Source organism: Rhynchophorus ferrugineus, unplaced genomic scaffold (genome assembly GCF_030347505.1).
Source record: "Rhynchophorus ferrugineus isolate W39M unplaced genomic scaffold, kcgeb_rfMv2 rfM10, whole genome shotgun sequence".
Lineage (NCBI taxonomy): Eukaryota > Metazoa > Arthropoda > Insecta > Coleoptera > Curculionidae > Rhynchophorus > Rhynchophorus ferrugineus.
In genome coordinates, this window is record NW_027472589.1 from 18835369 (window position 1) to 19123726 (window position 288358).

General features: G+C 35.2%; 7 protein-coding genes and 1 long non-coding RNA gene across 18 annotated transcripts; 3 read left to right on the forward strand and 5 right to left on the reverse strand.

The window, feature by feature from the left end:
• Positions 1–451: 451 nt before the first annotated feature.
• Positions 452–16001, forward strand: NELF-B (negative elongation factor B). The gene is made up of 8 exons (XM_076416123.1): positions 452–1053; positions 1114–1265; positions 1315–1571; positions 1637–1799; positions 1860–2015; positions 2075–2326; positions 2382–2509; positions 15695–16001. The coding sequence occupies exons 1-8, from the start codon at positions 609–611 to the stop codon at positions 15912–15914; spliced, it is 1773 nt and encodes a 590-aa protein (XP_076272238.1). The 5' UTR covers positions 452–608; the 3' UTR covers positions 15915–16001.
• On the reverse strand, positions 10279–10789 carry LOC143203831 (uncharacterized). The gene is made up of 3 exons (XR_013007445.1): positions 10656–10789; positions 10497–10590; positions 10279–10417 (listed from the first exon to the last, which is right to left on the reverse strand). It is a non-coding gene; the product is annotated as an uncharacterized LOC143203831 (long non-coding RNA).
• Positions 15718–17624, reverse strand: LOC143203823 (splicing factor C9orf78). Of its 2 annotated transcripts, none has more exons than XM_076416132.1 (5): positions 17434–17624; positions 17253–17367; positions 17055–17192; positions 16624–16987; positions 15718–16132 (listed from the first exon to the last, which is right to left on the reverse strand). In XM_076416132.1, the coding sequence occupies exons 1-5, from the start codon at positions 17556–17558 to the stop codon at positions 15999–16001; spliced, it is 876 nt and encodes a 291-aa protein (XP_076272247.1). In that variant the 5' UTR covers positions 17559–17624; the 3' UTR covers positions 15718–15998. The 2 variants fall into 2 exon arrangements, with proteins under 2 accessions (XP_076272247.1, XP_076272248.1); XM_076416133.1 differs by having other exon boundaries at positions 15992–16132; positions 17055–17189; positions 17434–17591.
• Positions 17625–20659: 3035 nt separating this feature from the next.
• On the reverse strand, positions 20660–22202 carry pn (exopolyphosphatase prune). Its single transcript, XM_076416920.1, has 6 exons — positions 22171–22202; positions 21991–22109; positions 21709–21938; positions 21381–21658; positions 21021–21325; positions 20660–20964 (listed from the first exon to the last, which is right to left on the reverse strand). Exons 2-6 carry the CDS (start codon positions 22033–22035, stop codon positions 20710–20712), a joined length of 1113 nt encoding a protein of 370 aa, XP_076273035.1. The 5' UTR covers positions 22036–22109; positions 22171–22202; the 3' UTR covers positions 20660–20709.
• A 731-nt stretch (positions 22203–22933) lies between these two features.
• On the forward strand, positions 22934–129823 carry Pkn (serine/threonine-protein kinase N). 6 transcript variants are annotated; one of them, XM_076416108.1, is made up of 16 exons: positions 22934–23174; positions 80699–80820; positions 80881–81098; positions 90972–91198; positions 91258–91488; positions 114024–114270; positions 114329–114445; positions 116150–116457; positions 116518–116715; positions 119350–119667; positions 121538–121711; positions 123755–124040; positions 124382–124592; positions 124654–124981; positions 125038–125178; positions 128451–129823. In XM_076416108.1, exons 1-16 carry the CDS (start codon positions 23154–23156, stop codon positions 128592–128594), a joined length of 3291 nt encoding a protein of 1096 aa, XP_076272223.1. In that variant the 5' UTR covers positions 22934–23153; the 3' UTR covers positions 128595–129823. The 6 variants fall into 6 exon arrangements, with proteins under 6 accessions (XP_076272223.1, XP_076272225.1, XP_076272222.1 ...); XM_076416107.1 differs by lacking the exon at positions 22934–23174 and adding an exon at positions 35787–36036; XM_076416110.1 differs by lacking the exon at positions 121538–121711.
• A 682-nt stretch (positions 129824–130505) lies between these two features.
• Positions 130506–132702, reverse strand: LOC143203829 (uncharacterized). Of its 2 annotated transcripts, none has more exons than XR_013007442.1 (5): positions 131912–132702; positions 131782–131860; positions 131555–131726; positions 130901–131496; positions 130506–130859 (listed from the first exon to the last, which is right to left on the reverse strand). XR_013007442.1 is itself a non-coding variant. In XM_076416140.1 (5 exons), the coding sequence occupies exons 1-4, from the start codon at positions 131921–131923 to the stop codon at positions 131268–131270; spliced, it is 492 nt and encodes a 163-aa protein (XP_076272255.1). In that variant the 5' UTR covers positions 131924–132702; the 3' UTR covers positions 130932–131018; positions 131248–131267. The 2 variants fall into 2 exon arrangements, 1 of the variants encoding a protein (XP_076272255.1); XM_076416140.1 differs by lacking the exon at positions 130506–130859 and having other exon boundaries at positions 130932–131018; positions 131248–131496.
• A 1530-nt stretch (positions 132703–134232) lies between these two features.
• On the reverse strand, positions 134233–161071 carry LOC143203822 (SIN3-HDAC complex-associated factor). Of its 4 annotated transcripts, none has more exons than XM_076416129.1 (7): positions 160932–161071; positions 147040–147125; positions 146825–146978; positions 145412–145530; positions 145260–145349; positions 145047–145202; positions 134233–137084 (listed from the first exon to the last, which is right to left on the reverse strand). In XM_076416129.1, the coding sequence occupies exons 2-7, from the start codon at positions 147111–147113 to the stop codon at positions 136763–136765; spliced, it is 915 nt and encodes a 304-aa protein (XP_076272244.1). In that variant the 5' UTR covers positions 147114–147125; positions 160932–161071; the 3' UTR covers positions 134233–136762. The 4 variants fall into 4 exon arrangements, with proteins under 4 accessions (XP_076272244.1, XP_076272246.1, XP_076272245.1 ...); XM_076416131.1 differs by lacking the exon at positions 160932–161071 and adding an exon at positions 158102–158226; XM_076416130.1 differs by lacking the exon at positions 160932–161071 and adding an exon at positions 157766–157882.
• Positions 161072–161547: 476 nt separating this feature from the next.
• Rab21 (RAS oncogene family member Rab21) lies at positions 161548–162657 on the forward strand. Its single transcript, XM_076416137.1, has 4 exons — positions 161548–161757; positions 161874–162021; positions 162083–162221; positions 162283–162657. Exons 1-4 carry the CDS (start codon positions 161626–161628, stop codon positions 162518–162520), a joined length of 657 nt encoding a protein of 218 aa, XP_076272252.1. The 5' UTR covers positions 161548–161625; the 3' UTR covers positions 162521–162657.
• Positions 162658–288358: the final 125701 nt, after the last annotated feature.

A 288358-nucleotide genomic window follows, 5' to 3' on the forward strand; every position in this document is an offset into this window, starting at 1 on the left:
AAGACATAATGAAATGATGTTAATTTTTTTTAAGGCTAAGCTAGATAAATAGAAATTATATATCATCCTTTTAAAATAAACAAATTTAACATCATAGTTCTTATAAATTAACATATCTCATTCAACACATATCAAAACATTGCACTACAGCTTGTTTTAATAATTAGGAGGATATTGGGTTATTTGAGTTACAATATTTAAAATATTTTCTTATGGTGCATAGTCTGTTGATAGGCACCACAGACCAATTAAATATATCGTTATATCGGAATACTTTTAAGAAAATTTAAAAATATTTATATATAGGTCCAAAAAAAATCATTATATGAAGTGAAATATTTAAACAAGTGGCAATATTTTAAACAACCTTCTAAAATTAAGTAACAAAATGACTATATCCATATATCGAAATTTTTTCTGCCTCCTTACTAAAAATACAAAATGTTGCCAGAGTTTGTGGCTTGATATATTTTTAAAACAAAGAAGTTATTAATTTTTCAGAGGTTAAGTTTGTTTGTCAACAATAATTTTTTAAACTATCGGTTTCTTAATTACTTTATAGTATTAACAGAGATTATAATCTGTGTTAAATATTTTAGTTAATTCATATGTACAGGATGTCTTCAAGACATCAAGATTTTCCTTTGGAAGCACTCAAGGTTCACGGACCCAATTATCTAAAGCAGGCCTTGACGAGTTGCACAGATCCTCTAAAGGCGATTGAAGAATTTCAGGTAACAAATGGTATACTTCTACCATCACTTCGCCCAATGCTCCCATTGCTGGATCTTCATGGAGTTAGAAGACTGGATTTTCATATGTCAGTCGTCGAAGAATTACGTGAAAAATTAATATCTCATATCAATGATATTGGCAAACAAGAAGGAAAGGAAAGAGATCACAAACTTAAAGAATTATTGCAGAAAAGCTTCCCGGTAATAAAAGTAAAAGCGATGAGACCAATAGTGATGGCAATTTTGAAGAATATTCCACAAATTGAGGATCACTATTTAAAAGTGTTAGTGAGAGATAGGGACTTATATAATGATACTGGTAACAATAGTAAAAATAACTTAGCTAGCAATAATTTGTTGTAACAAAGTGTCACTTCAGATACAGAAGTTAAAAGACAAATTTGGAAAGATAATCAATCATTATTTGGTGATGAAGTATCTCCATTATTAAGTCAGTATATAACAGAAAAGGAGAATGTGCTTTTTGATCATACAAACTTGAGTACACAGTTTTTTGGACCATCGCCTAAGGTAAATTCTTAACCGAATATCTGTGGAAAATATATTTACAAGATTCTAGGTACGCAGACAAGGTGAAGTTGTTCAAAAGTTAGCCCATATGATTGGAAATAGTGTCAAACTTTATGATATGGTGCTACAATTTCTTAGAACACTATTTTTGAGAACTAGAATAGTACATTACTGTACTTTAAGGGCTGAACTATTGATGGCATTGCATGACTTGGAGGTGCAAGATATTATCTCTATTGACCCTTGTCATAAATTCACATGGTGTTTGGACGCATGCATTCGGGAAAAAAATGTTGATATTAAAAGGTAAAATCAAATTGCCTGTCCTTATAAAAAAAAATTGGAGGCTAATTTATCAAAATGTGCTACAGGTCAAGAGAATTACAAGGTTTCTTGGACAACGTTAAGAGAGGACAGGAGCAAGTGTTAGGTGATCTTTCAATGACCCTCTGTGATCCTTATGCCATAAATTTTTTGGCTTTTTCTGCAATTAAAATACTGCAGCATTTAATTTATAATGAAAGCATGCCTAGGGTAATTTTATCAACTATTCACTGAAACACTAGTTGGATTGAAATTATGTTTATGCCGTAGGATAATTCTATTCTCATTTTACTACTGAGGATGCTTGCTTTGGGATTAAGTGCCTGGGTTATGATTGATTCACAAGATTTTAAAGAGCCAAAGCTTGATAGTCAAGTTGTTACAAAGTTCTTGCCTGCATTGATGAGCCTTATGGTTGATGATCAAGTAAGTTAATAAAAATAGTATATTTATATTAATAAATCTAATGGAATCGGTTGATGTAGGTTCGGCAGTTATCAACTAAACTTCCCCCAGATGAGCGCGAGGCTGCTATAACCATCATAGAACACGCAGGGCCCTTACCTGATGCTGTTGAAGCTTATATCCAGGACAGCAGTGTTGCCAGTATTTTGGCAATGTATTACACATTGCATGCTACTAGGCTGAAAGACAGAGTGGGACTTTTGAGAATTTTAACTGTGCTAGCCAACTGTAAAGATGATAGGGCTTTTGAGGATCCTTTTCTTCATTCATTTGTATGTATATAAATGTAGTATAATCAGACATGTTTAAGATAATTGGTGGTTATAGGTAGCACTTTTAATAAATAACCCTGATGAGTTTCAAGCTGAAGATTTCTGCACAGCACTCTTTGATGAATTTTTCTCTGTTGGTTTACAGAGGGATAATGTTACCAGGCACTTGTTAAAGTTACTATGGTAAGTTTTATTATGATTGCTTGTAGCATTATTATATAGGCTTGTCGAAAATTATACTGATATTGTTGGAAACACCTATATTTTTGAGCAAAAGTCTTATCTGTTTTGACTTTTGTATCGACTGAAAATAGTGATTACTATTTCAATCAAATGCGCACTTTTCTATTCGTGATAACAGACCGAGATGTATGAATTCCTTCCCTTGTTAATTATGAGATGAGAGGAAAGGATGAAGATGTAATTGTTTATCTATGCTGTACACATGTTGATTTCAATAATATTAAATTGGCAAACGATAGTGTACAAAAAAATGGAATGGAATAATAATCTCATATATGTTTCATCGTGTCGAAAAATATCGGCCCAAGAAATATGGATATATAGGGTAAAATAATATAAATATTTTTTCGGCATCCTTAACCTAAACATTTCAATCTCGAGAGACTCTAGAGTCAAGACGTGGTTTTTTCTTCTCGAAATGCACTCTATAAATATTACAAAAATGCGTCTGTATTTTGTTTGCCTTTAGTTAGCGGTTTCAAAGAGTTCCCAGGTGAGGGTTACGGCGACAGTCAATCTAAAGTGAACTGAAAGACAAAGTAAGTAACTTAAAATAACCGGACAGTGAACATAAAAGATCTTGTAAAAAATGCATTAGAAATATCATACAAAATGGTCCGATTGTACTTATGTAATAAAACAACCAATTAAAAGCAACTAATCAGCAGTTGAATCAAAAACTGCTGGAAGTAACCAATGAGCTTGCAACTGTGCGATTATAGCTGCAAAATCAGTTACAACACATCGAGGAGACACCAATAAAAGGTGAAAACTATATAAAAAATATTTCACTGACCAGGATGAACTAGAATGAGAGGTAGGCGAACAGCCCGAATGGACAAAAGTAAAGAATAAGAAGAGGAAGAAGTCCGAGATGACACCTTCCTAGCTAGTAAGGAAATATTTTACAGAACATAAAAAAAAGAAGTAAGTAGATAAAATTCCTCTGCCTGTGTGATAAGTGGTACAGAGTCCTCATTAGGGGATAAACATCAGCGATCAGGCTTAACGGCCGCGACTTCATGTCTGTGAGGCTCTAGTGTTTATATATATATATATATATATATATATATATATATATATATATATATATATATATATATATATTGCAGCAAAACTTTTTCTTCTTCCGTCTTTTTCCTTCTTCATATTTGTTTAGTGCCATCAATTTAATAGGATCTATCAGAGTACTGTCTTTTTGTTTTCTTATACTGAATGTACAATAGAAGGGTTTTAAATTTACTTTTTTTTAACATTTGACAAAAATTTTGTTATATTATCGACGTGGCAAAATCGCTGAATAAAATAAAAGACATAGCTCAAAGACCTACTGACAGTATTTTCATTTCATCCCCGGTTGGTATAGAATGTAAATATTTAGAGCTCTCATATTCATCTTCTTCACAATTACCTAAAGACCAATGAGGTGAAAAAAATTAACTTATGTTGAGCGCTTCAAAACATTTCTAAAATATACTAGCCGAAGATGTATATTCCCGAATCCATGACCTAAATTCAAAACAAGCCATGTTGGTTAAGTAGCTTTAAGCCAATATATCTATTTGGATAATTACACTTTTTTTCCTTAAATGAAATGAACCCCTCATGGTAGTTATTAACTGATGACACTTTAACAAATTTGTTTTTGGGCAATACATTTTACACCAAAATTCCTCGTGTATTGAATATCGGTTGATCCTCTCTTAATAGATTTGCATTCAGGAGCTATTATTTTATTAGAGCTGCAACTATTGATCCAAGAAGAAAAGTATATAGCCATTTGCATAGCGTTTTACTGAAGGGGATTAATTTCTAAAATTAAAAAAATAAATATTTGATATTTATATATATGAATAAACTTACCACAACAAAACACACTGTAACGATCATAAATTTTCTTTGATACTTAATCCAATCGGTTTGGGATTTTTATCATTATCAACCATTTTTTAATGACAGCCAAATACTTCTCTGAACGAAAGCGATTCTGTATTTCTTTACTATTAATTAAGTAAATTTACTTTACTTTTTGTACTACCTATTTATATATACTAATGAACTAATAATTTTTTAATAACAACATACGTACTATAGAAACGAAGTGAACTAATCAGATCCCATCTGGGCTTATAGCGTAGCAATTAAAGCAAGTTATAAGTTAAAAGTAGCGACATCTAGATGTTGGACGTCGCGAAACATTTCCCCAAAATTTTCTATGAAGTTAAATCTCTATTTATCTATGGGTAGACAACCTAGATATGTGAAATGTGCAGGTAAACATCACACAAATCGATACTGAAAGCAACGGAATAGCATAGTAACACCTGCATGATGCAATGAAAAAGAACTGCCAGTTATAGAAGATGTGCAGTATATAAAAAAACTTCAGTCAAATGAAATTCCAGTGGTAAGCTTAAGATAACTTAACAAAGCTCAAAGCCATCTACAATTGAAAATTAAAAAAAAACTGAAGAAACCTCAATGCCGTTCGGCTAAAAATAATAAAAATAAAAATTGTAACCAACGACCTCAGTGAATTTCAGACGAAAGTTAGCACACAGGGTAGAAAAATTGGAAAAATCCCAAAACAAGACAAATAAAAACAAAAATTAGTAATTTGTTCTCAACTTTGGAACTAGATTTTTACTCGAAAGGCATTTCATGAAATCAGATAAATATCGAGAGCTTGTGCGATCTAACATGTCATCACATTGCTTGTTACATTTTTTTTTAAATTTTGGACGCGGCAATCTATAAAAAAGCCTGATCTTTAAGTTTAAATGTCAGACTTAAAAGCATAGACGATCTTGAGTAAAAACCGAAATATAATTGAACAAATTCGGTCAGTTGCAAAAGAAGCTACCCCAACATTAGAAGGGAAATCAGAATATGAGGTAAATTACCCCCTCGAAATTAGAGAATTGATAAAACAAAGACGAAAAGTTATAAAAAACAGAGAACCAGAAATACTGCAGACAAAACCTTATTTAATAGAATTAGTATTTTTTGTATTACTCTTCTTGATACCACAATCTACCCTATTGGCAATAAGTATTTGTTATGTCTATATTATATATACATGGCATGTAGAAAATCACTTCATTAAACAATCTTCTGTATAAAATATTATCTTAATTAATTAGTCTTATTCTAAAGCTTATTCTAAAGTCTACATATGTCCAGTAGTCAGATCAGGTGGTGTTAAACGTTTTAGTCTACGCACCTCACTATCACGTCGCATATTTAGCTGATTAGCGAGTACATTGGGATGCCCTAACACTCTTTTGAAGTACTTCACACTAACACGTTGAATTACACTCGTTATAGGTTCTAGAGGAATATCGCGTTTATTTGAAATATAGTACGGAGCATTAACAATGGCACGCAACACTTTATTTTGGAACCGTTGAATGATGGATATATTAGATTTGCTAGCGGTACCCCATAGTTGGATTCCATATGCCCAAATGGGCTTGAGTATAGACACATAAAGCAATATCTTGTTATCTAATAATAACTTGGATTTGCGCCCGATGAGCCAATAAATTTGATATAATTTAAGTCCAAGTTGTTTTCGTTTAGAGGGTATGTGCTTCTTCCAGGCTAGGCGTCGATCTAAGTGCATACCAAAATATTTAACATGCTCTGCTTGGGGGAGTTGACAATAATTGATATTCACTTTCATGGTGTGGATGTTCTTCTACGCAGGGTAAACGTTATATTCGTGGATTTTTGTTTCATTGGCCTTAATGCGCCATGTCTTCAACCACAATTGTATTTGCTCCAGGTGGGTTTGTAGGTTTATTGATGCTGTGACTGGATCTTCATGGGATTGCTATATCGTCTGCATATGTTGCCACAGTATTTATTTTTGTGGTGGGCAGATCAGTCGTATACAGAAGATACAGTACTGCACCCAGTACACTACCTTGTGGAACTCCTGAATATATGGGATTTAATTCGGTATGTTCATCGCCTTGATTTACAATAAAATGTCTATCAGTGAGATACGATTTTAGTAACTGATGGTCCGGATGAGGGAGAAGTTTCTTTAGTTTAACCTGAAATCCCGTATGCCATACTTTGTCAAAAGCCTGAGATTTGTCTAGAAAAGCAGCCGAACAATATCTTTTGGCATTTAGGTCAGCGTTTATTTTGTTTGCAAGTCTATGCACTTGTTCTATAGTCCCATGCTTATTGCGAAAGCCCAACTGATGTTCTGGAATAATTTTTCTTATTTTTTATTATATAGTTTAGCTTTTTTATGTATAATTTCTCGAAAACTTTCGAGATTATCGGTAATAAACTTATAGGTCGATAGGAGGTCACATCTTCTAGTATTTTTCCTGGTTTAAGTATCATTAATATTTTAGCTACTTTCCAGATACTAGGGAAGTAATTAATTCGTAGCATAGCATTAAATATAAATGTTAATAGTTTTATACCCTTTTCTGATAGTTCTTTTAAAACTTTGCCACTAATTAAGTCATAACCAGGACCTTTTTTAACATTAATCTAATCTCTCTCATTATTGTTTGTTTAACTTTTTTGGCCGTTAATTTCTCGTGCGGTAAATCTATTTGAAGTGGCGAATCTTGAAAGCTAGTAATTTTATTTTCCTCATCTTTATGTAGCTGAGACTGGAAAGGTTTAAAAACATTTTTTAAGTGTTTTGAGAAAATGTCGGCCTTGTCTTTATTGCTTCTAGGCCAATTATTTTCGTTTTAATAGGTGGGTTATGCTGCTGGGATCTCCTAAGCTTTTTTGTTGCTTTCCACAACGAATAGTCTGTAGCCTCAGGTAATGTCAAATTTTCTAGGCATTCTTGCCTTGGTTTTGTTCAATTTGGATTAGTTATAGTTCAATTATATAGTTCAATTCAGATTAGATTCAGCTCTTTTATTGCCCTATTAAATTTTCTTTTATTCTCTTCAGTCCTTTGTTGTTGCCAATTTCGTCGTAACTTTTTTTTTTCTGCTATATTTTTCTATATTGTACATGATATTTTTGTAGTTTGTAACGGTAAGTTTAGCGAGATGTTTCGGTCTAAGTTTTCTCTAAATGAGGGCCAGTTAGTTCTATTATTGCACAAAGAAGGGGGTTTATCTTTGATGGTAATTTTTGAAGAAATTGTTACTATTATTGGTGAATGATCAGAAGACAGGTCGAAACATGATACTGCCTAACACTTTTTTGGATTAATATTTTTTGTAATACAGAAATCTATTGTATCTGGTTTTTATTTCTGTCCGAAGGCCAATATGTTGGTTCACCAGTAGGGATATGTTGTAAGTTATCTGTCTTTATTGCTTTTAGCAGTTCTTTACCTTTTGAGGTTATTACTCTTGAACCCCACATTAAATGTTTTGCATTATAATCTCCTCCGGTTATAAATCTATTACCCAGCGTACTGAATAATTCTTGAAATTGTTCTGCCTTGTTATGTTTGGGTGGGCAATAAATCGCAGAAATTGTTAATAAGCCATGGACTTCCTCTATGGTTATACTGGTGGCTTGCAGGTAGTCTTTGCGGAATTTTTCTTTTTCGAAATGCTTTATATCATCTCGAATTATTATGGTTGTACCTCCATGTGCTTTATCATCAGGGTGATTTGTATGATAAAATTTATATTTAGGAATTTTCAAATAATGTTTGTCCGTAAAGTGTGTTTCGGAAACCATCATAACGTCAATATTTTGTTCAGTTACGAACATTTTTAGTTCCCTGGCGTGTTGTTGGAGCCCATTGGCATTCCAGACGGCGATTTTGTAGCTATTGGTTTCAGGCATTAAGCAAGTTTGCTGACGACGGTTGTGAGTAGACCAAGCATAGTACTCATTTGATCCATTAGTTTGGCCATCATGTTTTCTAATCTATAGATGTTGCTAGTTTCAGTATGTTGAGATGTCGTCTCTCGATTTTGTGCTGAACAATTTTCAACCATTTGGGCATAAGTTATGTCTGGTTGACTTGGTCTGGTGGGTAGACTGGTAGGTGTGGATTGTTGTTGTTGATGTCTTTTTTCCCTTAAGGCAAGATAGAGTTTCTATTGTAGTTGCTTGTGAGCTGCGCAACTCTTGTAGTTCGCCGATGATTTCCGTTACAGTTAGCACATTTCACTTTTTCATCGCGAACTTTACGAGTACAATCTCCTGTTTTGTGTTCTCCTGCACATTTTACGCATCTATATGATTTGCGACAGTAAGTCTTTGTGTGCCCGTGCGCTTGACACCTCGTGCATTGTGGTATAATTCTTTTTATATGTGGTGGTTCGCATTTAATAATATTATTTTCCAATTTGGTGATTTCATACACCGCCTTATTATTCCATTAGGTTTTGTATCAATATAGAACATAGGCAGAGGTTTTTTTGTCGTGCTATGTCGTATATTGAAATTTACGGCCTCGTGGCCTTTTTCAGCTAGTGCTACCTTGATGGTGTTAAAGTCCGTCCCGTGATGTAATCTTTTTAATACGAATTTAAATGTTATCTCGGATTTTGGCCTGAATGTATGGTATTGAGTGTTTCTTTCATCTAATTCTTTTACAAGAACTTTAAAATGATACGCTTCGAACAATTGGATTTTAATTAGTTCATAGCTCAGTGTTTTAATTGTGTAGTTCATAGTAATGGTTTTCAATAGGTCATGGATGTGTTTTATTACTCCTATCTTATAGACTGTTATTGGTGGTGGTTTGGGAACAACTTTTTCAGGGCTTGGTTGTATATTCTCTTCAATTTCTTCCGACAGGTTGCTAAAGCTGTTTTTATCTCTATCGGTTTCTGTAACCAATAGTCACTGATTCTTGTTTGTTTCCTCGCGATTTCTTCTTCTGGATTTCTCAATCGTTTTTTGTTAATAACTGTAGTCCGTTCTGATGGTGGAGTTTGCGTTGTTGCTGATTGTTCTAATCTTATATCAAAGTGTGCAGGTGATTTGGTTGAATCGCTGTGGTTTGCCATTTTTAGATTTTTAATATTTTATTTTATTTACTTCCAGAGGAAAAAAAAATATATTGTTTATATCATGCACTTCATTTTTCACTTACGCTATATTTTGCACTAGTTTTTGGCCAAAACTATTATAAACGAATTTCCAAAGGACTGTTGTAATATAAGGGGAAATAATTTTAAAACACTAATAAAATAATTTTATACAAATCTAAAGATTAAAGAATATAAATAATAATATAGAATCTACAATAGATATAAATCCTGTTTATCAGCCCGATGTAGCTGTAAATCTGATTTCTCCAATGGAGGTTGCGTAGAATAAAGAAACTGAGAAGCGCATCTCTTATGTTAAAATTGGTTCTAAGTTACGCTCGGAATCCCCCTGTGAGGGCGCTTACGCATGCGCCGTATATCAGTTAGTTACGGCGGGAAATTTAAAAATGTTTAGTGGGAATTTTAAACTTTTGAGCAGGAAATTTAAAAATGTATAGTAAACATTTTTAGCAGGAAATTAAAAAAAATTCTTTTAATTTTACTGGGAAAATAAAAAATAAATATATTTTATTGATATATTACAATTACATTAATTTACCATGACCATAAAGACATTGATATAATCACAGAGATATCTCCACTACCTAAAACACGTAATCTACTGATATTATCTTCTCTCTAATATACAGTCAAGATTCTGAACAAACGACCAAAATTAGAGGTTACTACTCCAGCAGCAAAAAGGAACTTCATTAGTATCTGCATTAATGTTCCTCTAGGAGGCAAGCGGAGTATCTTCTATAACAGTTTATATCTTCTGCCACTGCATTTCAATAAGGATAAAGCCATTAGTTTTTCATCCAACCTGAAACGAAGCTGATGGGACAGGCTGAGTTATCTATAAATGAACATATAAATTTCAAGTTATAACCCCCATTCTCTAAATAATAAACATAAGTTTCTTATTATATACTTACTTCTGGGTCTGGTTGGGGTAGAAGAATCTCCTATATATCTATCAGCCTTAAAAAACTTATGTGATTGTAATATTGCCATTAGGGGCATATTTTCCTTGTTTTGTAGTAAAGGTAAAGAATCTCAATATATATTGCTTAATTATTTAACAAAATACTTACTATTTAGTAGGAATTATATCTTGTTTCGGCGATGGCTTTCCACATTTTGGTCTATAGTCTTCATCTTTAAAAGGATTAGAAACTTTCCTGGACCTACATAGGAGATCATAAGAGATCCCTTAAGGTTTTCTTTTTATTACACTAATAAATTAAAAGACACGGAATAATCTAAAGTAGTTATCAAATATATATAAAAACACATACCGAAAAACTTGACGTAAATAAACAACACAAATTATATGGCCGTTAACTTCTTAGGTTAGAATTATTAATATCGAGGCCGAATGAGAGAGAAACACACATATAGATGTTGCATTTTTTATTTTCATTTGACCGCGTAACGGGGATTCGGAAAAGCTTAAACGTGGGACCCGATTTTTCCTTCTTTCACATCTAAATTTCTAAATTTCTTTATTCTATGGGAAGTTGTCACAGAAATTGACAACAACCTCAATCCTAAAATGGGTCCTGATATTGATGATATTTCACTTGGGTTATTAAAAGGGTAATTGACATACATATTCAATGCCTTTTTGAGAGTGAAGCATGTTCCGGAATCTTTTAAGGTTGTTCGTACATTTTTGAAAGAAAAAAAAAATTTAGAGTATTGCATGAAGGGGTAATATCAATACTTAAACCTATTTCGGTTAGAGTTCCCTAGTATAGAGTAGTATCTTATATCTGGTCTACACTGCTGATATGCCAACAACAAAAGAAACAGTGATTGGAATATTTGCCGACGATACAGTTATCAAGGCAAAAGATATATATCTGCCTAGGGCTGTAGAAAAAGTATAAGTAGCATCCAATAAGACTGTTCCAATCCAATTGACCTACAAATATGGACTATAGACTGGAAAATACTGCTTAATAGCTCCAAATCTGTCCATGTTAATTTTGCGTTACGGCGAAATCACAAAAACCTAATTATGTCACTTGAGGGATGCACGATTCCTCAAGCAGAACTAGCTAAATGCCTCCGCATCCATCTCGATGGTAGGTTAAATTGAGCAGATCAAAATCATAATTAAGCAACTGTACTGGTTAGTCGGAAGATACTCTCAATTTGGCCTAAAATTAAAAAGATTGGTATATAAGTCAATAAAGCCAATTTGGACCTATGGGGTTGCATAAAAAAGATCAAACCAAGTCTAACAATGCTTATCGCTACGTAACCAATGAAGAGCTGCACGGTGATGTCAAAATCAAATGGATTTACGAAGTGATCCAAGATTTCGCCTTAAAAGACGAAAAAAGGTTACTAAATCACAGGAACGTAGAAGCAATACAGCTGCTGGAAAACGCATCGGAAATCACAAAATTTAAGTGAACCTACCTACCTGAACTTGTATAGTGACAAGTGTTACTCTTAACTTAAGTTTAAGTAGTTTAGCTTTATTTTAATTTGGAATATACATACTGGTGTATTAATCCCGTACTGGTCTGGGTTGTGTATTGATGCAAATACAACACAACAGTAGTAATAAATTACTTTTTAAATTAAGATTGTATTAAATGTATCTAATGTAGGATGTAATTATTTAAATAAAATTGAATTGAAAAATAAAAATTTCTTAATTCCTAACTGGTATCACGAAAGTAGGTGACCCTGTATTGTTATGTAAGTAAATATATAAAAACAAGATTTCTTATTATTTTTTTTACTAAGACAACTTTTAATTTAACATTTGGACAATAATGGAAATATAAAAGCTACATTTTTTCCGAATTAGTTAATTAGTTGATTTTTAAAAGAGTTGGCAAGAGGAAATTTTGAAAGCTCTTATTTCTATAAAAACTGATTTCTTGAAAAACAATAACGTAAAATATCTTCTTTATATAATAAAATAAATGAACATCGTTTGAGGTCAAAAAAGATCAAGAGATCAGAAAAATAAGAAAATTACAACCTAAATCAAACCAGTTCCACAATGACTAAAAAATCTAATGTTTGGTATTGACGTTGATTTAGCAGTGTGGTCTTTACATGTAAAAAATAAACATTTGCGGCACTTTTTGTTAATATTAACATAAATAGCACCTTCATTCTTTATTACTGTTTCTTTGAGGATTATCAGAATGTAAGTTTTGTTCCTTTTCATAAATGTATTTTTATATGTCTATAAACTTTTATAAAGGGTTTCAATAACTCAATTCCAATATTTTTTGTATTTATTCCTGTTTAGACACTTCTCTGGATTTGATGATTTTCATAATACATTTTCATTTGATAATGTATTACCGCTGAAGAGATCACTGTTTCATTACAACTTTATAATTTACAATATCCTATAAAGTCAGTATGCATCAATGTTGCCGTTCCTGGTGTCGGGATGATTTTTTATTACAGCAATGTATCGTATGATTCCAACAATGTTAGAACGGCTCATTTATTGTATTACTGCAAATTAAGCCACCAAGTATGATGAAAAATGTGCGACATTGACGTTGCCTTGAACACCTAATACAAAAATGGGATAATATCTAATACTATTGTCAATATTATCAATTTAAAAGTCAAGCTCTAGTGGTGCTTTTGGAAATAGCTACTTAAAAACAAAGAATACTGATGGTATTATCCAACGAATAGCATTTCATTTCAGTTTGATATGTATCTAGCAGCTGAAAAGACCCTTTCACATCCAACAGTGGTTGGTACCAATCATCAATCCATAACTGGCGCTCAGGAAGTGTATCAATCATTGGTCTACTGTTGGTCCAGCAGGATTTTGAAGATTCTTCATCAAATCTCGATTTTTCAAGATGGGTAAAGCTTTGGACACGTCTGCAAGAAAATGTAAAGAGATGCAAACATTGTTACTGCTTTCCACACATTCCCATAGGGAGATAGCAGCTATTACTGGAATTTCAAAATAATAATAAAATGGAATTGATAATAAATAACCTCTTGAGGCAAATACTATTGGCAAATGTGACAGAAAAAGATTCACTATAGCTCGTACCAATGGAAAAATCTGAAACATCCGCCTCGAAAAACGTAAAAAGAGCGTTGCTTGAAGAGCATCTAATAGGATGTTGGACTGGGAAACCAAATCTAACCGACAGCATGAAAAAGAAACGACTCCAATGAGCTAGGCGACATCGAAATGTAATTGTTGCAGACTGGAGTCGAGTAAGATAACTTTTTTGTATAAATACAATTTGTCAATAAGGATTTTCTAGTATTAATTTAATTAATTAGAAATTTTGGTTGACAAACGTTCTTTTATAAGATGACGCCCTGGTAAACAGTTTCACGCCAATTGCCTTGTAGAGAGGGCCCTCTGGGGTTAGTGCAATGGTGTGGTTTATTATCGCATCCAAAAGCATGAGACGGCTATACATTATAGAAGGACAATGAAACAAGACCAATACTGCCGCAGATGAATGAATAAATGGTTCCCTGACGATGATAACTACATTTTTATGCATAATTCGGCAGCGTGTCCCAAAGCCAGAAGTGTCACTGCATATTTGGCGGGGAAACCACCAAACTTCAGTTAATTAATAATTAATCTCATGAGAGAATGGCATCACAACTCCAGGAAGATACAAAAACATCTATTGAGGGCATGTCTCGACGCATAGAAGCTTTTATTACCACAATGGGTGGCATCACTAAATATTAAAATTGATTCTGTTATTTTTTATAATAATAAAATTCCTTAAATGAAAATTATAAAACTGCTTTGTATATATTTTTTTGTTTGTATGATCTCAATAGATTAAAAATACAAATAAAAAATATATGAGTCCCCAACTAATAATTTGTTACAGAAATCCAATTAAACTAGAAAATTAAATAATCTCAATATTGTTCCTAATAAGTTGACCACCCACTATAACTGGATGCCGTTGAGTTTTTCAACAGCTGGCGATCCATCGATTGTCAATACTTTGATATTTTATTCGTTAATTATTAAATTACATGGCTCTGCAATACGAACAATATCATGAACACGAAGAATGCTAGAAGCCTCAACATTTTTATTAGCTATTTCAGTTCAGACTATCGTAGGTATATCGATTCGTTCTGTACCACATCAGTGTTTTACAGGTATCATAAAAGTTTACTGTAAAAAAAATCAACAATATTGAAAAAAAATTAATGTATGATAAACATATCTCAAAAAAGATTTATTTTTTATATGCAGATGTGATTACTAAGATTTTAGTAGAAATAAAAGTAGAAATTTTGAAAATTCGCCATATTAAGCCAAATACGAATCAGAAGTATTATGAAACATTGACATCAACGTTTCCCAACCGTCATTTGAACTTACCATTACCAACGTTTGAATTTTTCGGGAAATTTTATTTGGATTATTTAAGTTATATTTCACAGTTAAAAAATCGGTTTTGTGCTACCAACAGGTAAAAAAGATAAACAAAAAAAATTGAACTGGAATTTGTCAAGGCAAACTTAAATTTGACCAGAATCGATTCATGGATGGTTACTGCAATTAAGGTAATAATAGTAAAAAAGTGAGTAATAAAAATAAAATAAAGTGAGTGAGTATTGCAGACCTACTAGCCATACAATTTGGTAGAATATTGAAGAAGTAAAAATACTAGTGAAATAACACTTGGCAAAAATATTTATAAGTAAGACTACAATATTTTCCAACAAATATTAAAAACAAATTAATATTTAAGTTGTTGTAGGTCTGAATTTTTTTCCTCCTCTATGACATTAAAATCGTTTCCGTGGTAAAAAAATTAGTGTTGCCATTAATAAAATTTACTTTCAGTCATTACTCATTAATCACTAATAGGTTACAGCACATATTCGAAAACGTATAAATATTCATAGCAAATTCCATAAAAAATTAATGTCGTATCAATATGCATCAATAAATAAAAAGCACTCTTATTTTAGATAATTATTTGATTACAAATAATTTTTGTTGATAGGGGTTGATATCTATTTAAGAATGTGCAATAATTTAAATCATAATAATATATTTAATTAAAAATATTTGTATTCATATTAGTAAACATTACTGATGGTTTTTTATATTTAAATTATTTGTTCACAGGTATGTTCATGCCAAACTACCAGTCAGTAGATTACATACTTTATTGAAGACAGTCCAACCCACACATCAACATAGTGAGAAAGTTCATAACTTATACAAAATGCTTCAGGAAAAAATCAATTCCCAGGAAGAGACAGTGATTCCAGCCGAAATGGACATAGATATTAATTCACCTCTTATGAGTGTTCCAACTCCAGCTCCGTATCATCATATTATATAACAGCTTGTATTTGACTGTTGAAGCATATTATTATTATTTTCTAATATGTCTTTATGTACGTCTATGAATAAATCGCAATTACTATTATCTTCGGAATTGTTTTTTGAATTTTTCAAAGTGATAATCATCCGTGGCTTTCTCGTCCTTTTTCTTAGGTTTATGTTCTTCTGGTTCCAGTTTTGCTTTCTTCTTTACTATTTCCGCCTGTTCGATATTAACTACAATATAAATCAGTTATTAAATTTAATTAAATACAAAATAAGCAGAAGGAACCGCACGGGTACATACGTCAGTTGGTAGGTCACCTTTTTTCTGTGGAAAAACACCACTACAAGAACATTTAATTGACTATTATAAAAAAAATTTCAGTAGCTCTGACAGATAAGAGGTTATAGATGTCAAAGATTGAATTTTGAATATGATTATTCACCTAATTATTTGTTAAATAGGTTACATGGCTACGTAATATAAGGGTCTATAATAAATTGTAAACAATATCCAAAATGGGTTAAAATATTTTGATGCCATTATTAATTATAAATGCAATGGTTTGTCATAAAAGAGCGCTTACTTATAGTAGTGTACTTTATATAGGAAAAATTTTTATAAAGTGACTTAAGATGACTTTTGTATAAATGTCAGCTTTAATAAAATGACATAAGTCTGACGTTCACGAGATCATAGATTATAACTACTTGATCCAACTCACATCTATTGTGTTGTACAAAATTCACAGCCATATTAGTCGGGACAAATTGCGATGGGCCATCAGATTTATTCTGCTTCTCCCACAAAAGTTTCAATTTGGCCTCTTCAGTTGCCTCAATATTTTTTATTTTAGCTTCTATGCCGAGATCAACTTCAGGAATGCCACTTAACATTTGATTGGAAAGCATTTCTTCTGATCTTTTAGCAGATGACTCCCTTAGATGCTTAGGTACAGCTTGCAAGGCCGCCTCTTCAGGAGTAAGGTAAGAGGTACCATTGGCAAGTTTATTATTGGTATTATCTGGGTCATTTTTTCCTTTCTTTTTTGACATTTCTTCTTCTATAAATTTCATCATTTCTTCATCCTGCCGGTAGACTTAAGGTTATTTAGAGCATCAGTTAAAATCATCATCATCAACAATAAAAATTTACCTCATCTCGTTTATTTGTTTCTACAGAAAACTGAGTTCCGATTCCAGTGTCATAAGCATCATCAACTTGCTTCACTTTTCCCGATTTCAGAGCTTGCATGTTAACCATACCTCCTGTCTGAACTTTGAAAGGATCCTTCTAAATCAAATTTAAAGAGTATGAAATATATTTGTTTTAAAATATGTCAGCAATACACACATTAACAGCCTCCTCTTCTATAGAAACCTTGGTCCCCAAAGCAAGTCCTATTACGCTCACGCCATGTGGTCTCTTCCTCAAATTTTGTATTTCTTTCATTTCTCCTAGTTTAGAGCTATACAGAAAAGTATGTGAAAAGTTTGTTGAAAACTGTTTTAGACTAAACCAAACAAATACAAACCTAATATCAACAATATCCTCGTCGTCGCTCTCTTCGGACTTAATTCTTTGTCTTAAATTTTTCTTTTTCCTTGATTTAAACGTTGTTTTCATCTGTTCGTCGTTATTTTCAGTGGAATCGCTCATTATAAGGTATAACAAATATTTGTTTTTGTTAAAATTTAAGTTAACCTCAATTCTATGATTAACCTAACATAATATTGATGTCAATGTTTATGACGGAGTTGCCAAATTGATAATAAAATACTGTTTTAATTAGAAAATTAGAATATTGTTAGTTGAGTGCGCAAAGTAAACACTGGCTTGACAAAAAAAAAATAAAAAATACAATTTTAACTCTAGATTATATGGTGATTATCAGATGTGAAATAAACATGAGTTATTAAAATTAAAATTAGTTTTTCATTCAAAAACAATTAAATTCTAAATATTCTCAATATAAAGAATTCAGATCATCTAGATAGACAGACCCATATAAAAAATCTCTGATCCAAATCAGGCCATCTAAGCCAGACAGGGACAGTGCCTCAGCTTCCTAAACATTATTAAACATTTTATAGATGAGTTTATGTCCTCGCTGTAATTTGAGTCTTTGAAGTTTTGACTTCCTCTTCGATGACCCTAGGTTCACACTTTTGCAATATTTTTCTTAAAAACCAACCTGGATATTCTTATATTTTAAAGTATCCTTTTTGCCAACGAGGGTTTATCTGAACTGGACCTGCAGTTTAAGGCGGGCTCCGAACCATGGTCCTCGGCATTAAGCCTACCGACTGGCGAGTAACCAACTTAGAAATCATCCCAGGAGACATTCGGTATAATCCAGCCTATTTACTGGCGTAACTGGGATCATTTTCCTTGTCGGATTTTAAACTTTTGCCTAGGACAATCATAAATATAAATTTACGACCATGCCCCAATAGGATTCGAACCCGCGACTATCGCAAAAGTAGGTGGACCGTCCTTTCGCTTTTTCAACTTCGCCAATCAAGTCGGCCTTTTTTATTTTGATTTATAATTTTTGAGAGGAATGGTAACATATTTTAATATGAAATAGTCCGATAGCAGACTGAAGAATCTGGTATTTATATTCATTAGTATGTCATATTTTATAATTTGTACGCTTCCACCAAATGCTAAGAACGACACAAGTTAGGTCTCTTTTTTTATTTAGTCACTCTCATAATATTAATGTACAAGTTTGTCAGCATATATCCGCAACCCATAACTTATTGTATTATTATCCCTTGCTTTTATAACAAAGGCTGGTCTACAAATACAAATAATGGCAATTTTTAGATTGGATTACATAGTTTCTCGATATTTTCATATGAACTTATTTTTTCACTTCAGTTCATAAATTCTGCAAAATGTTTAATATACAGTCACAAAACCAAAAATTAAACTCATAAATTACCACTAACACCAAGCAATCTTGAAATGCTTGCAATGAAGAGATCATCTTTAATATTAAAAAGCTAAGTCTTTCTTCGATAATCTTTCAGAATTTCCGAACCCACTATCCTTCTAAATCCCCATTTTGTTCAAGAGAATATGTCTAAGCTATATGCAAAAACAAGAACCCTAGCACATCCTTCCAAATTCTTCCGATTCACAAATTGTCGGTTCTATCAAAAAGACATAACTTGTCATAAATGTGAAATCTCGGAATATAAATAATTATTCAAGAAGATATATAATCTATTAACTGACCTATCTGAAAGCAGTCCTCACAGCCTTTTGAAGTAGCTAAAAGTAGCCAGATTTAAGGATCGAAGAGACTACTCTCATTAAGAAATCGATCTGGTTTTAAACAAAAACTTTTGAAATATTAACTCATCAGATGCATTACCGTCCTAGTTATACCACAGAGAATATAACTCTATGAGTTATACGAACTTCGCCAATTGTCAACAACATCAGCTTAAGATTTTGCAAAACCCTCGACCAGACCTTTTCAAAAATTAACTGGTACCAATACATTTTCAATTAAAAACTGCTGATTTTATAAAAATATATATAAACCACTCGAACCAACCCAAGGGATATTCCTGTTAGTTTCGACATAGTCTCCCAATAGATATATACGTAGTCTCTCCACATATTTCCAGTTCTAAGAAAAGTTCTATAAACGAACTGGCGCCATTATGGGTTTTCTCGTATCGTTTGTTATAACCAACATATCCATACAACATTTTGAAAAGAAGGTATTAGACCCGAACCACACTGATGGTAAACTTTCTATATGGTTTAGATATATGGACAACACGTTTGTCATTTCGAATGGACTAATACAGTTCCTGTTAAAAAACCAGTTCCTGAATCGTCTGAGTGCAATTCGAGAATAATTCCGAGATCCCTTCATTAAAAATGTTAGTTCGACAAAAGAAGAATGATTAGCTAGGAGTCAGATTTATAGGAAACCCACACATACAGACAAATACCTTCAGAATATGTCATACCATTAACGGTTCCAAAAATGAAACGAATTTTTTAATTTATAGAGCCTTCATCACATCCTAGGTTCCGACGAAATTTAATTAAATCACTTCAGAAGTATTATAGTGAATACAGCTAGAGGGATATTAAAAGGACCCTCCAAACGAACAGCAAGATTCAATACTCATCTAGTATAATAAAACAGAAACAGGACTGACCGGAAAAGTTTCCTTAGCTGTTTCGTCAAGAAAGTACAGGCTGTATTAGAATTGCACTAAAAAACTTTGACGTTCAAAGTTATACTCAAACAACACAGGCGCTTCTTAATTCCAAAGCTAAGAGGGATTCACCAAAGGTAATAATTGCATACAAAGTATCCTAAGAAAAAAATTTAGGGAAGATAAGTGCATTAATAAAATAATATCAGCTATGTGTGATATAAACATATAGTGGCCTTTGTCTGAACATACTGAGTTCATTAAAATGGGCGGTTTTAGCACTATACAAGACTATTTTTTATAAACAAAATAATTGCAACAAAGATGAAAAGGAGGTTTTTTAATTATTTCATCGACTATAAAAAATAAATGTCCTTGATCACTCAGCTGTGACAAAAACTAATTATATATCATATGTGTTTATGAGTCTTTCATCAACAATCGGCTAGTTTTACAATAAATGCCACTACAGTTCAGAAACTAATCATTGAAAAATGTATATTCGGTAAAAAAACATATTTGTAGGCTTAAATTACGTTCATGGTTGGCTAATGTAATAAAAAATATAAATATTAAAAAGTAAATTATTATTACACTTGCTTGTTTACACATATGACATACTATGCAGTAAACTTTAACCATGCATCTTTCACTAAGGGAACCAATTGTTTTCTAGACAACTTTATGTTATGTACATGTAATAAATAGATTTCATCATCTGATGGTCTCTTTTCAAACTTGAACTCTTCCCAATTGTTCTGTAGGGTGCCCAGGAGAATTTTCTTCAACTTATCATCACTGTTTTTTGAGTATATCGCAAGATCCCTCTTAACAGTTATAGAGGCATCTAATCCTATTAATATCAAACAAGTTACCTGTAAGAAAACATATATTTTATATGCTTTGAAATGGAGTTATACTTAAAACATACATTATGATTGTCTGCAAAATCTCTTATAGCTTGAAGGGAACCATCAAGCTTTAAGTAATCTTCAACTAATGTTGGTAAACCTGGTATATAAATCCCATCAATGAGTTTCAAGTCTTTATATAATAACTGTTTGGGTGTTAAGTTACTAATATCATTATGTGCAGCCCATAATTTGTCAAAAACTTCTTGTCTCTTCTCTGCACTAAAGTTATAGGTCTTCTCTAGTTCTAGTCCGATATCTATATCAAGTGGTTTTGCTTTGCCATTCTCGGGTACCAAAGCAATTGTGTCATAAATTATGGTTTCTGTAAGTTTACTTATTTTTCATTTATAGAGTTCATGGTAACGATAGTTACTCACGGTACAACAAATATGACAATGGTAAGGTTAATATATGAGGGCTTTTTCTTAAAATTTCATCACTTATTAAAGTACAACATGATCCAACCTGTTCTATTCTTTTAATAACTTTACCAACATCCCATGACACACTGCTGTCTAAAGGCCTGTGGTCAAATATTTGTGTAACATGCTTATATAAAATTTCATCATTTTTATTTAAAACATGGTGATCCACTAACGTCGCTGACAGACATGATGTGTAGTTTTTGCTTAATTCAGTGAAATCTATCTGATCTCTAAAACAATTTGTTGTACTTTTATGGTGAATTTTCTAATAAAAACATACCGAAAAATTAGATTATCAATCTCTATACCGGCCTGTTCTAGAACAAAACAGTTTTCAGTTCTTAATAGGAAATTCTCACGTGTAACATTTAAAACGGGAAGTACTAAATACTCTGGTTTTGAAACTGAAACGAAGTATCCCCAAATCAAAGATGATACCATGGAGTCCAGATCGCAAGATTCATTTCCTAGAGATATATGAATTTGTTTCTTCCCAGATGCTAAACAATTCTATAAAATAAATTATATTGCTGTAAAATATTGCACGGGACGAACTGTATACCTTGAATAATTTTACACTTTTTAAATAACATGTAAATTTTTCCATGATGAAATGAGAGCTGATGAACTCGGCCAGTAGTGCAAAATTCAAATTAGTTTATCACTACACTAACAGATGACCTGTGACAATTTTTAAATTACAGTAAATATAAGTAAAATCTGAAATGTTTTTAATTATTACTTATAAAAATAAAAATAAATGTACATCTTAAACTTTGAATCCTTGATTTGAATTAGAGAAATTTATTAAATCTAAGGAACCCACAGAATAAGTATTTTTACAGCCTTTTTCCATTTTATATAAAATAATTATGGAATTATAGAATTAGTTTAGAACAAAATATTAATAGTTTTAATACCTACTACTATAAAATGTAATATAGCAAAAAAAAACGATTAAAGTAGCTAAAATAACCAATATTTTATTTATTTTCTTATCCATCTCTAATTACTACAATAATAAAAACAATATAAAACGTTGAAAGACAAAATTAGGGTCTATATTTTAAAATTAACCTGTTTTATTCATGTTTAGATTCAGATTTGACATCTCAATATCTCCAAACCAATCACCATCAACAATTTTCAACGTAAATGTTGAACGCCATGTTGCCAAATTTAATATAATAATTTTAAATAAGTAAATTGGAACATTTGTAATAAATAAGATGTGTAAAATATATTTAACAGTTAGTTTATTAAGAACATGTTAGTGTAATGGTTATGTTGTGTTTTTTATTTAACTAAATGCTTTAAACATATCTTTGAGAGCATAATACATTATTTCATAAAAATCTAATTTTGATTTTTTTCCCAATTAAAAAATGTTTTTGTTATAACGTCTGCTGTTTTAACTTGCTACTTAAACCTGATGAAGAGTAGATTTCATTCCTCATATTAAATTAAGATTATGATTGAAATAGTCGGCAACGTCATTAAATCGGTTCAGTTCACCTGCACCGGCGGTGGGATGCGTATCGTGATGTGATAAAATATAGAGTCCCGATTTATCTGACAAATTGCGTGATAAAGCTATCAAAACAAACGATTTTCTTGAATACGAACAATTTATACTATGGTAGCCTGATTGTATTTAAGTCAGATACAGCGAAAAGTGTTAAAAACGCATTGTTTTCGAGTGATGTAAAGTTTTTGTCTACCAAGATGGCCGACACGTATTTTCAGGTGAGTTTAATTATTTCAAAAATGGAGAGTTCAGGCCTTTCTGGCACATACGGATTAGTAAGAGAGGTAATTTTTCTTATAAACTACCAATAAAGTATGAAATTCCGTGCAGATTCGGTGTATATATGTAAGAAATCTTAAAAGGAAGTTCAATGTTTATGCCTCTTAACCAGGGTATTTAGGTTATATTTAATTACAGCATTTTATCTTATTATTTTCTTATTAAGCGCTTCGTGTTATGTTCTCTTACATCCGGTACGGTATGTCAATTGACTTTTCTCTATGCTCTATATGTAATTTAACATAATATTGTTCCATTTTATTTTTAACGTATATGTTAATTCTTAGGTGAACGATAATTTGGCGTTGATAAGTGGAAATTCCTGTTTATTCCTTATGTTTTGTAATTTTTGTGTAACTGTAGTGATTTTACGTCTCTAAAATGCCTTTATTTTAACTTGACCTTATATAACGTTGATAATCTTGAACGGGCGAGATCATAATTATCCTCAAGGCTAAATATAACCCCACATGTGTATGTGTGGTGTCTGTAAATCTTCTTGCAACGGCAGTGGTTTGTGTCTAAATTGGATGAGTGGAACTTATCGTAAATATTAGGGTATTAAAATTGTTACGGTAATGATGACATTTTTAATCATATCATCGTACATCGTTGCATTGAAGTGGCTGTATCTAATTATGATAATGTTTTTTAATACTTCTTGTTTTCTAGTTATTCAGTATTTTTGTTTCACTGTATCTGACATATAAGTATGCAAAATAGATTCAACTTACAAATATTCCATATGTTTAAAAGGTATTTTTAATAATATTCTACTTACACCTACCTATTTATGCTGCATATCAAGTAGGTTATAAAATAACGTAGAAACGATCATTTTGGTGTATGATTTATGATGAAGTAGGAATGCTATTAATTTTATCATTTAAATTAGAGCCATTCTGTTGGAGTGATTTAATTTATTAATATTTTAGAGAAGCTTGTTAATTGTATAAATAATTATGTATCCTGTGTATGCTATTATTTTTAGGCTTTTGCGCTTTAGGCTATTGGCTCATGTGGATTGTTCGTTTGATTGGTCTCTCAGTTATTCGTGTGATATAACTGAACATAAGTTACCCCATATATATCGAGCCTATGACATATTCTGGACCCTTTCAACCAAAGTACTAGTAAGCAATTTTCACAAAGGGCATCAAGTATTATGACAGTTGCTATGACAAACATAATTTTGACAGTTAACAAGTGTGCCATTATTGAAAAACAAAATCTTAATATATTGAGGATATAAAATGTCACTTGATATCTAAAACTAGAGCTTAATCGCTTTTTTTTAAGGCGATTTAAATTTATTCAGTGAAAAAATATGCCAGAGTTGGTAGTTTGGCAATTTGTTATCTTTATTTTTAGCATAACTAAACCAGGATTGGAATGAATCATTGATATATTTTTTATTGGACGTGATTAATACGTTTTTCGTCGTGATTTAATTTCTACAAATTTCGCCACACTGTATTATAATAACAACAAAAGTATTTCAATGAGATATGACGATCATCTCCGCATACTCGAAATATTTCTGGCGTCTCAAGGGTGGATTTCGTTATTGGGACCGATATAGGCGATGCGCCTTGAGATGATTCCTCCGTGATGATACTTTTCCCAAAAATATATCACCGCTTGGTGATAATGTTTGGTTTTTAATACAAGCGGACGACCCCATCTGATGAAGACGCTTTTCGCGAATGTAATTTGACTTTTCTGGAACAACACAGGTTTCTAGATCGGTATTATATTTTTAACTCGTTCGATGCCTTGCCAAAATCCGAAAATACAGCCGTGTGTTATTGTTGACGGCGCGGATTTTTTTTTAATTTCGTTCGGATTTCATCCGAGAGAACAGCTTTATTTTTAAACCGAACAAAGTGGCAGAAGTGCAATAAAACGTTTATTTGTTTAGAAACACTTATTTCCTGGCCATTTGCTTCGCTTTGTTGTTGTATATACTAGTAGCTTTTATCTGCTAGATTATATACTTAGTCTTGTTGGTATTTAACTGTAGTTTTTACAGTGGTTCTGTTAATCATTTATCAAGGCTGTTGAGACATGTGTAAACAGTATAGCACGCGTTTCGTGTCGTAGTTTGGATTTTTTTACCTAATTTTAGGTGCATGAAAATATGCATAATCATGACTGATTAATAAAGAATCGCAAACATATTGTGTTATAATAATATTATATCATAGACGCATTAAAAAAAATATATTTATTTTAAAATTTGAAATATGCATTTTAAAGTATTGTCTGTCGTTAGTCGTTACTTTTTCCCATCTTTCATGTCATCTGAATTGGTGACGTCAAAACGTCGCCATGTTGCCCCATCAACTCTGAGTTTTAATTCAGTTTGGCTATGACATACAACAAAATTCTAATCTAAATAAAATAATTAAACTTATATACTGTTGTATTTATTTTAACATTATAGTATATCCAATGCATGTATTATCGAAGAACTTATATACCATAAACAATAATTAAAACAAAAATTATACAGTTATAATAATTTGTAGGTTAGGGTTGTGTTTTATTATAATTACATTAAACTCTTTTCCGTATCACCTATGAGTTAGAGCTCTAGACAGGATTTTTATGTAGTGGCATACCCTGGAGGCCTAATCCACCTAATTAACAATTATGTATCTAAGTAATATATTTTACGTTCATTACAGACCATATTTAGGCTTAGTTATTGAGTCCTTCGGTACAGCGTTTCCTTGTAAAGTAATTTTGATACCACGGCATTTCTCCTTAGTTTGTTCTGTTACTACCTGTATACGTCTTTCTTGATAAAACTAGATCTAAGCACTGCATTCTCTCTAATGCATTTTCCATATCTGCAAAACAGTTAGTATTCTTTCTCTCCTTACACATTTTAAACAAATGTTCATGTATATTCTGAACAATTACACACATATCTGTGCACAAAAATCTTTCACACTATACAATAAGATTTCTTGCAGTTATCGTATATTAATTATATATTCACCTATAGTAAGCTGTTAATTTCCAATCTACCTAATATTTGTTGAAAAGTGAACTTGTTGAAATTGACAAATTTGTCAATTTCTTCTTCAATATGTCTGATCGAGTTCATCCAAACCGAAGGTGTTATTAACCATTCCTATTTCCAGCATAAAGAATCATATTTCTGTAATGAATTATTAATAAATGTGATGACTAATAAAACCTAATCAATTGTTATTATATTGTTATTCCAACATTTACCTATTTCCATCAAGTTATGTTGTCTTAACACTGTCTTCTTGCCATGAGGGACCATAGGGCATATTGACTCTTTCTGAAATATCCATGTCTCATCTAAGTACACAAATTGAAATAATAAGTCTTCCTTGATTTTATTATATACTTTTACAACTGTATTCTTTTAGAAGCAATATCTGGAAGGTCCATTAGACCTCTTAGTGGTTTATCTTTACACTAATTAAGTCCTATATTACCCGGAAATGTAAACTCAGATAGCTGCATATCTCTAAGGTTTTTCTGGATATTTTTCAGAGTAATAGTTTCCTGAAATAATTGTATTAAATTATGTTTATATTGAAAAAGTATCCACTGTTTTTATATATTTCATATATTTGATCTCTGATAGAGCTAACATCAAGCTCAGATTATATTTTTATTTTTTTGAGATATTTCAGTGACCGTGTCCATGCTATAATATTCAGTGCAGCTGCAACACACCAAAAATATTATCATTAAAAACCGCAGCAACTTAATATTTAACAGTAGATATGCTTACCCTAACGAATTTTACTGGCAAGAGGGGACCTCCATTATCCCGTTCCTGTTCGAAGTAGCTGATTAGAGACACAATCTGTTTCCGCATTTTCAGTCAGACTAACAATAATCAAAACATTCGCTTTTCATGACAACACGACGTCTTTCTAAAAAAACCTTTTCGATTTTGTCGTTGAAGCAGCCTTTCGCACATGACTAAACACCTTTCAATGCCTCTTGGCTTCAATTTATACGACATAAAATATCCAAACTCTTGGATCATTCGGATGTTCTTCAAGTGATTGAGAATGGTTTCTTGTGTTATTCCCAACAATTCTGCATATTCTTATGTTTTACACGGATCATCACCGAGTAATGCTTCCAAATCCTAGCCTTCACATTTTTTGACCGTCCAGAACGCCCTTTGTCTTCGGTGTCAATATCATCACTTTTAAAATGTCGATGTAAATATTTACTTGAAATCGATGGAGTATGGGTGTCATGAACATGAACCACGTGTTTTTCCACCACCAACTTTTTCCCATTTTTCTGGGCACCTCCAAGCCTTGTATTAATCTGAATAAATGATAATCATAATGCGCTATGTCTTGTGAGTACCCTGATGCTGTGGTATCTCTTATTTAATCTACAACGATGTATGCTTTGCAACTAAGCATGGTCACTTAAGAGGACAAGAAGAGCCATAAACATTCTACTTCGGTGTCTCTATAGATCGACTTTCCTGTGCTAATCCGTGAGCTTTTGTGTTTGGGGTTATCTTAGTAGATTTGCTTTTTATTGCATGTCACGATACGCCGTAGAAATTTCTTTCATTTGCCATACAATAAAACGGCGATTTTGAAATAATTCGAAATAATATTTTCAGTCACTTCGCCTGAAAACAGTTAATTCAACTGCTAAGCTGTCTGAAAGTGTAGAGTTTGAGTAGGATTTTCGTTTAATAAGTCTTTTAAATTCACCGTATTTGAACAGAGCAGCAGCATCACCATAAGTTCCTAAAAAAATTGATGGACTCCGGCAGCAGATTTTTTAAAATTAAACAACAAAAATAATGAATGTTGTAATGAATAACTTAATAATACTAAATGAAAAACTGAGTATAAATGCCAACATCACTGAATTTAATAGTTAGGTTATGCATTTATAATCTGATATCAATAATTGCAAACAATCAATGTCGCAAACAAACCTGACACATAGATGGTGCTACTAGAATTAAATCCATATGTTTTTTAGTTAGCCCTAACCCTCAAAAGATGCGTATATAAATTTGACAGCTGTCGGATCATTAGTTTGTGAATTATAGCATTTTGAGTGAAGCAACTTTTGTTATTGTGAAAAAAAAATGGATAAAAAGGAACTTCGCGTGTTGATAAAATATTGCTTTTTGAAAGGAAAAAATACAGTTGAAGCAAAAACTTGGCTTGATGCCGAGATTCCGGATACTGACACAGGAAAATCAACCATCAAGGATTGATATGCTATGTTTAGACGTGGTGAAATGAGCACCGAAGACGGTGGAAGCAGTGAACGCCCAAAAGAGGTTGTTACCGACGAAAACATTTAAAAAATCCACAAAATGATTTTTAATGCTCGTAAATTGAAATTGAATGAAATAGCAGACACTCTAAAGATATCAACTGAACGTGTACATCATATCATTTACGAATATTTAGATATGAGAAAGCGTTGTGCAAAGTGGGTGCCGCGCGAGCTCACTTTTACCAAAAACAACGACGAGTTGATGATTCGGAGCAGTGTTTGAAGATGATCAAGCGTAATAAACTCTAGTTTTTGCGTCGATATGTGACAATAGATGAAACATGGCTCCATCATTTCACTCCGAAGTTCAATCGACAGTCATCCGAGTGGACTGTAAACGTTGAACCCGATCCAAAGCGTGGCAAAACGCAACAGTCGGCTGGCAAGGTTATGGCATCTGTATTTTGAGATGCGCGTGGAAGAATTTTCATTGACTACGTATGGAAGGACCATCAACAGCGACTATTACATAGCGTTATTGGACCATTTGAAGGACGAAATCGGCCAAAAGCGGCCGCATTTGAAGAAAAAAAAGTGCTGCTTCACCAAGACAATGCATCGTATCACAAGTCAGTGAAAACGATGGCAAAAATCCATGAATTGGGCTTCGAATTGCTTCCTCATATACCGTATTCTCCAGATTATTTTCTGTTCTACGATCTCAAAAGAATGTTCGCTGGGAAGACATTTTCGCTGAATGAAGAGGTGAGCGCCGAAACTGGGGCCTATTTTGATGCAAAGGACAAATCGTACGACAAACATGGTATCGAAAAGTTGGAGGATCGCTATAATCGGTGTACTACTCTTGAAGGGTATGATGTTGAATAAAACATACTAATTTTGCCAAAAACATGTGTTCTACTATGGTAGGCCGATGACTTTTCAACTGATCTTTTAAGTTAAACAAAATTATAATTAAGAAGGTAACAAAATAATTTTTCCAAATTTGTTTAATGTGGATAATTATTTTATAAATCATAAATGGGAATAAAATATCAATCACTGGTTAATAGTCTCACCGAGAACGTACGAAGCAATTCGATTAAAATATTCAGTAACGCCAAACAAAGAAAAATGTTAATATTCATGAATAAACCCAGGTTTCTAGTTGGAAATAGAAAATTCTCGCCTTCAAGGCACACCTTTGCTTAAAAGTTCGTAATTATGTAGAATTTTACTACAGTGTTTCATTTGTTATCTGTTGGTAGCTGCGATTGGCAGGAAGTTGGCGATTATTATGTTGGCGGTTTATAGCATGAATATAAATCAAATTTATGACCATATGGGGCAACACAATTATCTTCGGATTATTATATACAAATATTAGTCATCGTTTCTTTAAATGTAGTTTAGTTATATTGGTCGTACTTGTTTCGAAGCAAAAGCGATATCATCATTATCAAAATAGTATAGAGAGAAAGAACATAATACCTACATACCAGTTTGGGTTCATCAATAAGTATCTAACAGTTAACCAGGTGAGTAAACTAATCGATGTAATTGATAAATCCAATGAATGTAAAAAGATATGTTCACTTATATACTCTGAGATGTTAACACAAGCTCTCGATAAGGTATCATATGATTTTGGCCTTTATATAAATTAGAGAAAATGTTACCCAAACAACACACTAAACTATCAAAAACTTACAGCCAGGGTGTTTAAGGGTCAGGCAAGAGGAAGTCTGCTCTTCAATAAAGTAAATACCAGAAGGAAGTGTATTGGGGTCAATTCTTTACCTATTCTACAGGTGTGATGTACCACAAAGGGAAAATACCACGATGGCTACATTTGCTTCTTGGAATAATATCACAATTATCAGTATATAATAAATTGCTATTATATACTATGATGTTTCACAAAATATAATATGAATACGAGATTCTCAAGATCCTGAGAAGTATTGAAGATGCACACAGATGCTACAGGACTGATTAAATTACTTGCATCGAGACCTTTAGCTACCGAGTGTCACTCAGGAAAGCAAGAGAATCGCAAAGATACATGAGGAGAGACTACATTCTTATGTCAATATTGAAGTAATACAACTCTTAGATAACACAAGAACGAGACACACAGTGAAGAATCAACGCATTTGGTCTTGCGTAGTGTAGTGAAATGCATTTAATAGAAAATCAGTATGTTAGTAATCAAAATCAGTATTTAAGTTATTGCTCAGAGTACTAGAAGATGTGACCTCCTACCGACCTATAAGTTTATTACCGATAATCTCGAAAGTTTTCGAGAAATTATAAATAAAAAGCTAAACTATATAATAGAAAAAAGAAAAATTATTCCAGAACATCAGCTTGGCTTTTGCAATAAGCATGGGACTATAGAACAAGTGCATAAACTTGTAAGCAAAATAAACGCTGACCTAAATGCCAAAAGATATTGTTCGGCTGCTTTTCTAGACATATCTCAGGCTTTTGACAAAGTATGGCATACGGGCTTGCAGGTTAAACTAAAGAAACTTCTCCCTCATCCGGACTATGAGTTACTAAAATCGTATCTCACTGATAGACATTTTATTGTAAATCAAGGCGATGAACATACCGAATTAAATCCGATATATTCAGGAGTTCCACAAGGTAGTGTACTGGGTCCAGTACTGTATCTTCTGTATACGACTGATCTGCCCACCACAAAAATAACTACTGTGGTAACATATGCAGACGATACAGCAATCTTAGCATCCCATGAAGATCCAGTCACAGCATCAATAAACCTACAAACCTACCTGGAGCAAATACAATTATGGTTGAAGACATGGCGCATTAAGGCCAATGAAACAAAAATCCACGAATATAACGTTTACCCTGCGTAGAAGAACATGTCCACCAGTGAATATGAATCATCGTCAACTCCCCCAAGCAGAGCATGTTAAATATCTTGGTATGCACTTAGATCGACGCCTAACCTGGAAGAAGCACATACTCTCTAAACGGAAACAACTTGGACTAAAATTATATCAAATGTATTGGCTCATCGGGCGCAAATCCAAGTTATCACCAGATAACAAAGTATTGCTGTATGACTCTATACTCAAGCCCATTTGGGCATGTGGAATCCAACTATGGGGTACCGCTAGCAAATCTAATATATCCATCATTCGACGGTTCCAAAATAAGGTGTTGCGTGTCATTGTTGATGCTCCGTATTATATTTCAAATAAAGTGATACAACGCGATATTCCTCTAGAACCTATAGCGAGTGTAATTCAACGTGTTTGTGTGAAGTACTTCGAAAGAATGTCAGTGCATCCCACTGTACTCGCTAATCAGCTAAATATGCGACGTGATAGTGAAGTGCGTAGACTAAAACGTTTAACACCACCTGATCTGATTACTGGACATATGTAAACTTTAGAATAAGCCTTAGAATAAGACTAGTTAATTAAGATAATATTTTATACAGAAGATTGCTTAATGAAGTGATTTTCTACATGCCAGGTATATATAATATAGACATAAGAAATACTTATTGCCAATAGGGCAGATTGTGGACTCACGAGTAGTAAAAAAAAAGAGTTATTGCAAAGACAAACTGTAAGTTAATCGGCAACGACTAATAGCAATGTAATAAGTAAATAATAATAAGTGCCAAAATAATGTTTAAAATCTCATGTTCACATATTTGTGTCGAGAATAGGTATATCGACCGCGGCCAAAATTGTTGAGGTGTCGATATGTTGGAGAATAATAATGTCGGTACTTTTTAAATATATCGATAAGATTTTTGCAATATCTATGAAATATATTGGAAAATATTGGTAAACAAAAGTATTGATATATCGGCCCGAAAAAGTATCAGTGTTTCTTAAACATTTTAAAAAGTATCGATATTTTTAATAAGGCTTCAAAATTATTACACAGTAGTATTCGAAACCATCAATGAGTGAATGAGCACTGCGCGAAAAGTAGACACGACAATATTATTCTTCTTCATGACAACCCTCGATTACATGTTACAAAACCAGTGAAAACGGTTGATTTATTATGAAGATATCAAAAAATGGTTCGGTCCGTGGATATATTCAAAGGATACATCGCTTCCGAGATGGAATTGTGTGAAAGATGGGAAAGGTAGCGAGAATATTTGAATAAAATACTTTGTACCGATTTTTCACAACAAAACTTAAAAAAAATATCCTTTAAGAAGGGAGATAGGTGTAAAACGGTGTATTTCCGATTTTTCCAACCAATTAAGAATGAATTTATTTTATTTATATTTTAAGAATATGTTGTATATGTATTTAACAGTTGATAAACAAATTTTCAAAAGTTTTTTTAATCACACTATTAGAATACAGGTTGCCGCGCCTTGTGTGTTTCATCATGGGTAAGTGATTTGTCTACGTTCCGGAGATCACAATTTTCAGTTGAAACAAGTTTTTCAATTTTTTTTTTAGTGCCGCTTCTATCTGAATTACAATTAAAGAAAAAAAAAACGAAAACTAATTTTTTTCGGAATGTGAAAATCAAGTATATATTTTCTTAGTTTCTAGTTCATAGAGAAACTATGTATATATATATAGAAATTATGTATAAAATTAGGAAAAATAAGGCAGAGGTAAGTTTACGGGACTAATTAATTAATTTGAGGGAATTGCAAAACCAAAAAATTAATTTTTTTGAGGCCTCTACCTGTTTTTGAGGCCTATTTTCCCCCCTTGAAACACTCAAAAAGATTTTGGTACTTAAAATGTTTAAATATATCTTTAATTTTCTTTCTTGAAAAAATAACGTAAAATACCGCTCTACTAAAATCTCGATATATCGCCAAAAATATTGATATATCGATCTCTACTTGAGAATACGAAGTCTACGTCGTACATAACTATGGTTAGAAAGATGGTGACATTGATTTAATGAAATAGAGTTGATAGATTTCTAAAAATGTTTTTATTTTTATATTTAGGTGAAGATTGATAATTTATTGGATGAAGTGTAGCCAGGAGATACGACAATCCTCCATGATACATTGCTACTGTTCATTTGTATCAATCAATGCGAATTACGTTAGCGTGGAGTGATGGATACAATGGGATATTGGAAATGGAAATAATATCGATATATCGGCGTTTTTTTTTTAAATATATTATAAACTTACTACCCTCACTACTGATAAACGGTTCTTCGCCTGGAAAATATATGACGTTGTGGAAAAAATATCGTTTTCGAACCTTTTTGATATTTGAAAATAAGTGTAGGTATATAGTAATCGATTTTATAAATTCAAAGATTTTATAATTATACAAATTTAATAAATTTTATGTGCTTTTGAAAATTGTTTTATTTTAAAAGAAATGGTTGGAAGTTCAATTAGCCCTCTTTGTGGGTTGTCTTTACAGCACTTAAATTGTATGTTTCCTAATAATGTGTGAAGTGATGGTTTACACCCCTCAAACAGTTGCATATTTCTAAATTAATTCTAGGGATACTTACTTCCCAGATAAGTTTCATATATATTTGATCGCATATGCAGCTAACATCAAGATGATCTTGATTCGCTTAGTCACTTGTTTAGTACGTGGATGCTTTCATTTTGATGAATCCAACATTATATTCTTAATTTTTTGAGAGATTCTATCCACATTCTGCTTCATCACATCAAAAACACATAGATGGCATTAGTTTTATTGCACTAACTACTTTTTCAGTTAGTACTAACTTTTAAAAGAAAGTTGTTAAAACTTCATTATATTTTATTCATAAGTTTGTTAGTTAATGTGCTAAGAGTAACACTACTTTTGTTATTTTCAAAACAATGGATGGAATTTTGTATTTTTCTTTTACACTACTTGATGGGAAAAATACTTCTCAAGCGAAGCAAAGGCTTGGCAAGTGTTATACAATCTCCGCACTATAAGAAATAATAATAAAACGTTGGTTTGCTGACTTCAAACGTTGTCGTAGAGACACCGATGATGCAAAACGCAGTGGACGTCCAAATGAGGTGGTAAAACCAAAATATATAAAAAAAATCCACAAAATCGTTTTGAATAATCGGAAAGTGAAGTTGCGTGAGTTATCTAACATCGTACAGATATTAAAAGAACGTCTTGGTTTTATATTGCATGATCATTTGACTTTGAGGAAGCTCTGCTCAAAGTGGGTGCCGCGCTTACTATTGTCCAAAAATAAGAACGTGTTGATGGTTCTGAGCAGTGGTTGGCCATATTCAAACGTAACAAAGTGCAATTTTTGCGTCGGTATGTGACAATGGATGAAACTTGGATTCATCGCTTCAATCCCTAATCAACGATCGTCATCTGAGTGGACAACAATTGTTAACAGGCCTGTTTGAGAAAAAAGATAAATCGTTCTCTAAAAGTGGTATTGAAATGTTAGAGTGGCGCTGGAATGATTGTGTGGATCTTGGTGGAGAGTACGTTGATGAATAAAACCAATTTCGAACAAAAAGAAACTGTTACACCCGAGACTTACAGCCCATGTGTTATATGCTTAACAGTCAGCATCGATCCGCCCTTATTACATAACGGTGGATTGTCTTAAGAAGAAATTTATATGAAAATCCGCACAGTTTGCGTCAGCTTATATTAACAGTGTTAAGGCCCTAATAAAACTCTATTCATTTTCCACAGCTTATTGTTCTCCATCAGGTCCCATTTAAGCTGTTTAGCTTGGAAATTCGTGAAACTGGTTTTGAACGAATGCGCATGAGCAGCCCCCAAACCGTTCGGCCTTTACTGACCTCATAAAGTCGACTAGAAGACCAACCATAATGACTTGATATTTCGCACAACCCCCGTAGTTTTAGATGTTCGTCCTCGGTATCGTGAGACGGCAGATACCTTATCTTTATCGCGCTCTCTTCCTCCTTCGACGACCAGCTTAAGTCTGTAAACGCCGACGTGTAAAACCGAATAGATAAGACGAGGGCAATTGAAAATCAAAATTGATAAGAGCGAGCAGTATCGCTCCACCTTCCGCGCCAGAAGATGCCACACCGTTTGATTGACGACGACGACTCGTGACGATCTCACTTATCGATTCCATTTCGCTGTCCGTGTGTATGTGTGTGTGTGTGTGTTTTTGTTACTCCCAAACTCGAGACCATGTTCTATCGCGGCTTCCTGGTGGCACTAGGTGAAAATTCGGATGTCGGATGCTAATAAGGCCATCGCCAAATAGAGATTCCGTTGTTCGCGACTATAATTTTGTCGGTGTGCGACCGTGAGTGTTATCGGAAGAAGGAACCATCGGCGATTCGTTGTTTCAGTGTAAAGATGGTCGTTGGGAGTGTCGCCTGCATCGTGTGGCGAAGATAAGGATATCCCTACTTTTCGGAACCGTGTATGTGTGTGTGTTTGTGTGCGTGAATCATCGTCGGCGAGTTCGAGTCTGACGAGGATGGATTATACGACGATTAAGAGACGGCCCAAAGCCAAGGTGCAGAACCGACTAAAGACCGGCTCGTACTTTACATGGGGCGGCAACATCGATTATAACATGGTATGTTGATTACCCATTTCATCTCGGGATCTATCTCTGTCTGTATGTGTACCCGTATGATGATCGAAATTGTTTTTGGGTTTAGAGTAGTAGGGATGCCGATATGTCGATATTTTTTCAAAATAATTGGAGATTTCTTCCCCCGGTCAAAGATTTTTTGATGAAAAGTAGGATTGGAGCGGAAAAAGTTCGATACGAAAACCTAGATTTTTTGAAGTAGAGTATCGAACTTTTGTTCTGAGATTTTTTTTTCCACCTGAAGGATAAACAGACATCATTAAAAACATTAAGGAATATGATCAGTGAAATCCATCAAAGGAAAATGTACCAAACTAATTAATAGGTATATGAGTTATAAAACGGGAAAGTGTTTTGAACACAAAAACTCGACCTTAAAAACTTAGAGTAAATTAATATACTTTAAAACTGTTTCATTCAATATTGTTCCAATTATCCTTAACAGTTGCATAATATAACCTCCCTCCCAAAGGAACGCCCGTGGGAATTATTTTGTTTGAGTATCACCTGTACCTCCATTCTGCCTACGTTGATCTTCTAAATAACTTTGTTTCTGCCCAAATTTCCATGGTATCGTCGCATGGACTGATTTTCCAAGTTTTGGTGACTTCAGATCTCAATAGTCTGCGGCTGATAAACTGACCTACTACAATTTGCTTTTGGTGACCGTTCACCCAGAACTGCAAGCTTCTGCCCAAATGCGTGTAACTTTGGTGCCCTTACACCTTGAACTGTGATGTATGTGCCGGGAATCCACGAACTAGATGTATTTTTAAAAGCTTGAATGTTTCTTACTTGGAATCGTTTATGACTAGGAGGCTTTGAGCGCCTTTAATACACCTTTTGTTACCTTTGTCTTGAACTCCACTTAACTACACCAACGAATGATTCGAGTAACTGCGTAACGATCTCCAATCCAACGTCAACCTGTCTTCTTTTCTTGTTAATTAATTTGATTCCGCTTAATTGAATTAATTCAAAAGAGAACAGCCTTATGGTCTCCCCGGAATTCTACAAACTATGCCAGTTAATATAGAATGGGAAAGGGTTTAGAACATAAAAAACTTTTAAAAATATTTAAATGTCTTCTTTTTACCAACGACGGTTTATCTGGACTGGACCTACAGTTTAACGTGGGCTCCGAACTACGGTCTTCGGCATTAAGCCTACCGACTGACCAGTGACCAACCTACAGACCAGACCAGAAAACATCTGGTCCTACCTAGCTTGGTTACTGGCGAGACTGGTTATTCCTTGTCAGATTTTCCACTGTTGCCTATAAAGACATTTACAATTGCAGTCACAAACATAAAGTACATCCATGCCCCAGCAGGATTCGGACCAGCGACTATCGCAACAGTAGGAGGACCGTTCTATCGTCTTGATCACTACGTCAACGAAGCTGGCACAAAAACTATTTATTTACTTTAAAATTGTATTTTTCAACGAAAGAAGAGCCGACTTGTTGAACGGCGATACAAAACGATATTGGGATTTTTATCTATTAGAAAACAGACTACATCCATCTCATTCATCTACCATTCAGCCAGTGTTAAAACAGATGGTCCTTGCGATAATCAGAGCCGTAACGGTTGCATCGCAAAAATATGGGTAACAACATGGTCGTGGATATGCCATACGGAAACAATAAGCTTTTCTAGGTGCTAAGTTTCTGAATTTTCCGCACTTTGAGTTATTATTATAATTCTCTTTGATTGATAAATAATAATATACTTATAACTGAAAAAAACGTAGAAATAAATAATTTATTATTACGTTAATATAGCAGTTCAGTCAAATATAATATCGATATTTAGGAGAAAAAGTTAGAGAAAAAGCAGAAGGTATTTAGATTAAAAAATATATTATTAGGCCTATACATTTTGGTTTTAAACGATTTTTTAATCTTAAGTTTAATTGTGAACAATCGCTATAAGGTATTTTATTCAAAGTATTGTCTATCGATAACCGCTACTTTTGCCAATCTTTCTGACAATTTATGGATTTCATCTCGAAGGAACGATATATCCTTTGAGGCTATCCATGAATTGACCTATGTATTAAGTTCTGGATAATACATTTCCCATTTTAATATTTCTAAGTCTGTTTTCTTCGGTTTTGTAACATGGGGTCGAGCGTTGTTATGCTGAAGAATAACGTTGTGTTTTTGTTCGTATTCCGACTGTTTTTCGCGCAGTGTTTTGCTCTAACGCATCGATTGTAGTCGATAGCGATCCCTATTAATGGTTTCATCGAGTAATACCTTCAAGACCTCGGAACCAGTATTATTAAAAAAGTAAAACTCAAATGCAATTTACTCTTATGCGATTAAATTTTCAACGCCTTGAAAAATTGTTCACATGTTTTCACACTTAAAAAATAAAGGGATACTTCTTTCAAAAAAATATCTAGCCGGCTTGGTGGTAAAGGCGATGGGACGGTCCTCCTACTGTTCCGCGGGTTCGAATTCTGCTGGGGCATGGTCGAAAATTTATGTTTGTGATTGTTTAAAATTTGTGAATGTTCTAGGCAAGAGTGTAAAATCCGACAAGGAAAATGATCCCAGTTACGCCAGTAACCAGGCTGGATAAGACCGGATGTCTTCTGGGATGATTTCTAAAGTTGGTCACTCGCCAGTCGGTAGGCTTAATGCTGAGGACCGTGGTTCGGAGCCCACGTTAAACTTTAAGCCCAGTCCAGATAAACCCATAGTTGGCATAAGGAGATTTTAAAATATGTATAAAAAAATATCGATTGTTTTTTGACCGGTATCGATGTTTTTGTTAGCCGATATTTAAAAAAAATTAAAATGAAATTTTTAAAACATTTTTGACGACTAATATTTTTTTTATTATTCAATAATTAAAATTAATTTAAATAAAATTTGGTACTCAATCTTAAAGATTTATTATAAATCTCGCCATTTAAAATGTTTAATTATTATGGATATTTTAATCCATATATTTGTTTCAAATGTAAATATATTTCTTTTAATTATCGACGTTTTTATTCACAAGAAATATCGATATTTTCTCATTCGATACTTCCCAGCACTAGTTTAGTATACCGTTGAGTCATCGTCGTTCGCCTAATTTTCATTACTAACTTCCGGACCCGAATAATTCGTCCAATCCCCTTCGGTACGACGACAGATAATTATTGTTAATGTTATTTTGTATCGGTCCAAATTGTAATAGAGTACCAAAGCAAAATAAAAAACACTAATGCACAGAAACAAAAAATCCTTGATGTTTTGATGCTGTAGCGATCATTACTTGTATGCGTGTGTTTTCGGTTCTTATCGCGAGTAAACATTGACGAACTTTGTCAATAGTTATTAGTAATTCATTGCATAATATATTCATTGCATTTGTTTTCATGTAGTAATCATGGTTTGTGTTATACGCGGGTTGCTTTAGAATTGTTGATGGTAAAATAAATTATTTGATAACTTGGAACAGGAAGATTTTGAAACTATTAAAGGGTACACGTACCTTTCTTATGCCCAATAAACGAATACGCCACCAATTATCTTTGTAGTGACATTGTCTGATTTACAACATCATGTCGTGAGATTGGACATCTGTCAACAACATAACCTTCAATCGTTAGCGATTCTGTATCAGTATTCATTTTTTTTCCTATTCTAGTTTCTTAGTTTCTAGTTTTGAGTTGTTTCCGGCATCTTTAATTTGAGGAAATCCAGTAGATGCAACGCAATCAATTTTTTTTACCGGCTCGAAAAAAGAGGAGGTTCTATGTTCGGCTGTATATATACATATATATATATATATATATATATATATATATATATATATATATATATATATATATATATATATATATATATATATATATATATATATTGCACTTCCGAGGTGATCCCATTGTAACCAAATCGGGATCTATTGGGGGAAAGGGGGGAAAATCGATGGAAACGCTCAGATTTTAAAGCCACGTCGAAGTTTTCACATATTTTTTATCTTAAATAATCAGATATTTGGGTACAATGTGATATGACGGAAAATCGGAAGTTGTTCAGTGCAAAAGCCCTTCAATTTGCTTTTTAAGTACTAACTATAATAGGTAAGCTCTCGTAGAAATATTGTAGACAACTGCTTCTATGATGTAATGGTTAAAGCGTTTAGCTCCCAAACGGAAGTCGCGGGTTTGATTCTCGGCGGGGACAATAAACGTTTGTTGTTGTATAGTTAGAACATTTGTTTGTGGATTCGGCACCGACTTCGAAGTTTTAAAATAATATTTTAAATAGATAAAGAGGTTTAGGTGGGTATTAAGCTAAATTGTGTATATATAGTAGAATATAAAATACGTATAGTAGATAGGTGAAAACAAGTTTTTGATTATTTTTATTTAGTTATTATAACTATTGTCATGAACATATTTTATCTTAAAATATCTTTTTAATGTTAAAAATTAAGTTTGATTATTTTTAGTGAGTTCCTTATTTATTTTTTGAAGTTGGTTCAATTTTTTTCTTAAAAATATTTTATTTAAAAATTTGTTGTAATACTGTATTTGTATTTCTCAAATTTGACAGCTCAGTGGTTGAGAATAACTGCCCTAAACCGGAATCAATCATCAATCAGTGAATGTAGATTTATTTTCGACTAATAATACTGTTGCAAATTTTATTGTGTATTTGACTCTCATGTTCATTTAATAATTAACTCATATCTTGCTTTAATCTTTTGCATTAATATCGTCATTTCTAAATTTCCAGAACCTCTATTAACATGTTGAAATCACAACGGACGCTTTGATAAGCAGGCGATGGGTTTCTACACATTTTTCTAACTTAAAGTAACATGCTATTATTGTAAATACCGTTAAAATTACTAATAACAGCTTATAGATTAAAACAGGTACTTTAGCTTTGTAAATAAGGAAAGTCTTATCGATTTTATCGAAACCAGTATAAATATTAAAATTAGAAGTATTAAACAATTTTCTATATATACGAATTACATCTGACCTGATAAAGGCTGTACTGGATATCAAATAAAAATAATTATTTCTATCTTTATATATTATAAAAAATAAAATAATGTGGTGGGTGCTATTTGTATTAGAAGATAAATGTTTATTATTAGTAATGTATCAAAATACAGATGATTTTTGGCAATATTTTATATAAACTTAAACAAATCTATCACAATATTCATTTCAATAACAATGTAAGTGAATATTTACTACTCGTACAATGAGGTGAAGGTAATTATGAAGTTTGGAATAGGATGTTTGCCAACATCTATATAGTTTTTTCAACAAGTATATGAAATATCGATATCTTTAAGGAAAAATCAAAATAGTGAAATATTAGCTTATATATATATATATATATATATATATATATATATATATATATATATATATATATATATATTTATTTATTTATTTATTCTAAATATTGTATATATTCATTCTGATAAGGTCTTAATATTAGGTACCAAAATTCTTGGGGCACTGCCCCAAGAAAATCAACCATCAAGGATCGGTATGCTAAGTTTAGACGTGGTGAAATGAGCACTGAAGACGGTGAACGCAGTGGACTCCCAAAAGAGGTTGATACCGACGAAAACATTTGAAAAATCTACATAATGATTTTGAGTGACCGTAAGTTGAAATTGAATGAAATCTCAGACACTCTAAGGATATCAACTGAACGTGTACATCATATTTGGGTATGGTAAAGCTCTGTGCAAAGTGGGTGCCGCGCGATCCCACTTTTGAACAAAAACAACGAGTTGATGATACGGAGCAGTGTTTGAAGATGGTCAAGCGTAATAAACCCGAGGTTTTGCGTCGATATGTGACAAGGGATGAAACATGGCTCCATCATTTCACTCTGAAATCCAGTCGACAGTCATCCGAGTCGACCTCACGCTGAACCCGCTCCAAAGCGTTTGAAAATGTAACAGACGGCTGGCAAGGTTATGGCGTCTGTATTTTGGGATGCGTATGGACTATTTTCATTGGCTACCTTGAAAAAGGAAGGACCATCAACAGCGACTATAAACATAGCGTTATTGGACCGTTTGGAGGGCGAAATCGCCGAAAAACGGCCGCATTTGAAGAAAAAGAAAGTGCTGCTTCACTAAAACAATGCACCGTGTCACAAGTCAGTGAAAATAATAGCAGAAATCCATGAATTGAGTTTTGAATTGCTTCCTCATCCACCGTATTCTCCAGATCTGGCTCCCAGCGACTATTTCCTGTTCTCAGATATCAAAAGAATGCTCGCTGGGAAAATATTTTCGTCGAATGAAGACGTGATAGCTGAAACTGGGGCCTATTTTAAAGCAAAGGACAAATCGTACTACAAAAATGATATCGAAAAGTTGGAGGGTATATAATTAGTGTATCACCGTTGAATGGAATTATGTTGAATAAAAAAAAAACTAATTTTGCAACAAAAAAATGTTTTTTACTATGGTAGGCCGGGGACTTTTCAATTGACCTGTTACCCAAGCTAAAGTTAATATTAAACACGTTATCTTCTGATTTCCTACATATTGTCCAGTAGCTGTATTGCTTCCACCTTGCTGAGATTAAGTAACCTTATGTCATATTTTAAAGCGATATCTTGGATAACTTCGCAAATCCATTTGATTTCGAGGTCATCGTGTAGCTCTTTGTTGATTGTGTTGGTTATTGGTAATTAGTCGTATAACTTTTTGGCAGCATTGACTCACTAATTGGTTTAATGTTTTAATGTAACCCTTTATTTGCACGACATAGATCCAAATTGGCTTGTTTTTACTGTATTTGAGTACTGTACTGTATTTTGAGTCTGATCTGCTCTGCTATTTGTCTATCATGATGTTTCCAAATTAACCTACCATTGAGATGGATGCCCAGGTATTCAGCTGATTCTGCTTGAGGAATTCGTCAAGTGATATAATTAGGTTTTTGTTATTTCGCCGCTCTGATTTTCATCTAATAATGTGATCGAAAATGAATTAATTGTTTTGATATTTTTTTTCACGTAATATTAACCACGTAATTTTGAATTAGTAATGAACTATAGTTTTAGAAAAATGTTTTGGCTGCTACAATTCTCAATTTTCAAGATCAGAATTTGATAATTAAAGAACTGTGATAGTTCATATTTAATATGCCAGGTAGATTGATCTCAGAGGTCAATATAGTTCACAAAATTGCAACAAAAGGCTGTGTATTTATTAAGAAAACCAAATAGCCTACATGAAAGATAACCCTAAAATTTGTAATTTATTTTTTCACTTTAAAAAGTCATTTATTGAGAGAAGTTGATGCAATTTATTTTATTCAAATTATTTTCAGTAGTAGATTTCCAGCACCAGTCATAATACGCAACAGAAAACTCTTCTTTTTGTTTGGCAAGCCATGAAACCGCAATATTGACACGGTTCGACCATTTTCCCTCATTTTCCATATTTTTCCTCGTATGTAAACATCTGACAACAGTTGATTCATCAGTTGCTAAACAATTTGAAAGTTATTTAAGAGTTTGAGCTGGGTATTCATCCAATCTTACAAGTCTTGCAATTCGTAATCTTCGTTGTGTTCGTGAACATTCTTGGTCCTCCAGGCCGTTATTTGTATCTGATATCAAATCATCTCTTTTACATTGTTAAAACCAATTGTTTTTGAATTGGGATGTGCTGATGCACTGAGCAGAGAAATGTCAAAGTAATCGAATTTAACAGCTTAGGTTGTTTACATTTATACTTTGCATTTTCGCCAATAGATATCGCTGATAAAAATACATATAAATACTTAATATTAGATTTATTTTTTACATGAATTTTAAGATATAAGAAACGTTACCAAGTCCACATAAATGTTATAAATACTCAGATAAAAAATGACATGTGCAAATAAAAGCAAATTTATTAGTTAAATGCTTGCCGGGCTTGATTATGAAATTGGCTATTTGATCGATGATATGAGTGTTTGAGAAACGTTTTTGAAATACTATGAAGTGATCCGATTCACATAACAGGTCTGGTTTTGTAAAATTACATATTAAGTTTTTCAATAAGTTGAGTTATTCGATAACAAAATGGGATTTTATGATTTAAAATAAATTTCAAATGTATTTTATAATTCAATAAAGTATCTCCGGATTTCTGTGCTATAGATCCGGTGGTTTTGCTAATTGGATTGTAATTGCGACCTTCTTGCTTGATTTATGTACCTAAAATCTACATCACTTTACTAACCTCTTGTTCTCTTGTTTTCGTTCAGGATCATGATGGAAGACCCAAGTCCCATTCATAACGATAAAGCGACCTACAACTTGATTGACTTTTAAAATTGTGTTAAGAGTTTTTCTTATACTAATGAGCAATATTTCTGAGCTTCTACTAAATCAACGAACCTAATAGCTCCCTTTCGAATTTACATCTTTTTGAACAAGATATTATTTAGTTACATGCCTTTTTTATATCTATAACAGCCCACAAAATATATATTTGGAAATATTTAAAATAGTACTAGAAGTTATTTTCTCCCAATCAATCATTGTTTCTTTCCTATCTTGACAATCTGTAATCTTTTTTTCTGACACAGATTTGCTTATCGGTAATAGACATTCAGGCGAATAAGACGATTTATTTAAGATTATAAACACTATAGACAGGTGATGCAATAAGTACATGTCTTTCTTCATGTTAAAGTTGTTCTGTTACTTGTTTCACGTTTTTGATACGAAGTAGCATATCCACAACGGGGGAGATTTTTTTCATTAACCATCTTAACCATAACATTTAACTATCTTGGAAGTATTTAATCCTAGTTAGGCTAGGAGGTCTACCCCAGGTTGAAACATAATTACTTGTTAGAACTTTTACGTTTAGAATGTTAACAATGATTTAAGAAATGTAGAAGTATTAGATGCTTGTGTGTGATTTTTTCACTTTAGAAAATGGATTTATCTAGCAAATTCATATATTATATAAATAACATATAAATCAAAATATTGTCCATAATTTTAGACAACTTTTTCCTATCTTTCTGACGACATGGCGATACCATGTTGAAAAAGCGATGTTGGATTGTCATCGATCAATTGTCCCATTAATTCGTTATATCAAAACTGAGTGTTAGCCATTCGAGCTGCTCTGTATTTTCTCTGTTACTTGTTATTACTGGTCTTTTTTCACAAGAATACGTCGTTCAATTTGTGCAATTGCCCTCGGTGGACATCTACAGTAACAGTTTTATTCGATTTTAACAGATGTTACAACTCGCTGATCCTACCATATTCACATCGAGACGTTATAGACATGAATAGACACTTCGGTGTCAATGTTGATGGCTCTCCTGGCCCTTTTCGTTTGGAATTGTTGCAGTAGATCTGTTTCTCAACGCCAGTCACAATACGCTGCAGAAATCTGTTTTTTTTTACCTGGCAAGCAATGAAACCGGCATGTTGAAATGCTTTCGGTTAATTTGTGTGGTAGCTATTTTCTCTTCTTTTTGGATCTTTCCCATCGAGTGTAGAAACGTGTAGAAATAGTTGATCCAATAACTCGGTTGCTGCCTGAAAGTTCTTTGATATTTTGAGCTGAATAACTATCGATGTTAACAGGTGTTTATATTAATACTTCGTATTTTCGCCAAATTCAGATATTTTTTATATAGCTGTATTAATCTTTTCGGATTTTTTGCCAGTAATTTTACATTATAGAAATGTTGGTTCGTTATGTGTATTGACTTTGTGTTCGCTACTACTATTTAGTGGATAGAATTTACACGGGAACAGAAAACATTGATTAATATAAACTTCTTTATTTAACTTGTTAAAGTTTATATGCGGTCGATGAGAGGATGGATAGGATATTAGGTTAGGTCAAGGTTATGGGGAAATGGCAAAGAAATAAGATGAAATAGCAAGGAGGAAAGAAGGAAACACGTACTCGTGCTGGTCTTTTATACACTGAGCGTTACCAGACGTAGAATTCTATGTGGACTTATTTATGGTGGCCTAAAGAGTTGTAGCAGTTGTTTCAGCATTAGTCTAACAGCGCCCTCTCTTATTGAACACAACTATTAAACCTAATATATTTTAAAATTCAAAATTCGTTTGTTTAATAAAATACTTATCACTCTCCCGATGCATAGTTAAGCGCATGCGTCTTTACTATTTTATAGCCACACCTCGTGCATTAATTAATAATAACTGTTACTTAACATTTTGGGAATATTTTTTTAAGAATCTTTTTTAATGTCTAATGATCGAGATATTGTATTTTTTACTGACATTGGGGTCTATATCAAACCAACGACTATTCGGTCGCTGTATTATTACATTACGTTTTATTTTACGAACAATTTTCGTTCAAATTATATTGGACGTCTCTATTAATATTCCACAACATCCCTCTTCCGTCTGTAATCCGACTTTTTTACTCGGAAGCTCAGCTTTATCGTTGATTCTATCTCGTGCGTTGACCTCTGCCGAACGATTTCGTTAACTGCATTTGAAGGTTATTAATATGTTGCGGCATCGAGTGGTTATTTTTATAAATAACAATACTTGACTTTGTTTACGTTGCTAAGACTACCTCGCGCATTATAAAAATTGTGTTCTTCTGCTCGGCTGGTTTCTCGATTTATCGATCGTGTTTTTTGACTTTTGATGTCGCATTTGTTTTACTGGCCAATTGTGGAGGGTTGTTCAGCAGTAGGTTTGATCGTTTAATGAAGAAATCTTACCTCTTTGTTCAATGATCTATTGGGACTTTACTTGGAGATAAATCTTGTCAATTGGATGGAGATGGTTATTAATAATGATAATACGTCCCATCACTGTTCTTTCAGCGCTTCTTTGATGGGTTTTGCTTTATGAGACGGTGCGTTATCGTGCTGTAAAATCATTTTACTGTATCTTCGGGTCCATTCCGGATGTTTTTCGATCAATACATGATTCAAATTTATCATTTCTGATCAGTAGCGATTACTATTAACCAGTTCCACCAGGTTTCAACAGTTCGTAATACACCAAGCCACATTGATCCCACCAAACAGAGAGCATTGTCTTGCGACCAAAACGATTTGGCCTTGGAGTCGATCGGCCGGCATCGTCAGGTGGTAACCATGATTTTTTGCGCTTATGGTTTTCAAAGTAAATCCACTTTTCATCACCCGAAGCTTATTCGATGCGGAAATAACTTCCGATCATACCTTAGAAGCAGCATTTTATACACGATTTTTCATTTGCCTGTCATTCAATTGGTTTGGCACCAATCGTCTCGTCTTTTCGATTTTCCCTATTGCCAGTAATCGGTCGCTAATCGTTTCTTGGACTATTTTTAACTATTTTAACGCTTCTACCAATTATATTTGAGTTCGGGTTGGGTCTTGGAAACTTTTGCAGTTTCGCATCTCCAAGCTTTTTCGGTCTACCGTAACGAAAATAGGGAACAAAGAGAGAAAGAAAGATACTACCTGGCACACTAAAAGTGTGAAAATTGTGATCTTTGCTTGTCAGATGATGCGATGAAAATTGGGACTTCTTCGACAATCTCAAATGAAGAAAGTTATGGGTTAGTCTAGGACAACTATCGACACCGAAGGGGAATATTCCTGGCCATAAACTCTTACTGTGGATATGGTATTATCAGCAAGGCTTAACTGACGATTACTGAACCATTTGAAGGAAGTCAGTCAGTCAGAAAAGTAACGAAACGCAAGTAAAGTTAAACTCCGCACATGCTAACAAGACACGTTGCAAGAGTTATGAGCAATGGCCATTTGCTCAGATTGATGCATGTATACGATTTCGAAATGCCAAAATTGATTGATAATTGAATTACTGACAAACCAACTTCGTCCTTTCGACATGTTATCGCCATTTTGTCAGAGAGATAGGAAAGAGTTGTAAAAAATAATGAAAAATATTTTGATTAATACATGTTGTAGCAACTAATAACTTTAATGTCTATTGACTGGTGATTTATTTCTGGTGTTCGAATTATTCCATTTTTCCTTTATAACTTAACTATAAAGCTTAACATTATTACAGTTATTTGACGAATCCGTGTTATATATATTCTGATTTCAAAATGTTTACATTATATTTCAAATGTGGTTTAAACGACCACTGACAATTCATCAATGTTTTTGCAATGACTCATTTTAAACTGTTTTATGAATAATATATATCTTGCATTTCAATATGTGAATATTTTTTGTACATCCTAATTAGTCTATCAGTGATAAATAAATTCGTTGAAATTGTTTGAGTGTTGATGACTATCACATTTCTTACTCATTCTATGGTGATGTAAAACATCATGGACGAGTTATCTCACATTGTGAAGTAACAAGATATTCAGTTTACCCATATGTTTTTTTGAAAGTTTTTGATAAATTGTGTTAATTTGGATACAATATATTTGCCGATATTTTTCTAAAGGAATTGTCCTGGCCGGTTTATTTTTTTATTTCATTCAACACATATAATAATCAATAACTTAACAGGATATTTTTATGGGTTTATAACCAAATAATTTCTAGTTATGCCATACCATACATTATTTTGTATTCGTCAGTTAATTGATATGGTACTCGTTTGTCGAATTTTTTAAATGAATTCTAGGATGTCTGAACATTTTATTATACATCAGATATATTTTCATAATACAAGGTCAATGTTGAATATATTTAAGTGGACATTATTATGAAATAATTGAATTGATTCTAATAAGAATTTATGTTCAATAAAATACCATATAAATCATATGGATTCTGTTTTAAGCATCTGATCTAATATTCGACATATTATTGCGATCAAAAAATAGTAAGACGTACAAAATTATGGTGTTGTTAGTTATGATTCCACCTGTTAACAGTGAATAGTATTTGAGTCTTACATATGCATCGTTTTCATCAGAATAATAATTCTCTTTGCTAATTTTTCATAAAAAAATCATTCATTCTATAACTGGAGATTTTTTTGTAGTGGTACATATGTATGCATACTCAATATTCTACTCAAATAGATCACAGTTTTAAAGGTTTTATGAACTTTGTAAATGACGTACGAAGGCATACAATTTTTTTTACAAATGTTTTGTCGTATTTTAATGTTAATTGCTGTTTTTAAATAATATAGTAATAATAAATATAAATAACACAATAGAACTTAAACAAAACCTAAAATCTAAAGAAGTACAATAACCATAAATGCTTTTTTTTTATTACTCTTCGTGAGTCCACAATCTGCCCTATTGGCAATAAGTATTTCTTCTGTTTATATATACATGGCATGTAGAAAATCACTTCATTAAGCAATCTTCTGTATAAAATATTATCTTAATTAATTAGTCTTATTCTAATTCTTATTCTAAACTCTACATATGTCCAGTAATCAGATCAGGTGGTGTTAAACGTTTTAGTCTACGCAGTTCACTATCACGTCGCATATTTAGCTGATTAGCGAGTACATTGGGATGCACTGACACTCTTTCGAAGTACTTCACACAAACACGTTGGATTACACTCGTTATAGGTTCTAGAGGAATATCGCGTTGTATCACTTTATTTGAAATATAGTACGGAGCATCAACAATGGCACGCAACACCTTATTTTGGAACCGTTGAATGATGGATATATTAGATTTGCACCATAAATGCTAAATAAAAATTAAACATATACCTAATCATAGAAAAACAAACTAATTCATGACATAATTAAAAATGATCGCACAATAACTACTAGAGCTTTTTTATATAAAGTAAATGCTTTATTTATTATTGAACGGAAATATTTTTTAACAAAAATCGAGAGAGTGATCGAAAAATTACCTATTATTGCCATAATGCTGCTGTATTAATACACAATGTATTGTTATTTATAAGCAAAATACCAAATAAATCATAAAACTATATATATTACATATAAATATATGTAATATAAATATAAGCATAAATTGGGTACATTTTTGTCTGGGACGACAGAGTCAGAACGTTAAAAATTAGTTGAATGAAACTAGTAGAACCAAAAATAGTAACTAAAAGTACACGACTGAAATAGTCAATAGTAAATAGTAACAAAATCAGTTGGACTGAAAATAGCGACCGAAAACTAAATTACTAAACAGTCGATAGTCGATTTCAATCGATAGTTCCCAACACTAAGAATAACTATTTAGTTAAGATCTTCAAAATAGCATTGGATCGAACGCAACCGGGCAGCTATAAAATCGTCATCAGACCTGAGAAAACACCTAATGGTGAGCAAGTACGAGGAGGTTTAATTCGCTGACAATCGATGAAGTGACTGTTGTTATTGTCAGAGAAAATGTGCGAAATAGTTGTAGGTGGTATGAAGTTAATCGGGTCATCTAATATTACTAATAAAATGCTTTCTTAAGTTGTCGATGATTTCGTAATAAACACGATATTGAAAACTCTACATTATTGTGATTAGATACTTAGTTAATAAGACTGATAAAACATATCGGCATCATCAATCAATTTCCCTAATAGCATTACATTGTTATATATATATATAAATATCATTCGAAATTCCAAAAAACATACATCATTTATATTATTTGTTATCCTTAAATGCAGCGTTGTTTGAACTTGTGCAGTAATCTAGCGACCCGTGACTATTTTATCTTTTGCTATTTTATCTTGTACCCCAAAATGTTCTATCCAAAGTCGAACTCGATGATGAATCCCATCTTTATTTATATATAATTCTTGTGTCCTTGTGTATGTAATTGAACTCCTCCTAAAACACTGGACCGATTTTTATGATTTTTTTGTATATGTTTATGGGCATTCGAGAATGGTTTATAGTCACAATCAGACCCGGTAGGTGGCGATAAGGTTTCAGGATTTTTAAAATTATTTGCAAGATATTTTCACTTCCATTTTTAAATATGCCACTGCCGATGAAAACACTAGTTAGTGCCAAATCTCAATAAAAATTGTTTTGTGCCTAGAAGTTTTAAATTCGATTTTTGCTTCCAAGTAACATCATTTGGAGCAACAAATATCGTTCAGAATGGAGTTGATCGTAATTTTTAATCAAGATTCAGGACCAACTGTACCATCAAATTAATTCTTTGGTTTCAATACCTGATGCCATCCAACATTTTTGCAAATTTATTTTATAAGTGACAAATATACACATACGCTTTCTGTATAACCATCTCGAGTGTCGTCCAGGCAGTAAGCTGAAGCGCCTCTTGGTTTTGATGGAGGTATAGCCTGGCTTCGTCTTTTCCAGCGAACCTTTTAATTTCTTCCTTGACTGTAGGAATTTCCAGGTCACGATGCAAATCTGCATTGCATACATATCAAGGTGCTGCGTCCGCTGCGTTACCCAAGACTTTGTTCTCGACTACTTTACAATTAGAATTGTCTTTACATTACCATATAGTCCTATTGGTTTGAACACCTGATCGTAGATCACTATCTTATTGTGAATTGGCATTTTGGATTATCTTCCAAAGAGCCAATGTAGCTATTTATATATTATGTCGAGTCTATATGACATCTAGTGTTATGCCTAAATATTTAGCACTATCTACATATGGTATTATAGTACCATTCAATTTCAAAACTGATGAGTTTCTTGTTAAAATTATAAGGAACAGATTTTAGCTCATTTAATTTTATTCTCCATTGTTTTGTGCAGCCTATTAGTTAATTACTAACTGTCTGGGGTCTCTTTATAGATGCTTCTTGGTTTTTGATCACTGCTAACAGTGCTGTATCCGCAAATGTAACTATCGTAATTCCCTTGAGTTTTGGCATCTCCTAATATAAAGTAGATATAGGATATGTCCTAGGACGCTGCCTTGAGTCATTGTTTGTTTAATTATGAACAATCTATTGGAGGTATATGATATTAACATCTCTACATATTGCTTTGGCGGCATTTGGATTCATTTATATATCAAGCCATGGTGCCAAACTTTATAGAAGGCTTGTGCTACGTCTAGGAAGTTATTCTATGGACCTGGTCACCTGTTGAATATTGTTGTCGGAATCCAAACTGATCTGGAATTAGGTAGCTTTGCTTTTTTATTGGACTTATTCTCTTGAGTAATATTTTCCCGAAAAGTTTTGACACAATTGTTAGTAGCGAAATAGGTCTATATGATTTGACATCATTACGAGGCTTTGGTATCATAATTATTTCCGCTAATTTCCAATATGCAGGCACATATTTCAGTCCAAAAGCTGTTTTAAAAATATTAGTAAGCTTTACTGCGGCTTTTCTTGGACGTTGTTTTAGGATTTCTCTAGTGATTATCCTAAAACTTTTCCAATGAAATATTTTTCAGTAATCAGTATTTTTATTATATTTTTGCTTAAAGTTAAGACAATGACTGAATGATCAGAGTTGAGGTCAAAGTTTCTTCTATATTGAATGAAAATTGCAGCTCCTTTTTGGAATTGCTTGTATTAGCTCTTTACCCCTGGTTGTAGTTAATCTTGAACCCCATCTTATATGTTTATACTTAAACATTTTTTGCAACATTAAGTATTCTTGAATATTGTTCTTTTTTGATTTTATATTTAGGTGAACAATAATTTGGTAAAATTATTATTTTCTTGTTGTCTAACTTCTGTTAACTGTATATGTCTTCCTTCGTCCTTCCTTCGTCCTTCCTGTCGTCCTTAAGGTGTATTTCTTGGTAGTGTTTTATTGTTTTTCTTATTCCATTGATGGTGCAGATGAGACAATTATTGTTCTTACCATGCTTTGCAATATCCATTGATATTTTGGAAAGGAAAAGATGAATATTATTTAAACATAAAACAAAGAAATCCAGTGACAGACACAACAATCTTATTTTATTTTAATTTTTTGTACAAGTAATTTTGTTGTACCTTATTCATATTTTTAATGTTTATGTGCAGAAATTAATAAGTCAGGCCAATCAAGATAATAGCATTCTCCGATTCCGCCGGTTATTTCGTCAATACATTGTTAATATGTATGCGAAAATTTAGAGTGAGTGATTGCGATACATTAACTTAATCAAGCGCAGCTTCGTTCTGAGGACTACATATATTTTCTGATGCTATCGTCAGTAACGTAGATGGAACAACTGATATCGAGAACATCGATACCGCATATATTCTTCCATTATCATATACTGGTAGATCGCGTTATATGCAAGAATATATTCAGAATGTTGTGACTTTTGTTTGTATAAACGGTCGACCAGGTCTGTTCATCACATTTACATGCAATCTAAACTGATATGAAATAAAAATTTTCTTGTTGGCAGGTCAAACATCAATACATTGCCATGATATCACTACACACGTATGTTCAAACAAAAATTAAAACCATTGACAAACTTGACAGTTATATTAATTTAGATTTGTTTTGTTGGTAATTTAATTTTTTGTATATGTCACAAAATTATATTATATTGTTTGGGATCGGCACCGACTTCAAAATGATCAATTGGTAGTAGTAAAATAAGATTGTAATAAATAGGTTTAGGTAGGTATTAATCTAAATTGTGTGTATAGAGTAGAATATAAAATACGTGTAGTAGATAGGTTAAATAAGGTTTTTGTTTATTTTTATTTAGTTGTTACAACGATTTTTATGTACATATTTTATTTTAAAATGTTTTTTTTTTGATTTGTTTGATTTTTTAATTTTTAGTGATTTCCTTATTTATTTTTTGAAGTCAATTTCTCAAGAATTTTTCAAAAAGTTCAATTTTTTTGTTAAAAATATTTTATTTTTCTCTTTTTAATATTAGATATTTACTCAATAAATTATACAGTTATTTTATTAAGTATTACAATGGGTAGGTCAAGTAAAGGTGCGCATGAGGAAAAATAGGAATAAAGAAATAACGATTGGAAATAACAAAACAGTTGGTTGACAACCAACCAATTGAATAACTTTCATTGACTATCTTGAAAAAGGAAAAACCATCAACAGCGACTATTACATAGCGTTATTGGACCGTTTGAAATCGTCGAAAAACGGCCGCATTTGAACAAAAAGAAAGTGCTACTCGACCCAGACAATGCACCGTGTCATAAGTCAATGTCATAGTCATAAGTCAAACGATGGCAAGAATCCATGAATTGTGCTTCGAATTGCTTCCTTATCTACTGTATTCTCCAGATCTGACACAACCCCCCCACTTTTTCCTGTTCTCAGATCTCAAAAGAATGCTCGCTGGGAAGAAATTTTTGTCGAGTGAAGAGGTGATCGCCAAGACTGAGGCCTATTTTGAAGCAAAGGACAAATCGTACTACAAAAATGGTATCGAAAATTTGGAAGGTCGCTATAATCAGTGTATCACCCTTGAAGGGAATTATTTTGAATAAAAAAAAGTAATTTTGCCAAAAAAATGTTTTACTATGGTAGGCCGGGGACTTTTCAGTTGATATGTTATACAGCCGAACATAAAACCTCCTCCTTTTTCGAAGTCGGTTAAAAATGACGTATGAACAGGACGTCTGTCGGGTCTGCTAGTTTTACAGAACATACTTCGAACACTGTTGTATTTTTGTTTGTGGTCGACGTCAGCGTTGAAGGTTATTATTACGTTGTTTTATATACAGCAGCGCTGTTTGTTTTTTCCAAACACATTAAACAGTACTAGTTTGGTAATAGAGACGCGTAATTCGTAAACGGTATAAATAAATATGGATAATTTTCGAAGTTTAGTTGAAAATGTTATCTTTAGGATTATCACTTATCAGGTCTTTAAGTTAACCGAATCTAATTCTATGAATAACGACGTTTTCCAGTAGATAGCGCTAATTAATCTGCTTGCTTATGGTTTACGATTGCAAATGCAGTCTACAAGCGTGCAGTATAAACAAATTTAAAATTGAGTGCCTATTATTTCCCCGAAGTGCAAACAACTTTTTATATATAGTTTTAGCATGTTGAGTTTCGGAGAAAAGAGTATATAGAACTAATTTTACTACAGCATTTTTGCAACAAATGTATGCAGGATGTTATAAAATCTATTGTATGTATTTTGATCGTTTTTTCGATGGCATTTATTGAAAAAAGTTGATACAAAATATACTAATCAAAATGTTAATTATTTTTTACGTTTTCCCATCTTTATGACAACTTATGATACCGTGTCGAAAGAATGATGTCGGTGTAGCATGGAATCATCAATTGCATTTGGAAACCGTGTGCTATTCAAGTCAAGTCATTGACAAGTCACTGAGCTGGTGATAATCAGAAGGTACTATGTCTGGTAGATAAACTGGGTCCGACATAACTCAGTGTATCATTCATAGATCTTGAAATGTGCAGGCAAAAATTGTCATGCAATAGGATAATTTTTCCCTTGGTACTCGCTATTACTTTTTTTCGAGTATTAAATTAATTTCTTGTACAGCTTTATTAAACAATAAATGTGCAGCTAAACCACATATAAAATCTTCGACATATTAACATATTTTTTAAAATAAATTTTAAAATTTCATAATTTTTAACATTATTTTGGATAAAAATAGGTTAGAAATTTTGTAATATATTTGTTGAATCGATTACTATAAAAGTGTTAGTCCATCAATAAAATTTTAAAGCAATCGGTCAAAGTGTTTCAATACTAATTAAACCATAAAATCTTTACTCGCCCTTAATTTGGAAATCAATATTATTCTTCTTCCCATTGGTAATCTGTTAGAATCCTGACTTTTTTCAAGATATAACTCGAGTTTAGCGTTTAAGTTTCTTGTACAAAAGCGAACAACTTATAAAGTGATCTCTAATTTCGAATATATAATCGTTTGAGTTAAATAGAACTGATTAATTCGAAACCAACAGTGCAATCTATTAATCGTCTGTGGTCTGTGTTCTAAGTCAAGATGACCCATGTTTCCATGTGTGAACAGTGTCAACGATAACAAAGAAATACTTTTGCATAACTGGCAATGAAAATTAAATCAATTTTTATAACACTATTTATAAAATATTTTGAAATAAACCCAAGCAAACTAGGAAACCCAATATCCAAGTTTAAAGAAATCTGCTCTCAATAGGACCAGTTTACCAAGAACTCTTTATCGTGAACGAAATCAACAATGTATTTTAAATACAAGTTTCAATTTAAATAATCTTTAAACTGATAATTCTAAGTGTTGTTGGACCTCATCTGACGTTTCCGATTGGAAGTTTGATCTTTATAACTATAATCTTCTTCGGAACATTTTGTTACCTGAATACAACTTATGCTGTTTGCAGTTATTTGAACATAATATATTTTATGGAGCTATGACAAGCTTTTGTTCACTTTGGATCCCGCATGACTTCACAAAAGCTCAAAAAGATACCCGTGTCGATTAGTATAAACAACAATCCACCGACAAGCCAAACCAGACAAAAGTGATTCGTGCGCGAATAATTTCAAAGAAAATAATCGCCCGTTTCTTCGAAATAACTGGACATATGGCAACCTTGCCATTAGGGTAACGTAGAACGGTGAGTTCTAAGTGATACACAACAATTTGTTTACTGGAAGTGTTAGTGAAATTCGAAAAAAGCGGCAACAATGGATGATTCTTCATCATGACAATCGGCTCAAACACTTATCAAAAAATCATCTATTTGTTACATACATCCGTGATTTGGCACCAAATGATTTTTTATTCCCGCATACCGAGAATAAATTGCTTGTGTTTTGGAGTCTGAAGAAGCCATTAATGCCTTCAAAAACCATGTTTTTTTGGTTGTCTCAATTAGAGTGGAAAAAGTGCTTCAAGCACATGCAAAAGTGTATTAATCACTGTGAAGAATATTTTTAAAAACAATAAAGCAAATAAATTATATATTTTAAGCTTAATAATAAACGTAAATTTTAAGACTAACAAGCAACGAACTTTTCTCAGACCTATATATATATTTATAAATGTGATGTTTGCATAAGTAATATATATTAAGTATTACATCGATCAAGTTATTAAACTGTTTTGAAACATAAGCATCAATGTTTCGACACGTGTGCGTATAAATTCATGGATATCAAAATATGCTTCTGAAATAAAAAAATATTAAAGAAAATTTAATGAGAAAAGTTCGTTGAAATCCACGTTGATTTTTAAAGTCATTTTATTTAACTTTATATATATTGATAAGTTACACATGGATATAAAGTTTATTTACAATTTGCATAACATCAAGGAAGTTATATTTAATTATCTGCAAAGACAAGGACAATTCTTAAATAAAAAAATATTTAATAATATGTGATAAAGAACAGTCACCTAGGTTATGTCGTTATTTCTTTGGGGTTGATTTTTTGTTGGTCATCCACCACTTCAAAATTACCAAAATTTGACATTTAATTTAAAATATAATTAGCAGTTTTAATGCTGACTGTAATCCCAAAAATTATTAAAACTGTGTTTTTATTATTATAAGTGTTTGGGTTTTAATTTAAAAATTAGAGTTAATATGAACATATGGTATTTTTCTAATTTTAATGATTTTATTTATAACCTTTGATGCTATATACCAATGTGCATACTTATTAGTAATGTTCGTTAATATTATTTTTAAATGCATTAAAAAATGAAACAAGCGAGTGTTCTCTCAATATCAGTTTTTAACATATATATATATATATATATATATATAATCTTAAATATAATATCTTTTCTAATCTTCGTGATATTATATATATATTTATATATATAATATAATATCAGGAAGATTAGAAAAGGAAACCTATGGCTTAACGGATCAATTGACATACTGACACATAGATGGCGCTACTAGAATTAGATCCATGTGTTTTTTGGTTAGTCCTAACCCTGAAAAGATCCGTGTCGCTGTCGAATCATTAGTTTGTGAATTATAGCATTTTGAGTGAAGCAACTTTTGTTATTGTGAAAAAAAATTGATAAAAAGGAATTTGGCGTGTTGATAAAATATTGCTTTTTGAAGGAAAAAAGTATAGGTGAAGCAAAAACTTGGCTTGATGACAGGTTTCCGGACACTGCCCCAGGAAAATCAACTATCAAGTATTGGTATGCTAAGTTTAGACGTGGCGAAATGAACATCGAAGACGGTGAACGCAGTCGACGCCCAAAAGAGGTTGTTACCGACGAAAACATTTGAAAAATCCATAAAATAATTTTGAATGACCGTAAATTAAAACTGAATGAAATAGCAGATACTCTAAGGATATCAACTGAACGTGTACATCATATCATTCACGAATATTTGGGTATGAAAAAGCTCTGTGCAAAGCGGGTGCCGCGCGAGCTCACTTTTAACCAATAACAACGACAAGTTGATGATTCCAAGCAGTGTTTGAAGATGATCAAGCGTAATTAAGTCGAGTTTTTGCATCGATATGTGACAACGGATGAAACATGGCTCCATTATTTCACTCCAAAATCCAACTGACAGTCATCCCAGTGGACTACACACGATGAACCCGCCAGGTTATGGCGTCTCATTATGGGTATTTTGGGATGCGCATGAAATAATTTTCATTGACTACCATGGAAAAGGAGGAACCATTAATGGCGACTATTAGATAGCGTTATTGGGTCGTTTTAAGGACAAAATCGCCGAAAAACGGCCGCATTTGAAGAAAAAGAAAGTGCTGCTTCACAAAGATAATGCACCGTGTCAAAAAACCATTAATTGGTTCTTCATCTACCGTATTCTCCAGATCTGACCTCCAGCGACTATTTCCTGTTCTCAGATCTCAAAAGAATGCTCGCTGGGAAGAAATTTTCGTCGAATGAAGAGGTGATCGACGAAACTGAGGCCTATTTTGAAGCAAAGGACAAATCGTACTACAAAAATGGTATCGAAAAGTTGGAGGGTCTCACAGTGTCTCTCTTCAGTGTATGACGCTTGAAGGGAATTATGTTGAATAAAAAAACTAATTTTGCAGAAAAAATGTGTTTTACTATGGTAGGCCGTGGACTTTTCAAATCACCTATTAGATGCGGACAAATAGGAAAAGGACAAATTGTGGCAAACTTTAAGAATAAATTCCATTTGAGCATTTTCTCAAATAACTGGTAGTAGATAAGCTTAAGTATGAAGTTGTAGTGCCAAGGGATAGAAATAGCAGAATAAACTTCTGTACATTCCCAAAGGTGCCACCAGTGTTTATTTCTTAAAATAGTGCACAATTAACTAACGCTGGAATCCGTGCCTAACTATTTCAATGAATTGCTGACCTGTCTGATAGTTTTTTGACAATTCGAGCTGGGTTTTCATCCAATAAGTTTTATAATTCATCGTCTACGAACTTTTTGATCCTCGAGGCCATTCTTTGACATCAAAATTATCATTTTTTTTAATTTTGCAATCAAAACCGCCGATTGGGATATAAAGAAGCAGCATCGCCATAAATTTCAGATGTTTGATATGCTTCGACAACAGATTTTGAATATTTCAAGATTAATGTTTATATACACCTAGATAATTCTATAACGTCAAATCGAAAACTATTGTATGTAGAGAAATGACAAAATCTTTGAATTTAATAGTTAGTTCAGCTGGTTGAACGGTTATTTTCATCAATAAATATCACTGGTTAAAATACATGTAAGTATCTAATTTAAGTTAAATTATTGTACATATTAGCATTGGGATTTATCGACTGAAAACAGTCGATAGTCGCAAAACAGTCGAACTAATTGGTAGTCAAAAAAGTAGTCGAATGAAAATACTAATTAATATTTCAGTCAAATACATGCTTTTGCTGTTAAATCATTTGAAGCTCAAGTATCGAAATTGTTGTAGCGCCGAGTCTTATGAAAAATTGTTCAAAATATTGGTGATGATATTAGAATAGACAATAGACAATTTTAACCAAATTATGATGAAAATGGCCTTCTGGAATATCCATTCTCAAAGCGCAGTAACTTATGATAGAGTAAACGAATAGCGTTTTATCTAAAATATAACTTTTATAACTAAAATGTTTGCAGAGACTGCTACTTTACAAACGCGATATAGTATGGCTTCATTGAATAAATATTGCTAATGATATACGACTTTAAACCACCCATTAGAAAAAATTGAAATTACTTTTTCCCTGTTTTTTATTTACGAGATATCTTTTTTTATTTATTAATTGTACTTTTTATATTACTGGCGTTTTTATTTTCTTAACTCAAGAAAATTAACTTAAATAATCAGCGATTAATCCACAATAACAAAAATATCCCTAGACTTAGTAAGATATAGGCATCTTAATTCATTGACACGACCAACATGTGTTTTCTATAAACAAACGGTTACAGTACCATTATGTTAAAATGTAGCTGAATGAACAGAACGCAAAACATATGAGGTGATGGTTTTTTGTTTAGCATTTATGCCATTGTCATACTACAATACAAACCCATTACTAAATAGACAAAGAACACCGAATAACAAAACAAAATGCTACAATCTTCAAACAATAAAACTATAAATATCAGGAGAAACATAAATATTAAAGAAACTATAAATACTAATAAAAACCTAATTTTAAATATTTTGCATTGTCGGTCAAATTTGAACTATTTGTTTCAGGATTGGAGCTTATGAGAAAAATATCGATACATCAATATTTTTTCCAGATTTGGGACCTTGTTTTTGGTTGTCTCGTTCGTAAATCTTTGATGCGTTTATTGATTATGACTAACAAGTGTGTTACAGATTATATATCATCCGAAAATATCCATAAATATACTGGAGTAAAATAACTGTAAATTGTGAGATACGTAATTGTAAATATTGGTACAAATCAATTTATTACAATTGTTAACGACATAATTCAGAAAATTGCTGGATCTGCTGTGCTTAAACCAGTTTTAACGTAGTAGTATGCACTGCCAGTCATTACCGGTTTTTCTCACAGATGTCGCTGGGCTTAAGTATGAAATGTTATGATTTGACACATATGTCATTTTATTCTACTGATATCAAGCTTCAAAGCTATACATGCTATATTTTGCGAAAGCAACACTGTCATATATTTATACGTCTCTTTGAAAATGTCAAGTTGCATGTCTGAAAATGTGCATTTGTGGCATGCATTACTTTTCTTATTTAATCAAAAAAAGCCGCTGAAAGTCATAATTTGCTGGTAGGTAACTTACGGTAAGCATGCTCGAACCTTAAAAGCATGTGAGGCGTGGTTTCAAAATATAAAAAGTGGTGATTTCGATATACAAGACCACCGCAAGAACGTTCTGGTAGGCCGAAAAGGTTTGAAGATGCCAAACTGCAAGAGTTATTGGATGAAGTCCCAACTTAAGAATACTTGGCAGAAGCTTTAAATGTGGCTCAAGAAACGATTAGTGACCAATTACGAGCAATGGAGAAAATCCAAAAGATAAGAAAATTGGTACCACATCAATTAAATGTGGCGAAAATCGAAAAATCGCATGTGAAATTTTGCTTCAAAGGTATGATCGGAAGTCATTTCTGCATCGAATGAAATGAATTTCATCGGATTTTATTTTGAAAACTCTAACCGTAAAAATCCTGGTTATCACCTGGCAAAGTCGGTAGATCGACTCCAAGGCCAAATCGTTTTGGTCATGGTCAAAAATTTGGTGGCGTGGTGTATTACTTACGAACTGTCGAAACATGGTGAACAGTTAATAATGATCGCTACTAACAACAAATGATCAATTTGAACCATGCATTGATCGAAAAATTCCGTAATGGACCTGAAGACACGGTAAAGTCATTTTAAACCGGTCAAGGGACCGTTGGAAGCACTTGGATGGGATATATTATCGCGTTCGTTGAATTCTCCAGACTGTGTTCTTTCTGATTACTATATATTCTGACATATGAGTCGTGGCCTGACTGAACCTGAAGATACTAAAAATGGGTCGATCCGTGAAGAGTTTCAAAAGATACATCGTTCTTTCGAGATGAAATCCGTAAATTGCCTGAAAGTTTGTAAAGAGTAGCAGCTATCGATGGACCATACTTTTAATAAAATACATTGTACCGATTTTTCACAATAAAGCTTCAATTTTTTTTAATATTTAATTTTTAAACTAATTTATAGGATAAATAATTTGATACCTTCGGAGCTAAGTATTAATGTGTACAATACAATTCGACAAATATTTGATAAATATATGGCACAAACTGAAAAGTAAATACTAACGACACCGCTGTGGCATAAGTATGGTCACAGAAATGTTCAGGGCAATAAATCACGACACTTAGGAAAATGGATATCTCAAACCTTTAAAATGAATTAACAATATTGCATGGTACAAATTTTTGAAACATATATGTAAACATTTAATGATACTAACACCCAAGTATATCTGAAATTGGCAAAACCAATGTAAATATTTAAAATATACTTCCGAAGCTACTAAATATAACTATTTTAATTAAGTCTATATTATGAAGTTAATGTATTCCGTAAAGTAATTAACTAGCTTAAAATTTATTGATATCTTTTACAAATGGTCTGAATAAATATTTACAATTGAGGTAAAGTTCGGAAAATGTTTATTAACACGCAATTATATGGGATAATAAACATCAGACACCGCTGTGGCATAAGTATGACCACAAAAATGTTCAGGGCAACAAATCACGACACTTAGGAAAATGGATATATTGCAAACCTTTAAAATGATTTAACAATATTGCGGAATCGAGTATGTAATAGTTAACACACGCCCATTAATATTGCATCGTACAAATTTTTGAAACATATATGTAAACATTTAATGATACTAACGCCCAAGTATATCTGAAATTGGCAAAACCAATGTAAATATTTAAAATATACTTTAAAAATAAAACTCCGAAGCTACTAAACTTAACTATTTTAATTAAGTCTATATTGTGAAGTTAATGTATTCCGTGAAGTCATTAACTAGCTTAAAATTTATTGATATCTTTTACAAATGGTCTGAATAAATATTTACAATTGAGGTAAAGTTCGGAAAATGTTTATTAACACGCAATTATATGAGATAATAAACATCAGAAACCTAACTGAGTTATTAATTAATATCATCGTCATATTTGTGTTCATATTAATATTTATTAGGTTGGTCCTTTTTTTCTAAAACTGGTTCTACTTTTATTCTATGTTTCATTGACAAGAAGCAAGTCGCGCTGTAATCCTACATAGTGTCCGGATAATTACTCTTGTATAGAAAAATATGGTTATATAGATAACAGTTCCCAGATGAATTCACTTTCACTTTTAGTTCATTTTGGCTTTAACATTAACAAAATTCTAATGAAACAAAAGTAAATATAAAATAATTCATATATTATAGAAGGATTTAAGCTACACTTACAATAGTTGCAATAACTATACAGCCACAATAGTTGATAGTTACTAAATTGTTAATCTGTCCAACACTTGTTCATGGTTCCATCGGCAATTTATTCTTCTGTGTGACTGATAGAATTCATCTAAATTGTGGTGTAGACAATGCTTCTTTCTACAAGTCCAAACTGTTTTTTGTTGTATATTCCTTTCGACCAGCTCATGTCTATTAGAATAATTCTTTGCCATTCCTTATATTAATTCGATAGAATTAAGCATGCAATGATAGAGAGGGGGTGTAATACTCTTTTATGATATTCTTCAACTGTGTATCTTTTTTCAGCCTTGCTTCTAAGAAAGAAAATTACATAAAACGACTTTTAGTTTATATTTACACTGGGTATGTATAAAAGTTTAAAAAATGTACAGTTAAAAATTGTTCTCCCTCAAAGTGCTGCATATTACTGAATTTTCTGAAACTACAAATTAACGGTTTCCTCTAAAAAAATTGTATTTGTTTTAACTTTTTTTTCATACATTTCATATGTTTGATTCCGAAAAGAGCCAATATCAAGGTGATCTTGAATTCGTCACCTCCTTCGCATGTGGACGGTTTCTCTTTAGTGAATCTTTTATTGAGAGATTTTAACCACAAGGCCCATACTAATAGTCAAATAGTCAATTTTCATCAAATGAAAATATAAAATTTTTTATAAGCTGTTTTACAAACTTCTGGAAAAACCGCTATCTTAGAATAAGTCTGTTGAAGTTAAGGAAACTATACATATCTAGCAAACTAATATAATGGCTTTATTTAGAAATTATGAAATAATAAATGAAGCTAATCTTGTAACTGAATTGAAAGTTTATTTATACAGTATTGAAAAAAACCGTATTAAGTGATCCTTTGTTATTTAAATAAGTTTACAGTTATTTATATCATCATGAAGTTGTTGATGTAAATATTTAAGATTTATATAACATTCGGATATTTATGATGAAAATGATTGTAAACATTTTATATGGTGGTTACAGAAAGGTTTTTAACATGTTTTGTGGGCATATAGTTTTAAAACAATGACTTTTAATTTACTTATTTAAATATATTATTATTATTATTTTAAAATTATTTTATTTTAATGGAATATATAGACGGGATAGATAACACTACTGCTCTAATTCTATTTTAACATAAACCGAGCCCTTATAATGTAAACAAGCTTCACTCACCACATATCATAATTAGATATAAATGTGCCCTTTTCTCCAAAGATTAGAACTGTATTCAGTCGCTGAACTACCTTCCTGAAGAAATGAATAAAGGGATGGTGGGCAGCTTACAGGTTGTGCCTTTATGCCAATTAGCCTTTGTTCATTTTCTGAATTGCACTATTTTGCCCTAGTTTTCATGGTATATTCTGTATGGTTTTCCAAGTTTTGGTGACTCCAAATTCCAAGAGTCTGCGACTGAGCAACCGCAATCCGCCTTTAGTGGCTATGGAGCTTGAAGTGCAAGCTTCTAGCGAAGCTCTAGAATAATAGACTATGTTAGTTCACAACAACTTCAGTGCACCTTTGGTGACCTGAACTGTGATATGTGCCAAGAATCCACGAACTAGGAATATTTCTGAAAGCATAGATGTTTTCTAATTCTAATAGCACACAGGGTCTATATTAATTTTGGGCCTGAAAATTTGCAGATTTAATTAAAATGTATAAATCAGAATGGATACCCTTGAGACAATGAGTCAGATTCATCCCAGAATGGGACAAACGAATGGGTAGAATGTTTTGAAGATTTTGAGAAAACAAAATCTAAGGTAGATTGGATTCAATGCATCATATTTCATTGCCGCATCTAACCCTCGCAGCAGGCATCCTGGCACCTATCCCACATTCACCTTTTAGATAGCTCATGAATGGAACTGCTATTGGAGTCCTTTTGTTTCTAAAAAGCAGTGTCAGTGATTTACGGATTAGCTTCGTTATCATCTCTCTTCCAAATGCTTTGGTTACACATAATTGAACTTACATTAGACTAGGACGCATTCAAAACAGCTACTTCTTGCAACTAATTATATACAGTGAAATGAACGAATCGATATTTAAGCTGTGGAACTACAGTTCGACTTCTCAAATTTGCAATGGTGCTAATACAGACTCATAAATCCTTCATAATTTCTCCATGCAGTTTGCAAGATTCGGGACAAAACGGCAGTAACTATTCCAAAAAGGGCACTCTTTCATAAATATGAATTTACGTGGTCGGTGCTCTATTAAAATTCTCTTAACACTAGCCTAATTAATATTTCCTCAAACATGAAAGAAAATTATCTGGTATGTGTCAATCAGCGAAAAGCTTCAATCGTCAATTTTATTTTAAGAACAAAATGTATAATAACATTCGGCGCAACGTAAAACGCATTTCAACATTATATATAACGCATGCTAAAACCGCAAAATTTATATATATAATTAGAATAAGGGTGTTCCCCCCGGTTATCAAGTCAATTTTGTAATTTTGTTGTAGAAAAGTGAACTAGGAGATTTTTAAAAATATCTCTTATCTGAATGTATATATGATGAATGTATGTATAATGAATGCGTATGTATATAAATAAGCAAAATATGTTGAGATTTCATAAAAAAATTAAAAACTGAAAGACAGAAGTTAGGTTACTATAATTAGTGTTAAATTTATTGCATTAATTGTTGTGTTAAACTACTTAAATTTTCTTAGTATATTTTTGGGAAAATCTTTCAAGGAATAATTTTTTTATACAGCTTTTTTATTGTTACTGATATATTATTGGTACTCGTTACTGACTAACTTATAATTTGTCTCTATAGTGACAACTAATCTAGGAACATCCATTGCCGTTTACGTTTCTAATAAAATAAAAAAAGATTTTAAAACTGTTTTTTTACCATTATGTACTAAATGGTGTTACCACACACGGTTTGCTTCTCTTGAACCTGCCTTTTAGTTCAGTGCTATCTTAGAGTTGCAGCACCTCAATCTTAACACAGAATTTTTCCCCGTCTCGTTGCGAATTTTTTAATTTCCTCTATTAGAATTGTAATTCGAGGGTTTCGGTGTAAGTAACTATTCCTATATTATCTGGGTATATATATAATACTTCTCAGGACTTTATCATGAAATATTTGTATGATATTGATGATATTTATCGTAAAGCATCCCAATTCCATACGTTCCATAGGTTCTATTATTTGCTCGACCGGTAGTAACTTATTATTTTATTATTTCCCCGATACATTGATATTTTTCAATACTTTTTTCATAGCATTGATAGTTATATAGCGATCTTGAGGCATGTCGAATTTTACATCGTGGAATAACGGTCTACAAAATATCTAGAAATATAATCCCAGATGTTGAACACGGGTGAGGTATCAGCAGCGCCAACTAGAACACGATAACGAATAGCTGGTAACCCCGAGACGTTTATCTGGGATGTTATTGAAGGGTACTTTGGAGCATTCAGTATCTGACCACCGTTCAGTTTAGACGTGCCACCATCGACTGCCCAAGCATCACCTCCAAGTAACACCGCTGCTATCCGTTTTGTCTATTTTGTATTTTCCACATTTTATATTACATCAATAAATAACGATCACATGATGTAAACACTACTGTTTCATTTCGTTTGTACCTCCATTCACCGAGCCATATAATTTACCCCAAAGTTATAAATGAAAGTAGCAAACTTTTAATTGCAACGTAATATATTTTTATTTTGTTTATAAGTAGAGAAATGAAACAAGTAATATTAAATTATCCTGATTATTTTCTTCATTAGTAAATATACAAATTAACATCAAAGTATAGGATTATTAAATGTTTTTCTTGTTTGTTAATCACTTATTTCAAAAAGGTTGGCATCTATATCACATTTACCCTATATGAATAAATCTGTCTTACACATTAAACAATATTCGCAAAATTGACATTTTCGCCTGTCAGTTAATGTTCTCCTTCATCTAATTTCCCTATATACCTGTTATTTCGTGGAAATTTAAAGTAATCTTCATTTTGTTGTTAACACGGCATCGTCCTTGACTCGTCTCTTTCCTCGTACATTTGGTCCCCTTTTTGATTATATGACTAACGTGATTTCTCGGATGCTCCGTGAATTCCAAGAGGAAGCACATCATTTGTCAATTACCTATTTAATACGACGATATACCCAACTTCGCTTTGACCTGAGAACCAGCGACGTTATTGATGCAAAGTAGCCTTTTGTTTAGTGCAACAGCCAACAATTTTCCCATCAAAAAAATCTTTCTCGTTTTTGTTGTCGCGGCCCAATTCCCATGGAACCTTTGTTGTGGAGCCAAAGCTCCAAAAGAACTAATTTTTCACACATACATAATCGTTATTTGCGTTAGAAGTGGCGGCGTTTCCTCGACTAAAAAAATATCGTCCGTATTTCAACACGTACCGACTGGAAGCCAACTGCCATTGCCAACTGTATGCTGGCTACTGTTATGTTTGTTATGTGGATACAACAACAGTTGCAGTTTTAATAATTACGAGAAATAACAAAGAAAAAAACAAAACCAGCGGTAAAGGGATTTCGTCGTTTTTATTGTATCAATTAAAAAAAAATATTTAACTTTTTGGTAAATAATATTTCTTCCTCTAGTCGTTTATCTGATCTCTATATGACATAATAATATAAATGAATTCATATGGCATTTGACTTGGAAACAATCCTGGTATTTTTTCTTAAGCGACAAATTGTGAATAACTTATTTGATCTTTTCCATTCTTCAGATCTTAATAGAGTCAATCGATAGCTGCTACTCTTTACAAATTTTCAGGCAATTTACGGATTTTATCTCGAAAGGACTTTTGTGTCTATCCATTTTTGGTATCTTCATAAGAAGTAAAGCCCTACTCCGATAGGTCATAACTCGATATGTCGAAACAAGTAGTAATCAGAAGGAGCAAGATCTGGTGAATACGGCAGGTGGTGTAGCATTCTCCATTTTAATGTTTCCAAGCATGTTTTTACCAGTGTTGCAATCTATGGTCGAGCGTTGTGATGCTAAGGAATAACAATTTTGTGTCTTTGTTCGTATTCCGGTCGTTTTTCGTATAATGCTCGGCTCAAATGCATGACTTGCAGTCGACAGTGGTCCCCATGGATGGTTTCTTCGTGTAATTTTGGCTGTCCATAACACCTGTTGTCTACGATGTCAAAATCACCACTTTTAAAACATCGATACCAATATTCACGTGTTGAAATCAATGGAGCCATAAGTTTTACACACAATTCGATGAACTTCAGCCACTTTTTTTTTCTTTAAATTGAAGTAAAACTTCCCGCAAGTGCGATTTAACTGACACTAGTACAGTAATTTTCAATGCACAGAAAGAAATTATTCGGACCTCCAACGAAATGATACGTACTGAAAAGTGAAGTCTGTCAATGAGGCTTCAACATGAAGTTGCTAACAAATGTAGCCGATGCGATTAATACACAGTATCACTATATGTTGTAAATCGTTTAATATTGATTTATCGACTTAATAGTATACATAAGTAGCTACAAAATGTTACAAAGAATTAGAGGGAACAATTTAATAAATCGTTTGTTTACAATGATAAATTTTAATGCCGTGGTAAAAATCAGTCCAGGAATTTAACATCACTTACCAATTGATAACACTTGTCTTGACAAATAATAATCTCCACCATGGGTTGGTTTCAAAGACTCATTTATGACAAAGCCGCGGGCGTTTACCCATTCCACGTTGCGAGCACTACACTCTTGGTATAGCACATAATATTTTCTGGAATATATGCCTAAAACTTGCTGTACTTTATTAATTTTTTTTTTAATAAAAAGCAAAATAATAGTCCTGAGCATTCTTTGGATAGATTTTTAAAATTAATATTATTAATAATTAGTATTATTTAAATTAGTGAATCAGCATTCAGAGACTCGGAAAAGGGCGCCGTTAACTAGCCAATTAGAAAATTTGCCTAATGCCTAGTTTCTTCACCATGTCAATGTCGAGGCAATCCAGCACTTCCACTCAGCACCGCCGATCTGACTGCTCAACTCAGTATAAAGACTAAACGGTTAAAGCTCGTGCAGTGTGGTGTTGGTACAAAGCGCATTTATAGCATATGTAGTGCGTTAGATTTTTATTTGTAATAAATTAGGATTGTACAATATTCCGTCATACGTACCGGTACATTACCGGTTTATAACCTCTTATCACTATTGTTTAGAAGAACTTTGGCTGGCTAGTTCGGTTACACTTTCGTACTTATCGGAGGACATTGCGTCTCTTTTTCACTAAAATAAAATGAAAAGGAAAATATTGTCTGATTCTAAGACAGATTTACAAATTGCCACAGGGAATACATAAAAATTAAAATTCAAAAACAATTAAACAAAGTTTCTTATCAAAATAGCCTAGTTATCATACCATTTTATCGATGCCTATTCACAACAAACTTTCAACAAAGCTCGGTGGCTTTCACCAGCACACTTCTAAGAACTAAATAGAAAAAGCAATATTTCCCGTAAATGGTGTTTTGTTGCCAAAGAATTCCATGTATTTACATCTGAAAAAAAGTTGGTTCTGCTTCAGCAAAATTATAAATAATTAGCATATCGTTACAGAAATGCCTGATGTACTATAGCCTCATATGTTCCGCCACATATCTATATAAATAAAAATGAATTTTCGAAATTTCTTAAATTACGCACATAACTAGAACCGCCACACTAAATTGGATAGTTTTTGTTTTGTTGTATTCGTTATTGCCACGAGTAGCTTTGTACAAATAAATTGTCTTGTCGACGTGTGTTTTACCTTAAAATCTCACAATATGAAGAGAAGAAAGCAGCTGAAGGTAGTTGACAAAACATTGACAGATGGGCGTTTTTAATGCGTTTTAATTGGTTAAATAAATAAAAATATAAATATTATTATTAATAATTTTTTTAAATTAATTTTTAAATATCATTATAATTAGTTATAATAATTAAACCAAAATAATTACGAATATTAGCAGCTTAACTTAAGTCACACTGAAGAATCTAGAACCTAGCTATTAAAAGATGATGATCAAATGTAGTGAAATTCATCCTAAACGACGAGAAGTTATTGACTGTTCAAATGATAATATTTAGTATTGTAATTTAAAATGGAAGGAATGGTGAATATTTAGAAATGTGCTATATAACATGTCAATTAAAAAGTCCCCGACCTACCATAGTAAAATACGTTTTTTTCGCAAAATTTGTTTTTTTTATTCAACATAATTCCCTTCAAGGGTGATACATTGATTATAGCGGACTTCCAACTTTTTGATACCATTTTTGTAGTACGATTTGCCCTTTGCTTCAAAATAGGCCTGAGTTTCGTTGATCACCTCTTCATTCGGCGAAAATTTCTTCTCAGCGAGCATTCTTTTAAGATCTGAAAACAGGAAATGGTCGCTGGGGGTCAGATCTGGAGAATACGGTGGATGAGGAAGCAATTCGACGCCAAATTCATGGATTTTTGACACGGTGCATTGTTTTGATTTAGTAGCACTTTCTTTTTCTTCAAATGCGGCCGTTTTCGGCGATTTCGTCCTTCAAACGGTCCAATAACGCTATGTAATAGTCGCTGTTGATGGTCCTTCCTTTTTCAAGGTAGTTAATGGAAATTATTCCATGCTCATTCCAAGATTAAAGACGCCATAACCTTGCCAGCCGACTGTTGCGTTTTCTCACGCTTTGGAGCGGGTTCATCGTGTGCAGTCCACTCAGATGACTGTCGATTGGACTTCGGACTGAAATGATGGTGCCATATTTCATCCATTGTCACATATCGACGCAAAAACTCGGGTTTATTACGCTTGATCATCTTCAAATACTGCTCCGAATCATCAACTCGTCGTTGTTTTTGTCACCCACTTTGCACAGAGCCTTCTCATATCCAAATATTCGTGAATGATATGATGTACACGTACACGTTCAGTTGATGTCTTTAGAGTTTCTGCTATTTCATTCAATTTCAATTTACAGTCATTCAAAATTATTTTGTGGATTTTTAAAATGTTTTCGTCGGTAACAACTTCTTTTGGACGTCCACTGCGTTGACCGTCTTCGGTGCTCATTTTACCACGCCTAAACTTAGCATACCAGTCCTTGATGGTTGATTTTCCTGGGGCAGTGTCCGGAAACTCGGCACCAAGCCAAGTTTTTGCTTCAACTATATTTTTCCCTTCAAAAAGCAATTTTTTTTCAACACGCAAAATTCCCTTTTGTCCATTTTTTTCAGAATAAGAAAAGTTCCTTCACTCATAATGCTATAATTTACAAACTAATGATCCGACAGCTGTCAAATTTATACACGCATCTTTTGAGGGTTAAGGATTCTGTTTATATTTTACACCTAGATTCCACCATCAAGTTTATCTTGTGGTTAGAGAAGATTCATTCATTCAAGTCGAATTAATATTTCCTGAGACATGAAAGAAAATTATCTGGTACGTGTCAATTAGCGAAAAGCTTCAATCGTCAATTTTATTTTAAGAACAAAATTTATAATAACATTCGGTGCAACGTAAAACGCATTTCAACATTATATAACGCATGACAAAACCGTTAAATTTATTCGGAAAAAATATCCCATTAAATTCAGCAATTTTCGATGACAAAGAATTTAATAAAATGTATGTTTTTATTTCCCTTAGTTAGTTCTGTCTTAAATATAATGATACATTTCTAGCAATATATACAATTAAAATAAGGAAGTTTATTAGTTTTAGTGAGCTGAATTAGGGATATATTAGGGTCAAAAAAATATCGATATATCGATAATTTTTGCCGATATATTTTCCCCCGATATATTGATATTTTTGAATATATTTTTTATCGTATTGATAGTTGTAAAAGAAAGTAGTAAACTTTTAATTGCAAAGTAACATATTGATATTAAAAACCTAGGGTTTTTGAAGGAGAGTATCAAACTTTTGTTTTGGGATTTATTTCTAACTCTCCTCCCTTCGGTTATCAAGTAAATTTTGTTGTGGAAAAATAGGATTAGTATATTTAAAATAACGATATTTTTCTCTGCGGTCGTCATCTCTTGTCTGAATGTATGTATAATGAATGCATGTGTATATAAATAAGCAAAATATGTTGAGGTTTCATAAACATTCAAAGGACCCAAATATAAAAGTTTGATTACTATAGTTACTGTTAAATATATTCTATTAATTGTTGTGTTAAACTACTTAAAATTTTCTTAGTATATTTTTGGAAAAAAATATTTGGGAAATATCTCAACGAGTAATTTTTTATACAGCTTTTTTATTGTTACTTTAATTACTTATAATTTGTCTATAGTGACAAGTAATCTAGAAACACCCATTGAAGCTTACGTTTCTAATAAAATTAAAAAAATAGAACTTTTTAGTGTTTTTTTACCATTTACTAAATGGTTTCACTACACATGGTTTGCTTCTCTTGTACCTACATTTTTGTTCAGTGTTATCTTAGAGTTGCAGGTTGCACTTCGATGTTAACACAGCAGTTTTTTTCTCATATCTGGTTGCGAAACTTTTAATTTCCTCTAATAGAATTGCAATTCGAGGGTTTATAATACTTCTCAGGACTGTATTATGAAATTTTTGTATGATATTGATGTTATTTCTCGTAGAACATCCCCATAACTGAATTCAGTACGGCCACATAGATTCTTCACATGGGATTGGCTAGCAGCAACTTATCATGTATGGATAATTTAGATTTAGATTTTTTCTAAATAACCAGTAATATTTATTTTGTATTTTAATGCGTATGCTTTTTCTATGTGCTTTTTCCAACGAAGTTTTGCACCAAGCTTCATTCCAAGGTAATTAGCGTTGTTACTGTATGGGATAATAGTATTAATCATATTTATTGGTACATGAATAATTTAGTTGTAAGTGAATTCAATGCACTGATTGACTTTGACTATTCACCATGTCTGGGTTCACTTACAACTACATTTTCGCTATTTTCTCCAACTGCCATAATAACATTTTCTATTCGCGTCTATACAGTAGGTGAAGAACAGGTCTGAAAACACTGCCTTATGGTACACTTGCTTTTGTTTCTATCATTGTTGAGTAGGCTTCTTGTTTAACGTCCAAAATTATGGCTGAGGGGTACATTTTATGCTTCGGACACGTAGTATAAAATTTATACATTCATCCTTTATGCCAGGCTTTATCGAAGGCTTACGCTACGTCCAATATCTATGCTGATAAAACAAGTTATAAGGGTAAGGTAAAAGTTCATTAGTGAAATACTGCAGTTTTCAATTAAAACGTCATTTTATAGATACAAAATAAAACACGTTTTGCCTTCGACACTCTTAGAGGTGTGAAAATATTGATCTATGGCTATGTGTTAAGTCAAATGATCGAACAAATAGTACACTTAATACTGCAGTTTTGCCGTCGTCAACTCACACTATGATTTTTTATTCTTTCAGCCATGCTTCTTACCGCGAATTTTGGTTGGTAGCTGTAATTGCAATGCCTTTTTCCATATAATCAGATAACAGAGTCCTTTTCGCGCCCCAAAACTCACTCACCATCATATTTCCAATAGATTTCACCAGGGCTAAACTATCAGTCTGCTAAATAAGTCCAAATATTGGTGAGAAAATCGTTTACCTGATTTAGATTCGATAAAAAAGAACGGGCCATATAAATTGGAAAGAAAAAAGAAAGTTAAAATTTAGTGTATTCGAAGATAAAACTCAGAAAGATCGATTTCTATATACATAAATAGATTTAAACTCTGAGTATAGTTTTATTATTAAGTTCAACCATTCAACAAGTTGTAGCGGCAACTTTTTCAATGGCAATTCCTTTAATAAAATAGTTAGAGGCCTATGGCTTTGTGAATAAGACGAATAAGGTGAATAAGTAAGGCGAAATAAAATAGTGATGGTTATATGATGTGACCGTTGTTTATTATATTTATTGTTGACGTTAAATAAAAATAGAAAATACAATACATAAAGGGCAGGGACGCAATACTACCTGAAGAGTGGCGTAGGCAGTTAATTGTGTAATGTCATTGGTAATTGTATTATCAATTGGTACATCTGAATTGAACGATAGTCGGTCACTGAATGATCAAAAGTTCCTTTTAATGATATCCGAGAACAACGTCAGGGGGTTGTCAGAATTTCGTTATCGTTTACTCAACGTTGCTGTTAGCACCGCGCACGTGTTCGACATCTGAGATAATATTTACTGAGTATTTTGTAGGCCGCTATTCTAAGACATAAAATTCAGCATGCCTCAAGTTCGCTACAATAGTTTATATTATTAAGTAAAGAAAAGTTTTTGTTATTTTAAACCTTTTACATTTCATAACTTGTATGTGTATATATAGTCTATTCAAAGTTTTTTTTGTACATACGTCATCAATATGTTTAATGTATTGCCTGCCGCAATTTGTAAATTCGTTTCAGAATGAGACAATATTTTCTTTCTCATTTTATTCTAGTTAAAATAAAAAGAGACACAAAGTTGTCTGTTCAGTTCGAACGCGTAAACGAATGAACCTGTTGATACATGAAAACTCAGAGTTTATACGGCAACATTGCAACGTTTTGACGACACAAATTTAGACGACGTATGTACAAAATAACTTTGAATAGATTATATATACAAGAATTCCTTGTTTAATTGTATAAGATAATAAAAGTACTTGTCTAAATGTATTGTCTATTCAAAATCTGATTAAACTGAAGTTGTCAAGGAAACGTTAGTCAAGCCCGCGGCGTCTCCGATTTGTTTCTGTGCATGAATAGCTTCTGTATGTTGAAATTATCGCCGCTTTTCGCCCGACGCTACTCCAGGGGTCTATTTTAACCCAATTCGTCGTTGTTAGGACAGCCGTATCGTATGATAAACAATAAATATCCGCCGGTGTTGTTCGTGAGACGATGCTTCGTCACGGATTGGAATACAAAAACGCCTCTGGATGATATCAGAATGTCAAGTTTATTGTTCGAGAGATTGTCGAAGGACGGAAGGGTAGAGAGCGTTTCACTATCTGTATATTAATGGTTCATTATTAACATTAAATACAAGGGATAGACAAAATATTATGAACACCATGCAATATAATAAAACTACTCTCGTGTAAATAATGTAACTCGTATATATAGCTCAGTTTACATCCCATATCTTGTAAGTTATTACGCTTTGTTCTGAGATTGTTAAAATAAGCAGTCGGTGAAATTTGTGATCTCTCAGATTTCGAAAGAAGGAGTAGGAATGTTCGTCGGGCAGGTCGGTCGGTCGAAATGTGTGGCTGTCGATGCGATTGTTTATCCGAACACTCACTACTATTTTTGGAAGGAATTTGCACGAGAACTAAACACACTGGTAGCGCTGTGGAAGTGGTGCTGTTACAAGGGGGTAGGGAAAAGAAAATAGACCGAGACGTCGTCGTGATGGTCTTTTATATCCTGAAAGTGCATGGTACCAATCCACCGGCGTTGCCAACCTTTGAGCTTGTTGCAGCTGAATGCGTGGTGGCCTAAAGGGTCGTGGCGATCGCCTCAAAGGCAAATTGTTGGTGCTCGGTTAGTGGGAGCGTCCGTAATGAAAACAACTAAGCTATTTAGTGTTTAACGGTCGACAGTATCCACGTTAATGACAGAGTATACATCACCTGGTAAAACATCATCAGCGAAGAGTAATAGAGGACGAAACCTAAAGTTCCCTGATAAAGATTGACGTACTTTAAAAAGGATTGTGCGCAAAAGTGATAACAAAACTCAACATTCAGTAGAATAATAGTATTTCAAGCTCACGTTAAATCGCCAAAGAAGTGATACAAGGGTCACAAAACCTGGGCACTTGATAATTGGTAAAGAATGAGACATGGTCCGATAAATTATCGTTCAATTGTTTCCTAGAAATGAACTGCCTGCTTCTTACAGTTAAGCATGAAGGAGGTTCCGTTATGATTTGGACGGTATTATTATGGTATTCAGCTGGTATTCTGGTTCACATCACAGTGGGTTACTGCGAATAAATATCTCGATATCCTCAATAATGAAGTTCTTGTTATAATTGGCATATTGGTGACAAACACTGCCATATTTCAAGATGATTACACGCCCATACGCCCATCATTATTGAACTGATATGGGGAGTTTTAGAACCGAGAACGAGAAGTAGATTTCATTTTTTCATATAAATACATTTTTTTCATATAAATACAAAAAACGACCTTAATATAGGACAGCCGTAGCATTTATGCACGTTCGCCTCTAATGCGTAATTGAATGTCCTTAGGCATGAATATGAATATCTCCAACATCATTGCAGCAATTGACGGATATTTTGGTACAAAAATGGAAAAACACCCCGCTGGAAACTCTTCAGATACCCTACGAATTTATTCCGCGGAAAAATGCAACTGTTTTAAAACCAAATGGTGGCTCATCACAATTAATATTAATAAATAAATACGGACCGCCTTATCTCTAACTACTCCGCTCTTGCCTCTCATATAATTGCTGTTCTTCTTCCCAGGGCAATTAATTGGCGTGTTGCATCCCCTCTTCACTACCCCCTTCATAAATACATCTTTATGTCAATTTTATAAAAGAGAACGTTGTCCTTACCTTATTCGGTCCAAGTTCTTTGAAATTTTCCACTCTTACCCTAGCCGCAAGAACATATATACCGATTGCTCCATATCTTGCAGCGGGCTTGGAAGTGCATTTGTGGTGGATAACTGATCATTTCATTTCAAGCTCCCTGATCAGGGTTCAGTATTGACCGCTCAATCCTCAATTGGCACAATCCTTCAAGGAATGGCTAATCCTGACTGACTCCCGAAATGCTCTCGAATGTTTCCTTGAACAGAAGTTCAACCACCGCCTGGTCACCGACTTACTGTCAATCATCCGTACCTTCTATCTGAATGGGATCAGGACAAGTTTACTGTGGATCCCTTCTCACGTTGGTATACCGCGAGATGAGTGCGCGGATGCTGCGGCTAACTCGGCAGTCTCCTCTCCCCTCTCCATCACAAATATGTATATGCATACTGACCTTATCCCATTCGTTTTGTTGTTTCACAAAATACAAGCTATAACGTCGTTGGGCCCAGGAGGCCAACCAAAACAGGCTTTTTGAGGTTAAAGCTCTTTTTTTTTTCTCTCTTCGCGTTCTTTCCCTTCGTCACCATGTCATAGCTCTGAATCGACTGAGATTGGGCCACTGTCGTTTCTCGCACAGTCACTTGATGACTTCGAGCCTGCCTGCACACTGTGAGTTTTGTCACCGTGCCCCCATTTCGGTCAACCACATACTGAACGACTGTACACGTCTCATTCAAATGCCTTAACAGGAGAAAATACAGACTCCTCGGATTTCTACGGGAAATCAATTTTCTCCATAAATTCTAGCCTATGCTCAGTTAAGTGTTACTGACCAGATAACCATTACCACTTCGGTAAGGGTGCTAATGTCTGGATAGATCCTCTACTTCGTTATGGTTGTGTTTGTAGTCCTGTATTTATGTCCATTTTTAAATTGTATATACATCATTTATACTTTTAGCCCCCTGTTTGTGTTATTGATTTTATTTATTTATTAATTTATTATTTTATATATACACTTTATTTCTTTCCATGGTCTCCTTTATATCAACACCGTACTGTTATATAGACGCGAAATGACGATTTGCGCCAAAGCGACAAGAATAAAATAAATAAATAGTTTGGATAAAAGCCTGGAGTTCATATTATTATGTACATTCCCTATATAGGCTTCAAAATTATTTTATTTGTCTACGAATTGTAATAAAAAATTCAAGAAAAATTGTAATTATTTCAATGAATAGAAAAGAAAACTTTAAAGATGATAATATTATTCTTTGTATAATGGGATTTTTTTAGAAATAATAGTATGCTCAATAAGTTTACATAAATAACACAGATATAAAAACTTCGTACTGGTTCAACGATTCTCCAATTTATACATTTTTGGAAAATCGTTTTCTACGAAAGAGGTGGTGTAAATTTGGAGTATAAGTTATATGTTGAAGAAGATCGTTTAAATTGATGCATAATTATGTAAGGCAAAATTTAACCCCGAGTGTAAAATAAAAATTATATTTAAATAATTTAACATCCTAAACAAATAAAATCGGGAACCAACAAAAATTATATTATAGCGACTTACGCAATAAATAACATAAGAAATAATTAAAACTCATCCTTATCGAACGCCATCTTGATGTCGAGATGGTCGGGTTACGGTTCTGAAGAAGAAATGAAAACGTAAAACGTGTCTTTTTCTAAACCTGCGCACATTTTCCTTCATAACATTAGATTTAATCACTGCTTTTTCCGGAATGCATTTGCCATATCTGCAAAACAGTTAGTATTATTTCTCTCCTCATAAATTATAAACAATTACACAAATATTTATGCACATGAATATGTTACACTTTACAATATAATTTTCTACATTTTTCTTATATTAGTTATATACTCGTCTTTAGTTGTTTCCTCTTATTCACTTATGTGTTGGCAAAAAAGTTTCATTCAGCCACCGTCACTTTCACTATCAGAATCACTGTTCAAGTTACCATTGTTATAATTCGTTATTAAAGTTTTGTAAATTGTTAAATCGTAATCTCCCGAACACTTGCTTACGATTCCACCATTTGTCTTCTTCTTCTGTCTGAAGTTTATGCAAACCGAAAATGTTATTGTAGACAATGCTCCGTTCTACTGTGTATTTATTTTCATTTTCATTTTCAAACCTGTTTCTAAAAAAGAAAATTACCGTAAAACACAAATATTTAATTTAAATCTACTCAGTGACAAAACATTAACTCAGCTACAAGAGTAAAGCCATACCTGTTTCCTCTATGAACAATAATATATCTACATTGAAATATGTTAAACTAACAAATCCCAATAAAGTTTTATTGTAACTTTTACTTTTTTTCCATTAACTTGTGTTATCTTTACACTCTTTATTAGTGTTTTGTCAGGAGTGGCTCATTGAATGGTTCATGGTTCCATTTTGAATGTCTAAATGTTGTCTAAATGCTCTTACTTTTATTATATGTTTTTGAAAATGATATTCTTTTAAAAGCAATGCAAACAAGTTCTATTAGACCCCTTCGTGTGTTATGTTTTCTATGGATACTTCCCACACTAACAGTTTTCTCTGAAATGATTGTAGTAAATTATGTTTACAAAAAAAACTACTCACTGTTCTTATACATTTCATAAATTTGATCTCAAATAGGACCAACATCAAAGTGATCTTTATCCATCACCCGCTCTGTATGTGGATGCTTTCTTTTTTTTACCGTGAATACAACTACTTTTTTTTTGAGAAATGTTTGCTACAGTGTTTATATTAATATTAAGGGTAGCTGCAACACGCTAAAAAAATTTGCAATAAAACTGCAGCAACTTGACATTTAATGGTATCAATACTTACACCTCTCTAACCCATTTTCTGACAAGATGACCACCCATTATCTCGTTCCGATTTGATATAACTGATTAGAGACTATTTATGGGTTTGGCATATTCAATCAGAGTAATCACAAATATAAAACAATAGTTGGAAAGGTATCAAAACAACGTTTCCCGGTTTATAACCTCTAATTATTATCATTAATATAAAACGGTGTATGACAACACAAATCAAATTTTACGACGGATTCGGTTGCATCTTCTGACGAATCAGATAGTTTTCGGTCTCTTTTTAACTATAGTGTAATACTAACTAGCAAAATGAGAAATAAAATTCCGCTTTCAGTTTAAAACAATTTTTACTTTTTTACAAATTGAATTTGGCAACACATTCGACGTCATCTATGACGTGCATTGGCCGTTTTATTAACGATGATGTATGTTGATGTATAAAGTACAAAATAAAATATTTGAAAATGTAAAAGATATCACATATTTGTAATTAAACCGAAACCGTTGACACAACTAATCCGAAAACGATTTGGACTTGTTCGTTTCCGAACTTCAATCAACCGTATATTACTCAAATAATATTTGGCCTACTACTTCCTAATTATTATCAATTAGTGTTGTTTAGCCCTTATCTTTTATCTGCAAATATTTTATCAAGTTATCTGCGTCCCATTCTGGTCGAATTAACTTTCGGTCTTTAGATTTGATATTTTCGCTGAGTGGCGACTGACTCTCTTTCGTGTCGTCTGATCCCGCGAGAGTCACGTTTATTTATAGTTTTTTTCCTACCATGTGGAACTTTTCTCGTTTTTGTGTATGTTTGTTACCGACTCGATTATCTTTTATTAACTGTATCTCTCTTCTTTTTGCAGGGGGATTATATCAAGCACCCCGTCGTATACGAGCTGTCCCACAAGTACGGTCTTGTCACCGACAATCTGAGCGATTCTCAACTGCAAGGCAAGCTAGAGGAGCTCAAAGATATCATCAGAAAGTAAGCGTTACTTGTTGATATTCGAACCATTGAGGGATTACGTGGCCGTTATTTTTTCAGGGAGATCCGGAAGGAGCTCAAGATCAAGGAGGGGGCGGAGAAGTTGAGAGGTGTTTCGACGGATCGCAAATCACTGAGCCATGTGAACACCATCGTGAAGAACTCCAACTTTAAGCTGACCGAATTGAAGAACGAGCTCAGCGAATTGGAGTCGCAAATTATCCTGTCTCAGGGACAAGCGTCGCCGGTTTCCAATTGTATACTGTCTTCCAATGGAGGTAAGTTTTGATATTATAGATAGAAATTTGCGTTTCACATCAGTATACATAAGTCATAATATGTGAAAGGGTTTAGAAAATAAAATCTGTTAGTATTATTTAAACTTCAAAATAAAATGTGTGATTGTCCTGGGCAAGAATGTAAAATCCGACAAGGAAAATGATCCCAGTCACGCCAGTAACCAGGCTGGGTAAGACCGGTAGGCTCAATGCTGAGGAGCGCGGTTCGGAGCCCACGTTAAACTGTAGGTCCAGTTCAGATAAACCCCTAGTTGGTAAAAGGAGACTTTAAAATATATTTAAAAAATTTGGATATACAGTATTTATACTCTCAGACCCCCCTATTCGTGTTTAATTTATTTTATTTTATTTATTAATTTGTTATTTTATATATACAGTTTGTGTCTGTCCCTGTGCCCTATGCATCAACACCATGCTGTCTTACCGCGAAAATCATGATTGGCGCCTGTATACACGGAATAAGTCAATAAATACTAAATCAACTTCATCTAATCGAATTTAACGATTATTTACATTGAAACTTCGCATTTTCACCAATTAATATCGCAGATCAAAATACATACAAACATCTTATAGTATTTATACATTTAGTATACAACAGTTGGTAATTCCTTAATATTAATCCACATTCGCGGCATGATTACTATAACGTGATCTTAACCTCACATCGGGATAATTGTGATTAGCATTTTTTTACTTCGAAACACTCGCAGCATCCATGCGAATAACCCATAATGATTTTGCATTAAATTTGTCCGTAAATGCTATTGATCTAGTTTCTAGTCCATAAATAAAAACCGTTTTTGATAAGACACAGATGAATTTTACTAGAATATCCCTTTGAATGATCGAAGTACCAAATCGATAAACAGTCAACGGTCGTTTATTTAGCTTCAGCATCGAGAGCTACCGGATATATTTATATCGATATCGTAAAACCAGAAGTCGTTCACCACGACCTTGAAACGGCCGAAGGACGACCGGTGTTCGTGTCTTCGTCGATTTTAAACCAAATCAAAATATTTTAGGTTATTACATAAGTAAATCGGACACATCTTTAGCTAGATAGTAAAAATACATAATTCATTTTTGTTTGGTACTCGATGATTTCAAGGACGACCCGGAAGGTATTCTTGAAGATAAATAAGAAAATCGTACCGTTAATTGTTCCTCAGCCACGCCAAAACATTGATAGACAATGTTAGATACTTCAACTTATATCATTTTTATTTTCATCATCTCATAAACAAAACGATATTTTGGGTTCATGGATATTCATTTTTTTTCTGCAAGTCTATTTCTATTTATTACATCAAATATATTCTTTTTTAACCGATTTTTTTATTTTTCCATTCATCTCGGAACCAAAAAAAAACACGTTTATAAAAAATCTCTCTGATGGTGAATTAATAATTGTTTAAAATACCAATAAAATTAAAATATACAAAATATTGCTTGGTTTAATACAAGATACGGCATATAAAATTGTCTGAGATATTTCTTTACCAAACAGAACTCTTAATATATATCGATTTAATATATTTAATACAATTGAATATTTTTTGGTTTTATTGCCAGGCAGCCTGTAACCTTCACCATATCGTAATTAAATTTGTAATTGAATTATTTTTTCTTTAAAGTTATATCTTATACATTCAGTTTAATTAATACTCATTCCTATAACCATACCATAATTAATTTATTTCCAACAAAAATATTCTTAAAATATATTAGACGATATAATATTACGATAGCTTTATCTTTGTTATATGTTTAAATAAAGCTTTAATAAGTTTGCGCTTCCAAAAACTATATATGGATTGACTTCAAATTCTAACACGGCATTACATTTTAACAGAATCGTGATTTATCTATTTTTTATTGCGAATTTCCAACGGAAATAAAATTCTAAGCATTTTTGGTTAACTTACAAGTTATCAGACTACAGGGAAATGAACAACATGTGGTATATGATTGGCTTTCCACTTTTTAATTTATCCAGAATTCAGAAAAACTAACAAAACTATAGTTTTTTATTGGTACTCGAAAAAAATTAACAAATTATAGTCAGGCTGAAACGACAAATTGAGTTTATGATTATATAGTAATCCCAGTAAGAAATACATAAGTACTATGTGAATATAGTACTTCGTATATAGTACTATGTGAATTATATATATAGATGATATTATTTCCATATTAAAATGTACCATATTTGATATCAATTTTGTTTTGTTTCTTTCGCTTTCACTAATGTTTTCAATACCTCAGTTAAAAGGTTTTATATGTATTAAGTTATTTTGTGAAGAAAATATGTATAGTAGTAAATTCGAGCATCATAATAAGCATCTATTGTACAATTTTGATTTTATTTTAGTGTTTCTGCTTTCATTTCCACTAATTGTCTTAAACTATTAATAATCATAATCGAACTGTTTTTCGAAGAGAAACAATATCGTTTAGTACACTTCTCAACGAAATACAGGTCCTTAAAGAGTGAAATGGTGGTACATAACCAAATTAAATTGGGATGTTATTAATTTTATTTAAGTGCTCTTGCGCTCAACTAGCCCGTCATATCCCATATCTTGTTCACTTCACTGTAGTCTCATGTTATTATAGTTACATTTCCCTGGTAACAATTATTTTAACCGTCATTACGGAAGATATTGATATTACTATTCTATTTTAACCTCAGTAAAATAAAATAATTTCTTATGATTCATAGCCATAAATGGTAACTATTAAACAGAATTTATCATATTAACATCAGACCTAACCATTATGAAGTATGGCCAATTTAGGTAATACATTATAAGATAGTTTATAAGGAGGTAAAATAGTACATGCTATAACTTAAAATTAGTAACAATGTTTTGATATCATCTAAAATGTAAATTTAATTCTATTTTTACGGATAGTGTACTTTAATTTTATGTGATAATTTCAACCTTGAAATATTAACGAGAAGAGACAACCTGTAACCTTCACCATATTTTAATTAGATTTTGTTATTCTTTAATTTTATATTTGCCTTTAATTTTGTTTTATTATTATTCCCAAAAAAATCGTGGGTAGACGATAAAATAGACGACATTGTTTCTTTATAAATTAAACCGTAAACATGATAATAGTCAGATACTTCTGAGGCAAGCCATATTTAAGTAAAATAAACTTCAAAATTTCGAATTTTCAGATTAAACGATCAGACATCAACGAAAAATTCAAACTAGCCGGCCAACGGTCACTGTCGACGTCACCGGGTCCGTCTTCACCGATTGTCGCCGGTTCAAGTTCACTGATCTCTCTCTCTCGTTGGTCGGTGAATATTTGCCGGTTTTTTTTTCGCCACTGTCGCCGCCTCCGTGCCTCGGGCGGATTCCTTGAAACGATCACTGTCGCTGTTTAGACGAAGTGGTCCCGCGGATGGGGCGAAAACAAAAGGACCCGATCGAAAGGTCAACGAAAGTTTATATTTGGCATAGTTGTTAAGGTTGGGTATGTCGATTGATGTTCTGCGGTTTCGACCTTGATGCGTTACGCTTTTGGACGCAGGCGATGATGGAATTTCGGGAAAAAATGGAACCAGTTAACAGGTTTTCCGGTTGTAGTTTTATGAGTAAATATAGTATACTAGCTGGCTTCATATTAGTATACTAACGAAGAAAATTAAACCAAATCTTCTCTTTACTAAACGATCATGTAATTAAATAAAATGCTCTGTAATTCACAATAGTCTTTGAATATATCCAAAGTAGCAGTGAACTCACGTCATCTCGATTTATGACGTCAAAACTTCGCAATGTTGCACCATTTATCTTTAACATTTTAATTTATTTATATAATTTATTTTATTATTATATAACATCTGATGCATATATCATCGACTATAAACTACAATTAATTATGCAATTATAATAGTTTGCAGGTTAGGGTTCTGTTTTAGTATAGTTACACTAAAATATTTTTCAAACCCCCCACGGTATCCCCTGGAGGCCATCTAATTAACAATTGTACATCTAAGTAATGTATTTTTCTTTCATTTGAGAGCATATTTAACTTTTTACGGTTAGTTCTTGTTTCCTACCTTGCTGTATTTTCCTATCAAATCATTTGATATCATTGCATTTCTCCTTAGTTACTTCTGTTACTACCTGTCTACATTTCTCTTTATAAAATTATATTTAATCACTACATTCTTCCTAATGAATTTGCCGTATATTTGCCATGACAACAGTTAGTGTTTATTCTCTCCTCGTACATTTTTTTTGACCAAATATTCATATATTCTGAACAATTATACACATATCTATGCACGTAAATCTTTCACACTCTACAATACGATTTTATACAGTTATCCTATATTAATTATATACTGACTTTTAGGTGTTTCCACTCTCATCACTCTGTTGGTATTGTCAGCATTTAATTATAATCCCACAACCAAAAAGTTTCGTTTATTCACTGTCACATTCTGAGCATATATATATATATATATATATATATATATATATATATATATATATATATATATATATATATTTCTAGCATGAAGAACAATAAATTATTAAAAAATATTATGATTTACAAAACCTAATCAAATATTATTCTAACTTTTACCTTTTCCATCAACTTTTGTTGTTTTTGCACTCTTTTTATTAACGTCTTACAAAGGCTGACCTAATGTTCCATTTTGAAATACTGTAGACAATACATTGATTTCTGTTATAATTTATTACAATGCTCTGTAATGCACAATAGTTTTTGAATTTTCGTGCTATGATGATTTAAATTTACAACATTGCCATTGGTATGTATAATATATAAACACTACAATAACAAACCAAAGTTAATAAGTTATATAGTTCTTGTATGTTCTTGTTCCAGAATTCACAAATTAACCTAAAAATTCGTTTGAAATTCAAGTTCAAATTTAACTAAGTTTACTGTTATTTTAATTTTATATATTATATCCAAGTTATTTAACCTTCTATAAATATATTTAATTTTATAAGTAAAACATACATTCATGGCTATATTCTTTAAATATTTCATATTATCCTTCATTATGATTAACATAAAATCTTCTTTATTTAAAGTAGAGTGAAGTTTTGTACCAGTGAAATTCAATTGATTTGACTGCTGAATATTATATAAATCTTTATGATCTAATCTTAATAAATTTAGTCTTTTCAAATAGTCACTACTTAAAGTAGTTCATGTTTCATCCCATATAATATCCAGTGGAATTTCAGCAGCTAGTTATCTGATTTTAATAATTCTCACCATCTGATACACTGAAACAAAATGAAAAAATGTAAAATTCGCTTTAAACTCGGAGCCACTTTTCCTTTCTTAGTTTACCCTAGTTAAAAGTGATAGAATGCTGCCCAATGTATCGGAACATGTAACCGAATCAGTCTATAAAATTCGATTTGTGTCTGTACCGATGGACTCTGTTATCATTTAAAATTAGCTTTGGTCGAAGAGATATTTTTGCGACCCAAATTGACCTAATAATTTTGGAATATTTCACAACGTTGTTCAAGAGCAATGATCCATTTTCAAAGCGTGGGCGTAAGATGCGTGGATCGAAATAGCACGAATTTCAAAAATAAATTAATAGATTGCCCACTCAATAAATTTTTTAATCATCTTATCCTAAAAAATAAATAGAAGAGTAAAACAACTTGATTATTGTAGTATTCTTATTCACGATCACGCATATTAATTTGTGGGTCATCATCACATAACTTCTGAGTAGTGTGACTTTCATTACATATATTTAATAAATTTAAGGACTAAATTTAAATGTATCTATTTCATTGCTTTATATCCGCCTGTTATATAAGGTAATAGTAAACAATAATACCCAAAAATGTATTAAATTAGCTATGTTGTTGACCTTAAAAAACACTAAAATCGATGGCTCGTCATATATCTCCCACTTTGTCACTGTCACATATAGTCTATTCAAAGTTATTTTGTACATAACGTCATTTGTACATGTTGCCGCATCAGCTCTTGAGTTTTAGTTCAGTTGGGCTTTGATATACAACAAAATTCTAATCTAAATAAAATAATTGAACAAAAATGTTATCAAATATAATTTATTTTAACATTATGATACATCTAAAAACTACAGTTAATTATACAGCCACAATAGTTTATATAGTATATTCAAAGTTTGTTTGTGTATGCGTCATCGAAATTTGTGACATCAAAACGTCGCAATGTTGCCACATCAACTCTGCGGCATCAAAATTGCGACAGGCAATGTATTAAACATCTTGATGACGTATGTAAAAAAAAACTTTGAATAGACTGTGAATGTGACTGTGACTTTGAATAGAATTCCTGTGCCCCTCAAACTATGACTGGAACTTTTTGGCTGTGGCTATAGGTGCATTATCATCTTGGAATAAAGCAGTGTTTGGCAGCAATATGCTAGTCACAATAAGAACTTCATCATTGAGAATGTCGAGATATTCATTCGCGGTAATCGGGCCAATGATATGAATGAGAGGACCATAATATTATTTTATGAATATATATTTACTGAATACCACAATATTGCTCCATGCTTGACTGTAGGAGGCTTCTAGTCTGGATCGTCTGAAGCTTCTTTGTACGGAAACCCGGCCGTTTGTAGGACGTCGCAATGTTGCCACATTAACTTTAAACTTTTTGTTTACAACATTTGCCGGTTTATAACTTCTAATTATTATAACTAATGTTTTGAGGCATCTTGTAGACATTTGATAACAAGGTCGACCAGTACCAAATCGAATTTTATAGACTGATTCACTTACATGTTCGGGCGCATTAGAAAACATTCTGTCTCTTTTTAACTAGGATAAAATGAGATCTACTAAGGTGAAATGAGAAGGAAAAATCGGATAGGGTAAAATAATATCCAGAGTTTAAAATGATCGTTATATATTACGTGCATTGTCAGTTTTATTCGAATGACTGTAGATGAATTATGCTCATATGCTATTCCAATGTCGTTGAAACGAAAATGAATGAAATGAAAATTAATGTTTGGTGATCCTAACAGAGTTAAAATTGCTACCATAGCAATCATAGCCAATTCTACTTATGTATCAGTATATTCATTCTAAAAAAGTCTGTTAGTCTCTCGTTAATAATATTTATTCATTAACACTATTGTTTTTCTATTAAATGCACCTCACTGTACTACACTACACAAAATCAGTCACCTTATCAATATTGTTATACAAGAGTTATAAAGCTTTGATATTGACATGAGAATGGGGTCTCTTATGTATCCTTGCTATTGTCTTGATTTTCTGAGTGACTGTCGGTATTTGCCTCGGTATAAGTAATCAGTCCTGTGGTATCTAGGTGCACCTGTAATAATTCTCAGGGCTTTGTCCAGAAAACTTGTGTTTATATTGCTTTTCGCATATTTTTCATAGGTTTCAATATTTGCATGTATAATAGCAATTTATTATGTACTGATAATTGTGATTTTCTTCCAATTAACCGATACATTTTCCTATATTTGAACTCCAGTTCTTTCCTGCTTTTTTTTTCATATTTATTACATATTCCTTCCAGCAAAGTTTTGCATTAATATTTACTCTGAGATGTTTAGTATTATGGAATGATTATATATTGTTATTGGTGCGTATGCAATCTGATTATATGTGAACTGCCCTTATATCCAATAAAACAACCTATATATACCATCAAAATGTATGACGACTGCCCTTCGCAATGATGCTACAATAACTTAAGATTTGGTTTGGTAGCCAAACATTTTTTTTTATTATTTAATTATTACATTATTACTTCGTTTCCGACTAACCGACAATTTGTCTTTATGATAACTTAAATCAACTTAGGTATATAACTAGGAGGACCCATCGGCCCTATCTCAGTCTCTGATGAAATAATGTTTATACATGTCACTGCTGTATTTTTTTATTATATGCACCTCACTACACAACACTACACAAGATCAGATTGTTTGATTCTTTTGAGTCTGTGTCCTATTCTGGTGATATCCAAAAGCTGCAATACTTCAATATTCTCATGAGAATGTAGTCTTTCCTCATGCCCCCTTGCAATTCTCTTGATTTCTTAACTGACTGTGGGTATCAATATTCATTCCGAGATATTTAGCGTTGTTGGCATATGGAATAATAGTATTATTTAATGTTATTGGTGCTTGTACGGTCTGATTGTAGATGAACTGCACATGCACAGATTTACTTTCATATATTTTTATTTTCTAAGCTTGTGTCCAATTATTTATATTGTCACTTGCCTGTTGTAATTTTCGTGAGGCTTCTACACTATTGTTTCCGACAGCTATAATCGCAGTATCATTAGCAAATGTAACCATCGTAATATTCTCCATTTGTGGTATATCACAAGTGTAGAGTAGATAAAGCATTGGTCCCAGTACACTTCCTTGTGGTACACCTGTTTTAGCTTCGTTTATTGTAGAGTAAGCTTCCTCTTGTTTAACTCTAAACATTCTGGTTGTAATGTACGATTTTAATTTGTGTTGTTTGTCGGTGTGTTGTTTTGGTAACATTGTCTATAGTTTATGAACAAGGCATTCGTGCCAAACCTTATCAAAGGCTTGTGCTACATCTAAGAATATAATTGTGCATGCTTTTTTACTTTCGTGGACTTTTTCAATAACATCTGTTATTCTGTGGACCTGGTCAATTGTTGAATGCTTGTTAATAAACCCAAACTGGTGTGTTGGTATTAAGTTTTTTCTCTCTATGATAGTAGCCAAAGATGACCAACAACATTTGGTTTACTACGTTTGCCGGTTTATAACTTCTAATATCTCTAATGTTTTGGAGAATTTTATAGACAGTCGACCAGTACCAACATAAATCGAATGTTATAGACTAATTTGGTTATATGTTCCTACGCATCACACAACATTCTGTTTCTTTTTAATTAGTGTAAAATGAAAAGGAAAAATCCACTCCACGTTTAAAACGAATTTTACATTTTTATAAACTGCATTTTGTAGCATATTCGATGTTTTCTATGAAGTGCATTGAGTTTTGTTTTATTAGAAAGACATCACAAGTTTTCGCTAATTCTTATTTTCCAAGTTTGAGTCCAATTATTGTCATTTGCGTGTTGTAATTTTCATGTGGCTTCTTTGCTGCTCTTGTCTCCTACAACAAAAATTACAGTACCATCAGCAAATACAGCCATGGTAATATTTTCCATTTGTATACACACCACTATATTTTTCACATGTGCAGAGTAGGCTCAAATAATTGGCCTTAACACACTTCTTCGTGGTAGACCTGCTTCTTTTATTGTTTGCCACCTCTTCTGATTTTCTCTTGTTTGACTCTGAACGTTCTATCTGTAATGTAAGATTTCAATACTTTAGTGTGTTGTTTCGATAATATTTTCTGTAGCTTATGAATAGGCCGTCATGCCATGCCATATCGAATGCTTGTACTATATCTAAGAATATGAACATACCTTTTTATCTTCATAAGGTTTTTGAATTACATCTGTTATTCTATGTACCTGGTCAATTGTTGAATGTTTGTTAATAAACCCAAACTGGTATGTATATATTAGGTTTTTTCAAAATAAAATCTCTAAATAAAATAAATAACAATAAAATATTATGGAACCATTGTTAAAAGCAATTTGTACATGTTTTTCATTTTTGTCTTCTTTATTCCTTAATTAGTCATTCCTTAAGTCACATTGTACTGTGTCCAAATGTAATAGATAAATACGTTTTCAATATAAAATTAAAAATTGAATATAAAAGTTAATAATAGTACGGTACTAAATACTGAATAGCTTAGAGAAAATTTATTTTTGCAGATTCCTTGCATCGTTTGTCAGGCCATGATAAAATTAGTCCCAATCACCTGAACAAAATAGAAACCTTAGAAAAACAGCTCAATATCGAACAAAAAGTAAAGCAGGGAGCGGAGAATATGATCCAGAGCATCACCGCGTCCAGGGACAAGAAACTTCTCCAGGAGGCCCAACAAATGTTGCAGGACTCCAAAAAGAAGATCGAGTATCTTAAAATGAAGATAACGAAGGTAACTGCACCATCTTATTTCTTATTTATTAGCGATAACTCTCAATGACATCTATCCAGATGAAACACGACGTGGACTCCAAATCTAGAACAATCGGATCAATGCATGACCTAACGTCGAACGGCACTGATAGTAATAACGTCGACTTAGAACCTGCCTTAGAGGAGAGAATAGAGGATTTGAAGCACCGGCTTCGGGTGGAAGCGGCGGTCGTGGAAGGGGCGAAAAACGTGATTAAATTGTTACAAAACGGTAACAAGGAACGTAGTGATAGAAAGGCCTTGTCAGAGGTAATTTTTTATCAGTTAATTCGATTTAGTTTATGATGTCTTTGGTCACTTTTTTTTTAATTCTATATTTATTTCGGTACGAGCGCCACCTTTACGACGCACGAATAAGTTCGAATTACAGGTTTCTATATTTAACTTTCAGTACGGCAAATTATCGATAGAGGTGAGTATATGTGTAGGTTTTGTTTGAGTGTAAATTGAAATTATGCCAGATTTTGAGAAGTTATGGGCCTGAATGGATAAGTAATGAAAATATATTTATGTACTTTCATTATATTGCTGTTTGATGTTAGCGGATTTTGAAGAAAAATATATAATATCTTAAATTTATGCTTATTTTATCACTGATTTTTATTCGCACTGAATGTGTTTGCTATATGTTCATTTTGTTTTCCTATATTTGTGGATTATAATTGTCTGTGTGATTTTTAAAAGTTTAATTATTTTTTTTAAGCTTTGTATATTTATATAGATTATTTTAAATGTCTGCAAGTACTAATTATATATTTTTGTAACTAAATTACATATTTTTATATTACTGGAATAAAGAAAATGCTAACACGCAAAATTCGTGATATTGTTCAATTTTTCGCGTTTTCATTAAAAATTCAACTATAGCATATTGTTTTACAACTGCCATTCGCCATCTGATTATATTTATCCATAACAATAATTCCCTGTTATGGGATTGATGGGTTATTTTTAATAAAACATATTAAATTTTGGGAAAATAAATAACCTGTTTGCATTTTATTTAAATATACTAGTTTTTGATTAAAGTAGTACATATTAATTTTAGTTAATTTAATTATTAGGCCTAATTTATAGGCTTTTAAAGTATTTTTTAATTTGAAACTTTATTGTGAAATATCCGTACACTGTATTTTATTTTATTTTATTTGTTCTGGCCTAAAACCAGGCGGTGGAATGCATGACGCATACCTGGTCGTGGAGACTTGCCCTGAGGTGACAAGTTGGACCGGGTTATGTGAGACTGCCTCTGGGCTTACCAATACACTAAACCGAAACCGCCTCACTGTTGACCCCTGTTGATCGCTACTGCTACTGCATTAAATTTGGGGATATGGCACCCGCTGATCTGGAAGCCGTTATTGGGCATGAGGACACGACGATTCTATTGATTCGCGAACTTGAGTTAACACACGACTGGATACTGTCGTATAGGGGCAAAAGTTATGACTGCAATGACAGATGAGGTCATTTCAGCCTGGAAAAGGGGGGGAGGTTAGCGGTGACGCGATGCTATGGGCGCTTAGCATGTGGACCAGCTCGCGAACAAGCGCGTTTTCAGAAGAACTTGAGCTGAGTTGTTTGCGGAATGATTGAGATCTGAAGTGCTCGATTTCTGGAGTTTCGTATGAATTTGATTATTTCTGACAAACTATGGAGCGTTTAAGATTCTCCTGAGATTACTGTATTTTATTCAAATTATTGGCCCATCGATGGCCTTCTTATGTTATCTTGCATACAATTTACTGATTCTCTCTTTAAAGAGACTGTGTATGAGGTCTGGATTATTGGTTCTTCTTAAGGAGTAAAGCTTCTCAGGCAGGTCACGACTAATACGTCGGAACTAGTAGTAATCAGAAAGAGCAAGGTCTGGAAAATACGGCGGGTGGGGTAGCACTTCCCATTTTAATGTTTCCAAGTATTTTTTTATCGGTTTTGCAACATGTGGTCGAGCGTTCTCATGCTGAAAATGTTATTGGAAAATGAAAAATAACATTGTTGTGTCTTTACTTGTATTCCGGCCGTTTTTCGCGTAATGCTCTGCTTAAAGGCATTTTATAATCGATAGCGATCCCCGTTGATGGTTTCATCGAGTAATACTTTCAAATCCTCGTCTTTAGTTTTTTTTACCACCCAGAACGCTAATTGTCTTCGGCCACAAAATCGCCACTTTTAAAACGTCGAAACCAGTATTCACCTGTTGAGATGAACTTCTTCTAAACATGATGAGATTATGACTCTTTTGAAGAACGATTTATTCGGTACAAATTGAAATATTTTTAACGCACTGAAAACAAGTTTATTCACACTTCGACATATACACAATGACACATACTGAAAAGTATGGTTATAAATGTACCCAATGCGATTTAATACACAATAAAACCATCTGTTGAAAATTCTTTAAAATTAACTATAGATATAGTTAAAAACTAGGAATATAACATAGATTAAGAATCTTAATGTATATTGTAATGCCAGTAGATTTTTATAGGAATTTCACGCCAGTATATGAATTTTAATTACGATAACGATGGCGGGATAACTGTTTAATTTTCATTATTAAGTCATCAATTATCAGCTGGTACATTATGTAATTAATATAGTAGATCTAATTATAATCATAGAGCATAGTTCCTGTTTTATTTTAATAAGTTCTGTTTATACTAGCTTTCTAAGCCTGATTGCTGGGCAACATGTGTTACATAATGTTTGATTAACTTTTATTTTTAATATTCAGAATAACTTATAAGGTTTTTTAACACTTTTTTCACTAAGCTTACTATAAGCTTCAGTATATGTTGATACTAGTATGTCTAGGGTAAAATAGACATACTACATAAGAAAAAATCAGATGATACATTGGATTGAGTTGGCAAAAGACAGACCCGTGGGCGCTTGATTTGTCAGGCGAAGTGGTCTTACTTGAGTCGCATGTTACTCATCAGGTCTTATGTTCAAGAAAATAATTAATCCATTCTATGAAAAATTCACTTAGTTATGTGCTTCATAACTCATTTGATAATAGATTTTGTTTTCCATTATTAAGTTAGTTCCTTAACATTTTATAAAGCTTTAAAATTAATTTCCTTTAGATATAAATACAGCGTGAATGTTAGTCTAGTTTTTTATCTAAAGATATCCACATGAACGAATGTTCTTAATTGGTTTATAGCAACATAATAAAACTTGTGACCCATCTGAATGAAACTTGAGAATGAAGTGCATGAGTTCTGTTAATCCTGCAGCCTTTTTATGCATATACATACCTACAAGTTTTCATACAGAGCTTTCATAGATATTCAAAGAATTACTTTGATATATACACGAATTAGATGTGTAAATAATGCATGTTCGGTAATAATGCAAGTTGGTGCTCCTACTTTTTTGTGTGGGCAATAGTGGAATGTACTGTTTTACCATATATCTAAATCTTGATATATAAGTAAAAAAAAATAAATGTATAATAAATAATTTGTTTAACATTCACTCTTAGAAAGTAATGTATAACAAACAAATGAAAAACTTACTAACGTAATCGCATTGTCGCTACATGATAAAAAATCACATCATCATAGATTTTAAAAATCAAATAATCATTTTCAGCAGTTTGTTCTTTGTTGCTTTCGATAAAATATTTAGTGCAACCAAACAAATTGAGAGTACAATCGCGACTAACCAGTATAGTTGCTTGATTTTGTATCTAATCTTTTCTGCTTTTTGTCTAATATGATGTTCCCAATTGAACCTACCATAAAGATTCATATCGAGGTATTTCACAAATGGTTTAATATATTTTAACAGTAGTTTTTTAAATATCAATATAGGTGAAATATCATCAATTCTAGGAACACTTTTAGGATTGGCAACTTCCATTGGAGATATCAGATTAACAGCTACATCGGGCTGATAAATAGGAATTGTATCCATTGTAGATTCTATATCATTCTATAATACGTTAGCTAAACGTTGTACGAATGATTCAGCTTTTTCGTCGTTGCGTTGAACCCACTCATTTCGATAATTTTTAATAGGCGGTACTCGAATAATTGGTCTTTTAAATCTCCTAGTCGCTTTCCATAGCCGGTAATCTTTGACTGCTTCCGGGCTTAGTCCACTTGCATATTTTTCGAAGCAATTCTGTTTGTATTAACTTTTTATTTATCTGGTTACTAATTCTATTAAACATTGTTTTCTCCACACGATTTGTAGTTATGTGCCATACTCTTCTAGCTTTTCTTGTTTCATTTATCAATTCCCTAATTTTGAGGGAGTAATTTACCTCAGATTCTGATTTATCTCTTGTTTTTGATTTGATTTTTCCAATGTTTATAGCCTGTTTGCTAATTGACTGAAATTGTGTCGCATTTCAATTTAAAATTCGCTGAGCATTTTTATCATGTCGACGATGGTTAGCTCGTTGTTTACAGTTTCCTACGTTTTTATTTCGATCTGTATATCTCTAAAGTTTTTGGTGTCCTATATTTTTAGTCGATGGCATTGCATTTTCTTGATATTTTTTATTTTCAGGGGCAGGTGACTTTGCATGGTTTTGAGCTTTGGCAACTTGTCTTAACTGCTGTAATTTTATTTTCATCTATTCATATAATGTCTCTTCAATACCTAATCATTTCATAGACATATTGCTATACTATTACGTTGATTTCTGCATTGATGTGTATGATATTTACTAACACATTTCGAAATTCAAAATGAGGATAAATAATAATCAGCCACTTTACTTGAGACATTTTTTCCTTTTCTATACGGCGACTCAATGTCTTCGATATGTAACAGTGCCTTGGTCAGTAAGTCAGTAGTGCATAACGGTTTATGCAGTGATGCGCTGTGTTCTATTAATTACTCATCTTTTTTCGTGAAGTTCTGTTTTTATACTTTTCGTGATAATTAAAAGGAGCGCCATAATCGTTGAACGTGAATATTTTTCATATTTCATTCGACACAGTCCAATGGTTTATTTTAAACTACAAACCAATCACTAAGTTAACAGCAGTAATCAGCTGTTAACTTTGTTCATTGTCTGTTCATCAATTTAAATGTGCGAAAATACAGTTCTGTGTTTATTGTTTTTTGGCATATCTAATTATAACCCATCAGTGCAGCTGCAGGTGAGAAAATGTCAGAAATGGAAAGAAGTTGGATACGTCAAAAAAAAATACGGCAAAAATTATACAGGGCGCTATGCCGTCTGGAGGTTTTACCTAATTACTTCATCTTCGACTTCGCGACATATTTCGTGAACTAAGGAGAGGGAATCTGGCCCCCGCTGTCTCTCTCTGTCTCTCCCGCCCGAAATAGTTTTTCCTCGACGTCGGACGCCTGTTTCGCCATGCCAAAACAGCCAGTCGACGATCGAACACCGAATGCATCATCGCCAGCTCGAAAGAACACACAAAAATAGTTTCCCGTGGGTGTTCTCTCTCTCTCTCTTTCTCTCCTCTCGGTCGCCGGTGGTTGGGACGTCGGTTTTTTTCCTCCGATGCCCCTCGGTGGATGTTTCGGAACCGGCGGTCTCTCGCCGAATTTGAGCGTGTTCGCTGCTGCCGTCATGTGATACTCCTCGGGTGGTCTTCCGTCGGATTTATTAGCGTTGATCGTCGATTTGTGGATGGAACCGTGTCGTGGACGAAAAGGCGTACAGGTGTACTTGTTCCGACCACTGAAAATAGATCGGAGAATGTGCGTGGATCTCGTTGCGGTGACGTAACGGTCGGGTTTGTTTAAATCCGCGATTTTCCTTTGTTGTTGTCTCCTGAATGGCCTATTTTCGACCAGAAAGTGCCACAAGCCTTCACTGACCTATATAATTGTTACTCAACCATCTGGGGTACCTATTTAAAGCCTTATCCTACTAATACAGTATTAATATTAAAAAGCCTGGTGGATTTTTAAAACTCAGTCATCTGTTATCAGGTGTTAAACCGAATATGTGTCTCGATTATACTAATGAGAAACAAATCTTTACATAACTCTAAACTAAATTATCCAAGGGGTCATTGCGTTTTTTAAATTTAGGATTGTTATGAAGTAATGTGGGTTATTTTCGAAATCAGCTGTTTATCCATTTATAGTTTGTCGAAATTCTTTCTGAAGGAATTTTATTATCATTTTTAGTTTATTTTGACGAGAACCACATTGCATTGTTGGCTATCTTTTTATTGTACTGGATACTTCGCATTTTGTCTTTTTTTGCTGATATTAGGTAATCTGATGAATCTCCAAGTAGTTAGTTGAAATCAGTTGGATGATCTTTTATAGTTTGATGGCGTTTGCATTTATTTCTAGTTATTAGTGTTAAAATCCTTGTCAAAAATCAACTACTTGGATTTTATAATAGATATATATATAAACCAAAAACCTGTTTATCTATTCCATTATTATCGCAATTTAGTGTGAATGTATATTTTTCTGAAACTGTCAGGTAATTTGGACTATTTCCAGAGTTGACTGAAAGTGTTTATATGTTGAAACTTTATTAAATGCAACTTTTCTGTAATCCGTTACTACTTCACCATTTGATTCTGTATATTTATATATATTAGTCTCAAATCAATAAGAAAATCAGCTGGTTTCATCTTTTCATGGTTTATTAAATATTTTATCTTTTTTTTTTAATAGCTTTTTGTATTATGTTTAAAGTATTTTGTTTTATTTTTAATATTTGCAACCGCAGAAATTATTACATCAATTAAATTTACATAAATTTTTGATATTGCTTCCATGACTTTCTATGTTTAGTGACAAATATTAAAGGGCCAGTTTCCTAACATTTAAAGTAAGATTTTTCAATGAGAGCAATTTTTCTCTTCATACAACTGTTATTTTATTATATGAACTTCTAATTGTCTTTGAGGAGTACGGAATTCATTTTATTTGTCTTTTTTCCCATTAATCACGTATTACCATGGCTTTTTATTTTGGTTTATATTTAATAATAACAATATATTTTTCATCATTTTAACATCTACTGTCATTTAACAGTAAATCACTTGGAGTTGTTTTTTTTCTAATGCGGTGTAATATTTTTATGTAGGATAAAATATTTGCAATCCCAGAAATCATTATATCGATTAAATGCACGTAAATATACTGGTATATGTTTGATATTGGGCTGAATTTTTATTTAAATAATTTAAGTTACAATTACAATTACAGTAATGTTAGATAAATCTAGCCAATGTTTGGATAATTTAAAAATCAACTGGTGGCTTTTTATTTTTTGATATTATTATGTTAATTGCTTCTTTTAATTGCTTTATTCATTTAGTCCGTATTAAATAGTGTTCCTTTATTTATGACTGATCCCAGTTAGTCAGTTAAGTTACTAGTTGAGCATTACTTTTATAGTTTGCCCAGAATAGTTTCTTTAGTTATTTTTGTTACAATGTGCGGAACTGAAGTTTGTTTTTTTTCGCGTGACCTAGGAGGTATTTTGAAATATTTCTGATGTCAGCCACTATGAAATAGTTTGTAAGGTTGTCTTATTTATAGGATCGTATTAATTTTATAAGAGTATTTATGATCTCAGTCATTCAGTGTTGATAGCAGGTATGTGTTGAATGATGAAAATTTCTAATAGGATACAACATTTCCTTCTACAATAAAATATTTCTTTATATCACTCCCCGGTAACTCACAAGCAAATTGTTGTTTTCCGTTTAATATTGATGATTTATATGTTTTAACATTCTGCTAATGCTCTACCGTATGTGGAGAGCGTTAGAATAATTTGTTATGATATAGGCTGCACCATATCGCGTCCGAAGCTCATTGAGAAATATACACTGACACCGGCACAAATGGCTCCCAAATAAACTGTCATGTACAAATGTTTTTATTGCTTAACCATTCAGAGAGAGACACACACGGTCCTCTAATAATAACTCGCATGTGAAAATAATTTTTTCATCGAAAATAGCCCGTCCAGAATAACTTTGAACACATATCGGCGTTGTGCAGAATCACAGTCCGTGTTGTGTTTGTGTTCAGTAAACGTTCGCGATAAATAAAAGAAGAGGATGCGTTCGCATGTCTCCAGGAAGAAATTATCCGCGGACGACCAGTAGTAATTGAAGCCACGCCCATCCGTCATGTACGGAAACAATCAGCGAGACGACAGCTCTCCGCCCGCCCACTTCTCGGTGCACGCTGAGTTCACCATCACGCACCCCGGAGCGGACGATCCCCGGAACCGGCCCCGGACGAGCATGGAGAGGGACGAGGCCACTGGGGGCGTGCGTATGACGTACACTTGGCAGCCGGAGTGGGCGGGGCGCGAGGGCTCCCTCGATCCAACGTCCGAAGGGAAGCGGACGGACACGGGGGCGTGGTCACCCACCGTGACGAATAGCAACAAGTAAGTTGGCGTGGATTATCGGAGTATCCATAGTAAGGTGAGGGTGTATTTTTTTACAGGTCGATCTATAGCGACACGCACAGTTCGGCGACGTTGACGCCCCACAGTTCGGCGACGTTGACGCCCCCCAGATCGGTCCCGCCGCAGATACTGCCACCCAGCGCGGTGTTCGGCACGCCCTACACTAGGGGTTACCAGAAAGGAAACATATTCTTCACCTCGACGCCTCCTCAGCACAAGGAGGACGACGAACGTCCAATTCAAAACATTCCCAGGGATCCCAGGCTGCATCTGATGCAAGACGCGGCGAGGGTTGGCTTGATACACGACTCCTCAGGGTACGGCAGTGATCTGTTGAGCCCCCACTCTCAGGGTAGTAGCAGTACTTTTCCCAGGAGGAACCTGCAGCCTTACGACAGGAGGTGCAGAAGTACATGTAACATCACGCTCACCACCAACGTATCCGGTAACATCCACTCAGCTCTATAACACACTCAAGCATTGACCAGGGATATTGTTTTAGGTAATACACCGACAGGGGTCAACATGCCGTGCAACAGAAGCCGCAGCTTGAGGTGTCAAACGCCTGCGTCATCGGTCCTGAGAGGCAACGTGGCCCCTTCGGGCTTCTACGGTTGTGGCGACCCGTGGTGCCACCATTCAGGACAAATCGACGAATTGCCGCAAGCAACTAAGATAACGCCAGTACAAGAAGGTAACTAATATTTTAAATAATTCAGCTTTATTTATATTAACTCACTATTTCGAGCTTGATTATTCTTACTTGATAAACATAATTATATTTACAAGATGCAATTCAAAGTAAATAGGATTTTTTAAATGACAAGAACATTTTTAAAACCTTATGCCAGTGGAAACTAGATTCTGTTGAGTAGACCAGTCTGTCTGTTTTTTTTTCTTTTACGCAAGTACAATTTATAATAGATCATTTAAACAAAAGTTCTGTATCCATATTAGAAGATACATGTTCAGGTTTGAACGACATTGATCTTAGGGTTGCATTATGTGTCATTCAATAACTTTTGATATTCAATGACAAAATGGACCACCCTCCTAACATTTGAAGTATACGATTGTTACAAAAGTGATTTTTCTATTAATACAATTTTTATTTTATTAAATAAATTTGTAAACTGTTTTGTTGTCTATGGAATTAATTTTATGTATAGCCTGTTCAAAATTATTTTGTAGATACGTCATTTAAATTTGTGATATCAAAACGTCGCAATGTTGCCGCATCAACTCTGAGTTTTAGTTCAGTTCGGCTTTGACATACAACAAAATTCTAATCTAAATAAAATAATTGAACAATATAATTGAAAATGTTATCAAATATAATTTATCTGAACATTATAGTACATCTAAAAACTACAGTTAATTATACAGCCACAATAGTTTATAGGTTAGAGTTATAACATCTTATCCCTATTGCTTTCAAGAATTTTGCATACGTCTGACAACCGGACGACTTGACAGGGTCATTGGGTTACATGTTCGAACTAATCAGACAGCATTGTATCTCTTTTTAATTAAAATAAAATGAGAAGGAAAATACTATACATAATAATATTATTTTTACTATTATTTATTTGTTACTGCCTTATTTATTATTTCTTAAGAGACTTTTTACAATTACATTATCTCAGTTTTAGGACACAAAATTTGTTCATCAACTCTAGACGTCTTTATTGGAGTTCTTATATAGTCATTCGTTACTGCCTTATTTATTATTTCTTAAGAGACTTTTTACAATTACATTATCTCAGTTTTAGGACACAAAATTTGTTCATCAACTCTAGACGTCTTTATTGGAGTTCTTATATAGTCATTCATATTAAACATTTTTAATCTATATTCAGATCTTAACTACCTTCTTTTTATCTTGATTTTCTATTCTTTGTTATGATTTCTACGTGGGAAATACTATACGTTCTCTTATCTCTTAAAAAGTGAAATCGAGAGTTGTCAGTGCCAATTTATCAAATTCCCCAAATTGAGAAGAAACTTTTTCTGCTTTTTGAGTAACTGGTTTTTATTTTCTTTTTGATTGCCTGGTCGATTAATTGATTACCTGACAATTGCTTATAATTATTATATTATTAAGTTATTGCATATAACTGGACTTAGGTTCAAATATTCTATACCCGTGAGGGAGGGTACGAAGACCCTAGGCCGGTGTGCCAAGTGACCAGTTGCTCGGCAGCAATGTCTTTCAGATTGTGAAAATAGATCTGATATATTCCCGAATGCTTACAGTTTCAGTTCCTCGAAGTATTTAGATGTTTCTTGCAAGTGATAGGCCGCTCAAAGATTTTTTGTTTTTGAAGTTTGTTTTGTACTACTTACAGTTTGTTCATCTGTTCCGGGTTGATGTACTTAAACTTAATTACTTAAGTTTGGTTGGTGGAGGCAACTTGCTTCTGCAGATGGGAGGATAAAGAACTGAGGCGACTCCGTAGCCCTTGGCGATTATCTTATTTATTTGCGTAGACCACATGAATGTATGGTCGAAATGCAGGTCGAGGTTGTGGCCTTTTGTAGCCATTGAATTGGAACCTTTTCCACTCCGAGTTGATCAGCGCGAATGCCTCTTTCTATGAAATACAAAGGTCTAGGTTTTCTGTGCGACGATTGGCAACTTCCAGAATTTGAACAATTTTTCTGTTGTCAGCGCTATCTTTCCTTTCTCCTCAGAGGATACTCTATTTTATTTATAATTTTCTACAAGTTTTACAAGCTTCTACCCTTGTCTGCGTTCTTCCTGACCTTATATCATTTATTTTATCATTCAGTTTGTTCAATTATATATTTTTTTATATGTTTATTAATTCACTTATATCTTCGAATGTTATTCGAATCGTTATGTTTAAAACGGTTAAAATTTAGTAGTTTAATGGGTTTTAGGAGATAAATTTCACACCAACATATTGTCTTGTACATCCTCACGACCCTTTGTGAACAGTGATAGAGAATAAAGATCAGAGAGCTGGACAAAATGCATGCTTTGCTTTAATTAACATACATATTATAAAAAAAAAGTATTTTAATGATTTTTATTAAAAAAAAAACGAATTATAAATACAGTCAGATCCGATTAATCAATCAACTAATCCGATTTGGTCTATTAATCAATAAAAGAAGATTGAAAGGGAGCACGAACACTAGATTTTTAAATGTACTGTCGGATAATAAATTTCTCGTTGGAGAATGAATTTGATCTTGAAGCAAAACAATCTTTCCACAGATTTTGATGAGCACTAACTTGTGTTATACTGTACGAACACACTTTTTCGTGTTTGGATAATGTTCAATGATCATCATCTCCTTTACCAGTACTGCTATTTCTGTTACTGTCAGGCATTGTTTCATGTTTTTTGTAATTTGCCTCTAATTCATGAAAACTTATCAAATTTTTCTAAGCTCTATTTTAGTTGTGATACAGTAATAGTAAAGTTCCTCAAATTGCAATATTTGCAATAGATTTAATATCCGTTTAAGAGTGAAAAATATCGAAGCGTTATTTTTTACAGAACGCAGCTATTAATCAAATTTATTTATGTTCAATGTGCATTGAAGCCATACGTATTTGAAATACAAACTACAAAATACACCAGAGTCAGGTATTTGAAATACAATTACAAATTACACTTTAAGTAATGGAAGTACAAATACCAAGTATGTATTTGTGTTTCAATAATTATTTTAATTGCGAGTAATTCAAATACTGCCCAACTCTTACATATAGCGACCCTTACACTTATCTCATCAATTAACGTATTTCAATAAACTTTTAAAGAGCGTAACTTACTTATTTTGTGAGGATATTTTGATCGTAGATTAGTAAAATTATAGCTATCCGACTTAAGCAGTCATCAATAGGTAGTATTTGTAGCATGCGGTATTTTAAAAAAAATTTTGTATACTTTCTACGTTATAGCATGTACAACGTCTAAAAGTCCCGCTACCATTTTGTTTGCCTATAACTTTGCTCAAAGAAGAGATAAGTAAGTTTATTTTTTATAAAAAGTTTAGTTGGTCTTTACATTTGCTTTTGTTATGATTGAAAAATAATATCGGCTAAATGGTGACCGCAATTCGCTATGCAACTTTCGGCCCTTTTTAAGGCATTTTTATGACATCCTGCAACATACGAGGGTGAATTTCTTCAATGGGGACTTATTTACATAAAATTTGGATTTTTGAAAAACCGCAAAAGAAAAAGTCTGGTACTGTTAAATCCGGAGATCTGACTGGCCAGGCTAAATCGCCACTTCGCGAAATTAGTCTTTGTAGAAAAACGTCATTCAATCATTGAATTGTTGAACGAGCTGTGTGTGCTGTGGCCTCATCTTACTGAAACCATATGTCCTCTAGTGCCTACTCTTCCATTTCAGGCTCAAGAAAATTTCGATTCATGTCTTGGTACCATATATTAAAAAATACAGCAGTGACATGTATAAACATTATTTCACCAGAGACTGAGATAGGGCCGATGGGTCCTCCTAGTTATATATCTAGTTTTAAGTTATCATAATGACAAATTGTAGGTTAGACGGAAACGACTAGTAACAATGTATTAATTAAATAATAAATAATAATAATAAATGTCTTGGTACCGTTCAGCAGTAATAGTAACTGCAACGCCTTAGTCATTTTCAAAAAAATAGGGACCAATGATGTTCCACACCATACAGTTGTTTTTAGTGGATGCAATCATGTTTCATGAATTAATTGAGATTTCTGTGTTCCCCAAAACCGACTGTTCTGTTTATTGACGTGGCCCACTGAGAAGAATATATGCTTCATCGTTCATTATCAATTTAGTCGAAAAATCTTCGATTACATTACTGTACTCAACTCGTTGATCAGGATCTCTCGGTAGCAGTTTTCGGACTACTTGAATTTTGTCACATTTTCAAATCAGTTTTCAAGATTCGCCCTGCAGAAATGTGTAACTGGGAATTGATGTTTCTGGGGACTCTGCAACACTATCGCGCACCAGAGCCATGTTTTCAGCGTTACGAGATGGCCATTGTCTTCCAGAACGAGGCCTGTCCGCTGTCGTACCATATTGTTGAAAATTTGCATGTAAACGATAAATTGTGGTTTTGTGAGGCACTGGACGATTAGGACATTTTTGACGCAATTTCCGCTGAGTGGCAATAATAGAACGATTATTTTCAGTAAATATTGTCACTATTTCTGCATAATACAATTTGGACGTCTACACAACACAATGGGTAAAGCGTCAAAGCAAAATGGTAACGGAACCTCTCCCCACCTGTTAGTTTTATTCTATTCTAAAATTCGTTAACTTTGGCTCTGGTCGCCCAGTCACTGAAAAAGATGATTTTTTAAAGTCCAGTGGGATAGCATATTAAAAAGTATCGATATTAATATGAACCTAGACATTAACCAATAAACTGTTTTAAACCATTTACACCAAGCTGAGTACGAAAGAAATTTGATGACATAAGTTAATAGTCCAAATATAACATCTTCTCATCATCGCTTATTGCGATTTCTGTAAAACTCTCGGTGAAATTAAAAAAGCAGGCAAAGACATTAAGCATTATATTTATTGATTAGTCAACTTTTTTATATCGTTATAATAAAGGACAGTATTATATCACCAACCTAATGTAACTTTAAGTATAGAGTAGCTTTTAAGGGTGGTGTTTCTAATAAAGAAATTTAAACATGTCTAAAGTAATGAAATAAAACGAATATATTACAAAGACGTTTAAGAAATGTATATAGGGTATATGGACAGAAATGGTCATTGATTGATTTCTTGAATTTTTCAATTTCAAGAGATGAAACAAAAACAAAAAAAAAATACGCATACACACATTTCAGGTTTGATTTTTATTACTTATTAACATTTTTTCATCGAAAAAATCCGAAATAGTTTCTTTTTATTTTATTTTTTTGGCTCCACGACAATTTTTGTTGGCAGTACGATTTATAATAAATCATTTTAAAAAAAGTTCCGTATCCATATGAGAAGATACGAGTTCATATTTGAATGACATTGATCTTAGGGTTGCATAATATGTGTCCTTCGTTAATTTTCGATGTTCAATGACGAATATTAAAGGACCAGTCTCCTAACAATTAAAGTACAATTTTCCAATACAATTTCGATTTTATTATATGAATTTATGAATTGTTTTGAGGTCTACGGAATTTATTTTATTTTATATATTTCTTTGCACCAATAGATTTGTATTTTTGTTTACATCAAAATTATTTTTAAAATATTTTATTTTACTATATATTTTTCATAAATTAATATATATTGTCATTTAATAGTAAATCACTTGGACGTATTTTATTATACGATGCGTATAATATTTTGATGTAGCATAAAATATTGTGACAGCGGGCTTCGTGGCGCAGTGATAAAGGCGATAGGACGGTCCTCCTACTGTTGCGATAGCCGCGGGTTCGAATCCTGCTGGGGCATGGTCGTAAATTTATGTTTGTGATTGTTTAATATTTGTGATTGTTCTAGGCAAGAGTGTAAAATCCGACAAATGATCCCAGTCACGCCAGTGACGAGACTGGATAAGACCGGATGTCTTCTGGGATGATTTCTAAAGTTGGTCACTCGCCAGTCGGTAGGCTTAATGCTGAGGACCGTGGTTCGGAGCCCACGTTAAACTGTAGGTCCAGTCCAGATAAACCCATAGTTGGTAAAAGGAGACTTTAAAATATATTTAAAAAAATATTGTGACGATTTATAATATTTGTCTAATATTCTTTATTTAATATATAACTTTTTGAGTTTTATCTAGACCATTACTGGAAAAATTATATATTTGTAAAAAAAACTCTTAATATTAATTAAAGGTTTGCAAGCTGTTGCAGTTCTCTCAGTTTTACGACACAGAATTTTGAATTAGTTAACTCTGGAGGTCTTTACGGGAGTTGTTACATTTATTAACCGACTTCGAAAAAAGGATATACGACTTTATATATATATTTTTTAATGTATGTTCGCCGATTTCTCCGTCAACTATGGACCGATTATGGACCGAGGTGGTTCCATTGGAACCAAGTCAGAATCTGATTGGGGAAGGGGGGAAATCGAGAGATATTTTTTTTGTCTTAAAAATCTAAGTTTGATTATTTCTTAATTTTTAGTTTCTTATTTTTTTTTGAAGTCTGTTCAGTTTCTTTGTTAAAAATATTTTTCATATTAAGGATTTTTTAACTATATTTACTTTATTTACAACTATATTTAACTATATCTACCTTCATTTTCTCTTGATTTTTTTTACTTTTAGTATATGATTTATGGGATTTTGGAAATGATGTCTGGTTATTGCCGTAGTAAAATCTGATATTGGTTTATGAATTACAGTTTCAAATAATTGTAAATTAAAATTAAGATATAAATTTTCAATTTTTTCTTCTAGGCTTTATTATAAAAATTCAGTTAAAGTTTTAAATTGCTCATACCACTTTTACTCATTTCCCCATTCTACTTGGAAATTACTGTACGTTTTTAAAAATATCCGTAATCTGATCATCTTTTATTATATCTTTAGAAATGAAACTCAGGGTTGCCAATGCCAATTTATCAAATTCCCAAATAATCCAAGTTAAATGTCACTCAAAATTTTAAGACATTAAACAAAAAATTAAAAGTCTGGACCATTTAAATAATATTTATTTGTTATCTTTTCACATAATATGGATTAAAATGTAATATTTTAAATAATAATGTTACACAGTGTTACACCATATTTGACACTACCGTCCAGTAGTCAAGGAGTCAAGTCCTTAACTCCTTTCCATACAGTAATATATAGAGTGTTAACTTAATACCAATAATTTCAGAATTGTTTTGCGTGGCTTCAGCAGGAAGGCGCTTACATTATTTACATTTCGCTGAATTTAATTGGTTAGTTTAAATTACCATTACAGGCACCTGTAAAGAAGATATTTTAATGGGAAAGCATTTCATTGGTCAAGGACTTCATACGTATTACGTGACCAACCTCTGACGTCACATTGTACAGACCAATTGAATTTGAAATTAAGCCCAAATGTAATTTTTCAAAATAATTTATTCAAATAAAATTCTTTATAAATACAAATATTATAAAATGTCATAAAGCTAAAATATATGTATATAATGAATATAATTAAAAAATAATGAAATATAAATATATAAATAAAAAATAATTAAATGTGAATATAAGAAAGGCTGCAATTTAATTGAATACCTAAGATATCTCCTGGCAAATATAATCAAAATTGTCTATTTTTCCCTATAACTATATATCAAAATTACTACTGTGCTCTTATTATGGTAAAATCGAGAAGTTAAAGAGACAGCTTAAGGATCTATTAACGATATAATAAAACAACCTCTTGTCCATAAAATCAAGCTCATCTTGTTAATCTACTAATTGTATAATCTTATTTTATATTGATTTATTTTTTAACATCTTTGTTGAAAAGGTTATCTCGGTTAAGGGGTCTTACGCCAAAATATTAATTATAAGTATCTTAACCAATATACATTTGTTTCAAGTAAACGAACCCCTTCAAAATAATTAAGTTTTTAATTGATGGCACTTTAAATGCAACTTTGTAAAAGGTAACAAAAACTTTCTTTTCATTTCTTTTTTTGGTTTTAAAGGGTAGGTAATATTTTCATGATTTCCTCTGTTGTATTCCTATTAATAACATATATATGAATACAAATGCTCTATATAAATAATTGTACACGTACCAGGTAAAAGCAATGCTGAGTTACACACACATCCTTAATATAACTAACTTGGGTTGATTCTTCCTAGGAAAACAACGCCTGGTTTTTTATTTCCGTACATATACTGGATACACAACACTTTTGGGAATGAAAATACATTATAATCAAATAATAGTGATTGTAATTAAAAATGCTGATCGTACTCAATGTCAGACACATAAAAATGGCGTCCTAAACAAACCATAGAAACAAACAGTCGGGTTATAGAAATTGACCAATCAAATGCTTTGGTAAGGAAATTCAAATAAACCAACCAAAAAAAGTGGTTCCACATTAGGCCATGAACCAAAAATGTAAAATCAATACTCACTGGTTTTTATCAGTTATCTGTTCAACTGTTTGCTGGTTTGTAATATAACATAATAGATGCTGTGTATAACAAATTTTAGCTAAATATAGATGTATCCAGGCCATCCGTTAATTTAATCCGTGTTAATTTTAATACAATCAAAATTATTATTATATTTATAGGATATATTTTTCAGAATATTCGTTCTGTAATCCTCTTCCTGTAATTTGACGTTACCAATGTATTAGTTATGATATTTGGCGTTTCATATGGCGTTATAAATAATGTTTGGTGCAACGAATTCAGATCGACATTGCCAAAGGTCAACGCTGCCTGTAGATAAACAAAGCGCAGTAGTTAACTATACTTAGACCTACTATGTAAATTATATTTTATTATCCGAACAGATGAGTTTCAGTTAAAAAATAAACGATTTTATTTCAGAATGGCGTAATAGTCCTCACGATTCCAGCCTTCCATCGTCGTCCTCCGACCTTATTAGTAATAAAAAGGACGCTTCCGTACAGACATTCGAGATGGTGGATAAATGCACATCACCGTTCCTTCGAATGAACAGTACCGACTCCATGGATAGTAAGAATAACAGGAAATACCAGAAGAGGGGAATGACCGAGCCCATCTGGCGTAAACATTCACCCGGAGGCAGTTTCACTCCGGACAGTTTGGATAGTGTTAAGGTACTATTGCTTATGATATAGGATGTATAGGGTATCGACTGTTTAGTAATTGATTATTATTGACTATTTTAGTCGGGTACTTTCAGTCTCTATTTTTAGACCGACTAGTTTCGTTCGATTGGATCTTAAGATTCTCGTTTGACCTTGAAAATAATGTGTCGAATTTATGCTTTCATAGATTTATATGTAATATATCTGGTTTTATATCTATTTTTCAAGATATTAGTTCAGCTATTATCTCTTCTTTTATTTCCCAAAAAAAGTTCGAGAAGGAATACGTACATCTTCGTCTCACTTACAACATGGTTGAAAAAATATTCGTAAGCACACGTTGGAATGAAGCAGAAATAAATCAATTACTTTTATTATATTATGTCATTGTAACTTTTCAAATATTAAAACATGATGAAACATATTCGGGATTATTATTGCATTCTTTTTTTCACACTGCCACTTGCCAATTTAAAATGAACTGATCTATACAGTACAGAGTAATTACTATTTTCAGTCGTTAGTTTGCTGACTATTGACTAATTCCACTATTTTGCGACTATCGATTGTTTTCAGTCGATAGTTTCCAGCGCTTTTTTGTGAAAAATTGGTACAATGTATTTAATCAAAATATTGTCCATCGATAGCCGCTACTTTTTCGCATTTTTGAGGCAATTTACGTATTTCATCTAGAAAGAACAATGTATCTTTGATGCTACCTACGTATCGACCCATTATTTTATATATTCATAAGAACTAAAGCGCTGATCAGGCAGATTACGACTCATATGTCGGAACAAGTAATCAGAAAGACCAAGGTCTGGAGAATACGGCGGGTGTTTTCAAGTGTGTTTATACCGATTTTTCAACGTGTGGTTGAACTTTGTCATGCTGAGGAATAACATTGTTATGTGCTCAGTGCTCGCCTGAACTCATGAATTGTAGTCGATAGCGATCCTCATTGATATTTTCAATGGGTTTTAGCAGCTCATAGTATACAACACCAAGCTGATCCCACCAAATACATGACCAAACGCCTTTCAATACGCTCGATATCAAAATCACCACTTTTTAAACGTCGAAACTAGTATTCATATGTTGAAATCGATGGAGCATAGTTGCCATAAGCTTTACACAGCATTCGATGTCCTTCAGCCGCCTAAAACTCCGCAAATGCGATTTATTCTGTACAAATTCAAACATTTTCAACGCACCGAAAAAGCTTTTTGTTCACATTTCGGCGAAATAACATATTGAAATGTGAATCCTGTTATTGAGGCTGCAACATGAAGTTGGTTGCAAATGTGCCCCATGCGATTTAATACATAGTAACACCATCTATTGTAAATCCTTAAATTAATTCGCAATCGTGATAATATCCATAATAATATCTTAACCATATTCTCTTTCAACAGCCGCCAAGTACTGTTCACTCTTCACGGTCACCTAAGCCGAAGAGACACTCCTTAGTCGACTCATTTCGACAAGCTGTGAGGGAGCCCGCTAAGGAACAATCGCCAGCCGACTCCAAAAGTACCGATCCTCTGAAGAAACCCAGAACGGTGCACATCGACGTCTACTGCACCGGCACTGAACTCGAGTCGGACGCCAGCAGTGGCGACGAAAGCAGGAGCAAAAGCGCCAGTACACCACAGACAGTGTTCGAGAATGAAAAAATGAAGGTCACCCATAAAAAGGCGAACGAGCACGAGTTACCGTTTTATTTGAAAAATAGATTGTTGGAGAAGTCGGACAGTGCTGGGCGTTTGTTAAAAAAATCTCCGGAGACCGGAGATCAAGAGGATTCTGATGACGATGCCGTCAGCAGTGCGTATCCTTCGAAAGTTAGCTCGTACTCCACCATCGGTAAGTATTATTATGAAGGTTAAGTTACGATTGTCGAGAATGGGAAATTCTAGTTTACCATCCGGAGGAAATGGTCGTCCATGTCAGTTTTGTTTGTGAAATTTTGATGAATAGTGTAAAAATAATTGGGATTTAGGATCTCTGAACGAAAATTTAAATGTAGTTACATAAAAATAACTAGTTCTTTAACAGCTGTTAAGCCTGAAAATATTGTTACAGTAACAAAAATAGTAAAAGAAAACAACATAATTACCTATGACTGATAATGCCCAAAAACACTGATTTTTGAAAAACTTACACTATGAATTAGAAATAAAAATGTTTTATTTAATTTAAAATTGTTGCTTATTATGATTCGATTAATGATTGTGCTACAAGAAGTCCCATTATGTCTACCATATCATCTGATACGTTTACAAAAAGCAGAATGTCGTAGAATTTATCAACGATATATATCGATATGGTTCTCATTAAAGGTTCAATAAATAATCTATAAATTCATACATTAAGATAACTGTATAAGTTTTACAATTAATAGATTTTCAAGTTCTGTATGTGTAGGCTAAAAATACTATTTTTATTTAATTTAAGATAGATGTTTATGATTAATCAATTGATGTTTCTACAAGAGTGTTAACACCTTTAATATTTAAGAAATAGTCGGTATTTGGGTTACAGGGACAATATTCACCAGAAACCATTTGAGTAACAAAAACTAAAATGTGTCCTGAAATTGGCAAAAATCGTAACATCTTTTTTTATTAACTATTAAGCTCTTGGATAAGTCTATTATATTAACTAAATAGCATCATGAAAACACATTGTTTCATTCAAAAGCTCTTCAGTAATTTTGTTATTATAATTACAGAACCTCCTATTTACTTAGTAGATTTGATTGTGTCACTTCTGACTAAGTTTCAAGTCTCTTTATCTGATTCCTAATGATATCCTCCCTATGAGCATTCCTAAAAATAGTTAGTTGAACGTTTTTAACAATTATTACATAAATACTATGAAAACTAAATAATTATTTCTGTTCTCAATAATATAGCTTGACCTTTATAAAATATTATATTGATTCATGTGTAATATATCTTGCTTATTTATCTCAACTTTCTTTAACATAGGTGATTATTCAGCCAGTATGTCGAGCGTTCCTCGTTCCTGGACAACATACTCCATGTCCAGTTGTGCCATACCAGACGAATACGATTCCATAGCCAATACATCGTGGAAAGACACCTTCTCGGACATCGAAAGTCTTCTACAAAGCAGATCAAGTCTGGCTGCCACGGAAAGCTTGGACTTTGTACCAAGAAAACTCTACGACAAAAACGAGAGCATCGACGAGACACCTGAGTACCTCAGCGACAGAAAGGGCCTCCTAGAGACGCCCAGCATTGCTAGCCTCCAACCGAGCGACAGTTTCGAGTACGCTAACTCCGAGGACAAGATGCGAATTCGTCAAATGGAGGAAAAATGGAAGAACAAGTCGTAAGTTGAGACTTTACGACGGTGGACGAAACGATTAAACACTTTAAACCTTTGTGGGTTTTAGGCATGGCAGGGGTTACAAGTCGCCCATCAACGAGAAAACGCTGCAGGTTCAACAACAACGGATGCAGGAGTATATGGACAGGAAAATCAAAGATAAAAAGAACTGGGAGTCGAAGGAGAGCGACAGTAACGACTCCGACGACTCGGGGAAAGGATGGACATTCGTCAAAGGACCTCACAAGCGCGACACCGTTCTAAGACGACCGTCGAAAGAAGAAGACACTCCCAAGACCACCAGTCCTTCCGGTACTTTACCCACCACGTCCAGTCCAGCCGCTAATTTACCCAACATCTCCAGTCCTGCCAATATGCTACCGAATACCGTAAGACAAGCTTTCATGAAGAGTTTAATGTACCAGACGACGTCGGATCCTTTACTTGTGTCGCCGACTACCTTGGAGACACAAAAGGCACCCGAGACCTCGAAAAAGAAACCGACGCCGCTGAAAAAGACATCGCCGAAGGACAGCTACGAGCAGGGTTCCCTGAGCGACTCCAGCCCCACGTCTCGATCCCCTAGCTACGTAGCTACGAAGCAGCGTTTAAGTCTCGATCCAAAACTGCGATCTCCCTTCATGATAGTGCCGGGGATCTACACAGAACCACGATCGATCGCCCGGAAGTTTGGTACGGTGGTGAGCGTGATGAAGAAGCCGGGACATCACATAGGACCCGCCAAGAACCCGGACTGTTTGTGTGACCATTGCCAGAGCTACTGGGATTCGTACGAGGGTTACCGAAATCGAACCAGGAGCGTGGGCGACCCGCCGAGCGGAAAGTACGTGACCAATTGGCGGGAATTTTTGGAGAATGGCAAGGAGAGCGTGAGGGCTAGCGACGAGCAGCAACTGCCCTTCACCGATTTCTGACCCTGCTGAGGCCCTTCTGTGTTCAGTTCCAATTTGTGATATTTTTCCATTGAGAGAGAGAGCGTAGTGTACCTAGTGATGTTTTTTTCTTTCTTTTCCTCGTTGTAGTTATTTTTTGTGTATTTCATTCTGCGAGTGAGTGAGGCCGACTGACAAGGTCTAGTCGAGGATGGCGTATGGGTAAGGGTACAGCAACTGAATACTCGTTTTATGTTTTTATTCGTGATTATTCATATCGATCGACCAAAGACATCGTGTTTCTTTATATTCCTATTCCGAATAATCTCTGCGGAACCAGCGAAGCAAGTAAATTTCTGTTTCTGCACAGGCTCAGGAAAGTTTACGGGCGAGCAGCATGAAACTGGACCTTTTACGGAAGTCTTTGGAGAAACGGAAAGCGGAACTACCGGCGGATTCTCCCGTCGCGATGCAGCTGAAGGAGGAGCTGGCCTACACGCAGACCTCCAGCCCTGCGACGGTCCACTACACCAGCTTGCAACCGTTCAGGGATCCCTCGGATAGCAACAAAATGCACAACGTGTCCAGCACGTTCAACAGGTGTGCAGCTGTTACTGGTAAGATTGGCGTCTCGGTACCGAAGCTGTAAGCCGAGTAATGTGTTGTTTTGCGCAGGTACATTGGAGGTGCGTTTGATGGGGTGTCAGGATTTACTGGAAGACGTGCCGGGTCGGCTGAAAAAGGATTCGGATTCTACATCCAGTCCCATGGATCTTAGGTTTTTCAAAATAGGTAAATTGAGTACATACATAAATGAAGTCCTTCACGGAAAAAAAATCATTTTAATAACGTTAGTGTAAATAAGTTAAAACTTCAGAACGCAGCTTCAAAAATTCATTAAAAATAAAAACATAATTTAAATCTAGGCATATATCTAGTAGGACCCATCGACCCTATCTTAATCTTTGGTGTAATAATATTTATGTATTGACTTCTGCGGCCTTTCTATTAAATGCATCTTATCACACTACACTACACAAGATCAAATTGTTTGTTTTTTTGGAGTCTGTGTCCTCTCGGGTGTTATCCAAGAGTTACAATATTTTGATGTTAATATGAGAATGGAGTCTCTCCTCATGTCTCCTTGCGATTCTCTTTGATTTCCTGAGTGACAGTTGATATCCGAAGGTCTCGGTGTAAGTCATCATCTATATGCACCTACAATACTTTTCACGACCTTCAGTTTTGGAAAACTTGTGTTTATATTATATTTTTCCATATTCATTCATTGAAACATTCCCATAATTAATTGGTTTCCATTGATGTGTGTGATTTTCTTCTAATTAACCAATACATTTTCCTATATTTGAACTTCAGTTCTTTCCTTTTCTTTTTTATATGTTCCTTTCAACGAGGTTTTGTATTATTTGTGGCTTCTTCGAACCCAGAATCGCAATATTACATGTATACAGTAGGAAAAGAATTGGCCGTAATACACTTCCTTCTTTTATTGTAGTGCAGGCTCCCGTTTGTCCACTTTCTAGCTGTAATGTAAGATTTTAATAGTTCAGTGTGTTGTTTCAGTAAGCTTTTCTGTAACTTATGAACAAGGCTGTCATGCCATACCTTATCGAAGGCTTGTGCTATATTTAAGAATATATCAAAAAATATCTTTTTATCTTCAATGGGTTTTTCAATTACATCTCCTATTTTATACACCTGATCAATTGTTGAGTGTTTGTTAATCCAAACTGGTCTGTAGGTAGTAAGTTTTTTCTTTCAACTTCTTGGATATAAAAAACAAATTTCGGAAATGTAAGAAGAAATGTAAAAATGAATTAAGAGTTTCAAATTGACTTTATTTTTCAGTAGAATTTATGTCAATTCCAAGACACTTATTCCGACGTTCCATTACTAGTGGGTCTCAGCTATGGCAGCTATTATACATTTTCATTTCATGTGTTTTTGCGAAATAATTTTCTGGGACCTTAGAGAAGGCAGATTTAATTATTCACCAGAAGCTGACTCTTGAAACGATTTGTATCTAACTGATAGTAGTGATATGTTTTTTGAGCTGTGTGGGGTTATATTCTTTTTTCACTAATGCAATTTGGTCCAAAAGTAGTTTTAGTTTTTCAATTGACAAATAGATTGTTTTGAGTAGTGAACAGTTATATACTTTCAACAAAAGCTACTTATTGTTGTTGATGTTATTTTACACATTATGGATGCAAGAGACATATTCTTAACCCTTAACGCTCTTTTACATTTTCTTCTTTCTTTCATCAATTACTTAATTTCGAGGAGGTAATTTTTGATGACATTCTGATGATTATCAACTCATATGTCTAGCAAGCAAGCCCTCAGATAATGACTAGTCCAATGGAAAATATATCACAGGTGTAGTCAATTACAAAAGTGGGGAGGGAAGTTGGTTTTTCTTTTTACACGGATTTGATACTATAGATTTTCTGAAAATTGATTTTTTGTTAATAGGTGTGACTGGACGAAGTTCCTCTAAAAGTTATAGCGTGAAAGATGACATCAGCGACGAAATAATGGCCGTGCTCAAATTAGACAATAACACGGTGGCCCAGACAAGTTGGAGGCCGTGCTCGCAGCAGGCTTGGGACCAGAGGTTCTCAATTGAGCTAGATAAGTCGCGCGAACTCGAAATCGGCGTTTACTGGAAAGACTGGAGGTCCCTGTGCGGGGTGATCTTCCTCAAGCTGGAAGAGTTCATCGATAACGATCGGGATGGCATGGTTTTACACCTCGAGCCGCAAGGATTACTGTTTGCAGAGGTAAAGTCTATCGCTGGTCCGTTGTTGACGTAAAAGCTACATCGGTTGAGCTTGTTTTAGATCAAATTCCTGAACCCCATGATTTCAAAGCGGCCCAAACTTCAAAGACAGAAGAGGATATTTAAGCAGATGATGCCCAGGGCAAAACAAATGAACATCAACATTGTTACGTGGGGTAGATGGATGAAGCAGTCCAATCGCGTGCCCAGCCGACAAAACCTGACGTTAAGTACTCCAGATATAACGGAGGTTGGCACGGTAAGCCATAATATTCTTAATTATTTTCATATTTATTAATACTAATAAATCGCGCAGTGGTCGAAATTCGACCAAACTTTATTAAGTTACTTATGTTATTATAGTTAATTATATTAATTACTGTTATAGAAAAATCCAGCAAATTAATGTAGTTTTATTACATATTTCTATAAAATACCTTCTTCAAAAAATGAAAATATAAGGTTGCTTTTATATCAAATCTCCATAATTAACAAAATATCAATAAGTTCAGAATACTATAACATTAAATGTTAGGACAAAAGTATTATAATTAAAATTCTTTTTAAAACTGTAAGGATTTCAGAGTACCAAATCAAAGTTTGTATAACAAATATTCTTTCTACAAAGCTTTTATATAATCCTTAATATTTTTGCGACACTCATTTTAATTTTTGATATACAAATTAATGTATTTATTACCTGCAATAATTGGTTAGCGATTTGTTACGAAATACATTCACTAATGACACCAGAAATTAATGAGGTATTAATACCAATAAAATTGACAGAAAAATCTTAATAACCTTTACAAATACCTCTACTGTGCTATGCCGCCAGGACCAAATCGATTACTATCAGTTCTTAAGTCAGTTTAAATTTTTTCAGCTGTTCTGTGTTTTCCATATACCAAATTCATAGACATTCTTAAAATTCAGAATTAATTGATTAATGTTTATATTATGAATCTGAAAAAGCTGTTTGCGAAAATCTAAATACCTTGTGAACACACAACAAACAATTCTTCTTATTCTCGAATTTTGTTATTGTATGTTAGGATAATAGAGTAAAAGGACTAATTAAAAAATAATAGGTTACTAAAACATGTTTTTACAGTATTTTCAATATAAGATCAGAAATGTATTTGATACTAATAAATAATAAATGTCTGTATATTAAAACATATCAAAATATATGCAAACTATCTCAGGAACTAACACTCACTAACATTTTTTAAATGGCATTTAATTAAATCTAATTTCTATTAACTTTCAATAATCAACAAAGTAATTAATAAGTGTAAATTACTACGCCATTGAACATTATAACAAAGTATCATAAGTAAGTTTATTTTCATAACTATAACAGATTCAGAGCATCAAATATAAGTATACATAATATTTCATTACTTTTATGCTATAAACATAAATATGGAATAATAAATGTTTATATATTAAAATAGAGCATATATGAATAAAATAATGTTGAAATTAATATTTGACATTAGCGTGTATATTAAAACAATAACGAATTGAATCGGGTAATTTAATTTAAGTCTATAAAATAAATAATTGATGCAGGGTTCAAAGAGTAAAATGTCATATAGTTACGTATGTCCACATATCTTATTGCATTAATCATTAAACACCTTAATGTTTATCAATGCTTTAAAATGTTTACAAATTTAGTGTTAATAATTAATAATTTCTTATATTTGTCCTATGTGTTCCATCTATGAAAATTATGTAGTTAGTTTTTATTCCTTTAGTTCATTTTAACTCCTGGATATTTTCATTGCTTCATTTAAGTATTACTATAGTCCTCTTTTATACATATTTCTCACCTAAAATATATATTACAAAAATAGCAAATCTGGCAAATCAAAATTGCATTGTTTTTGCTATATATTTCACTCTTCGATCTCGCCCTTGTAGATAGCCCATCTTTAGTTCGTCTTTTATGGCTTTTCTTTATATATTGTTTTCTACTTTGTCTTATGTCACACGCCCATCTAACAACTCACCAACAAATGAAGAATTAAAGTTCTATGAGACTATTTTATAACTGTTAATATTTTATGCAATATTCATTTTAACCCTTGATGTACAAATCAATTAGTGGTTAATGCTTTGTTAAGAAATGCATTTACTAATGAAACCTGAAATTAATCAGAAGTCAATAGCACTAAAATTTACAGAAAAATATTAACAACCTTTAGAATTACCTCTAGTGGATTGACATGGTATATCTCCAGAACCATATCAATTAATAACAGTCCTTAAGAAAGATTTTTTTTCTTTTTCTTCGCGACATCAAATGATATGAAAAGCTGATTTTGAAAATCTGAATGTATTGTAAGCAACGAAAACATACAATTCTTGTTATTCTCGAATTTTGTTAATCTATATGTAATCTATATATACCTTCCGATAAAGCGAGTACATTAATTTGTTTTCTATGCAAAAATGTAAAATATAACTTTAAGCGACCATATTGTTCTTAATCGTTTTTTATCCAAACTTACTATAACTCTAATAACTTAAACAATACAACCTAAAGTAGCATAACATCTTAAATAACACTGCTTAAAATTTGTTACGTTCCGAATCGATCGACGTTATTGTCGGGGAGCTACATGGCTATCTGTTCAGTTAATTTATATGTTTTATCACCGATCTGACGGCTATTCATGGTTGTTTGATTTGAGCGTTTTTCGTTTAATTGGAATATATTTATTTGTAGCGCATATTACACAAAAATATTTAACCTAAAAATTCTTCCCCGATATAAGCTTTAACCTTGCCAAATTTCACAACTCCAGGTGACACCGTTTCCTTCAAAAAAGGAAACAAAATTTTCGCTAAGCCGATTAATATATAGATATTTTTTGGTTAGGTCGAGCAAGGAGAAGATGAAAAACCAGCCACTCCAGGAGAAACCCCCGATCTCCAAATCGGCGGTCTTGGCGGACGTCGTCCGTTAGGATTAGAGCTGACACCGGTACCACCGCCCAAGGTCCCTCCTACTTTCCAGTCATCGTTACCGTCCACACCATCGCCACCAGCTCCCAAACCGTCGCCGAAATGGGAGAAACCCGACGAGTTGGCCACGATTTTAAGTACTCCGTCGCCTGCTCATCGGTCATCAATGAGGAAGGCCGTCGAGGAACCGGTGGTGACACCACCTCCCGTCCCTCCCAGATTAGATCCCGAGGTAGGCATAGGGTTCGTGGCGATTTCGGTCTCGATCCCGATATTAATTAATCCGCCCTTTCGGCTTGGGGGTATATTTATTTGATTCTATTATACTTTAGGATAAAGCACTTCAGGTTCGGTTAGAGGCTGGGACTTTTTGTTTCTCTTTTAGGTAGACAGTAGATAAGTATTGTTCGAGTTAATCTTAAGAATACTTCTTTTGTGCACCGAAAGAAACAAAACAAGCATTCTTCTAGTTTTAAGATGGGGTGTGTTCCAAAAGAGATTAAAAAAGAGTCCAGATTTCGTGATTAATTTGATTGCTATTAATTTTTATTTTATGCTTTATGAATAATTTTTTAATAAGGTACCTGGAGAAGATGAAATATACAATATGTTAAACAATTTACATGAAATATATGGCACTACCAAAATAACAAATATTTACTAATTGAGATTTTCTAATAGATATATTCATTCTAAACTTAACAAACCCAGGAATTAATTCTGACCTTCATTCCTTAAATAGAAATTCTTGAGAAAAAAATGGCATGTTAGGTTCAATCGAAATGTTTTCAAATTTTCAATTTCTTCCTCCTATATTTCTGACAACATAGTGGTATTACATGTATAGAATTATGCATCGGTTTAAAGGCTACTAATTTATTTACCCATTATCGTACTCCATCCTACTATGTGTGTATTGGTCTGAATAATCAGAAGGCAGGCAGGTATGGTTAATCAGCTGAGTATAGTTCAGCAATGTTTTTGTTATTTTCTCCCGTTGGGCACATCACAACATTTATTTCTTCAATAATATAGTTTAGCTAATATTAGCAAACCTCAATGATCTTGTGGTACACCACTCCTTGATTATTTTAATCAAAAGCAGAATATGCCGTTATGAGAACTAGGACATTTTTAGAAATTAACTCTTCATTTTGTATTGCTATCAATCTTTTTTGCCTGTAAACAATGAAATTTCTAAAAGAACATTGTTCTTATATTGATTCCTAGTTTATAAATTGTTCTAGGTATTGCAAGTTGGAATTGTTTTATCAAAATCAATCAATACACAATAAACCCGTCCATAATAAGATTTTTTTAATATAAATTGAAAGATTTAAGATTTTATAAACTTTGTATTAATTTTTTAAATAAATATTTCATTGTAGTTCTTTTTACCCATGCATAGATTGTGCATTAAACTTATTTAAAATAGATTTTTTAATTTTACATTATCTTAATTGTTTGATTTTTGACAACTTTTTATCTGAAAGCAATGTCATGACACAAACCAATTTTTAGTCGATTATTATTAGTCGAATCTTTTTCAAGTATTGCAAGCGTTTTCGAACTGAGTTTATGTTCAATAATACTTGCAATTCGTTGTCTTCGAAATACCTTTTTTTCTCTTAGATTCAACACCTGTGTTTAATGGAGGAACATCATCAGCTTCCTATAAGTATTGAATGGGATTGCATATCATTAAATGAGAAAATAAATGAAAGTTAAAATTACAATTTTAGAAGGTCCATTTTTAATTGAGAATAATAGCCGCAGTGGTTAAAGAGACAGGACGGTCCTCCTACTGCTGTGATAGTAACGTCAGTTATTAAGTTGCGACACTCACCAGTCGGTAGGGTTAATGCCAAGGAGCGCAGTTCGGAGCCACAACTTATTTTAAGATTAATTAAAATTAGGACATTATTCTTAAGCCATATTGTAAAGTTTATTTCTACATAAAGTCAGTAATCTGGCACATCATTAATTTTCTTTCGTACCACTAAATTTTTGGAACATATTCCGATTGTATAAAGTGTATGACAAGCACGACAGCACTGAGGTTAAGGGGGATGGTTTAACAGTGCTTCTCGTTGGATTTGCAGAGCGCGGCCGTGCTACGCGAGTTCGATTTCCTGGAGGAGGAGGCCGAGGCGCCGATAGCTCGAGGCCCCGGGCCTCTGCTTATCCCCTCGGCCCCGACCACGCCCTTCTTCGTTCATAACGACCAGTTCGTCCTCCCCAGTCCTCAGCCTGTTATCGAGTTCCCCGACGACGAGGTACCTGCAACCGTTTGCACTCTTGGGTTTTCAGCTGTACATTATACTTTATATACTTTTATTGTTTGCCTTTCTTTTTTTGTCGATCTTTTAGCACGCTTGCGCACGCAACTCTTTTTTCATACATTATCTTTAGGTTGGACATGTTGATATTGGACATGGGATATGGGTACACATTAAATATACAATTACATTTATTAAACTTGGAGTATAGGCTGGATGACTGTTATAAAGAATCATAAAAATGTATATACTAATAATATATTATAGAGAGATTATTAAACATATATTTATTTTAAAATTAAAAGCGTGATTTACTAGAAATAAAAGCACAAAATTCCAAAATTCACCATATTAAGTCAATCACCGATCACAAATGCCGCGAAACAATGACGTCACATTTTTCTAACCATCATTTCGATTTTATTTGGGTTATTTATAATAAATAATAAATATTGTTATTTCACAGTAAAAAAATTGATTTTGTGCTACCGACGAAAAAAATTGAACTGGGGTTTATCAAGGCAAATAACCTAAATTTCTCCACGATCGATTCGTCTGATCTGAAATAATGATTTTAAAAAGAATATTAGAACTTTAATGGAATTTAAGTGAATGATATTCTAGACACACTAACCATGAAATGTGGTAGAATATTGAAGAGCATTAAGTAAAAATACTATGTGATAAGGGAAGTGTGAGAATAGTATTAGTGAAATCAAATGCCCTATATTTATTAAACACATTTTAATTTTGAAGTTTATTTTAATAATAGCCTTACAAATTTATAAGCACGTGCAACTACAATACTTCATCAAGGACTTTAAAACATGTGTGTTTAGATATGCTTTAACATGTTAAATTCTTTTATGAATTCGTAAACTAGATTTCTAGTTAGTTTTTTTACTTCATTTGACTTCATTAACAACATTTTAGTTCATATATTGTCTGAAAGTATTGTACGAAATGTTTCAAATTTCTGTTTTCCATAACACACATACGAGGCTGTAAAACCTCAATAAAATCACATTATTGAATTAAATATGTATCAATTACCCTTAACGTAGTGAAGTATAATCCATCGAACTATTTGATATACAATAAATCAAAAACCAGGTCTTTTGTAATCTAACCATGATAGGATTCCATTGACGCTGGTTTTTTGTATTTTGAGTTATATGGTCGTTCAGTTAAAAGTCCATTTTCCTTTATCCGGTTGGCTTTCAAATATTGTAGAAATATATACCGACTTCATGCTCATCTGTACAATAACATTTTTCGGTCTCGGAAAGAAAACATAAACTTGTTTGGGGTTTTACCGCCGTATAATTACATTAGGAACTCCCACACCATCGATACACATTAGAATATTTAATTATAACACAACATTATTAAAATAATCGTCAGGTGCGTCCAAATTAAATACACAACAACACAATTACACTTATATATATATATATATATATATATATATATATATATATATATATATATATATATATATATATATATATATACTACTTATTATATAAAATGACACTTTCAAACATCAATTTTTCTTTCACATCCATATTTTTCTACTTTTTATCATATATTAGTTTTTCAATAACAGCCCTCTAGCCTATTGTAAAGTACATTTTGTGAAAACTGTATTGTATTATACATTGTAACTTTTAAGGATGTATATTAATTTGTACTTTTGTACTCTTTTCTCTTATATATAGCACGCAGAATATTTTTGCTCTTCGTGCATGCAGTTGTGCGATGGGATGTTTTGTTCCCATTTTATTGTATTTGCTAACTTAGTGACGTTTTTTTACTTTTAACAATCCAATTTCCTCCTCCCTCATTTCGATCTGAAGATGACATCAATCATCATTGTATCAAACAAGCAGAGTTCCTTTTTTGTCGATTTAAAACTAACACTACTAACAGTGATTTTGATGACTTCGACATTGGTCGTGTATATAACAAAATAAAAAATCATTTATTGCCGGTTGGTTTCGGTTCATCGGATTTTCTAATAGATTTTATTTTATTTAGCCTTCCTTTGACCAACCTCCCGTAGTGCGGCGGCCGGTAGCCAGGGAACTGGCTTACCGGGACAGCGCCTACGAATCCAGAAGACAGTCACAGTCACAGTCCACCGCCATGACGGTGGATAACTTCAGGCTGATCAGTGTTTTAGGACGAGGACATTTTGGAAAAGTTATCTTAGCTCAATATAAGAACACCGGCGAATATTTCGCCATCAAAGCGTTGAAGAAGGGCGACATCATCGCCAGAGATGAAGTTGAATCGTTGCTTTCTGAAAAGAGAATATTCGAAGGTGAGTGATCATTTGCAGAGGACAGCAAAATTCGACTTTGTTAGATTCTCATTGGTTCACACTGCGCATGTGTACATTAGGGACCAATACTAACCAATCAAAAAAGTGCCTGCATTGATGGGACATTGCAAAACATTTCCTCGGTTTCGCCTATTTAAATTAAACCTCTATATAATACTCTATGCAATTCTGTCAATTATTGTCGCTCTATCAGATTTAAAGTGATTTTGAAGATGCGCATGTTCAATGTAAACCAATGAGAAGCTAGCTAAATTTTCGTGTCATATGATCATTTAGTGGTTTTAGGTTTGAATGAAATTTACGATTTTCTTCGTTTTTAGTTGCCAATCACATTCGTCATCCGTTCCTCGTAAACCTGTTCGCTTGTTTCCAAACTGATGCTCACGTCTGTTTCGTAATGGAGTACGCGGCTGGTGGCGACCTAATGATGCACATCCACGCGGACGTCTTCAGTGAATCCCGAGCCGTATTTTATGCCGCCTGCGTAGTGTTGGGCTTACAATATCTACACGATAATAAAATAATTTACAGGTAATGTAATATATTGACCGTGCCGCCAAAAACATTTTCGCATCAAACGTTTCCTTTATAGAGATCTCAAATTGGACAATTTACTCCTGGACACGGAGGGTTACGTGAAGATCGCCGATTTCGGCCTGTGCAAGGAGGGTATGGGTTTCGGGGACCGGACGGGAACCTTCTGCGGTACGCCCGAGTTCCTCGCGCCCGAAGTACTGACCGAGACCTCGTACACTAGAGCGGTGGACTGGTGGGGCCTGGGCGTGCTCATATTCGAGATGTTGGTCGGGGAGTCCCCGTTCCCCGGCGACGACGAAGAGGAGGTGTTCGATTCGATCGTCAACGACGAGGTCCGCTATCCCCGTTTCCTGTCGCTAGAGTCCATTGCCATCATGAGAAGGGTGAGTCCGTGCGATAGCATTTGTTTAGTCTGTGTGGGTACAGTGTTGAGTTTCAGCTTTTGCGCAAATCTCCGGACAGAAGACTGGGGTCGAGCGAGAGGGACGCGGAAGATGTCAAGAAACAAGCATTCTTCCGACATATACAGTGGGACGAATTACTACATCGTAGGATACCGCCGCCATTCGTTCCTACAATTGTAAGTGTTATCTTTAATATTTTATATTATCTTTACTTCTACTGCTATAAGGGAATGCTAGTAACTTATATTTTTTATTGGGCCGTTTTATTTATTCCACTGATATAGTGACGTGTTATTTATATGTTGTAATATATATGTTGACATGACATTAAACTGGGTTATCTGTTTATTTTCAATACTGAAACAATACAAGTGAATATTATTGAATTGTTAAAATCAATAATTAATCAGCATAATTTCTTTAAAATTATTAGCCCTATAAATTAATTTTAAAGGATTTACAATAGATGGTATTACTGTGCCTTAAATCGCATCAGGAACATTTGTAAGCAACTTCATGTTGAAGCATCAATGACGGGTTTCACTTCCCAGCATGCATCATTTCGTAGAAGTGAGAATAAGATTTTTTCAGTGCGAAAATTCTTGAATTAGTACCATCGAACAGAAAGGCTTAGAATACAATTTCCCATATGTAAAGTTTTAACCAAGTTTTGTTCATCCGAGTCACCCGAGGGCGCGCAAAGCGTGTTTATGTACTACACGGGAAATTTAAAAAATAAAATTTTAATAAAATATTATATAAATTCTAGTTACAATTATACAAATTGTTTCTAAAATACATCAACAAATAATATCTAATTTGACAGCTAATAACTTATTTTTAATTGTACATTGTTACCGCCTTAAATATTACAAAACAGTACTGGTTTTGTCGATAAATAAAATAAAGTCTAGGGATAGCTTCCCACATAAACGAATTATAATAGATTCCTGGCACTGTTAAATAGCATTTATATAATCTAACATAATAGCAGAATTATAAAAATATGTGTGATAATTCTTACTTGCAATATTACCTGCATATGTGGTAGTACTTAGTCTTTTTTGTGTTATGCTGTTAGACTATTCTAATTTGGGCTGAGCAACTGCTTATATTTAATTTGTAGCCATATTTTCCTTTTCTATAAATTAAAATCTGTGATTACACACATATTATATGTATCAATTCATTTATCGATTTAGATTTTAATGAATGACTGTTCGAAAACTTCATGTAGGAGATCATAAGAGGTTTTTCATTATTTACTTTCAAAACTCGTTTCTGCGATAGAACAAAATCTTTTGGAAAATAATTAATTTTATTTGAAAGAGAAGAATAATTTGTAACCTCCCAGACGTCACTAGATTCGGGCGCGCAAAACATGGTTACGGGTGTGCCAATTTAAGTTTCCACTCTATATTCCTATGTTTTTTGTTTTGTACTGAGTAATCTCATTTGCGGTAAGTTTGACTTTTTATTTCAATTTGAAGGAAAATACGAATTAAGGTCATTTATTGCTGTGTGAAGCTTATGCAACCATGACATCGAAGACAAAGAGCGTTCTAGATAGCCAATAAAAAATGGGAGAACGAGGATTTAAAGGCATTACTCGATAAAATCATCAATCGATATCGACTACAAATGATGCATTTGAGCCCAGCATGTAACAATGTTATTCTTCAGCATGACAACGCTCGACCATATGCTGCAAAATCGGTGAAAACATACTTGGTGACATTAAAATGCTCTTCCTAATTAAACAGTTATATTTAGCATAGGTAATATGGTAATTCCGATATATTCCGAGTTATGACCTCTGTAAGCAGCGCTTCACTTTTTATGGAATCTGTAAGTTGCTTTGACTATCGATGGACAGTACTTTAGGTCTAGTCAACAGACAGCCATTTATCTTTATAATGGCACAAAAATATGTTATATGTTACACCAAACTTAATATTTTAACTGAATTTATTGTCCATTCCATCATCTTGAATTATGTTCTTCATCTTGATTATTTTTCAACTTCATAGTAAAATATTCTATTTTAATACTTTCCTCTTTTTTGATTGATTTTCCTGAGTTTTGAATGCCTCTCCCCCTTTGACATACCCTTCCCATAAATGAGGATTTAGTTTTTCTTTCAATATTATCTTTTCGCCTTTCAAGAGTTCCGCCGAGATTTTGATGAGGTATATTCACATAAAGGGCATTGAGTCATATTTATCTGAACTTTAACTTTTGCAGGGTCAATTATGCCTAATTATAATCAATATGGTATAGAATTGAACCCTTTTTGCAAAATTAAGATAAAAATTTAATAGATACTAAACTGGAACTTTCTCACACGTCTCTTTACATTATAACTGCTACAATAGCTTTTTCTACAATATAATATTGTTAGGACCAACTAAAATTAGCTACTACTATATTCAATTAGTTTGGAAATCAATTCGTTTCGTAAAAGTCTATGAAATGGAGTCATGATATATACACTTAGTATCCCCAATATTTTTTTGAACTAAAAACTCTTATTTGGTGTCTTTTTGTTGCTCTAACTTTTCATGTCAAATAATAGGAGGATAATCTAAATCACCGTTAATAATGATATAAACTTAATTTCGATTCATTATTTAAATTTATGTTAATGGTTTTTAACTTTGCGCATGAGTTTTCTATAGAAGTAGTAAACATTTTTATAGTATGTATTCATTTTCTATATCGTAATAATAAAATCTGACATCTAATTTCTTTTGGTCTACAACCCAAGATGTCATGACCATATAAGATAATAATAATATATTATTAATTTTAATGGTCACTGTAGATTTTTTTTCACATTAAAAAAGGTAAAGACTAGCATTTGGGAACTATCGACTGAGAATAGTAATGATTTTTGTAGTTAAAGGTACACCTCAACTGTTTTTTCATTCGTTATAAGAGACGGAGATTTAGGCATTCGTTCCCGTATTGATTTTGAGAGAGGAAAGAACGGAAGTAATTGCTTAAATCTCTGTGCTGTAGTGATCTGTTCATTTCAGATGATTTTAAATTCAAAGTAGCAGTGATAAATTAATGTTATACTTTAGTATCACTTTGAATTTACAAAAAAAAAAGAAGGAATGGAATAATGATCCCAAATATATTTCATCGTATTTTAATGTCTGGAAAGTAACAACGACATAAAAATAATGAACAATATCACTTATATAACTATATAAGTGAGACGAATATGTGCATATTCCTTATCGTACTAGTGTTGGAAAAGTGTACTTTTTTCGACTTCCCTGTAGTCTGACTAGTCATAGCTGAAACTAGTTGATCAAAAGTAGTGGAATAAAACAATCGATAGTCGTTTTCAGTCAATACTTCCCAACACTAGTAAAAACCAAATGAAATTGAAAGCTAACCATTTCATGAGAAACGAGACTATAACTTTTTTTGATTTTAGAATTCAACCGAGGACGTGAGCAATTTCGACGAGGAATTCACATCAGAGCGACCTCAACTCACCCCGCCCAAGGAACCGAGGCCTCTCACCCACCAAGATCAGAACCTATTCAGGGACTTCACCTACATGGCAGACTGGTGCTGACAGTGATGCTGTTATCGATAGCTTTTTCCCATATACGAGCGGATGCCAAATGTGGAAAGCCCCGGGCTGTATATACAGGGTCACCGGATAACTCCCTGGTTTCCTTCTTCGTTCGTTTATCATTAACTATAAAAAAGTTTGATTTTTCAGTTCTCGGGACCTGGTATCATTCGCTGCGTCCGCCTGTTTTGCCTTTCTAGTAATAATAATGGATTTAACATGAAGTAAACGGAAGAAAGCTCAATTGAATGTATACAAAATCGCAATGCACAGTATTAAAAGAGAATACGAAAAGTCTTGTCGATGTTGGATCCTTTTTTATGTCTTTCGAAACGTCGTCGTAGTTTTTTTTTGTTTCACGCCGTCGACGTTAGCTCATCAGTGGACTGAATTTGAACAGTTGTTTGCAATACCTTGCGAATTATATTTTACTGAAGGAATTAATATTCTAATAACATGTAACTATTAATTAACGCATTTTCTTTCTTTGTTAATGTTGTAAAAAGTTTACTATTTGTTATAACTAAGTATTAAGATGTTACGAACAAACCCTAGGACCTGTAATTAGGTTGTTTTTTCTTTTATCAGATTCACCATCTTTATAATGTAAAACGTTATATATATGGAAACTTTCTTGAAGTTTACACAGGAGTTTTGTCCCTAAACGAGATGATCAATTCTAGGTGTTCAGGATAGAATTTTGAATAACCCCCGAAACTATATGTAGTTGCCTTATCTGGTACAAACAAAAAAAATAAACAGTTATTTTACATAGACTTGTACTCAACTATATTGAATGGAATCACCATATATTATCGCGTATATATTTATATTAATAACTAAGACTGTGAAAACAATGCCCTAATAAGATTATTCAAGTTCGCAAAATTTCGATCCCCTGAAGCCTTTCTCGCGAGAGTGAAGGAAGGGAAACCGATTTTTTGTCAATGAGAATCGGAAGTGCCTGTTCTAAATGAACTACTATGCTCATATTTTTCCTTTATTATTATTATTTTTGTAAATATAGTCACTAACAAGTAGGATGTAAGCCCTTTTTTAGAATAATTAATAGAATATTTTTTGACGCTTTAATATACCTTTAAATTATATAAGTTTTAATACATACTGTCGTTGGCCAATTGTGGTTTAATACTATTTTATTTATACCATTAAACATCACTAAGTAAACATTGTTATGAAAAATTTGAAATAAAGTCATATTTATCTGACCAGTGTATTTTCTTACTATATAAATTACTATCACAGGATAAATATTCTACATTAAAATATTAAATAATTCATTCGTTGTCTATTGCTTATTGTAAGAACTATAGAGGTATAGGTTTCCTATTAATTATCGGGAAAACCTATTATGGCTGAAGTTCCCCAGGATAGTGTCTTGGTCTACAGTGTTGATATCCCAACAATAAAACAAACAGTACTTGGGCCATTTCCTGACAATATAGTTATCATTGCAAAAGATATATTATATCTCTGCCTGATGCTATAGAAAAAAATATAAGTGGTAGTCAACAAGATCTACAAAATCTCCAGACCAGAGACTGGAAAATACAGCTTAATTCACGGGTGCTCGATTCCTCAAATAGAATGAGCAGAACTGCTGTTTGTTAGATTTTTTAAGCATAATTATTCAAGCAACCTTAAAACATTCCGGAATATGTTTCAGTATTAAACAGACATTGAAAGATGTTAACATAATGTTTGCTTTTCGTGGTTTTCTTTCAATAACCCAGGTGAAATATCAATATGAATTTTTGTGGCTACTACTTCCATTGGAGATTATTATATTATTTATTGTTTTTCGAAAATGTATTCAGATTTCATGAAAGTAAATTAACGTAAATAGTAAATAAATGAATTATGAAGGGGTTTAAAACACAAAAATTACTATTTTATATTAAAACACTATTTTATTTTATGGCGATATGTAACGACACTGAGGATTTTATCTGCTATAAACCTCTATATTGATGACGTCTATTTTTAGATATTTCACTCCTACTGTGAGATGGACATGGTCGTTGTCTCATCTGCAGTTTATAGTTCTAATAAAATATTTTTTGAGTATATCCTGTACTTTCGTCCGCCAGTTTGCATTTGTTAATATTCTAAATTCTTTGTTTCTACTCAAATTTCCATGGTATCTCTCTGTAGGATGGCTTCCCATGTTTTGGTGACTCCAAATTCCAATAGTCTACAGATCAGGAATTGAACTACTGCAATTCGCCTTTGGTGACCGTCCACCTTGAAGAGCAAATTCCAGTAGTAGACTATGGACCGTCCACCTTGAAGAGCAAATTCCAGTAGTAGACTATGTTAGTTTACAACATATTCAGTTCGCCCCTGGTGGCTTTACACTCTCAAATGTCATGATTGTGTCGGGAATCCACAGACTGAGGATGTCTACAAAAATTGAATGTGTTCTAATTGGAATAGTTTATAACTAGCAGTCTTTGAACAACTTCAATTGACTACTTGGGACCTTACAGCTTCATTTGCAATATTTTGTCCACTAAACTACACCAAGGAATGCTTCGAGTAACTTGTCTTCTTTTCTTGATAATTAATTTGATTCCGGTTAATTGAATATTTTTAAACAAAAAACAATCTTATGATCTCCCTGGAATCCTACCTAAAATATTCTACCCTAAATTAGATATTATTTTCTGCAGAACTTTGTCCTTTATCAATAATCGTCACTGGTAATCCATACAAAGCAGCTTGCTCTATGGTTTTTTGATGTTTCCTTAATTCTGAGTCCAGTTTCTCTTGTTTATTCACCCTCGAATGTTTTGCAGTAGTATCATTTGGCTCTGAAAGGCCTTTGGTTATTTCATAATAGATGCATGTGGAATCTGGGTGAACAATAGCCAAAAAAGCCCTAAAACATAACAAATAAAATACTACATTACTTACTCTAAATTATTTAAACTTTCTACCTATTCACTTTGTATATATTCAAGTAATCGTCGATTTTGTTAAAACTAAGTTCTTCATATGATGATATTGGTATAAAAACACTGTGAGGTTCCGAAGCAGTCTTTTTCGCTCTTACTATAATTTTTCCGGTGTTTTGATCGTATTCGTATTCAATATTCCAGTATTTTTTTACTATGGGTATATAAAAATAGTTCTTTTGTGTTTATAACATTAAATTGACATTTACCTTCACATAATTCGAGTAAAACCTGAGACGCTAGTACAGCGGATTTTTCATTAGCACCAAGTGATAAAAATTTCGATATCTGCAAATTAAATTATGTAATGTTACTAATGAACTTATTGAGACAACTTACCAGATCTTCCATTATACTTGTGTTGACAAAAATTTTACTTGGCTTAGGTTATGTTCTGCAAGAATCTTCGTAATGAACTCAGTTACATATTCTTTAATATTTATTGCTTAGACCAGTTGTGACAACGATTTGTTTGGACAACGATTTGTTTGTTTTTTAATGCTGTTAACTAACTGATTTTATTTATTATTTATTAAATTTTTAATGCTATTAACTATTTATTTAATTAACTAATCAACAATATTTTTATACATTTCAATTGTAATAATTTTAAATATTTACAATTGGAATAAGATTTAAATTACTCTTAGTTCCACAATCTGCCCAGAGAGCGATAAGTATTTGTTATGTTTGTATTATATATACATGGCATCTAGAAAATCGCTTTATGAAGTGATCTCCTGTATAAATACTATTTTAGTAATTAGTCTTATTCTGACGTCTATATATGTTCAATAACCAGGTTGGATGGTGTTAGACGTTTTAGTGTACGCACTTCACTGCCACTTCGCATATTTAGCTGATTAGCGAACACATTGGGATTCTATGATTGAGATGCCCTCACACTCTTTCGAAGTACTTTACACAAACACGTTAAATTGAAACACCCGTTATTGATTCTAGAGGAATATCGCGCTGTATCACTTCATTTGAAACATCGTACGCAGCATCGACAATGGCACGCAATACTTTATTTTGGAACCGTTCTATGATTGATATATTAGATTTGCTAGCTGTACCCCATAGTTGTATTCCATATGACCAAATAGGCTTGAGTCATAGAGTAATATAATAATATCTTGTTATTTAACGATAACTTGGATTTGCGCCCAATCAGCCAATACATTTGGTATAGTTAAAGTCCAAGTTGTTTCCGTTCGGCGAGAATGTGCTTTTTTAGTTAGGCGTTGATCTAGGTTAATTGATGCTATGGCTGTATTTTCATGAGAGGCTAAGACTGCCGTGTCTGCGTATGTTGCCACAGTGGTTATTTTTGTTGTAGGTAGATCGACTGTGTACAGAATAAGAATAATTTTTCTCTATGGGCCCAGTACACCACCTTGCGGAACTCCTGAATATATTGCATGCAATTCGGTATGTTCATCGTTTTACAGTAAAATGACACAGTATGGGTCGCCATTTTTGTCTGTTTATAGTCTATTTCTTATTTTATCTCCAAAAGAAAAATGTTTATATCGCGCACTTCATTTTTTATTGGCGTACTCTTTTTTAATCAAAATTAATAGAGTCAGTATATGATAAATATGTAATTAAGAAAAAAGATGCGGCGGTCTTTTATTATAAAATTGTATTCACTACACTTTAGGTCTACTGTAAAACGGGCATCTGCTATATGTTTCTAAACCCTCACTTAAATAACCGTAACAAAACATAGATTTTTTATCTCTTGTTAAGAATGGTATTTTTCTAGGGCTTGGAGCGCGTTGATAATACATCTTCACAAATAAGATTTGAAAAACATTTTAAAAATCTTTGCAGTTATCTCCTTGATAAGAATAATATTATAATAATATAAGTTATATAAGAAATATAATAGAATAAGGTAATAAAATCTTATTAATTTTAGGAAAATTTTAAATAAAATTATTATTTAAATATTAGCTAAAGCTGCTAAAGATAACTGAATGTAAAAACATATGTATATTAGAAGAATGTAGAACATATATAAATATACAATTTTTAGAAATATTTTTGAAATTTATAAACGGATACATTTCTCTTTCAATCTCGTAATACGTATTTGAAACACGCCAACAATTTGTATTCATTCACAGTTGCAAAACTAGCTTAGAATCAAAATTCAAATTATTGTAGAGGATTTCTTTCTTTTTTCCTGTTATTTCAAATTTAAAGCAAAAAATACACAAGAAATATATAATTTTTATATTTCGTAAGCTATAAGATTCTTAATTATATTTTCACCATTGCTACTGTAATCTCCTTCGAAAATTACTATTATTAGTATACAGTTTTTAGATCACTCGAGCTTTACTTAGTCGAGTGAATATTAACATTTAATTCGTTTTTTAATTTGAGGTTTTTGTAAGAACAATTTTATGAAATAGTTAAACTCTGGTCAAAAAAGTGAAAAATTACCTATAATTGTTAGATCTATAACCAAATAAACTTCAGGGGGTCTCTAACTGTAACACGTTTGTTTTCTTTTTCCTAATTGAAATATGTAAGAAAATCTAGATAATGTTGATAAGTTATTTTTAATAACTAAAAATTAGTTTAATTTACTCAATATGATGGAAAAGAAGAACTATAGACTGGAATTGAAAATCAAAACAAGACAATATTATTCAATTTTTTATTAATTTTATTACGCACAGAAAAAAAAATAAAGGGGATCAATCCTAAAACACTTGGAATTACATTTATTTCACCATAATCACGGGAAAAATAAACTACAACTAGAATAATACAACTAATTCAATTAAATAAAAAAAGATTTAATTTTCTCTTTTAGATTCCATACTAGAATGTGACTTGAAGTCGCCTTTAACCAATTATATTTAACGAAACAAAACGACATCAGAAGGAGTTTGGTTCCATGCCAACTGTCAGGCCACGTCAACTTAAATAATCCAGAATCTTACTATTTATAAAAAGAAAAAACACGTATCCTTCTCAAGTCGTAACAAGTACGAATCACTTCGTCCGAATATAAACAGTATTAAAAATTATTGCCTCCTTGATTTGGCTAATAATGTTTTTAGTTTTCTCAATTTTTTATACAAAAGTTCAAAATTTAGAATATCCCTTTTTTGTGATTTAATCGCCTTAACTATATATTTTTATCTTTTTATATATTTTATTTAATAAAAAATATCATGGCTAGCTACGTTTAAAAAACGGGGCTTGTGTCAGCCACGACAGGCGGTGATGTTGATCGCCGGGCAATTGTCCCTATAAAAATACATATTTATATATATTTTCATTTAGCTAGGTCGTATTTCGGATAAAATTTGGCCTAAGAAAATCGGAGCTAGCCGATAACAAAACGCGATATATAATCCTAAGAAATATAATAGCTTTAAAAAAAATTGAAATAAATAATAAACTATGTGTATTCTAGATTCTATGTCAATTACAGCATAAATTACAATAAAAATAATATCTCGATTAAAAAATAAAAAAGATATATATATAGAATTTGATAATATTTAATACTTTATTTAAAAACTAAGCTTTGTGAACATTTTAAAATGTCATATAGTTTTTCTACTCGCAAAACTCGCGCGCACTCCGGTCCCTCCAGCCCCCGGGTTGAGAGACGACGGCCGGCTGGAGGCACTCCACGGCATTCTCCCACTGAGATCATGTATAACGGTCGCGGAAAAAAGACACCACTCTTTTCGATAAAGAAAAATATTGCCAAAAGCAACAAAAATCCGTCAGAGAATCGAACCCACCGGGCATGGCGGGTGGACTCGATCATCCCGAGATTCCCATAAAGATATATATATTCGTTAAATAATAAAACAAAATTACACTTGGTACGAAAATAGGACTAGTCAGTGCAGTCTCATATTTGGAAATTCTTTAAAATAATCACAAAAGGTCGCCTGGTTCGGGAATCTATATATATGTGCATATATATACCCGAAGAACGAAGCGAGCTTTCGAACTGCGTGTTGCACCATTCATTAATGCACGTGAAAATCCTCGCGTCTACATTCCTTCATCTGTAGATCACTTGGGAGTTATATTTTACATTTTTACAACTGTCACGCGGAGTGATATTACACATGAAACGCGCAGAGGGTCCTTGCACCAATCGACGGAAGCGGTACTCCCTCGCCTCTCGCTGAAAGGCCAACGATGGCGGCGGGGGGCGAAGGAGCGCCGGGTAGTTCGACCCCATGCGGAAAACGGAGAAAACCGATTTGGAAAATTTTGGATAATCTAGCTTTTGGCAGTATGACATGTCACAAGACGCCTTGTGAACGATATGGATAGTAATTGTATTGCTCGTACAGCTCTTTGATTAGCTTCAAACACCACCAACACTTCGCCTAGGTTGATTCCGGAACTGTTTATTTTTTGATTAACTTTAATACTGTCTTCTAGATGCGCTTGAAAAAAAATTAGCAACGGTGTGTGTTTGATGTCAGTGTTATATACACTTGGACCCAGTTTTGTTAATTAGATTCAGAAACTGTCGTAAAACGGACAGCTTTCAGTCAAATCGAAGATGTCGATTGTTCTCTCCTCGTAAAAGGGAACCGACCCTGGCCCGTTCTGATCAACGGAAAACCGCTCGATGTGTCTCGCACGCTCGTAGTGCCGGACTGGGTAGAATAAACAATAAATGCGGGATTATTTTCAGTAGAAACCCCGTCTCGACCACGAGCTCCTGCTGCCACTAGGATAATTTCACAGCCCCTCATCATTCATGACAACCTACCGAGGCAATGCACACAATAAAGTCGGTTACAAGACAGATAATCGACAAATTCGGCATTTTGTACTGTTGGCAAGAATATACATTTATTCTATTCTTGCTACAGGTTCGGAAAAAGTTAGATATAAAAAAACTAACCGAGGAAGCACGGTAAAGTCATGGGGCGTCCTCAAGATACAGACTTCCAAGACACCATATAAAGCTAATTTTCTTCAAAAAAAAGTTCTTACTTTGTGCTGAAACGCCACTGAGATTAAGTACTAAAGCAAGTTTAAAATAAAGTACATTAGGGACAGACAGGCTGCCCTGGGCTCCCCTGGTAGCAAGAATAGTATAAACTCGGACGATTCGAAAATTAATCAACAATTATAAACACGGTACTACGACCTTAATGTACACTGATCTAGAGAGCACACGAGTTAATTTTGCAGAGTCTGTTCCGTACTACTGTAGCCGCCGGCCTCGAGCAGATCCTTGTCGCGCCTGGTGGCGATCAGCTGGAAAGCGCAGTCCGGAGACATGGCCATGCCCTGGTTGGACGAGTCGTCGTAGCCGGAGTCGGAACCGCTGTCGCTGTACACCTTCGCGTTGGCCGGATCCGGAAGGGTGGACTGACCGGTGGCCGATGGCGTTTTCGATTTGAGCATAGCCAAACGGGCCGGACACGGTCTCAGGTAGCTGGGGTCCACCATTATTTCGTCATTCAATCCGCGGAAGATTGTTCCACAGCACAGAGATTCCCTGCAAGAGAAAATCATTTTATAATATACGTTGGTATTGAAACCAAATTATAGAAACCATCATTTAATATCTATAGTTCGTTCGATAAAACATTGACATTCTACATTTATGTCATAATGTCACAATGTTGCAGCATCTACTTTGAGTTTTGGTTAATTTTGGTTTTGATATAAAACTAAATGGTAATTTAAATAAAATAATGAAACAAAAAAGTTATCAAATACGATTCATATTAAATAATGAGCAGCAATTTGAAATTTATGAAAATAAGCTGATTCGGTTACATGTTCGAACGTTTCTATCTGATAGAATTGTACAGTCTATTCAAAATAACAGTGAACTCACGTCATCAAAATGATTAACGTATTGCCTGCCACCACTTGTAAATTCGTTTTAGAATCAGACAATCTTTACCTTCTCATGTTGATAAGTTCGAACGTGTAACTGAAACAGCCTGCAAAATTATTCAAAATGTTAAACTACAGGTAATAAACCGGAAAACGTTGTTTTTACGCTTTGCTTGATTCAATAAATATCAAATCGCTGCGTATTATTACTCTAATTGAAAATTCAGAAGCCAGACAGAACAAATTTCTTCTCTAATCAGTTCTTCGAACAGGAACGAGATAATGGAGGTCCCCTCTTGCCAGTAAAATTCCTTAGAGAGGTAAACCCTTTTACTGTTAAATATTAAGTTGAAAAGTGATAAAAAATGAAAAATATTATCTTGGATTCACCGAAGGGTCGGGTGACCGAATTAAGATCAGCTTGACGTTAGTTCTATCATAAATCAAACATACGAAATGTATAAAAACAGTGAACAGTTTTTTTTAAATATTATAATTAGTCTTATTCTAATACTTATTCTAAACTCTACATATGTCCAGTAATCAGATCAGGTGGTGTTACACGTTTTAGTCTACGCACTTCACTATCACGTCGCATATTTAGCTGATTAGCGAGTACATTGGGATGCACTGACACTCTTTCGAAGTACTTCACACAAACACGTTGGATTACACTCGTTATAGGTTCTAGAGGAATATCGCGTTGTATCACTTTATTTGAAATATAGTACGGAGCATCAACAATGGCACGCAACACCTTATTTTGGAACCGTTGAATGATGGATATATTAGATTTGCTAGCGGTACCCCATAGTTGAATTCCATATGTCCAAATGGGCTTGAGTATAGACTCATACAGCAATACCTTGTTATCTAATGATAACTTGGATTTGCGCCCAATGAGCCAATACATTTGATATAATTTTAATCCTAGTTGTTTCCGTTTAGAGAGTATGTGCTTCTTCCAGGTTAGGCGTCGATCTAAATGCATACCAAGATATTTAACATGCTCTGCTTGGGGGAGTTGACGATGATTGATATTTACTGGTGGACATGTTCTTCTACGCAGGGTAAACGTTATATGCGTGGATTTTGATTCATTGGCTTTAATGCGCCATGTCTTCAACCATAATTGTATTTGCTCCAGGTGGGTTTGTAGGTTTATTGATGCTGTGACTGGATCTTCATGGGATGCTAAGATTGCTGTATCGTCTGCATATGTTGCCACAGTAGTTATTTTTGTGGTGGGCAGATCAGCCGTATACAGAAGATACAGTACTGGACCCAGTACACTACCTTGCGGAACTCCTGAATATATGGGATTTAATTCGGTATGTTCATCGCCTTGATTTACAATAAAATGTCTGTCAGTGAGATACGATTTTAGTAGCTGATAGTCCGGATGAGGGAGAAGTTTCTTTAGTTTAACCTGCAAGCCCGTATGCCATACTTTGTCAAAAGCCTGAGATATGTCTAGGAAAGCAGCCGAACAATATCTTTTGGCATTTAGGTCAGCGTTTATTTGGTTTACAAGTCTATGCACTTGTTCTATAGTCCCATGCTTATTGCGAAAGCCAAACTGATGTTCTGGAATAATTTTTCTTTTTTCTATTATATAGTTTAGTTTTTTTATGTATAATTTCTCGAAAACTTTCGAGATTATTGGTAATAAACTTATAGGTCGGTAGGAGGTCACATCTTCTGGTATTTTTCCTGGTTTAAGTATCATTAATATTTTAGCTACTTTCCAGATACTAGGGAAGTAATTAATTCGTAGCATAGCATTGAATATATATGTTAATAGTTTTATAGCCTTTTCTGATAGTTCTTTTAAAATTTTGCCAGTAATTAAGTCATAACCAGGAGCTTTTTTAATATTAATCTCTCTCATTATTGTATGTTTAACTTTTTTGACCGTTAATTTCTCATGCGGTAAATCCATTTGAAATGGCGAATCTAGAAAGCTAGTAATTTTATTTTCGTCATCCTTATGTAGCTGAGACTGGAAAGGTTTAAAAACATTTTTTAGGTGTTTTGAGAAAACGTCGGCCTTCTCTTTATTGCTTCTCGCCCAATTATTTTCGCTTGTTTTAATAGGTGGATTATGCTGCTGGGATCTCCTAAGCTTTTTTGTTGCTTTCCACAACGAATAGTCTGTAGCCTCAGTTGATGTCAAGTTTTCTAGGTATTCTTGAATGCCTTGGTTCTGTTCGATTTGGATTAGATCTCTCAGCTCTTTTATGGCCCTATTAAATTTTCTTTTATTCTCTTCAGTCCTTTGCTGTTGCCAATTTCGTCGTAACTTTCTTTTTTCTGCTATCTTTTTCTGTATTGTACATGATATATGTGTATTTTTTCTTGGAAATGTTTCACTGTTGGGAGTCGCGGAATATGCTGCCTCCTGTATATTTTTTGTAAGATTTATTGCTGCTATTTCTATATCCATTTCAGTTTGTAATGGTAAATTTAGAGAGATATTTTGGTCTAAGTTTTCTCTAAATGAGGGCCAGTTAGTTCTATTACTGCACAGAGAAGGGGGTTTATCTTTGATGGTAATTTTTGAAGAAATTGTTACTATTATTGGTGAATGATCAGAAGACAGGTCGAAGCATGATTCTGCCTGACACTTTTTTGGATCAATATTTTTTGTAATACAGAAATCTATTGTATCTGGTTTTTTATTTCTGTCTGAAGGCCAATATGTTGGTTCACCAGTAGAGATATGTTGTAAGTTATCTTTCCTTATGGCTTTGAGCAGTTCTCTACCTTTTGAGGTTATTATTCTTGAACCCCACATTAAATGTTTTGCATTATAATCTCCTCCTGCTATAAATCTATTACCTAGCGTACTGAAGAATTCTTGAAATTGTTCTGCCTTGTTGTTATGTTTGGGTGGGCAATAAATCGCAGAAATTGTTAATGGTCCATGGGCTTCCTCTATGGTTATACTGGTGGCTTGCAGGTAGTCTTTGCGGAATTTTTCTTTTTCGAAATGCTTTATATCATCTCGAATTATTATGGCTGTACCTCCATGTGCTTTATCATCAGGGTGATTTGTATGATAAAGCTTATATTTAGGAACTTTCAGATAATTCTTGTCCGTAAAGTGTGTTTCGGAAACCATCATAACGTCAATATTTTGTTCATTTACGAACGTTTTTAGTTCCCTGGCGTGTTGTTGGAGCCCATTGGCATTCCAGACGGCGATTTTGTAGCTATTGGTTTCAGGCATTAGGCAAGTTTGCTTACGACGGTTGTGAGTAGACCAAGCATCGTACTCATTTGATCCATTAGTTTGGCCATCATATTTTCTAATCTTGAGATGTTGCTAGTTTCAGTAGGTTGAGATATTGTCTCTCGTTTTTGTGCTGAACCATTTTCAACTATTTGGGCATAAGTTATGTCTGGTTGACTTGTTCTGGTGGGTAGTGGTAGATTGGTAGTAGTGAATTGTTTTTGTTGATGCCTTTTTTCCCTTAAGGCAGGATAGAGTTTCTGCTGTAGTTGCTTGTGAACTGCGCAACCCTTGTAGTTCGCTGGATGATTTCCATTACAGTTAACACATTTCACTTTTTCATCGCGAACTTTACGAGTACAATCTCCTGTCTTATGTTCTCCTGCATATTTTACGCATCTATATGATTTGCGACAGTAAGTCTTTGTGTGTCCGTGCGCTTGACACCTTGTGCATTGTGGTATAATTCTCTTTATATGTGGTGGTTCGCATTTAATAATATTATTTTCCAATTTGGTGATTTCATACACCGCCTTATTATTTCCATTAGGTTTTATGTCTATATAAAACATAGGCAGAGGTTTTTTTGTCGTGTGATGTCGTATATTGTGAATATTTACGACCTCGTGGCCTTTTTCAGCTAGTGCTGCCTTGATGGTGTTAAAGTCCGTCCCGTGATGTAATCCTTTTAATACGAATTTAAATGTTCTCTCGGATTTTGGCCTGAATGTATGGTATTGGGTGTTTCTTTCATCTAATTCTTTTATAAGAACTTTAAAGTGATCCGCTTCGAACAATTGGATTTTAATTGTTTCATAGCTCACTGTTTTAATTGTGTAGTTCGTAGTAATGGTTTTCAATAAGTCATGGATGTTTTTTATTATTCCTACCTTATAGACTGTTATTGGTGGTGGTTTGGGAACAACTTTTTCAGGGCTTGGTTGTATGTTCTCTTCAATTTCTTCCGACAGGTTGCTAAAACTGTTTTTTGTCTCTATCGGTTTCTGCAACCAATAGTCACTGATTCTTGTTTGTTTCCTCGCGATTTCTTCTTCTGGACTTCTCAATCGTTTTTTGTTAATGACTGTAGTCCATTCTGATGGTGGAGTTTGCGTTATTGCTGTTTGTTCTAATCTTATATCAAAGTGTGCAGGTGATTTGGTTGAATCGCTATGGTTTGCCATTTTTTAATTTTTAATATTTTATTTAATTTACTTCCAGAGGATAAAAATAATAAAATAAATACATTGTTTATTTCACGCACTTCATTTTTCACTTACGTTATTTTAGCACTAGTTTTTTACTATAAATACTGTAAATGAATTTCAAAAGGACTGTTGTAAAATAAGATGAAATAATTTTAAACACTAATAAAAATGAGATGCAGTCCTTTTGTCTGGTCACGTAAACACGTATTCACTACACTTTAGGTCCACTGAGAGACGGATAGCCGCGTCTGGGTTTTATAAAAATACTGGGTTTTTTTAAAGAAAGGTATCTTTTTATAGCTTGGACCGTATTGAAAATACGTCTTCACCCTACGAAGGTTGGAATTGAACTTTTTTTAAATATAAACATAATTTAATACAATTATTTCAGATGAAATTGTTAGTCTCAAAAATATCCATAGAAAACTTAGAGATAATGTGCTGTTTGAGGGATTTAGAACATCCCTTCATACTGTTGGGTAATATGTGATTTAAAAGATGTAAAAATGACCCACGAAGAACACTCAAGAACTGCTTTAAAAAAAATACAATTTTTAAAAGCATATAATAAAATCAAGGGAGACTTATTATTTCAATTTGTGTATTTAGATGAAATTATATTTTAAAATGGGATCAATATACCGATCAATATGGTCATGGCAAGATGATAATAAAAATAGTGTTAAGACAACAAAATGATGGAAAAATAATTGATTAGGTTTTGTTAGTCATAACATTTAATTCAAAATTTATTGTACATTGTTCCTCATGTTGCAAACAGGAATGTTTAATAATACCTTCGCATTAAATGAACTCGATCAGATACACTGAAAATTAACAGCCTAGTTATTCACTTGAATGCAACTTTTAGAATATGACAATAAGGTGCTGGTGATGAGAGTGGAAACAACTAAATGTTAATTAATATACATAAGTGTAGGAAATCTTATTGCAGAGTGTGAAAGATTTATCTGCATAGATATGTCTGTAATTGTTCAGAATATACATGAGCATTTAGTTAAAATGTGTGAGGAGAGAATTACTGTTAATACTGCTAAATGGATTTGTAGATATGGCAAATGTATTAACAGTAATGGAGAATGGGGGAAAATGCAGTAATTAAATATAGTTTTATCAAGGAAGGTAGTAACACCCAAGATTAACATGATTTTACAAGCAAGCACTGTATTGAAGTAAACAAGAACTCCAGTGAAAATAAAACACATTACTTGGATATCCAATTGCTAATTAGGTGGGTTAGACATCCAAGGGATACCACTACATAAAAAAAACGCGTCTAAAACTCTAAATCATGGGTGGAAAACTCCAACCTACAAACTATTATAACTCTATAATTTATGTATAATTTTTTAGGTCCTTCAATAACATGTGCATTAGATTAGTATTATAATGTTAAAATGAATTATATTTAATAAATTTTTATTTTACTATTTTATTTAAATTAGAATTTAGTTGCATGTCAAAACCAAAATTGCGAAAGCGAAATTTTAAAGCCTTAAATGCAGATGACGCTAAAACAGTGAATATTTTGGTTTTGACATACAACTAAATTCCAATTTAAATAAAATAATCAAACAAAAAAGTTATAAGCAGCAATTTGAAATTTATCAAAACCATCAAAGCGCCAAAACGTTTGCCGGTTTGTAACCTCTAATTATTATCACTTTTGTCTTGAATAATTTTGCAGATGTTTGACAACCAGGCGAATTTTGTAGGCTGATTCGCTTACATGTTCGAACGTATCAGATAGTATTTTAACTATTTTTAACTACAATAAAATGAGAAGGAAAATATTGGCTGATTTTAAAACGAATTTACAATTTGCAATAGGCAATACATTCGATATCTTGATGATGTGAGTTCACTGTTATTTTGAATAGACTATATATAACAAACAAATAACTATAAAAAAATATTAGGCCTGATAATTAATATTAAAGGATTTACAACAGATGGTGTTATTGTGTATTAAATCGCATCGGGTATATTTGTAACCAACTTCATGTTAAGGTTTCACTTTTGACAATGCGATTTCGTCCAAGTTTCGAACAAAAATTTTGTCGGTGCGATGGGAATCGCTATCGACTACAATTGATGCGTTTGACCTGACCACTGCACGAAAAGAAAGCTTAGTTTGAAAAGATAGTCAAAAATCGTTGTCTGTGCATGCATTTTCTGAGTTATGAGAATAATTTGAAATTAGAGGAAGCTAAATTTGGCGAATAGAGTGTATACTATAACAACCTGAACATGGTTCACCGAATTTCACCATGATTTTTGAGGTATGTAACTTGGATTGCTCTGTTGTAATCATCTGATTTTATTGATAAACCAGTTTGGAAGTAAACCAGAAACAAAATTCTCCTCACCTTTTCTAGAAAACGTGTTTTTATTGAATTTGTGAGAACAGAGTCAAAAAAAGTCAGAGATAGTTAAATTTGATTAACAGGGTGGATGTTATTAGATGGTCTTATTAGTTTTTATATATCCTAACTTTTGTCTTTTTTTGATATATGTATACTGTTTAATAATCCTTGATATAGAAGCTGTTTTTCAAATCTCATTTATTTCGACAGTAATACCACAATTCCTAGATGTTTGAACTTGTTCTCTTCCACTTTGATTCCTGGTTTCCAAAGCTCATTATTTTAGTTCCAGTTTTTGTTAAATTTTTCCTGTATTAATAAAATTCTTACAGCTTTTTGTCTGTACATAACTTCTTTTAGTTAATATGACTAGGTTATCTCTGGCAACTCATCTCATAATAACAGTTGTCTTTAATTGCTTGAGTTAAACAACCGTTTAGTTAACAAAACAAGTTCAGCACTTATGGACACTTGGAAAATACTTTAAAGATCAAGACTATTGTTTCCCACCAGATTTGCTAATGAACATACTGTTCATACTGGGTTGGACCACAATGAAAAAGAGGATTGGGTGACTGGATCAAAATAGTGAATAAGTTAGCATAATAATGGATATAAGGAACTTAATCAAGCTGTAAATATATTTAAAACATAATAAAATATGAAAAATAGTGTAACCATACAATACAAATAGATGAATTTGTAAATAAAAAATGTCAGATTATATAGTCATGATAACTTATTATATTAAACAAAAATGTATTGTGTAATACGATTGTACTTACTTTCTCCAATAGTCTAAGTCAATGAAACCGCTGACGCTTTCGCTTCTTTGACTTCTTCTTTTCGACTTGCCCTTTCTCCTACGGCTGCGACTACTCTGGGGAACGTTATCTTCGTTGTCACTTGCGCCAGGACTGATGTTCAATGATGAACTCATGCTAGAGGAGGAAAAATACCTTTAGCATCATAAAACATACATAACCAATAATACTCACTTAGGAACGTCTTCCGATAGGAAATCCATATCCCCGATGTCCATGTCTTCCGTAGGATCACTTTTATCGGACAACGTGGGGCTGTATTCTCTGAAAATTCAAATATAGTGGTTAGAAAATGGCAAACGACAGATCCACCATCTGACAGCTACCTCTCAAAGTGCTTCTTTTTCTTTATTTTTTCGCAGCTCTTCTCGTCGTTGGTCTTTTTGTTTTTCGTCTTCAACTTCGTAAAGGACTTCATTCCGGGACCGGCCCTGGCATCTACGACCTGTTGAGGATACCATAGTTGCATTTTATACAGTTTGAACATTCTGTTTCTTGATTTTATTATAGGACAACGTTTGACAGTGACGTATTTGACAGAGGGGCGAACAAATGTTTTCTTGTACAACTATGATTCGTTGTCTATGAAGGTTATAATTGGATATTGATGTTTATAAAGGGCAAATACAACTGTCGCAGATAATTAAAATTAAGATAAGATTATGGTTAAATTGATGTATGTAAACTAATATTCTAGTTTTCAACGCAATTTTTAGTTTGACGTTCTTGAACTTATTATCTGTCATATTTTGAAATAGTGTGGTTAATTTAATAGTCAATAATTTTTGAAGCAAACTGTTATCACAATAATATTATTCAATTTTTTTAGTATGACATTTTTTGATTAAAAAATAAAAAAAATAAAGTAGATATATGACCAAATATACATTTATTATAAAGTAGCATTTTGCTGAACTAAAATTCTATCAAGCTTGATTCGTGATTAATAAAAATCAACTTAAGTAATGACCAATGGCATCTATGATACAGTATCATTCCGTAGATTTAATAGTGGTAATAGTAATGGTGTTTGAAGTCACAAGCATTGAAGACAGTCCACGTGAAGGACGCAGAAATCACAAAAATGTGCGTTGTGGTTGTGGAGAAAGGACTACTTGACTGATTTACTTTAAGGAAAATTTTGGGCTTCAAAAGTCTATGTGCACAATGGGTACCATATAAGTTAACCATGCAACATAATACATTAGAATCTGAGATTGTCATTGGAGTATTTAAGAAAGGAATCAAATAATTATGTGCTTTGTTTCAACCCCAGGAATAACAGGATGAGGCTTGATTCTTCTATTATGATCTGGGCCAACTATTAATTAAGACATAAGGCTTAAGAGAGTGAGAGTGCTTGAATCTTCAGCTTCCAGGAGAATTTGTGTTCAAAATGAATTTTTGAATATTTTCAAATAGCAAAACAATAAATTCAGATTATTATTGTGTGATTTATAGAAGAAAATTTTATCAATATAGTGCACCTGCTCACACAGCTAAAAAACATTGCTGGGCCAATAAATTAAAGCAGGAATTGGTTCACTGGCCTCTTGGAAGGGAATTACAGTGGTGAGATTCATAAATTGGAGTATTGTTGGAGTAATTGTGTTGAAGTTTAGGGAAATTCACTGAAAAACATTTTCAGTTATAAAGGCGTACTTCAATTTCCGTGTACTTGTTGGACAACTTTCTAACATGCCGTGTATATAAAATATGTGAGAATAATGTATCCTTACGTGTCTCCAGTTTCTGTCAGATCCCACTGGGAGTTTCTTCCATCTCTTCACCAACAACACGCAGGCGTTGCATATTTCCCCCTGTCTGGGCGACGACAGCTTGAAGCACTGCAGGAAGTCGTCCTCGTACTTTTTACTGTCCGTAAACCGGGAGCTAGAAAAACGAAAACCAGACGTCAGTATTTTTGGATAACGAGCATCAATCTTCGCATTACCTGCTGGATTTGGCTTTGCATATACAACAGCCCGTAGACGATCGGTAAACCTTGGGCTTGTGAAAGGAGAACATGGTTAATGGCAACTGTAAAATAAGAGAAAAAATTAGTTACGGGGGGTCGACATTAGAGTGTGTCGGTATCAACGCCGCGGCGGTGGCTAGATCATAGGGAGGGAAGTATATATATATATATATATATATATATATATATATATATATATATATTTATATTTGTTTTTATTTACTTGTTAATTTCTATACTTAATATCTATACATTGAAATTTATAAAAATGTAACAATACGCTGCTTTTTATTATTTTACTACTTTATATTTTAGATTACTACTTTAAATTATAGCGAAGCTGAGACAACAAATTGAGTTTATGAATATATATTAATCCCAGTAAGTATCTATTGTCTATTCAAAGTTTTTCTGTACATACGTCATCAAGATGTTTAATGTATTGCCTGCGGCAAATTGTAAATTCGTTTCAGAATCAGACAGTATATTCCTTATCATTTTATTCTAGTTAAAGAGAGATTCAAATTCTTCTTTCAAAGTCGCCCGGTTGTCAGACGTATACAAAATTCTTGAAAGCAATAGTGATAAGAGGTTATAACTCTAACCTATAAAGTATCATGGCTATAAAATTAACTGTAGGTTTTAGATGTATTATAATATTAAAATAAATTATATTTGATAACATTTTTGTTCATTTATTTTATTTATGTTAGAATTTTGTTGTATATCAAATCCCAACTGAACTAAAACTCAGAGTTGATTCGACAACATTGCAACGCTTTGACATCACAACATACGTTATATGTACAAAATAACTTTGAATAGACTATAGTAACACTGTTTAGTACAGTATATATCAAATTTTATTAGTGGATATTAAAAAATTTCATGTGCAAGCATGTACATTTGATAAGAGGGTCAAGGAATGGTCCTGATACTGTTGCAGACAATATTGTAGATGTTTAAAGTATGAAAAGTGCATAGATGTTACTAGTAAAATTATAAGAAAGGATTCAGGTATACATGGAATACACATTGGTGGTGTGAAAGAAAAAACAAACGTAAAGGAAATGCATTAATGCTATAATTTATATTTATAATTATAATTTATATATATTGTATTTAATATCTTTATATTATTATTTTAATTTATTATATATTATACTATAATATTATTTTAAGATTGGTGAAGAAGAAAAGCATTTTAGGCAATTTTACTAATATAATAAGTATCTATTGATACAAGTTTGATTTTATTTTGAGTTATGTTTTTCAGCCTTTAATTCCACTAATGAAATAGTGGCTGAAGCAGGTTGTCCAGTTAGTGGCAATTGACCTTTTCCTGATGCTCCATAAGATTAAATTGGAATGTTGCCGGTGACAGAGATCCCGAGACACGACTAGGGCTGTCTTATTTAATTACCCACTGCGAGTGATGAGAGGGTAGGGCTTTAATCAGGGGGTTTGAAATGTTGTAGGGTGCCAAGGGAGAACCTTACACTGAGCATATTCGTGAAATTTTTCACAAATGGGATATCTGAGATGGGTGTTCACGTTCCTCATAAACTAAAAGGGCGGACTTTTTTCTATTGGAACATCTAGAGTTGCAGAGAGCAATTTGTCTCTCAGGGACGCACTTGCATCATTGAGGCAGACTGATCGAAGGAGCAACGTATAACGGGTCACTTTGTGTCGAATGGGGTTTGCTACTTCTGCAAAGTAGCGGAAATAGTAGGCTAGACACACCACTGCCTTTTCAGATGGCGTGCTGGATTTGGGATTGTTAAATATATGATTTATATCGATACAAGAGCCAGTGTAGAAAAGAAGAAGAGTTAGTAGAGGGCGTCATTTCTTCGTCAATTGTGGGCCGATTTTCAAAATTCTTTTCTTATTCAAAAGAGTGCCCTTCCGAGGTGGTCCCATTGTAACCAAATCAGCATCTGCGTGCATTTTAATTAGTGTTTAATTTCATAAAAAATTAATGATCATTTTCATATTACTATCTTTGCTAGTCTTTAAATGAGTTCCCAGCACTTTCTTTACTATTGTAACATATGTTTGATTATTGCTTTTTAATTCCATGGGGCTAAATTTCTCCGTCGCATAACGATATACAAAGAAAAATATATTAGACTAAATTTTCAACACCAGTTACTAAACAAAGTATATGCGCTTGCGTAGAGCTTGCCAGGAGAGCGCTTGTTCACTCAGACCATTAATTGAAATAAATGAAAAGGCGCATGTGCCAAACCGAAATACCTTCAGTTTACGGTATCCTCCTTTGCGACGATGACAGGACGTCATCGAGAAAAGCTGGACAAGGCAACAGGTCGGCGAGTGAAAACAAAAACGAAAACAAACGACGTCGTCTGCGGTTGGATGGCGACGTGATGCATCGGATCGCGTAAACAGTAAACAAAATTCCGGAGTTGAGTCAATGGTCCACTTTCGTCAACTGTCGGGCCTGTGCTATAGTATCTTGGTCTTGGTGGCCGAGGCTATAAATAGAATGGCCCAAGTTGCTTTCGATCTGGTAGGACGACAGCCTCTCGCGTTGTATACGGCGATACGAAAAGCAAATGAAACCATGGTAATTTGTTTTCGACCGCAAGATGTTTTGAAAAATTTACCGAATAATAAAATTATTGTGTACGAAAAATTCAGTAGGCAGTGAGCTTCACCAATTCCACTTACATTGTCGTTTCTCTTATAAAAAAAAAACAGACAACACGAATGTGTTTGCATACTGTATCTTTGATATTATTTTCGGGGCACTGGTAATTATATAAATTTACACGTATTTTTCATTTGTAGCAAAAGGAGGAGGTTCTATGTTCGGCTGTATTATTTTTTAATATATGTTTACCAATTTCTCCGTCAGATTTTCAAAATTCTTTATTTATTCGAAACCGGAACCAAATCAAGGACCTGTTGGGGGAAGGGGGACAAATCGAGGAAAACGCTCAAATTTCAAAGGCACGTACAAATTTTTCACATATTTTTTCATGTTATAGCTGAGCTGATGAGACGGAAAATCGGATGTCGTTCAGTGCAAAAGCCATTCAATTTGCTTTTTAAGCACTAGCGATACCATGTAAGACCTCGTAAAAATATTTCAGGCAACTACTCCTACGGTGTAATGGTTAAAGCGTTTAGCTCCCAAACGGAGGTCGCGGGTTCGATTCCCGCCGGGGACAGTAACTTTCTGTTGTTGTTTAGTTGGAACATTTGTCAAATCACCTAGGCTAGATAGTAGACCCCGGAGCCTAAAGCGCTCCTTATTTTCAATCATTGTTTTTTATTCCTCTTTATCCTCACACGGGCTGCTCTTTTACTTGGCCTACCCATTGTAATATTAAATAAAATAACTACGTAATTTATTGAGTAAATATCTAACACTAAACAGAGAAAAATAAAATATTTAAAAAAAAAAAATCGAACCGACTTCATCCGGGTTCGGCATCGACTCCAAAGCAGTCAATTGGTAGAAGTTAAAATAATATTGTAAATAGATAAATATGTTTAGGTAGATATTAAACCAAATTGTGTGTATACAGTAGAATATAAAATACGTGTAGTAGATAGGTTAAATATGTGTTTTCATTATTTTTATTTATTTATTAGGATTATTATGTACATATTTTATTTTGAAATATTTTTTTTGTTAAAAATTTAAGCGTGATGATTTTTTGAAGTCAGTTCATTTGTTAATTTTTTTTTGTTGAAAATATTTTTGCATATCATACTTACCGAAGCTACGTTATATTGCTTGGTGTTTTCATATTATTTAACAAAATTACATCACGTTAGACAAAAAGCAAAACACATTAGAACCAAAATAAAACAACTATACTGGCTGGTCGGAAGATACTCTCAACTTGATCTAAAATCAAAGAGGTTGATTTATTATTAAGGTTATTGGATTGATCAGCAATGCTTATCGCTACGTAACCAACGAAGAATTGCACTGTTGTTGATGACCTGGAAATCAAATGGATCTGCGAAGTTATCCAAGATTTCGCCTTGAAACATGAAAGAAGATTACTAAATCATACTAACGTGGAAGCAATACAACTGCTGGATAGCGCGCAGGATGTCATGAGATTGAAACGAACCCAACCATACGAACTTATATAAAATGTATACATTGAGTGTAAACTATAGCTATAAGTTATTATAATTTTATAATTGAGGAATACATACTGATGTATTTTCTCGCACTCGTCTTGCTTGTGAATTAATCCAAGTGCAAATGAAAAGTAGTAATAAATTAATTTAGTTTTAAGATTGTACCAAGCGTATCTAATAAAGATGTTATAATTTTTTTTTACTTATAATTCATACTTTACATCCGTATTGTCTGCTAACCCAGGAAAAATATAAACATAAAATTAACAAAAAATACCATCTAGCCACTACTCTCATAAAAAACAACGCGTGGATGCTAAACACTGAAATGATATGCAGTAATACAGGAAGTTTTGAAATATTTGAGAATGCCCGTATGAGAGTATGGAATCGGTGATTATATCCTCATTTAGCCTAGCTATGTTAGAACTATTGGTTCACGGCAAAATTTTTGTTTACTAGTAGTAATAATTAAATGGAAAACATAATACTATACTATATAAACCCTTTAACACTCATGGAACGCTTTAATTTCCTATTTTGTTAAACTAAGCTACTAATAATCAATACAAGTCTCGATATTTATTCGATAAGTGTAGACGATTTCAAAATTAAAAAAATGTTTGACAGCTAACAGTTTAAGGTTAGTAAAACTATGCGAAAACACTATATGAGAGAATTTATTTTCATTGTTGGGCAACATTTCAAAAATAATGAGTTTTATGCTGCATACAGAACAGACCGGGCCAACGAATGTTTGTTGGCATTCGCTTAAAATCCGTGGAGTGTCGGCAACATCAAAAGAAATGAACGAAATCGACAAATGCGGTGTGGACGCGGTAGGTATACACACTATAATCGCCACCACCGTTAAAAATACGGATTCACGCCTAACGAACGTTTGATATCCAATGCCGAATCTCATTCGTTGTCCTTCGTTGGCCCGGTCTGTACGCAGAATTAGTTTAAAAGGTTTTTGTTTTAAGTTTGAAACTATTGGCTTTCAGGCAATTTACGAACGAATTCCACTACGAAAGAACGTATCTTTTGTGGCTATACACGGTTCGAACCAGTTTTTGGTATCTTCAAAGAAGTGTAGCGCTGCTCAGGCGATGGGTGCTACCCCAACTTCCTATTTGGTTTAATAAATCTGGTCGAGCGTTTTTATTCTGAAAAATAACACTATTGTATATATTCCGGTTTTCTCTCAATGCCTGGCTCAAGCGCATCAATTGCTATCGATAGCGATTCCTATTGATGGTTTCATCGAGTAATGCCTTCAAATTTGTCTTCGATGCCACATCAGTTCTTTTAAAACGCTCAAATTGGCAATCACATGTTGCCATAAGCTTCACATAGTATTCAATGACCTTCAATCAAATTGAAATAAAAAGTAAAGTTTCCCGCAAATGCGATTAACTTCGTACAAATTCAGACTTTTTCAAGGCACTGAAAAATATTGTCATTCATATCTCGATGAGTGACACATACTGTAATTGTAGGCTATCAATGTTAGCTCTGTTGTAAATCCTTTAAAATTAATGTATAGGCCTTATATATTTTTAAGGGATTGCATAGACAGGTAACGACTAGGTCTCATTTATCATTTTGGTTCTACAATCACAAACCAAAAAACAATTATAGCCTGATGAAAGATTATTATATTTGCTAATTTTAAAATGTTATCTATCCACTTGAAAACACACAACTAACTTGATAAACAAAAACATCGTTATTATGTATTTCAACATTTGTGTACAATGTGTTTCAGTTAGATCATTATTTTATATACTTCATTTCAGTTATGGTTTCCAATCTCCATAGATTGCATAGCTCCATAGAAATTGTGGAAAATGATATTGATTTGTGTTGGATTATCCATCCACGTGTGATTGGAAAAAAAAACTGGAGACACCATTTCGCCTTAGATCATCGAAAAGCAATTATTGTAATCGATGTCCTTTCTGCCAGAATTTGATGGAAACAAAGCGATACCACATTTCATACAACACATGAAACAATTCAGTAATAGCGTGTAAATCATGGACCTGTAATCTGTTATTTCGGTGATCACACTTGGCCTCCTAAATTATTTAACACCACTTGAATTTTGCACGGTTATTAAGCTCAAACATATACGCCAATAGTTCCCGATCAGCGAGGGCAATGATGGACAAAACCTGGTTTAGCGCAACTCGGCGATATTTATGCAAAAATCAAGGAACATTCCGACAAAAGAGTATATATGTGCCACTAAAGGTGCCTTCATTAATTCAGTTATTGCGTAAATCTTGGACGTTCTATATATGATAAAGTAGCTATTAATACATCGGCATTATTTTTCTTGTTAGGCATTTTCTATTTCACCAATAAATAACATCCAAGCATCATATAGTATTCAATGTCATCTTACCACTATTAGTCATTCTAGGGATGCCGAAAAATATCGATATATCGATATTTTATCAGCTGATATTTCTTCGAAAAAATTAAATAAATTTCTTAAACATTATAAAAAAACCATTTAATTATTTATAATAAGCTTTTAACTTACTTAATTACTGGTTTGCCATTCCATTTTAAATTATTTTTAAAAGTTTAAGTTGTGGTGCTTAATTATAAGGGTTTATTAATTTTTCCGATTTTTTTCTCTCCGATATATCAATATTTTTCTCGGTGGTCGACACCTCTATGTAATACCACATACGACGCGAATGAAAAATAACAAAAACATTTCTTACAATCGAACCATTCAATTAGAACTACTAAAAAGGGATTCATGAAATCAGTTTTGGTTGATTATCGCCCGATTGAAGTAATTTTAAGACTTTTATTTGTTGACGTACCGGATAAAATTAGAAAACTCATATCGCTGACAGGTATAAGGAATAACAATTTTTCAAATAGAATAGTTCAAATGTATAGAGACCATAACGTTTTCATCCCTACTTTACAACTACCATCCTGGAAGGCCATCACAAAAGATGTTTTGCCTTATCCAATCTGGTTACCGTCTGATGTGACTGAGGTGATTATTCTGTGTTAAATTTTTCATCCATGCTCAGATAGTAATCGAACCCTCAACTCAACTTCATCGTAACTACGTAACCCTTACAAAAACCTGCTATTAAATAGACACACAAATTGTGGTATTCTTTTATTTTTTGAACGACCATTGTTGTCATTAGGCCTATAAGTTGTTGTTTTAAAGGGTTTTTTTAATTGAAGATTATTTCGGCTTCGCATCGATTCCAAAACGTAAATAGACAAATGGGTTTAGGTAGGTATTAAATTGAATTATATGTATATAGTAGAATATAAAATATGTGTAGTAGATAGGTTAAATAAGGTAATAAATTTTTTTTTATTACTCTTCGTGATTCCACAATCTGGCCTATTGGCAATAAGTATTTCTTATGTCTATATTATATATACATGGCATGTAGAAAATCACTTCATTAAGCAATCTTCTGTATACAATATCATCTTAATTAATTAGTCTTATTCTAAAGTCTACATATGTCCAGTAATCAGATCAGGTGGTGTTAACCGTTTTAGTTTACGCACTTCACTATCACGTCGCATATTTAGCTGATTAGCGAGTACATTGGGATGCACTGACACTCTTTCGACGTACTTCACACAAACACGTTGAATTACACTCGTTATAGGTTCTAGAGGAATATCGCGTTGTATCACTTTATTTGAAATATAGTACGGAGAATCAACAATGGCACGCAGCACCTTATTTTGGAACCGTTGAATGATGGATATATTAGATTTGCTAGAGGTACCCCATAGTTAAATTCCATATGACCAAATGGGCTTGAGTATAGACTCATACAGCAATATCTTGTTATCTGATAACTTGGATTTGCGCCCGATGAGCCAATACATTTGATACAATTTAAGTCCAAGTTGTTCCAAGGTGATTTGACAAATGTTCTAACTAAACAACAAAAAGTTATTGTCCCCGCCATGATTCAAACTCGCTATTTCCGTTTTGTAGCTAAATGCTTTAACCATTACATCACAGAAGCAGTTGTCTCTAATATTTCTACGACGTGTTATATGCTATAGTTAATGCTTAAAAAGCAAACTGAATGGCTTTTGCACTGAACGAATTACGTTTTGCCGTTACATCAGCTCAGCAATAACATTATACACAAATATCTGATTATTTTAGACAAAAAAATATGTGAAAACCTTGTACATGCCTTTGAAATTTAAGCGTTTCCCTCGATTTCCCCCCAACAGATCGTAATTTGGTTTCAATGGGATCACCTCCGAAGTGCACTTTTTCAAATAAAAAAATAATTTTGAAAATCGGCCCACAATTGACAGAGAAATCGGCGAACATTAAACATTAAAAATATATATACAGCCGAACAATTACCAGGATAGGGTAATTTTCCAATCTTACCTATCAGAGAATGGAAAATGTAACTACTTATCTAACACTTTTTGGTAGGGTACGTTTAAATTGAATATTCACTATTAGTGGTTATTAAAAAATATGATGTGTAAGCATGTACATTTCACAAGAATATGAAAGGAATGTCACAGACAATAGTGTACATGTTTGGAGTATGCAAAGTACATATATAGATGCTATTAGATGAAAAATATAAAATGACAGAAGATAGAGACTTACCAGGAACATTTAAACATAGATGGAGTGAAAAAACCAAATGCAAAGGAAATACATCAACAATATGTGAATATGCATAATTGAATAAGCAGATAGTTATTGAAATTATATTTAAAATATATATAAACTTATACATAGCAAATATACCTTATTTAACATGAATTTTATCTTGTTTCTTTCATATATTAGTAACTTTGAACAACGTATCCATTAATACAAGTTTGATTTCATTTTGACTAATTGTTCTAAAATAGTGATAACTAACGGCATTGTAGCGACTTGATTTTGAAAAAGAAATCCTTGGCTAAATTTACTTCCTCAATGAAATATGTGGTATTTAATGGTATTGTTGTCTATTATGTCTATTAATGGTATGTAGTCTATGAAATAATTATTAAAGTTATATATATATATATATATATATATATATATATATATATGTGTGTGTATTTTGGCCAGTTAAGCTATTGTGAGGAAAATATTAAAACTTAGAATGCCATTTTCATGCATTACCTATATGGAATATCCAATAGGAAAAATGGAACACAATTGGTCACTTATGACAAGACGATAATAAAAATAGCAAATAACACAATTTGATGAAAAAAGATAAAAATTACAAGAATAATGTTTAATTAGGTTTTGTTAGTCATAATATTTTTTTTTAATTAATTGCAGTTATATCGTTCTTCATACAGCGAAAAGGAATGGTTTTATCCTCCAAATACAAGGGCAACTATTATGAAAAAATGAATATCCTGTACTACATACCATAGCACACCGGTGAAAAATATCTTAACAAATAATAATATCTTAATATCTTAACAAGTTCATTGACAAAAGCTGTAATTAAGGAATGGCTTGCAAAACATAAACTAAGTTTTGAAGATACCATGTTGAAGAAAGAACTATTTCAAATTGTTACTCTCTAAATGTAAATGCTTAATAGTGTTAGTTAATTTACTTTTTCATAAGTAGGCCTGAAAAAAGGTACAGAATGGATCAGATCGCTGAACAATATGCCCCCAAAGTATTACGTCTTTCTCCCATATATTCAATCCAAACGAACTGATATGCGGCGTTGCAAAGAAGTATTACAATGGCCATACAGGTCGAGAATGACTAGGAATAATTATCTGGGTATGAGGAAAGAGGCATTGTCTACAGTAATACCTTTAGTCTGAACGAACTTTATTGCCTCTGGCACAGAAGAAGAAATAGACAAATGGTGGAATCGTGAACAAGTGTATATACTGGACATTAACAATTCTGTTATTGACTTGAATAGTGACTCAGAAAGTGACAGTAACTTACTAGGATAACAAAGATCAGTATATAATCAATATAGGATAACTGTAGAAAATCATGTTGTAGAGTGTGAATGATTTCTGTGTAATTGTTCAGAATATTAGGAGAGAGCAATAGGATAGAACTTATGAGGAGATAATTAATATTAACTGTTTTGCAGATTGATGACAAATGTAGTTATTATATCTAATCCTTTGGAGAAAATGTACATAGGCAGTAGTAGAATAAACTAAGGAGAAATAGAGTGACATCAAAATGACTTGACAAGGAAACATAGGAACGAAAGAAACAAAAACTAAATGTAAAAATGTAAATATGCTCTCTAATCAAAGTAAAATATATTATTTGAATATACAATTGTTAACTATGTGGATTAGGCCTCCAGGGGGTATCACTACGTAAACAAACGTGTCTAGAACTCCACCTAATGGTGTGCAATCAATTAGTGGTTCAATGTAAATATAATAATACAACTCTAACTTACACAAATTATTTTATCTGTATAATTAACTGTATATTAAGTACTTCGATAATATATGCAGTAGATTTAATACATTTTTTAAAAATAATTCTACAAGAGTAAATGATTGAAAACGATTCGCGGCTACTCACTGCGGTTCGAATCGACGAAATTAACTGAGACTTTTCGTCTTGGGGAAAAAAGAATTTTCATTGGCTACGTCGTACCCCGTTGATGACTGTCGTTTGAAGCCGTACAATAGCCGCGAGTAACAATAATATTTACTACTCGAATCAAGGGCGTTCAGTGTCAACGATGGCAAAACAACACAATTATCGAGGCGCCTGTTTACGAGAACGGGTCGCCAAGAATAGAATGGACGTGATTCGGACTGGAAGCGGGCGAAACCACGAAGACGAACCCAGTGCACGGGGAAAAAGGACGATGACTTTTCGAAAAATTCGCTCGAAATTCGCGCCCGCACCAACCTAGGCCCTCTATGAACGGACTCCACAGGTCTCCGGCGTCCCAAACTCCCGCCAATGGACGCAGGTTGTTCACCTCTTGGCGCATCACGTGTACACGAGATCGATAGCACGTATCCATCCGATAACTAGAGAGTTCTCGGTCCCGACCGTCGTGCTTTCGGTGCATCTCCTTGGTCTACATATTACGAAAACGGAATAAAAGGACACTATCGCATGGAATACATAAACAAATCGATGCTCGGAACCGCGGACTTGACAACAGCTAAAAAAATAACAGCTATTTTACAACAAGTACACAAAACCGAAATTATTTTCTTACCAATTTAATATGTCATTAAATTATATTGTTGGTAGGTAGGCACTTATTTTAATATTGCAGGTTGATGGACAAGAATTATTGTTCCTTCCACCTTGTTCTACCAATTTTTTGGGTGGTAACGGATAGAATGAATGAATGTGATCGGTTAACATTTCACCAAGGGATATCAAACTTTTTATTTCATCTCTTCCCAATTTTTAGCTCCAGTTACTCATGTTTTATCTTGTCTGACCACCTCGATCACACTCCTTGTTTCTTCTTGCTGTTGCTCATGACGCAGTCACTTTATACTCCCCTCATGTCTTTCATTCATAGCTAATTCTTATTCTGTGTTAATCTTCTGCAACTTTTCTATTATGGTTCTTAATATTTTGCTTTCAGCTATTCTTAGTTTTACTTGAATTCATTTATGCCTCCACACTCTACGTTATTGGTCTTATTAGAGTTTTATGTATTCTCATTTTTGTCTTTTTGTTTTATTTCTAATCTTTCTCTCATGATTCCTAAATATTTAAACGTGTGCACCTCTTTCTAGCCCTTGTTTCTTTAAATTCACATTGTTTGTGTTTTCGAATTTCATTATTTTTTGTCCCATTAGTAAGAATTTTTGTTCTGTTGTTACGTCTACTAGCATTTTTTCTAATATACATCTTTTAGCTATTAATGCTAGATGATTTGCATATGCTAATTGCTGTCCACATCCTGGTCTTGTTATATTTGTCTTCCTTGTTATATATTCTATGGATATGCTGAAAAATATGAGTGAAAGTGCTCCATGAAAAACTCCATGTTTTGTTCCTTGTTACTTTATTTAGTTTCCCTTTTTGTATTATTACACTGGTTTTGATTGGGTTAGTATCCTGTTAAGATTCGTCTTAGCTTAACAGCTAAGTTGGTTTGGTATTAAAATGTTAGGCTTCCTCTATAAAAAATATTTAAACGTCATGAAACTTATTTTCATTTTTACAGATGACGACGTCTCGGTAAAAAAAACTAAATAAAGATTATTTCGATTAGACCATTATGTTAAAAACAGGGATTACATTTTGCATTATTATTTTTAAGCTATTTAACGTATTTCAAATTAGAATTATGCAATTTTGAGTCTTTTTACAACTAGAGGAAAATTTAACAAACAAAGAGAAAAAAAGGCAAATTTTAAAATACGAATTAGCGAAGTCGAAGCCGAGCTTTTGCGATTCGAGTCGAGAGCTCCCTAATGCGTGTCCTCCATTTCCCAATTATGTTTCTTCGGCTGGGTTACGTGCGCGTGTGTGCGTAAATGTGTGGCGATGGAAAAACAGGTCCTATACGTTTGATTAAACCCGATTGAAAATGATGATTGCATAAGGATTTTTAGGCGAATAAGTACGTGCAGTGAGCTAATACAGCTAATTAATTACCTGACCCTGTTAGAACTCCGAAGAAAATAACATAGGTTCGATAAGACGCTTGTTGACGTATACAAAGCGTGGTTTACACAACTCCGATAAAACATCGAAAAGAAAAAGTGATAAGATAATGTATCACCGAACAGCATGGTTTATATAAAAAAAACATTTTCCAAGATAACTAATTTGGTAAACGAAGGATATGACATAAATCCCACAACAAACCAGAGTTTTCTACAAATCTCTGGAAACACTTACGATTGTATTATGTGGAAGTTCCAAGAAAAATAAATGGGAAATACAACTGATGATATAGATACGTTATTTTATCTTATCGTAGTTCATTGTACTGTAAGGTACAAATACTCATTCCAAAAAAAACTATATTGCATCGCAAATGCCAGTTTATTGTTTTCATAGGCGTGGCTATTAATTGTTGTAATATTAATTTAATAACAATTTTCCATATTAACGTATCACAGTAGGTCTTGTTCAAACTGCCATGTCAACTATACACCACGTACGTTACATACGATTAAAAATACATTATGAAAAAAAAAACGAAAACATTACAAGGTGTTTCGGAAACCACGAAAATCGGTACCACTGTCGAACATTTTTGGATGTACACTGAAAGAAGCGTTACTTTCTATTTCTCGCGGTCGTTAAAACTGGAGCAATTTTTGTGTCAAGATCAAACCGTTGAATTTTTGCAAGGTTTTTCGCCAGCGGTTTTGCTTGGATATGCGGCGTGGTCTGTCAGAGACTCGTCGAAGGTTTTTTCCCGATAATTAGCTGGAAAAATGCACGTGCAACAGTGAAAGTTCTGTCTACGTGCACTAGAGTCCTCCTGACATGGTCATTCTACAAGACAATTATAATTCTGATTGTATTAACAACGCAATTAAAAATGTTATGTTTTAACAACATTGGATCTTTTTTACATCGTTAAATATCATTTAAATAAACCCTTTGAATTATTATGACCTTAATAAAATTAGTTTTTACCGTAACTAGTACGCTTTGGCCAGACAAGAGGTGACGCTAATACATTTTCCCCATTTATAAGTGAACTACATATTAAATCCCAATGACACCTTTATAAAAACGTATTACTTACATTTACAAGTCGATTTTCACACAAATCACTCAATAATTTTATGTAATATCTGATCAAAATTCGTTAAAACCCCGCTAACACACTATTACCAAACTTATACAGATGACGGCTAAGATCACAGATGATTTGACGCGCATCTTTTTGCGCACCGTTGCACATTCATGAGTATTTTAAAAACTAATTTCACTAGATTTAGTTTAATTTTTATCGCTAAACCAATGTAAATTTATTTTACATTTTTTAATTCTAAAAACCAAACGCAATAATAGTCGAGCACTTTGCAAAAGCCAAAAGGATAAAACAAAAAGACACTAACATTTTAGGTTTACTTGAATACAATATTTAACTTCCGGGCGGGAATTTCAAAGTATATTTGTGATGTCACGTAGATTTTAGATGCCATTTATATTTAATTATAATATGTTGATTTCTCACTTTGTTATATAAAATCCGTCAGCAGTTAATATATGAAATGTTATTTAGAAAAAATACTAAAATAATTTTTTATATATTTGACAGTATTTTTGATTAAAATTTCGTATCTTTGACCGCGGTCATCTACCGGTAAAAGATACAACTAGGTGCGGCTTTCAATAATGCATGATAACTATGAGTTATTTGTCATAAACAGCTGATTTCAAAATGTCAATTGTGGTACCTATTTTCTTGGAATTTTGCTGAATTATTCGAAATTATGGCCAATTCGACTGATGAAATAAGTAATTTTAAAGTTGTGTTATTAGGAAAAGGTTGTGTTGGTAAAACAAGTTTGGTTTTACGTTATGTTGTTGACAAGTTTAATAATAATAATATATCGACAGTCCAGGTAACTAATTATCACTAATATCCTTAATAATATTATTATAATATTCTTTTGTTATTTTGTAATATGTGTTTAAATTCATGAATCTGGTAAATTTGGAAATGACTGTAACATTTTAGGCTTCATTCCTTAAAAAAAAACTAAACATCGATGGCAAAAGGATAAATTTGGCTATATGGGATACCGCTGGTCAGGAACAATTCCATGCGTTGGGCCCTATATATTACAGATCATCTCAAGGAGCAGTATTAGTTTATGATATTACAGGTATTTTAAATATATTTTATATGCCATTACAAATTAACATTTCTTGTGAATATATTTGCAGATCAAGATTCATTTCAAAAAGTGAAAACATGGGTTAAAGAATTGAGGAAAATGCTTGGTAATGATGTCTATCTGGTTATAGTAGGGAACAAGATTGATTTAGAAAAAGATAGACATGTATCACTAGAAGAAGCAAAAGAGTGAGTGTAATTTAGTAACAAAAAAATTGATGGGAATATAATAAGCTTAATACAATTTTAGGTATGCTGAAAAAGTTGGGGCAACACATTGTGAAACATCAGCAAAATTGAATCAAGGTGTGGATGAAATGTTTTTCACATTGACAAAGAATATGCTGAGTATTAGTGAACAAAAGCAATTGTTTAATAGCACTTTATCGAGGCAAAATTCTCAAAGAAGGAATGTAATAGTGGTGGATGATGAACAAGAACCATCTACGTCTACATCAAAATCCTGTTGTGGCAGTTCTGGAGCATAATGATTTGTTTCTGTAATGTTTTGATGGATTTTGATTTGTATATAGCATTTTTTCTTATTTATAAGATAATTATAATGCATATAATGTGATATGTACTGTTATACATATATATTTAACTAATATAATATTACAATACATCGAATTTTTTTTACATAACTGATAACACTGTATGAGACTGATTATATTTGCATTTTTAGTCGTAATATTTTTAAAATCTTAATATAAGTAATGTTAGAAATTGCACCAAGGCAATAGTAACACTTAAAGTCATAAACAGCATAAGAAATAAGGTATATTTTGGTATACATAAAGAGCTATTATAATGATAGAAACATATGATAATGATTTTGTTCTTAAGATCTGAAAGTTGTCAATGATAGTACATACAAATATAGTTTACATAGTGTGAAGTCTACTAAAAATCAAATTAATATAAGAGACGAAATTATATTTATTTATTTATTTAAACCCGTCAGCCTCTTGGGCTATTTAGGGTGAATTACAATACATTATATGAACATTAACAGCTTACAATACTACACAGTAGAATATATACAATAAAATTTTTCAATTACATAATAATAAATGTATGTTATAAGTATTGAAGCAGGTCTATGGTCTTTAGATAGTCAATACGCAGATTCAGTTGCTCAGGTTGGACCAATTGTTCCAGTGTTGTCGGCATCTCAAGTTGTCTCCTCAAATCATCATATTTTTGGCATCTGAATTTTTGAATCTGGCCCAAATCACATAAGGGCGGGCTCTGTCCCTTCAACAAATATTCATGTTTCAGTCTACAGTGACTTGTGTCTACTGATGTTATTATGGTCTATAGATTGATAAAATATCTTGACTTCCGATAATTTATTGTTTTTTATGAGAAGGTCCCATTCTAATTGGGTCAATTGCCTATTTAGGCCCTTCATATAGTCTATAGCATCTTTTTTGCTGAATAGTTCGTTTAACTTGATCGACCCCTCTTTCCTACTTTCCAGATGGTGGGCTCTTTCATTTCCAGATATTCTTTTATGGGAGGGGACCCAGAGGTATGTTATTCTTACACCCCCAAATTGTAACTTTGTCTATATCTCTCTGATGTATGTGACCAGAAGGTGGACCGTCCTTGCCTATCTTAAACTCTCTAGGGAACTCATAGAATCCGATACTATTAGTATGGATTCGCTAATCTGTGATTCTTATAGTTTCCGAGATGAGGGCAATCGAAATTTTACACCTTAGGCTGTGTTTCTAACTTGGGCCAAAATTGTAAAATGGTCTTATGAATTAGCGATTTCGTTCTAAATCACATTCCAAGTAATATTTGGCATGCTAATTACGTTGTCGATTACCAAATTCCGATTGCTTAATTCCTAGCCACGAAGTATGACAACTTTTCACGAGTTTTTACTTTCTGTATTAAAAGTTCCTCCTTGAATACACAGTGAGGCGGCGGGGAACATTCTACTTCTCCTTGTGTGTTTTTCCCACGAGAGGCACAGGCACGAGCATATGTACAATTCATGGATATGTGACCGAATCTCTGGCATTGATAACACCTCATGGGGTTTGGGATATATTGTCTAACTTTCAGACTTAGGTAAGCTGCCTTGATTTTTTCAGGGATGTGATCCTTTCTAAATGTTAGGATGTAGCTATTGGTTGCAACGATCTCTCCATTTTTCTTCGAGACGATGCGCTTTACCGATGTTATTCTCTGTGATGCTAAATTCTCCAGTATCTCCTCCATAACATAGAATACATAGGGAACGCTACTAGACGGCACACAACTGGGGCCCCGGGATCGTCACACCCGTACTATGGCCGCGACGAGTCAATCTTGGTTGTCACCTCGCAGTCACAGCCCCCTGGGGGAAAATTACATTTATTTAGTGCTGATAGCTTCAAGAAGGGAACAAGATATGTGGTGATTTTTTTTATAACATCTTTATTAGATAAACTTAGTACAATCTTAATAATAAATTAATTTATTACTACTTTTCATTTGTAGTTTAATTCGCAGGCAAGACGAGTGCGAGAAAATACATCAGTATGTATTCCTCAATTATAAAATTATAATAACTTGTAGCTATAGTTTACTCTAAAGGTATACACTAAATATAAGTTCGTATGGATTGGTTCGCTTCAATCTCCTGAAATTCTGCCCTGTCAAGCAGTTGTATAGCTTCCACGTTAGTATGATTTAGTAAATTTCTTTCGTGTTTCAAGGCGAAATCTTGGATAACTTCGCAAATCCATTTGATTTCTAGGTCATCGTGCAGTTCTTTAAGGTTGATTAGGTAGCAGGTTGATTAGGTCGATAAACATTGGTAATCAATCGAAGAACCTTGTTTTGACAGCGTTGTATGACTAGTTCATTTGAATTTTTAGTGCAACCCCATATTTGCACTCCATAGGTCTAGATTGGCTTTATGATTCTCTTATAAATCAACCTTCTTGATTTTAGATCAAGTTGAGAGTATCTTCCGACTAACTAGTATAGTTGTTTTATTTTGGTTCTAAGGTGTTTTATTTTTTGTCTAACATGATGTTTTCAATTTAATCTACCGTCAAGATGGATTCCTAGGTATTTAGCTGATTCTGCTTGAGGAATCCACTCAGTGATATAATTATGTTTTTATTATTTTGCCGCAATGCAAAATTATCGTGGACAGATTTGGAGCTATTAAGTTGAATTTTCCATTTGTAGATTTTGTCGACTGCCACTTGTATTTTTTCTATTGCCCTAAGTAGAGATATGTCGTTTTCCGTAATAATTGTGTCGTCAGAAAAGGTTTCAAGTAGTGTTTCTTTTGTTGTTGGAATGTCAGCAGTGTAGGGCAGATATAGGAGAGGTCCTAAGACGCTACCTTGTGGAACTCCAGCTGAAATAGTTTTAATTGTCGAGAACGCCTTTTCGTGCCGTACTCTAAATTTTCTTCCGAAAAGATATGACTCCAGCAATTGACAATAGTTACGCGGTAACAATTAATCGCAAACGATTAATCCCAAATGCCAAAACCGATTAAAAGCTTGGAAGACATCCAGGAATATTGTAGGGCTGTATTTATTTTCCTGAAACGCTTTTTTAATAGCGGCAGTTACTCTGTGCACTTGATCGATTGTTGAATGGTGATTTCGAAAACCAAACCGGAAATCTGGTATGATTACAAACTTTTTAACACGTTTAAATATTATTTTCTCAAATAGTTTTGTTATTGCAGGTGGCAGCGAAATAGGTCCGTAAGATTCGACTTGTTCTGCAGGTTTGTCAGGTTTTTTGAGCATAATTATTGGTACCACCTTAAAGCATTCCGGGACATGCTTCAGCCTTAAACAGGCATTAAATATACAACATGATGATTGCTTTTCGTAGCAGTTCTTTCAATAATCCAGGTGAAATGTCATCTATACCAGTGGCTTTTTAGGATTGAGGTTATCAATTTCAGTGGCAACTTCCAATGGAGAAATTAGATTTAGATCTACATCGGCTTGATAAACAGGAGATGTATCATCCATGGTAGATTCTATATCATCAGGTTGAAATATGTTAGCTAATTATTGTGCGAACAATTTAGCTTTTTCATCGTTGCGTCGAACCCTTTTATTTCAATCATTTTTAATTGGCGGTTCTCGAATAATTCGTCTTTTAAATCTTCGAGTTGCTTTCCGTAGCGAATAATCTTTGTCTGCTTCTGGGCTTAATTCACTTACATATTTTTGAAAGCAGTTCTGTTTATATTTTTTGATCTTTTGGATTCGTCTGATTACTAATTCTATTAAAAGTAGTTTTGTCTGCAGCATTTCTGGTTCTGCGCCATACTTTCTAGCTTTTCGCCTTTCTTTTATCATTTCTCTAATTTCGAGGAGGTAAATTACTTCATATTCTGATTTCTCTCTTGCTATTGGAGTAGCATCTTTTGCAGCTGACCGAATATATTCAATTATATTGTTGGTTTATTGCTGGAGATCATCTATACTTTTAATTCTTACTTTTAAACTGATTTGTTCCTGCAGTATTAATCTGAATTTTTCCCAGTCAGTATATTTGTTGGCAAGATTAGGCTTTTTTGCTTTTCTTAGGATTGTCGCGCCCAGTGTTAACAATACTGGAGAGTGATCATATGTTAGATCTCATAAGCTTTCTGTACTAATTTGATTTAATGAGTTGCCTTTTGAAATGTAGAAATCCAGCAGGCCTGGGGCTTTATGCTGTTTGTTGGCTAGTAAGTGGGTTCGCGCCCTGAATGATAATTACAATTTGTAAGGTTAATGGCTTTGAGTAATTCGTTTGCTTTTCCAGGTACCCCAAGTTGTATGTTTAACATAAAAGTCTCTAGCAATAATAAACCTTGGGTCTAATTTTGAAAAAAATATCTTTATATTGTTGTTGTATCATTTTATGTCTTGGTGACAATATATAACGCCAATATTTATTTCTGCCCCGTTTTTTTCGATACTAATTTTCGTAGCTTTTATTTCGTCATTTTAAATCTTTTCTTGTTCGAAATGTTGTATATTTTGTTTAATTATTAAAGCTATTTCGCCTTGAGCCCGTTCGCTGGGGTGTAGTGTTCAGTAAGCATCATAACCCCGTAGTATTTTAATATAGTTTTTTTTATAAAAAAATATGTTTCCGATATGAGAGCTATATCTATGTTAGTTGTTTTCAAGAATAATTCTAGTTCCCGGGCTCTTTGATTTAGTCCGCTTGCGTTCCATGTTGTAATTCTTAAAAACAAATTACATTTTTTTTTCTTTAGCTTGTTTTGGGTAGTTTTCTTCAATCCGGGTTTTTTCAATTTTTCCACTCTGCTAACTGACTGAATTTCTGTCTCATTTCAGTCTAGAATTCTTTGGGCAATTTCATCATGTCGACGATAGTTGGCTCGTTGGCCACTGCTTCCTGCGGTTTCGTATTTATTTGTTTATCATTTGGTCTTTTGGTGGCGTTTATATTTTTAACTGATGATTTTGCGGTTTCTTGGGTTTTTTTATTTTCAACGGTAGATGTTGTTTCAGAGTTTTGGGCGTTGCCAATTTGTATTAAGCGCTGTTCTGCTATAATTTTCTTTGGCTGGAGTTCTTTTTTTTTTGATATACTTCACATTCTTTATCATTGGCAGGGTGACCTTTTTGTTTGCACAACACGCATGCTGCTATTGCGTAGTTTTTTACACTGAGTTGTGTGATGTTTACCGGCACATTTCACACATCTTGGTTCCTTACTGCTACCCTAAAAAATTTTTGTGTGTCCAAGATTTTGACAGTTTGTGTATTGTGGTATATTATTATTTTCCTTCAAAGGTTCCACTTGTATCCTGCAGTCTACTAAATAATTTATATCGTATATATTTTTATTATTTTCCTTTTGTGTCATATCTACGTAAAACAACGGAAAAGTTTTAATTTGTTTTTCACCATTTACATTAGTTCTCTTTTTCGCTATAAGCGTGACGGTCGTCACTTCGTGTCCGTAAGCCCGTAATTCCGATTTAATATCGTCTTGATTTGTTGTGGACGATAATCCTCTAATGACGACTCTATACCACTTATCACTTTTTAACTGATAAGTGTGGTATTCGAGTTTATTGAATGAATTGTTTTTCTTCATCTCAATGAGATGTTTTTTACATTCCTGTAATCCTTTTCACTACTAAGGGTTACGTTAATATCATCGTTAGACAAAGCTTTAAACTGCACTCGGTTAGTGACTACTCCCTTTATTTGTGATCTAAATAAATTAAAATTGCCAACATTGCTTACCTTAATCGGAGGGGCAGAGGGATTTTGTCTTCTTGCCTTCTTTTTTTTTAATGTTTATAGTACTTTTTGCGATCAGCGAAGGCGTCATCTTTGACTTCTTCCTCTTTTTATTCTTCTTGATTCTTCGGTCCGATTAGACTGTTCCCTTCTTAATTTTTCGTTTTCTTTTAGTAATATATTTAAATCGATTATATTGTATTGTTACAATTAAATATTTTTTTCATTAACTTTCACTTTTTCCCTTTTTGGAAAACGTGGGACGTCTTTTGCTTGTGAGCACGCATTTACTTCATACACAAAATGTACCAAAGTATTTTTTATTATTGTCAATTATTTTGATAAAATGGCGAAAAAACTAAATGATGATTAAATGGTGAATTAATTAACAATTAATTGTTGTGTTAAAGTATAGGCATACTTACAACACAATGAAACCAACATTAAATAAGGAATATATTAAAAGGCATGTGTCATGGCATCAAGTGAATGTTATTTATAGAATTAATAAAACAGTATTAGTTAGTGTTGGGAACTTTCGACTGAAAATGGCTATCAACTGTTTAGTAATCGACTACTTTTTACTATCGATAGTTTCAGTTGCTATGTTGGGTTCGATTGATTTTAATATTTTTTACCAGGGACTGTTTCAGTCGACTGATTTAACTACTTTGTACAAGTGACTGTTTCAGTCGCTATTTTCGGTCCAACTGATTTTACTACTTTTCACTAGTGACTGTTTCAGTCGCTAGTAAAAAGTAATAAAAAAGTAGTTGTTTTGGGTCCAACGGATTTTACTTCTTTTTACTAGTGACTGTTTCAGTCGCTATTTTCGGTCCAACTGATTTTACTACTTTTCACTAGTGACTGTTTCAGTCGCTGTTTTGGGTCCAACGGATTTTACTTCTTTTTACTAGTGACTGTTTCAGTCGCTATTTTCGGTCCAACTGATTTTACTACTTTTCACTAGTGACTGTTTCAGTCGCTAGTAAAAAGTAGTAAAAAAGTAGTTGTTTTGGGTCCAACGGATTTTACTTCTTTTTACTAGTGACTGTTTCGGTCGCTATTTTCGGTCCAACTGATTTTACTACTTTTCATTAGTGACTGTTTTAGTCGCTGTTTTCGGTCCAACTGATTTTACTACTTTTTTCTAGTGACTGTTTCAGTCGCTGGTTTCGGTCCAACTGATTATACTAGTTTTTACTAGTGACTGTTTCAGTCGCTGTTTTGGGTCCAACGGATTTTACTTCTTTTTACTAGTGACTGTTTCACTCGCTGTTTTCGGTCCAACGAATTTTACTACTTTTTACTATTGACTGTTTCAGTCGCTATTTTCGGTCCAACTGATTTTACTACTTTTTACTAGTGACTGTTTCAGTCGCTATTTTCGGTGCAACTGATTTTACTACTTTTTTCTAGTGACTGTTTCAGTCGCTGTTTTGGGTCCAACGGATTTTACTACTTTTTACTAGTGAGTGTTTCAGTCTCTATTTTCGGTCCAACTGATTTTACTACGTTTTACTGGTGACTGTTTCAGTCGCTGTTTTGGGTCCAACGGATTTTACTACTTTTTACTAGTGACTGTTTCAGTCGCTGTTTTGGGTCCAACGGATTTTACTACTTTTTACTATTGACTGTTTCAGTCGCTATTTTCGGTCCAACTGATTTTACTACTTTTTACTATTGACTGTTTCAGTCACTGTTTTGGGTCCAACGGATTTTACTACTTTTTACTAGTGACTGTTTCAGTCGCTGTTTTGGGTCCAACGGATTTTACTACTTTTTACTATTGACTGTTTCAGTCGCTGTTTTGGGTCCAACTGATTTTACTACTTTTTACTATTGACTGTTTCAGTCGCTGTTTTGGGTCCAACGGATTTTACTACTTTTTACTAGTGACTGTTTCAGTCGCTGTTTTGGGTCCAACGGATTTTACTACTTTTTACTATTGACTGTTTCAGTCGCTGTTTTGGTTCCAACGGATTTTACTACTTTTTACTAGTGACTGTTTCAGTCTCTATTTTCGGTCCAACTGATTTTACTACTTTTTTCTAGTGACTGTTTCAGTCGCTGTTTTGGGTCCAACGGATTTTACTACTTTTTACTAGTGACTGTTTCAGTCTCTATTTTCGGTCCAACTGATTTTACTACGTTTTACTGGTGACTGTTTCAGTCGCTGTTTTGGGTCCAACGGATTTTACTACTTTTTACTAGTGACTGTTTCAGTCGCTGTTTTCGGTCCAACGGATTTTACTACTTTTTACTAGTTACTGTTTCAGTCGCTATTTTCGGTCCAACTGATTTTACTACTTTTTACTAGTGACTGTTTCAATCGCTCTTTTCGGTCCAACGGATTTTACTACTTTTTATTAGTAACCGTCTCAGTCGCTGTTTTCGGTCCAACTGATTTTACTACTTTTTACTTGTGACTGTTTCAGTCGCTGTTTTCGGTCCAACTGATTTTATTACTTTTTACTTCTGATTGTTTCAGTCGCTATTTTCGGTCCAACTGATTTTACTACTTTTTACTAGTGACTGTTTCAATCGCTCTTTTCGGTCCAACGGATTTTACTACTTTTTATTAGTGACTGTTTCAGTCGCTGTTTTGGGTCCAACTGATTTTACTACTTTTTACTTGTGACTGTTTCAGTCGCTGTTTTCGGTCCAACTGATTTTATTACTTTTTACTTCTGATTGTTTCAGTCGCTATTTTCGGTCCAACTGATTTTACTACTTTTTTCTAGTGACTGTTTCAGTCGCTGTTTTGGGTCCAACTGATTTTACTACTTTTTACTAGTGACTGTTTCAGTCGCTATTTTCGGCCCAACTGATTTTACTACGTTTTACTGGTGACTGTTTCAGTCGCTATTTTCGGTTCAACTGATTTTACTACTTTTTACTAGTGACTGTTTCAGTCGCTATTTTCGGTCCAACTGATTTTATTACTTTTTACTACTGATTGTTTCAGTCGCTATTTTCGGTCCAACTGATTTTACTACTTTTTTCTAGTGACTGTTTCAGTCGTTGTTTTGGGTCCAACGGATTTTACTACTTTTTACTAGTGACTGTTTCAGTCGCTGGTTTTGGTTCAACTGATTTTATTACTTTTTACTAGTGACTGTTTCAGTCGCTATTTTCGGTCCAACTAATTTTACTACTTTTTATTAGTGACCGTCTCAGTTGCTGTTTTCGGTCCAAGGGATTTTACTACTTTTCACTAGCGACCGTTTCAGCCGCTATTTTCGGTCCAACTGATTTTACCACTTTTTACTTGTGACTGTTTCAGTCGTTGTTTTGGGTCCAACGGATTTTACTACTTTTTACTAGTTACTGTTTCAGTCGCTATTTTCGGTCCAACTGATTTTACTACTTTTTACTAGTGACTGTTTCAATCGCTCTTTTCGGTCCAACGGATTTTACTACTTTTTATTAGTGACCGTCTCAGTCGCTGTTTTCGGTCCAACGGATTTTACTACTTTTTATTAGTGACTGTTTCAGTCGGTATTTTCGGTCCAACTGATTTTACTACCTTTTGCTAGTGACTGTTTCAGTCGCTATTTTCGGTCCAACTGATTTTACTACTTTTTGCTAGTGACTGTTTCCGTCGCTATTTTCGGTCCAACTGATTTTACTACTTTTTACTAGTGATTGTTTCAGTCGCTATTTTTGGTCCAACTGACTTTATTACTTTTTACTACTGATTGTTTCAGTCGCTATTTTCGGTCCAACTGATTTTACTACTTTTTTCTAGTGACTGTTTCAGTCGCTGTTTTGGGTCCAAGGGATTTTACTACTTTTTACTAGTGACTGTTTCAGTCTCTATTTTCGGTCCAACTGATTTTACTACGTTTTACTGGTGACTGTTTCAGTCGCTGTTTTGGGTCCAACGGATTTTACTACTTTTTACTAGTGACTGTTTCAGTCGCTGTTTTCGGTCCAACGGATTTTACTACTTTTTACTAGTTACTGTTTCAGTCGCTATTTTCGGTCCAACTGATTTTACTACTTTTTACTAGTGACTGTTTCAATCGCTCTTTTCGGTCCAACGGATTTTACTACTTTTTATTAGTAACCATCTCAGTCGCTGTTTTCGGTCCAACGGATTTTACTACTTTTTATTAGTGACTGTTTCAGTCGGTATTTTCGGTCCAACTGATTTTACTACTTTTTACTAGTGACTGTTTCAGTCGCTGTTTTGGGTCCAACTGATTTTACTACTTTTTACTTGTGACTGTTTCAGTCGCTGTTTTCGGTCCAACTGATTTTATTACTTTTTACTTCTGATTGTTTCAGTCGCTATTTTCGGTCCAACTGATTTTACTACTTTTTTCTAGTGACTGTTTCAGTCGCTGTTTTGGGTCCAACTGATTTTACTACTTTTTACTAGTGACTGTTTCAGTCGCTATTTTCGGCCCAACTGATTTTACTACTTTTTACTAGTGACTGTTTCAGTCGCTATTTTCGGTCCAACTGATTTTAATACTTTTTACTACTGATTGTTTCAGTCGCTATTTTCGGTCCAACTGATTTTACTACTTTTTTCTAGTGACTGTTTCAGTCGCTGTTTTGGGTCCAACGGATTTTACTACTCTTTTCTAGTGACTGTTTCAGTCGCTGTTTTGGGTCCAACGGATTTTACTACTTTTTACTAGTGACTGTTTCAGTCGGTATTTTCGGTCCAACTGATTTTACTATTTTTTATTAGTGACCGTCTCAGTCGCTGTTTTCGGTCCAACGGATTTTACTACTTTTTATTAGTGACTGTCTCAGTCGGTATTTTCGGTCCAACTGATTTTACTACTTTTTACTTGTGACTGTTTCAGTCGCTATTTTCGGTTCAACTGATTTTACTACTTTTAACTAGTGACTGTTCAGTCGCTATTTTCGGTCCAACTGATTTCATTACTTTTTACTACTGACTGTTTCAGTCGCTATTTTCGGTCCAACTGATTTTACTACTCTTTTCTAGTGACTGTTTCAGTCGGTATTTTCGGTCCAACTGATTTTACTACTTTTTACTAGTGACTGTTTCAGTCGCTGTTTTGGGTCCAACGGATTTTACTACGTTTTACTAGCGACGGTTTCAGCCGCTATTTTCGGTCCAACTGATTTTACTACTTTTTACTTGTGACTGTTTCAGTCGCTGTTTTGGATCCAACTGATTTTACTACTTTTTACTAATGACTGTTTCAATCGCCCTTTTCGGTCCAACGGATTTTACTACTTTTTGTTAGTGACCGTCTCAGTCGCTGTTTTCGGTCCAACGGATTTTAATACTTTTTATTAGTGACTGTTTTAGTCGGTATTGTCGGTCCAACTGACTTTACTACTTTTTACTAGTGACTGTTTCAGTCGCTGTTTTTGGTCCAACGGATTTTACTACTTTTTGCTAGTGACTGTTTCAGTCGCTATTTTCGGTTCAACTGATTTTACTACATTTTACTAGTGACTGTTCAGTCGCTATTTTCGGTCCAACTGATTTTATTACTTTTTACTACTGACTGTTTCAGTCGCTATTTTCGGTCCAACTGATTTTACTACTCTTTTCTAGTGACTGTTTCAGTCGCTGTTTTCGGCCCAACTGATTTTACTACGTTTTACTGGTGACTGTTTCAGTCGCTATTTTCGATTCAAATGATTTTACTACTTTTTACTAGTGACTGTTTCAGTCGCTATTTTCGGTCCAACTGATTTTATTACTTTTTACTACTGACTGTTTCAGTCGCTATTTTCGGTCCAACTGATTTTACTACTCTTTTCTAGTGACTGTTTCAGTCGGTATTTTCGGTCCAACTGATTTTACTACTTTTTACTAGTGACTGTTTCAGTCGCTGTTTTGGGTCCAACTGATTTTACTACTTTTCATTAGTGACTGTTTTAGTCGCTGTTTTCGGTCCAACTAATTTTACTACTTTTTTCTAGTGACTGTTTCAGTCGCTGGTTTCGGTCCAACTGATTATACTAGTTTTTACTAGTGACTGTTTCAGTCGCTAGTAAAAAGTAGTAAAAAAGTAGTTGTTTTGGGTCCAACGGATTTTACTTCTTTTTACTAGTGACTGTTTCACTCGCTGTTTTCGGTCCAACGAATTTTACTACTTTTTACTATTGACTGTTTCAGTCGCTGTTTTCGGTCCAACTGATATTATTACTTTTACTAGTGACTGTTTCACTCGCTATTTTCGTTCCAACTGATTTTACTACTTTTCATTAGTGACTGTTTTAGTCGCTGTTTTCGGTCCAACTGATTTTACTACTTTTTACTAGTGACTGTTTCAGTCGCTATTTTCGGTCCAACTGATTTTACTACTTTTCATTAGTGACTGTTTCAGTCGCTGGTTTCGGTCCAACTGATTATACTACTTTTTACTAGTGACTGTTTCAGTCGCTAGTAAAAAGTAGTAAAAAAGTAGTTGTTTTGGGTCTAACGGATTTTACTTCTTTTTACTACTGACTGTTTCACTCGCTGTTTTCGGTCCAACGAATTTTATTACTTTTTACTATTGACTGTTTCAGTCGCTGTTTTCGGTTAAACTGATTTTACTACTATTTGCTAGTGACTGTTTGAGTCGCTGGTTTCGGTTCAACTGATTTTATTACTTTTTACTAGCGACGGTTTTAGCCGCTATTTTCGGTCCAACTGATTTTACCACTTTTTACTTGTGACTGTTTCAGTCGCTGTTTTGGGTCCAACGGATTTTACTACTTTTTACTAGTTACTGTTTCAGTCGCTATTTTCGGTCCAACTGATTTTACTACTTTTTACTAGTGACTGTTTCAGTCGCTCTTTTCGGTCCAACGGATTTTACTACTTTTTATTAGTGACCGTCTCAGTCGCTGTTTTCGGTCCAACGGATTTTACTACTTTTTGCTAGTGACTGTTTCAGTCGCTATTTTCGGTCCAACTGATTTTACTACTTTTTGCTAGTGACTGTTTCAGTCGCTATTTTCGGTCCAACTGATTTTACTACTTTTTACTAGTGACTGTTTCAGTCGCTATTTTCGGTCCAACTGATTTTATTACTTTTTACTACTGATTGTTTCAGTCGCTATTTTCGGTCCAACTGATTTTACTACTTTTTTCTAGTGACTGTTTCAGTCGCTGTTTTGGGTCCAACTGATTTTACTACGTTTTACTGGTGACTGTTTCAGTCGCTGTTTTGGGTCCAACGGATTTTACTACTTTTTACTAGTGACTGTTTCAGTCGCTGTTTTCGGTCCAACGGATTTTACTACTTTTTACTAGTTACTGTTTCAGTCGCTATTTTCGGTACAACTGATTTTACTACTTTTTACTAGTGACTGTTTCAATCGCTGTTTTCGGTCCAACGGATTTTACTACTTTTTATTAGTGACAGTCTCAGTCGCTGTTTTCGGTCCAACGGATTTTACTACTTTTTATTAGTGACTGTTTCAGTCGGTATTTTCGGTCCAACTGATTTTACTACTTTTTACTTGTGACTGTTTCAGTCGCTGTTTTCGGTTAAACTGATTTTACTACTATTTGCTAGTGACTGTTTGAGTCGCTGGTTTCGGTCCAACTGATTTTACTACATTTTACTAGCGACCGTTTCAGCCGCTATTTTCGGTCCAACTGATTTTACCACTTTTTACTTGTGACTGTTTCAGTCGCTGTTTTGGGTCCAACGGATTTTACTACTTTTTACTAGTTACTGTTTCAGTCGCTATTTTCGGTCCAACTGATTTTACTACTTTTTACTAGTGACTGTTTCAATCGCTATTTTCGGTCCAACGGATTTTACTACTTTTTATTAGTGACCGTCTCAGTCGCTGTTTTCGGTCCAACGGATTTTACTACTTTTTATTAGTGACTGTTTCAGTCGCTATTTTCGGTCCAACTGATTTTACTACTTTTTGCTAGTGACTGTTTCAGTCGCTATTTTCGGTCCAACTGATTTTACTACTTTTTGCTAGTGACTGTTTCAGTCGCTATTTTCGGTCCAACTGATTTTACTACTTTTTACTAGTGACTGTTTCAGTCGCTATTTTCGGTCCAACTGATTTTACTACTTTTTACTAGTGACTGTTTCAGTCGCTATTTTCGGTCCAACTGATTTTACTACTTTTTACTAGTGACTGTTTCAGTCGCTATTTTCGGTCCAACTGATTTTATTACTTTTTACTACTGATTGTTTCAGTCGCTATTTTCGGTCCAACTGATTTTACTACTTTTTTCTAGTGACTGTTTCAGTCGCTGTTTTGGGTCCAACTGATTTTACTACTTTTTACTAGTGACTGTTTCAGTCGCTATTTTCGGTCCAACTGATTTTACTACGTTTTACTGGTGACTGTTTCAGTCGCTATTTTCGGTTCAACTGATTTTACTACTTTTTACTAGTGACTGTTTCAGTCGCTGTTTTCGGTCCAACTGATTTTATTACTTTTTACTACTGATTGTTTCAGTCGCTATTTTCGGTCCAACTGATTTTACTACTTTTTTCTAGTGACTGTTTCAGTCGCTGTTTTGGGTTCAACGGATTTTACTACTTTTTACTAGTGACTGTTTCAGTCGCTGGTTTTGGTTCAACTGATTTTATTACTTTTTACTAGTGACTGTTTCAGTCGCTATTTTCGGTCCAACTAATTTTACTACTTTTTATTAGTGACCGTCTCAGTCGCTGTTTTCGGTCCAAGGGATTTTACTACTTTTTATTAGTGACTGTTTCAGTCGGTATTTTCGGTCCAACTGATTTTACTACTTTTTACTAGTGACCGTTTCAGTTGCTGTTTTGGGTCCAACGGATTTTATTACTTTTTACTAGTGACTGTTTCAGTCGCTATTTTCGGTTCAACTGATTTTACTACTTTTTACTAGTGACTGTTTCAGTCGCTATTTTCGGTCCAACTGATTTTATTACTTTTTACTACTGACTGTTTCAGTCGCTATTTTCGGTCCAACTGATTTTACTACTTTTTTGTACTTATTGTTTCAGTCGCTGTTTTCGGTTAAACTGATTTTACTACTTTTTACTAGTGACTGTTTCAGTCGCTATTTTCGGTCCAACTGATTTTATTACTTTTTACTACTGACCGTTTCAGTCGCTATTTTCGGTCCAACTGATTTTACTACTCTTTTCTAGTGACTGTTTCAGTCGCTGTTTTGGGTCCAACGGATTTTACTGCTTTTTGCTAGTGACTGTTTCAGTCGCTATTTTCGGTCCAACTGATTTTACTACTTTTTTCTAGTGACCGTTTCAGTCGCTGTTTTCGGTCCAACGGATTTTATTACTTTTTACTAGTGACTGTTTCAGTCGCTGTTTTCGGTCCAACTGATTTTACTACTTTTCATTAGTGACTGTTTTAGTCGCTGTTTTCGGTCCAACTGATTTTACTACTTTTTACTAGTGACTGTTTCAGTCGCTATTTTCGGTCCAACTGATTTTACTACTTTTCATTAGTGACTGTTTCAGTCGCTGGTTTCGGTCCAACTGATTATACTACTTTTTACTAGTGACTGTTTCAGTCGCTATTTTGGGTCCAACGGATTTTACTTCGTTTTACTAGTGACTGTTTCACTCGCTGTTTTCGGTCCAACGAATTTTACTACTTTTTACTATTGACTGTTTCAGTCGCTGTTTTCGGTTAAACTGATTTTACTACTATTTGCTAGTGACTGTTTGAGTCGCTGGTTTCGGTTCAACTGATTTTATTACTTTTTACTAGCGACGGTTTCAGCCGCTATTTTCGGTCCAACTGATTTTACCACTTTTTACTTGTGACTGTTTCAGTCGCTGTTTTGGGTCCAACGGATTTTACTACTTTTTACTAGTTACTGTTTCAGTCGCTATTTTCGGTCCAACTGATTTTATTACTTTTTACTAGTGACTGTTTCAGTCGCTCTTTTCGGTCCAACGGATTTTACTACTTTTTATTAGTGACCGTCTCAGTCGCTGTTTTCGGTCCAACGGATTTTACTACTTTTTGCTAGTGACTGTTTCAGTCGCTATTTTCGGTCCAACTGATTTTACTACTTTTTGCTAGTGACTGTTTCAGTCGCTATTTTCGGTCCAACTGATTTTACTACTTTTTACTAGTGACTGTTTCAGTCGCTATTTTCGGTCCAACTGATTTTATTACTTTTTACTACTGATTGTTTCAGTCGCTATTTTCGGTCCAACTGATTTTACTACTTTTTTCTAGTGACTGTTTCAGTCGCTGTTTTGGGTCCAACTGATTTTACTACGTTTTACTGGTGACTGTTTCAGTCGCTGTTTTGGGTCCAACGGATTTTACTACTTTTTACTAGTGACTGTTTCAGTCGCTGTTTTCGGTCCAACGGATTTTACTACTTTTTACTAGTTACTGTTTCAGTCGCTATTTTCGGTACAACTGATTTTACTACTTTTTACTAGTGACTGTTTCAATCGCTGTTTTCGGTCCAACGGATTTTACTACTTTTTATTAGTGACAGTTTCAGTCGCTGTTTTCGGTCCAACGGATTTTACTACTTTTTATTAGTGACTGTTTCAGTCGGTATTTTCGGTCCAACTGATTTTACTACTTTTTACTTGTGACTGTTTCAGTCGCTGTTTTCGGTTAAACTGATTTTACTAATATTTGCTAGTGACTGTTTGAGTCGCTGGTTTCGGTCCAACTGATTTTAATACATTTTACTAGCGACCGTTTCAGCCGCTATTTTCGGTCCAACTGATTTTACCACTTTTTACTTGTGACTGTTTCAGTCGCTGTTTTGGGTCCAACTGATTTTACTACTTTTTACTAGTGACTGTTTCAGTCGCTGTTTTCGGTCCAACGGATTTTACTACTTTTTACTAGTGACTGTTTCAGTCGCTGTTTTGGGTCCAACGGATTTTACTACTTTTTACTATTGACTGTTTCAGTCGCTGTTTTGGTTCCAACGGATTTTACTACTTTTTACTAGTGACTGTTTCAGTCTCTATTTTCGGTCCAACTGATTTTACTACTTTTTTCTAGTGACTGTTTCAGTCGCTGTTTTGGGTCCAACGGATTTTACTACTTTTTACTAGTGACTGTTTCAGTCTCTATTTTCGGTCCAACTGATTTTACTACGTTTTACTGGTGACTGTTTCAGTCGCTGTTTTGGGTCCAACGGATTTTACTACTTTTTACTAGTGACTGTTTCAGTCGCTGTTTTCGGTCCAACGGATTTTACTACTTTTTACTAGTTACTGTTTCAGTCGCTATTTTCGGTCCAACTGATTTTACTACTTTTTACTAGTGACTGTTTCAGTCGCTATTTTCGGTCCAACGGATTTTACTACTTTTTATTAGTGACCGTTTCAGTCGCTGTTTTCGGTCCAACTGATTTTACTACTTTTTACTAGTGACTGTTTCAGTCGCTGTTTTCGGTCCAACTGATTTTATTACTTTTTACTACTGACTGTTTCAGTCGCTATTTTCGGTCCAACTGATTTTACTACTTTTTACTAGTGACTGTTTCAGTCGCTGTTTTCGGTCCAACTGATTTTACTACTTTTTACTAGTGACTGTTTCAGTCGCTGTTTTGGGTCCAACGGATTTTACTACTTTTTGCTAGTAACTGTTTCAATCGCTATTTTCGGTCCAACTGATTTTACTACTTTTTACTAGTGACTGTTTCAGTCGCTGTTTTCGGTCCAACGGATTTTACTACTTTTTACTAGTGACTGTTTCAGTCGCTGTTTTGGGTCCAACTGATTTTACTACTTTTTACTAGTGACTGTTTCAGTCGCTGTTTTCGGTCCAACTGATTTTATTACTTTTTACTACTGATTGTTTCAGTCGCTATTTTCGGTCCAACTGATTTTACTACTTTTTTCTAGTGACTGTTTCAGTCGCTGTTTTGGGTCCAACTGATTTTACTACTTTTTACTAGTGACTGTTTCAGTCGCTATTTTCGGTCCAACTGATTTTACTACGTTTTACTGGTGACTGTTTCAGTCGCTATTTTCGGTTCAACTGATTTTACTACTTTTTACTAGTGACTGTTTCAGTCGCTATTTTCGGTCCAACTGATTTTATTACTTTTTACTACTGATTGTTTCAGTCGCTATTTTCGGTCCAACTGATTTTACTACTTTTTTCTAGTGACTGTTTCAGTCGTTGTTTTGGGTCCAACGGATTTTACTACTTTTTACTAGTGACTGTTTCAGTCGCTGGTTTTGGTTCAACTGATTTTATTACTTTTTACTAGTGACTGTTTCAGTCGCTATTTTCGGTCCAACTGATTTTACTACTTTTTATTAGTGACCGTCTCAGTCGCTGTTTTCGGTCCAAGGGATTTTACTACTTTTTACTAGCGACCGTTTCAGCCGCTATTTTCGGTCCAACTGATTTTACCACTTTTTACTTGTGACTGTTTCAGTCGCTGTTTTGGGTCCAACGGATTTTACTACTTTTTACTAGTTACTGTTTCAGTCGCTATTTTCGGTCCAACTGATTTTACTACTTTTTACTAGTGACTGTTTCAATCGCTCTTTTCGGTCCAACGGATTTTACTACTTTTTATTAGTGACCGTCTCAGTCGCTGTTTTCGGTCCAACGGATTTTACTACTTTTTACTAGTGACTGTTTCAGTCGCTATTTTCGGTCCAACTGATTTTACTACTTTTTGCTAGTGACTGTTTCAGTCGCTATTTTCGGTCCAACTGATTTTACTACTTTTTACTAGTGATTGTTTCAGTCGCTATTTTCGGTCCAACTGACTTTATTACTTTTTACTACTGATTGTTTCAGTCGCTATTTTCGGTCCAACTGATTTTATTACTTTTTTCTAGTGACTGTTTCAGTCGCTGTTTTGGGTCCAACGGATTTTACTACTTTTTACTAGTGACTGTTTCAGTCTCTATTTTCGGTCCAACTGATTTTACTACGTTTTACTGGTGACTGTTTCAGTCGCTGTTTTGGGTCCAACGGATTTTACTACTTTTTACTAGTGACTGTTTCAGTCGCTGTTTTCGGTCCAACGGATTTTACTACTTTTTACTAGTTACTGTTTCAGTCGCTATTTTCGGTCCAACTGATTTTACTACTTTTTACTAGTGACTGTTTCAATCGCTCTTTTCGGTCCAACGGATTTTACTACTTTTTATTAGTAACCGTCTCAGTCGCTGTTTTCGGTCCAACGGATTTTACTACTTTTTATTAGTGACTGTTTCAGTCGGTATTTTCGGTCCAACTGATTTTACTACTTTTTACTAGTGACTGTTTCAGTCGCTGTTTTGGGTCCAACTGATTTTACTACTTTTTACTTGTGACTGTTTCAGTCGCTGTTTTCGGTCCAACTGATTTTATTACTTTTTACTACTGATTGTTTCAGTCGCTATTTTCGGTCCAACTGATTTTACTACTTTTTTCTAGTGACTGTTTCAGTCGCTGTTTTGGGTCCAACTGATTTTACTACTTTTTACTAGTGACTGTTTCAGTCGCTATTTTCGGTCCAACTGATTTTAATACTTTTTACTACTGACTGTTTCAGTCGCTATTTTCGGTCCAACTGATTTTACTACTTTTTTCTAGTGACTGTTTCAGTCGCTGTTTTGGGTCCAACGGATTTTACTACTTTTTACTAGTGACTGTTTCAGTCGCTGTTTTCGGTCCAACGGATTTTACTACTTTTTACTAGTGACTGTTTCAGTCGGTATTTTCGGTCCAACTGATTTTACTACTTTTTATTAGTGACCGTCTCAGTCGCTGTTTTCGGTCCAACGGATTTTACTACTTTTTATTAGTGACTGTTTCAGTCGGTATTTTCGGTCCAACTGATTTTACTACTTTTTACTAGTGACTGTTTCAGTCGCTATTTTCGGTTCAACTGATTTTACTACTTTTAACTAGTGACTGTTTCAGTCGCTATTTTCGGTCCAACTGATTTCATTACTTTTTACTACTGACTGTTTCAGTCGCTATTTTCGGTCCAACTGATTTTACTACTCTTTTCTAGTGACTGTTTCAGTCGGTATTTTCGGTCCAACTGATTTTACTACTTTTTACTAGTGACTGTTTCAGTCGCTGTTTTGGGTCCAACGGATTTTACTACGTTTTACTAGCGACGGTTTCAGTCGCTATTTTCGGTCCAACTGATTTTACTACTTTTTACTTGTGACTGTTTCAGTCGCTGTTTTGGGTCCAACTGATTTTACTACTTTTTACTAGTGACTGTTTCAATCGCCCTTTTCGGTCCAACGGATTTTACTACTTTTTATTAGTGACCGTCTCAGTCGCTGTTTTCGGTCCAACGGATTTTACTACTTTTTATTAGTGACTGTTTCAGTCGGTATTGTCGGTCCAACTGATTTTACTACTTTTTACTAGTGACTGTTTCAGTCGCTGTTTTGGGTCCAACGGATTTTACTACTTTTTGCTAGTGACTGTTTCAGTCGCTATTTTCGGTTCAACTGATTTTACTACTTTTTACTAGTGACTGTTCAGTCGCTATTTTCGGTCCAACTGATTTTATTACTTTTTACTACTGACTGTTTCAGTCGCTATTTTCGGTCCAACTGATTTTACTACTCTTTTCTAGTGACTGTTTCAGTCGCTGTTTTCGGCCCAACTGATTTTACTACGTTTTACTGGTGACTGTTTCAGTCGCTATTTTCGATTCAACTGATTTTACTACTTTTTACTAGTGACTGTTTCAGTCGCTATTTTCGGTCCAACTGATTTTATTACTTTTTACTACTGACTGTTTCAGTCGCTATTTTCGGTCCAACTGATTTTACTACTCTTTTCTAGTGACTGTTTCAGTCGGTATTTTCGGTCCAACTGATTTTACTACTTTTTACTAGTGACTGTTTCAGTCGCTGTTTTGGGTCCAACTGATTTTACTACTTTTCATTAGTGACTGTTTTAGTCGCTGTTTTCGGTCCAACTAATTTTACTACTTTTTTCTAGTGACTGTTTCAGTCGCTGGTTTCGGTCCAACTGATTATACTAGTTTTTACTAGTGACTGTTTCAGTCGCTAGTAAAAAGTAGTAAAAAAGTAGTTGTTTTGGGTCCAACGGATTTTACTTCTTTTTACTAGTGACTGTTTCACTCGCTGTTTTCGGTCCAACGAATTTTACTACTTTTTACTATTGACTGTTTCAGTCGCTGTTTTCGGTCCAACTGATATTATTACTTTTACTAGTGACTGTTTCACTCGCTATTTTCGTTCCAACTGATTTTACTACTTTTCATTAGTGACTGTTTTAGTCGCTGTTTTCGGTCCAACTGATTTTACTACTTTTTACTAGTGACTGTTTCAGTCGCTATTTTCGGTCCAACTGATTTTACTACTTTTCATTAGTGACTGTTTCAGTCGCTGGTTTCGGTCCAACTGATTATACTACTTTTTACTAGTGACTGTTTCAGTCGCTAGTAAAAAGTAGTAAAAAAGTAGTTGTTTTGGGTCCAACGAATTTTATTACTTTTTACTATTGACTGTTTCAGTCGCTGTTTTCGGTTAAACTGATTTTACTACTATTTGCTAGTGACTGTTTGAGTCGCTGGTTTCGGTTCAACTGATTTTATTACTTTTTACTAGCGACGGTTTTAGCCGCTATTTTCGGTCCAACTGATTTTACCACTTTTTACTTGTGACTGTTTCAGTCGCTGTTTTGGGTCCAACGGATTTTACTACTTTTTACTAGTTACTGTTTCAGTCGCTATTTTCGGTCCAACTGATTTTACTACTTTTTACTAGTGACTGTTTCAGTCGCTCTTTTCGGTCCAACGGATTTTACTACTTTTTATTAGTGACCGTCTCAGTCGCTGTTTTCGGTCCAACGGATTTTACTACTTTTTGCTAGTGACTGTTTCAGTCGCTATTTTCGGTCCAACTGATTTTACTACTTTTTGCTAGTGACTGTTTCAGTCGCTATTTTCGGTCCAACTGATTTTACTACTTTTTACTAGTGACTGTTTCAGTCGCTATTTTCGGTCCAACTGATTTTATTACTTTTTACTACTGATTGTTTCAGTCGCTATTTTCGGTCCAACTGATTTTACTACTTTTTTCTAGTGACTGTTTCAGTCGCTGTTTTGGGTCCAACTGATTTTACTACGTTTTACTGGTGACTGTTTCAGTCGCTGTTTTGGGTCCAACGGATTTTACTACTTTTTACTAGTGACTGTTTCAGTCGCTGTTTTCGGTCCAACGGATTTTACTACTTTTTACTAGTTACTGTTTCAGTCGCTATTTTCGGTCCAACTGATTTTACTACTTTTTACTAGTGACTGTTTCAATCGCTGTTTTCGGTCCAACGGATTTTACTACTTTTTATTAGTGACAGTCTCAGTCGCTGTTTTCGGTCCAACGGATTTTACTACTTTTTATTAGTGACTGTTTCAGTCGGTATTTTCGGTCCAACTGATTTTACTACTTTTTACTTGTGACTGTTTCAGTCGCTGTTTTCGGTTAAACTGATTTTACTACTATTTGCTAGTGACTGTTTGAGTCGCTGGTTTCGGTCCAACTGATTTTAATACTTTTTACTAGCGACCGTTTCAGCCGCTATTTTCGGTCCAACTGATTTTACCACTTTTTACTTGTGACTGTTTCAGTCGCTGTTTTGGGTCCAACGGATTTTACTACTTTTTACTAGTTACTGTTTCAGTCGCTATTTTCGGTCCAACTGATTTTACTACTTTTTACTAGTGACTGTTTCAATCGCTCTTTTCGGTCCAACGGATTTTACTACTTTTTATTAGTGACCGTCTCAGTCGCTGTTTTCGGTCCAACGGATTTTACTACTTTTTATTAGTGACTGTTTCAGTCGGTATTTTCGGTCCAACTGATTTTACTACTTTTTGCTAGTGACTGTTTCAGTCGCTATTTTCGGTCCAACTGATTTTACTACTTTTTGCTAGTGACTGTTTCAGTCGCTATTTTCGGTCCAACTGATTTTACTACTTTTTACTAGTGACTGTTTCAGTCGCTATTTTCGGTCCAACTGATTTTACTACTTTTTACTAGTGACTGTTTCAGTCGCTATTTTCGGTCCAACTGATTTTACTACTTTTTACTAGTGACTGTTTCAGTCGCTATTTTCGGTCCAACTGATTTTACTACTTTTTACTAGTGACTGTTTCAGTCGCTATTTTCGGTCCAACTGATTTTACTACTTTTTACTAGTGACTGTTTCAGTCGCTGTTTTGGGTCCAACGGATTTTACTACTTTTTACTAGTGACTGTTTCAGTCGCTATTTTCGGTCCAACTGATTTTACTACTTTTTACTAGTGACTGTTTCAGTCGCTGTTTTGGGTCCAACGGATTTTACTACTTTTTACTAGTGACTGTTTCAGTCGCTGTTTTCGGTCCAACTGATTTTACTACTTTTTACTAGTGACTGTTTCAATCGCTCTTTTCGGTCCAACGGATTTTACTACTTTTTATTAGTAACCGTCTCAGTCGCTGTTTTCGGTCCAACGGATTTTACTACTTTTTATTAGTGACTGTTTCAGTCGGTATTTTCGGTCCAACTGATTTTACTACTTTTTACTAGTGACTGTTTCAGTCGCTGTTTTGGGTCCAACTGATTTTACTACTTTTTACTTGTGACTGTTTCAGTCGCTGTTTTCGGTCCAACTGATTTTATTACTTTTTACTACTGATTGTTTCAGTCGCTATTTTCGGTCCAACTGATTTTACTACTTTTTTCTAGTGACTGTTTCAGTCGCTGTTTTGGGTCCAACTGATTTTACTACTTTTTACTAGTGACTGTTTCAGTCGCTATTTTCGGTCCAACTGATTTTACTACGTTTTACTGGTGACTGTTTCAGTCGCTATTTTCGGTTCAACTGATTTTACTACTTTTTACTAGTGACTGTTTCAGTCGCTGTTTTCGGTCCAACTGATTTTATTACTTTTTACTACTGATTGTTTCAGTCGCTATTTTCGGTCCAACTGATTTTACTACTTTTTTCTAGTGACTGTTTCAGTCGCTGTTTTGGGTTCAACGGATTTTACTACTTTTTACTAGTGACTGTTTCAGTCGCTGGTTTTTATTCAACTGATTTTATTACTTTTTACTAGTGACTGTTTCAGTCGCTATTTTCGGTCCAACTAATTTTACTACTTTTTATTAGTGACCGTCTCAGTCGCTGTTTTCGGTCCAAGGGATTTTACTACTTTTTATTAGTGACTGTTTCAGTCGGTATTTTCGGTCCAACTGATTTTACTACTTTTTACTAGTGACCGTTTCAGTTGCTGTTTTGGGTCCAACGGATTTTATTACTTTTTACTAGTGACTGTTTCAGTCGCTATTTTCGGTTCAACTGATTTTACTACTTTTTACTAGTGACTGTTTCAGTCGCTATTTTCGGTCCAACTGATTTTATTGCTTTTTACTACTGACTGTTTCAGTCGCTATTTTCGGTCCAACTGATTTTACTACTTTTTTCTACTTATTGTTTCAGTCGCTGTTTTCGGTTCAACTGATTTTACTACTTTTTACTAGTGACTGTTTCAGTCGCTATTTTCGGTCCAACTGATTTTATTACTTTTTACTACTGACTGTTTCAGTCGCTATTTTCGGTCCAACTGATTTTACTACTCTTTTCTAGTGACTGTTTCAGTCGCTGTTTTGGGTCCAACGGATTTTACTACTTTTTACTAGTGACTGTTTCAGTCGCTATTTTCGGTCCAACTGATTTTACTACTTTTTACTAGTGACCGTTTCAGTCGCTGTTTTGGGTCCAACGGATTTTATTACTTTTTACTAGTGACTGTTTCAGTCGCTGTTTTCGGTCCAACTGATTTTACTACTTTTCATTAGTGACTGTTTCAGTCGCTGTTTTCGGTCCAACTGATTTTACTACTTTTTACTAGTGACTGTTTCAGTCGCTATTTTCGGTCCAACTGATTTTACTACTTTTCATTAGTGACTGTTTCAGTCGCTGGTTTCGGTCCAACTGATTATACTACTTTTTACTAGTGACTGTTTCAGTCGCTATTTTGGGTCCAACGGATTTTACTACTTTTTACTATTGACTGTTTCAGTCGCTGTTTTCGGTTAAACTGATTTTACTACTATTTGCTAGTGACTGTTTGAGTCGCTGTTTTCGGTTCAACTGATTTTATTACTTTTTACTAGCGACGGTTTCAGCCGCTATTTTCGGTCCAACTGATTTTACCACTTTTTACTTGTGACTGTTTCAGTCGCTGTTTTGGGTCCAACGGATTTTACTACTTTTTACTAGTTACTGTTTCAGTCGCTATTTTCGGTCCAACTGATTTTACTACTTTTTACTAGTGACTGTTTCAGTCGCTCTTTTCGGTCCAACGGATTTTACTACTTTTTATTAGTGACCGTCTCAGTCGCTGTTTTCGGTCCAACGGATTTTACTACTTTTTGCTAGTGACTGTTTCAGTCGCTATTTTCGGTCCAACTGATTTTACTACTTTTTGCTAGTGACTGTTTCAGTCGCTATTTTCGGTCCAACTGATTTTACTACTTTTTACTAGTGACTGTTTCAGTCGCTATTTTCGGTCCAACTGATTTTATTACTTTTTACTACTGATTGTTTCAGTCGCTATTTTCGGTCCAACTGATTTTACTACTTTTTTCTAGTGACTGTTTCAGTCGCTGTTTTGGGTCCAACTGATTTTACTACGTTTTACTGGTGACTGTTTCAGTCGCTGTTTTGGGTCCAACGGATTTTACTACTTTTTACTAGTGACTGTTTCAGTCGCTGTTTTCGGTCCAACGGATTTTACTACTTTTTCTAGTTACTGTTTCAGTCGCTATTTTGGGTCGAACTGATTTTACTACTTTTTACTAGTGACTGTTTCAATCGCTGTTTTCGGTCCAACGGATTTTACTACTTTTTATTAGTGACAGTCTCAGTCGCTGTTTTCGGTCCAACGGATTTTACTACTTTTTATTAGTGACTGTTTCAGTCGGTATTTTCGGTCCAACTGATTTTACTACTTTTTACTTGTGACTGTTTCAGTCGCTGTTTTCGGTTAAACTGATTTTACTACTATTTGCTAGTGACTGTTTGAGTCGCTGGTTTCGGTCCAACTGATTTTAATACATTTTACTAGCGACCGTTTCAGCCGCTATTTTCGGTCCAACTGATTTTACCACTTTTTACTTGTGACTGTTTCAGTCGCTGTTTTGGGTCCAACGGATTTTACTACTTTTTACTAGTTACTGTTTCAGTCGCTATTTTCGGTCCAACTGATTTTACTACTTTTTACTAGTGACTGTTTCAATCGCTCTTTTCGGTCCAACGGATTTTACTACTTTTTATTAGTGACCGTCTCAGTCGCTGTTTTCGGTCCAACGGATTTTACTACTTTTTATTAGTGACTGTTTCAGTCGGTATTTTCGGTCCAACTGATTTTACTACTTTTTGCTAGTGACTGTTTCAGTCGCTATTTTCGGTCCAACTGATTTTACTACTTTTTGCTAGTGACTGTTTCAGTCGCTATTTTCGGTCCAACTGATTTTACTACTTTTTACTAGTGACTGTTTCAGTCGCTCTTTTCGGTCCAACTGACTTTATTACTTTTTACTACTGATTGTTTCAGTCGCTATTTTCGGTCCAACTGATTTTACTACTTTTTTCTAGTGACTGTTTCAGTCGCTGTTTTGGGTCCAACGGATTTTACTACTTTTTACTAGTGACTGTTTCAGTCTCTATTTTCGGTCCAACTGATTTTACTACGTTTTACTGGTGACTGTTTCAGTCGCTGTTTTGGGTCCAACGGATTTTACTACTTTTTACTAGTGACTGTTTCAGTCGCTGTTTTCGGTCCAACGGATTTTACTACTTTTTACTAGTGACTGTTTCAGTCGCTGTTTTCGGTCCAACGGATTTTACTACTTTTTATTAGTGACTGTTTCAGTCGGTATTTTCGGTCCAACTGATTTTACTACTTTTTTCTAGTGACTGTTTCAGTCGCTGTTTTGGGTCCAACGGATTTTACTACTTTTTACTAGTGACTGTTTCAGTCGCTATTTTCGGTCCAACTGATTTTACTACTTTTTACTAGTGACTGTTTCAGTCGCTGTTTTGGGTCCAACGGATTTTACTACTTTTTACTAGTGACTGTTTCAGTCGCTGTTTTCGGTCCAACTGATTTTACTACTTTTTACTAGTGACTGTTTCAATCGCTCTTTTCGGTCCAACGGATTTTACTACTTTTTATTAGTGACCGTCTCAGTCGCTGTTTTCGGTCCAACGGATTTTACTACTTTTTATTAGTGACTGTTTCAGTCGGTATTTTCGGTCCAACTGATTTTACTACTTTTTACTAGTGACTGTTTCAGTCGCTGTTTTCGGTCCAACTGATTTTACTACTTTTTACTAGTGACTGTTTCAGTCGCTGTTTTCGGTCCAACTGATTTTATTACTTTTTACTACTGACTGTTTCAGTCGCTATTTTCGGTCCAACTGATTTTACTACTTTTTTCTAGTGACTGTTTCAGTCGCTGTTTTGGGTCCAACTGATTTTACTACTTTTTACTAGTGACTGTTTCAGTCGCTATTTTCGGTCCAACTGATTTTACTACTTTTTACTAGTGACTGTTTCAGTCGCTATTTTCGGTTCAACTGATTTTACTACTTTTTACTAGTGACTGTTTCAGTCGCTGTTTTCGGTCCAACTGATTTTATTACTTTTTACTACTGACTGTTTCAGTCGCTATTTTCGGTCCAACTGATTTTACTACTTTTTTCTAGTGACTGTTTCAGTCGCTGTTTTGGGTCCAACGGATTTTACTACTTTTTACTAGTGACTGTTTCAGTCGCTGGTTTTGGTTCAACTGATTTTATTACTTTTTACTAGTGACTGTTTCAGTCGCTATTTTCGGTCCAACTGATTTTACTACTTTTTATTAGTGACCGTTTCAGTCGCTGTTTTCGGTCCAACGGATTTTACTACTTTTTATTAGTGACTGTTTCAGTCGGTATTTTCGGTCCAACTGATTTTACTACTTTTTACTAGTGACTGTTTCAGTCGCTGTTTTGAGTCCAACGGATTTTACTACTTTTTACTAGTGACTGTTTCAGTCGCTATTTTCGGTTCAACTGATTTTACTACTTTTTACTAGTGACTGTTTCAGTCGCTATTTTCGGTCCAACTGATTTTATTACTTTTTACTACTGACTGTTTCAGTCGCTATTTTCGGTCCAACTGATTTTACTACTTTTTTCTAGTGACTGTTTCAGTCGCTGTTTTCGGTTCAACTGATTTTACTACTTTTTACTAGTGACTGTTTCAGTCGCTATTTTCGGTCCAACTGATTTTACTACTTTTTACTACTGACTGTTTCAGTCGCTATTTTCGGTCCAACTGATTTTACTACTTTTTTCTAGTGACTGTTTCAGTCGCTGTTTTGGGTCCAACGGATTTTACTACTTTTTGCTAGTGACTGTTTCAGTCGCTATTTTCGGTCCAACTGATTTTACTACTTTTTTCTAGTGACTGTTTCAGTCGCTGTTTTGGGTCCAACGGATTTTACTACTTTTTACTAGTGACTGTTTCAGTCGCTGTTTTCGGTCCAACTGATTTTACTACTTTTTATTAGTGACTGTTTCAGTCGCTGTTTTCGGTCCAACTGATTTTACTACTTTTTACTAGTGACTGTTTCAGTCGCTATTTTCGGTCCAACTGATTTTACTACTTTTCATTAGTGACTGTTTCAGTCGCTGGTTTCGGTCCAACTGATTTTACTACTTTTTACTAGTGACTGTTTCAGTCGCTGTTTTGGGTCCAACGGATTTTACTACTTTTTACTATTGACTGTTTCAGTCGCTGTTTTCGGTTAAACTGATTTTACTACTATTTGCTAGTGACTGTTTGAGTCGCTGGTTTCGGTTCAACTGATTTTATTACTTTTTACTAGCGACGGTTTCAGCCGCTATTTTCGGTCCAACTGATTTTACCACTTTTTACTTGTGACTGTTTCAGTCGCTGTTTTGGGTCCAACGGATTTTACTACTTTTTACTAGTTACTGTTTCAGTCGCTATTTTCGGTCCAACTGATTTTACTACTTTTTACTAGTGACTGTTTCAGTCGCTCTTTTCGGTCCAACGGATTTTACTACTTTTTATTAGTGACCGTCTCAGTCGCTGTTTTCGGTCCAACGGATTTTACTACTTTTTGCTAGTGACTGTTTCAGTCGCTATTTTCGGTCCAACTGATTTTACTACTTTTTGCTAGTGACTGTTTCAGTCGCTATTTTCGGTCCAACTGATTTTACTACTTTTTACTAGTGACTGTTTCAGTCGCTATTTTCGGTCCAACTGATTTTATTACTTTTTACTACTGATTGTTTCAGTCGCTATTTTCGGTCCAACTGATTTTACTACTTTTTTCTAGTGACTGTTTCAGTCGCTGTTTTGGGTCCAACTGATTTTACTACGTTTTACTGGTGACTGTTTCAGTCGCTGTTTTGGGTCCAACGGATTTTACTACTTTTTACTAGTGACTGTTTCAGTCGCTGTTTTCGGTCCAACGGATTTTACTACTTTTTACTAGTTACTGTTTCAGTCGCTATTTTCGGTACAACTGATTTTACTACTTTTTACTAGTGACTGTTTCAATCGCTGTTTTCGGTCCAACGGATTTTACTACTTTTTATTAGTGACAGTCTCAGTCGCTGTTTTCGGTCCAACGGATTTTACTACTTTTTATTAGTGACTGTTTCAGTCGGTATTTTCGGTCCAACTGATTTTACTACTTTTTACTTGTGACTGTTTCAGTCGCTGTTTTCGGTTAAACTGATTTTACTAATATTTGCTAGTGACTGTTTGAGTCGCTGGTTTCGGTCCAACTGATTTTAATACATTTTACTAGCGACCGTTTCAGCCGCTATTTTCGGTCCAACTGATTTTACCACTTTTTACTTGTGACTGTTTCAGTCGCTGTTTTGGGTCCAACTGATTTTACTACTTTTTACTATTGACTGTTTCAGTCGCTGTTTTGGGTCCAACGGATTTTACTACTTTTTACTAGTGACTGTTTCAGTCGCTGTTTTGGGTCCAACGGATTTTACTACTTTTTACTATTGACTGTTTCAGTCGCTGTTTTGGTTCCAACGGATTTTACTACTTTTTACTAGTGACTGTTTCAGTCGCTATTTTCGGTCCAACTGATTTTACTACTTTTTACTAGTGACTGTTTCAGTCGCTGTTTTCGGTCCAACGGATTTTACTACTTTTTACTAGTGACTGTTTCAGTCGCTATTTTCGGTCCAACTGATTTTACTACTTTTTACTAGTGACTGTTTCAGTCGCTGTTTTGGGTCCAACGGATTTTACTACTTTTTACTAGTGACTGTTTCAGTCGCTGTTTTCGGTCCAACGGATTTTACTACTTTTTACTAGTTACTGTTTCAGTCGCTATTTTCGGTCCAACTGATTTTACTACTTTTTACTAGTGACTGTTTCAGTCGCTGTTTTCGGTCCAACTGATTTTACTACTTTTTACTAGTGACTGTTTCAGTCGCTGTTTTCGGTCCAACTGATTTTACTACTTTTTACTTGTGACTGTTTCAGTCGCTGTTTTCGGTCCAACTGATTTTATTACTTTTTACTAGTGACTGTTTCAGTCGCTATTTTCGGTCCAACTGATTTTACTACTTTTTACTAGTGACTGTTTCAGTCGCTGTTTTCGGTCCAACGGATTTTACTACTTTTTACTAGTGACTGTTTCAGTCGCTGTTTTCGGTCCAACGGATTTTACTACTTTTTACTAGTTACTGTTTCAGTCGCTATTTTCGGTCCAACTGATTTTACTACTTTTTACTAGTGACTGTTTCAGTCGCTGTTTTCGGTCCAACGGATTTTACTACTTTTTACTAGTGACTGTTTCAGTCGCTGTTTTCGGTCCAACTGATTTTACTACTTTTTACTTGTGACTGTTTCAGTCGCTGTTTTCGGTCCAACTGATTTTATTACTTTTTACTACTGACTGTTTCAGTCGCTATTTTCGGTCCAACTGATTTTACTACTTTTTTCTAGTGACTGTTTCAGTCGCTGTTTTGGGTCCAACTGATTTTACTACTTTTTACTAGTGACTGTTTCAGTCGCTATTTTCGGTCCAACTGATTTTACTACGTTTTACTGGTGACTGTTTCAGTCGCTATTTTCGGTTCAACTGATTTTACTACTTTTTACTAGTGACTGTTTCAGTCGCTATTTTCGGTCCAACTGATTTTATTACTTTTTACTACTGATTGTTTCAGTCGCTATTTTCGGTCCAACTGATTTTACTACTTTTTTCTAGTGACTGTTTCAGTCGCTGTTTTGGGTCCAACGGATTTTACTACTTTTTACTAGTGACTGTTTCAGTCGCTGGTTTCGGTCCAACTGATTTTATTACTTTTTACTAGTGACTGTTTCAGTCGCTATTTTCGGTCCAACTGATTTTACTACTTTTTATTAGTGACTGTTTCAGTCGCTGTTTTCGGTCCAACGGATTTTACTACTTTTTACTAGTGACTGTTTCAGTCGCTATTTTCGGTCCAACTGATTTTACTACTTTTTACTTGTGACTGTTTCAGTCGCTGTTTTGGGTCCAACGGATTTTACTACTTTTTACTAGTTACTGTTTCAGTCGCTATTTTCGGTCCAACTGATTTTACTACTTTTTACTAGTGACTGTTTCAATCGCTCTTTTCGGTCCAACGGATTTTACTACTTTTTATTAGTGACCGTCTCAGTCGCTGTTTTCGGTCCAACGGATTTTACTACTTTTTATTAGTGACTGTTTCAGTCGGTATTTTCGGTCCAACTGATTTTACTACTTTTTGCTAGTGACTGTTTCAGTCGCTATTTTCGGTCCAACTGATTTTACTACTTTTTGCTAGTGACTGTTTCAGTCGCTATTTTCGGTCCAACTGATTTTACTACTTTTTACTAGTGACTGTTTCAGTCGCTATTTTCGGTCCAACTGATTTTATTACTTTTTACTACTGATTGTTTCAGTCGCTATTTTCGGTCCAACTGATTTTACTACTTTTTTCTAGTGACTGTTTCAGTCGCTGTTTTGGGTCCAACGGATTTTACTACTTTTTACTAGTGACTGTTTCAGTCGCTATTTTCGGTCCAACTGATTTTACTACGTTTTACTGGTGACTGTTTCAGTCGCTGTTTTCGGTCCAACGGATTTTACTACTTTTTACTAGTGACTGTTTCAGTCGCTGTTTTCGGTCCAACGGATTTTACTACTTTTTACTAGTGACTGTTTCAGTCGCTATTTTCGGTCCAACTGATTTTACTACTTTTTACTAGTGACTGTTTCAATCGCTCTTTTCGGTCCAACGGATTTTACTACTTTTTATTAGTGACTGTTTCAGTCGCTGTTTTCGGTCCAACGGATTTTACTACTTTTTATTAGTGACTGTTTCAGTCGGTATTTTCGGTCCAACTGATTTTACTACTTTTTACTAGTGACTGTTTCAGTCGCTGTTTTGGGTCCAACTGATTTTACTACTTTTTACTAGTGACTGTTTCAGTCGCTGTTTTCGGTCCAACTGATTTTACTACTTTTTACTAGTGACTGTTTCAGTCGCTATTTTCGGTCCAACTGATTTTACTACTTTTTACTAGTGACTGTTTCAGTCGCTGTTTTGGGTCCAACTGATTTTACTACTTTTTACTAGTGACTGTTTCAGTCGCTATTTTCGGTCCAACTGATTTTACTACTTTTTACTAGTGACTGTTTCAGTCGCTATTTTCGGTCCAACTGATTTTACTACTTTTTACTACTGACTGTTTCAGTCGCTATTTTCGGTCCAACTGATTTTACTACTTTTTTCTAGTGACTGTTTCAGTCGCTGTTTTGGGTCCAACGGATTTTACTACTTTTTTCTAGTGACTGTTTCAGTCGCTGTTTTGGGTCCAACGGATTTTACTACTTTTTACTAGTGACTGTTTCAGTCGGTATTTTCGGTCCAACTGATTTTACTACTTTTTACTAGTGACTGTTTCAGTCGCTGTTTTCGGTCCAACGGATTTTACTACTTTTTATTAGTGACTGTTTCAGTCGGTATTTTCGGTCCAACTGATTTTACTACTTTTTACTTGTGACTGTTTCAGTCGCTATTTTCGGTTCAACTGATTTTACTACTTTTAACTAGTGACTGTTTCAGTCGCTATTTTCGGTCCAACTGATTTCATTACTTTTTACTACTGACTGTTTCAGTCGCTATTTTCGGTCCAACTGATTTTACTACTCTTTTCTAGTGACTGTTTCAGTCGGTATTTTCGGTCCAACTGATTTTACTACTTTTTACTAGTGACTGTTTCAGTCGCTGTTTTGGGTCCAACGGATTTTACTACGTTTTACTAGCGACGGTTTCAGCCGCTATTTTCGGTCCAACTGATTTTACTACTTTTTACTTGTGACTGTTTCAGTCGCTGTTTTGGGTCCAACTGATTTTACTACTTTTTACTAGTGACTGTTTCAATCGCCCTTTTCGGTCCAACGGATTTTACTACTTTTTATTAGTGACCGTCTCAGTCGCTGTTTTCGGTCCAACGGATTTTACTACTTTTTATTAGTGACTGTTTCAGTCGGTATTGTCGGTCCAACTGATTTTACTACTTTTTACTAGTGACTGTTTCAGTCGCTGTTTTGGGTCCAACGGATTTTACTACTTTTTGCTAGTGACTGTTTCAGTCGCTATTTTCGGTTCAACTGATTTTACTACTTTTTACTAGTGACTGTTCAGTCGCTATTTTCGGTCCAACTGATTTTATTACTTTTTACTACTGACTGTTTCAGTCGCTATTTTCGGTCCAACTGATTTTACTACTCTTTTCTAGTGACTGTTTCAGTCGCTGTTTTCGGCCCAACTGATTTTACTACGTTTTACTGGTGACTGTTTCAGTCGCTATTTTCGATTCAACTGATTTTACTACTTTTTACTAGTGACTGTTTCAGTCGCTATTTTCGGTCCAACTGATTTTATTACTTTTTACTACTGACTGTTTCAGTCGCTATTTTCGGTCCAACTGATTTTACTACTCTTTTCTAGTGACTGTTTCAGTCGGTATTTTCGGTCCAACTGATTTTACTACTTTTTACTAGTGACTGTTTCAGTCGCTGTTTTGGGTCCAACTGATTTTACTACTTTTCATTAGTGACTGTTTTAGTCGCTGTTTTCGGTCCAACTGATTTTACTACTTTTTTCTAGTGACTGTTTCAGTCGCTGGTTTCGGTCCAACTGATTATACTAGTTTTTACTAGTGACTGTTTCAGTCGCTAGTAAAAAGTAGTAAAAAAGTAGTTGTTTTGGGTCCAACGGATTTTACTTCTTTTTACTAGTGACTGTTTCACTCGCTGTTTTCGGTCCAACGAATTTTACTACTTTTTACTATTGACTGTTTCAGTCGCTGTTTTCGGTCCAACTGATATTATTACTTTTACTAGTGACTGTTTCACTCGCTATTTTCGTTCCAACTGATTTTACTACTTTTCATTAGTGACTGTTTTAGTCGCTGTTTTCGGTCCAACTGATTTTACTACTTTTTACTAGTGACTGTTTCAGTCGCTATTTTCGGTCCAACTGATTTTACTACTTTTCATTAGTGACTGTTTCAGTCGCTGGTTTCGGTCCAACTGATTATACTACTTTTTACTAGTGACTGTTTCAGTCGCTAGTAAAAAGTAGTAAAAAAGTAGTTGTTTTGGGTCCAACGAATTTTATTACTTTTTACTATTGACTGTTTCAGTCGCTGTTTTCGGTTAAACTGATTTTACTACTATTTGCTAGTGACTGTTTGAGTCGCTGGTTTCGGTTCAACTGATTTTATTACTTTTTACTAGCGACGGTTTTAGCCGCTATTTTCGGTCCAACTGATTTTACCACTTTTTACTTGTGACTGTTTCAGTCGCTGTTTTGGGTCCAACGGATTTTACTACTTTTTACTAGTTACTGTTTCAGTCGCTATTTTCGGTCCAACTGATTTTACTACTTTTTACTAGTGACTGTTTCAGTCGCTCTTTTCGGTCCAACGGATTTTACTACTTTTTATTAGTGACCGTCTCAGTCGCTGTTTTCGGTCCAACGGATTTTACTACTTTTTGCTAGTGACTGTTTCAGTCGCTATTTTCGGTCCAACTGATTTTACTACTTTTTGCTAGTGACTGTTTCAGTCGCTATTTTCGGTCCAACTGATTTTACTACTTTTTACTAGTGACTGTTTCAGTCGCTATTTTCGGTCCAACTGATTTTATTACTTTTTACTACTGATTGTTTCAGTCGCTATTTTCGGTCCAACTGATTTTACTACTTTTTTCTAGTGACTGTTTCAGTCGCTGTTTTGGGTCCAACTGATTTTACTACGTTTTACTGGTGACTGTTTCAGTCGCTGTTTTGGGTCCAACGGATTTTACTACTTTTTACTAGTGACTGTTTCAGTCGCTGTTTTCGGTCCAACGGATTTTACTACTTTTTACTAGTTACTGTTTCAGTCGCTATTTTCGGTCCAACTGATTTTACTACTTTTTACTAGTGACTGTTTCAATCGCTATTTTCGGTCCAACGGATTTTACTACTTTTTATTAGTGACAGTCTCAGTCGCTGTTTTCGGTCCAACGGATTTTACTACTTTTTATTAGTGACTGTTTCAGTCGGTATTTTCGGTCCAACTGATTTTACTACTTTTTACTTGTGACTGTTTCAGTCGCTGTTTTCGGTTAAACTGATTTTACTACTATTTGCTAGTGACTGTTTGAGTCGCTGGTTTCGGTCCAACTGATTTTAATACTTTTTACTAGCGACCGTTTCAGCCGCTATTTTCGGTCCAACTGATTTTACCACTTTTTACTTGTGACTGTTTCAGTCGCTGTTTTGGGTCCAACGGATTTTACTACTTTTTACTAGTTACTGTTTCAGTCGCTATTTTCGGTCCAACTGATTTTACTACTTTTTACTAGTGACTGTTTCAATCGCTCTTTTCGGTCCAACGGATTTTACTACTTTTTATTAGTGACCGTCTCAGTCGCTGTTTTCGGTCCAACGGATTTTACTACTTTTTATTAGTGACTGTTTCAGTCGGTATTTTCGGTCCAACTGATTTTACTACTTTTTGCTAGTGACTGTTTCAGTCGCTATTTTCGGTCCAACTGATTTTACTACTTTTTGCTAGTGACTGTTTCAGTCGCTATTTTCGGTCCAACTGATTTTACTACTTTTTACTAGTGACTGTTTCAGTCGCTATTTTCGGTCCAACTGATTTTACTACTTTTTACTAGTGACTGTTTCAGTCGCTATTTTCGGTCCAACTGATTTTACTACTTTTTACTAGTGACTGTTTCAGTCGCTATTTTCGGTCCAACTGATTTTATTACTTTTTACTACTGACTGTTTCAGTCGCTATTTTCGGTCCAACTGATTTTACTACTTTTTACTAGTGACTGTTTCAGTCGCTGTTTTGGGTCCAACGGATTTTACTACTTTTTACTAGTGACTGTTTCAGTCGCTGTTTTGGGTCCAACGGATTTTACTACTTTTTACTAGTGACTGTTTCAGTCGCTGTTTTCGGTCCAACTGATTTTACTACTTTTTACTAGTGACTGTTTCAATCGCTCTTTTCGGTCCAACGGATTTTACTACTTTTTATTAGTAACCGTCTCAGTCGCTGTTTTCGGTCCAACGGATTTTACTACTTTTTATTAGTGACTGTTTCAGTCGGTATTTTCGGTCCAACTGATTTTACTACTTTTTACTAGTGACCGTTTCAGTTGCTGTTTTGGGTCCAACGGATTTTATTACTTTTTGCTAGTGACTGTTTCAGTCGCTATTTTCGGTTCAACTGATTTTACTACTTTTTACTAGTGACTGTTTCAGTCGCTATTTTCGGTCCAACTGATTTTATTACTTTTTACTACTGACCGTTTCAGTCGCTATTTTCGGTCCAACTGATTTTACTACTCTTTTCTAGTGACTGTTTCAGTCGCTGTTTTGGGTCCAACGGATTTTACTGCTTTTTGCTAGTGACTGTTTCAGTCGCTATTTTCGGTCCAACTGATTTTACTACTCTTTTCTAGTGACCGTTTCAGTTGCTGTTTTGGGTCCAACGGATTTTATTACTTTTTGCTAGTGACTGTTTCAGTCGCTGTTTTCGGTTCAACTGATTTTACTACTTTTCATTAGTGACTGTTTTAGTCGCTGTTTTCGGTCCAACTGATTTTACTACTTTTTACTAGTGACTGTTTCAGTCGCTATTTTCGGTCCAACTGATTTTACTACTTTTCATTAGTGACTGTTTCAGTCGCTGGTTTCGGTCCAACTGATTATACTACTTTTTACTAGTGACTGTTTCAGTCGCTATTTTGGGTCCAACGAATTTTATTACTTTTTACTATTGACTGTTTCAGTCGCTGTTTTCGGTTAAACTGATTTTACTACTATTTGCTAGTGACTGTTTGAGTCGCTGGTTTCGGTTCAACTGATTTTATTACTTTTTACTAGCGACGGTTTTAGCCGCTATTTTCGGTCCAACTGATTTTACCACTTTTTACTTGTGACTGTTTCAGTCGCTGTTTTGGGTCCAACGGATTTTACTACTTTTTACTAGTTACTGTTTCAGTCGCTATTTTCGGTCCAACTGATTTTACTACTTTTTACTAGTGACTGTTTCAGTCGCTATTTTCGGTCCAACGGATTTTACTACTTTTTATTAGTGACCGTCTCAGTCGCTGTTTTCGGTCCAACGGATTTTACTACTTTTTGCTAGTGACTGTTTCAGTCGCTATTTTCGGTCCAACTGATTTTACTACTTTTTGCTAGTGACTGTTTCAGTCGCTATTTTCGGTCCAACTGATTTTACTACTTTTTACTAGTGACTGTTTCAGTCGCTATTTTCGGTCCAACTGATTTTATTACTTTTTACTACTGATTGTTTCAGTCGCTATTTTCGGTCCAACTGATTTTACTACTTTTTTCTAGTGACTGTTTCAGTCGCTGTTTTGGGTCCAACTGATTTTACTACGTTTTACTGGTGACTGTTTCAGTCGCTGTTTTGGGTCGAACGGATTTTACTACTTTTTACTAGTGACTGTTTCAGTCGCTGTTTTCGGTCCAACGGATTTTACTACTTTTTACTAGTTACTGTTTCAGTCGCTATTTTCGGTACAACTGATTTTACTACTTTTTACTAGTGACTGTTTCAATCGCTGTTTTCGGTCCAACGGATTTTACTACTTTTTATTAGTGACAGTCTCAGTCGCTGTTTTCGGTCCAACGGATTTTACTACTTTTTATTAGTGACTGTTTCAGTCGGTATTTTCGGTCCAACTGATTTTACTACTTTTTACTTGTGACTGTTTCAGTCGCTGTTTTCGGTTAAACTGATTTTACTAATATTTGCTAGTGACTGTTTGAGTCGCTGGTTTCGGTCCAACTGATTTTAATACATTTTACTAGCGACCGTTTCAGCCGCTATTTTCGGTCCAACTGATTTTACCACTTTTTACTTGTGACTGTTTCAGTCGCTGTTTTGGGTCCAACGGATTTTACTACTTTTTACTAGTTACTGTTTCAGTCGCTATTTTCGGTCCAACTGATTTTACTAATTTTTACTAGTGACTGTTTCAATCGCTCTTTTCGGTCCAACGGATTTTACTACTTTTTATTAGTGACCGTCTCAGTCGCTGTTTTCGGTCCAACGGATTTTACTACTTTTTATTAGTGACTGTTTCAGTCGGTATTTTCGGTCCAACTGATTTTACTACTTTTTGCTAGTGACTGTTTCAGTCGCTATTTTCGGTCCAACTGATTTTACTACTTTTTGCTAGTGACTGTTTCAGTCGCTATTTTCGGTCCAACTGATTTTACTACTTTTTACTAGTGACTGTTTCAGTCGCTATTTTCGGTCCAACTGACTTTATTACTTTTTACTACTGATTGTTTCAGTCGCTATTTTCGCTCCAACTGATTTTACTACTTTTTTCTAGTGACTGTTTCAGTCGCTGTTTTGGGTCCAACGGATTTTACTACTTTTTACTAGTGACTGTTTCAGTCTCTATTTTCGGTCCAACTGATTTTACTACGTTTTACTGGTGACTGTTTCAGTCGCTGTTTTGGGTCCAACGGATTTTACTACTTTTTACTAGTGACTGTTTCAGACGCTGTTTTCGGTGCAACGGATTTTACTACTTTTTACTAGTTACTGTTTCAGTCGCTGTTTTCGGTCCAAGGGATTTTACTACTTTCTATTAGTGACTGTTTCAGTCGGTATTTTCGGTCCAACTGATTTTACTAATTTTTTCTAGTGACTGTTTCAGTCGCTGTTTTGGGTCCAACGGATTTTACTACTTTTTACTAGTGACTGTTTCAGTCTCTATTTTCGGTCCAACTGATTTTACTACGTTTTACTGGTGACTGTTTCAGTCGCTGTTTTGGGTCCAACGGATTTTACTACTTTTTACTAGTGACTGTTTCAGTCGCTGTTTTCGGTCCAACTGATTTTACTACTTTTTACTAGTGACTGTTTCAATCGCTCTTTTCGGTCCATCGGATTTTACTACTTTTTATTAGTAACCGTCTCAGTCGCTGTTTTCGGTCCAACGGATTTTACTACTTTTTATTAGTGACTGTTTCAGTCGGTATTTTCGGTCCAACTGATTTTACTACTTTTTACGAGTGACTGTTTCAGTCGCTGTTTTGGGTCCAACTGATTTTACTACTTTTTACTTGTGACTGTTTCAGTCGCTGTTTTCGGTCCAACTGATTTTATTACTTTTTACTACTGATTGTTTCAGTCGCTATTTTCGGTCCAACTGATTTTACTACTTTTTTCTAGTGACTGTTTCAGTCGCTGTTTTGGGTCCAACTGATTTTACTACTTTTTACTAGTGACTGTTTCAGTCGCTATTTTCGGCCCAACTGATTTTACTACGTTTTACTGGTGACTGTTTCAGTCGCTATTTTCGGTTCAACTGATTTTATTACTTTTTACTAGTGACTGTTTCAGTCGCTGTTTTCGGTCCAACTGATTTTATTACTTTTTACTACTGATTGTTTCAGTCGCTATTTTCGGTCCAACTGATTTTACTACTTTTTTCTAGTGACTGTTTCAGTCGCTGTTTTGGGTTCAACGGATTTTACTACTTTTTACTAGTGACTGTTTCAGTCGCTGGTTTTTATTCAACTGATTTTATTACTTTTTACTAGTGACTGTTTCAGTCGCTATTTTCGGTCCAACTAATTTTACTAATTTTTATTAGTGACCGTCTCAGTCGCTGTTTTCGGTCCAAGGGATTTTACTACTTTCTATTAGTGACTGTTTCAGTCGGTATTTTCGGTCCAACTGATTTTACTACTTTTTACTAGTGACCGTTTCAGTTGCTGTTTTGGGTCCAACGGATTTTATTACTTTTTACTAGTGACTGTTTCAGTCGCTATTTTCGGTTCAACTGATTTTACTACTTTTTACTAGTGACTGTTTCAGTCGCTATTTTCGGTCCAACTGATTTTATTGCTTTTTACTACTGACTGTTTCAGTCGCTATTTTCGGTCCAATTGATTTTACTACTTTTTTGTACTTATTGTTTCAGTCGCTGTTTTCGGTTAAACTGATTTTACTACTTTTTACTAGTGACTGTTTCAGTCGCTATTTTCGGTCCAACTGATTTTATTACTTTTTACTACTGACCGTTTCAGTCGCTATTTTCGGTCCAACTGATTTTACTACTCTTTTCTAGTGACTGTTTCAGTCGCTGTTTTGGGTCCAACGGATTTTACTGCTTTTTGCTAGTGACTGTTTCAGTCGCTATTTTCGGTCCAACTGATTTTACTACTCTTTTCTAGTGACCGTTTCAGTTGCTGTTTTGGGTCCAACGGATTTTATTACTTTTTGCTAGCGACTGTTTCAGTCGCTGTTTTCGGTTCAACTGATTTTACTACTTTTTACTAGTGACTGTTTCAGTCGCTATTTTCGGTCCAACTGATTTTATTGCTTTTTACTACTGACTGTTTCAGTCGGTATTTTCGGTCCAACTGATTTTACTATTTTTTATTAGTGACCGTCTCAGTCGCTGTTTTCGGTCCAACGGATTTTACTACTTTTTATTAGTGACTGTTTCAGTCGGTATTTTCGGTCCAACTGATTTTACTACTTTTTACTAGTGACTGTTTCAGTCGCTGTTTTGGGTCCAACGGATTTTACTACTTTTTGCTAGTGACTGTTTCAGTCGCTATTTTCGGTTCAACTGATTTTACTACTTTTTACTAGTGACTGTTTCAGTCGCTATTTTCGGTCCAACTGATTTTATTGCTTTTTATTACTGACTGTTTCAGTCGCTATTTTGGGTCCAATTGATTTTACTACTTCTTGCTATTGACTGTTTCAGTCGCTATTTTCGGTTCAACTGATTTTACTACTTTTAACTAGTGACTGTTTCAGTCGCTATTTTCGGTCCAACTGATTTTATTACTTTTTACTACTGACTGTTTCAGTCGCTATTTTCGGTCCAACTGATTTTACTACTTTTTACTTGTGACTGTTTCAGTCGCTGTTTTGGGTCCAACTGATTTTACTACTTTTTACTAGTGACTGTTTCAATCGCTATTTTCGGTTTAACGGATTTTACTACTTTTTATTAGTTACCGTCTCAGTCGCTGTTTTCGGTCCAACGGATTTTACTACTTTTTTTTAGTGACTGTTTCAGTCGGTATTGTCGGTCCAACTGATTTTACTACTTTTTACTAATGACTGTTTCAGTCGCTGTTTTGGGTCCAACGGATTTTACTACTTTTTGCTAGTGACTGTTTCAGTCGCTATTTTCGGTTCAACTGATTTTACTACTTTTTACTAGTGACTGTTTCAGTCGCTATTTTCGGTCCAACTGATTTTACTACTCTTTTCTAGTGACTGTTTCAGTCGGTGTTTTCGGCCCAACTGATTATACTACGTTTTACTGGTGACTGTTTCAGTCGCTATTTTCGGTTCAACTGATTTTACTACTTTTTACTAGTGACTGTTTCAGTCGCTATTTTCGGTCCAACTGATTTTATTACTTTTTACTACTGACTGTTTCAGTCGCTATTTTCGGTCCAACTGATTTTACTACTCTTTTCTAGTGACTGTTTCAGTCGGTATTTTCGGTCCAACTGATTTTACTACTTTTTACTAGTGACTGTTTCAGTCGCTGTTTTGGGTCCAACGGATTTTACTACGTTTTACTAGCGACGGTTTCAGCCGCTATTTTCGGTCCAACTGATTTTACTACTTTTTACTTGTGACTGTTTCAGTCGCTGTTTTGGGTCCAACTGATTTTATTACTTTTTACTAGTGACTGTTTCAATCGCTCTCTTCGGTCCAACTTATTTTACTACTTTTTATTAGTGACCGTCTCAGTCGCTGTTTTCGGTCCAACGGATTTTACTACTTTTTATTAGTGAGTTTCAGTCGGTATTGTCGGTCCAACTGATTTTACTGCTTTTTACTAGTGACTGTTTCAGTCGCTGTTTTGGGTCCAACGGATTTTACTACTTTTTGCTAGTGACTGTTTCAGTCGCTATTTTCGGTTCAACTGATTTTACTACTTTTTACTAGTGACTGTTCAGTCGCTATTTTCGGTCCAACTGATTTTATTACTTTTTACTACTGACTGTTTCAGTCGCTATTTTGGGTATAACTGATTTTACTACTCTTTTCTAGTGACTGTTTCAGTCGCTGTTTTCGGCCAACTGATTTTACTACGTTTTACTTTTGACTGTTTCAGTCGCTATTTTCGGTTCAATTGATTTTACTACTCTTTTCTAGTGACTGTTTCAGTCGCTGTTTTGGGTCCAACTGATTTTACTACTTTTTACTAGTGACTGTTTCAGTCGCTGTTTTGGGTCCAACGGATTTTACTACTTTTTGCTAGTGACTGTTTCAGTCGCTATTTTCGGTTCAACTGATTTTACTACTTTTTACTAGTGACTGCTTCAGTCGCTATTTTCGGACCAACTGATTTTATTGCTTTTCATTACTGACTGTTTCAGTCGCTATTTTGGGTCCAATTGATTTTACTACTTCTTGCTAGTGACTGTTTCAGTCGCTATTTTCGGTTCAACTGATTTTACTACTTTTAACTAGTGACTGTTCAGTCGCTATTTTCGGTCCAACTGATTTTATTACTTTTTACTACTGACTGTTTCAGTCGCTATTTTCGGTCCAACTGATTTTACTACTCTTTTCTAGTGACTGTTTCAATCGGTATTTTTGGTCCAACTGATTTTACTACTTTTTACTTGTGACTGTTTCAGTCGCTGTTTTGGGTCCAACGGATTTTACTACTTTTTATTAGTGACTGTTTCAGTCGGTATTGTCGGTCCAACTGATTTTACTACTTTTTACTAGTGACTGTTTCAGTCGCTGTTTTGGGTCCAACGGATTTTACTACTTTTTGCTAGTGACTGTTTCAGTCGCTATTTTCGGTCCAACTGATTTTATTACTTTTTACTACTGACTGTTTCAGTCGCTATTTTCGGTCCAACTGATTTTACAACTCTTTTCTAGTGACTGTTTCAGTCGCTGTTTTGGGTCTAACGGGTTTTACTACTTTTTAGTAGTGACTGTTTCAGTCGCTATTTTCGGTCCAACTGGTTTTATTACTTTTTACTACTGACTGTTTCAGTCGCTATTTTCGGTCCAACTGATTTTACTACTCTTTTCTAGTGACTGTTTCAGTCGCTGTTTTGGGTCCAACGGATTTTACTACTTTTTAGTAGTGACTGTTTCAGTCGCTATTTTCGGTCCAACTGGTTTTACTACTTTTTACTTGTGACTGTTTCAGTCGCTGTTTTGGGTCCAACGGATTTTACTACTTTTTACTAGTGACTGTTTCAGTCACTGGTTTCGGTTCCACTGATTTTATTACTTTTTACTAGTGACTGTTTCAGTCGCTGGTTTCGGTTCAACTGATTTTATTACTTTTTACTAGTGACTGTTTCAGTCGCTATTTTCGGTCCAACTGATTTTACTACTTTTTATTAGTGACCTTTTCAGTTGCTGTTTTCGGTCCAACGGATTTTAATACTTTTTATTAGTGACTGTTTCAGTCGGTATTTTCGGTCCAACTGATTTTACTACTTTTTGCTAGTGACTGTTTCAGTCGCTATTTTCGGTTAAACTGATTTTACTACTTTTTACTAGTGACTGTTTCAGTCGCTATTTTCGGCTCAACTGATTTTACTACTTTTTACTAGTGACCGTTTCAGTCGCTGTTTTGGGTCCAACGGATTTTACTACTTTTTACTAGTGACTGTTTCAGTCGCTGGTTTTGGTTCAACTGATTTTATTACTTTTTACTAGTGACTGTTTCAGTCGCTATTTTCGGTCCAACTGATTTTACTACTTTTTATTAGTGACTGTTTCAGTCGGTATTTTCGGTCCAACTGATTTTACTACTTTTTACTAGTGACTGTTTCAGTCGCTGTTTTGGGTCCAACGGATTTTACTACTTTTTGCTAGTGACTGTTTCAGTCGCTATTTTCGGTTCAACTGATTTTACTACTTTTTACTAGTGACTGTTTCAGTCGCTATTTTCGGTCCAACTGATTTTATTACTTTTTACTACTGATTGTTTCAGTCGCTATTTTCGGTCCAACTGATTTTACTACTTTTTTCTAGTGACTGTTTCAGTTGCTGTTTTGGGTCCAACGGATTTTACTACTTTTTACTAGTGACTCTTTCAGTCGCTGGTTTTGGTTCAACTGATTTTATTACTTTTTACTAGTGACTGTTTCAGTCGCTATTTTCGGTCCAACTGATTTTACTACTTTTTATTAGTGACTGTTTCAGTCGGTATTTTCGGTCCAACTGATTTTACTACTTTTTACTAGTGACTGTTTCAGTCGCTGTTTTGGGTCCAACGGATTTTACTACTTTTTGCTAGTGACTGTTTCAGTCGCTATTTTCGGTTCAACTGATTTTACTACTTTTTACTAGTGACTGTTTCAGTCGCTATTTTCGGTCCAACTGATTTTATTGCTTTTTACTACTGACTGTTTCAGTCGCTATTTTCGGTCCAGTTTATTTTACTACTTTTTACTACTTATTGTTTCAGTCGCTGTTTTAGGTTAAACTGATTTTACTACTTTTTGCTAGTGACTGTTTCAGTCGCTGTTTTGGGTCCAACTGATTTTACTACTTTTTATTAGTGACTGTTTCAGTCGGTATTTTCGGTCCAACTGATTTTACTACTTTTTACTAGTGACTGTTTCAGTCGCTGTTTTGGGTCCAACGGATTTTACTACTTTTTGCTAGTGACTGTTTCAGTCGCTATTTTCGGTTCAACTGATTTTACTACTTTTTACTAGTGACTGTTTCAGTCGCTATTTTCGGTCCAACTGATTTTATTGCTTTTTACTACTGACTGTTTCAGTCGCTATTTTCGGTCCAGTTTATTTTACTACTTTTTACTACTTATTGTTTCAGTCGCTGTTTTAGGTTAAACTGATTTTACAACTCTTTTCTAGTGACTGTTTCAGTCGCTATTTTCGGTCCAACTGATTTTACTACTTTTTATTAGTGACTGTTTCAGTCGGTATTTTCGGTCCAACTGATTTTACTACTTTTTACTAGTGACTGTTTCAGTCGCTGTTTTGGGTCCAACGGATTTTACTACTTTTTGCTAGTGACTGTTTCAGTCGCTATTTTCGGTTCAACTGATTTTACTACTTTTTACTAGTGACTGTTTCAGTCGCTATTTTCGGTCCAACTGATTTTATTGCTTTTTACTACTGACTGTTTCAGTCGCTATTTTCGGTCCAGTTTATTTTACTACTTTTTACTACTTATTGTTTCAGTCGCTGTTTTAGGTTAAACTGATTTTACTACTTTTTGCTAGTGACTGTTTCAGTCGCTGTTTTGGGTCCAACTGATTTTACTACTTTTTTCTAGTGACTGTTTCAATCGGTATTTTTGGTCCAACTGATTTTACTACTTTTTACTTGTGACTGTTTCAGTCGCTGTTTTGGGTCCAACGGATTTTACTACTTTTTATTAGTGACTGTTTCAGTCGGTATTGTCGGTCCAACTGATTTTACTACTTTTTACTAGTGACTCTTTCAGTCGCTGTTTTGGGTCCAACGGATTTTACTACTTTTTGCTAGTGACTGTTTCAGTTGCTATTTTCGGTCCAACTGATTTTATTACTTTTTACTACTGACTGTTTCAGTCGCTATTTTCGGTCCAACTGATTTTACAACTCTTTTCTAGTGACTGTTTCAGTCGCTGGTTTTTATTCAACTGATTTTATTACTTTTTACTAGTGACTGTTTCAGTCGCTATTTTCGGTCCAACTAATTTTACTAATTTTTATTAGTGACCGTCTCAGTCGCTGTTTTCGGTCCAAGGGATTTTACTACTTTCTATTAGTGACTGTTTCAGTCGGTATTTTCGGTCCAACTGATTTTACTACTTTTTACTAGTGACCGTTTCAGTTGCTGTTTTGGGTCCAACGGATTTTATTACTTTTTACTAGTGACTGTTTCAGTCGCTATTTTCGGTTTAACTGATTTTACTACTTTCTATTAGTGACTGTTTCAGTCGGTATTTTCGGTCCAACTGATTTTACTACTTTTTGCTAGTGACTGTTTCAGTCGCTATTTTCGGTCCAACTGATTTTATTACTTTTTACTACTGACTGTTTCAGTCGCTATTTTCGGTCCAACTGATTTTACAACTCTTTTCTAGTGACTGTTTCAGTCGCTGTTTTGGGTCTAACGGGTTTTACTACTTTTTAGTAGTGACTGTTTCAGTCGCTATTTTCGGTCCAACTGGTTTTATTACTTTTTACTACTGACTGTTTCAGTCGCTATTTTCGGTCCAACTGATTTTACTACTCTTTTCTAGTGACTGTTTCAGTCGCTGTTTTGGGTCCAACGGATTTTACTACTTTTTAGTAGTGACTGTTTCAGTCGCTATTTTCGGTCCAACTGGTTTTACTACTTTTTACTTGTGACTGTTTCAGTCGCTGTTTTGGGTCCAACGGATTTTACTACTTTTTACTAGTGACTGTTTCAGTCACTGGTTTCGGTTCCACTGATTTTATTACTTTTTACTAGTGACTGTTTCAGTCGCTGGTTTCGGTTCAACTGATTTTATTACTTTTTACTAGTGACTGTTTCAGTCGCTATTTTCGGTCCAACTGATTTTACTACTTTTTATTAGTGACCTTTTCAGTTGCTGTTTTCGGTCCAACGGATTTTAATACTTTTTATTAGTGACTGTTTCAGTCGGTATTTTCGGTCCAACTGATTTTACTACTTTTTGCTAGTGACTGTTTCAGTCGCTATTTTCGGTTAAACTGATTTTACTACTTTTTACTAGTGACTGTTTCAGTCGCTATTTTCGGCTCAACTGATTTTACTACTTTTTACTAGTGACTGTTTCAGTCGCTGTTTTGGGTCCAACGGATTTTACTACTCTTTTCTAGTGACTGTTTCAGTCGCTGGTTTTGGTTCAACTGATTTTATTACTTTTTACTAGTGACTGTTTCAGTCGCTATTTTCGGTCCAACTGATTTTACTACTTTTTATTAGTGACTGTTTCAGTCGGTATTTTCGGTCCAACTGATTTTACTACTTTTTACTAGTGACTGTTTCAGTCGCTGTTTTGGGTCCAACGGATTTTACTACTTTTTGCTAGTGACTGTTTCAGTCGCTATTTTCGGTTCAACTGATTTTACTACTTTTTACTAGTGACTGTTTCAGTCGCTATTTTCGGTCCAACTGATTTTATTACTTTTTACTACTGATTGTTTCAGTCGCTATTTTCGGTCCAACTGATTTTACTACTTTTTTCTAGTGACTGTTTCAGTTGCTGTTTTGGGTCCAACGGATTTTACTACTTTTTACTAGTGACTCTTTCAGTCGCTGGTTTTGGTTCAACTGATTTTATTACTTTTTACTAGTGACTGTTTCAGTCGCTATTTTCGGTCCAACTGATTTTACTACTTTTTATTAGTGACTGTTTCAGTCGGTATTTTCGGTCCAACTGATTTTACTACTTTTTACTAGTGACTGTTTCAGTCGCTGTTTTGGGTCCAACGGATTTTACTACTTTTTGCTAGTGACTGTTTCAGTCGCTATTTTCGGTTCAACTGATTTTACTACTTTTTACTAGTGACTGTTTCAGTCGCTATTTTCGGTCCAACTGATTTTATTGCTTTTTACTACTGACTGTTTCAGTCGCTATTTTCGGTCCAGTTTATTTTACTACTTTTTACTACTTATTGTTTCAGTCGCTGTTTTAGGTTAAACTGATTTTACTACTTTTTGCTAGTGACTGTTTCAGTCGCTGTTTTGGGTCCAACTGATTTTACTACTTTTTATTAGTGACTGTTTCAGTCGGTATTTTCGGTCCAACTGATTTTACTACTTTTTACTAGTGACTGTTTCAGTCGCTGTTTTGGGTCCAACGGATTTTACTACTTTTTGCTAGTGACTGTTTCAGTCGCTATTTTCGGTTCAACTGATTTTACTACTTTTTACTAGTGACTGTTTCAGTCGCTATTTTCGGTCCAACTGATTTTATTGCTTTTTACTACTGACTGTTTCAGTCGCTATTTTCGGTCCAGTTTATTTTACTACTTTTTACTACTTATTGTTTCAGTCGCTGTTTTAGGTTAAACTGATTTTACAACTCTTTTCTAGTGACTGTTTCAGTCGCTATTTTCGGTCCAACTGATTTTACTACTTTTTATTAGTGACTGTTTCAGTCGGTATTTTCGGTCCAACTGATTTTACTACTTTTTACTAGTGACTGTTTCAGTCGCTGTTTTGGGTCCAACGGATTTTACTACTTTTTGCTAGTGACTGTTTCAGTCGCTATTTTCGGTTCAACTGATTTTACTACTTTTTACTAGTGACTGTTTCAGTCGCTATTTTCGGTCCAACTGATTTTATTGCTTTTTACTACTGACTGTTTCAGTCGCTATTTTCGGTCCAGTTTATTTTACTACTTTTTACTACTTATTGTTTCAGTCGCTGTTTTAGGTTAAACTGATTTTACTACTTTTTGCTAGTGACTGTTTCAGTCGCTGTTTTGGGTCCAACTGATTTTACTACTTTTTTCTAGTGACTGTTTCAATCGGTATTTTTGGTCCAACTGATTTTACTACTTTTTACTTGTGACTGTTTCAGTCGCTGTTTTGGGTCCAACGGATTTTACTACTTTTTATTAGTGACTGTTTCAGTCGGTATTGTCGGTCCAACTGATTTTACTACTTTTTACTAGTGACTCTTTCAGTCGCTGTTTTGGGTCCAACGGATTTTACTACTTTTTGCTAGTGACTGTTTCAGTTGCTATTTTCGGTCCAACTGATTTTATTACTTTTTACTACTGACTGTTTCAGTCGCTATTTTCGGTCCAACTGATTTTACAACTCTTTTCTAGTGACTGTTTCAGTCGCTGGTTTTTATTCAACTGATTTTATTACTTTTTACTAGTGACTGTTTCAGTCGCTATTTTCGGTCCAACTAATTTTACTAATTTTTATTAGTGACCGTCTCAGTCGCTGTTTTCGGTCCAAGGGATTTTACTACTTTCTATTAGTGACTGTTTCAGTCGGTATTTTCGGTCCAACTGATTTTACTACTTTTTACTAGTGACCGTTTCAGTTGCTGTTTTGGGTCCAACGGATTTTATTACTTTTTACTAGTGACTGTTTCAGTCGCTATTTTCGGTTTAACTGATTTTACTACTTTCTATTAGTGACTGTTTCAGTCGGTATTTTCGGTCCAACTGATTTTACTACTTTTTACTAGTGACCGTTTCAGTTGCTGTTTTGGGTCCAACGGATTTTATTACTTTTTACTACTGACTGTTTCAGTCGCTATTTTCGGTCCAATTGATTTTACTACTTTTTTGTACTTATTGTTTCAGTCGCTGTTTTCGGTTAAACTGATTTTACTACTTTTTACTAGTGACTGTTTCAGTCGCTATTTTCGGTCCAACTGATTTTATTACTTTTTACTACTGACCGTTTCAGTCGCTATTTTCGGTCCAACTGATTTTACTACTCTTTTCTAGTGACTGTTTCAGTCGCTGTTTTGGGTCCAACGGATTTTACTGCTTTTTGCTAGTGACTGTTTCAGTCGCTATTTTCGGTCCAACTGATTTTACTACTCTTTTCTAGTGACCGTTTCAGTTGCTGTTTTGGGTCCAACGGATTTTATTACTTTTTGCTAGTGACTGTTTCAGTCGCTGTTTTCGGTTCAACTGATTTTACTACTTTTTACTAGTGACTGTTTCAGTCGCTATTTTCGGTCCAACTGATTTTATTGCTTTTTACTACTGACTGTTTCAGTCGGTATTTTCGGTCCAACTGATTTTACTATTTTTTATTAGTGACCGTCTCAGTCGCTGTTTTCGGTCCAACGGATTTTACTACTTTTTATTAGTGACTGTTTCAGTCGGTATTTTCGGTCCAACTGATTTTACTACTTTTTACTAGTGACTGTTTCAGTCGCTGTTTTGGGTCCAACGGATTTTACTACTTTTTGCTAGTGACTGTTTCAGTCGCTATTTTCGGTTCAACTGATTTTACTACTTTTTACTAGTGACTGTTTCAGTCGCTATTTTCGGTCCAACTGATTTTATTGCTTTTTACTACTGACTGTTTCAGTCGGTATTTTCGGTCCAACTGATTTTACTATTTTTTATTAGTGACCGTCTCAGTCGCTGTTTTCGGTCCAACGGATTTTACTACTTTTTATTAGTGACTGTTTCAGTCGGTATTTTCGGTCCAACTGATTTTACTACTCTTTTCTAGTGACCGTTTCAGTTGCTGTTTTGGGTCCAACGGATTTTATTACTTTTTGCTAGTGACTGTTTCAGTCGCTATTTTCGGTTCAACTGATTTTACTACTTTTTACTAGTGACTGTTTCAGTCGCTATTTTCGGTCCAACTGATTTTATTACTTTTTACTACTGACTGTTTCAGTCGCTATTTTCGGTCCAACTGATTTTACTACTCTTTTCTAGTGACTGTTTCAGTCGGTATTTTCGGTCCAACTGATTTTACTACTTTTTACTAGTGACTGTTTCAGTCGCTATTTTCGGTTCAACTGATTTTACTACTTTTTACTAGTGACTGTTCAGTCGCTATTTTGGGTATAACTGATTTTACTACTCTTTTCTAGTGACTGTTTCAGTCGCTGTTTTCGGCCCAACTGATTTTACTACTTTTTATTAGTGAGTTTCAGTCGGTATTGTCGGTCCAACGGATTTTACTACTTTTTATTAGTGAGTTTCAGTCGGTATTGTCGGTCCAACTGATTTTACTGCTTTTTACTAGTGACTGTTTCAGTCGCTGTTTTCGGTTCAACTGATTTTACTACTTTTTACTAGTGACTGTTTCAGTCGCTATTTTCGGTCCAACTGATTTTATTGCTTTTTACTACTGACTGTTTCAGTCGGTATTTTCGGTCCAACTGATTTTACTATTTTTTATTAGTGACCGTCTCAGTCGCTGTTTTCGGTCCAACGGATTTTACTACTTTTTATTAGTGACTGTTTCAGTCGGTATTTTCGGTCCAACTGATTTTACTACTTTTTACTAGTGACTGTTTCAGTCGCTGTTTTGGGTCCAACGGATTTTACTACTTTTTGCTAGTGACTGTTTCAGTCGCTATTTTCGGTTCAACTGATTTTACTACTTTTTACTAGTGACTGTTTCAGTCGCTATTTTCGGTCCAACTGATTTTATTGCTTTTTACTACTGACTGTTTCAGTCGGTATTTTCGGTCCAACTGATTTTACTATTTTTTATTAGTGACCGTCTCAGTCGCTGTTTTCGGTCCAACGGATTTTACTACTTTCTATTAGTGACTGTTTCAGTCGGTATTTTCGGTCCAACTGATTTTACTACTCTTTTCTAGTGACTGTTTCAGTCGCTGTTTTGGGTCCAACGGATTTTACTACTTTTTGCTAGTGACTGTTTCAGTCGCTATTTTCGGTTCAACTGATTTTACTACTTTTTACTAGTGACTGTTTCAGTCGCTATTTTCGGTCCAACTGATTTTATTGCTTTTTACTACTGACTGTTTCAGTCGGTATTTTCGGTCCAACTGATTTTACTATTTTTTATTAGTGACCGTCTCAGTCGCTGTTTTCGGTCCAACGGATTTTACTACTTTTTATTAGTGACTGTTTCAGTCGGTATTTTCGGTCCAACTGATTTTACTACTCTTTTCTAGTGACCGTTTCAGTTGCTGTTTTGGGTCCAACGGATTTTATTACTTTTTGCTAGTGACTGTTTCAGTCGCTGTTTTCGGTTCAACTGATTTTACTACTTTTTACTAGTGACTGTTTCAGTCGCTATTTTCGGTCCAACTGATTTTATTGCTTTTTACTACTGACTGTTTCAGTCGGTATTTTCGGTCCAACTGATTTTACTATTTTTTATTAGTGACCGTCTCAGTCGCTGTTTTCGGTCCAACGGATTTTACTACTTTTTATTAGTGACTGTTTCAGTCGGTATTTTCGGTCCAACGGATTTTACTACTTTTTATTAGTGAGTTTCAGTCGGTATTGTCGGTCCAACTGATTTTACTGCTTTTTACTAGTGACTGTTTCAGTCGCTATTTTCGGTCCAACTGATTTTACTACTTTTTACTAGTGACTGTTTCAATCTCTCTTTTCGGTCCAACGGATTTTACTACTTTTTATTAGTGACCGTCTCAGTCGCTGTTTTCGGTCCAACGGATTTTACTACTTTTTATTAGTGAGTTTCAGTCGGTATTGTCGGTCCAACTGATTTTACTGCTTTTTACTAGTGACTGTTTCAGTCGCTATTTTCGGTTCAACTGATTTTACTACTTTTTACTAGTGACTGTTCAGTCGCTGTTTTCGGCCCAACTGATTTTACTACGTTTTTTTTTTTTTTTTTTTTTTGTTCTGGCCTAAAAACCAGGCGGTGGAATGCATGACGCATACCTGGTCGCGGAGACTTGCCCTGGAGTGACAGGTTGGACCGGGTTATGTGGGACTGCCTCTGGGCTTACCAATACACTAAACCGAAACCGCCTCACAGTTGACCCCTGTGGATCACTACTGCTACTGCATTAAATTTGGGGATATGGCACCCGCTGATCGGGCAGCCGTTATTGGGCACGAGAGCCCGGCGATTCTATTGATTCGCGAACCTGAGTTAACACACAACTGGGTACTGTTGTATGGGGGCAAAAGTTATGACTGTAGCGACGGATGAGGTCGTTTCAGCCTGGAATAGGGGGAGAGGTTAGAGCTGACGCGGTGTTAAGCTCCCAGCATGTCGACCAGTTCGCGAACAAGCGCGTTTTCAGAAGAACTTGAGCTGAGTTGTTGTTTGTGGAATGATTGAGATATGAAGTGCTTGATTTCTGGAGTGTCAGTTTCCCTATGGATTTGATTATTTCTGACAAACCATGGAGCGTTTAATATTCTCCTGAGGAGCTTATTTTGGAAAACTTGAAGCCGTTTGACCTGGTTGGGTGTAACAAACTTGAAGTAGACATTAGATCCGTAGAGGAGTACGGACCGAATTAACATCTTGTAAAATAAGCATTTGATGGAGATGGGAAGCCTGCTAGAAGGGCAGATCAGAGGAGATAGCAGGTTTGCTATCCCCGAACCTTTTTGGATTGCTTTCTGGATTTGGGAATGCCAACCGAACCGCCGGTCGAAGTGAAGACCTAGGTACGTGACGTTATCCAGCCATGGAATTATTGCGGTGTCGATCTTAAGTTGCGAGACGCGCAGTGCGTAACGCTTCTTGTGGAAAATGATGGCCTGGGTTTTCAGGGGGTTGATTTGCAACCTCCAGAATTTGAACCACTTGACCGCATGATCGAGCTGCTTCTGTAAACGCTCATGAATTGTAACTTCGAACCTGGCGGCCGTGAAGAAAGCAGTGTCGTCAGCGTAAAAAGGCGACGTCAATATGCTCTTTTCTCGGCATATCTGAAATAAAGAGATTAAATAAGGCTGGGGCCAGCGGGGAACCTTGAGGTACGCCAGCATCGATTTGTTTACGACTGGAAAGTGACGCCCTGATCTTGACCTGGAAAGATCTGTCCGAGAGATAGGACTTGATGAGAGCGGTTAGGTCTTCTGGGAGGCCTAACCGCACGCACTTTGCGAACAATCCGTCGTGCCAGACCTTGTCGAAGGCTTTGGTTAGGTCCAGAAGAACTGCTCCAAGCTTCTTACGTTGGTCAAGAGCATGATGGATGTGTGCAGCCAGACGGGAAGCTTGATGGACGGATGAGTGGTGAGCGCGAAAGCCGAATTGTTCATCTGGAATGATGTTGTTTTCCTTTGTGAAAGAGTTGAGAGCGTAGAGTATTGCCCTCTCGGCAAGCTTCGAAATGGCGCTGAGAAGGCTGATAGGCCTGTAATCAGATGGAGATGATTTTGCTCCTTTCTTGGGTATAACCGCTATATGTGCGTGTTTCCAAGACGCCGGGAAGTGTTGCAGTCTCATGATGGAGTTAATAATGTTTGCCAGTTCTGCGAGTTGCTTATGCGGGAGCTTTTTTAACTGGGTAATCGATATTCCATCGAAACCTGGAGATTTTTTGGTTTGAAGTTTGCCGATCATAGTCTGTAGAGACTTTGGAGATACAAAATGGTTGAGAAGAAAGGCGGGGGTTACTGGTCTTTTGACGGAGTTGGATTCGTTGATGACAGTGTCAATGTCTTTAGTTTTAATGTTCTGTGCGGGTGGGAGGCATTTCATTTGAGCTTCGTAGGTCTCTGCAAGGAGCTCGACTTTTTCTTGGTCAGTGACTGCAAAATTTCCTGTAACCGCTGACTTCAGGGGAGGGATGACATTGTGCGTCTTCCCCACGAGGCATTTGGAGACACGCCAGAAGGAAGGGGGGCCATCCAGCCTTTGGTCCGCGAGAAATGAGTTCCATTTCATTGCTCGCCAAGTCGAGACGGCCGCCCTTACCCTCTTGCATGCTCTGTTCGCCTCCCTTTTGTCTGCAGCATCAAGGGTGAATCGAGCTAATCTGCATAAACCGTTTTTGATGCGAATTTCACGTTTAAGAGAAGCGGGAAGATTGTTTTTCCACGGCTGGGGTTGTGATGAAATTTTGACTGTGGAAGATTCGTGAGCAGACTGAATATCGCGAGTTAGCTTGAGTACGGCTTCCTCGAGGTGTTCTGGTGTGTTAATTTTCGGAATTGGATCGGATTTCAGGAGAAGAGATTGGTAGTTTTTCCAGTCGGTTTTTTTCCTGAATCTTGTTAGTGGGACTTGAGTGGTGGCGCAGTTTCCGAGTTTGAGAAGGATCGGACGATGATCAGAGTCTAGTTCGTCAAGGACTCGAACTTCGGAATCGCGATTTACGTCTTGAAGAATAAAGAAATCTAGGATTCTTGCTGCGCCTTGAGAGACTGTACTAGGGTGATGGGTGGGTTCATCTGGCAGGGCAAGACCGTAGCCCAGATCTGCACTTAGAGCTACGATGGCGTTACCTGCGGGATTCGCTCTGGAACACCCCCAGGTGGGGTGGTGGGCGTTGAAGTCGCCACCTATTATTTTCGGAAATTTTCCTTCGACGAGTGATCGGTATTCGGCATAGTTGAATGCAGAAGATTTCCTGTACAGGGATGTAATCACGAAGGGACGTTCTTGGATATCGATTTTAATGGAGGTTGTTTCGAAGTTGTTTACTGATAACGATGGAAGGAGCTCGTGTTTGACTCCTTTTCTGACGAGAATGGCGGTTCCACCGCCTCGACCCGGAGTTCTATCGTTTCTGTGGACAAAAAAGTGTTCGAAAGAGAGACGATGCGAAGGTTTCAGGAAAGTTTCCTGGATGAGCACGATGTCGACGTCATAGAATGTTATGACGTCCTCCAATTCCGCTTGCTTTCCGCGTAAGCTATTTGCATTCCATGTCATCAGTATAAGAGATTTCGGAACAGCCATTTCGAAGAGTTAAAGGCTGCTGAAAGTTATAGAGACAGGTAAGTGTTGCCGCTTAGGCGGCGACATTTGGAAAAAGACGAGCAAGTTGGTGAGCCAGGGCGATCACTTGTAGGAAAGCCTGCGGGTCAGTAAACGCCTGCATTGTGGAGTTAAGGTCCGGTGTATTGGTTGGAGCAGGAGTTTGAGTTGGAGCAGGCTGGGTAGCGCTGGCTAATTTTTGGGCTAGCTTTCTGCCACCTTGGTTACTCCATGCAGAACCTTGTGGAGGTCTGGTTTCGGTCGGAATTTTTGGTTTTCTTGGAGCAGGACGGCAGGTGCAACCGCTGAAGTTTGCGGTATGAGTTTCACCGCAGTTGCTGCACTTTGGAGGTGCTTCTGGGATTTTGGTACAGGATCTAGTGTCGTGATGCCCGGCACATTTGACGCACCGTGGGGGGGCTCGGCAATATGAGCTGGAGTGCCCGAAAAGCTGGCAGTTGAAGCACTGCACTGGCTGGCCGTTTCCTCTCTGGACCTCGACCTTCACTGTGATGACGCCGAGTTTGGTCATATATATGATCTGTCGCTCTTCGCGAGGGACAACTACCTGAACAATTGGTAGTTCTATCCCGGATTTTAATTTCCATCTTTGCACAAATTTGGGATGGAAGCCTTGATCAAAGAGAAGTTCACGTACTTCGTCAATGCAGAGTGATTCTGGGATGTTTTTTATTATTACCCGGAATGCTCTCTCCTCCGGATGACAGAAGGAATGGTAAGGGTAATTCCTTTCCTCGAGCAGGGTAGTAAGTTTACGGTAATTGTCGCTTGTGGCGACGAATAAGAAAATGCCGTCCTTTTTATTTCGGGTTATAATGTCTATTGATTGTGCCTTAGTAATTCTAATGAGCTCCATGAACCTCTTCTTATCAGGGAGCACTATAGGCGGAATTTTTTCCTTTGGGGGACTTTGAGAAACAGTCGCCGAAACGGTTGGCACTGTTTTTGCTGTGGAGGTTAAGACTTGTTTAGTGACCTGGCTACTTACCTGCGTAGGCTGGTCTTGGGTTGGTCTTGTGGTAACTTGTTTCGGTACTGGCTGTGGGGCCGTCTTGGTGGTCGGCTTGTTTTTGCACTGGTCTGGTGGCAAATTTTGTAATCGAAGGCTGTACGTTAGCCTTGGCTTTCGATTGGGTAGATTTAGTGGCTGGCTTGGCTACCGGATTGGATTGTGATTTGGGAGCCTGTTTTCCCTTGTTGCCGGCCTTCGGCAGCTGGCTTTCCTGAGGTGGAGTGACGGGCCCTCTTTTCCTTTTTCCCACCAAGGTGAAACCGTCTTCTGAGTCTTCAGTTTGGTCTAAGTGTTGTGTCGGTTTAGCTGGTGTCTGGGACTGAATTTCTATGGCAGCGGGAATCTTTACTTCCATGGCATCTCTTTGATGCTTCATGAATTGTGTTATCGTAGCTGTGAGAGTTTTTATTTCTTCCTTGAGCTCTTCGGAAGCCTTTTCGCTCTTTTCCAGCTTTTCCGTCTGTTTGTTCAGGGCGTCTGTTTGGGCTTTTGCGAACGTTTTAAGGTCAGCTATCTGCTTTCGCAGGTCTTCGTTCTGTTTTCTCAATTCCGTTATAAGCACTTCTCGGCTGTCTTCTGAAGATGGTCCATTTGAATTTGAAACACTGGGATTATGTTCAGGAGGCGACGTCGGCTCTGACGTACAAGACGCCATTGCCTTGTCTGTAAAAACGCCTTTTCGGCGCTTACAGACGCTTTTTTTTTTTACGTAGGCACTGGTGAAACGTGATAACGGGTCGACCGTCTTAGGGAAAGTTTCGGGTAATTCTCGGAAGCGCAGGTAGGTTCGGCGGACCGGACACGACCGTTCTCTTCGAGAGCTAGCACGGAACTGATTTTACTACGTTTTACTTTTGACTGTTTCAGTCGCTATTTTCGGTTCAATTGATTTTACTACTTTTTACTAGTGACTGTTTCAGTCGCTATTTTCGGTCCAACTGATTTTATTACTTTTTACTACTGATTGTTTCAGTCGCTATTTTCGGTCCAACTGATTTTACTACTTTTTTCTAGTGACTGTTTCAGTCGCTGTTTTGGGTCCAACGGATTTTACTACTTTTTACTAGTGACTGTTTCAGTCGCTGGTTTTGGTTCAACTGATTTTATTACTTTTTACTAGTGACTGTTTTAGTCGCTATTTTCGGTCCAACTGATTTTACTACTTTTTATTAGTGACTGTTTAAGTCGGTATTTTCAGTCCAACTGATTTTACTACTTTTTACTAGTGACTGTTTCAGTCGCTGTTTTGGGTCCAACGGATTTTACTACTTTTGCTAGTGACTGTTTCAGTCGCTATTTTCGGTTCAACTGATTTTACTACTTTTTACTAGTGACTGTTTCAGTCGCTATTTTCGGTCCAATTTATTTTACTACTTTTTACTACTTATTGTTTCAGTCGCTGTTTTCGTTTAAACTGATTTTACTACTTTTTGCTAGTGAATGTTTCAGTCGCTATTTTCGGTCCAACTGATTTTATTACTTTTTACTACTGACTGTTTCAGTCGCTATTTTCGGTCCAACTGATTTTACTACTTTTTTCTAGTGACTGTTTCAGTCGCTGTTTTGGGTCCAACTGATTTTACTACTTTTTACTAGTGACTGTTTCAGTCGCTGTTTTGGGTCCAACGGATTTTACTACTTTTTGCTAGTGACTGTTTCAGTCGCTATTTTCGGTTCAACTGATTTTACTACTTTTTACTAGTGACTGCTTCAGTCGCTATTTTCGGTCCAACTGATTTTATTGCTTTTCATTACTGACTGTTTCAGTCGCTATTTTGGGTCCAATTGATTTTACTACTTCTTGCTAGTGACTGTTTCAGTCGCTATTTTCGGTTCAACTGATTTTACTACTTTTAACTAGTGACTGTTCAGTCGCTATTTTCGGTCCAACTGATTTTATTACTTTTTACTACTGACTGTTTCAGTCGCTATTTTCGGTCCAACTGATTTTACTACTATTTTCTAGTGACTGTTTCAATCGGTATTTTTGGTCCCACTGATTTTACTACTTTTTACTTGTGACTGTTTCAGTCGCTGTTTTGGGTCCAACGGATTTTACTACTTTTTATTAGTGACTGTTTCAGTCGGTATTGTCGGTCCAACTGATTTTACTACTTTTTACTAGTGACTGTTTCAGTCGCTGTTTTGGGTCCAACGGATTTTACTACTTTTTGCTAGTGACTGTTTCAGTCGCTATTTTCGGTCCAACTGATTTTATTACTTTTTACTACTGACTGTTTCAGTCGCTATTTTCGGTCCAACTGATTTTACAACTCTTTTCTAGTGACTGTTTCAGTCGCTGTTTTGGGTCTAACGGATTTTACTACTTTTTAGTAGTGACTGTTTCAGTCGCTATTTTCGGTCCAACTGGTTTTATTACTTTTTACTACTGACTGTTTCAGTCGCTATTTTCGGTCCAACTGATTTTACTACTTTTTCTAGTGACTGTTTCAGTCGCTGTTTTGGGTCCAACGGATTTTACTACTTTTTAGTAGTGACTGTTTCAGTCGCTATTTTCGGTCCAACTGGTTTTACTACTTTTTACTTGTGACTGTTTCAGTCGCTGTTTTGGGTCCAACGGATTTTACTACTTTTTGCTAGCGACTGTTTCAGTCACTATTTTCGGTTCAACTGATTTTACTACTTTTTACTAGTGACTGCTTCAGTCGCTATTTTCGGTCCAACTGATTTTATTGCTTTTCATTACTGACTGTTTCAGTCGCTATTTTGGGTCCAATTGATTTTACTACTTCTTGCTAGTGACTGTTTCAGTCGCTATTTTCGGTTCAACTGATTTTACTACTTTTAACTAGTGACTGTTCAGTCGCTATTTTCGGTCCAACTGATTTTATTACTTTTTACTACTGACTGTTTCAGTCGCTATTTTCGGTCCAACTGATTTTACTACTCTTTTCTAATGACTGTTTCAATCGGTATTTTTGGTCCCACTGATTTTACTACTTTTTACTTGTGACTGTTTCAGTCGCTGTTTTGGGTCCAACGGATTTTACTACTTTTTATTAGTGACTGTTTCAGTCGGTATTGTCGGTCCAACTGATTTTACTACTTTTTACTAGTGACTGTTTCAGTCGCTGTTTTGGGTCCAACGGATTTTACTACTTTTTGCTAGTGACTGTTTCAGTCGCTATTTTCGGTCCAACTGATTTTATTACTTTTTACTACTGACTGTTTCAGTCGCTATTTTCGGTCCAACTGATTTTACAACTCTTTTCTAGTGACTGTTTCAGTCGCTGTTTTGGGTCTAACGGATTTTACTACTTTTTAGTAGTGACTGTTTCAGTCGCTATTTTCGGTCCAACTGGTTTTATTACTTTTTACTACTGACTGTTTCAGTCGCTATTTTCGGTCCAACTGATTTTACTACTCTTTTCTAGTGACTGTTTCAGTCGCTGTTTTGGGTCCAACGGATTTTACTACTTTTTAGTAGTGACTGTTTCAGTCGCTATTTTCGGTCCAACTGGTTTTACTACTTTTTACTTGTGACTGTTTCAGTCGCTGTTTTGGGTCCAACGGATTTTACTACTTTTTACTAGTGACTGTTTCAGTCACTGGTTTCGGTTCCACTGATTTTATTACTTTTTACTAGTGACTGTTTCAGTCGCTGGTTTCGGTTCAACTGATTTTATTACTTTTTACTAGTGACTGTTTCAGTCGCTATTTTCGGTCCAACTGATTTTACTACTTTTTATTAGTGACCTTTTCAGTCGCTGTTTTCGGTCCAACGGATTTTAATACTTTTTATTAGTGACTGTTTCAGTCGGTATTTTCGGTCCAACTGATTTTACTACTTTTTGCTAGTGACAGTTTCAGTCGCTATTTTCGGTTAAACTGATTTTACTACATTTTACTAGTGACTGTTTCAGTCGCTGTTTTGGGTCCAACGGATTTTACTACGTTTTACTAGCGACGGTTTCAGCCGCTATTTTCGGTCCAACTGATTTTACTACTTTTTACTTGTGACTGTTTCAGTCGCTGTTTTGGGTCCAACTGATTTTACTACTTTTTACTAGTGACTGTTTCAATCGCCTTTTTCGGTCCAACGGATTTTACTACTTTTTATTAGTGACCGTCTCAGTCGCTGTTTTCGGTCCAACGGATTTTAATACTTTTTATTAGTGACTGTTTTAGTCGGTATTGTCGGTCCAACTGATTTTACTACTTTTTACTAGTGACTCTTTCAGTCGCTGTTTTGGGTCCAACGGATTTTACTACTTTTTGCTAGTGACTGTTTCAGTCGCTATTTTCGGTTCAACTGATTTTACTACTTTTTACTAGTGACTGTTTCAGTCGCTGGTTTTGGTTCAACTGATTTTATTACTTTTTACTAGTGACTGTTTTAGTCGCTATTTTCGGTCCAACTGATTTTACTACTTTTTATTAGTGACTGTTTAAGTCGGTATTTTCAGTCCAACTGATTTTACTACTTTTTACTAGTGACTGTTTCAGTCGCTGTTTTGGGTCCAACGGATTTTACTACTTTTGCTAGTGACTGTTTCAGTCGCTATTTTCGGTTCAACTGATTTTACTACTTTTTACTAGTGACTGTTTCAGTCGCTATTTTCGGTCCAATTTATTTTACTACTTTTTACTACTTATTGTTTCAGTCGCTGTTTTCGTTTAAACTGATTTTACTACTTTTTGCTAGTGAATGTTTCAGTCGCTATTTTCGGTCCAACTGATTTTATTACTTTTTACTACTGACTGTTTCAGTCGCTATTTTCGGTCCAACTGATTTTACTACTCTTTTCTAGTGACTGTTTCAGTCGCTGTTTTGGGTCCAACTGATTTTACTACTTTTTACTAGTGACTGTTTCAGTCGCTGTTTTGGGTCCAACGGATTTTACTACTTTTTGCTAGTGACTGTTTCAGTCGCTATTTTCGGTTCAACTGATTTTACTACTTTTTACTAGTGACTGCTTCAGTCGCTATTTTCGGTCCAACTGATTTTATTGCTTTTCATTACTGACTGTTTCAGTCGCTATTTTGGGTCCAATTGATTTTACTACTTCTTGCTAGTGACTGTTTCAGTCGCTATTTTCGGTTCAACTGATTTTACTACTTTTAACTAGTGACTGTTCAGTCGCTATTTTCGGTCCAACTGATTTTATTACTTTTTACTACTGACTGTTTCAGTCGCTATTTTCGGTCCAACTGATTTTACTACTCTTTTCTAGTGACTGTTTCAATCGGTATTTTTGGTCCCACTGATTTTACTACTTTTTACTTGTGACTGTTTCAGTCGCTGTTTTGGGTCCAACGGATTTTACTACTTTTTATTAGTGACTGTTTCAGTCGGTATTGTCGGTCCAACTGATTTTACTACTTTTTACTAGTGACTGTTTCAGTCGCTGTTTTGGGTCCAACGGATTTTACTACTTTTTGCTAGTGACTGTTTCAGTCGCTATTTTCGGTCCAACTGATTTTATTACTTTTTACTACTGACTGTTTCAGTCGCTATTTTCGGTCCAACTGATTTTACAACTCTTTTCTAGTGACTGTTTCAGTCGCTGTTTTGGGTCTAACGGATTTTACTACTTTTTAGTAGTGACTGTTTCAGTCGCTATTTTCGGTCCAACTGGTTTTATTACTTTTTACTACTGACTGTTTCAGTCGCTATTTTCGGTCCAACTGATTTTACTACTCTTTTCTAGTGACTGTTTCAGTCGGTATTTTCGGTCCAACTGATTTTACTACTTTTTACTAGTGACTGTTTCAGTCGCTGTTTTGGGTCCAACGGATTTTACTACTTTTTGCTAGTGACTGTTTCAGTCGCTATTTTCGGTTCAACTGATTTTACTACTTTTTACTAGTGACTGTTCAGTCGCTATTTTCGGTCCAACTGATTTTATTACTTTTTACTACTGACTGTTTCAGTCGCTATTTTCGGTCCAACTGATTTTACTACTCTTTTCTAGTGACTGTTTCAGTCGGTATTTTCGGTCCAACTGATTTTACTACTTTTTACTAGTGACTGTTTCAGTCGCTGTTTTGGGTCCAACGGATTTTACTACTTTTTACTAGTGACTCTTTCAGTCGCTGGTTTTGGTTCAACTGATTTTATTACTTTTTACTAGTGACTGTTTCAGTCGCTATTTTCGGTCCAACTGATTTTACTACTTTTTATTAGTGACTGTTTCAGTCGGTATTTTCGGTCCAACTGATTTTACTACTTTTTACTAGTGACTGTTTCAGTCGCTGTTTTGGGTCCAACGGATTTTACTACTTTTTGCTAGTGACTGTTTCAGTCGCTATTTTCGGTTCAACTGATTTTACTACTTTTTACTAGTGACTGTTTCAGTCGCTATTTTCGGTCCAACTGATTTTATTGCTTTTTACTACTGACTGTTTCAGTCGCTATTTTCGGTCCAGTTTATTTTACTACTTTTTACTACTTATTGTTTCAGTCGCTGTTTTAGGTTAAACTGATTTTACTACTTTTTGCTAGTGACTGTTTCAGTCGCTATTTTCGGTCCAAGTGATTTTATTACTTTTTACTACTGACTGTTTCAGTCGCTATTTTCGGTCCAACTGATTTTACTACTCTTCTCTAATGACTGTTTCAGTCGCTGTTTTGGGTCCAACTGATTTTACTACTTTTTACTAGTGACTGTTTCAGTCGCTGTTTTGGGTCCAACGGATTTTACTACTTTTTGCTAGTGACTGTTTCAGTCGCTATTTTCGGTTCAACTGATTTTACTACTTTTTACTAGTGACTGTTTCAGTCGCTGGTTTTGGTTCAACTGATTTTATTACTTTTTACTAGTGACTGTTTCAGTCGCTATTTTCGGTCCAACTGATTTTACTACTTTTTATTAGTGACTGTTTCAGTCGGTATTTTCGGTCCAACTGATTTTACTACTTTTTACTAGTGACTGTTTCAGTCGCTGTTTTGGGTCCAACGGATTTTACTACTTTTTGATAGTGACTGTTTCAGTCGCTATTTTCGGTTCAACTGATTTTACTACTTTTTACTAGTGACTGTTTCAGTCGCTATTTTCGGTCCAACTGATTTTATTGCTTTTTACTACTGACTGTTTCAGTCGCTATTTTCGGTCCAGTTTATTTTACTACTTTTTACTACTTATTGTTTCAGTCGCTGTTTTAGGTTAAACTGATTTTACTACTTTTTGCTAGTGACTGTTTCAGTCGCTATTTTCGGTCCAAGTGATTTTATTACTTTTTACTACTGACTGTTTCAGTCGCTATTTTCGGTCCAACTGATTTTACTACTCTTCTCTAATGACTGTTTCAGTCGCTGTTTTGGGTCCAACTGATTTTACTACTTTTTACTAGTGACTGTTTCAGTCGCTGTTTTGGGTCCAACGGATTTTACTACTTTTTGCTAGTGACTGTTTCAGTCGCTGTTTTGGGTCCAACGGATTTTACTACTTTTTACTAGTGACTGTTTCAGTCGCTGGTTTTGGTTCAACTGATTTTATTACTTTTTACTAGTGACTGTTTCAGTCGCTATTTTCGGTCCAACTGATTTTACTACTTTTTATTAGTGACTGTTTCAGTCGGTATTTTCGGTCCAACTGATTTTACTACTTTTTACTAGTGACTGTTTCAGTCGCTGTTTTGGGTCCAACGGATTTTACTACTTTTTGATAGTGACTGTTTCAGTCGCTATTTTCGGTTCAACTGATTTTACTACTTTTTACTAGTGACTGTTTCAGTCGCTATTATCGGTCCAACTGATTTTATTACTTTTTACTACTGATTGTTTCAGTCGCTATTTTCGGTCCAACTGATTTTACTACTTTTTTCTAGTGACTGTTTCAGTCGCTGTTTTGGGTCCAACGGATTTTACTACTTTTTACTAGTGACTCTTTCAGTCGCTGGTTTTGGTTCAACTGATTTTATTACTTTTTACTAGTGACTGTTTCAGTCGCTATTTTCGGTCCAACTGATTTTACTACTTTTTATTAGTGACTGTTTCAGTCGGTATTTTCGGTCCAACTGATTTTACTACTTTTTACTAGTGACTGTTTCAGTCGCTGTTTTGGGTCCAACGGATTTTACTACTTTTTGCTAGTGACTGTTTCAGTCGCTATTTTCGGTTCAACTGATTTTACTACTTTTTACTAGTGACTGTTTCAGTCGCTATTTTCGGTCCAACTGATTTTATTGCTTTTTACTACTGACTGTTTCAGTCGCTATTTTCGGTCCAGTTTATTTTACTACTTTTTACTACTTATTGTTTCAGTCGCTGTTTTAGGTTAAACTGATTTTACTACTTTTTGCTAGTGACTGTTTCAGTCGCTATTTTCGGTCCAAGTGATTTTATTACTTTTTACTACTGACTGTTTCAGTCGCTATTTTCGGTCCAACTGATTTTACTACTCTTCTCTAATGACTGTTTCAGTCGCTGTTTTGGGTCCAACTGATTTTACTACTTTTTACTAGTGACTGTTTCAGTCGCTGTTTTGGGTCCAACGGATTTTACTACTTTTTGCTAGTGACTGTTTCAGTCGCTATTTTCGGTTCAACTGATTTTACTACTTTTTACTAGTGACTGTTTCAGTCGCTATTTTCGGTCCAACTGATTTTATTACTTTTTACTACTGACTGTTTCAGTCGCTATTTTCGGTCCAACTGATTTTACTACTCTTTTCTAGTGACTGTTTCAGTCGCTGTTTTGGGTCCAACGGATTTTACTACTTTTTATTAGTGACTGTTTCAGTCGGTATTTTCGGTCCAACTGATTTTACTACTTTTTACTAGTGACTGTTTCAGTCGCTGTTTTGGGTCCAACGGATTTTACTACTTTTTGCTAGTGACTGTTTCAGTCGCTATTTTCGGTTCAACTGATTTTACTACTTTTAACTAGTGACTGTTCAGTCGCTATTTTCGGTCCAACTGATTTCATTACTTTTTACTACTGACTGTTTCAGTCGCTATTTTCGGTCCAACTGATTTTACTACTTTTTACTACTGATTGTTTCAGTCGCTGTTTTCGGTTAAACTGATTTTACTATTTTTTATTAGTGACCGTCTCAGTCGCTGTTTTCGGTCCAACGGATTTTACTACTTTTTATTAGTGACTGTTTCAGTCGGTATTTTCGGTCCAACTGATTTTACTACTTTTTACTAGTGACTGTTTCAGTCGCTGTTTTGGGTCCAACGGATTTTACTACTTTTTGCTAGTGACTGTTTCAGTCGCTATTTTCGGTTCAACTGATTTTACTACTTTTAACTAGTGACTGTTCAGTCGCTATTTTCGGTCCAACTGATTTCATTACTTTTTACTACTGACTGTTTCAGTCGCTATTTTCGGTCCAACTGATTTTACTACTCTTTTCTAGTGACTGTTTCAGTCGGTATTTTCGGTCCAACTGATTTTACTACTTTTTACTAGTGACTGTTTCAGTCGCTGTTTTGGGTCCAACGGATTTTACTACGTTTTACTAGCGACGGTTTCAGCCGCTATTTTCGGTCCAACTGATTTTACTACTTTTTACTTGTAACTGTTTCAGTCGCTGTTTTGGGTCCAACTGATTTTACTACTTTTTACTAGTGACTGTTTCAATCGCCTTTTTCGGTCCAACGGATTTTACTACTTTTTATTAGTGACCGTCTCAGTCGCGGTTTTCGGTCCAACGGATTTTAATACTTTTTATTAGTGACTGTTTTAGTCGGTATTGTCGGTCCAACTGATTTTACTACTTTTTACTAGTGACTGTTTCAGTCGCTGTTTTGGGTCCAACGGATTTTACTACTTTTTGCTAGTGACTGTTTCAGTCGCTATTTTCGGTTCAACTGATTTTACTACTTTTTACTAGTGACTGTTCAGTCGCTATTTTCGGTCCAACTGATTTTATTACTTTTTACTACTGACTGTTTCAGTCGCTATTTTCGGTCCAACTGATTTTACTACTCTTTTCTAGTGACTGTTTCAGTCGCTGTTTTCGGCCCAACTGATTTTACTACGTTTTACTGGTGACTGTTTCAGTCGCTATTTTCGATTCAACTGATTTTACTACTTTTTACTAGTGACTGTTTCAGTCGCTATTTTCGGTCCAACTGATTTTATTACTTTTTACTACTGACTGTTTCAGTCGCTATTTTCGGTCCAACTGATTTTACTACTCTTTTCTAGTGACTGTTTCAGTCGGTATTTTCGGTCCAACTGATTTTACTACTTTTTACTAGTGACTGTTTCAGTCGCTGTTTTGGGTCCAACGGATTTTACTACTTTTTACTAGTTACTGTTTCAGTCGCTATTTTCGGTCCAACTGATTTTACTACTTTTTACTAGTGACTGTTTCAATCGCTCTTTTCGGTCCAATGGATTTTACTACTTTTTATTAGTAACCGTCTCAGTCGCTGTTTTCGGTCCAACGGATTTTACTACTTTTTATTAGTGACTGTTTCAGTCGGTATTTTCGGTCCAACTGATTTTACTACTTTTTACTAGTGACTATTTCAGTCGCTGTTTTGGGTCCAACTGATTTTACTACTTTTTACTTGTGACTGTTTCAGTCGCTGTTTTCGGTCCAACTGATTTTATTACTTTTTACTTCTGATTGTTTCAGTCGCTATTTTCGGTCCAACTGATTTTACTACTTTTTTCTAGTGACTGTTTCAGTCGCTGTTTTGGGTCCAACTGATTTTACTACTTTTTATGAGTGACTGTTTCAGTCGCTATTTTCGGCCCAACTGATTTTACTACGTTTTACTGGTGACTGTTTCAGTCGCTATTTTCGGTTCAACTGATTTTACTACTTTTTTCTAGTGACTGTTTCAGTCGCTGTTTTGGGTCCAACGGATTTTACTACTTTTTACTAGTGACTGTTTCAGTCGCTGGTTTTGGTTCAACTGATTTTATTACTTTTTACTAGTGACTGTTTCAGTCGCTATTTTCGGTCCAACTAATTTTACTACTTTTTATTAGTGACCGTCTCAGTCGCTGTTTTCGGTCCAAGGGATTTTACTACTTTTTATTAGTGACTGTTTCAGTCGGTATTTTCGGTCCAACTGATTTTACTACTTTTTACTAGTGACCGTTTCAGTTGCTGTTTTGGGTCCAACGGATTTTACTACTTTTTGCTAGTGACTGTTTCAGTCGCTATTTTCGGTTCAACTAATTTTACTACTTTTTACTAGTGACTGTTTCAGTCGCTATTTTCGGTCCAACTGATTTTATTGCTTTTTACTACTGACTGTTTCAGTCGCTATTTTCGGTCCAATTGATTTTACTACTTTTTACTACTGATTGTTTCAGTCGCTGTTTTCGGTTAAACTGATTTTACTACTTTTTACTAGTGACTGTTTCAGTCGCTGTTTTGGGTCCAACGGATTTTACTACTTTTTATTAGTGACTGTTTCAGTCGGTATTTTCGGTCCAACTGATTTTACTACTTTTTACTAGTGACTGTTTCAGTCGCTGTTTTGGGTCCAACGGATTTTACTACTTTTTGCTAGTGACTGTTTCAGTCGCTATTTTCGGTTCAACTGATTTTACTACTTTTAACTAGTGACTGTTCAGTCGCTATTTTCGGTCCAACTGATTTCATTACTTTTTACTACTGACTGTTTCAGTCGCTATTTTCGGTCCAACTGATTTTACTACTTTTTACTACTGATTGTTTCAGTCGCTGTTTTCGGTTAAACTGATTTTACTATTTTTTATTAGTGACCGTCTCAGTCGCTGTTTTCGGTCCAACGGATTTTACTACTTTTTATTAGTGACTGTTTCAGTCGGTATTTTCGGTCCAACTGATTTTACTACTTTTTACTAGTGACTGTTTCAGTCGCTGTTTTGGGTCCAACGGATTTTACTACTTTTTGCTAGTGACTGTTTCAGTCGCTATTTTCGGTTCAACTGATTTTACTACTTTTAACTAGTGACTGTTCAGTCGCTATTTTCGGTCCAACTGATTTCATTACTTTTTACTACTGACTGTTTCAGTCGCTATTTTCGGTCCAACTGATTTTACTACTCTTTTCTAGTGACTGTTTCAGTCGGTATTTTCGGTCCAACTGATTTTACTACTTTTTACTAGTGACTGTTTCAGTCGCTGTTTTGGGTCCAACGGATTTTACTACGTTTTACTAGCGACGGTTTCAGCCGCTATTTTCGGTCCAACTGATTTTACTACTTTTTACTTGTAACTGTTTCAGTCGCTGTTTTGGGTCCAACTGATTTTACTACTTTTTACTAGTGACTGTTTCAATCGCCTTTTTCGGTCCAACGGATTTTACTACTTTTTATTAGTGACCGTCTCAGTCGCGGTTTTCGGTCCAACGGATTTTAATACTTTTTATTAGTGACTGTTTTAGTCGGTATTGTCGGTCCAACTGATTTTACTACTTTTTACTAGTGACTGTTTCAGTCGCTGTTTTGGGTCCAACGGATTTTACTACTTTTTGCTAGTGACTGTTTCAGTCGCTATTTTCGGTTCAACTGATTTTACTACTTTTTACTAGTGACTGTTCAGTCGCTATTTTCGGTCCAACTGATTTTATTACTTTTTACTACTGACTGTTTCAGTCGCTATTTTCGGTCCAACTGATTTTACTACTCTTTTCTAGTGACTGTTTCAGTCGCTGTTTTCGGCCCAACTGATTTTACTACGTTTTACTGGTGACTGTTTCAGTCGCTATTTTCGATTCAACTGATTTTACTACTTTTTACTAGTGACTGTTTCAGTCGCTATTTTCGGTCCAACTGATTTTATTACTTTTTACTACTGACTGTTTCAGTCGCTATTTTCGGTCCAACTGATTTTACTACTCTTTTCTAGTGACTGTTTCAGTCGGTATTTTCGGTCCAACTGATTTTACTACTTTTTACTAGTGACTGTTTCAGTCGCAGTTTTGGGTCCAACTGATTTTACTACTTTTCATTAGTGACTGTTTTAGTCGCTGTTTTCGGTCCAACTGATTTTACTACTTTTTACTAGTGACTGTTTCAGTCGCTGTTTTGGGTCCAACGGATTTTACTACTTTTTGCTAGTGACTGTTTCAGTCGCTATTTTCGGTTCAACTGATTTTACTACTTTTTACTAGTGACTGTTCAGTCGCTATTTTCGGTCCAACTGATTTTATTACTTTTTACTACTGACTGTTTCAGTCGCTACTTTCGGTCCAACTGATTTTACTACTCTTTCCTAGTGACTGTTTCAGTCGCTGGTTTCGGTCCAACTGATTATAATAGTTTTTACTACTGACTGTTTCAGTCGCTATTTTCGGTCCAACTGATTTTACTACTCTTTTCTAGTGACTGTTTCAGTCGGTATTTTCGGTCCAACTGATTTTACTACTTTTTATTAGTGACTGTTTCAGTCGGTATTTTCGGTCCAACTGATTTTACTACTTTTTACTAGTGACTGTTTCAGTCGCTGTTTTGGGTCCAACGGATTTTACTACTTTTTGCTAGTGACTGTTTCAGTCGCTATTTTCGGTTCAACTGATTTTACTACTTTTAACTAGTGACTGTTCAGTCGCTATTTTCGGTCCAACTGATTTCATTACTTTTTACTACTGACTGTTTCAGTCGCTATTTTCGGTCCAACTGATTTTACTACTCTTTTTTAGTGACTGTTTCAGTCGGTATTTTCGGTCCAACTGATTTTACTACATTTTACTAGTGACTGTTTCAGTCGCTGTTTTGGGTCCAACGGATTTTACTACGTTTTACTAGCGACGGTTTCAGCCGCTATTTTCGGTCCAACTGATTTTACTACTTTTTATTAGTGACCGTCTCAGTCGCTGTTTTCGGTCCAACGGATTTTAATACTTTTTATTAGTGACTGTTTTAGTCGGTATTGTCGGTCCAACTGATTTTACTACTTTTTACTAGTGACTCTTTCAGTCGCTGTTTTGGGTCCAACGGATTTTACTACTTTTTGCTAGTGACTGTTTCAGTCGCTATTTTCGGTTCAACTGATTTTACTACTTTTTACTAGTGACTGTTCAGTCGCTATTTTCGGTCCAACTGATTTTATTACTTTTTACTACTGACTGTTTCAGTCGCTATTTTCGGTCCAACTGATTTTACTACTCTTTTCTAGTGACTGTTTCAGTCGCTGTTTTCGGCCCAACTGATTTTACTACGTTTTACTGGTGACTGTTTCAGTCGCTATTTTCGATTCAACTGATTTTACTACTTTTTACTAGTGACTGTTTCAGTCGCTATTTTCGGTCCAACTGATTTTATTACTTTTTACTACTGACTGTTTCAGTCGCTATTTTCGGTCCAACTGATTTTACTACTCTTTTCTAGTGACTGTTTCAGTCGGTATTTTCGGTCCAACTGATTTTACTACTTTTTACTAGTGACTGTTTCAGTCGCTGTTTTGGGTCCAACTGATTTTACTACTTTCCATTAGTGACTGTTTTAGTCGCTGTTTTCGGTCCAACTGATTTTACTACTTTTTTCTAGTGACTGTTTCAGTCGCTGGTTTCGGTCCAACTGATTATACTAGTTTTTACTAGTGACTGTTTCAGTCGCTAGTAAAAAGTAGTAAACAGTAGTTGTTTTGGGTCCAACGGATTTTACTTCTTTTTACTAGTGACTGTTTCACTCGCTGTTTTCGGTCCAACGAATTTTACTACTTTATACTATTGACTGTTTCACTCGCTATTTTCGTTCCAACTGATTTTACTACTTTTCATTAGTGACTGTTTTAGTCGCTGTTTTCGGTCCAACTGATTTTACTACTTTTTACTAGTGACTGTTTCAGTCGCTCTTTTCGGTCCAACTGATTTTACTACTTTTCATTAGTGACTGTTTCAGTCGCTGGTTTCGGTCCAACTGATTATACTACTTTTTACTAGTGACTGTTTCAGTCGCTAGTAAAAAGTAGTAAAAAAGTAGTTGTTTTGGGTCCAACGGATTTTACTTCTTTTTACTAGTGACTGTTTCACTCGCTGTTTTCGGTCCAACGAATTTTACTACTTTTTACTATTGACTGTTTCAGTCGCTGTTTTCGGTTAAACTGATTTTACTACTATTTGCTAGTGACTGTTTGAGTCGCTGGTTTCGGTTCAACTGATTTTATTACTTTTTACTAGCGGCGGTTTCAGCCGCTATTTTCGGTCCAACTGATTTTACCACTTTTTACTTGTGACTGTTTCAGTCGCTGTTTTGGGTCCAACGGATTTTACTACTTTTTACTAGTTACTGTTTCAGTCGCTATTTTCGGTCCAACTGATTTTACTACTTTTTACTAGTGACTGTTTCAGTCGCTCTTTTCGGTCCAACGGATTTTACTACTTTTTATTAGTGACCGTCTCAGTCGCTGTTTTCGGTCCAACGGATTTTACTACTTTTTGCTAGTGACTGTTTCAGTCGCTATTTTCGGTCCAACTGATTTTACTACTTTTTGCTAGTGACTGTTTCAGTCGCTATTTCCGGTCCAACTGATTTTATTACTTTTTACTACTGATTGTTTCAGTCGCTATTTTCGGTCCAACTGATTTTACTACTTTTTTCTAGTGACTGTTTCAGTCGCTGTTTTGGGTCCAACTGATTTTACTACGTTTTACTGGTGACTGTTTCAGTCGCTGTTTTGGGTCCAACGGATTTTACTACTTTTTACTAGTGACTGTTTCAGTCGCTGTTTTCGGTCCAACGGATTTTACTACTTTTTACTAGTTACTGTTTCAGTCGCTATTTTAGGTCCAACTGATTTTACTACTTTTTACTAGTGACTGTTTCAATCGCTCTTTTCGGTCCAACGGATTTTACTACTTTTTATTAGTGACAGTCTCAGTCGCTGTTTTCGGTCCAACGGATTTTACTACTTTTTATTAGTGACTGTTTCAGTCGATATTTTCGGTCCAACTGATTTTACTACTTTTTACTTGTGACTGTTTCAGTCGCTGTTTTCGGTTAAACTGATTTTACTACTATTTGCTAGTGACTGTTTGAGTCGCTGGTTTCGGTCCAACTGATTTTAATACTTTTTACTAGCGACCGTTTCAGCCCCTATTTTCGGTCCAACTGATTTTACCACTTTTTACTTGTGACTGTTTCAGTCGCTGTTTTGGGTCCAACGGATTTTACTACTTTTTACTAGTTACTGTTTCAGTCGCTATTTTCGGTCCAACTGATTTTACTAATTTTTACTAGTGACTGTTTCAATCGCTCTTTTCGGTCCAGCGGATTTTACTGCTTTTTATTAGTGACCGTCTCAGTCGCTGTTTTCGGTCCAACGGATTTTACTACTTTTTATTAGTGACTGTTTCAGTCGGTATTTTCGGTCCAACTGATTTTACTACTTTTTGCTAGTGACTGTTTCAGTCGCGATTTTCGGTCCAACTGATTTTACTACTTTTTTCTAGTGACTGTTTCAGTCGCTGGTTTCGGTCCAACTGATTATACTAGTTTTTACTAGTGACTGTTTCAGTCGCTAGTAAAAAGTAGTAAACAGTAGTTGTTTTGGGTCCAACGGATTTTACTTCTTTTTACTAGTGACTGTTTCACTCGCTGTTTTCGGTCCAACGAATTTTACTACTTTTTACTATTGACTGTTTCACTCGCTATTTTCGTTCCAACTGATTTTACTACTTTTCATTAGTAACTGTTTTAGTCGCTGTTTTCGGTCCAACTGATTTTACTACTTTTTACTAGTGACTGTTTCAGTCGCTCTTTTCGGTCCAACTGATTTTACTACTTTTCATTAGTGACTGTTTCAGTCGCTGGTTTCGGTCCAACTGATTATACTACTTTTTACTAGTGACTGTTTCAGTCGCTAGTAAAAAGTAGTAAAAATGTAGTTGTTTTGGGTCCAACGGATTTTACTTCTTTTTACTAGTGACTGTTTCACTCGCTGTTTTCGGTCCAACGAATTTTATTACTTTTTACTATTGACTGTTTCAGTCGCTGTTTTCGGTTAAACTGATTTTACTACTATTTGCTAGTGACTGTTTGAGTCGCTGGTTTCGGTTCAACTGATTTTATTACTTTTTACTAGCGACGGTTTCAGCCGCTATTTTCGGTCCAACTGATTTTACCACTTTTTACTTGTGACTGTTTCAGTCGCTGATTTGGGTCCAACGGATTTTACTACTTTTTACTAGTTACTGTTTCAGTCGCTATTTTCGGTCCAACTGATTTTACTACTTTTTACTAGTGACAGTTTCAGTCGCTCTTTTCGGTCCAACGGATTTTACTACTTTTTATTAGTGACCGTCTCAGTCGCTGTTTTCGGTCCAACGGATTTTACTACTTTTTGCTAGTGACTGTTTCAGTCGCTATTTTCGGTCCAACTGATTTTACTACTTTTTGCTAGTGACTGTTTCAGTCGCTATTTTCGGTCCAACTGATTTTACTACTCTTTACTAGTGACTGTTTCAGTCGCTATTTTCGGTCCAACTGATTTTATTACTTTTTTCTAGTGACTGTTTCAGTCGCTGTTTTGGGTCCAACTGATTTTACTACGTTTTACTGGTGACTGTTTCAGTCGCTGTTTTGGGTCCAACGGATTTTACTACTTTTTACTAGTGACTGTTTCAGTCGCTGTTTTCGGTCCAAGGGATTTTACTACTTTTTACTAGTTACTGTTTCAGTCGCTATTTTCGGTCCAACTGATTTTACTACTTTTTACTAGTGACTGTTTCAATCTCTCTTTTCGGTCCAACGGATTTTACTACTTTTTATTAGTGACAGTCTCAGTCGCTGTTTTCGGTCCAACGGATTTTACTACTTTTTATTAGTGACTGTTTCAGTCGGTATTTTCGGTCCAACTGATTTTACTACTTTTTACTTGTGACTGTTTCAGTCGCTGTTTTCGGTTAAACTGATTTTACTACTATTTGCTAGTGACTGTTTGAGTCGCTGGTTTCGGTCCAACTGATTTTAATACTTTTTACTAGCGACCGTTTCAGCCGCTATTTTCGGTCCAACTGATTTTACCACTTTTTACTTGTGACTGTTTCAGTCGCTGTTTTGGGTCCAACGGATTTTACTACTTTTTACTAGTTACTGTTTCAGTCGCTATTTTCGGTCCAACTGATTTTACTAATTTTTACTAGTGACTGTTTCAATCGCTCTTTTCGGTCCAGCGGATTTTACTACTTTTTTTAGTGACCGTCTCAGTCGCTGTTTTCGGTCCAACGGATTTTACTACTTTTTATTAGTGACTGTTTCAGTCGGTATTTTCGGTCCAACTGATTTTACTACTTTTTGCTAGTGACTGTTTCAGTCGCGATTTTCGGTCCAACTGATTTTACTACTTTTTGCTAGTGACTGTTTCAGTCGCTATTTTCGGTCCAACTGATTTTACTACTTTTTACTAGTGACTGTTTCAGTCGCTATTTTCGGTCCAACTGACTTTATTACTTTTTACTACTGATTGTTTCAGTCGCTATTTTCGGTCCAACTGATTTTACTACTTTTTTCTAGTGACTGTTTCAGTCGCTGTTTTGGGTCCAACGGATTTTACTACTTTTTACTAGTGACTGTTTCAGTCTCTATTTTCGGTCCAACTGATTTTACTACGTTTTACTGGTGACTGTTTCAGTCGCTGTTTTGGGTCCAACGGATTTTACTACTTTTTACTAGTGACTGTTTCAGTCGCTGTTTTCGGTCCAACGGATTTTACTACTTTTTACTAGTTACTGTTTCAGTCGCTATTTTCGGTCCAACTGATTTTACTACTTTTTACTAGTGACTGTTTCAATCGCTCTTTTCGGTCCAACGGATTTTACTACTTTTTATTAGTAACCGTCTCAGTCGCTGTTTTCGGTCCAACGGATTTTACTACTTTTTATTAGTGACTGTTTCAGTCGGTATTTTCGGTTCAACTGATTTTACTACTTTTTACGAGTGACTGTTTCAGTCGCTGTTTTGGGTCCAACTGATTTTACTACTTTTTACTTGTGACTGTTTCAGTCGCTGTTTTCGGTCCAACTGATTTTATTACTTTTTACTACTGATTGTTTCAGTCGCTATTTTCGGTCCAACTGATTTTACTACTTTTTTCTAGTGACTGTTTCAGTCGCTGTTTTGGGTCCAACTGATTTTACTACTTTTTACTAGTGACTGTTTCAGTCGCTATTTTCGGTCCAACTGATTTTATTACTTTTTACTACTGATTGTTTCAGTCGCTATTTTCGGTCCAACTGATTTTACTACTTATTTCTAGTGACTGTTTCAGTCGCTGTTTTGGGTTCAACGGATTTTACTACTTTTTACTAGTGACTGTTTCAGTCGCTGGTTTTTATTCAACTGATTTTATTACTTTTTACTAGTGACTGTTTCAGTCGCTATTTTCGGTCCAACTAATTTTACTACTTTTTATTAGTGACCGTCTCAGTCGCTGTTTTCGGTCCAAGGGATTTTACTACTTTCTATTAGTGACTGTTTCAGTCGGTATTTTCGGTCCAACTGATTTTACTACTTTTTACTAGTGACCGTTTCAGTTGCTGTTTTGGGTCCAACGGATTTTATTACTTTTTGCTAGTGACTGTTTCAGTCGCTATTTTCGGTTCAACTGATTTTACTACATTTTACTAGTGACTGTTTCAGTCGCTATTTTCGGTCCAACTGATTTTATTGCTTTTTACTACTGACTGTTTCAGTCGCTATTTTCGGTCCAATTGATTTTACTACTTTTTACTACTTATTGTTTCAGTCGCTGTTTCCGGTAAAACTGATTTTACTACTTTTTACTAGTGACTGTTTCAGTCGCTATTTTCGGTCCAACTGATTTTATTACTTTTTACTACTGACTGTTTCAGTCGCTATTTTCGGTCCAACTGATTTTACTACTCTTTTCTAGTGACTGTTTCAGTCGCTGTTTTGGGTCCAACGGATTTTACTACTTTTTACTAGTGACTGTTTCAGTCGGTATTTTCGGTCCAACTGATTTTACTATTTTTTATTAGTGACCGTCTCAGTCGCTGTTTTCGGTCCAACGGATTTTACTACTTTTTATTAGTGACTGTTTCAGTCGGTATTTTCGGTCCAACTGATTTTACTACTTTTTACTAGTGACTGTTTCAGTCGCTGTTTTGGGTCCAACGGATTTTACTACTTTTTGCTAGTGACTGTTTCAGTCGCTATTTTCGGTTCAACTGATTTTACTACTTTTTACTAGTGACTGTTTCAGTCGCTATTTTCGGTCCAACTGATTTTATTGCTTTTTATTACTGACTGTTTCAATCGCTATTTTGGGTCCAATTGATTTTACTACTTCTTGCTAGTGACTGTTTCAGTCGCTATTTTCGGTTCAACTGATTTTACTACTTTTAACTAGTGACTGTTCAGTCGCTATTTTCGGTCCAACTGATTTTATTACTTTTTACTACTGACTGTTTCAGTCGCTATTTTCGGTCCAACTGATTTTACTACTTTTTTCTAGTGACTGTTTCAGTCGCTGTTTTGGGTCCAACTGATTTTACTACTTTTTACTAGTGACTGTTTCAGTCGCTATTTTCGGCCCAATTGATTTTACTACGTTTTACTGGTGACTGTTTCAGTCGCTATTTTCGGTTCAACTGATTTTACTACTTTTTACTAGTGACTGTTTCAGTCGCTATTTTCGGTCCAACTGATTTTATTACTTTTTACTACTGATTGTTTCAGTCGCTATTTTCGGTCCAACTGATTTTACTACTTTTTTCTAGTGACTGTTTCAGTCGCTGTTTTGGGTTCAACGGATTTTACTACTTTTTACTAGTGACTGTTTCAGTCGCTGGTTTTTATTCAACTGATTTTATTACTTTTTACTAGTGACTGTTTCAGTCGCTATTTTCGGTCCAACGGATTTTACTACTTTTTATTAGTGACCGTCTCAGTCGCTGTTTTCGGTCCAACGGATTTTACTACTTTTTGCTAGTGACTGTTTCAGTCGCTATTTTCGGTCCAACTGATTTTACTACTTTTTGCTAGTGACTGTTTCAGTCGCTATTTTCGGTCCAACTGATTTTACTACTCTTTACTAGTGACTGTTTCAGTCGCTATTTTCGGTCCAATTGATTTTATTACTTTTTACTACTGATTGTTTCAGTCGCTATTTTCGGTCCAACTGATTTTACTACTTTTTTCTAGTGACTGTTTCAGTCGCTGTTTTGGGTCCAACTGATTTTACTACGTTTTACTGGTGACTGTTTCAGTCGCTGTTTTGGGTCCAACGGATTTTACTACTTTTTACTAGTGACTGTTTCAGTCGCTGTTTTCGGTCCAACGGATTTTACTACTTTTTACTAGTTACTGTTTCAGTCGCTATTTTCGGTCCAACTGATTTTACTACTTTTTACTAGTGACTGTTTCAATCGCTCTTTTCGGTCCAACGGATTTTACTACTTTTTATTAGTGACAGTCTCAGTCGCTGTTTTCGGTCCAACGGATTTTACTACTTTTTATTAGTGACTGTTTCAGTCGGTATTTTCGGTCCAACTGATTTTACTACTTTTTACTTGTGACTGTTTCAGTCGCTGTTTTCGGTTAAACTGATTTTACTACTATTTGCTAGTGACTGTTTGAGTCGCTGGTTTCGGTCCAACTGATTTTAATACTTTTTACTAGCGACCGTTTCAGCCGCTATTTTCGGTCCAACTGATTTTACCACTTTTTACTTGTGACTGTTTCAGTCGCTGTTTTGGGTCCAACGGATTTTACTACTTTTTACTAGTTACTGTTTCAGTCGCTATTTTCGGTCCAACTGATTTTACTAATTTTTAATAGTGACTGTTTCAATCGCTCTTTTCGGTCCAGCGGATTTTACTACTTTTTATTAGTGACCGTCTCAGTCGCTGTTTTCGGTCCAACGGATTTTACTACTTTTTATTAGTGACTGTTTCAGTCGGTATTTTCGGTCCAACGGATTTTACTACTTTTTATTAGTGAGTTTCAGTCGGTATTGTCGGTCCAACTGATTTTACTGCTTTTTACTAGTGACTGTTTCAGTCGCTATTTTCGGTTCAACTGATTTTACTACTTTTTACTAGTGACTGTTCAGTCGCTATTTTGGGTATAACTGATTTTACTACTCTTTTCTAGTGACTGTTTCAGTCGCTGTTTTCGGCCCAACTGATTTTACTACTTTTTATTAGTGAGTTTCAGTCGGTATTGTCGGTCCAACTGATTTTACTGCTTTTTACTAGTGACTGTTTCAGTCGCTATTTTCGGTCCAACTGATTTTACTACTTTTTACTAGTGACTGTTTCAATCTCTCTTTTCGGTCCAACGGATTTTACTACTTTTTATTAGTGACCGCCTCAGTCGCTGTTTTCGGTCCAACGGATTTTACTACTTTTTATTAGTGAGTTTCAGTCGGTATTGTCGGTCCAACTGATTTTACTGCTTTTTACTAGTGACTGTTTCAGTCGCTATTTTCGGTTCAACTGATTTTACTACTTTTTTCTAGTGACTGTTTCAGTCGCTGTTTTCGGCCCAACTGATTTTACTACGTTTTTTTTTTTTTTTTTTTTTGTTCTGGCCTAAAAACCAGGCGGTGGAATGCATGACGCATACCTGGTCGCGGAGACTTGCCCTGGAGTGACAGGTTGGACCGGGTTATGTGGGACTGCCTCTGGGCTTACCAATACACTAAACCGAAACCGCCTCACAGTTGACCCCTGTGGATCACTACTGCTACTGCATTAAATTTGGGGATATGGCACCCGCTGATCGGGCAGCCGTTATTGGGCACGAGAGCCCGGCGATTCTATTGATTCGCGAACCTGAGTTAACACACAACTGGGTACTGTTGTATGGGGGCAAAAGTTATGACTGTAGCGACGGATGAGGTCGTTTCAGCCTGGAAAAGGGGGAGAGCTTAGCGGTGACGCGGTGCTAAGCTCCCAGCATGTCGACCAGCTCGCGAACAAGCGCGTTTTCAGAAGAACTTGAGCTGAGTTGTTGTTTGTGGAATGATTGAGATATGAAGTGCTTGATTTCTGGAGTGTCAGTTTCCCTATGGATTTGATTATTTCTGACAAACCATGGAGCGTTTAATATTCTCCTGAGGAGCTTATTTTGGAAAACTTGAAGCCGTTTGACCTGGTTGGGTGTAACAAACTTGAAGTAGACATTAGATCCGTAGAGGAGTACGGACCGAATTAACATCTTGTAAAATAAGCATTTGATGGAGATGGGAAGCCTGCTAGAAGGGCAGATCAGAGGAGATAGCAGGTTTGCTATCCCCGAACCTTTTTGGATTGCTTTCTGGATTTGGGAATGCCAACCGAACCGCCGGTCGAAGTGAAGACCTAGGTACGTGACGTTATCCAGCCATGGAATTATTGCGGTGTCGATCTTAAGTTGCGAGACGCGCAGTGCGTAACGCTTCTTGTGGAAAATGATGGCCTGGGTTTTCAGGGGGTTGATTTGCAACCTCCAGAATTTGAACCACTTGACCGCATGATCGAGCTGCTTCTGTAAACGCTCATGAATTGTAACTTCGAACCTGGCGGCCGTGAAGAAAGCAGTGTCGTCAGCGTAAAAAGGCGACGTCAATATGCCCTTTTCTCGGCATATCTGAAATAAAGAGATTAAATAAGGCTGGGGCCAGCGGGGAACCTTGAGGTACGCCAGCATCGATTTGTTTACGACTGGAAAGTGACGCCCTGATCTTGACCTGGAAAGATCTGTCCGAGAGATAGGACTTGATGAGAGCGGTTAGGTCTTCTGGGAGGCCTAACCGCACGCACTTTGCGAACAATCCGTCGTGCCAGACCTTGTCGAAGGCTTTGGTTAGGTCCAGAAGAACTGCTCCAAGCTTCTTACGTTGGTCAAGAGCATGATGGATGTGTGCAGCCAGACGGGAAGCTTGATGGACGGATGAGTGGTGAGCGCGAAAGCCGAATTGTTCATCTGGAATGATGTTGTTTTCCTTTGTGAAAGAGTTGAGAGCGTAGAGTATTGCCCTCTCGGCAAGCTTCGAAATGGCGCTGAGAAGGCTGATAGGCCTGTAATCAGATGGAGATGATTTTGCTCCTTTCTTGGGTATAACCGCTATATGTGCGTGTTTCCAAGACGCCGGGAAGTGTTGCAGTCTCATGATGGAGTTAATAATGTTTGCCAGTTCTGCGAGTTGCTTATGCGGGAGCTTTTTTAACTGGGTAATCGATATTCCATCGAAACCTGGAGATTTTTTGGTTTGAAGTTTGCCGATCATAGTCTGTAGAGACTTTGGAGATACAAAATGGTTGAGAAGAAAGGCGGGGGTTACTGGTCTTTTGACGGAGTTGGATTCGTTGATGACAGTGTCAATGTCTTTAGTTTTAATGTTCTGTGCGGGTGGGAGGCATTTCATTTGAGCTTCGTAGGTCTCTGCAAGGAGCTCGACTTTTTCTTGGTCAGTGACTGCAAAATTTCCTGTAACCGCTGACTTCAGGGGAGGGATGACATTGTGCGTCTTCCCCACGAGGCATTTGGAGACACGCCAGAAGGAAGGGGGGCCATCCAGCCTTTGGTCCGCGAGAAATGAGTTCCATTTCATTGCTCGCCAAGTCGAGACGGCCGCCCTTACCCTCTTGCATGCTCTGTTCGCCTCCCTTTTGTCTGCAGCATCAAGGGTGAATCGAGCTAATCTGCATAAACCGTTTTTGATGCGAATTTCACGTTTAAGAGAAGCGGGAAGATTGTTTTTCCACGGCTGGGGTTGTGATGAAATTTTGACTGTGGAAGATTCGTGAGCAGACTGAATATCGCGAGTTAGCTTGAGTACGGCTTCCTCGAGGTGTTCTGGTGTGTTAATTTTCGGAATTGGATCGGATTTCAGGAGAAGAGATTGGTAGTTTTTCCAGTCGGTTTTTTTCCTGAATCTTGTTAGTGGGACTTGAGTGGTGGCGCAGTTTCCGAGTTTGAGAAGGATCGGACGATGATCAGAGTCTAGTTCGTCAAGGACTCGAACTTCGGAATCGCGCTTTACGTCTTGAAGAATAAAGAAATCTAGGATTCTTGCTGCGCCTTGAGAGACTGTACTAGGGTGATGGGTGGGTTCATCTGGCAGGGCAAGACCGTAGCCCAGATCTGCACTTAGAGCTACGATGGCGTTACCTGCGGGATTCGCTCTGGAACACCCCCAGGTGGGGTGGTGGGCGTTGAAGTCGCCACCTATTATTTTCGGAAATTTTCCTTCGACGAGTGATCGGTATTCGGCATAGTTGAATGCAGAAGATTTCCTGTACAGGGATGTAATCACGAAGGGAGGTTCTTGGATATCGATTTTAATGGAGGTTGTTTCGAAGTTGTTTACTGATAACGATGGAAGGAGCTCGTGTTTGACTCCTTTTCTGACGAGAATGGCGGTTCCACCGCCTCGACCCGGAGTTCTATCGTTTCTGTGGACAAAAAAGTGTTCGAAAGAGAGACGATGCGACGGTTTCAGGAAAGTTTCCTGGATGAGCACGATGTCGACGTCATAGAATGTTATGACGTCCTCCAATTCCGCTTGCTTTCCGCGTAAGCTATTTGCATTCCATGTCATCAGTATAAGAGATTTCGGAACAGCCATTTCGAAGAGTTAAAGGCTGCTGAAAGTTATAGAGACAGGTAAGTGTTGCCGCTTAGGCGGCGACATTTGGAAAAAGACGAGCAAGTTGGTGAGCCAGGGCGATCACTTGTAGGAAAGCCTGCGGGTCAGTAAACGCCTGCATTGTGGAGTTAAGGTCCGGTGTATTGGTTGGAGCAGGAGTTTGAGTTGGAGCAGGCTGGGTAGCGCTGGCTAATTTTTGGGCTAGCTTTCTGCCACCTTGGTTACTCCATGCAGAACCTTGTGGAGGTCTGGTTTCGGTCGGAATTTTTGGTTTTCTTGGAGCAGGACGGCAGGTGCAACCGCTGAAGTTTGCGGTATGAGTTTCACCGCAGTTGCTGCACTTTGGAGGTGCTTCTGGGATTTTGGTACAGGATCTAGTGTCGTGATGCCCGGCACATTTGACGCACCGTGGGGGGGCTCGGCAATATGAGCTGGAGTGCCCGAAAAGCTGGCAGTTGAAGCACTGCACTGGCTGGCCGTTTCCTCTCTGGACCTCGACCTTCACTGTGATGACGCCGAGTTTGGTCATATATATGATCTGTCGCTCTTCGCGAGGGACAACTACCTGAACAATTGGTAGTTCTATCCCGGATTTTAATTTCCATCTTTGCACAAATTTGGGATGGAAGCCTTGATCAAAGAGAAGTTCACGTACTTCGTCAATGCAGAGTGATTCTGGGATGTTTTTTATTATTACCCGGAATGCTCTCTCCTCCGGATGACAGAAGGAATGGTAAGGGTAATTCCTTTCCTCGAGCAGGGTAGTAAGTTTACGGTAATTGTCGCTTGTGGCGACGAATAAGAAAATGCCGTCCTTTTTATTTCGGGTTATAATGTCTATTGATTGTGCCTTAGTAATTCTAATGAGCTCCATGAACCTCTTCTTATCACGGAGCACTATAGGCGGAATTTTTTCCTTTGGGGGACTTTGAGAAACAGTCGCCGAAACGGTTGGCACTGTTTTTGCTGTGGAGGTTAAGACTTGTTTAGTGACCTGGCTACTTACCTGCGTAGGCTGGTCTTGGGTTGGTCTTGTGGTAACTTGTTTCGGTACTGGCTGTGGGGCCGTCTTGGTGGTCGGCTTGTTTTGCACTGGTCTGGTGGCAAATTTTGTAATCGAAGGCTGTACGTTAGCCTTGGCTTTCGATTGGGTAGATTTAGTGGCTGGCTTGGCTACCGGATTGGATTGTGATTTGGGAGCCTGTTTTCCCTTGTTGCCGGCCTTCGGCAGCTGGCTTTCCTGAGGTGGAGTGACGGGCCCTCTTTTCCTTTTTCCCACCAAGGTGAAACCGTCTTCTGAGTCTTCAGTTTGGTCTAAGTGTTGTGTCGGTTTAGCTGGTGTCTGGGACTGAATTTCTATGGCAGCGGGAATCTTTACTTCCATGGCATCTCTTTGATGCTTCATGAATTGTGTTATCGTAGCTGTGAGAGTTTTTATTTCTTCCTTGAGCTCTTCGGAAGCCTTTTCGCTCTTTTCCAGCTTTTCCGTCTGTTTGTTCAGGGCGTCTGTTTGGGCTTTTGCGAACGTTTTAAGGTCAGCTATCTGCTTTCGCAGGTCTTCGTTCTGTTTTCTCAATTCCGTTATAAGCACTTCTCGGCTGTCTTCTGAAGATGGTCCATTTGAATTTGAAACACTGGGATTATGTTCAGGAGGCGACGTCGGCTCTGACGTACAAGACGCCATTGCCTTGTCTGTAAAAACGCCTTTTCGGCGCTTACAGACGCTTTTTTTTTTACGTAGGCACTGGTGAAACGTGATAACGGGTCGACCGTCTTAGGGAAAGTTTCGGGTAATTCTCGGAAGCGCAGGTAGGTTCGGCGGACCGGACACGACCGTTCTCTTCGAGAGCTAGCACGGAACTGATTTTACTACGTTTTACTTTTGACTGTTTCAGTCGCTATTTTCGGTTCAATTGATTTTACTACTTTTTACTAGTGACTGTTTCAGTCGCTATTTTCGGTCCAACTGATTTTATTACTTTTTACTACTGATTGTTTCAGTCGCTATTTTCGGTCCAACTGATTTTACTACTTTTTTCTAGTGACTGTTTCAGTCGCTGTTTTGGGTCCAACGGATTTTACTACTTTTTACTAGTGACTGTTTCAGTCGCTGGTTTTGGTTCAACTGATTTTATTACTTTTTACTAGTGACTGTTTTAGTCGCTATTTTCGGTCCAACTGATTTTACTACTTTTTATTAGTGACTGTTTAAGTCGGTATTTTCAGTCCAACTGATTTTACTACTTTTTACTAGTGACTGTTTCAGTCGCTGTTTTGGGTCCAACGGATTTTACTACTTTTGCTAGTGACTGTTTCAGTCGCTATTTTCGGTTCAACTGATTTTACTACTTTTTACTAGTGACTGTTTCAGTCGCTATTTTCGGTCCAATTTATTTTACTACTTTTTACTACTTATTGTTTCAGTCGCTGTTTTCGTTTAAACTGATTTTACTACTTTTTGCTAGTGAATGTTTCAGTCGCTATTTTCGGTCCAACTGATTTTATTACTTTTTACTACTGACTGTTTCAGTCGCTATTTTCGGTCCAACTGATTTTACTACTTTTTTCTAGTGACTGTTTCAGTCGCTGTTTTGGGTCCAACTGATTTTACTACTTTTTACTAGTGACTGTTTCAGTCGCTGTTTTGGGTCCAACGGATTTTACTACTTTTTGCTAGTGACTGTTTCAGTCGCTATTTTCGGTTCAACTGATTTTACTACTTTTTACTAGTGACTGCTTCAGTCGCTATTTTCGGTCCAACTGATTTTATTGCTTTTCATTACTGACTGTTTCAGTCGCTATTTTGGGTCCAATTGATTTTACTACTTCTTGCTAGTGACTGTTTCAGTCGCTATTTTCGGTTCAACTGATTTTACTACTTTTAACTAGTGACTGTTCAGTCGCTATTTTCGGTCCAACTGATTTTATTACTTTTTACTACTGACTGTTTCAGTCGCTATTTTCGGTCCAACTGATTTTACTACTCTTTTCTAGTGACTGTTTCAATCGGTATTTTTGGTCCCACTGATTTTACTACTTTTTACTTGTGACTGTTTCAGTCGCTGTTTTGGGTCCAACGGATTTTACTACTTTTTATTAGTGACTGTTTCAGTCGGTATTGTCGGTCCAACTGATTTTACTACTTTTTACTAGTGACTGTTTCAGTCGCTGTTTTGGGTCCAACGGATTTTACTACTTTTTGCTAGTGACTGTTTCAGTCGCTATTTTCGGTCCAACTGATTTTATTACTTTTTACTACTGACTGTTTCAGTCGCTATTTTCGGTCCAACTGATTTTACAACTCTTTTCTAGTGACTGTTTCAGTCGCTGTTTTGGGTCTAACGGATTTTACTACTTTTTAGTAGTGACTGTTTCAGTCGCTATTTTCGGTCCAACTGGTTTTATTACTTTTTACTACTGACTGTTTCAGTCGCTATTTTCGGTCCAACTGATTTTACTACTCTTTTCTAGTGACTGTTTCAGTCGCTGTTTTGGGTCCAACGGATTTTACTACTTTTTAGTAGTGACTGTTTCAGTCGCTATTTTCGGTCCAACTGGTTTTACTACTTTTTACTTGTGACTGTTTCAGTCGCTGTTTTGGGTCCAACGGATTTTACTACTTTTTACTAGTGACTGTTTCAGTCACTGGTTTCGGTTCCACTGATTTTATTACTTTTTACTAGTGACTGTTTCAGTCGCTGGTTTCGGTTCAACTGATTTTATTACTTTTTACTAGTGACTGTTTCAGTCGCTATTTTCGGTCCAACTGATTTTACTACTTTTTATTAGTGACCTTTTCAGTCGCTGTTTTCGGTCCAACGGATTTTAATACTTTTTATTAGTGACTGTTTCAGTCGGTATTTTCGGTCCAACTGATTTTACTACTTTTTGCTAGTGACAGTTTCAGTCGCTATTTTCGGTTAAACTGATTTTACTACATTTTACTAGTGACTGTTTCAGTCGCTGTTTTGGGTCCAACGGATTTTACTACGTTTTACTAGCGACGGTTTCAGCCGCTATTTTCGGTCCAACTGATTTTACTACTTTTTACTTGTGACTGTTTCAGTCGCTGTTTTGGGTCCAACTGATTTTACTACTTTTTACTAGTGACTGTTTCAATCGCCTTTTTCGGTCCAACGGATTTTACTACTTTTTATTAGTGACCGTCTCAGTCGCTGTTTTCGGTCCAACGGATTTTAATACTTTTTATTAGTGACTGTTTTAGTCGGTATTGTCGGTCCAACTGATTTTACTACTTTTTACTAGTGACTCTTTCAGTCGCTGTTTTGGGTCCAACGGATTTTACTACTTTTTGCTAGTGACTGTTTCAGTCGCTATTTTCGGTTCAACTGATTTTACTACTTTTTACTAGTGACTGTTTCAGTCGCTGGTTTTGGTTCAACCGATTTTATTACTTTTTACTAGTGACTGTTTTAGTCGCTATTTTCGGTACAACTGATTTTACTACTTTTTATTAGTGACTGTTTAAGTCGGTATTTTCAGTCCAACTGATTTTACTACTTTTTACTAGTGACTGTTTCAGTCGCTGTTTTGGGTCCAACGGATTTTACTACTTTTGCTAGTGACTGTTTCAGTCGCTATTTTCGGTTCAACTGATTTTACTACTTTTTACTAGTGACTGTTTCAGTCGCTATTTTCGGTCCAATTTATTTTACTACTTTTTACTACTTATTGTTTCAGTCGCTGTTCACGTTTAAACTGATTTTACTACTTTTTGCTAGTGAATGTTTCAGTCGCTATTTTCGGTCCAACTGATTTTATTACTTTTTACTACTGACTGTTTCAGTCGCTATTTTCGGTCCAACTGATTTTACTACTCTTTTCTAGTGACTGTTTCAGTCTCTGTTTTGGGTCCAACTGATTTTACTACTTTTTACTAGTGACTGTTTCAGTCGCTGTTTTGGGTCCAACGGATTTTACTACTTTTTGCTAGTGACTGTTTCAGTCGCTATTTTCGGTTCAACTGATTTTACTACTTTTTACTAGTGACTGCTTCAGTCGCTATTTTCGGTCCAACTGATTTTATTGCTTTTCATTACTGACTGTTTCAGTCGCTATTTTGGGTCCAATTGATTTTACTACTTCTTGCTAGTGACTGTTTCAGTCGCTATTTTCGGTTCAACTGATTTTACTACTTTTAACTAGTGACTGTTCAGTCGCTATTTTCGGTCCAACTGATTTTATTACTTTTTACTACTGACTGTTTCAGTCGCTATTTTCGGTCCAACTGATTTTACTACTCTTTTCTAGTGACTGTTTCAATCGGTATTTTTGGTCCCACTGATTTTACTACTTTTTACTTGTGACTGTTTCAGTCGCTGTTTTGGGTCCAACGGATTTTACTACTTTTTATTAGTGACTGTTTCAGTCGGTATTGTCGGTCCAACTGATTTTACTACTTTTTACTAGTGACTGTTTCAGTCGCTGTTTTGGGTCCAACGGATTTTACTACTTTTTGCTAGTGACTGTTTCAGTCGCTATTTTCGGTCCAACTGATTTTATTACTTTTTACTACTGACTGTTTCAGTCGCTATTTTCGGTCCAACTGATTTTACAACTCTTTTCTAGTGACTGTTTCAGTCGCTGTTTTGGGTCTAACGGATTTTACTACTTTTTAGTAGTGACTGTTTCAGTCGCTATTTTCGGTCCAACTGGTTTTATTACTTTTTACTACTGACTGTTTCAGTCGCTATTTTCGGTCCAACTGATTTTACTACTCTTTTCTAGTGACTGTTTCAGTCGCTGTTTTGGGTCCAACGGATTTTACTACTTTTTAGTAGTGACTGTTTCAGTCGCTATTTTCGGTCCAACTGGTTTTACTACTTTTTACTTGTGACTGTTTCAGTCGCTGTTTTGGGTCCAACGGATTTTACTACTTTTTACTAGTGACTGTTTCAGTCACTGGTTTCGGTTCCACTGATTTTATTACTTTTTACTAGTGACTGTTTCAGTCGCTGGTTTCGGTTCAACTGATTTTATTACTTTTTACTAGTGACTGTTTCAGTCGCTATTTTCGGTCCAACTGATTTTACTACTTTTTATTAGTGACCTTTTCAGTCGCTGTTTTCGGTCCAACGGATTTTAATACTTTTTATTAGTGACTGTTTCAGTCGGTATTTTCGGTCCAACTGATTTTACTACTTTTTGCTAGTGACAGTTTCAGTCGCTATTTTCGGTTAAACTGATTTTACTACATTTTACTAGTGACTGTTTCAGTCGCTGTTTTGGGTCCAACGGATTTTACTACGTTTTACTAGCGACGGTTTCAGCCGCTATTTTCGGTCCAACTGATTTTACTACTTTTTACTTGTGACTGTTTCAGTCGCTGTTTTGGGTCCAACTGATTTTACTACTTTTTACTAGTGACTGTTTCAATCGCCTTTTTCGGTCCAACGGATTTTACTACTTTTTATTAGTGACCGTCTCAGTCGCTGTTTTCGGTCCAACGGATTTTAATACTTTTTATTAGTGACTGTTTTAGTCGGTATTGTCGGTCCAACTGATTTTACTACTTTTTACTAGTGACTCTTTCAGTCGCTGTTTTGGGTCCAACGGATTTTACTACTTTTTGCTAGTGACTGTTTCAGTCGCTATTTTCGGTTCAACTGATTTTACTACTTTTTACTAGTGACTGTTCAGTCGCTATTTTCGGTCCAACTGATTTTATTACTTTTTACTACTGACTGTTTCAGTCGCTATTTTCGGTCCAACTGATTTTACTACTCTTTTCTAGTGACTGTTTCAGTCGCTGTTTTCGGCCCAACTGATTTTACTACGTTTTACTGGTGACTGTTTCAGTCGCTATTTTCGATTCAACTGATTTTACTACTTTTTACTAGTGACTGTTTCAGTCGCTATTTTCGGTCCAACTGATTTTATTACTTTTTACTACTGACTGTTTCAGTCGCTATTTTCGGTCCAACTGATTTTACTACTCTTTTCTAGTGAGTGTTTCAGTCGCTGTTTTCGGCCCAACTGATTTTACTACGTTTTACTGGTGACTGTTTCAGTCGCTATTTTCGATTCAACTGATTTTACTACTTTTTACTAGTGACTGTTTCAGTCGCTATTTTCGGTCCAACTGATTTTATTACTTTTTACTACTGACTGTTTCAGTCGCTGTTTTCGGTCCAACGGATTTTAATACTTTTTATTAGTGACTGTTTCAGTCGGTATTTTCGGTCCAACTGATTTTACTACTTTTTGCTAGTGACTGTTTCAGTCGCTATTTTCGGTTAAACTGATTTTACTACTTTTTACTAGTGACTGTTTCAGTCGCTATTTTCGGTTCAACTGATTTTACTACTTTTTACTAGTGACTGTTTCAGTCGCTGTTTTGGGTCCAACGGATTTTACTACTTTTTACTAGTGACTGTTTCAGTCGCTGGTTTTGGTTCAACTGATTTTATTACTTTTTACTAGTGACTGTTTCAGTCGCTATTTTCGGTCCAACTGATTTTACTACTTTTTATTAGTGACTGTTTCAGTCGGTATTTTCGGTCCAACTGATTTTACTACTTTTTACTAGTGACTGTTTCAGTCGCTGTTTTGGGTCCAACGGATTTTACTACTTTTTGCTAGTGACTGTTTCAGTCGCTATTTTCGGTTCAACTGATTTTACTACTTTTTACTAGTGACTGTTTCAGTCGCTATTTTCGGTCCAACGGATTTTACTACTTTTTATTAGTGACTGTTTCAGTCGGTATTTTCGGTCCAACTGATTTTACTACTTTTTGCTAGTGACTGTTTCAGTCGCGATTTTCTGTCCAACTGATTTTACTACTTTTTTCTAGTGACTGTTTCAGTCGCTGGTTTCGGTCCAACTGATTATACTAGTTTTTACTAGTGACTGTTTCAGTCGCTAGTAAAAAGTAGTAAACAGTAGTTGTTTTGGGTCCAACGGATTTTACTTCTTTTTACTAGTGACTGTTTCACTCGCTGTTTTCGGTCCAACGAATTTTACTACTTTTTACTATTGACTGTTTCACTCGCTATTTTCGTTCCAACTGATTTTACTACTTTTCATTAGTAACTGTTTTAGTCGCTGTTTTCGGTCCAACTGATTTTACTACTTTTTACTAGTGACTGTTTCAGTCGCTCTTTTCGGTCCAACTGATTTTACTACTTTTCATTAGTGACTGTTTCAGTCGCTGGTTTCGGTCCAACTGATTATACTACTTTTTACTAGTGACTGTTTCAGTCGCTAGTAAAAAGTAGTAAAAATGTAGTTGTTTTGGGTCCAACGGATTTTACTTCTTTTTACTAGTGACTGTTTCACTCGCTGTTTTCGGTCCAACGAATTTTATTACTTTTTACTATTGACTGTTTCAGTCGCTGTTTTCGGTTAAACTGATTTTACTACTATTTGCTAGTGACTGTTTGAGTCGCTGGTTTCGGTTCAACTGATTTTATTACTTTTTACTAGCGACGGTTTCAGCCGCTATTTTCGGTCCAACTGATTTTACCACTTTTTACTTGTGACTGTTTCAGTCGCTGATTTGGGTCCAACGGATTTTACTACTTTTTACTAGTTACTGTTTCAGTCGCTATTTTCGGTCCAACTGATTTTACTACTTTTTACTAGTGACAGTTTCAGTCGCTCTTTTCGGTCCAACGGATTTTACTACTTTTTATTAGTGACCGTCTCAGTCGCTGTTTTCGGTCCAACGGATTTTACTACTTTTTGCTAGTGACTGTTTCAGTCGCTATTTTCGGTCCAACTGATTTTACTACTTTTTGCTAGTGACTGTTTCAGTCGCTATTTTCGGTCCAACTGATTTTACTACTCTTTACTAGTGACTGTTTCAGTCGCTATTTTCGGTCCAACTGATTTTATTACTTTTTTCTAGTGACTGTTTCAGTCGCTGTTTTGGGTCCAACTGATTTTACTACGTTTTACTGGTGACTGTTTCAGTCGCTGTTTTGGGTCCAACGGATTTTACTACTTTTTACTAGTGACTGTTTCAGTCGCTGTTTTCGGTCCAAGGGATTTTACTACTTTTTACTAGTTACTGTTTCAGTCGCTATTTTCGGTCCAACTGATTTTACTACTTTTTACTAGTGACTGTTTCAATCTCTCTTTTCGGTCCAACGGATTTTACTACTTTTTATTAGTGACAGTCTCAGTCGCTGTTTTCGGTCCAACGGATTTTACTACTTTTTATTAGTGACTGTTTCAGTCGGTATTTTCGGTCCAACTGATTTTACTACTTTTTACTTGTGACTGTTTCAGTCGCTGTTTTCGGTTAAACTGATTTTACTACTATTTGCTAGTGACTGTTTGAGTCGCTGGTTTCGGTCCAACTGATTTTAATACTTTTTACTAGCGACCGTTTCAGCCGCTATTTTCGGTCCAACTGATTTTACCACTTTTTACTTGTGACTGTTTCAGTCGCTGTTTTGGGTCCAACGGATTTTACTACTTTTTACTAGTTACTGTTTCAGTCGCTATTTTCGGTCCAACTGATTTTACTAATTTTTACTAGTGACTGTTTCAATCGCTCTTTTCGGTCCAGCGGATTTTACTACTTTTTTTAGTGACCGTCTCAGTCGCTGTTTTCGGTCCAACGGATTTTACTACTTTTTATTAGTGACTGTTTCAGTCGGTATTTTCGGTCCAACTGATTTTACTACTTTTTGCTAGTGACTGTTTCAGTCGCGATTTTCGGTCCAACTGATTTTACTACTTTTTGCTAGTGACTGTTTCAGTCGCTATTTTCGGTCCAACTGATTTTACTACTTTTTACTAGTGACTGTTTCAGTCGCTATTTTCGGTCCAACTGACTTTATTACTTTTTACTACTGATTGTTTCAGTCGCTATTTTCGGTCCAACTGATTTTACTACTTTTTTCTAGTGACTGTTTCAGTCGCTGTTTTGGGTCCAACGGATTTTACTACTTTTTACTAGTGACTGTTTCAGTCTCTATTTTCGGTCCAACTGATTTTACTACGTTTTACTGGTGACTGTTCCAGTCGCTGTTTTGGGTCCAACGGATTTTACTACTTTTTACTAGTGACTGTTTCAGTCGCTGTTTTCGGTCCAACGGATTTTACTACTTTTTACTAGTTACTGTTTCAGTCGCTATTTTCGGTCCAACTGATTTTACTACTTTTTACTAGTGACTGTTTCAATCGCTCTTTTCGGTCCAACGGATTTTACTACTTTTTATTAGTAACCGTCTCAGTCGCTGTTTTCGGTCCAACGGATTTTACTACTTTTTATTAGTGACTGTTTCAGTCGGTATTTTCGGTTCAACTGATTTTACTACTTTTTACGAGTGACTGTTTCAGTCGCTGTTTTGGGTCCAACTGATTTTACTACTTTTTAATTGTGACTGTTTCAGTCGCTGTTTTCGGTCCAACTGATTTTATTACTTTTTACTACTGATTGTTTCAGTCGCTATTTTCGGTCCAACTGATTTTACTACTTTTTTCTAGTGACTGTTTCAGTCGCTGTTTTGGGTCCAACTGATTTTACTACTTTTTACTAGTGACTGTTTCAGTCGCTATTTTCGGTCCAACTGATTTTATTACTTTTTACTACTGATTGTTTCAGTCGCTATTTTCGGTCCAACTGATTTTACTACTTATTTCTAGTGACTGTTTCAGTCGCTGTTTTGGGTTCAACGGATTTTACTACTTTTTACTAGTGACTGTTTCAGTCGCTGGTTTTTATTCAACTGATTTTATTACTTTTTACTAGTGACTGTTTCAGTCGCTATTTTCGGTCCAACTAATTTTACTACTTTTTATTAGTGACCGTCTCAGTCGCTGTTTTCGGTCCAAGGGATTTTACTACTTTCTATTAGTGACTGTTTCAGTCGGTATTTTCGGTCCAACTGATTTTACTACTTTTTACTAGTGACCGTTTCAGTTGCTGTTTTGGGTCCAACGGATTTTATTACTTTTTGCTAGTGACTGTTTCAGTCGCTATTTTCGGTTCAACTGATTTTACTACATTTTACTAGTGACTGTTTCAGTCGCTATTTTCGGTCCAACTGATTTTATTGCTTTTTACTACTGACTGTTTCAGTCGCTATTTTCGGTCCAATTGATTTTACTACTTTTTACTACTTATTGTTTCAGTCGCTGTTTCCGGTAAAACTGATTTTACTACTTTTTACTAGTGACTGTTTCAGTCGCTATTTTCGGTCCAACTGATTTTATTACTTTTTACTACTGACTGTTTCAGTCGCTATTTTCGGTCCAACTGATTTTACTACTCTTTTCTAGTGACTGTTTCAGTCGCTGTTTTGGGTCCAACGGATTTTACTGCTTTTTACTAGCGACTGTTTCAGTCGGTATTTTCGGTCCAACTGATTTTACTATTTTTTATTAGTGACCGTCTCAGTCGCTGTTTTCGGTCCAACGGATTTTACTACTTTTTATTAGTGACTGTTTCAGTCGGTATTTTCGGTCCAACTGATTTTACTACTTTTTACTAGTGACTGTTTCAGTCGCTGTTTTGGGTCCAACGGATTTTACTACTTTTTGCTAGTGACTGTTTCAGTCGCTATTTTCGGTCCAACTGATTTTACTACTTTTTACTAGTGACTGTTTCAGTCGCTATTTTCGGTCCAACTGATTTTATTGCTTTTTATTACTGACTGTTTCAATCGCTATTTTGGGTCCAATTGATTTTACTACTTCTTGCTAGTGACTGTTTCAGTCGCTATTTTCGGTTCAACTGATTTTACTACTTTTAACTAGTGACTGTTCAGTCGCTATTTTCGGTCCAACTGATTTTATTACTTTTTACTACTGACTGTTTCAGTCGCTATTTTCGGTCCAACTGATTTTACTACTTTTTTCTAGTGACTGTTTCAGTCGCTGTTTTGGGTCCAACTGATTTTACTACTTTTTACTAGTGACTGTTTCAGTCGCTATTTTCGGCCCAATTGATTTTACTACGTTTTACTGGTGACTGTTTCAGTCGCTATTTTCGGTTCAACTGATTTTACTACTTTTTACTAGTGACTGTTTCAGTCGCTGTTTTCGGTCCAACTGATTTTATTACTTTTTACTACTGATTGTTTCAGTCGCTATTTTCGGTCCAACTGATTTTACTACTTTTTTCTAGTGACTGTTTCAGTCGCTGTTTTGGGTTCAACGGATTTTACTACTTTTTACTAGTGACTGTTTCAGTCGCTGGTTTTTATTCAACTGATTTTATTACTTTTTACTAGTGACTGTTTCAGTCGCTATTTTCGGTCCAACGGATTTTACTACTTTTTATTAGTGACCGTCTCAGTCGCTGTTTTCGGTCCAACGGATTTTACTACTTTTTGCTAGTGACTGTTTCAGTCGCTATTTTCGGTCCAACTGATTTTACTACTTTTTGCTAGTGACTGTTTCAGTCGCTATTTTCGGTCCAACTGATTTTACTACTCTTTACTAGTGACTGTTTCAGTCGCTATTTTCGGTCCAATTGATTTTATTACTTTTTACTACTGATTGTTTCAGTCGCTATTTTCGGTCCAACTGATTTTACTACTTTTTTCTAGTGACTGTTTCAGTCGCTGTTTTGGGTCCAACTGATTTTACTACGTTTTACTGGTGACTGTTTCAGTCGCTGTTTTGGGTCCAACGGATTTTACTACTTTTTACTAGTGACTGTTTCAGTCGCTGTTTTCGGTCCAACGGATTTTACTACTTTTTACTAGTTACTGTTTCAGTCGCTATTTTCGGTCCAACTGATTTTACTACTTTTTACTAGTGACTGTTTCAATCGCTCTTTTCGGTCCAACGGATTTTACTACTTTTTATTAGTGACAGTCTCAGTCGCTGTTTTCGGTCCAACGGATTTTACTACTTTTTATTAGTGACTGTTTCAGTCGGTATTTTCGGTCCAACTGATTTTACTACTTTTTACTTGTGACTGTTTCAGTCGCTGTTTTCGGTTAAACTGATTTTACTACTATTTGCTAGTGACTGTTTGAGTCGCTGGTTTCGGTCCAACTGATTTTAATACTTTTTACTAGCGACCGTTTCAGCCGCTATTTTCGGTCCAACTGATTTTACCACTTTTTACTTGTGACTGTTTCAGTCGCTGTTTTGGGTCCAACGGATTTTACTACTTTTTACTAGTTACTGTTTCAGTCGCTATTTTCGGTCCAACTGATTTTACTAATTTTTAATAGTGACTGTTTCAATCGCTCTTTTCGGTCCAGCGGATTTTACTACTTTTTATTAGTGACCGTCTCAGTCGCTGTTTTCGGTCCAACGGATTTTACTACTTTTTATTAGTGACTGTTTCAGTCGGTATTTTCGGTCCAACGGATTTTACTACTTTTTATTAGTGAGTTTCAGTCGGTATTGTCGGTCCAACTGATTTTACTGCTTTTTACTAGTGACTGTTTCAGTCGCTATTTTCGGTTCAACTGATTTTACTACTTTTTACTAGTGACTGTTCAGTCGCTATTTTGGGTATAACTGATTTTACTACTCTTTTCTAGTGACTGTTTCAGTCGCTGTTTTCGGCCCAACTGATTTTACTACTTTTTATTAGTGAGTTTCAGTCGGTATTGTCGGTCCAACTGATTTTACTGCTTTTTACTAGTGACTGTTTCAGTCGCTATTTTCGGTCCAACTGATTTTACTACTTTTTACTAGTGACTGTTTCAATCTCTCTTTTCGGTCCAACGGATTTTACTACTTTTTATTAGTGACCGTCTCAGTCGCTGTTTTCGGTCCAACGGATTTTACTACTTTTTATTAGTGAGTTTCAGTCGGTATTGTCGGTCCAACTGATTTTACTGCTTTTTACTAGTGACTGTTTCAGTCGCTATTTTCGGTTCAACTGATTTTACTACTTTTTACTAGTGACTGTTCAGTCGCTGTTTTCGGCCCAACTGATTTTACTACGTTTTTTTTTTTTTTTTTTTTTTGTTCTGGCCTAAAAACCAGGCGGTGGAATGCATGACGCATACCTGGTCGCGGAGACTTGCCCTGGAGTGACAGGTTGGACCGGGTTATGTGGGACTGCCTCTGGGCTTACCAATACACTAAACCGAAACCGCCTCACAGTTGACCCCTGTGGATCACTACTGCTACTGCATTAAATTTGGGGATATGGCACCCGCTGATCGGGCAGCCGTTATTGGGCACGAGAGCCCGGCGATTCTATTGATTCGCGAACCTGAGTTAACACACAACTGGGTACTGTTGTATGGGGGCAAAAGTTATGACTGTAGCGACGGATGAGGTCGTTTCAGCCTGGAAAAGGGGGAGAGCTTAGCGGTGACGCGGTGCTAAGCTCCCAGCATGTCGACCAGCTCGCGAACAAGCGCGTTTTCAGAAGAACTTGAGCTGAGTTGTTGTTTGTGGAATGATTGAGATATGAAGTGCTTGATTTCTGGAGTGTCAGTTTCCCTATGGATTTGATTATTTCTGACAAACCATGGAGCGTTTAATATTCTCCTGAGGAGCTTATTTTGGAAAACTTGAAGCCGTTTGACCTGGTTGGGTGTAACAAACTTGAAGTAGACATTAGATCCGTAGAGGAGTACGGACCGAATTAACATCTTGTAAAATAAGCATTTGATGGAGATGGGAAGCCTGCTAGAAGGGCAGATCAGAGGAGATAGCAGGTTTGCTATCCCCGAACCTTTTTGGATTGCTTTCTGGATTTGGGAATGCCAACCGAACCGCCGGTCGAAGTGAAGACCTAGGTACGTGACGTTATCCAGCCATGGAATTATTGCGGTGTCGATCTTAAGTTGCGAGACGCGCAGTGCGTAACGCTTCTTGTGGAAAATGATGGCCTGGGTTTTCAGGGGGTTGATTTGCAACCTCCAGAATTTGAACCACTTGACCGCATGATCGAGCTGCTTCTGTAAACGCTCATGAATTGTAACTTCGAACCTGGCGGCCGTGAAGAAAGCAGTGTCGTCAGCGTAAAAAGGCGACGTCAATATGCTCTTTTCTCGGCATATCTGAAATAAAGAGATTAAATAAGGCTGGGGCCAGCGGGGAACCTTGAGGTACGCCAGCATCGATTTGTTTACGACTGGAAAGTGACGCCCTGATCTTGACCTGGAAAGATCTGTCCGAGAGATAGGACTTGATGAGAGCGGTTAGGTCTTCTGGGAGGCCTAACCGCACGCACTTTGCGAACAATCCGTCGTGCCAGACCTTGTCGAAGGCTTTGGTTAGGTCCAGAAGAACTGCTCCAAGCTTCTTACGTTGGTCAAGAGCATGATGGATGTGTGCAGCCAGACGGGAAGCTTGATGGACGGATGAGTGGTGAGCGCGAAAGCCGAATTGTTCATCTGGAATGATGTTGTTTTCCTTTGTGAAAGAGTTGAGAGCGTAGAGTATTGCCCTCTCGGCAAGCTTCGAAATGGCGCTGAGAAGGCTGATAGGCCTGTAATCAGATGGAGATGATTTTGCTCCTTTCTTGGGTATAACCGCTATATGTGCGTGTTTCCAAGACGCCGGGAAGTGTTGCAGTCTCATGATGGAGTTAATAATGTTTGCCAGTTCTGCGAGTTGCTTATGCGGGAGCTTTTTTAACTGGGTAATCGATATTCCATCGAAACCTGGAGATTTTTTGGTTTGAAGTTTGCCGATCATAGTCTGTAGAGACTTTGGAGATACAAAATGGTTGAGAAGAAAGGCGGGGGTTACTGGTCTTTTGACGGAGTTGGATTCGTTGATGACAGTGTCAATGTCTTTAGTTTTAATGTTCTGTGCGGGTGGGAGGCATTTCATTTGAGCTTCGTAGGTCTCTGCAAGGAGCTCGACTTTTTCTTGGTCAGTGACTGCAAAATTTCCTGTAACCGCTGACTTCAGGGGAGGGATGACATTGTGCGTCTTCCCCACGAGGCATTTGGAGACACGCCAGAAGGAAGGGGGGCCATCCAGCCTTTGGTCCGCGAGAAATGAGTTCCATTTCATTGCTCGCCAAGTCGAGACGGCCGCCCTTACCCTCTTGCATGCTCTGTTCGCCTCCCTTTTGTCTGCAGCATCAAGGGTGAATCGAGCTAATCTGCATAAACCGTTTTTGATGCGAATTTCACGTTTAAGAGAAGCGGGAAGATTGTTTTTCCACGGCTGGGGTTGTGATGAAATTTTGACTGTGGAAGATTCGTGAGCAGACTGAATATCGCGAGTTAGCTTGAGTACGGCTTCCTCGAGGTGTTCTGGTGTGTTAATTTTCGGAATTGGATCGGATTTCAGGAGAAGAGATTGGTAGTTTTTCCAGTCGGTTTTTTTCCTGAATCTTGTTAGTGGGACTTGAGTGGTGGCGCAGTTTCCGAGTTTGAGAAGGATCGGACGATGATCAGAGTCTAGTTCGTCAAGGACTCGAACTTCGGAATCGCGATTTACGTCTTGAAGAATAAAGAAATCTAGGATTCTTGCTGCGCCTTGAGAGACTGTACTAGGGTGATGGGTGGGTTCATCTGGCAGGGCAAGACCGTAGCCCAGATCTGCACTTAGAGCTACGATGGCGTTACCTGCGGGATTCGCTCTGGAACACCCCCAGGTGGGGTGGTGGGCGTTGAAGTCGCCACCTATTATTTTCGGAAATTTTCCTTCGACGAGTGATCGGTATTCGGCATAGTTGAATGCAGAAGATTTCCTGTACAGGGATGTAATCACGAAGGGAGGTTCTTGGATATCGATTTTAATGGAGGTTGTTTCGAAGTTGTTTACTGATAACGATGGAAGGAGCTCGTGTTTGACTCCTTTTCTGACGAGAATGGCGGTTCCACCGCCTCGACCCGGAGTTCTATCGTTTCTGTGGACAAAAAAGTGTTCGAAAGAGAGACGATGCGACGGTTTCAGGAAAGTTTCCTGGATGAGCACGATGTCGACGTCATAGAATGTTATGACGTCCTCCAATTCCGCTTGCTTTCCGCGTAAGCTATTTGCATTCCATGTCATCAGTATAAGAGATTTCGGAACAGCCATTTCGAAGAGTTAAAGGCTGCTGAAAGTTATAGAGACAGGTAAGTGTTGCCGCTTAGGCGGCGACATTTGGAAAAAGACGAGCAAGTTGGTGAGCCAGGGCGATCACTTGTAGGAAAGCCTGCGGGTCAGTAAACGCCTGCATTGTGGAGTTAAGGTCCGGTGTATTGGTTGGAGCAGGAGTTTGAGTTGGAGCAGGCTGGGTAGCGCTGGCTAATTTTTGGGCTAGCTTTCTGCCACCTTGGTTACTCCATGCAGAACCTTGTGGAGGTCTGGTTTCGGTCGGAATTTTTGGTTTTCTTGGAGCAGGACGGCAGGTGCAACCGCTGAAGTTTGCGGTATGAGTTTCACCGCAGTTGCTGCACTTTGGAGGTGCTTCTGGGATTTTGGTACAGGATCTAGTGTCGTGATGCCCGGCACATTTGACGCACCGTGGGGGGGCTCGGCAATATGAGCTGGAGTGCCCGAAAAGCTGGCAGTTGAAGCACTGCACTGGCTGGCCGTTTCCTCTCTGGACCTCGACCTTCACTGTGATGACGCCGAGTTTGGTCATATATATGATCTGTCGCTCTTCGCGAGGGACAACTACCTGAACAATTGGTAGTTCTATCCCGGATTTTAATTTCCATCTTTGCACAAATTTGGGATGGAAGCCTTGATCAAAGAGAAGTTCACGTACTTCGTCAATGCAGAGTGATTCTGGGATGTTTTTTATTATTACCCGGAATGCTCTCTCCTCCGGATGACAGAAGGAATGGTAAGGGTAATTCCTTTCCTCGAGCAGGGTAGTAAGTTTACGGTAATTGTCGCTTGTGGCGACGAATAAGAAAATGCCGTCCTTTTTATTTCGGGTTATAATTGATTGTGCCTTAGTAATTCTAATGAGCTCCATGAACCTCTTCTTATCACGGAGCACTATAGGCGGAATTTTTTCCTTTGGGGGACTTTGAGAAACAGTCGCCGAAACGGTTGGCACTGTTTTTGCTGTGGAGGTTAAGACTTGTTTAGTGACCTGGCTACTTACCTGCGTAGGCTGGTCTTGGGTTGGTCTTGTGGTAACTTGTTTCGGTACTGGCTGTGGGGCCGTCTTGGTGGTCGGCTTGTTTTGCACTGGTCTGGTGGCAAATTTTGTAATCGAAGGCTGTACGTTAGCCTTGGCTTTCGATTGGGTAGATTTAGTGGCTGGCTTGGCTACCGGATTGGATTGTGATTTGGGAGCCTGTTTTCCCTTGTTGCCGGCCTTCGGCAGCTGGCTTTCCTGAGGTGGAGTGACGGGCCCTCTTTTCCTTTTTCCCACCAAGGTGAAACCGTCTTCTGAGTCTTCAGTTTGGTCTAAGTGTTGTGTCGGTTTAGCTGGTGTCTGGGACTGAATTTCTATGGCAGCGGGAATCTTTACTTCCATGGCATCTCTTTGATGCTTCATGAATTGTGTTATCGTAGCTGTGAGAGTTTTTATTTCTTCCTTGAGCTCTTCGGAAGCCTTTTCGCTCTTTTCCAGCTTTTCCGTCTGTTTGTTCAGGGCGTCTGTTTGGGCTTTTGCGAACGTTTTAAGGTCAGCTATCTGCTTTCGCAGGTCTTCGTTCTGTTTTCTCAATTCCGTTATAAGCACTTCTCGGCTGTCTTCTGAAGATGGTCCATTTGAATTTGAAACACTGGGATTATGTTCAGGAGGCGACGTCGGCTCTGACGTACAAGACGCCATTGCCTTGTCTGTAAAAACGCCTTTTCGGCGCTTACAGACGCTTTTTTTTTTTACGTAGGCACTGGTGAAACGTGATAACGGGTCGACCGTCTTAGGGAAAGTTTCGGGTAATTCTCGGAAGCGCAGGTAGGTTCGGCGGACCGGACACGACCGTTCTCTTCGAGAGCTAGCACGGAACTGATTTTACTACGTTTTACTTTTGACTGTTTCAGTCGCTATTTTCGGTTCAATTGATTTTACTACTTTTTACTAGTGACTGTTTCAGTCGCTATTTTCGGTCCAACTGATTTTATTACTTTTTACTACTGATTGTTTCAGTCGCTATTTTCGGTCCAACTGATTTTACTACTTTTTTCTAGTGACTGTTTCAGTCGCTGTTTTGGGTCCAACGGATTTTACTACTTTTTACTAGTGACTGTTTCAGTCGCTGGTTTTGGTTCAACTGATTTTATTACTTTTTACTAGTGACTGTTTTAGTCGCTATTTTCGGTCCAACTGATTTTACTACTTTTTATTAGTGACTGTTTAAGTCGGTATTTTCAGTCCAACTGATTTTACTACTTTTTACTAGTGACTGTTTCAGTCGCTGTTTTGGGTCCAACGGATTTTACTACTTTTGCTAGTGACTGTTTCAGTCGCTATTTTCGGTTCAACTGATTTTACTACTTTTTACTAGTGACTGTTTCAGTCGCTATTTTCGGTCCAATTTATTTTACTACTTTTTACTACTTATTGTTTCAGTCGCTGTTTTCGTTTAAACTGATTTTACTACTTTTTGCTAGTGAATGTTTCAGTCGCTATTTTCGGTCCAACTGATTTTATTACTTTTTACTACTGACTGTTTCAGTCGCTATTTTCGGTCCAACTGATTTTACTACTTTTTTCTAGTGACTGTTTCAGTCGCTGTTTTGGGTCCAACTGATTTTACTACTTTTTACTAGTGACTGTTTCAGTCGCTGTTTTGGGTCCAACGGATTTTACTACTTTTTGCTAGTGACTGTTTCAGTCGCTATTTTCGGTTCAACTGATTTTACTACTTTTTACTAGTGACTGCTTCAGTCGCTATTTTCGGTCCAACTGATTTTATTGCTTTTCATTACTGACTGTTTCAGTCGCTATTTTGGGTCCAATTGATTTTACTACTTCTTGCTAGTGACTGTTTCAGTCGCTATTTTCGGTTCAACTGATTTTACTACTTTTAACTAGTGACTGTTCAGTCGCTATTTTCGGTCCAACTGATTTTATTACTTTTTACTACTGACTGTTTCAGTCGCTATTTTCGGTCCAACTGATTTTACTACTCTTTTCTAGTGACTGTTTCAATCGGTATTTTTGGTCCCACTGATTTTACTACTTTTTACTTGTGACTGTTTCAGTCGCTGTTTTGGGTCCAACGGATTTTACTACTTTTTATTAGTGACTGTTTCAGTCGGTATTGTCGGTCCAACTGATTTTACTACTTTTTACTAGTGACTGTTTCAGTCGCTGTTTTGGGTCCAACGGATTTTACTACTTTTTGCTAGTGACTGTTTCAGTCGCTATTTTCGGTCCAACTGATTTTATTACTTTTTACTACTGACTGTTTCAGTCGCTATTTTCGGTCCAACTGATTTTACAACTCTTTTCTAGTGACTGTTTCAGTCGCTGTTTTGGGTCTAACGGATTTTACTACTTTTTAGTAGTGACTGTTTCAGTCGCTATTTTCGGTCCAACTGGTTTTATTACTTTTTACTACTGACTGTTTCAGTCGCTATTTTCGGTCCAACTGATTTTACTACTCTTTTCTAGTGACTGTTTCAGTCGCTGTTTTGGGTCCAACGGATTTTACTACTTTTTAGTAGTGACTGTTTCAGTCGCTATTTTCGGTCCAACTGGTTTTACTACTTTTTACTTGTGACTGTTTCAGTCGCTGTTTTGGGTCCAACGGATTTTACTACTTTTTACTAGTGACTGTTTCAGTCACTGGTTTCGGTTCCACTGATTTTATTACTTTTTACTAGTGACTGTTTCAGTCGCTGGTTTCGGTTCAACTGATTTTATTACTTTTTACTAGTGACTGTTTCAGTCGCTATTTTCGGTCCAACTGATTTTACTACTTTTTATTAGTGACCTTTTCAGTCGCTGTTTTCGGTCCAACGGATTTTAATACTTTTTATTAGTGACTGTTTCAGTCGGTATTTTCGGTCCAACTGATTTTACTACTTTTTGCTAGTGACAGTTTCAGTCGCTATTTTCGGTTAAACTGATTTTACTACATTTTACTAGTGACTGTTTCAGTCGCTGTTTTGGGTCCAACGGATTTTACTACGTTTTACTAGCGACGGTTTCAGCCGCTATTTTCGGTCCAACTGATTTTACTACTTTTTACTTGTGACTGTTTCAGTCGCTGTTTTGGGTCCAACTGATTTTACTACTTTTTACTAGTGACTGTTTCAATCGCCTTTTTCGGTCCAACGGATTTTACTACTTTTTATTAGTGACCGTCTCAGTCGCTGTTTTCGGTCCAACGGATTTTAATACTTTTTATTAGTGACTGTTTTAGTCGGTATTGTCGGTCCAACTGATTTTACTACTTTTTACTAGTGACTCTTTCAGTCGCTGTTTTGGGTCCAACGGATTTTACTACTTTTTGCTAGTGACTGTTTCAGTCGCTATTTTCGGTTCAACTGATTTTACTACTTTTTACTAGTGACTGTTTCAGTCGCTGGTTTTGGTTCAACCGATTTTATTACTTTTTACTAGTGACTGTTTTAGTCGCTATTTTCGGTACAACTGATTTTACTACTTTTTATTAGTGACTGTTTAAGTCGGTATTTTCAGTCCAACTGATTTTACTACTTTTTACTAGTGACTGTTTCAGTCGCTGTTTTGGGTCCAACGGATTTTACTACTTTTGCTAGTGACTGTTTCAGTCGCTATTTTCGGTTCAACTGATTTTACTACTTTTTACTAGTGACTGTTTCAGTCGCTATTTTCGGTCCAATTTATTTTACTACTTTTTACTACTTATTGTTTCAGTCGCTGTTCACGTTTAAACTGATTTTACTACTTTTTGCTAGTGAATGTTTCAGTCGCTATTTTCGGTCCAACTGATTTTATTACTTTTTACTACTGACTGTTTCAGTCGCTATTTTCGGTCCAACTGATTTTACTACTCTTTTCTAGTGACTGTTTCAGTCGCTGTTTTGGGTCCAACTGATTTTACTACTTTTTACTAGTGACTGTTTCAGTCGCTGTTTTGGGTCCAACGGATTTTACTACTTTTTGCTAGTGACTGTTTCAGTCGCTATTTTCGGTTCAACTGATTTTACTACTTTTTACTAGTGACTGCTTCAGTCGCTATTTTCGGTCCAACTGATTTTATTGCTTTTCATTACTGACTGTTTCAGTCGCTATTTTGGGTCCAATTGATTTTACTACTTCTTGCTAGTGACTGTTTCAGTCGCTATTTTCGGTTCAACTGATTTTACTACTTTTAACTAGTGACTGTTCAGTCGCTATTTTCGGTCCAACTGATTTTATTACTTTTTACTACTGACTGTTTCAGTCGCTATTTTCGGTCCAACTGATTTTACTACTCTTTTCTAGTGACTGTTTCAATCGGTATTTTTGGTCCCACTGATTTTACTACTTTTTACTTGTGACTGTTTCAGTCGCTGTTTTGGGTCCAACGGATTTTACTACTTTTTATTAGTGACTGTTTCAGTCGGTATTGTCGGTCCAACTGATTTTACTACTTTTTACTAGTGACTGTTTCAGTCGCTGTTTTGGGTCCAACGGATTTTACTACTTTTTGCTAGTGACTGTTTCAGTCGCTATTTTCGGTCCAACTGATTTTATTACTTTTTACTACTGACTGTTTCAGTCGCTATTTTCGGTCCAACTGATTTTACAACTCTTTTCTAGTGACTGTTTCAGTCGCTGTTTTGGGTCTAACGGATTTTACTACTTTTTAGTAGTGACTGTTTCAGTCGCTATTTTCGGTCCAACTGGTTTTATTACTTTTTACTACTGACTGTTTCAGTCGCTATTTTCGGTCCAACTGATTTTACTACTCTTTTCTAGTGACTGTTTCAGTCGCTGTTTTGGGTCCAACGGATTTTACTACTTTTTAGTAGTGACTGTTTCAGTCGCTATTTTCGGTCCAACTGGTTTTACTACTTTTTACTTGTGACTGTTTCAGTCGCTGTTTTGGGTCCAACGGATTTTACTACTTTTTACTAGTGACTGTTTCAGTCACTGGTTTCGGTTCCACTGATTTTATTACTTTTTACTAGTGACTGTTTCAGTCGCTGGTTTCGGTTCAACTGATTTTATTACTTTTTACTAGTGACTGTTTCAGTCGCTATTTTCGGTCCAACTGATTTTACTACTTTTTATTAGTGACCTTTTCAGTCGCTGTTTTCGGTCCAACGGATTTTAATACTTTTTATTAGTGACTGTTTCAGTCGGTATTTTCGGTCCAACTGATTTTACTACTTTTTGCTAGTGACAGTTTCAGTCGCTATTTTCGGTTAAACTGATTTTACTACATTTTACTAGTGACTGTTTCAGTCGCTGTTTTGGGTCCAACGGATTTTACTACGTTTTACTAGCGACGGTTTCAGCCGCTATTTTCGGTCCAACTGATTTTACTACTTTTTACTTGTGACTGTTTCAGTCGCTGTTTTGGGTCCAACTGATTTTACTACTTTTTACTAGTGACTGTTTCAATCGCCTTTTTCGGTCCAACGGATTTTACTACTTTTTATTAGTGACCGTCTCAGTCGCTGTTTTCGGTCCAACGGATTTTAATACTTTTTATTAGTGACTGTTTTAGTCGGTATTGTCGGTCCAACTGATTTTACTACTTTTTACTAGTGACTCTTTCAGTCGCTGTTTTGGGTCCAACGGATTTTACTACTTTTTGCTAGTGACTGTTTCAGTCGCTATTTTCGGTTCAACTGATTTTACTACTTTTTACTAGTGACTGTTCAGTCGCTATTTTCGGTCCAACTGATTTTATTACTTTTTACTACTGACTGTTTCAGTCGCTATTTTCGGTCCAACTGATTTTACTACTCTTTTCTAGTGACTGTTTCAGTCGCTGTTTTCGGCCCAACTGATTTTACTACGTTTTACTGGTGACTGTTTCAGTCGCTATTTTCGATTCAACTGATTTTACTACTTTTTACTAGTGACTGTTTCAGTCGCTATTTTCGGTCCAACTGATTTTATTACTTTTTACTACTGACTGTTTCAGTCGCTATTTTCGGTCCAACTGATTTTACTACTCTTTTCTAGTGAGTGTTTCAGTCGCTGTTTTCGGCCCAACTGATTTTACTACGTTTTACTGGTGACTGTTTCAGTCGCTATTTTCGATTCAACTGATTTTACTACTTTTTACTAGTGACTGTTTCAGTCGCTATTTTCGGTCCAACTGATTTTATTACTTTTTACTACTGACTGTTTCAGTCGCTGTTTTCGGTCCAACGGATTTTAATACTTTTTATTAGTGACTGTTTCAGTCGGTATTTTCGGTCCAACTGATTTTACTACTTTTTGCTAGTGACTGTTTCAGTCGCTATTTTCGGTTAAACTGATTTTACTACTTTTTACTAGTGACTGTTTCAGTCGCTATTTTCGGTTCAACTGATTTTACTACTTTTTACTAGTGACTGTTTCAGTCGCTGTTTTGGGTCCAACGGATTTTACTACTTTTTACTAGTGACTGTTTCAGTCGCTGGTTTTGGTTCAACTGATTTTATTACTTTTTACTAGTGACTGTTTCAGTCGCTATTTTCGGTCCAACTGATTTTACTACTTTTTATTAGTGACTGTTTCAGTCGGTATTTTCGGTCCAACTGATTTTACTACTTTTTACTAGTGACTGTTTCAGTCGCTGTTTTGGGTCCAACGGATTTTACTACTTTTTGATAGTGACTGTTTCAGTCGCTATTTTCGGTTCAACTGATTTTACTACTTTTTACTAGTGACCGTTTCAGTCGCTATTTTCGGTCCAACTGATTTTATTACTTTTTACTACTGATTGTTTCAGTCGCTATTTTCGGTCCAACTGATTTTACTACTTTTTTCTAGTGACTGTTTCAGTCGCTGTTTTGGGTCCAACGGATTTTACTACTTTTTACTAGTGACTCTTTCAGTCGCTGGTTTTGGTTCAACTGATTTTATTACTTTTTACTAGTGACTGTTTCAGTCGCTATTTTCGGTCCAACTGATTTTACTACTTTTTATTAGTGACTGTTACAGTCGGTATTTTCGGTCCAACTGATTTTACTACTTTTTACTAGTGACTGTTTCAGTCGCTGTTTTGGGTCCAACGGATTTTACTACTTTTTGCTAGTGACTGTTTCAGTCGCTATTTTCGGTTCAACTGATTTTACTACTTTTTACTAGTGACTGTTTCAGTCGCTATTTTCGGTCCAACTGATTTTATTGCTTTTTACTACTGACTGTTTCAGTCGCTATTTTCGGTCCAGTTTATTTTACTACTTTTTACTACTTATTGTTTCAGTCGCTGTTTTAGGTTAAACTGATTTTACTACTTTTTGCTAGTGACTGTTTCAGTCGCTATTTTCGGTCCAAGTGATTTTATTACTTTTTACTACTGACTGTTTCAGTCGCTATTTTCGGTCCAACTGATTTTACTACTCTTCTCTAATGACTGTTTCAGTCGCTGTTTTGGGTCCAACTGATTTTACTACTTTTTACTAGTGACTGTTTCAGTCGCTGTTTTGGGTCCAACGGATTTTACTACTTTTTGCTAGTGACTGTTTCAGTCGCTATTTTCGGTTCAACTGATTTTACTACTTTTTACTAGTGACTGTTTCAGTCGCTATTTTCGGTCCAACTGATTTTATTGCTTTTTATTACTGACTGTTTCAGTCGCTATTTTCGGTTCAACTGATTTTACTACTTTTAACTAGTGACTGTTCAGTCGCTATTTTCGGTCCAACTGATTTTATTACTTTTTCTACTGACTGTTTCAGTCGCTATTTTCGGTCCAACTGATTTTACTACTCTTTTCTAGTGACTGTTTCAGTCGGTATTTTCGGTCCAACTGATTTTACTACGTTTTACTAGCGACGGTTTCAGCCGCTATTTTCGGTCCAACTGATTTTACTACTTTTTACTTGTGACTGTTTCAGTCGCTGTTTTGGGTCCAACTGATTTTACTACTTTTTACTAGTGACTGTTTCAATCGCTCTTTTCGGTCCAACGGATTTTACTACTTTTTATTAGTGACTGTTTCAGTCGGTATTGTCGGTCCAACTGATTTTACTATTTTTACTAGTGACTGTTTCAGTCGCTGTTTTGGGTCCAACGGATTTTACTACTTTTTGCTAGTGACTGTTTCAGTCGCTATTTTCGGTTAAACTGATTTTACTACTTTTTACTAGTGACTGTTTCAATCGCTCTTTTCGGTCCAACGGATTTTACTACTTTTTATTAGTAACCGTCTCAGTCGCTGATTTCGGTCCAACGGATTTTACTACTTTTTATTAGTGACTGTTTCAGTCGGTATTTTCGGTCCAACTGATTTTACTACTTTTTACTAGTGACTGTTTCAGTCGCTGTTTTGGGTCCAACGGATTTTACTACTTTTTACTAGTTACTGTTTCAGTCGCTATTTTCGGTCCAACTGATTTTACTACTTTTTACTAGTGACTGTTTCAATCGCTCTTTTCGGTCCAATGGATTTTACTACTTTTTATTAGTAACCGTCTCAGTCGCTGTTTTCGGTCCAACGGATTTTACTACTTTTTATTAGTGACTGTTTCAGTCGGTATTTTCGGTCCAACTGATTTTACTACTTTTTACTAGTGACTATTTCAGTCGCTGTTTTGGGTCCAACTGATTTTACTACTTTTTACTTGTGACTGTTTCAGTCGCTGTTTTCGGTCCAACTGATTTTATTACTTTTTACTTCTGATTGTTTCAGTCGCTATTTTCGGGCCAACTGATTTTATTACTTTTTTCTAGTGACTGTTTCAGTCGCTGTTTTGGGTCCAACTGATTTTACTACTTTTTACTAGTGACTGTTTCAGTCGCTATTTTCGGCCCAACTGATTTTACTACGTTTTACTGGTGACTGTTTCAGTCGCTATTTTCGGTTCAACTGATTTTACTACTTTTTTCTAGTGACTGTTTCAGTCGCTGTTTTGGGTCCAACGGATTTTACTACTTTTTACTAGTGACTGTTTCAGTCGCTGGTTTTGGTTCAACTGATTTTATTACTTTTTACTAGTGACTGTTTCAGTCGCTATTTTCGGTCCAACTAATTTTACTACTTTTTATTAGTGACCGTCTCAGTCGCTGTTTTCGGTCCAAGGGATTTTACTACTTTTTATTAGTGACTGTTTCAGTCGGTATTTTCGGTCCAACTGATTTTACTACTTTTTACTAGTGACCGTTTCAGTTGCTGTTTTGGGTCCAACGGATTTTACTACTTTTTGCTAGTGACTGTTTCAGTCGCTATTTTCGGTTCAACTAATTTTACTACTTTTTACTAGTGACTGTTTCAGTCGCTATTTTCGGTCCAACTGATTTTATTGCTTTTTACTACTGACTGTTTCAGTCGCTATTTTCGGTCCAATTGATTTTACTACTTTTTACTACTGATTGTTTCAGTCGCTGTTTTCGGTTAAACTGATTTTACTACTTTTTACTAGTGACTGTTTCAGTCGCTATTTTCGGTCCAACTGATTTTATTACTTTTTACTACTGACTGTTTCAGTCGCTATTTTCGGTCCAACTGATTTTACTACTCTTTTCTAGTGACTGTTTCAGTCGCTGTTTTGGGTCCAACGGATTTTACTACTTTTTACTAGTGACTGTTTCAGTCGGTATTTTCGGTCCAACTGATTTTACTATTTTTTATTAGTGACCGTCTCAGTCGCTGTTTTCGGTCCAACGGATTTTACTACTTTTTATTAGTGACTGTTTCAGTCGGTATTTTCGGTCCAACTGATTTTACTACTTTTTACTAGTGACTGTTTCAGTCGCTGTTTTGGGTCCAACGGATTTTACTACTTTTTGCTAGTGACTGTTTCAGTCGCTATTTTCGGTTCAACTGATTTTACTACTTTTAACTAGTGACTGTTCAGTCGCTATTTTCGGTCCAACTGATTTCATTACTTTTTACTACTGACTGTTTCAGTCGCTATTTTCGGTCCAACTGATTTTACTACTCTTTTCTAGTGACTGTTTCAGTCGGTATTTTCGGTCCAACTGATTTTACTACTTTTTACTAGTGACTGTTTCAGTCGCTGTTTTGGGTCCAACGGATTTTACTACGTTTTACTAGCGACGGTTTCAGCCGCTATTTTCGGTCCAACTGATTTTACTACTTTTTACTTGTAACTGTTTCAGTCGCTGTTTTGGGTCCAACTGATTTTACTACTTTTTACTAGTGACTGTTTCAATCGCCTTTTTCGGTCCAACGGATTTTACTACTTTTTATTAGTGACCGTCTCAGTCGCTGTTTTCGGTCCAACGGATTTTAATACTTTTTATTAGTGACTGTTTTAGTCGGTATTGTCGGTCCAACTGATTTTACTACTTTTTACTAGTGACTGTTTCAGTCGCTGTTTTGGGTCCAACGGATTTTACTACTTTTTGCTAGTGACTGTTTCAGTCGCTATTTTCGGTCCAAGTGATTTTACTACTTTTTTCTAGAGACTGTTTCAGTCGCTATTTTCGGTCCAACTGATTTTACTACTTTTTACTAGTGACTGTTTCAGTCGCTGTTTTGGGTCCAACGGATTTTACTACTTTTTGCTAGTGACTGTTTCAGTCGCTATTTTCGGTTCAACTGATTTTACTACTTTTAACTAGTGACTGTTCAGTCGCTATTTTCGGTCCAACTGATTTCATTACTTTTTACTACTGACTGTTTCAGTCGCTATTTTCGGTCCAACTGATTTTACTACTCTTTTCTAGTGACTGTTTCAGTCGGTATTTTCGGTCCAACTGATTTTACTACTTTTTACTAGTGACTGTTTCAGTCGCTGTTTTGGGTCCAACGGATTTTACTACGTTTTACTAGCGACGGTTTCAGCCGCTATTTTCGGTCCAACTGATTTTACTACTTTTTACTTGTAACTGTTTCAGTCGCTGTTTTGGGTCCAACTGATTTTACTACTTTTTACTAGTGACTGTTTCAATCGCCTTTTTCGGTCCAACGGATTTTACTACTTTTTATTAGTGACCGTCTCAGTCGCTGTTTTCGGTCCAACGGATTTTAATACTTTTTATTAGTGACTGTTTTAGTCGGTATTGTCGGTCCAACTGATTTTACTACTTTTTGCTAGTGACTGTTTCAGTCGCTATTTTCGGTTCAACTGATTTTACTACTTTTTGCTAGTGACTGTTTCAGTCGCTATTTTCGGTTAAACTGATTTTACTACTTTTTACTAGTGACTGTTTCAGTCGCTATTTTCGGTTCAACTGATTTTACTACTTTTTACTAGTGACTGTTTCAGTCGCTGTTTTGGGTCCAACGGATTTTACTACTTTTTACTAGTGACTGTTTCAGTCGCTGGTTTTGGTTCAACTGATTTTATTACTTTTTACTAGTGACTATTTCAGTCGCTATTTTCGGTCCAACTGATTTTACTACTTTTTATTAGTGACTGTTTCAGTCGGTATTTTCGGTCCAACTGATTTTACTACTTTTTACTAGTGACTGTTTCAGTCGCTGTTTTGGGTCCAACGGATTTTACTACTTTTTGATAGTGACTGTTTCAGTCGCTATTTTCGGTTCAACTGATTTTACTACTTTTTACTAGTGACTGTTTCAGTCGCTATTTTCGGTCCAACTGATTTTATTACTTTTTACTACTGATTGTTTCAGTCGCTATTTTCGGTCCAACTGATTTTACTACTTTTTTCTAGTGACTGTTTCAGTCGCTGTTTTGGGTCCAACGGATTTTACTACTTTTGACTAGTGACTCTTTCAGTCGCTGGTTTTGGTTCAACTGATTTTATTACTTTTTACTAGTGACTGTTTCAGTCGCTATTTTCGGTCCAACTGATTTTACTACTTTTTATTAGTGACTGTTACAGTCGGTATTTTCGGTCCAACTGATTTTACTACTTTTTACTAGTGACTGTTTCAGTCGCTGTTTTGGGTCCAACGGATTTTACTACTTTTTGCTAGTGACTGTTTCAGTCGCTATTTTCGGTTCAACTGATTTTACTACTTTTTACTAGTGACTGTTTCAGTCGCTATTTTCGGTCCAACTGATTTTATTGCTTTTTACTACTGACTGTTTCAGTCGCTATTTTCGGTCCAGTTTATTTTACTACTTTTTACTACTTATTGTTTCAGTCGCTGTTTTAGGTTAAACTGATTTTACTACTTTTTGCTAGTGACTGTTTCAGTCGCTATTTTCGGTCCAAGTGATTTTATTACTTTTTACTACTGACTGTTTCAGTCGCTATTTTCGGTCCAACTGATTTTACTACTCTTCTCTAATGACTGTTTCAGTCGCTGTTTTGGGTCCAACTGATTTTACTACTTTTTACTAGTGACTGTTTCAGTCGCTGTTTTGGGTCCAACGGATTTTACTACTTTTTGCTAGTGACTGTTTCAGTCGCTATTTTCGGTTCAACTGATTTTACTACTTTTTACTAGTGACTGTTTCAGTCGCTATTTTCGGTCCAACTGATTTTATTGCTTTTTATTACTGACTGTTTCAGTCGCTATTTTCGGTTCAACTGATTTTACTACTTTTAACTAGTGACTGTTCAGTCGCTATTTTCGGTCCAACTGATTTTATTACTTTTTCTACTGACTGTTTCAGTCGCTATTTTCGGTCCAACTGATTTTACTACTCTTTTCTAGTGACTGTTTCAGTCGGTATTTTCGGTCCAACTGATTTTACTACGTTTTACTAGCGACGGTTTCAGCCGCTATTTTCGGTCCAACTGATTTTACTACTTTTTACTTGTGACTGTTTCAGTCGCTGTTTTGGGTCCAACTGATTTTACTACTTTTTACTAGTGACTGTTTCAATCGCTCTTTTCGGTCCAACGGATTTTACTACTTTTTATTAGTGACTGTTTCAGTCGGTATTGTCGGTCCAACTGATTTTACTATTTTTACTAGTGACTGTTTCAGTCGCTGTTTTGGGTCCAACGGATTTTACTACTTTTTGCTAGTGACTGTTTCAGTCGCTATTTTCGGTTAAACTGATTTTACTACTTTTTACTAGTGACTGTTTCAATCGCTCTTTTCGGTCCAACGGATTTTACTACTTTTTATTAGTAACCGTCTCAGTCGCTGATTTCGGTCCAACGGATTTTACTACTTTTTATTAGTGACTGTTTCAGTCGGTATTTTCGGTCCAACTGATTTTACTACTTTTTACTAGTGACTGTTTCAGTCGCTGTTTTGGGTCCAACGGATTTTACTACTTTTTACTAGTTACTGTTTCAGTCGCTATTTTCGGTCCAACTGATTTTACTACTTTTTACTAGTGACTGTTTCAATCGCTCTTTTCGGTCCAATGGATTTTACTACTTTTTATTAGTAACCGTCTCAGTCGCTGTTTTCGGTCCAACGGATTTTACTACTTTTTATTAGTGACTGTTTCAGTCGGTATTTTCGGTCCAACTGATTTTACTACTTTTTACTAGTGACTATTTCAGTCGCTGTTTTGGGTCCAACTGATTTTACTACTTTTTACTTGTGACTGTTTCAGTCGCTGTTTTCGGTCCAACTGATTTTATTACTTTTTACTTCTGATTGTTTCAGTCGCTATTTTCGGTCCAACTGATTTTACTACTTTTTTCTAGTGACTGTTTCAGTCGCTGTTTTGGGTCCAACTGATTTTACTACTTTTTACTAGTGACTGTTTCAGTCGCTATTTTCGGCCCAACTGATTTTACTACGTTTTACTGGTGACTGTTTCAGTCGCTATTTTCGGTTCAACTGATTTTACTACTTTTTTCTAGTGACTGTTTCAGTCGCTGTTTTGGGTCCAACGGATTTTACTACTTTTTACTAGTGACTGTTTCAGTCGCTGGTTTTGGTTCAACTGATTTTATTACTTTTTACTAGTGACTGTTTCAGTCGCTATTTTCGGTCCAACTAATTTTACTACTTTTTATTAGTGACCGTCTCAGTCGCTGTTTTCGGTCCAAGGGATTTTACTACTTTTTATTAGTGACTGTTTCAGTCGGTATTTTCGGTCCAACTGATTTTACTACTTTTTACTATTGACCGTTTCAGTTGCTGTTTTGGGTCCAACGGATTTTACTACTTTTTGCTAGTGACTGTTTCAGTCGCTATTTTCGGTTCAACTAATTTTACTACTTTTTACTAGTGACTGTTTCAGTCGCTATTTTCGGTCCAACTGATTTTATTGCTTTTTACTACTGACTGTTTCAGTCGCTATTTTCGGTCCAATTGATTTTACTACTTTTTACTACTGATTGTTTCAGTCGCTGTTTTCGGTTAAACTGATTTTACTACTTTTTACTAGTGACTGTTTCAGTCGCTATTTTCGGTCCAACTGATTTTATTACTTTTTACTACTGACTGTTTCAGTCGCTATTTTCGGTCCAACTGATTTTACTACTCTTTTCTAGTGACTGTTTCAGTCGCTGTTTTGGGTCCAACGGATTTTACTACTTTTTACTAGTGACTGTTTCAGTCGCTGTTTTGGGTCCAACGGATTTTACTACTTTTTGCTAGTGACTGTTTCAGTCGCTATTTTCGGTTCAACTGATTTTACTACTTTTTACTAGTGACTGTTTCAGTCGCTATTTTCGGTCCAACTGATTTTATTGCTTTTTACTACTGACTGTTTCAGTCGCTATTTTCGGTCCAGTTTATTTTACTACTTTTTACTACTTATTGTTTCAGTCGCTGTTTTAGGTTAAACTGATTTTACTACTTTTTGCTAGTGACTGTTTCAGTCGCTATTTTCTGTCCAAGTGATTTTATTACTTTTTACTACTGACTGTTTCAGTCGCTATTTTCGGTCCAACTGATTTTACTACTCTTCTCTAATGACTGTTTCAGTCGCTGTTTTGGGTCCAACTGATTTTACTACTTTTTACTAGTGACTGTTTCAGTCGCTGTTTTGGGTCCAACGGATTTTACTACTTTTTGCTAGTGACTGTTTCAGTCGCTATTTTCGGTTCAACTGATTTTACTACTTTTTACTAGTGACTGTTTCAGTCGCTATTTTCGGTCCAACTGATTTTATTGCTTTTTATTACTGACTGTTTCAGTCGCTATTTTCGGTTCAACTGATTTTACTACTTTTAACTAGTGACTGTTCAGTCGCTATTTTCGGTCCAACTGATTTTATTACTTTTTCTACTGACTGTTTCAGTCGCTATTTTCGGTCCAACTGATTTTACTACTCTTTTCTAGTGACTGTTTCAGTCGGTATTTTCGGTCCAACTGATTTTACTACGTTTTACTAGCGACGGTTTCAGCCGCTATTTTCGGTCCAACTGATTTTACTACTTTTTACTTGTGACTGTTTCAGTCGCTGTTTTGGGTCCAACTGATTTTACTACTTTTTACTAGTGACTGTTTCAATCGCTCTTTTCGGTCCAACGGATTTTACTACTTTTTATTAGTGACTGTTTCAGTCGGTATTGTCGGTCCAACTGATTTTACTATTTTTACTAGTGACTGTTTCAGTCGCTGTTTTGGGTCCAACGGATTTTACTACTTTTTGCTAGTGACTGTTTCAGTCGCTATTTTCGGTTAAACTGATTTTACTACTTTTTACTAGTGACTGTTTCAATCGCTCTTTTCGGTCCAACGGATTTTACTACTTTTTATTAGTAACCGTCTCAGTCGCTGATTTCGGTCCAACGGATTTTACTACTTTTTATTAGTGACTGTTTCAGTCGGTATTTTCGGTCCAACTGATTTTACTACTTTTTACTAGTGACTGTTTCAGTCGCTGTTTTGGGTCCAACGGATTTTACTACTTTTTACTAGTTACTGTTTCAGTCGCTATTTTCGGTCCAACTGATTTTACTACTTTTTACTAGTGACTGTTTCAATCGCTCTTTTCGGTCCAATGGATTTTACTACTTTTTATTAGTAACCGTCTCAGTCGCTGTTTTCGGTCCAACGGATTTTACTACTTTTTATTAGTGACTGTTTCAGTCGGTATTTTCGGTCCAACTGATTTTACTACTTTTTACTAGTGACTATTTCAGTCGCTGTTTTGGGTCCAACTGATTTTACTACTTTTTACTTGTGACTGTTTCAGTCGCTGTTTTCGGTCCAACTGATTTTATTACTTTTTACTTCTGATTGTTTCAGTCGCTATTTTCGGTCCAACTGATTTTACTACTTTTTTCTAGTGACTGTTTCAGTCGCTGTTTTGGGTCCAACTGATTTTACTACTTTTTACTAGTGACTGTTTCAGTCGCTATTTTCGGCCCAACTGATTTTACTACGTTTTACTGGTGACTGTTTCAGTCGCTATTTTCGGTTCAACTGATTTTACTACATTTTTCTAGTGACTGTTTCAGTCGCTGTTTTGGGTCCAACGGATTTTACTACTTTTTACTAGTGACTGTTTCAGTCGCTGGTTTTGGTTCAACTGATTTTATTACTTTTTACTAGTGACTGTTTCAGTCGCTATTTTCGGTCCAACTAATTTTACTACTTTTTATTAGTGACCGTCTCAGTCGCTGTTTTCGGTCCAAGGGATTTTACTACTTTTTATTAGTGACTGTTTCAGTCGGTATTTTCGGTCCAACTGATTTTACTACTTTTTACTAGTGACCGTTTCAGTTGCTGTTTTGGGTCCAACGGATTTTACTACTTTTTGCTAGTGACTGTTTCAGTCGCTATTTTCGGTTCAACTAATTTTACTACTTTTTACTAGTGACTGTTTCAGTCGCTATTTTCGGTCCAACTGATTTTATTGCTTTTTACTACTGACTGTTTCAGTCGCTATTTTCGGTCCAATTGATTTTACTACTTTTTACTACTGATTGTTTCAGTCGCTGTTTTCGGTTAAACTGATTTTACTACTTTTTACTAGTGACTGTTTCAGTCGCTATTTTCGGTCCAACTGATTTTATTACTTTTTACTACTGACTGTTTCAGTCGCTATTTTCGGTCCAACTGATTTTACTACTCTTTTCTAGTGACTGTTTCAGTCGCTGTTTTGGGTCCAACGGATTTTACTACTTTTTACTAGTGACTGTTTCAGTCGGTATTTTCGGTCCAACTGATTTTACTATTTTTTATTAGTGACCGTCTCAGTCGCTGTTTTCGGTCCAACGGATTTTACTACTTTTTATTAGTGACTGTTTCAGTCGGTATTTTCGGTCCAACTGATTTTACTACTTTTTACTAGTGACTGTTTCAGTCGCTGTTTTGGGTCCAACGGATTTTACTACTTTTTGCTAGTGACTGTTTCAGTCGCTATTTTCGGTTCAACTGATTTTACTACTTTTAACTAGTGACTGTTCAGTCGCTATTTTCGGTCCAACTGATTTCATTACTTTTTACTACTGACTGTTTCAGTCGCTATTTTCGGTCCAACTGATTTTACTACTCTTTTCTAGTGACTGTTTCAGTCGGTATTTTCGGTCCAACTGATTTTACTACTTTTTACTAGTGACTGTTTCAGTCGCTGTTTTGGGTCCAACGGATTTTACTACGTTTTACTAGCGACGGTTTCAGCCGCTATTTTCGGTCCAACTGATTTTACTACTTTTTACTTGTAACTGTTTCAGTCGCTGTTTTGGGTCCAACTGATTTTACTACTTTTTACTAGTGACTGTTTCAATCGCCTTTTTCGGTCCAACGGATTTTACTACTTTTTATTAGTGACCGTCTCAGTCGCTGTTTTCGGTCCAACGGATTTTAATACTTTTTATTAGTGACTGTTTTAGTCGGTATTGTCGGTCCAACTGATTTTACTACTTTTTACTAGTGACTGTTTCAGTCGCTGTTTTGGGTCCAACGGATTTTACTACTTTTTGCTAGTGACTGTTTCAGTCGCTATTTTCGGTTCAACTGATTTTACTACTTTTTACTAGTGACTGTTCAGTCGCTATTTTCGGTCCAACTGATTTTATTACTTTTTACTACTGACTGTTTCAGTCGCTATTTTCGGTCCAACTGATTTTACTACTCTTTTCTAGTGACTGTTTCAGTCGCTGTTTTCGGCCCAACTGATTTTACTACGTTTTACTGGTGACTGTTTCAGTCGCTATTTTCGATTCAACTGATTTTACTACTTTTTACTAGTGACTATTTCAGTCGCTATTTTCGGTCCAACTGATTTTATTACTTTTTACTACTGACTGTTTCAGTCGCTATTTTCGGTCCAACTGATTTTACTACTCTTTTCTAGTGACTGTTTCAGTCGGTATTTTCGGTCCAACTGATTTTACTACTTTTTACTAGTGACTGTTTCAGTCGCAGTTTTGGGTCCAACTGATTTTACTACTTTTCATTAGTGACTGTTTTAGTCGCTGTTTTCGGTCCAACTGATTTTACTACTTTTTACTAGTGACTGTTTCAGTCGCTGTTTTGGGTCCAACGGATTTTACTACTTTTTGCTAGTGACTGTTTCAGTCGCTATTTTCGGTTCAACTGATTTTACTACTTTTTACTAGTGACTGTTCAGTCGCTATTTTCGGTCCAACTGATTTTATTACTTTTTACTACTGACTGTTTCAGTCGCTATTTTCGGTCCAACTGATTTTACTACTCTTTCCTAGTGACTGTTTCAGTCGCTGGTTTCGGTCCAACTGATTATAATAGTTTTTACTACTGACTGTTTCAGTCGCTATTTTCGGTCCAACTGATTTTACTACTCTTTTCTAGTGACTGTTTCAGTCGGTATTTTCGGTCCAACTGATTTTACTACTTTTTATTAGTGACTGTTTCAGTCGGTATTTTCGGTCCAACTGATTTTACTACTTTTTACTAGTGACTGTTTCAGTCGCTGTTTTGGGTCCAACGGATTTTACTACTTTTTGCTAGTGACTGTTTCAGTCGCTATTTTCGGTTCAACTGATTTTACTACTTTTAACTAGTGACTGTTCAGTCGCTATTTTCGGTCCAACTGATTTCATTACTTTTTACTACTGACTGTTTCAGTCGCTATTTTCGGTCCAACTGATTTTACTACTCTTTTTTAGTGACTGTTTCAGTCGGTATTTTCGGTCCAACTGATTTTACTACATTTTACTAGTGACTGTTTCAGTCGCTGTTTTGGGTCCAACGGATTTTACTACGTTTTACTAGCGACGGTTTCAGCCGCTATTTTCGGTCCAACTGATTTTACTACTTTTTATTAGTGACCGTCTCAGTCGCTGTTTTCGGTCCAACGGATTTTAATACTTTTTATTAGTGACTGTTTTAGTCGGTATTGTCGGTCCAACTGATTTTACTACTTTTTACTAGTGACTCTTTCAGTCGCTGTTTTGGGTCCAACGGATTTTACTACTTTTTGCTAGTGACTGTTTCAGTCGCTATTTTCGGTTCAACTGATTTTACTACTTTTTACTAGTGACTGTTCAGTCGCTATTTTCGGTCCAACTGATTTTATTACTTTTTACTACTGACTGTTTCAGTCGCTATTTTCGGTCCAACTGATTTTACTACTCTTTTCTAGTGACTGTTTCAGTCGCTGTTTTCGGCCCAACTGATTTTACTACGTTTTACTGGTGACTGTTTCAGTCGCTATTTTCGATTCAACTGATTTTACTACTTTTTACTAGTGACTGTTTCAGTCGCTATTTTCGGTCCAACTGATTTTATTACTTTTTACTACTGACTGTTTCAGTCGCTATTTTCGGTCCAACTGATTTTACTACTCTTTTCTAGTGACTGTTTCAGTCGGTATTTTCGGTCCAACTGATTTTACTACTTTTTACTAGTGACTGTTTCAGTCGCTGTTTTGGGTCCAACTGATTTTACTACTTTTCATTAGTGACTGTTTTAGTCGCTGTTTTCGGTCCAACTGATTTTACTACTTTTTTCTAGTGACTGTTTCAGTCGCTGGTTTCGGTCCAACTGATTATACTAGTTTTTACTAGTGACTGTTTCAGTCGCTAGTAAAAAGTAGTAAACAGTAGTTGTTTTGGGTCCAACGGATTTTACTTCTTTTTACTAGTGACTGTTTCACTCGCTGTTTTCGGTCCAACGAATTTTACTACTTTATACTATTGACTGTTTCACTCGCTATTTTCGTTCCAACTGATTTTACTACTTTTCATTAGTGACTGTTTTAGTCGCTGTTTTCGGTCCAACTGATTTTACTACTTTTTACTAGTGACTGTTTCAGTCGCTCTTTTCGGTCCAACTGATTTTACTACTTTTCATTAGTGACTGTTTCAGTCGCTGGTTTCGGTCCAACTGATTATACTACTTTTTACTAGTGACTGTTTCAGTCGCTAGTAAAAAGTAGTAAAAAAGTAGTTGTTTTGGGTCCAACGGATTTTACTTCTTTTTACTAGTGACTGTTTCACTCGCTGTTTTCGGTCCAACGAATTTTATTACTTTTTACTATTGACTGTTTCAGTCGCTGTTTTCGGTTAAACTGATTTTACTACTATTTGCTAGTGACTGTTTGAGTCGCTGGTTTCGGTTCAACTGATTTTATTACTTTTTACTAGCGGCGGTTTCAGCCGCTATTTTCGGTCCAACTGATTTTACCACTTTTTACTTGTGACTGTTTCAGTCGCTGTTTTGGGTCCAACGGATTTTACTACTTTTTACTAGTTACTGTTTCAGTCGCTATTTTCGGTCCAACTGATTTTACTACTTTTTACTAGTGACTGTTTCAGTCGCTCTTTTCGGTCCAACGGATTTTACTACTTTTTATTAGTGACCGTCTCAGTCGCTGTTTTCGGTCCAACGGATTTTACTACTTTTTGCTAGTGACTGTTTCAGTCGCTATTTTCGGTCCAACTGATTTTACTACTTTTTGCTAGTGACTGTTTCAGTCGCTATTTCCGGTCCAACTGATTTTATTACTTTTTACTACTGATTGTTTCAGTCGCTATTTTCGGTCCAACTGATTTTACTACTTTTTTCTAGTGACTGTTTCAGTCGCTGTTTTGGGTCCAACTGATTTTACTACGTTTTACTGGTGACTGTTTCAGTCGCTGTTTTGGGTCCAACGGATTTTACTACTTTTTACTAGTGACTGTTTCAGTCGCTGTTTTCGGTCCAACGGATTTTACTACTTTTTACTAGTTACTGTTTCAGTCGCTATTTTAGGTCCAACTGATTTTACTACTTTTTACTAGTGACTGTTTCAATCGCTCTTTTCGGTCCAACGGATTTTACTACTTTTTATTAGTGACAGTCTCAGTCGCTGTTTTCGGTCCAACGGATTTTACTACTTTTTATTAGTGACTGTTTCAGTCGGTATTTTCGGTCCAACTGATTTTACTACTTTTTACTTGTGACTGTTTCAGTCGCTGTTTTCGGTTAAACTGATTTTACTACTATTTGCTAGTGACTGTTTGAGTCGCTGGTTTCGGTCCAACTGATTTTAATACTTTTTACTAGCGACCGTTTCAGCCCCTATTTTCGGTCCAACTGATTTTACCACTTTTTACTTGTGACTGTTTCAGTCGCTGTTTTGGGTCCAACGGATTTTACTACGTTTTACTAGTTACTGTTTCAGTCGCTATTTTCGGTCCAACTGATTTTACTAATTTTTACTAGTGACTGTTTCAATCGCTCTTTTCGGTCCAGCGGATTTTACTGCTTTTTATTAGTGACCGTCTCAGTCGCTGTTTTCGGTCCAACGGATTTTACTACTTTTTATTAGTGACTGTTTCAGTCGGTATTTTCGGTCCAACTGATTTTACTACTTTTTGCTAGTGACTGTTTCAGTCGCGATTTTCGGTCCAACGGATTTTACTACTTTTTTCTAGTGACTGTTTCAGTCGCTGGTTTCGGTCCAACTGATTATACTAGTTTTTACTAGTGACTGTTTCAGTCGCTAGTAAAAAGTAGTAAACAGTAGTTGTTTTGGGTCCAACGGATTTTACTTCTTTTTACTAGTGACTGTTTCACTCGCTGTTTTCGGTCCAACGAATTTTACTACTTTTTACTATTGACTGTTTCACTCGCTATTTTCGTTCCAACTGATTTTACTACTTTTCATTAGTAACTGTTTTAGTCGCTGTTTTCGGTCCAACTGATTTTACTACTTTTTACTAGTGACTGTTTCAGTCGCTCTTTTCGGTCCAACTGATTTTACTACTTTTCATTAGTGACTGTTTCAGTCGCTGGTTTCGGTCCAACTGATTATACTACTTTTTACTAGTGACTGTTTCAGTCGCTAGTAAAAAGTAGTAAAAATGTAGTTGTTTTGGGTCCAACGGATTTTACTTCTTTTTACTAGTGACTGTTTCACTCGCTGTTTTCGGTCCAACGAATTTTATTACTTTTTACTATTGACTGTTTCAGTCGCTGTTTTCGGTTAAACTGATTTTACTACTATTTGCTAGTGACTGTTTGAGTCGCTGGTTTCGGTTCAACTGATTTTATTACTTTTTACTAGCGACGGTTTCAGCCGCTATTTTCGGTCCAACTGATTTTACCACTTTTTACTTGTGACTGTTTCAGTCGCTGATTTGGGTCCAACGGATTTTACTACTTTTTACTAGTTATTGTTTCAGTCGCTATTTTCGGTCCAACTGATTTTACTACTTTTTACTAGTGACAGTTTCAGTCGCTCTTTTCGGTCCAACGGATTTTACTACTTTTTATTAGTGACCGTCTCAGTCGCTGTTTTCGGTCCAACGGATTTTACTACTTTTTGCTAGTGACTGTTTCAGTCGCTATTTTCGGTCCAACTGATTTTACTACTTTTTGCTAGTGACTGTTTCAGTCGCTATTTTCGGTCCAACTGATTTTACTACTCTTTACTAGTGACTGTTTCAGTCGCTATTTTCGGTCCAACTGATTTTATTACTTTTTTCTAGTGACTGTTTCAGTCGCTGTTTTGGGTCCAACTGATTTTACTACGTTTTACTGGTGACTGTTTCAGTCGCTGTTTTGGGTCCAACGGATTTTACTACTTTTTACTAGTGACTGTTTCAGTCGCTGTTTTCGGTCCAACGGATTTTACTACTTTTTACTAGTTACTGTTTCAGTCGCTATTTTCGGTCCAACTGATTTTACTACTTTTTACTAGTGACTGTTTCAATCTCTCTTTTCGGTCCAACGGATTTTACTACTTTTTATTAGTGACAGTCTCAGTCGCTGTTTTCGGTCCAACGGATTTTACTACTTTTTATTAGTGACTGTTTCAGTCGGTATTTTCGGTCCAACTGATTTTACTACTTTTTACTTGTGACTGTTTCAGTCGCTGTTTTCGGTTAAACTGATTTTACTACTATTTGCTAGTGACTGTTTGAGTCGCTGGTTTCGGTCCAACTGATTTTAATACTTTTTACTAGCGACCTTTTCAGCCGCTATTTTCGGTCCAACTGATTTTACCACTTTTTACTTGTGACTGTTTCAGTCGCTGTTTTGGGTCCAACTGATTTTACTACTTTTTGCTAGTGACTGTTTCAGTCGCGATTTTCGGTCCCACTGATTTTACTACTTTTTGCTAGTGACTGTTTCAGTCGCTATTTTCGGTCCAACTGATTTTACTACTTTTTACTAGTGACTGTTTCAGTCGCTATTTTCGGTCCAACTGACTTTATTACTTTTTACTACTGATTGTTTCAGTCGCTATTTTCGGTCCAACTGATTTTACTACTTTTTTCTAGTGACTGTTTCAGTCGCTGTTTTGGGTCCAACGGATTTTACTACTTTTTACTAGTGACTGTTTCAGTCTCTATTTTCGGTCCAACTGATTTTACTACGTTTTACTGGTGACTGTTTCAGTCGCTGTTTTGGGTCCAACGGATTTTACTACTTTTTACTAGTGACTGTTTCAGTCGCTGTTTTCGGTCCAACGGATTTTACTACTTTTTACTAGTTACTGTTTCAGTCGCTATTTTCGGTCCAACTGATTTTACTACTTTTTACTAGTGACTGTTTCAATCGCTCTTTTCGGTCCAGCGGATTTTACTACTTTTTATTAGTAACCGTCTCAGTCGCTGTTTTCGGTCCAACGGATTTTACTACTTTTTATTAGTGACTGTTTCAGTCGGTATTTTCGGTTCAACTGATTTTACTACTTTTTACGAGTGACTGTTTCAGTCGCTGTTTTGGGTCCAACTGATTTTACTACTTTTTACTTGTGACTGTTTCAGTCGCTGTTTTCGGTCCAACTGATTTTATTACTTTTTACTACTGATTGTTTCAGTCGCTATTTTCGGTCCAACTGATTTTACTACTTTTTTCTAGTGACTGTTTCAGTCGCTGTTTTGAGTCCAACTGATTTTACTACTTTTTACTAGTGACTGTTTCAGTCGCTATTTTCGGTCCAACTGATTTTATTACTTTTTACTACTGATTGTTTCAGTCGCTATTTTCGGTCCAACTGATTTTACTACTTATTTCTAGTGACTGTTTCAGTCGCTGTTTTGGGTTCAACGGATTTTACTACTTTTTACTAGTGACTGTTTCAGTCGCTGGTTTTTATTCAACTGATTTTATTACTTTTTACTAGTGACTGTTTCAGTCGCTATTTTCGGTCCAACTAATTTTACTACTTTTTATTAGTGACCGTCTCAGTCGCTGTTTTCGGTCCAAGGGATTTTACTACTTTCTATTAGTGACTGTTTCAGTCGGTATTTTCGGTCCAACTGATTTTACTACTTTTTACTAGTGACCGTTTCAGTTGCTGTTTTGGGTCCAACGGATTTTATTACTTTTTGCTAGTGACTGTTTCAGTCGCTATTTTCGGTTCAACTGATTTTACTACATTTTACTAGTGACTGTTTCAGTCGCTATTTTCGGTCCAACTGATTTTATTGCTTTTTACTACTGACTGTTTCAGTCGCTATTTTCGGTCCAATTGATTTTACTACTTTTTACTACTTATTGTTTCAGTCGCTGTTTCCGGTAAAACTGATTTTACTACTTTTTACTAGTGACTGTTTCAGTCGCTATTTTCGGTCCAACTGATTTTATTACTTTTTACTACTGACTGTTTCAGTCGCTATTTTCGGTCCAACTGATTTTACTACTCTTTTCTAGTGACTGTTTCAGTCGCTGTTTTGGGTCCAACGGATTTTACTGCTTTTTACTAGCGACTGTTTCAGTCGGTATTTTCGGTCCAACTGATTTTACTATTTTTTATTAGTGACCGTCTCAGTCGCTGTTTTCGGTCCAACGGATTTTACTACTTTTTATTAGTGACTGTTTCAGTCGGTATTTTCGGTCCAACTGATTTTACTACTTTTTACTAGTGACTGTTTCAGTCGCTGTTTTGGGTCCAACGGATTTTACTACTTTTTGCTAGTGACTGTTTCAGTCGCTATTTTCGGTTCAACTGATTTTACTACTTTTTACTAGTGACTGTTTCAGTCGCTATTTTCGGTCCAACTGATTTTATTGCTTTTTATTACTGACTGTTTCAATCGCTATTTTGGGTCCAATTGATTTTACTACTTCTTGCTAGTGACTGTTTCAGTCGCTATTTTCGGTTCAACTGATTTTACTACTTTTAACTAGTGACTGTTCAGTCGCTATTTTCGGTCCAACTGATTTTATTACTTTTTACTACTGACTGTTTCAGTCGCTATTTTCGGTCCAACTGATTTTACTACTTTTTTCTAGTGACTGTTTCAGTCGCTGTTTTGGGTCCAACTGATTTTACTACTTTTTACTAGTGACTGTTTCAGTCGCTATTTTCGGCCCAATTGATTTTACTACGTTTTACTGGTGACTGTTTCAGTCGCTATTTTCGGTTCAACTGATTTTACTACTTTTTACTAGTGACTGTTTCAGTCGCTATTTTCGGTCCAACTGATTTTATTACTTTTTACTACTGATTGTTTCAGTCGCTATTTTCGGTCCAACTGATTTTACTACTTTTTTCTAGTGACTGTTTCAGTCGCTGTTTTGGGTTCAACGGATTTTACTACTTTTTACTAGTGACTGTTTCAGTCGCTGGTTTTTATTCAACTGATTTTATTACTTTTTACTAGTGACTGTTT

What these genes read in the sequence shown, in the direction of transcription:
- LOC143203823 (XM_076416132.1), bottom strand. Translation starts at nt 17,558, where the DNA reads ATGAGCGATTCCACTGAAAATAACGACGAACAGATGAAAACAACGTTT. An exon ending in TAGAAGAGGAGGCTGTTAAT is followed by an intron (nt 17,193 to 17,252) that starts GTGTGTATTGCT and finishes AATTTGATTTAG; the next exon opens with AAGGATCCTTTCAAAGTTCA. An exon ending in AAACAAATAAACGAGATGAG is followed by an intron (nt 16,988 to 17,054) that starts GTAAATTTTTAT and finishes GTCTACCGGCAG; the next exon opens with GATGAAGAAATGATGAAATT.
- LOC143203822 (XM_076416128.1), bottom strand. Translation starts at nt 149,370, where the DNA reads ATGACGTCCTGTCATCGTCGCAAAGGAGGATACCGTAAACTGAAG. An exon ending in CTGACAGAAACTGGAGACAC is followed by an intron (nt 145,531 to 146,824) that starts GTAAGGATACAT and finishes TATCCTCAACAG; the next exon opens with GTCGTAGATGCCAGGGCCGG. An exon ending in GACTTAGACTATTGGAGAAA is followed by an intron (nt 137,085 to 145,046) that starts GTAAGTACAATC and finishes TTTCTCTTGCAG; the next exon opens with GGAATCTCTGTGCTGTGGAA.
- pn (XM_076416920.1), bottom strand. Translation starts at nt 22,035, where the DNA reads ATGGAAAAATTTACATGTTATTTAAAAAGTGTAAAATTATTCAAG. An exon ending in AAAGTGTAAAATTATTCAAG is followed by an intron (nt 21,939 to 21,990) that starts GTATACAGTTCG and finishes TTTATTTTATAG; the next exon opens with AATTGTTTAGCATCTGGGAA. An exon ending in ATTTTGCAGACAATCATAAT is followed by an intron (nt 20,965 to 21,020) that starts GTATGTTTTAAG and finishes GTTTTCTTACAG; the next exon opens with GTAACTTGTTTGATATTAAT.
- NELF-B (XM_076416123.1), top strand. Translation starts at nt 609, where the DNA reads ATGTACAGGATGTCTTCAAGACATCAAGATTTTCCTTTGGAAGCACTC. An exon ending in AAAAATGTTGATATTAAAAG is followed by an intron (nt 1,572 to 1,636) that starts GTAAAATCAAAT and finishes AATGTGCTACAG; the next exon opens with GTCAAGAGAATTACAAGGTT. An exon ending in GCCTTATGGTTGATGATCAA is followed by an intron (nt 2,016 to 2,074) that starts GTAAGTTAATAA and finishes CGGTTGATGTAG; the next exon opens with GTTCGGCAGTTATCAACTAA.
- Pkn (XM_076416107.1), top strand. Translation starts at nt 35,935, where the DNA reads ATGGATTATACGACGATTAAGAGACGGCCCAAAGCCAAGGTGCAGAAC. An exon ending in TTAAAATGAAGATAACGAAG is followed by an intron (nt 91,199 to 91,257) that starts GTAACTGCACCA and finishes ACATCTATCCAG; the next exon opens with ATGAAACACGACGTGGACTC. An exon ending in CGCCATTCGTTCCTACAATT is followed by an intron (nt 125,179 to 128,450) that starts GTAAGTGTTATC and finishes TTTTGATTTTAG; the next exon opens with AATTCAACCGAGGACGTGAG.
- Rab21 (XM_076416137.1), top strand. Translation starts at nt 161,626, where the DNA reads ATGGCCAATTCGACTGATGAAATAAGTAATTTTAAAGTTGTGTTATTA. An exon ending in ATAATATATCGACAGTCCAG is followed by an intron (nt 161,758 to 161,873) that starts GTAACTAATTAT and finishes GTAACATTTTAG; the next exon opens with GCTTCATTCCTTAAAAAAAA. An exon ending in TCACTAGAAGAAGCAAAAGA is followed by an intron (nt 162,222 to 162,282) that starts GTGAGTGTAATT and finishes ATACAATTTTAG; the next exon opens with GTATGCTGAAAAAGTTGGGG.
- LOC143203829 (XM_076416140.1), bottom strand. An exon ending in TTTACTCGAATTATGTGAAG is followed by an intron (nt 131,727 to 131,781) that starts GTAAATGTCAAT and finishes ATATACCCATAG; the next exon opens with TAAAAAAATACTGGAATATT. An exon ending in AATATATACAAAGTGAATAG is followed by an intron (nt 131,497 to 131,554) that starts GTAGAAAGTTTA and finishes GTTATGTTTTAG; the next exon opens with GGCTTTTTTGGCTATTGTTC.